The 288,358-nt window shown below is 38.1% G+C and overlaps 15 protein-coding genes, 5 long non-coding RNA genes and 2 pseudogenes across 32 annotated transcripts in view; 7 read left to right on the top strand and 15 right to left on the bottom strand.

Moving 5' to 3' along the window:
• LOC137187330 (phospholipase A2 inhibitor and Ly6/PLAUR domain-containing protein-like) overlaps positions 1–3,380 on the bottom strand; it is a 6,427-nt gene extending 3,047 nt beyond the window's left edge. The window contains exons 1-2 of one of the 2 annotated variants that reach the window (XM_067596150.1): positions 3,256–3,380; positions 814–876 (exon numbers count right to left, since the gene is read on the bottom strand). In XM_067596150.1, the coding sequence (XP_067452251.1) occupies positions 814–865 (52 nt within the window). In that variant the 5' untranslated portion in view covers positions 866–876; positions 3,256–3,380. Of the gene's footprint in view, positions 1–813; positions 877–1,596; positions 2,233–3,255 lie in introns of those variants that run through there. The other variant, XM_067596149.1, reaches the window with a different exon arrangement.
• LOC137187328 (phospholipase A2 inhibitor and Ly6/PLAUR domain-containing protein-like) overlaps positions 1–20,540 on the bottom strand; it is a 47,550-nt gene extending 27,010 nt beyond the window's left edge. Inside the window, exons 1-4 of the mRNA XM_067596145.1 lie at positions 20,367–20,540; positions 19,879–19,975; positions 18,947–19,048; positions 18,671–18,835 (exon numbers count right to left, since the gene is read on the bottom strand). Of these exons, the coding sequence (XP_067452246.1) occupies positions 18,671–18,835; positions 18,947–19,048; positions 19,879–19,930 (319 nt within the window). The 5' untranslated portion in view covers positions 19,931–19,975; positions 20,367–20,540. The remainder of the gene's footprint in view (positions 1–18,670; positions 18,836–18,946; positions 19,049–19,878; positions 19,976–20,366) is intronic.
• LOC137187332 (urokinase plasminogen activator surface receptor-like) overlaps positions 1–42,252 on the top strand; it is a 141,053-nt gene extending 98,801 nt beyond the window's left edge. For both annotated transcript variants that reach the window (XM_067596152.1, XM_067596153.1), the window contains one exon: positions 37,233–42,252. In XM_067596152.1, the coding sequence (XP_067452253.1) occupies positions 38,553–39,203 (651 nt within the window). In that variant the 5' untranslated portion in view covers positions 37,233–38,552 and the 3' untranslated portion in view covers positions 39,204–42,252. The remainder of the gene's footprint in view (positions 1–37,232) is intronic.
• The window catches only part of LOC137187333 (phospholipase A2 inhibitor and Ly6/PLAUR domain-containing protein-like), a 97,279-nt gene extending 16,396 nt beyond the window's left edge, over positions 1–80,883 (bottom strand). The window contains exons 1-6 of one of the 3 annotated variants that reach the window (XM_067596157.1): positions 80,654–80,883; positions 78,234–78,296; positions 77,228–77,329; positions 76,951–77,115; positions 53,727–53,846; positions 52,407–53,598 (exon numbers count right to left, since the gene is read on the bottom strand). In XM_067596157.1, coding sequence (XP_067452258.1) covers positions 53,399–53,598; positions 53,727–53,846; positions 76,951–77,115; positions 77,228–77,329; positions 78,234–78,285 — 639 coding nt within the window. In that variant the 5' untranslated portion in view covers positions 78,286–78,296; positions 80,654–80,883 and the 3' untranslated portion in view covers positions 52,407–53,398. Of the gene's footprint in view, positions 1–52,406; positions 53,599–53,726; positions 53,847–73,127; positions 76,561–76,688; positions 76,809–76,950; positions 77,116–77,227; positions 77,330–78,233; positions 78,297–80,653 lie in introns of those variants that run through there. The other 2 variants (XM_067596158.1, XM_067596159.1) reach the window with 2 other exon arrangements.
• Positions 28,449–34,660, bottom strand: LOC137187331 (phospholipase A2 inhibitor and Ly6/PLAUR domain-containing protein-like). The gene is made up of 6 exons (XM_067596151.1): positions 32,207–34,660; positions 31,715–31,811; positions 30,791–30,892; positions 30,514–30,678; positions 30,252–30,371; positions 28,449–30,119 (listed from the first exon to the last, which is right to left on the bottom strand). Exons 2-6 carry the CDS (start codon positions 31,764–31,766, stop codon positions 29,905–29,907), a joined length of 654 nt encoding a protein of 217 aa, XP_067452252.1. The 5' UTR covers positions 31,767–31,811; positions 32,207–34,660; the 3' UTR covers positions 28,449–29,904.
• Positions 80,884–81,226: 343 nt separating the features above from the next.
• LOC137188412 (interferon-induced protein with tetratricopeptide repeats 2-like) lies at positions 81,227–83,007 on the bottom strand (annotated as a pseudogene).
• A 5,243-nt stretch (positions 83,008–88,250) lies between these two features.
• LOC137188501 (interferon-induced protein with tetratricopeptide repeats 1B-like) lies at positions 88,251–90,196 on the top strand. Its single transcript, XM_067598155.1, has 2 exons — positions 88,251–88,255; positions 88,885–90,196. Exons 1-2 carry the CDS (start codon positions 88,251–88,253, stop codon positions 90,194–90,196), a joined length of 1,317 nt encoding a protein of 438 aa, XP_067454256.1.
• Positions 90,197–92,566: 2,370 nt separating this feature from the next.
• On the bottom strand, positions 92,567–96,547 carry LOC137187326 (interferon-induced protein with tetratricopeptide repeats 1B-like). Its single transcript, XM_067596143.1, has 2 exons — positions 96,235–96,547; positions 92,567–94,220 (listed from the first exon to the last, which is right to left on the bottom strand). The coding sequence occupies exons 1-2, from the start codon at positions 96,237–96,239 to the stop codon at positions 92,891–92,893; spliced, it is 1,335 nt and encodes a 444-aa protein (XP_067452244.1). The 5' UTR covers positions 96,240–96,547; the 3' UTR covers positions 92,567–92,890.
• Positions 96,548–97,609: 1,062 nt separating this feature from the next.
• LOC137188500 (interferon-induced protein with tetratricopeptide repeats 5-like) lies at positions 97,610–98,721 on the bottom strand. Its single transcript, XM_067598154.1, has 2 exons — positions 98,717–98,721; positions 97,610–98,078 (listed from the first exon to the last, which is right to left on the bottom strand). The coding sequence occupies exons 1-2, from the start codon at positions 98,719–98,721 to the stop codon at positions 97,610–97,612; spliced, it is 474 nt and encodes a 157-aa protein (XP_067454255.1).
• A 3,150-nt stretch (positions 98,722–101,871) lies between these two features.
• LOC137188411 (uncharacterized) lies at positions 101,872–105,013 on the top strand. The gene is made up of 6 exons (XM_067598089.1): positions 101,872–101,953; positions 102,698–102,760; positions 103,465–103,566; positions 103,678–103,842; positions 103,933–104,052; positions 104,180–105,013. Exons 2-6 carry the CDS (start codon positions 102,709–102,711, stop codon positions 104,341–104,343), a joined length of 603 nt encoding a protein of 200 aa, XP_067454190.1. The 5' UTR covers positions 101,872–101,953; positions 102,698–102,708; the 3' UTR covers positions 104,344–105,013.
• Positions 105,014–108,709: 3,696 nt separating this feature from the next.
• LOC137188499 (putative uncharacterized protein DDB_G0286901) lies at positions 108,710–110,189 on the bottom strand. Its single transcript, XM_067598153.1, has 2 exons — positions 110,161–110,189; positions 108,710–109,748 (listed from the first exon to the last, which is right to left on the bottom strand). The coding sequence occupies exons 1-2, from the start codon at positions 110,187–110,189 to the stop codon at positions 108,710–108,712; spliced, it is 1,068 nt and encodes a 355-aa protein (XP_067454254.1).
• Positions 110,190–121,800: 11,611 nt separating this feature from the next.
• On the bottom strand, positions 121,801–124,886 carry LOC137188498 (interferon-induced protein with tetratricopeptide repeats 5-like; annotated as a pseudogene).
• Positions 124,887–127,165: 2,279 nt separating this feature from the next.
• Positions 127,166–128,884, bottom strand: LOC137188497 (interferon-induced protein with tetratricopeptide repeats 5-like). The gene is made up of 2 exons (XM_067598152.1): positions 128,880–128,884; positions 127,166–128,602 (listed from the first exon to the last, which is right to left on the bottom strand). Exons 1-2 carry the CDS (start codon positions 128,882–128,884, stop codon positions 127,297–127,299), a joined length of 1,311 nt encoding a protein of 436 aa, XP_067454253.1. The 3' UTR covers positions 127,166–127,296.
• A 13,601-nt stretch (positions 128,885–142,485) lies between these two features.
• On the bottom strand, positions 142,486–145,013 carry LOC137187325 (interferon-induced protein with tetratricopeptide repeats 2-like). The gene is made up of 2 exons (XM_067596142.1): positions 144,978–145,013; positions 142,486–144,854 (listed from the first exon to the last, which is right to left on the bottom strand). The coding sequence occupies exons 1-2, from the start codon at positions 144,983–144,985 to the stop codon at positions 143,543–143,545; spliced, it is 1,320 nt and encodes a 439-aa protein (XP_067452243.1). The 5' UTR covers positions 144,986–145,013; the 3' UTR covers positions 142,486–143,542.
• A 4,830-nt stretch (positions 145,014–149,843) lies between these two features.
• Positions 149,844–151,289, bottom strand: LOC137188496 (interferon-induced protein with tetratricopeptide repeats 2-like; the record flags this gene model as incomplete). Its single annotated transcript, XM_067598151.1, has 1 exon — positions 149,844–151,289. A coding segment is annotated over one exon (1,308 nt), but the record flags the coding sequence as incomplete, so codon positions are not given.
• Positions 151,290–156,132: 4,843 nt separating this feature from the next.
• Positions 156,133–175,013, top strand: pomgnt1 (protein O-linked mannose N-acetylglucosaminyltransferase 1 (beta 1,2-)). Of its 5 annotated transcripts, XR_010929193.1 has the most exons (24): positions 156,133–156,283; positions 156,425–156,633; positions 158,038–158,140; positions 158,941–159,056; positions 159,621–159,686; positions 159,818–159,931; positions 160,197–160,314; positions 160,668–160,766; positions 160,968–161,095; positions 161,633–161,703; positions 162,504–162,579; positions 163,800–163,883; positions 164,031–164,072; positions 165,312–165,370; positions 167,039–167,111; positions 168,244–168,372; positions 169,029–169,154; positions 169,348–169,412; positions 169,515–169,559; positions 169,701–169,836; positions 169,947–170,056; positions 170,596–171,123; positions 172,915–172,972; positions 174,649–175,013. XR_010929193.1 is itself a non-coding variant. In XM_067596140.1 (22 exons), exons 2-22 carry the CDS (start codon positions 156,514–156,516, stop codon positions 170,675–170,677), a joined length of 1,962 nt encoding a protein of 653 aa, XP_067452241.1. In that variant the 5' UTR covers positions 156,133–156,283; positions 156,425–156,513; the 3' UTR covers positions 170,678–175,013. The 5 variants fall into 5 exon arrangements, 1 of the variants encoding a protein (XP_067452241.1); XR_010929194.1 differs by lacking the exon at positions 172,915–172,972; XR_010929191.1 differs by having other exon boundaries at positions 172,915–175,013.
• A 4,945-nt stretch (positions 175,014–179,958) lies between these two features.
• LOC137187322 (tetraspanin-1) lies at positions 179,959–200,212 on the bottom strand. Its single transcript, XM_067596139.1, has 8 exons — positions 199,685–200,212; positions 199,266–199,328; positions 193,267–193,473; positions 190,107–190,181; positions 183,270–183,368; positions 181,800–181,943; positions 180,929–181,012; positions 179,959–180,267 (listed from the first exon to the last, which is right to left on the bottom strand). The coding sequence occupies exons 2-8, from the start codon at positions 199,320–199,322 to the stop codon at positions 180,208–180,210; spliced, it is 726 nt and encodes a 241-aa protein (XP_067452240.1). The 5' UTR covers positions 199,323–199,328; positions 199,685–200,212; the 3' UTR covers positions 179,959–180,207.
• LOC137188410 (uncharacterized) lies at positions 194,161–194,932 on the top strand. The gene is made up of 2 exons (XR_010929392.1): positions 194,161–194,488; positions 194,563–194,932. It is a non-coding gene; the product is annotated as an uncharacterized lncRNA (long non-coding RNA).
• A 1,994-nt stretch (positions 200,213–202,206) lies between the features above and the next one.
• Positions 202,207–209,281, bottom strand: LOC137187323 (uncharacterized). 2 transcript variants are annotated; one of them, XR_010929190.1, is made up of 4 exons: positions 208,164–209,281; positions 206,879–206,959; positions 202,937–203,106; positions 202,207–202,765 (listed from the first exon to the last, which is right to left on the bottom strand). It is a non-coding gene; the product is annotated as an uncharacterized lncRNA (long non-coding RNA). The 2 variants fall into 2 exon arrangements; XR_010929189.1 differs by lacking the exon at positions 208,164–209,281 and adding an exon at positions 207,666–207,903.
• A 3,957-nt stretch (positions 209,282–213,238) lies between these two features.
• LOC137188409 (uncharacterized) lies at positions 213,239–215,880 on the top strand. The gene is made up of 2 exons (XR_010929391.1): positions 213,239–214,616; positions 215,528–215,880. It is a non-coding gene; the product is annotated as an uncharacterized lncRNA (long non-coding RNA).
• Positions 215,881–228,986: 13,106 nt separating this feature from the next.
• LOC137188407 (uncharacterized) lies at positions 228,987–237,608 on the top strand. 2 transcript variants are annotated; one of them, XR_010929389.1, is made up of 3 exons: positions 228,987–229,198; positions 233,201–233,407; positions 235,935–237,608. It is a non-coding gene; the product is annotated as an uncharacterized lncRNA (long non-coding RNA). The 2 variants fall into 2 exon arrangements; XR_010929390.1 differs by lacking the exon at positions 235,935–237,608 and adding an exon at positions 235,301–235,774.
• A 46,456-nt stretch (positions 237,609–284,064) lies between these two features.
• Positions 284,065–288,254, bottom strand: LOC137188406 (uncharacterized). Of its 3 annotated transcripts, none has more exons than XR_010929388.1 (4): positions 288,109–288,254; positions 287,118–287,520; positions 284,506–284,570; positions 284,065–284,348 (listed from the first exon to the last, which is right to left on the bottom strand). It is a non-coding gene; the product is annotated as an uncharacterized lncRNA (long non-coding RNA). The 3 variants fall into 3 exon arrangements; XR_010929387.1 differs by having other exon boundaries at positions 284,065–284,570; positions 287,118–287,183; positions 287,367–287,520; XR_010929386.1 differs by having other exon boundaries at positions 284,065–284,570.
• Positions 288,255–288,358: the final 104 nt, after the last annotated feature.

Here is a 288,358-nt window from a genome sequence, read left to right as displayed (position 1 = left end):
TGCAAAGTTAATCTGATGAGAGACAACCCCAAATTACAACAAACAATGACAGAATGGTATTTAAGACAAAAAAACCCAATAAATAGTTCTCAACAACTAAAATACTAATTAAAATATCAGAAATCAGCCTGCAGCCTTTAGATGTACAGTTTTCTGTCATGGTGACGTCTGCATTATCTCTCTTTCTAAAAATGTTTAAAGAATGAAACGGCACTATGTAAAATGATGTTAACTGGGACATTTCTGTGGCCAACAAAGAAAAACTTATTTTTTGGGAAAGATTGTGGTTTTGTTTCAATATTGAAAAAGTAAACATGTCCTGTTCTTCAAGTCTATGTTGATGTTTTTATTATTTAACCAAGACTATCATCCTTCCCTTATCTTAACAAAGTGCTTGGCGTCCCTAAACATAACTATAATTATGTTACTATAAAAATATTAATCATGTGTTAGTTGACATGAAAAAAAATATATATATTGACAGTGAACTTTTTGTAACTTGATAGCGCCATAAAAGATGTTTCTTCATTATGCTGATAAAAATCAAAATCTCTGCAGCATGAAGTTTCTCTCTACACATATTTGCTGTTGCAAATTAGTCTTTTTAGTGTTTTATATTATTTTGTAGATTTCTGTGGTTGCTATACAGATGATATAACAAACAAAATATAAATGATGATGATGATGATGGTAAACATGAACAAAGGTTAACACCTGGTAGACAAACAGCAGGGTAAAAAATTAGTAGAATTATGAACTACCTGACATGACAGGTACCTGCAGAAATGCTGTTTTAAGAGTGAGTGAGGTTACCTGTGCTGGAGAGTGTCCAGATGAGAGTGAGAGTCAGGATCAGTTTCATCATGATGAGTAAATCTGCAGATTACAGGAAATATTTTATATAGTGAGCCTGTGTTTAAAAAGAGGAAGTTACAGGAAATGATTAAATAGCAAAGGAACTGTATTCCTTCACTTTAAAAGCAACAAAATTAATGAACGTTCTTGCTGTAAACAAGCCATCAACTCCTCATCTTTTTCACCTGCAGTAATGTCTGAATACATATATAAATTATCATTTATAATATAATTGTTAATCATAGCAGTATAATTTCTTTAAAAAGAACAATATTTTGAAAAAAAAAGTGAAAAAAGTGGTAAAAATAAACGACACTGTACAAAAAATGCAACAAAACAGCAGGTTAGATTTTATATTCCAGAGCTATTCAGTGGTAAAATATCTCAAAATTGTTTCACGATTTTTAAGCTACTGTAAGTTAGCACAGTAAGTTGTATAATGATGAGAGAAAATTATTATGACAAAAAAGTTCCATAAATAAATATCGGATCATAAAATGTCGTCAACATTCAGAGGTGAAAATCTGATACTGATAACACCAAGGCTACACCTCAGTACAGAAATTAAACATGATTCACATCAGAAGTTAAGTTGAATAGAATTAAATGCAACTATAATATTATTAAATAACTGTCATAAATTATTATAATGAAAACATCAATGCGTTCAAGGCATCAAAGTGAACATTAGCCTTGAGCATCATATCAATACAATTTCAGAATTATTTTAATAAAACTCACCCAGTCGAAAATTCAACACACCCAGTTAATCAATAGAAAAAGGAAAACTTTTAAAAATGGGTTGAATTTGTTGTGAAATGTATCCAAGATAATCGTTAACTGAAAATTGTCCCAGAAGAAATGTCTCTTCTTCTCTGGTCAGAACGACACTAACGCTTCTAACACTGTTCCATTTATACTTCCACCAGTGACGTATCAACCTCTTCACTGTTTTTTTCACAGCGTAAGGGCACAGTTTCACTTCTCTACATGATACTGACAACATAATATTAGTGTTTCTGGTCACACACAACCTACTGAGTAAAAAGTGTCACTAAAAATGCAGGTCACCCCCACTGCATGCGTTTGTTGTGTAAGAGTTGGAGAGTGTATGTAAAAACAAAAGAAAAAAAGAAAAAATTGTACCAAGAAGAGGCGTAATAATTGATGTTCATATGCGCAATTGTTCCACAATGTTTAAAGTGGCAGCAGGAAGTCATGTGATATCAACCATCTTCAACAACCTACACAACCGCTTCACTACTTCCTGAACTGTCATTGAAGTAAATCATCTGCAAAGCATTCGCTGCTGGGAAGTTTGTTTCTTGTGAGCACACAGTAATAATGGAAAGTAATTGATACAAATGAACATTTTAACATTTTAATCAGCTCAGATTTTCTTTCATCTGGATTTTTCTGTCTGGACTGTGGGACGATTTTAATGTAAAACTATATAAGTGAGATACTGAAAAGAGGAAATTATACTCTTGACCTTATCAGTGTTGTCATAAAAGCTGATGTCTGTTAATCTACCAGTATGATCTTACACACTGCTAGTAAGATCAGACACTGCATCAGTATGAAGTGATCAGTCAATAATTGCTAGTAATTATTAGCTATATACATTTATTCATATTACGTTGCTATGGAAACATCTTGGGGTCAAGTTTACTGGCTGTCAACTGCTGACAGCACTGACAACAAGATGTGCTTTGTTTGTATATGTTTGTCTGAACATTCCCAGTGATTTAAGATGTCTGAGTAACCTGATCATCAGACTGAAATGTGAAGTTCGTTTTTACTTCATTATTCAAATGTTGACATACACACTGTTTAAGTTTGTTTATTTGCACAATTATTAAATAGAAGGCAGAATATAAAATGGGATATTTATACTATCACAAGAGATGTGCAGGCAGAGCCAATAAAGCTCCCCTAGAAGAGAATCAAATCTCATCAGGAGCAAAATATATAAATAAAATCAACATTCATGCGCTTATCTGTGCAAACCAGAATCTACAATATTGTTAAATATAGGAAGGTACTAAAAGTTAACAATGAGGGGATGAGTTTACAAAATTACTGAGACTTAAATTCCAGATTGTTGGACTCCTGTTAGAAAATATAAATTGGCCGTTTGAAGCTCTTGAAGATTTGGGCCGAACCTGATGAACAAAAGATCCAAATCTTTTCATTATTAGATAGTTTCTCTGCCTGCAATAAAATAACACTCCACTAAAGTGCAGTAAATGAGAAGGTGGAGCTGACCCTAATGCTAGCTGCTAGCTTGGTTAGCATTGTGGATTTAGAGTCTATAGTTAACTGTGATGATGCTAATGCCAATGCTAAATTTCGCAAGTGAAAAACAGGCTTGAAATTATTAACACAAAATGTACTTACCAGAAAAACTGAGAAAGACTTGAAACTAGCGATTAAGATCATAAACTCATTAGGAAAATGTTTACTGAGGTAATAAGTCAAGTGAGAAGTAGGGTCATTTTCTCATAGACTTCACACAATCGGACTTCTTTTTGGAGCCAGTGGAGTTGCCCCCTGATGGCCATTAGAGAGAATGCAGGTTTTAGAGACTTCTGTATTGGCTTCACTCATGGATGTATTATAAGAGCTGGATAGGGCTCCGCAACTGAGCCTCGCAGTCAATTCTTCCCAGTGGCCACTCACGGTATTGCAGCGAATAATCCCTCTGCAGCCCAAAAAGCATTTTCCCCTATAGACCACCATTGTAAAAGAGATATCTGTAAAATGGGACACTTTGAACCGCAAACAACTACAATTGTGTCTGTCTTTTATGAACTTTTGATCCATGGGGGTTTTATATGTGTAAAACTTTCCTTGAGCTGAGAAAAGCAATTTAAAAATCTGTGACGTCATCACAATGTAAAGTCTATGGGCCGAGCGAGAACTCACGGGCAGGGCCAGCAGGGAAACACTACTGCACATATTCAGTGGGCCACACAATGCAGAAACAAACCCGGAAGCTAGAAACTTTTTTGGTGTATGCGCCAGCAGAGCAATTCCTGTAGGATTGAATGGGCATCATTTTTAGTCCGGTATCCAGCTCTTATTATACATCCATGGCTTCACTTTTCAGACCAGGAACGACCGGCTTGGATAATACCCCTTCTGACCACAATGTAGTTGCAATGGCAGAGTGGTGCTATCAGTATTTCCGCTCGATAACTCCACTGGAAGTGAAGCAACTGCAGAAGAAACTGACAGCAGTGAGCTATCTTTCTTGTAACTTAGCACTACACATACTGTAGTTATGTGTGGCATTTTGTGTTCATCGTGTCTTAATCCAAGGTTCCCTTCTCATTCTGTTTGTTTGGAAATGCTCCTGTTACAGCTTAAAAGTTATTATTGGTTCATAAAGACCATTTTGTGTGCACATCTAAAAACTGAACTAAACTAAATAGTGTAACTCCAACTCTGCTAGCTTTGACATTTTCCTGTGGGATTTCCCATTGTATAAATATGTTGTTGGCATCATGCTAAATGTTCTGTAAGCCAGTTAAGTTTGTGACTTTAAGTGTCATGTTGTGAAACAACTTCATGAAAGTAAAAGTCCTGCATTCAAAATGTATATTACAGTTAACAATTTTTAATTGGTTAAATGTAGTTTAAATATCATAATATGAAGTCTTCAACTGTTTTCCTACTGTTGGAGGAAAACCTCTGTTAAAATGTTGTTTAATTTAACAGAGCTGAGCTAACTGGTAAACATCTCCTCCTCCTAAAAGAAAATGTATGATTTCTCATGACTCATAAACATACACTAACTCATTAAGTGAACATTAAACATAGTTTGGTATTAATTTTTTATCCATGTAAAGTCAAGAAACATGATGTTTTCCAGATAATGCTCGTCTGCCTCAACAACACAGTTTAAACATTTTCATAACTGCTGCTTTAGCAAAAGACCTCAGTAATATATAAAAAGTCTATTTTAACAGGTAATAAACATGATCAGTGTCTGATAACCAATAATGACACACTGCCATTATTTATGTTTGGGCATTCCGATTGGGCTACTTCTGTCGTCTTTTGCCTGTAATATCTTGTATTTTGATGTGCTTGTTGTTGTGAATGCTGGAAAGCAGGCAGAAATGAGCCTCCTGAATTTACACCCAAAATGCTGTCAATCCTGTTTATAATTTCCACCGAAGCCTCCTTGATCATCGACCAAGATAGAGGCAGAAAAAAGGTGCACAGAGGCATGAGGGAGAGCGCACAGTTAAACCACCCCTCACTCTGACAAAACTATCAATGCAAAGTGAAAAACAAGAGGCATCCACGAAGTAAAACAGATGAAAGAGCAGGGGGAGTTAACAGATGATTAGAGTAGTTATAATTAGAATTAAAGCTGCAAGCAGTGTTGAACGGGCCCTCGCGCCTCCGTGCACGTCGGGCTGCAGTGCAATTGAAGGGCTTCTGTCATGGGCATGTAGATGTCTTCAGACCCCGGGCTGTTTTCAGACAGTGCAAGAAGGAGATAAACATCACTTCCTTTGTCCACTATTTTGCCTGCTGCTGCGTCTGCTTCGCTGAAATTTCGTAGGAGGCGCTATTCAGTCAGTTTGCATCACTGATGGAATATTGTCATGTAGACGTGTTCACGCCGGGACTCTTACCAAACATGTAAAGTTTGGTGCAGACTGGAGCATTTACAATAAAGTTATAGCAACTTCCTCTGTCATGGCAAAAACATGAAATCTCAATGGTGCGGGGATGCTTATACCACGGTGAATACCTTTTTCTGTCAACCATCTAACAGTTGATAGTTATGAGGTTTTCTGTTCTAACAAAATATTTTCTGTTCTAACAGTATCCGTATATCATTCGATCATTTCATATCTGATATAGAATCCAAAATCTGAAAACCGACAATGAACTGTTATTTTATTATTCGTTTACAAATCCAAATTCAGAAAACAAATGACAGCTGTTTTTTGCTGTTTTGATTTTGTTCTGATCTTAAAAATAGAACATGAGAAAATAAGATATTTGTTGTCTTTGATTTAGCATTTGATTTAACATGTTGTCTTTCAACACAGTGATAAATAGCTTGTTGTTCTATTGTGGCCATAGTGGCCTATCACTGTACCAGCTACAGGTGACGGGGGATGATACAGGTCCTTTTACTGTTGCTGAGAGCTTTTCCAGCCAACTGGAGGATCTCAGCAGTCAAGTATGAGGGGCCGTTGGGGACGTTACTCAGAATGACCATGCATATACATGTACTTTTCCTCTCACATACATATACGAAACCAAATGGTATGCTTATATGGTATATGCTTATACATGTGAGAATGAAAATGTATATATGTAAGAGTTAGAATGTATGTATGTCTGTAAGTGTAAATATATGTAAATGAGCGTGAAGATACATGTATGAAAAGTAAAGTGTGTATATAAGTTTATTTAGTATTGCACCTTTCACAGAAATGAAATTCACAAAGTGTTTCACAGGAACAAGAGTTGAAAATAAGACCATAAAAACATACATAGTGTAAAAACATGTGCCACAAGTTAGAATTAAATAAAATAAAAATAAATAAATAAATAAAAATAAAAATAAAAAAAGGGTTAGCAGTCTTGCAACCGCATTTTGGACCGTTTGTAGCCGGTTCACAGATGCTTTGCTGAGACAAGTGAAAATGAAATTACAATAGTCCAGACAGGATGATATGAACGCATGGATGATCATTTCTAGTTCTGGTTGTGAGACGATGGACTTGAGTTTAGCGATATTTCGTAGATGGAAAAAACATGTACGGGTCAATGATTTAACATGCTGATCAAAATGCATAGCCTGGTCACATATGACACCAAGATTTCTTAAGTTTGACCTAACAGCTGATGAAAGGGACCCAATACTCTTTGCTTATCTATATATATATATATATATATATACGTATATTCTTGATGGTACTTTAGTGTTTGTTAACTAAACAATAGAGAAGTAGTGTAGTCAAAAGTCTATAAAACAGAAACTATTTTACTCCAAGAGAAACAAGAGTGGTTGACCTTCTTCTCTTGCTGTTCTGCGATTGTAAACCACATCCCAACCACAGGCGTGCAGATCCCCAGCCTGTATGAGGGGGCTGTACAAGCTAAAAGTCATTCTGGCCATCTCACATACAAACATTTTCCTTTGACACACACACATATATATATATATATATATATATATATATATATATATATATAACACTAAAGTACCATCAAGAATCAAGTTATCAAGTTACAAAAACTTATGGTTTTGGTTAAATCATATAAATGCTACCCCAGACTTGAAGAACAGAACTTGCTTACATGGTTTTGCTTTCAAAAATATTTTTAATATTGAAATAAAACCATAATCTTTCTCTAAACTTCTCAAACTCACTAACCCAGAACAGGTGGGTGTGGAGGACAGGTGATGATGAGAGGTGAGAAACACTGGAAAAGGGAGGGAGTTGCAGACTTGGAAATGACACAAGAGCAACAGAGACTACCAAAATTTACATTATATACCTCCTAATATGTTTTTTGAAAGAGAACAATAATTGCATTTCTTTTTGTGCTATACAGATCCTGTTCTGGGTTAGTGAGTTTGAGAAGTTTAGAGAAAGATTATGGTTTTATTTCAATATTGAAAATATTTTTGAAAGCAAAACCATGTAAGCAAGTTCTGTTCTTCAAGTCTGGGGTAGCATTTATATGATTTAACCAAAACCATCAACTTGATTCTTGATGGTACTTTAGTGTTATATATATATATATATATATATATATATATATATATATATATATATATGTGTGTGTGTCAAAGGAAAATGTTTGTATGTGAGATGGCCAGAATGACTTTTAGCTTGTACAGCCCCCTCATACAGGCTGGGGATCTGCACGCCTGTGGTTGGGATGTGGTTTACAATCGCAGAACAGCAAGAGAAGAAGGTCAACCACTCTTGTTTCTCTTGGAGTAAAATAGTTTCTGTTTTATAGACTTTTGACTACACTACTTCTCTATTGTTTAGTTAACAAACACTAAAGTACCATCAAGAATATACATATATATATATATACACACACACACACACACACACATATATATATATGTATATATACACACATAACAAATCTTGCCAATTTGTTATGTATGTAATTCAACATGGCAATGTAAGAATGTAATTTAAAGAAGTTGAAGGGAGGACATGGGAAATACATGTATCTTCTCCAAAACAGAATACAAACTCAAAATACACTCACTCAGAGTTGTGGTTATAAAAATGGAAAAAACATCGAAAAACTAGAATTTAAAACTATTGTTACCCATTAAATTGGGTAATAAATCTAATGACTCTCAGACTTTGGATACACAAGTAATCCATGTAAGTAGGATGAGTCACTGTTGGTTTGGCTCTGCACATGAGATTTGTTGACAATAAGAAAGATATAGAAAATTGCCAGATATATCCTGTAAACTTAAAGTATTTTGCTCTGTTTTATGCACGTAAAGTTTGTGTACTGGGCATTGAAGGTGCTGCCGTGGCTATAATCTGCTAATGTGCTGCTTTCACTACACAGCCTGTGTATATGTTGTGTTGTTAAAACTCTCCACGGGATTCCAAAACTGTCAGTGCATGATGACAGGAAGAGACCTGCATTTAATCTTAAAATTACAAAATATTATTTTAATGAGAAATGTCTTTGCTTTGTTACATTTATGGTTTACATGTTAAATCAAGCCAACGCCAAAAACTGTGCTTATTAATCAAACCTCTAAAGACTTATTGTTCAGGAAATAAGGAAATCATTCTTTGCACAGTCATAGTTTGTTGTTTAACACACAGTTTCCTACAGTACACAAGTTTTATGTGGTTTTAAACTGGAGCTGCAATGAGACACAGTGACCAGATTGATCAGGTCACACCTGTTCCAGAATAATTTAAGAAAAACTAAAGTCACTAATAAAAAAATCCCCAACAAAACTCTCTCATGAAACATGGTGCACACTCAGTATCAACCGGGTTCTTGGAAACTCATTTTACTGGCTTGTCTCAAGTTCTTCATACTTTTCCCTGCTGATTTCCATACTGCAGTAAAATGAAATGAAACTGATACCTTCCTGAAAAAAGGTAATCAATCTTTATGACTTCATTGTCTAATTTGATAATGAACAATGAGAAGTCTATAAAGTTTGTAGTTAATGGGGTCAACATCGAAAATCAGTGGTTTTTGGCAGCAGCATATATTCTGACCCTGTACCTGCTGAACGTCTGGATACCTTTAATTGTTTGCATTTTTTTTTTTGTTTAATTCAATGAATATGGCAAAGCAGGAAGGAGAGAGAGGATATCCTTTCCTGGTTGTTTTTTTCTGCATCCAGTGGTAAACTGGTAACTGCTGTTAACCCCAACCCGAAAGTCTGAAAAGAGTATATCTCACACTTTCTCACAGGAACTGTGTTTAGGCTTTAAATTGTCTTTTGAAAACCACATCCTGCCAACTAGAGGTTGCTCACTACCTTCACCGCTCGAAAACCACAGATGTTCTATCAGTTCATTTTCTGAATAATTTCAATTAAAAAAAAAATCTGCATACTGTTGGCAACTTGTACTTTATTACATTTTAACTAAAAAAAATGAATTCAAGTGAACAACAGTGTGCAGGATTTCTGGTTCCTTTTCAGTTTGCAGAGTCTTTGGTCCTGTCAGAAAGATTTTATGGTATACATAAACTTTCATTGTTAACAGTGCTAGTGTTATGGTTAACAGAAAAAATAAAATGTACAATTGTTTTTTTTACAAAAAAATGTTGACTTTGTTGTGAAATTATTCCCAGCTTTGTACAGCTGCTACCTCCGCCAGTGATGTGTTTTTCTGTTAGACCTCTTCCTTTTTTCATTATTTGAGCACTGAGAGTCACTCATAGCTCACCACTACTGTTCCACCTTATTACAGGATAAAAAAGATCTCCTGGTCATGTGAAACTTACTCGTGTAAAGGTCAGCACTGAAAATGTGACAATTTCACAATAATATGTCTTAATCATGAAACACCAATTATATACAAACGATAACAGAGTCATCATCATGTTTGACAGATGACGCGGCAAAATTCGGGTCATGAGCTGTTCCTTTTTTTACCTACATTTTCCTCTTTCCATCATTTTGATAGAGGTTGACTTTTGTTTCATCAGTTCATAAAACTTTGTTCCAGAACTCTACAGCTTTTTTTTGCCAACTGCAACCTGCCTTCCTGTTTTTGAGTCTGACTAGTGGGTTTGCACATTGTGGTGAATCCTCTGAGGTTATGGTCATGAAGTCTTCTGTGGATCGTTTAAAGGAAACATGTACACCTACTGTAGCATTAGCATCTTGACTTGTGACTTGTGCAATCATTAAGGGCTTTTTCTTCAGTCCGTCCACCAGCTCGTTTGTCATTCTCTAGTTTTTCTTGGCGTTTCTGTACTTCACTGTTGGTTTTGTTTACTCCACATATTGGTAAATAACTCCACCTCAATCTAAATGGCAACCCTAAAAAAATGTGTTCAAAACTGTTCAAATAAGCACTATCTGGACTGCATTGTAACTATATGTTTGGTGTATTTTGACCGTATATTCACAGCAAGTATTTTGTCTGGAATTCCATATTTTGGATTTACATTAACTACATTGATTGCACAAATTCTCTCAATAACAAGCTCTTTTTCACACTTTTATTTCATTTTTTGTTTTCTTGAAATAAGATCAATACTATGAAAAACTGAAGATGCAATACCACTAACATATTTTCTCAATCCTATTTTAAACTGTGGACTCTTGGACTTGGAAAAAGGTTATGACACATACAAAATTTGGCACAAAATCTGATTGGTAGTGTGCTTACATAGCCAGGCCACTGTCAATCAAATGGACAAGATAGGTTTTTCACTTCAAACTCTTAAAAAATAATATCTGTGTTTGTCTGAACTTGGATGGTTTCATATTAAAGGGGAGGTATTATGCTTTTCCTTATTTTCAGACATATATATAATGTCACAATGTTGGATGTTCATGTTAAAAGTGGCCGACGTGTCAAATAACGAGGTAAACATATGTAGCACTAATCCCCGTGAGCAAAAAGCAGCAGTTTCAGACTGCTCTGAGCGCTTGTTTTTTTTTCTACTTTCAGCCCGAGCTGATGTCAGTTCGTGACGGATTTCTTTATATGGACATCTGCTACGTGCACAGCGCACAAGTTCACTGCTGCGCTTAGGGAGCCACGACGCTCCAAATAGCTTCATACGTTGTTGTTTCTACCGTTTTTTAGCGCCGCTAACGAAGCTCCGCTAAGCCATGTTTTTACTTCCTGTAAATTCTTCACAATAAAAGTCTCCCATTAGTTAGTCATTTAAAAGCTTTTTTGAAGCAATTTGAAGCAGTAGGGCAGGAAATGTTTTCTTTGCAATGACGGTGAAGTTACACAACGCTGATACGTAAAGCTGGCCAATCAGAACAGAGTGGGCTCATCAGGAGGGGGGCCTTGAAGAGACAGGAGCTAAAACGGAGTGTAAGAGAAACTGTGTATATTGAGGGGCAGTATAAAGGGCCAGTATAAGATAAATAAAGAGTTTATTAACTTTGAATCATGCAGAGCTACTCTAGTGGAGTCCAAGAATAAAAATTTAGAGCTGAAATGAGCATAATAGATCTTCTTTAAGTCATAATTATTTATTGTTATTGAGAAGTACTTAAAGTGTGGCTTGATACCAGGCTGAAAAACAATGTTTCTACCTGTCTAGATAAAAGTTTCCAGTGTGCAGTGGTGAAGGAAACAAAGCTTTCTGAATCAATGTGAAGCAGTTTTGTTGAAAATGGTTCACTGTTTGGATGCACTGATACAGTCTTGATGGCGACATCTGCTGGACAATTTTTGGCATTTCATTTGTATGAATGGATTAAATCTGAGAAGATGAAACTGCTCCTAATTCAAATGGTCTAACTACTTTCATTATCGTTATTTTGTTCAATAAAGTCTACATTATAAAATGTGAATACTGTGGCAGACTGAAGCCACAGATATACTTAAGAGTGGACATGTACATGGACAGCTGTGGACGCCACGGTTGCATTTTAGTTCGGTTTATACCACTTCCTGGAGTCCACTTGGAGGATGCGTTCCACACATGTAGGCCTGTCACAATAAATATCAATGTTCTGTCCCAGAAATAACTACGATAAATGATATTATTGTCATTATAAGACTGTTTTATGCTACTGATATGTAATGATAATGTAATAGCATAATAATGCAAGTACACCCTTTCAAAGAGCAATCAACTTTTAATTCTTAAGAATATTCAAACATTTGAATTGGAATGTGAAAAAAATCTTTTCTCTGAGCTGCAAGGTTAGTCAGGATAACCTGCACACAGCTCCCACCTCCAACTTCTCATGTAAACATAGATGTGGCCAGACAGTAATGGCGGCGGCTTTTGGTGAGTTCGGGAGGGTGTAGCAACTCAACCTCGACTCGCTTATTCACCGGGGAGACATGGGACGGGGGGGACTGGGTTTATCAAAATGTTGAAACCTTCTGGAAACAACCTGCTGAAACAGGCAGACAGATAAAAGAATCAACTAAAACAAGAACAGCGGAAATGAAATAGGATGAAATTAAAAATTTTAAATGTCCAAATGATGAAAATGAGGTAAGCTTATTCCATGTTAAAGATTACTTTTTTGATATGAAAGAAACTAGTGCAGACATGAAAAAGTCTATAAATATAATATAAACTATATTACAGAAACCTCAGTGCAAACAGTCTATTTTCCTCCTGTGGCTGGTGGGAAGAGGCTGTTTTAATTAGTAAATACCACCTTAATAAAGCTTTTCTGATATATATGAATGAATGAATGAAATTTTTATTATTGTGTCATGCATACAACTGTATGCCCAGCCCGCATGGGCTTACAAGACACCATAAATTCCAACAAGCCAAGACCTTTCACCTTCAGATCTAGAGACCATCATTAAATAGTACAGATATTCTAATTTACTGTATATGTATAAATGAATTAAACAGTTTCTGATTTATCTCTGCTTTTATTGAACTCTGTGATGTTTTGTGATGCTTGTTGCAGGATGATGTTTCTTATTTTCAGGAGTGTGTCATGGTTCTGTCCCAGTCTGGCTCTGTGTCCCTCTACCAGTCCAGGTGCCCTCAGACTTTTTCCCTGTTTGTTGAACTGGACTGAGTGGCAGTAGGCCTTTGAAGTTGATACTTAAATTTGCTTTCACACTAGTTATGAAATGTGACTGAGGAGTTTGACAGACCCAGTTAAACGTCATAGATGAAGCAATTTATACACCAGGCAGTTCATTCCAGTTCTTCTGTATTTTTTATATTTATCAGATGTTTTTATCCAGAGACTGACAGATGTTTGTTCAATGGCTGGACTCTCTGTAACTCATCCTCAACACATTATGAAGAAGGAGTTTGTTTGGCATTTGTTTTTGTAGATTTGAATAATTGTGTTTACAGCCTCTTTGTGCCATGTGAACAGAACTGCATCATCATGAAATTGTATATAAGAGTTTACAGGTTATAGTGTACTTGTGTATTTAAGTGTATTCATGTATATTCTTAGACAGATTTATGTATTTCAGTTTACTATGAAGAGGATTATGTTTTCTGGTTTCTTGGTTTTCTGCTGTTTTGGGTTTTTCTTGTGTCTGTTCTGCTTTTTCCTCCACACCTGCCCTGCATCATCCTCGTTAGCCCTGCGCTTTTCCCAGTGTTCTCCACAGCCTTTCAGCTTCTTTCCTGTTCTCCTTTTTCATCTCCTCATTCCCCTCACTTGAGTTTCTCCGCCCTTCTCCCCACCTGCACCTCATCTCCTCATTAGTTCAGTTAGTATTTCAGTCCTGTGTTTCAGTTCAGTCTGGTTGGATCCTTTGTTTTGCTGCGCCTGCCTGCCTGAATCTTTGTTAAAGAGACATTCTTCATTTCATTCTGGCTTCTTTTTTTTCCTGCATTTGAGTCCATCTCCTGCTTCTCCCTTGACAGGGAGCAGTTTATGAATACAACTGCAGGCCATTTATAGCAACAAATGGGCTTCATAAGTGTAAACAGGATTAAAAGAAGTTTCCTTAATAATTATCATAGTATTTGTGTCACTGTGACTGGTGGGATGAGCACACGTGTAGACACATAACACAACGTATTTCTTTTCTAAATGTGACACATTTAAAGTTCTTGAATGGCTCATTTCAAATTTTAAATATCAATTTATCCCCTCAAAACTTCTCACCTTGCAGCAGTGATGAAGACATGCATTTCAGGGTGTGTCAGTACACTGTGACATCACTGACGTGGTTACAATAAAGCACATTTCTGACTACACCCATCAGTGCTGCTAGGTGGTCAGAGGTGCAGCAGACTAGTGATGTTACACTTAAAGCAGACTACTTGACACAGTATCAACCTTTCAGGGCAAAGGCTGCAAAATGTTTCGATCATCAATAACGAGACTACTCTAAACTGTGTCTTGTTATGTCACACAGAGGTCATGCTGGTTTTGAATATGAGATGTGCTTCTCAGTCTGCCACAGTATTTAAAAGCAGAAGTGTGGACTGTTTAAAATTTTTATAATATAAACTTTATTCAACAAAATAACAATGAAAGCAGTTAGACAATGTTTCATCACGGTCTCAGATTTAATCTATACACATGTAATGTCAACAATTGTCCAGCAGATGTCGCCATTTTGACTATAACAAATTCTTCCAAACAGTGAACCATTTTCAACACGTTGATTTGGTGCTTCAGAAAGCTTTGTTTCCTCCACCACTGCAGACTGGAAACTTTTATCTTGACAGGGAGAAACACTTTCAGCCCGGTATGAAGCTACTCTTTAAATACAACTCTAACAATGAATTATTATGACTTAATAAACAACCATCAAAGTTCAGACAAACATAGATATTAATAATTAAAAAGAATTTACAGTCAAAAACTTGTCTTCGATTGACAGTGGCCGGGCAATGTAAGCACACAACCAATCATCAGATTTTGAGCCAAATATTGTATGTATCATCAACTTTTTCCAGCTGAGCCCACAGTTTAAACCAAAGAAAGAAAAAAAAAGATTACAATTAAGAACACAAATCTTCTATTTGTGGGTTCTTTATTTGTCTTTTGCCAGTATTGCATCTTTAGTTTTTCTCAGTATTTTGTGCCTTGTTTCAAGAAAAGAAATAAAATTGTGCAAAAGAGTTTGGGATTCAGGGCATTAGTACAAAATGTATCCAATGTAAATCCAAAATATGGCAGAGTTCAAGTCAAAATACTTTGAAATTGTACACATACACAGTCAAATGCACCAAAACTACAGTAAAAATACAGTCCAGATAGTATGTAATTGGACAATTGAACATTTTTGAGAGTTTCCATTTAGATTGAGGTGGAGTTGTCAATGTGAAGGGTAAAGAGGTGCATGCAAGTAAAGAAGATAATAATGAGGCTGGAAAAAAAGGCAAATGTCTGTCAAAGAGATATCAAAGGTAGTTGGTTTGCCAAAATCAACAGTCAGGTGAGCACAGGAAAACTAGAAACGAGGTGGTAGACTGAGGAGCACAAGTCTTGTGGATGGCCAGAAAATCATCTGCATGGTGAAGAGAAAGCCCTTTATGACTGCACAGCAAGTCAAGAATGCTCTCCAGGATGTAGGCGGACATGTTTCCTTCACCGTATTCACTACAAGGTGGAAGGTAAGCCTCAAAAACAGACAGGTTGCAGTTGGCAAAAACATTCAAAAAGAAACCAGTAGACTTCTGGAACAACGTTCTATAGAATGATGACGACGATGATGACGACGATAACAATGATGAAGAAAAGAATAAAGTGTGGAGAAAGAAAGGAACAGCTCATGAGTCTACCACCTCATCTGTCAAACATGGTGGTGCTTTTGTTATGGCCTGGGCATGTTGGGCTGTCAGTGGCACTGGCACACTGGCATTTATTATATTTACTGCCAACAGAATCAACAGAATGAATACAGAGGTATACAGGAGCATTCTGTGTGCTCACATTCAGTCAAATGCATCAAAACTCATTGGAGCACATTTCATCATTCAGCAGGACAACCATCCTAAACATACGGCCAAAGCAACCAAAGAGCTTTTCAGAGGGATGAGGTGGAATATCCTCAACTGGCTGAGTCAGTCACCTGATCTCAATCCGATGGAGCTGCCTTCCACCCTGCTGAAAACCAGACTAAAGGCAGAGAGGCTCCACAACAAGCAAGAGCTGAAGGCAATGAAGGCCTGGGAGAGCATCACCAGGAAAGATGCAAAGCATCTGCTGATGTCTATGAGGCCAAGACTTCAGTTATTGTCTGCAAAGGATTTTCCAAAAAATATTAAATACAATGATTTTGTTTTACTTCATATGAATCTGTCCAATTATGTTTGAGCCCCTAAACTTTGAGTACTATGTGTTGATATGAACTGTCTCAAATTAAAGCTGAGACTTGGCACTTTAATGTAGTATCCATTATTTTATTTCAAATTGAATGTGCTGAAGCACAGAGCCTGAAGAACAAAAATGTATATCTGTCCAAATACTTATGGTCTGGACTGTATATAATAATCCCCTCACTAATTTATAGTCTCAGCCTTACTTTGAATATTTGTAAACTGTGGAGGAGTTGAAGGACTGTATGTTTGGTAGGAAGGCAGGTCACTCAGTAAAAACACACAGAGCAGGATTCAGAGTTTTAACTTTAATCAAGAAAATCAGTTTTACATGGCAAGAGTCACTGCAGGCATTACAGACAATTCAATAGTTCCACTCTTTTCAGTAAATGCTTACTTCAGTTCATTATTTAGGTGGATATGTGTTTATACGTGGCATTTGCTTTACTCTGTCAGAACTGCTTGTCGGACATTTGAATAGCTTCCGAAATGCCAGAATCAGAATTAGGGGAGCTTTGTACAACAATTTCTGTAACTTTCTGAAATTGACAAACTAACATTTGTACAACATTGTAAACAATAACTTTTTAGCACAAAGTCAAGATGTTGTGCTACATGTCACAACCATGTTTCCACATGTGCAGTGGCATCTGCTGTACAAGGAACTCTCCTGAGACTGAAACTGTGATCTCTGTTATTAGTCTTTGGAGCAGTTTCCAAACAAACTACCATGACCATTGTCTTCAGGGCAAAGGAACATGTCACCCAGTGCAGCGGTGTGGCTCACTGACATGTTTTTAAATAGCTTTTGGACAATAACAGAGGTCAATGGCATAGAAGAATAAGATATATTAGGCTTTGGATAAACACAGTACTTGTAAGTAGATCAATTCATTGTTGGTTTGGCTCTGCTCAAAAGATTTGTTGACAATAAGAAAAATATAGAAAATTACCAGCCTTATCCTTTAACACTGAAGTAAAGGTTTGATCTTTGTAATGTTCCTTTGTTGGAAAAAGCAGGACTGAAATTTAACATGGATATCACACTGGATTTAAAATTCTGGGCAAGCAGGCGACTAAATTTAAGTAATTTTGCATAACAGTATCTGGAACAAGAAAAATAATTTTTGTTTTATCATCGTTAAGTTATAGAAATATTTGAGACATTGACTCTTTTATTGCACTAAGGCAGTTTTGGATTGTGTCTGACATGTTCATAGAGTTATTGTGATTAAAAGAGAGATGCAGCTGTCTCGTTAGCATAACACTGATAAATGATATCAAAGCAAGGAATGATGCAGCAGAGAACAGAAATGGACCAAGAACTGAACCAATAGACTCATGAATTAGGAGTTTTCATCAAGTTAGTCACTTCTCAGGTAGTCTTCACTAATTAGATTTCATCTGCACTGCAAGCACATATTTTGATGGGTACTTTTACTTCTAAATAAGTATCTACTTGTTACTTACATATAAAATAACAACACTACTGTTTTGGGTTACTTGAAATAACTCTAGTAAGAAAGTTATCATTATGTAAATAGATGTATTTGTAACTGAACCAGGCAGGATTATCATTAGCTAACTTTTTTTTACTAGGATGCTGCGGTTATGGTTAAAATAATTATCAAGCTAAAACATTCAAAATGTTGAAGACATCTCACTGTGTAAATGAATGAGAAGATGATAGACGTATTTGGCTTATTCACACACAGTAAACATGTGCTTTTGCTTTTTGTTAGTTTCTCTTTGTTCTAGTAGACGATAAGAGTAAAGAGTCCAAACAGCAAAGGGATCACATTCAGTGTGACAGACCAGGCTGAGTTACAGAAGCTGCTTCCACAACATTTTGGTTCACTGAGGAATTTAGAAGGCGAATCAGGCGGGATCTCCATGAGATCACAGAAGTTTGCAGAGGCACATCCAAAGGTATGAGCTGTTTTGCCCTCCTTCTCTGTCACTGTGAATGACAAAATCACTGTTAGACCACAGTGTTTGAAAGTTTTTTCAAATTTTAGCAGCAGGAAATGGCCACTTTGAGGGCAGCAATAATGTGTTTTGAGGCACAAAATGATCATGAGGACTCACCAGTCCGACTAATGCAGCGGTCCTGCACTCCCACACACTGAACTGTCTTGTTACACACAGCAGAATACGGATCATCACAGGTGAAACACTGCAGGTTGTTTTTCTTCAGAACACCAGGGTCTGAAACAGAACAGGAGACATGGCAGAAACTGTACAAGACACAAAGTGACTCATTGTTCTTCACTGTGACCAACATTAGACTGATACTACATGTGAATGTGATTTTGTGTCTTTAAATAGGGAAACTTTTCTCTTTACTTACAAGGAATGATTTCACTGTTGCAGCCATCTGTGCTGCACACATGGACAGAGTCAATCGTAGTTGCCAAACCAAAACTGTATGAATATGTGTGCTTTCCTTCACTGAAAATGGAGGATGACACACACGACCTGATGGTGTTCTGAGTGAAAGTCCCATTATCATTCTCTGTAAAGTGAAACACAGACCAAACAGTGTAATTCAGAAATGCCATTTAAAACTGAATAAGTGAATGACATTAAGAAAAATCTGATTTGTTTTTATACTTTTTACAGATACCTTGTGTGGCAATAGTTGCACACAGCTGAGTAGAGTTACATGAATGTAAGGTCTGTTGCTTTATGTCAGTCCCTTGACCAGTCCAACACTCAAGAGCTTCAGCTGCAATTAATGAAATAAATCAAGGTGAGTTGAACAATCAACATGAATCCTGTTTGTCATATAAACACAGATACAGTATGCAAAGTTAATCTGATGAGAGACAACCCCAAAATAAAAATAAAAGCCAAAATAAATTCAATAAATTCTTCTTAACAAATATATTAAATATCAGAAATCAGTCATCAAATTAAATGGCTGCAGCCTTTAGATGTACAGTTTTCTGTCATGATGACGTCTGCATTATCTCTCTTTCTAAAAATGTTTAAAGAATGAAATGGCACTATGTAAAATGATGTTAACTGGGACATTTCTGTGGCCAATAAAGAAAAACTTTTGTTTGGGGAAAGATTGTGATTTTGTTTCAGTACTGAAAAAGTAAACATGTCCTGTTCTTCAAGTCTGTGTTGATGTTTTTATTATTTAACCAAGACCATCATCTTTCCTTTATCTTAACAAAGTGCTTTGAGTCCCTAAACATAACTATAAGTATGTTACTATAAAAATATTAATCATGCTTTAGTTGACATGAGTGAATATTGTAGGAAAAACACATTAAATATGTTGACAGGGAACTTTTGGTAACTTGATAGCTCCATAAAAGATGTTTCTTCATTATGCTGATAAAAAAATGAAATCTGTGCAGCATGAAGTTTCTTTCTAAACATATTTGCTGTTGCAAATTACTCTTTTTAGTCATTTTATGTTATTCTGTAGATTTCTGTGGTTGCTATAACAAACAAAACATAAATGATGATGATGATAAACATGAGCAAACTACCTGACATGACAGCTACCTGCAGAAATGCTGTTTTAAGAGTGAGTGAGGTTACCTGTGCTGGAGAGTGTCCAGATGAGAGTGAGAGACAGGATCAGCTTCATCATGATGAGTAAATTTGCAGATTACAGGAAATATGTTATATAGTGAACCTGTGTTTAAAAAGAGGAGGTTACTGGACACACTTGAATACCAGGATTATTATTTCACTTTGCAGCAAAATTAATGAACTTTCTTGCTGTAAACAGCTGCAATACACAGTTCAACAAGACATCAACTCCTCGTCTTTTCCACCTGCAGTAATGTCTGGATGAACACTGATAACAGCTACACTTCAGTACAGAAATGAGAAGACATGATACACATCAGCAATTGAGTTGAACAGAATCAAATGCAACTATAACATTATTAAATACATATCATAAATTACTATAATGAAACATCAAAATAAAATAAAACATCAATTCCTTCAAGGCATCAAAAAGAACATCAGCCTTGAGCTTCATATCAATAAAATTTCAGAATTATTTTAATAAAACTCACCCAGTCAAAATTCAACTCTCCCAGTTCATCAGCGGAAAAAGGAACACTTATAAAAATGTGTTGAATTTGTTTTGAAATGTCTCCAAGATAATCGTTACTCTAAACTGAAAATTGTCCCAGAAGAAACGTCTGTTCCTCTTCTCTGGTCAGAATGACACTAACACTTATAAACCTGTTTCAACCTCTTCACTGTTTTTTCACAGCCCAAAGACACAGTTTCACTTCTCTACATGATAACATAATATCAGTGTTTCTGGTCAACCACAACTTACTATGCAAAACTTTGTTACTAAAAAGAAAGACTGCAGGTTCCCACCCTGCATGCTTTTGTGGCATGTTGACACTGGCAAAAGATGAAGTTATTGTAGTAAAAGCAAGTTGGATCACTCACAACTTAAGTTTACAGTTTCAGCACTCAGAAGTATTTCTCAAACTTACACTTCCTCAGGTACTGTGAGTCCATGCTTTAGACAGAAATGAGCGTATGTAAAATCAAAATAAAGGAAGAAAAAGTTGTGCCATGAAGAGTGATGTTCATATGAGTAGTTGTTACACTATATTTAAAGTGGCAGCACTTGTGTCTGAAATGCATCAGGCTTCTGAAGATGTTCTGTTTCATACTTCTGACATTTGATTTTATGATGAGGACATAGGTAAGGTTTTCTTCTACTGACTTTTCCTTGAAGGTCTTGTTTGTGCAAGTATCTCTGCACAGTGGAACGGTGCACCACCACTCCTGAGTCTGCTAAATCTTCCTGCAGGTTTTTTGCAGTCAAATGGGTGTTTTGATTTGCCTTTCTGACCAGCATACCAGCAGTTCTCTCTGAGTTTTCTTGGTCTTCCAGATCTCATCTTGACCTCCACAGTTCCCCTAAACTGCCATCTCTTAATACATTTCACACTGTGGAAACTGCAACCTGACAACGCTTTACTATCTTTTTATAGCCTTCTTTTGCATTGTGGGCATCAATAACTTTTATTTTCAGTCTTACACAGCTGCTTAGAGGAACCCATGGTTGCTGAGTGTTCACACAGGATTTGAAGAGTCAGATTATTTGTTAAGCTTTGAAACACCAGCTGACATTTCCTAATGATAATTCTTGACATGGCTCAGGTCTAATGTGCTGATTAAAATCTGAGACCTTGTAAAAATAATCTGAGAATTCAGAGCTCTTATGGTGCCCAAACTTTTGCAAATGCCACAAATGTTTTTATTTTATTTTATTTTTTCAATTTATGTCACAAAAAGTAACTATGCATTAATGTTTGCAGAAAATATTGTTTTTTTTTTCATATCCTAGAGAGGCTGTGTTTACATACAACTGTATGTATTCATCCAGACATTACTGCAGGTGGAAAAGACAAGGAGTTGATGGCTTGTTGAACTGTGTATTGCAGCTGTTTAAAGCAAGAAAGTTCATTAATTTTGCTGATTTGAAAATGAAAAAATCCCCTTGGTACTCAAGTGTCCAGTGACGTCCTCTTTGTAAATACAGGTTCACTATAATAATACTATAAAATATTTCCTGTAATCTGCAGATTTACTCATCATGATGAAGCTGATCTTGTCTCTCACTCTCATCTGGACATTCTCCAGCACAGGTAACCTCACTCACTCTTGAAACAGCATTTCTGCAGGTACCTGTCATGTCAGGTAGTTCATAAATCTCCTAATTTGTTTTACCTCTGCTGTTTGTCTGCCAGCTGCTGACTTTTGTTCAAGTTCAGGTTCATCATCATCATTTATTTTTTGTTTGTTATACCATTTCATGTCAACTAAAGCTTGATTAATATTTTTATAGTAACATAGTTAAAGTTATGTTGAGGGACTCAGATGGAAAGACGATAGTTGTGGTTAAGTAATAAAAACCTCAATACAGACTGGAAGAACAGGATATCAGGAAATGATCTAATATGATAACTTATACATTTTGGTAGACAGTGCATGGTATTTTGGTCCAGATCTTTTTGGAGTGAGAAATGATGAGATACACTGAGATGATCTGTCAGTAGGGGGGAATATAATGGTTTATTTAGAAACCCACTCTAAATGGTAATCTTTATTCCAGTGTTTGACTTGGTTAGGTTTAGGGAAAGATCATGTGTTGTTAAAATACCCAGTATAGTCACCAGAAAAACGGGTGCAAAATGTCCAGTAAAAGTGTCCCAACTTGACGCCACAGTAAAAATGTTCTGTGTAACAGTGGTCTGGAAGTGGTCTCAAACAATGCTCTCTGCTGCTTTTGTGGCTTTCTGCTATTTAATTAACTATCTAACCACCGCCCAACGTTCCTCCTCAACATATGAAAGTCAGCTCTTATAGATCATCTGAACTACGTCACTTTCCCTATGATACGTATTGTAGAAATGTTGACATGATATGTAATAAAACATAGAGATTCATGTATCTGTGGTTCGCAGAAACGTACAACACCAACATTTTATTCTGATGACTGGGCTGCTGTGATCATGATAAATGACAGTGGATACAATAAAAAACATACATTTCTTTGGTAGAAGGAAGATTCAATGAAAAGTGTTCACAGTGTTTTCTGTGGATTATCCAGAGTAACTTCCTGAAGCTCTGCTTAATTAACAGGAGGCTGGATTGAAAATATACTTTTTAAATGAAAAAGATTACCAGTCTAGAGAATTGGAAGGAAAATACACATTTTATACATTTATTCCTAACCAACTGCTAATGGTCATGAGTTGGTCACAGTTCAGACTTTCACAACCTCATAAATCTGATATAATACTACACAAAACCCTGAAACCAAATTGGAACTTATCAAAAACCTGCTTGGAGAGAACAACATGTTCAGATAAAAATACTGTGTGTGTGTGTGTGTGTGTGTGTGTGTGTGTGTGTGTGTGTGTGTACAATCTATATACACCATAAATAAGGAGCAGCAGAGGGAACTGAAGCAGAACTCTTCCTCCCTTCCTGATCAGAGACAAACTGAGCAGTAAGTTGCTGAACACATTGAACTTTTTGTCAACTCTGTATTTGTTATATCACTGTTTGTGATGTTGAAGATATTAATTGCATAAACATAATTGCATGATTTAATTTTAGAATAATTGTAGTTTTTGTTTATCTGTGTGATTGCTGCAAGTGTTTGTTTTTGAATACCTCCTTCCATTGGTTACCATAGCTTTGTAGGCATGTATAATGATAATAACAATAAAAATAACAATAACAATAATAATGATAACACTTTTTATTTGCATTTTATTACTTTTCAAGATAGTCAAAGATGCTTGATATATATGATTGCATAACTGAAATAACTTGAATGCATCATCCAATTCCAACCTAATTTGGGAAAGCTGCACAGACAGGGACACTCAACAAGGATTTATAATCTGATGCAATTTCACCCATAGGTGTCGCTACAATAAAAATAACATTGCTGCAGCAGTTTGCAGCAATCATACATTTTTCTTCGATCAAATGCACATTCTGGTCTTTCCTGTAGTCTGTCTCAGACTCGTTTAATAAACATAGTTTAGTCACATTCAGCTTTGTTTTGTTGAAATCAGCTTTTTCCATCCTGTCCCACAAAGTTGATACAATCCAACTACATTGAGAAGTCAGATTTAACACTTAGACCCACTTCTCTGTGATTTAAATGTATTTCACATGTGTTTTTATCTACAAGTGTGTTTATGGGCTGGATTTGGTAGCAATAACATTTCATAATTTTTTTCATAGATTATGTAATCAGCACATATAACACCAAACATATAAACAATTTTCATCTTAATAGATTAAGAACAACTCTGTCAATTCTCTATCTGAGACAGGAAAGCTTAGTGATGATGTAAGTAAGCAGTTTCTTTAATCAGAATAGGAGTAGGCTACATTAGGAGTTAAAAGAAAAGATCAAGTAAACACCAAGATACTTAAATGATAAATTAACACAAATAATGACTTAAAGGCAAACTGTGTTTTTTAGGAAATTCCCACACAGTTTGCCTTTAATTTAAAATTATTCAACAACTTGCTCGACAAAATCCAAAGTATTAAACACAACAAACAGCTTCACATCTTCCAGCTTCACTAGAGGACATTAATTAGATCAGACTAGATGTGTTGGACAAATCTAACGATTAACATTTAATACATATTGCCACAGCCTTAGTTTGAAAAAATACTCAATCTAAAAAGAGAAATCTATCTCTGCTTGACAGTGGAATAGGCTGCATGTCTGTGTGTGTCTCTACATAGTTTACAAAGTTCAAAACAATGTGTGTTTTTCATTATTTTAATGAAAAATGTTTTGCTCCTTGTTACATATGATTTACATGTTAAATGACATCATTGTCTAATTTGGAAAAGAACAATGAGAAGTCTGTAAAATTTGTATTTAATGGGGTAAAATATGGAAAATCAGTGGTTTTTAGCAGCAGCACATATTCTGACCCTGTACCTGCTGAACATCTGCATACCTTTAATTGTTTGCTTTTTTTTGTTTAATACAATGAATGAACCACCCTAATAAAGCTTTTCTGATATATATGAATGAATGAATGAAATTTTTATCATTGTGTTATGCATACAACCGTATGCTCAGCCCGCATAAATTCCAACAAGCCAGGACCAGAGTACAACGCATATATTGTAAAAGGAAAATCTTTCACCTTCAAATCTAGAGACCATCATTAAATAGTACAGATATTCTAATTTACTGTATATGTATATATTAATTAAACAGTTTCTGATTTATCTCTGCTTTTATTGAACTCTGTGATGTTTTGTGATGCTTGTTGCAGGATGATGTTTCTTATTTTCAGGAGAGTGTCATGGTTCTGTCCCAGTCTGGCTCTGTGTCCCTCCACCAGTCCAGGTGCCCTCAGACTTTTTCCCTGTTTGTTGGACTGAGTGGCAGTGGGCCTTTGAAGTTGATACTTAAATTTGCTTTCACACTAGTTATGAAATGTGACTGAGGAGTTTGACACACCCAGTTAAACGTCATAGATGCAGCAATTTATACACCAGGCAGTTCATTCTAGTTCTTCTGTATTTTTTATATTTATCAGATGTTTTTAACCAGAGACTGACAGATGTTTGTTCAATGGCTAGACTCCCTGTAACTCATGCTCAATACATTAATTTGCCATGTGTGTGTCATGTGAACAGAACTGCATCATCATGAAATTGTAAATAAGAGTTTACAGATTACAGTGTACTTGTGTATTTAAGTTTATTCATGTATATTCTTAGACGAGTTTATGTATTTCGGTTTATTATGAAGAGGATTATGTTTTCTGGTTTCTTGGTTTTCTGCTGTTTTCAGTTTTTCTTGTATCTGTTCTGCTTTTTCCTCCACACCTGCCCTGCATCATCCTCGTTAGCCCTGCCCTTTTCCCAGTGTTTTCCACAGCCTATCAGCTTCTTTCCTGTTCTCTTGTTTCATCTCCTCATTCCTCTCACTTGGGTTTCTCCGCCCTTCTCCCCACTTGCACCTCATCTCCTCGTTAGTTCAGTTAGTATTTCAGTCCTGTGTTTAAGTTCAGTCTGGTTGGATCCTTTGTTTTGCTGCGTCTGCATGCCTGAATCTTTATTAAAGAGACATTCTTCATTTCATTCTGGCTTTTTTGTTTTTTTTCCTGCATTTGGGTCCTGCATTTGCTACTCCCTTGATAGGGAGCAGTTTATTAATACAACTGAAGGCCACTTATAGTGACAAATGGGCTTTATAAAGTGTAAACTGGACTAAAAAAGTTTCTTTGATAATTGTTGTCATAGTATTTGTGTATTTCACTGTGACTGGTGGGTTGAGCACACGTGAAGACACATAACACAACGTATTTCTTTTCTAAATGTGACACATTTAAAGTTCTTGAAAGGCTCGTTTCAAATTTTAAATATCAATTTATCCCCTCAAAACTTCTCACCTTGCAGCAGTGATGAAGACATGCATTTCAGGGTGTGTTAGTACACCGTGACATCACTGACATCGTTACAATAAAGCACATTTCTGACTACGCCCATCAGTGATGCTAGGTGGTCAGAAGTGCAGCAGACTAGTGATGTTACACTAAAAGCAGACTACTTGACACAGTATCAACCTTTCAAGGCAAAGGCTGCAAAATGTTTCGATCATCAATCACAAGACCTCTCTAAACTGTGTCTTGTTATGTCACACAGAGGTCGTGCTGGTTTTGAATATTAGATGTGCTTCTCAGTCTGCCACAGTATTTAAAAGCAGAATTGTGGACTGTTTAAAAGTTTTATAATATAAACTTTATTCAACAAAATAACAATGAAAGCAGTTAGACTACTGTTTCATTACGGTCTCAGATTTAATCCATACACATGTAATGTCAACAATTGTCCAGCAGATGTCGCCAGTTTGACCATAACAAATTCTTCCAAACAGTGAACCATTTTCAACACGTTGATTTGGTGCTTCAGAAAGCTTTGTTTCCTCCACCACTGCAGACTGGAAACTTTTATCTTGACAGGCAGAAACACTTTCAGCCCGGTATGAAGCTATTCTTTAAATACAACTCTAACAATGAATTATTATGACTTAATAAACAACCATCAAAGTTCAGACAAACATAGATATTAATAATTAAAAAGAATTTACAGTCAAAAACTTGTCTTGTACATTTGATTGACAGTGGCCAGGCAATGTTGAGCCAAATATTGTATGTATAATGTATGTATAATACTTGTAAATTGTACAAATTGTAAAAATACAGTCCAGATAGTATGTAATTGGACAATTGAACATTTTTGAGAGTTTCCATTTAGATTGAGGTGGAGTTGTCAATATGAAGGGTAAAGAGGTGCATGCAAGTGAAAAAGATAATTATGAGGCTGGAAAAAAAGGCAAATGTCTGTCAAAGAGATATCAAAGGTAGTTGGTTTGCCAAAATCAACAGTCAGATGAGCACAGGAAACCTAGAGACGAGCTGGTAGACTGAGGAGCACAAGTCTTGTGGATGGCCAGAAAATCATCTGCGTGGTGAAGAGAAAGCCCTTTATGACTGCACAGCAAGTCAAGAATGCTCTCCAGGATGTGGGCGGACATGTTTCCTTCACCATATTCACTACAAGGTGCAAACACCTGGTAAGCCTCAAAAACAGACAGGTTGCAGTTGGCAAAAACATACAAAAAGAAACCAGTAGACTTCTGGAACGAAGTTCTATAGAATGATGATGATGATGATGACGATAACAATGATGAAGAAAAGAATAAAGTGTGGAGAAAGAAAGGAACAGCTCATGAGCCTACCACCTCATCTGTCAAACATGGTGGTGCTTTTGTTATGGCCTGGGCATGTTGGGCTGTCAGTGGCACTGGCACACTTATTATATTATATTTACTGCCAACAGAATCAACAGAATGAATACAGAGGTATACAGGAGCATTCTGTGTGCTCACATTCAGCCAAATGCATCAAAACTCATTGGAGCACATTTCATCATTCAGCAGGACAACCATCCTAAACATACAGCCAAAGCAACCAAAGAGCTTTTCAGAGGGATGAGGTGGAATATCCTCAACTGGCTGAGTCAGTAACCTGATCTCAATCCGATGGAGCTGCCTTCCACCCTGCTGAAAACCAGACTAAAGGCAGAGAGGCTCCACAACAAGCAAGAGCTGAAGGCAGTGAAGGCCTGGGAGAGCATCACCAGGAAAGATGCAAAGCATCTGCTGATGTCTATGAGGCCAAGACTTCAGTTATTGTCTGCAAAGGATTTTCCACAAAATATTAAATACAATGATTTTGTTTGACTTCATATGCATCTGCCCAATTATGTTTGAGCGCCTAAACTTTGAGTACTATGTGTTGATATTAACTGTTTCAAATTAAAGCTGAGACTTGGCACTTTAATGTAGTATCCATTATTTTATTTCAAATTGAATGTGCTGAAGCACAGAGCCTGAAGAACAAAAATGTATATCTGTCCAAATACTTATGGTCTGGACTGTATATAATAATCCCCTCACTTATTTATAGTCTCAGCCTTACTTTGAATATTTGTAAACTGTGGAGGAGTTGAAGGACTGTATGTTTGGTAGGAAGGCAGGTCACTCAGTAAAAACACACAGAGCAGGATTCAGAGTTTTAACTTTAATCAAGAAAATCAGTTTTACATGGCAAGAGTCACTGCAGGCATTACAGACAATTCAATAGTTCCACTCTTTTCAGTAAATGCTTACTTCAGTTTATTATTTAGGTGCATATGAGTTTATACGTGGCATTTGCTTTACTCTGTCAGAACTGCTTGTCGGATGTTTGAATAGCTTCAGAAATGCCAGAATCAGAATTAGGGGAGCTTTGTACAACAATTTCTGTAACTTTCTGAAATTGACAAACTGACATTTGTACAACATTGTAAACAATAACTTTTTAGCACAAAGTCAAGATGTTGTGCTACATGTCACAACCACGTTTCCACATGTGCAGTGGCATCTGCTGTACAAGGAACTCTCCTGAGACTGAAACTGTGATCTCTGCTATTAGTCTTTGGAGCAGTTTCCAAACAAACTACCATGACCATTGTCTTCAGGGCAAAGGAACATGTCACCCAGTGCAGCAGTGGGGCTCACTGACATGTTTTTAAATAGCTTTTGGACAATAACAGAGGTCAATGGCACAGAAGAATAAGATATATTAGGCTTTGGATAAACACAGTACTTGTAAGTAGATCGATTCATTGTTGGTTTGGCTCTGCTCATAAGATTTGTTGACAATAAGAAAAATATAGAAAATTATCAGCCTTATCCTTTAAAACGGAAGTAAAGGTTTGATCTTTGTAATGTTCCTTTGCTGGAAAAAGCAGGACTGAAATTTAACATGGATATCACACTGGATTTAAAATTCTGGGCAGGCAGGCAACTAAATTTAAGTAATTTTGCATAACAGTATCTGGAACAAGAAAAAAAAAATTGTTTTATCATCATTAAGTTGTAGAAATATTTGAGACATTGACTCTTTTATTGCACTAAGGCAGTTTTGGATTGTGTCTAACTTCATAGAGTTATCGTGATTAAAAGAGAGATGCAGCTGTCTCTTTAGCATAACACTGATAAATGATATCAAAGCAAGAAATGATGCAGCAGAGAACAGAAATGGACCAACAACTGAACCAATAGACTCATGAATTAGGAGTTTTCATCAAGTTAGTCACTTCTCAGGTAGTCTTCACTAATTAGATTTCATCTGCACTGCAAGCACATATTTTGATGGGTACTTTTATTTCTAAATAAGTATCTACTTGTTACTTACATATAAAGTAACAACACTACTGTTTTCGGTTACTTGAAATAACTCTAATAAGAAAGTTATCATTATGTAAATAGATGTATTTGTAACTGAACCAGGCAGGATTATCAGTAGCTAACTTTTTTTTACTAGGATGCTGCGGTTATGGTTAAAATTTATCAAGCTAAAACATTCAAAATGTTGAATACATCTCACTGTGTATATGAATGAGAAGATGATAGACGTATTTGGCTTATTCACACACACTACACATGTGCTTTTGCTATTTTGTTAGTTTCTCTTTGTTCTAGTAGACAATAAGAGTAATGATTCCAAACAGCAAAGGCATCACATTCAGTTTGACAGACCAGGCTGAGTTACAGAAGCTGCTTCCACAACATTTTGATTCACTGAGGAATTTAAAAGGCAAATCAGGCGGGAGCTCCATGAGAGAAGCAAGTTCACAGAGGTTTGCAGAGACACATCCAAAGTTATGAGCTGTTTTGCCATCCTTATCTGTCACTGTGGATGACAAAATCAGTGTTAGACCACAGTCTTTTTAAAAGATTTTTTCCTAATTTAAGCAGCAGGAAATGGCCACTTTGAAGGCAGCAATAATGTATTTTGAGGCACAAAATGATCATGAGGGCTCACCAGTCCAACTAAAGCAGCGGTCCTGCACTCCCACACACTGTAATGTCTTGTTACACACAGCAGAGAACGGATCATCACAGGTGAAACACTGCAGGTTGTTTTTCTTCTGAACATCAGGGTCTGAAACAGAACAGGAGACATGACAGAAACTGAACAAGACACAAAGTGACTTATTGTTCTTCACTGTGACCAACATTAGACTGATACTACATGTGAATGTGATTTTGTGTCTTTAAAAAGGGAAACTTTTCTCTTTACTTACAAGGAATGACTTGACTGTTGCAGCGATCTGTGTTGCACAAATGAACAGATGCAGCCATACTTGCTAAACCAACACTGGATGAAAATGTGTGCTTTCCTTCACTGAAAATGGAGGATGGCAAACACGACCTGATGGTGTCCTGAGTGACAGTCCTATCTACATATCCTGTAAAGTAAAACACAGACCCAACACTGTAATGCAGAAATTCCATTTAAAACTGAATAAGTGAATGATATTAAGGAAAAATCTGATTTATTTTTATACTTTGCACAGATACCTTGTAAGGCAACAGTTGCACACAGGCCAGTAGAGTTACATGAACGTAAGGTCTGTTGCTTTATGTCAGTCCCTTTACCATCCCAACACTCAACAGCTTCAGCTGCAATTTATGAAATTAATAAGTATGAGTTGAACAATCAACATGAATCCTGTTTGTCATATTAACACAGATACAGTATGCAAAGTTAATCTGATGAGAGACAACCCCAAATTACACACAATGACAGAACGATATTTAAGCCAAAATAAATTCAATAAATTCTTCTTAACAAATATATAAAATATCAGAAATCAGTCATCAAATTAAATGGCTGTAGCCTTTAGATGTACAGTTTTCTGTCATGGTGACGCCTGCATTATCTCTCTTTCTAAAAATGTTTAAAGAATGAAACAGCACTATGTAAAATGATGTTAACTGGGACATTTCTGTGACCAATAAAGAAAAACTGATGTTTGGGGAAAGATTGTGGTTTTGTTTCAGTATTGAAAAAGTAAACATGTCCTGTTCTTCAAGTCTTCATCAAATCATCTTTCCCTTATCTTAACAAAGTGCTTTGAGTCCCTAAACATAACTATAAGTATGTTACTATAAAGATATTAATCATGCTTTAGTTGACATGAGTGAATATTGTAGGAAAAACACATTAAATATGTTGACAGGGAACTTTTTGTAACTTGATAGCTCCATAAAAGATGTTTCTTCATTATGCTGATAAAAAAATGAATTATGTGCAGCATGAAGTTTCTTTCTAAACATATTTGCTGTTGCAAATTAATCTTTTTAGTCATTTTATGTTATTCTGTAGATTTCTGTGGTTGCTATAACAAACAAAACATAAATGATGATGATGATAAACATGAGCAAACTACCTGACATGACAGGTACCTGCAGAAATGCTGTTTTAAGAGTGAGTGAGGTTACCTGTGCTGGAGAGTGTCCAGATGAGAGTGAGAGACAGGATCAGCTTCATCATGATGAGTAAATTTGCAGATTACAGGAAATATTTTATATAGTGAACCTGTGTTTAAAAAAAGGAAGTTACTTGACACATTTGAATACCAGGATTATTATTTCACTTTCAAAGCAGCAAAATTAATGAACTCTCTTGCTGTAAACAGCTGCAATACACAGTTCAACAAGACATCAACTCCTCGTCTTTTCCACCTGCAGTAATGTCTGGATGAACACTGATAACAGCTACACTTCAGTACAGAAATGAGAAGACATGATACACATCAGCAATTGAGTTGAACAGAATCAAATGCAACTATAACATTATTAAATAACTATCATAAATTATTATAATGAAACATCAAAACAAAATAAAACAACAATTCCTTCAAGGCATCAAAAAGAACATCAGCCTTGAGCGTCATATCAATAAAATGTGAGAATTATTTTAATAAAACTCACCCAGTCAAAATTCAACACTCCCAGTTCATCAGCAGAAAAAGAAACACTTACAAAAATGTCTTGAATTTGTTTTGAAATGTCTCCAAGATAATCGTTACTCTAAACTGAAAATTGTCCCAGAAGAAACGTCTGTTTCTCTTCTCTGGTCAGAATGAAACTAACACTTATAAACCTGTTTCACATATACCTCCACCAATGACGTCTCAACCTCTTCACTGTTTTTTCACAGCCTAAGGGCACAGTTTTACTTCTCTACATGATACTGACAACATAATTTTTTTCTCAATTTTTTTTTTGGGGTGGGGCATTATAAATTCTGCATGGAGGAAGTTTATTTACTTTCACTTTCAGGTTTGCAGGGTCTGGATTCTGGGAAATGGTCTCTCTGTAAAGTCATTAGCCCAGGTCACAAAACTTCCTCTTGTGTTTTTGAGCCAAAGAGGAGGAGCAGCTGTGACATGAGTTGCTGAACACATTGAACTTTTAGTCCACTCTGTATTTGTTATTTCACTGTTTGTGATGTTGAAGATATTAATTGCATAAACATAATTGCATGATTTAATTTTAAAATAACTGTAGTTTTTGTTTATCTGTGTGATTGCTGCAAGTGTTTGTTTTTGAATACCTCCTTCCATTGGTTACCATAGCTTTGTAGGCATGTAATAATAATAATGTCAATAATAATAATGATAATAATAATGTCAATAATAATAATAATAATAATAATAATAATAATAATACTTTTTATTTGCATTTTATTGCTTTTCAAGATAGTCAAAGATGCTTGATATATATGATTGCATAACTGAAATAACTTGAATGCATCATCCAATTCCAACCTAATTTGGGAAAGCTGCACAGACAGGGACACTCAACAAGGACTTATAATCTGATGCAATTTCACCCATAGGTGGCGCTACAATAAAAATAACATTGCTGCAGCAGCTTGCAGCAATCATACATTTTTCTTCGATCAAATGCACATTCTGGTCTTTCCTGTAGTCTGTCTCAGACTCGTTTAATAAACATAGTTTAGTCACATTCAGCTTTGTTTTGTTGAAATCAGCTTTTTCCATCCTGTCCCACAAAGTTGATACAATCCAACTACATTGAGAAGTCAGATTTAACACTTAGACCCACTTCTCTGTGATTTAAATGTATTTCACATGTGTTTTTATCTACAAGTGTGTTTATGGGCTGGATTTGGTACCAATAACATTTCATAGATTTTTTTCATAGATTATGTAAGCAGCACATATAACACCAAACATATAAACAATTTTCATCTTAATAGATTAAGAACAACTCTGTCAATTCTCTATCTGATACAGGAAAGCTTAGCTGTGATGTAAGTAAGCAGTTTCTTTAATCGATAGTCAGTCGTGTTAACAATTGATCATCGGTTAATAATTAATAATTTATTAAATACATTGGATGTTTTCCCATAATAACACCATGTTAACCACTGACGTTATCTATGTTCAACCCAGAATAGGAGTAGGCTACATTAGGAGTTAAAAGAAAAGATCAAGTAAACACCAAGATACTTAAATGATAAAATAACACAAATAATGACTTAAAGGCAAACTGTGTTTTTTAGGAAAATCCCACACAGTTTGCCTTTAATTTAAAATTCCAGAGCTATTCAACAACTTGCTCGACAAAATCCAAAGTATTAAACATAGCAAACAGCTGCACAACTTCCAGCTTCACTAGCGGACATTAATTAGATCAGACTAGATGTGTTGGACATATCTAACAATTAACATTTAATACATATTGCCACAGCCTTAGTTTGAAAAAATACGCAATCTAAAAAGAAAAATCTATCTCTGTTTGACAGTGGAATAGGCTGCATGTCTGTGTGTGTCTCTACATAGTTTACAAAGTTCAAAACAATGTGTTTTGAACTTTGATTTACAGTACAGATATAAATGCTGTAACAATAAATATGATATTTATTTTCAGTCGGACTTTACTGAGCTACCACAGTGCATGTCTTTTGTGTCATTTTATACAAGATTTGATTTTAAACTTTGAGATATCCACTAAAATTAAAAATAAAGTTCTGGATATTTGAACAAGGTTTGGCTGCATAATATGAGGCAGTTCAACCACGTCCTGGAGCAAGACATTAAACCTGTAACACGACTAAAATATCAAAACTATAAATTCACAGTGTAAACAGAGCATGTCTTGCTGCATTTCATCAACATTCAGCTCTTTTTCACTGGCACAGATTACACTGAGCACCAGCAGCAGATTGTTTATGGCTCATCAGACAATTTTCTTTCACGGCCAGTCAAACACTCCTCCAGCTGCTGCATACCTAAATATAAAAAATACCTAAAAAAATATATATTTGATGTGCCTCCCCCTATTTTGCCACCCCCTCCCTCTCATAAATAATAGACAGTCCCTTACTGCCCCTCATCAATTAAAATGTAGGTTAATTGTCTCCTCTGAATATTAATGTTGATTATTATTCTGTGTTATATCATTAAATTAAGTCATTAGAGGCCAAATAACAGATTTGATTCAACTGGACATTTGGAATATCATTATCATCAGTTTCCTAGAGAGCAAAAAGCCATGTGAATAGAAATGATGTGAATGTTAAACAAATGCAACAGTTTGGAATTCGACATTCAAACTTTAATTAGGTGTCATTATTGATCACGAACAGCAGCCAATCAGAAAGCAGTAATTTTGTGCCAAACAAGAAGCATTCTTATCAGGAAAAAGTCTGAGGCTACTGGAAAAAAAGCAAAAGGATATGTATTCATAGCTATATAGCTATATAGCTGTATTCAGTTCAGTGGCAGCATCTTTTCTTGTTCAACGTTGATGTATTTTTTGTGATCTTGGTGTTGTCGAGGATGAATTTCATTTTGTATTTCACTTCCCTTTGTACAATGACTTAAGGAATTGTTTGTTTGAATAGTTAGAATTGAAAAATCCTGATTTGTTTTGGTTATCCGATGTTGAGGTGTTGATTTGGCTCTTAATATGGAAATTTTTATTTTAGCGAGATTTATAGGAGATGCTTGGCAGCTACCACAGAGAACATTGTATCCATCATAACAAGACATTTCTTCCATGTAAACTGAATGTTCTGAAATGCTGTATTTCTGAATCTGTGGAACTGTACATTATGATATGTCATGTGGCCATCTTGGTTATTTTTGTCTAGTGTCTTGTAAGCTCACATGGTGTAAATAAACAATTCAATCAATCAATCATTCAAAGTGGATTCATTTTGCTGCTTTGAAAGAATACAGTCCCATTGTTGTTCAAGAGTGTCCAGTAACTTCCTCTTTTTAAACACAGGTTCACTATATAAATTATTTCCACTGTAATCTGCAGATTTACTCATGCTGATCTTGTCTCTCACTTTCATCTGGACACTCTTCAACACAGGTAACCTCACTCACTCTTGAAGTCACAGTGAAACAGAAGTTAGAGCATCTTTAGTTTCTGTGCTGTGACGTATTTTCCAGTGAAACTGAAGGATTTAAATGAAATCCTTTGCTTTTGAATGGACTGTTAAAAAAAGTGGGCGGGACTTACAAAGTTAAGCACAATAGGACGCTACAGAGAGAAACGGAGCTACTGAGGATTGTTGGCTCCACACACACCTCCCTCACATGTTGTTAGATCAGGAGAAGGACGAGGGAGAGATGAATGAATTAGACCTCAATCACATTGTTCTGCATAACTGTCAGCTAGCTCGTAGGTTCTGTACGCCGGTCAGTAACTGGCAGAATTTATAGTCATGGAAGAGGGACATAAGAATTAGAGAAAGCATTTGATTGAATGCAAAATTAGTATACGCCCCCGAGTGCAGGATGAGTCATCAATATTTTTTCATCGTTTTGCAGGAAATGACAAACACTAAAGTACCATCAAGAATCAAGTTATCAAGTTACAAAAATTGATTAAATCATATAAACGCCGACACAGACTTGAAGAACAGAACTTGCTTATGTGGTTTTGCTTTCAAAAATGTTTTCAATATTGAAATAAAACTATAATCTTTCTCTAAACTTCTCAAACTCACTAACCTCCTACAGGTTCTGTGTGGTACAAAAAAAAACATTGCTGGTAAACATTTGCAGAAAGCAATTATTGTTTTCTTTTAAAAAAACATATTAGGAAGTATATGATGTAATTTTTTGGTAGTTTCTGTTGCGCTTGTGTCATTTCTACTCCTGTCATTATCTAGTGTCCTCTCCACTCTTCAACCCCTCAGTATTAACTTTACAGCTGCAAGATATTAAATTCCAGGTGTAGTATTCCCTATAGTATATATGTCTACCCTTTTCCCCTCAGTGCATCTAATGTGCAACTCAGCCAAAGCTTCTTACCAAATCCTGCTTTTGGTCTTCAACACAGAAAATTGTCCACTGTCCACCTCCAAGTCCTCTATCTGTTTTAATAAACCATTACAGGTAGCAGAGTGACTAATTCAACATGGCAATGTAAGAATGTAATTTAAAGAGGCTGAAAGAAAGACATGTATCTCAAAATGTTGAATACAAACTCAAATACACTCAGTCAGTCTTGTCGTTATCAAAATGGAAATATCAAAAAACTAGAATGTAAAACTACTGTTACCCATCAAATTAGGTAATAAATCTAATGCTTCATATCACCAATTGACTCAAGCATGCAGAACAGAGAACAGAACTTGCCAAACATAAGCCTTATTTCATTGGCCACAATAAATAATGTCATGTAAAATCATTTTTAAATAGCAGTGTTCCATTCTTTAAACAACATTATTAGAAAGAGAGATAATGCACGCGTCACCATGACAGAAAACTTTACAACTAAATGCTGCAGCCATTAGATTTGATGACTGATTTCTGATTCTTAATATATCTGTTGATAACAATTTATTAGATTTACTTTTGGCTCTCATCAGATTCAGAATCAGAACTTTGCATACTGTATCTGTGTTAATATGACAAACAGGATTCATGCTGATTGTTCAACTCACCATCTTTTATATCATAAATCGCAGCTGAAGCTCTTGAGTGTTGGACTGGTAGCCTGACTAACTCGGTCCTCAAAACCTGCAACTCTACTCTGCGGATCAGTGGCCACACACGGTATCTGTAAAAAGTATTGAAATAAGTCTGACTTTGTCAAAAAGGGAAACTTTTCTCTTTACTTAGAAGGAATGACTTGACTGTTGCAGCCATCTGTGAATCCTGTTTGTCATATAAACACAGATACAGTATGCAAAGTTAATCTGATGAGAGACAACCCCAAATTACAACACACTATGACAGAATGATATTTAAGACAAAGTAAATCCAATAAATTCTTCTTAACAAATATATTAAATATCAGAAATCAGGCATCAAATTAAATGGCTGCAGCCTTTAGATGTACAGTTTTCTGTCATGGTGACATCTGCATTATCTCTCTTTCTAAAAATGTTTAAAGAATGGAACGGCACTATGTAAAATGATGTTAACTGGGACATTTCTGTGGCCAATAAAGAAAAACTGATGTTTGGGGAAAGATTGTGGTTTTGTTTCAGTATTGAACAAGTAAACATGTCCTGTTCTTCAAGTCTGTGTTGATGGTTTTTATTATGTAACCAAGACCATCATCTGTCCCTTATCTTAACAAAGTGCTTTGAGTCCCTAAACATAACTATAACTATGTTACTACAAAAATATTAATCATGCTTTAGTTGACATGATTGAATATTGTAGGAAAAACACATTAAATATGTTGACAGTGGATGTTTTTTAACTTGATAGCTCCATAAAAGATGTTTCCTCATTATGCTGATGAAAAATGAAATCTTTCAGCATGAAGTTTCTTTCTAAACATATTTCCTGTTGCAAATTAGTCTTTTTAGTGTTTTATATACTAAGTGTTATATCAAGTGCGGCATATGCCAAGGTGATGCACTATCCCTGCTGCTGTTCTGCATAGGCCTGAATCCCCTCAGCCAGATCATCTCAAAGAGTGGCTATGGGTACCAGTTCCAAAGTGGTACAACCATCAGTCACCTCCTCTTCATGGATGACATCAAGCTGTATGCCAGGAATGAGCGAGACATCGACTCACTGATCCACATCACCAGGATCTACAGCAATGACATCGGAATGTCATTCGGACTAGATAAGTGTGGTTGAATGGAAGAGAGGGAAGATGATCAGAACTAAGGGCATCGAACTACTAGAAGGCAGCTTTGCAGATGTTCAGGGCAGCTATAAATACCTTGGGATCCTGCAGGCAAATGGGAACTATGAGGAGGCTGCAAGGAAGTCCGCCACAGCCAAATACCTACACAGAGTAAGGCAGGTCCTGAAAAGTCGGCTAAATGGGAAGAACAAGATATGAGGCCACTGAGATCGAGACAAGGAAGCTTCTCACAATGCATGGAGGGTTTCATCACAGGGCCAGCACCCTGAGACTGTACACTAGGCGAAATGAGGGAGGCCAAGGACTGATGAGCGTCAGAGCCACCGTCCAGGACAAAACAACCAAGATCCAGGAAAACGTTAGGAAGATGGCCCCCAAAGGTGAGCTGCTAAGTGAATACCTCAGGCAGCAGAAACCTGATGATGCAGAGGAGGAGGAGGAGGAACCATCATGGAGGGACAAGCCCCCACACGGCATGTACCACCGACAGATAGAAGTGGCTGATAGCAAGAAATCCTACCAGTGGCTGGAAAAGGCTGGACTGAAAGACAGCACAGAAGCACTAATCACGGCAGCACAAGAACAGGCACTCAGTACAAGATCAATAGAGGCAGGGATCTACCACACCAGACAAGACCCCAGGTGCAGGCTGTGCAAAGATACTCCTGAGACAGTTCAGCACATAATAGCAGGGTGTAAGATGCAGGCAGGAACAGCGTACATGGAACGCCATAACCAAGTGGCTGGCATGGTGTACAGGAACATCTGCACTGAGTATGGGCTGGAAGTCCCAAGGTCAGAATGGAAGACACCTCCTAAGGTGGTTTAGAATGACCAAGCCAAGATCCTGTGGGACTTCCAGATCCAGACTGACAAACTGGTGATGGCTAACCAATCGGACATCGTATTGATTGACAAACAACAGAAGAAGGCAGTGGTGATAGACGTAGCAATCCCAAGTGACAGCAACATCAAGAAGAAGGAGCACGAGAAGCTCAAAAAATACCAAGGGCTGAAAGAGGAGCTAGAAAAGATGTGGGGAGTAAAGGCAACAGTGGTGCCACTGGTAATCGGCACACAAGGGGCTGTGACCCACAAACTGGGAGAGTGGCTCCAGCAGACTCCAGGTACAACATCTGAGGTCTCTGTCCAGAAGAGCGCAGTCTAAGGAACAGCTTAGATACTGCGCAGAACCCTCAAACTCCCAGGCCTCTGGTAGAGGACCCAAGCTTGAGAAAGAGACACCACCCCCCATTAGGGAAGTTTGAGAGGGGGAGTTTTTATATTATTATTATTTCAAAACTATATCTCAAACTTATGTCCGCAGGTACTATGAGTCTATGCTTTAGACTAGCGTTTCTCAACGGGGCATTCAGAGAATGTCAGGGAATGTTTTTGAAAGAGGGTTGTTAAGGTGTTCTTGGGGGGAGTTTATATGTGTCTGCTTTTAATGCCAGTGTAGTCCTACACTTTGAATGCACATTTTCTCAATTTTATCATTAGCCTTCAGGGTTTTCCTATATTTTTCACAGCACTGTCAAGTCTATTTCCCTCCATTTTACACATGTAAGTACGGTCAATTTTGTGTATTGGGCTCTGAGCGCTTCGAAAATGCACAACACTGCACCTGAACACCTCCCATGTAGAAAGATGGGGAGACTCTGCTGAGGCTCTGCCGCATTTCGATGCAACGCAGTCACCAGAACAAAACCTTGGCATTGTATGTTTCTGTAAACCAAGGGTACATTAAATGTCTATGTTTCAATGTTGGCCATTATCAGTCGAATAATGATTATGATGATATTATGATGTGACAACGCTGTGGTTAAGGTCTGGTTTAAGCCGGCTTGGTTTCGAGGTAGTCTCAAACCATGCTCACTGCTGATTTCCAACTTTCTTCCAACAAATTGCCCAACCACCCACCGACCCCTCCTCCTCCTCCTAATATGAAAGTCAGCTCATATAGATGTCATGTGAACTATGTCACTTTAGAAATGTTGATATGATACGTATTGTTGAAATGTTAATATGCTACGTATCTGTGCTTTGCAGAAACGTAAAATGCCAACGTTTTATTCTGGTAAACAGGCTGTTTGCTGTCATTTATGGTCGTGCTAGCTTCTCTGTCCTCTCCTCTGCTCTATTTGCCGTGTTTGTGTTTAGCTTAATTTGTAATGTGTATTAAAATTTGGCAAATTCCTGTTAACTGAGCTACTGGCTGAAACAGCCCCTCCTCTCAACCAGCAGCAGAGGGAGGAGGAGGAGGAGGAGGAGGAGGAGGAGGACAGGATGATGTCTGTGTTCTTCATAATCAGAATCAAGCTGATGAGTGAAGGTGAAATTAATCAGCAGCTTCAACTAGGAAACCAAGCAGAAGAACAAACATTTAACTCACAGCAGAAGGTTTTTAAAGTCTGTTGATTCACAGTCTCAACTTTCTGTATTCATCTTAACCTGAAGATCTGATAACAGAAAAGCAGCTCTGAACTTTGGAACAAAGAATCTGTAACAAAAATCAAATATTAACAGATAGTATAAATCAGTTGGATCATGAATATCATGAAATAAATTGTTTGTAGGTAAGATATAATAATAATGATAATGATGATAATAATGATAATGATGATATAAAATTCCAACCATAGCTGTCCCTACAGCTGACTAGTGGCTACAGCCTAGCTATGGGAGGATGGAAAGCTTTTCAAATCCATTCATTAGATGTCTGTCTTACCAATATTTTGTGATTATTATTTTTCATGGCACATAGTGTGTTTTTTAAATACATATTGTAATGATAATAGTCCAAAATTGTATGAAAATGCATAGTTTTTAGTTAAATAACATCAATTTCTAGAGGGAAGACCCCAAAACTACTGTGGGCCTTTGAACTGGTTATTTTATTTGACCGTCTCTGCCAGACCGCTGCAGGTCTGATTATTTAATCAACTGGATAGCATCATAAAACAACAACAATCACATCATAGCAGCAAAATGGCGCAGAACAAGAAAAAATGCTGCCACTATTGTATTGAATACCTTAGTTAAAGATACGTATCCTTCTGCTTTTTTCCCAGTAGCCTCAGACTTTTTCCTGATAAGAATGCTTCTTGGCACCAGCACCAAATTACCGCTCTCTGATTGGCTGTTTCGTGATCAATAATGAGACCTAATTAAAGTTTGAATGTCAAATTTCAAACTGTTGCATTTGTTGAACACTCATATCATTTCTATTCACATGGCTTTTTGCTCCCTGGGAAACTGATAATGATATTCCAACCGTTCAGTTGAATCAAATCTGTTATTTGGCATCTAATGACTTATTTTAATGATATAAAACAGAATAATAATCAACATTAATATTCAGAGGAGACAATTAACCTACATTTTAATTGATGAGGAGCAGTAAGGGACTGTTTGTTATTTAAGCTGCTGCAACAATGTTATTTTTGCTGTAGCAACACATATGAGTGAAATTGCATCGGATTATAAGTCCTTGTTGAGTGTCCCTGTCTGTGCAGCTTTCCCAAATTAGGTTGCAATTTGATGATGTATTCAAGAGTTATTTCAGTTATGCAATCATATATATCAAGCAGCTTTGATTATCTTGAAAAGCAATAAAATGCAAATAAAAAGTGTTATTATTTTTATTATTATTATTATTATTATTATTATTTGCCATGCCTACAGAGTTATGGTAACCAATATAGACAAACGGTAGGAGGTATTCAGAAACGCTTGCAGCAATCACACAAATAAATAAAAACTAAAATAATTCTAAAATTAAATCATGCAATTATGTTCATGCAATTAATATCTTCAACATCACAAACAGTGAAATTACAAATACAGAGTGGACAAAAAGTTCAATGTGTTCAGCAACTTACTGCTCAGTTTGTCTCGGATCAGGAAGGGAGGACAAGTTCTGCTTTGGTTTCCACTGCTGCTCCAGTATTTATAGCCCCCTTTTTTGGGGAAGAGGAAACACAAGAGGAAGTTTTGAAATATGTGACCCGGGATAATGACCTCATTATAAGAGAGACCATTTCCCAGAATCCAGACCCTGCAAACCTGAGAGTCAAAGTAAACAAGCTTCCTTCATGCAGAATTTCTGATTTCCTGATATACTTCCAGTCTTTGTTGATGTTTTTATTATTTAATCACAACCATTGTCTTTCCCTTATCTTAACAAAATGCTTTGAGTCCCTCATTAATCATGCTTTACTTGACATGAGTGAATATTGTAGGAAAAACAAATATGTTGACAGTGAATGTTTTGTAACTTGATAGCTCCATAAAAGATGTTTCTTCATTATGCTGATAAAAAAAAAATATGTGCATAATTATGTTTCTTGCTAAACATATTTGTTGTTACAAGTTAGTCTTTTTAGTGTTTTATATTAGTTTGTAGATTTCTGTGGTTGCTATATAAATGATATAACAAACAAACAATAAATGATGATGATGAACCTGAACTTGAACAAAAGTCGGCAACTGGCAGACAAACAGCAGAGGTAAAACAAATTAGGAGATTTATGAAGTACCTGACATGACAGGTACCTGCAGAAATGCTGTTTTAAGAGTGAGTGAGGTTACCTGTGCTGGAGAGTGTCCAGATGAGAGTGAGAGACAAGATCAACTTCATCATGATGAGTAAATTTGCAGATTACAGGAAATATTTTATAGTATTATTATAGTGAACAAAAAAAGAGGATGTGACTGGACATTTGAGTACCAACGGTATTTTTTCATTTTCAAACCAGCAAAATGAATGAACTTTCTGTAAACAGCTGCAATACACAGTTCAACAAGCCATCAACTCCTTGTCTTTTCCACCTGCAGTAATGTCTGGATGAATACATACAGTTGTATGCAAATGTTTGGCCAACCCTTGGCAAATAACATATTTTGGTGATTTTTTTTAATTGAAAAGATGGAAACACCGCCTCTCTAGAATATGGAAAAAACACAATATTTTCTGCAAACATTAATCCATAATTACTTTTTGTGATATAAATTGAAAAAAATAAAATAAAAACATATTTGTGGCATTGCAAAAGTTTTTACAAGGTCTCAGATAATCAGCACATTAGACCTGAGCCATGTCAACAATTATCATTAGGAAATGTCAGCTGGTGTTTCAAAGCTTAACAAATAATCTGACCCTTCAAACCTTGTGTGAACACTCAGCAACCATGGGTTCCTCTAAGCAGCTGTGTAAGACTGAAAATGAAAGTTACTGATGCCCACAATGCAGGGGAAAGTTACAAAAAGATAGCAAAGCATTGTCAGGTTGCAGTTTCCACAGTGTGAAATGTATTAAGAGATGGCAGTTTAGGGGAACTGTGGAGGTCAAGATGAGATCTGGAAGACCAAGAAAACTCTCAGAGAGAACTGCCTGTATGCTGGTCAGAAAGGCAAATCAAAACCCCCATTTGACTGCAAAAACCCTGCAGGAAGATTTAGCAGACTCAGGAGTGGTGGTGCATGATTGAAAATATGTGGGTAGATCTTAAAAGAGCTGTACATGAAAGACAGCCCAATAATATTACAGAACTAGAAGCTTTTTGCAATGAAGAATGGGAGAAAATCCCAAATACAAGAACTGAAAGACGTTTAGCTGGCTACAAAAAGTGTTTGCAAGCTGTGATATCTGCCAGGGTAGAGTGCCCAAACTTTTACAAATGCCACAATTATGATATTATTTTATGTTTTTTTTTTTCAGTTCATGACATAAAAACTAACTTTACACTATTGTTTGCTAAAAATACTGTATGCAAATGATTATAATTTATAATATAATTTTTTTTTTTTTTTTAAATGATGTTTTGAAAAATTGGAAAAAGAAAAATGGTCAAATAAATGACACTGTACAAAAAAAGGCGATAAAACAGCTGGTTAGAATTTGTATTCCAGAGCTATTCAACGGTAAAATATGTCCAAATTAGTTCACGACTTTTAAGCTACTGTTAGCATAATAAGTTGTATAATTTTGGAGAAAATGTTATTATAACAAAAAAAACCCCCCAAAAAACAGTTGCATAACAACCTAACCTATATATATATATATATATATATATATACTGTGGTCTTGTCATCCACAGTGGCAGTGACAGACATCACCTGGATGTTTGGCTGTGCATCCTCAACTCTGTATGAAGTTCTTTTTCAGCCAAAAGTCCAGAGTTGGCCCCGACCAATTTGGTGCCCTAGGCAAGATTTTAGCTGGTGCCCCTTGCATCACAGCCAGTTCCACCATCAATGTTCATACACTTGTACAGAAACTGCATAGCTTTATGTCTTTGAGATTTTCTTTATTTTAGAAACAAGAAATCCCACAAAATTAAAACAGAATTAAAAAAACAAGTAACATAAAATGAATTATAAATACAATATAAATAAGGTATTTCACAAGATATTAAAGAAACTAGTGCAGACATGAAAAACTATAAATATAATATAAACTATAATACAGAAACTTCAGTGCAAATGGTCTATTTTCCTCCAGTGGCTGGTGGGAAGAGGCTGTTTTAATTAGTAAATGCCACCCCAATAAAGCTTTTCTGATATATATGTATATGAATAAAATGTATCCTGATTTATCTCAGCTTTTATTGAACTCTGTGGTGTTTTGTGATGCTTGTTGCAGGATGATGTTTCTTATTTTCAGGAGAGTGTCATGGTTCTGTCCCAGTCTGGCTCTGTTCTGGAGTTCATTCTAGTTCCTCTTTATTTACATTTAGGGCATTTATCAGATGTTTTTATCCAGAGACTGACAGGTGTTTGTTCAATGGCTGGACCCTCTGTAACTCATCCTCAACACATTATGAAGAAGGAGTTTGTTTGGCATTTGTTTTTGTAGATTTGAATAATTTGTGTTTACAGCCTCTTTGTGCCATGTGAGCAGAACTGCATCATCATGAAATTGTATATAAGAGTTTACAGATTACAGTGTACTTGTGTATTTAAGTTTATTCATGTATATTCTTAGACAAGTCTATGTATTTCGGTTTATAATGAAGAGGATTGTGTTTTCTGGTTTCTTGGTTTTCTGCTGTTTTGGGTTTTTCTTGTGTCTGTTCTGCTTTTTCCTCCACACCTGCCCTGCATCATCCTCGTTAGCCCTGCTCTTCTCCCAGTGCTCTCCACAGCCTATCAGCTTCTTTCTTGTTCTCCTGTTTCATCTCCTCATTCCCTTCACTTGAGTTTCTCTGCCCATCTCCCCACCTGCATCTCATCTCCTCATAAGTTCAGTTAGTATCTCAGTCCTGTGTTTCAGTTCAGTGGTTGGATCATTTGTTTTGCATCCCAGATGTTCCACATCTGCATGTATGCAGATTAATGAGTACGTACAGATTTTTGTCAGGACATGAATATCTAAATTTTTTTTGCACTTTGACACAATGTGGTTACAACAAATGTTCGGTTGAAATGCAGTGAATGTTTCCTCTTTATTATCGGCTCTTAGCCTTGCAGGTTAGCCAGAGGTTTAGTGTGTAAATATTGGCATAGTAGTTCTAAATTATCTGTCTGTCTGCAGGTTCTAGATCACTTTCTAGTAGTTCCTGGTATATTTGCTCAATTTCAGCCTGGCCATGATTCAACTCTGTTTATGTTTTCAAGAGATATTTTTGTTTTAAATGAATAATGAGGTAAAGAGAAATCCCTTCTTTATGGAGACTGATTATCTCTATCATGCTTTTCTGCAGGGGAGTGTCCTTGTGTGCAGACTGCAGCTCACCACTTCAGATAACATTCATCTGGATGTCTTTCCAGAGCCTCCTCTACCAAATCAATAGCCTCATCCATAGATACATACATTCTGTACAGCGTTAGTAATGGTTTTATGCTGCTTACAGGCTTTCCTAAAACCCTTTTGACCAACTCACATGCTTAATCTTCAATTTTTCTTTCTCTCTTTACCCATTCCTCAATGTACAGATGTCACTCATTTCATTTGTCTGCTTTACCAGGGCATTACTACGGTGCTGCTGCGGCAGTGAAAGAGAGGGCTGCACCGGATAGATAGATAGATAGTAGACGCTAGGTGGCAGCAGAGTGCTTGAATCCTGCTGACAGTGTTTCATAATAATACCCCCTCCAAATACAATGTAGTTGCAATGGCAGAGTGGCGCTGTCCCTATTTCCACCTATAATTCCACTGGACGTACAACAACTGCAGAAGAAACTGACGGACAGCCATGACAGAGCTGGATGGGGTGCCACCGCTCAGCCATGCAACCGATTATTTCCCAGTTGTCACTCATGGTATTGCAGTGAAAAATCCCCTTTTGGCCCAAAAAGCATTTTCCCGATAGACCCCCACTTTAAAAGAGAAAAGAGATTTGTAAAACTGATAACAGGACACCTGGAACTGCAAACAAGGTCAATTATGACTCTTTCTATCAGGATATTTTTATGGTGTTAAAACGGTATCATAACTATTTACAGACACATGTCAAGTTACATGACTCTTAAAACACGATGCACAAACAAATGCAGAGTGATTTGTATCTGCAACTTATCATTTGAATAAATGTAAACTGACTTGAAAATATGCGTCAACAGTCATAAATAAATACCCCTATAATATCATTTGTATAAATACATTGTCATATTTGTACTCAAACATCCCCACTGCAGTAACCAAGCGGAGATGAGCCTGCTGAATTTGCACCCAAAATTCTGTCAAAACTTCATTTACAATTTCCACTGCAGCCTCCTTGATCACTGACCAGGAAAGAGGCAGAAAAAAGGTACATAGAGGTGTATATATATATATATTCTTAGTAAACCTTAAGAAATGCAACATTTTGCATCGACGATTGACTTTTGCCTGTGTACACCACATGCCCATGGTGTGTCAATGGCTCATTGATGAGTTTGTCATATCAAAAGAGGTCTACGGTACAGAGGAAAGAGATATATCAGTATATCAGTAGGAGGAGATCATTGTTGGTTCTGCTCTGCACATGAGATTTGTTGACAATAAGAAAAATATAGAAAATTGCCAGATATATCCTTTAAACTTTCAAGAATCTTCCTCTGCTTTATGCATGTAACTACAGTGATTGTGTATTGTATTGTGTTGCTCTAATGTGCTAATGTGCTGCTTTCACTACACAGCCTGTATATACGTTGTGTTAATAAAACTCTCCACGAGATTCCAAAACTGTCAGTACATGATGACAGGAAGATTTAATCTTAAAATGTTTTTGTTCTTTGTTAGTTTATCCTCTACAGACTTATTGTTCAGGAGAGAAGGCAGTAATTATCTGCACAGTCATAGTTGTTGTTTAACACACAGTTTCTTACAGTACACAAGTTTTCCCTGCAATGTGATTTTGAACCTGCAATGAGACACAGTGCAGATTGATCAGGTCACAGTTGATCCAAAATAATTTCAGAAAAACTACAAGTCACTAATTAATTATTTGGTTTATTTGGAATTAAAATTCCAAATAAAACTCTCTTATGAAACATAGTACACACTCAGTATTAACCGGGTTCTTGGGAACTCATTTTACTGGCTTGTGTCAAGTTCGTCATACTTTTGCATAAGTTCAGACTTTGATGTTGACATAATGGAAGTCGATGTGGATTGGATTAACAAAGCTGTCTGGTTATCAGCTGGAGACATGGCATCAAAGACCTTAATGACTACTCCTGATGATTTCAATACTGCAGTAAAATGAACCGAAACTGATACCCTCCTGAAAGAAGGTAATCAACCTTTATGACTTCATTGTCTAATTTGGAAAATTAATGATGAGAAGTCTATAAAATTTGTATTTAATGGGGTCAACATGGAAAACCAGTGGGTTTTAGCAGCAGCGTATACTCTGACCCTGTACCTGCTGAACGTCTGGATACCTTTAACTATTTGCATTAATTAATATGGCGAAGCAGGAGGGAGAGAAAGGACATCCTTTTCTGGTTGTTTATTCATATATATATATATATATATGACATTGTGGGTGTACGTGATGTGCTGTTGTGTGTAGCTTTGTGTTTTGTATAGTGTGTTCTGTGTGTTCTCTACTTTGCACTGTTTGTTGTTGTGCTGTTGTATGTTTTGATTGTGGGGGACTGCAGATGTAAATTAGCTTTGAGTTAACTCTGGTGCAGTGCATCTTTTATGTTAAAAACTGTACACTGTCCCAATAAATAAATACAATCAATCTTCCTCCAAATTTCTCTGCATATGAGAGCTATCCCCTAAAAAAACTATAACATCTATCCTAGTTGTCCTACAGTTTCTGTCTCTTATTTTTTTACTCCATCTTCATTTAAAGCACAACAGCATATAGAGTCAGAATCATCTTTATTGGCCGAGTATGTTTAAACATACAAGGAATTTGACCCCAGTTTAGTGGCTCTCAGTATACTTACACCCAACACAACGTTCTTCAGAAAGATACACAATGAATGTGTATGTACAGGTGAAAAAGGTTTCTATGATGTCAGCTAATGCTGTAATAGTTTAGTATATTAAAATCTGTCCAAAAAGTCAGACTTTTAGTTGACAGAAAGGCAACTAAAGTTCGATAAAAATTATAAACCCATCCTTCTGTGACATATATCACATTTATTTTGCTGTAATGTTTTAATTAGTAAATGCGACTCTAATAAAGCTTTTCTGATATATACAAATAAAATGTTTCCTGATTTATCTCAGCTTTTATCGAAGTCTGTGATGTTTTGTGATGCTTGTTGCAGGATGATGTTTCTTATTTTCAGGAGAGTGTCATGGTTCTGTCCCAGTCTGGCTCTGTGTCCCTCCACCAGTCCACCAGATGCCCTCAGACTTTTTCCCTGTTTGTTGAACTGGATTGAGTGGCAGAGAGTTCATTCCAGTTCATCTTTATTTACATTTAGGGCATTTATCAAATGTTCTTATCCAGAGACTGACAGGTGTTTGTTCAATTCATCCTCAACACATTATGAAGAAGGAGTTTGTTTGGCATTTGTTTCTGTAGATTTGAATAATTTGCATTTACAGCCTCTGTGTGCCATGTGAGCAGAACTGCATCATCATGAAACTGTAAATAAGAGTTTACAGATTACAGTGTACTTGTGTATTTAAGTTTATTCATGTATATTCTTAGACAAGTTTATGTATTTCGGTTTATTATGAAGAGGATTGTGTTTTCTGGTTTCTTGGTTTTTCTGCTGCTTTGAGTTTTTCTTGTGTCTGTTTTGCTTTTCCCTCCACAACTACGAAGCAAGTTCAACATACTCCAGCTATCTTTGTGTGAGCTGGCTCAGTAAACCCTAAACTCACAATCAGAGATGATTGATATCACAATGGTGGTTATGAAGTTTCTTTGTTAACCCAGACTTTCTGCTTCAGGCTCTCTGTGTGTCCCCATAAAAGGGAGCATGTGGCGCGTCATTTGACTCTTTTTCTGCACAAAACGGACCGATCGCATGCTGCCTACTCCAGTCAGGAGGAACAGGTCATTATAATGGAGAGCTATGAAGAATATAAATATTTTATCACAGCAAAAAGCAACACTGTTGCTGCAACTAAGGCAAGAGAGTAATGCTTGCATAAAATTTCTTATCGTGTAAAGTCGTTAATAAAAAACTAATTTGTAATTAGTTAATTACACCAATTACACCGTTAATTTTACCACTCAATGCACTCTCTGTGCCTCCCACGTCCAGAGCTCTTAAACTTTAAACTTTATGCATCAGATTTAAACATTATGCTCAAGAAGTGTGTTCAGGTCTGACTGAGCTGTAGAGTTCTGGAACAAAGTTCTATGGACTGATGAAACAAAAGTCAACCTCTATCAAAATGATGGAAAGAGGAAAGTGTAGAGAAAAAAAGGAAAAGCTTGTGACCCAAATTATGCCATGTCATCTGTCAAACATGGTGATGCCTCCGTTATTGTTTGTATATCATTGCTAAGAGATAATATTGTGATATTGTCACATTTTCAGTACTGACGTGTCCATGAGTAAGTTTCACATGACCAGAAGACTGTTCTTGTTCATCCTGTAATAAAGTGTAACAGTGGTGGTGAGCTGTGAGTCTGACAGAAAAAACACATCATTGGCAGAGGTAGCAGCTGTACAGCTGGGAATAATTTCACAACAAAGTCAACTAGTGTTTGTAAAAGAAAAAAAAAAATTACATTTTATTTTTTTACATTAATCATGACACTAGCACTGTTAACAATGAAAGTTTTGTATACCATAAAATCTTTCTGACAGGACCAAAGACTCTGCAAACTGAAAAGGAACCAGAAATCCTGCACACTGTTCTTCACTTGAACTCATTCTATTTAGGTCAAATGTAATAAAGTACAAGTCGCCAACAGTGTGCAACCCTAAACCTTATTTTTTTTTTAGGGACCGAGCCCAAAAGACAGAGGACTACTGTAAAACAGTAGTCCTTGCCTAAGGGCGAGGACCCTATTGTTTTTCGTGCATTTGTTTCTATCTTTCTTTATTATTACGCCACTTAAACCCTAAATTTGACCCCCTAAACATGCTCAAAAACTCACCAAATTTGGCATGCACATCAGGTCTGGTAAAAAATTTGATAAAATGTAAAATTTAACCGCTAAAGTGCCAAAATGTGCTCTTTAGCGCCACCTATGTAACTAAAATGGCCGCCACGGCCCATAGGAATGTTGTAGAGAGATCAAACCAAAACTCAATTATTCATCTCATCAAGACCTACAAATCATACGCTATCTCAATTTCAAAAAAAGACTTTGACCCAATTTTGGACCCTGAACAAATGCTATTTCTTCCAAGGGCGTTAATGGTATCTGCTTCAAATTTTAATACATGACTTATGACACTTTGCTGAAAAAAAGTTGCTAAGAACTTTGTAATAACTCGAACGGTTTGGATTTTATAAGCCCTGAAAGTTGTAGTGTCATGTCACCCTTACAATGTAAAAGAATGGGGAGGCAATCTATGGGCATGAACTTTGTGTCAAACAGATGCTTCTGACGTCTAAACTATAAGTCTGACCACTTTCAAACCTGTATCAATGGATTTGCAATGAATTTCCTACTAAAATATGATTTTTAATGTTAGATTTGGCCAAAGTCATGGGATTTATGAGGAGATTTCACAAAAAGCATAATCTAAAATCCTGCTCTCCAACTGCTCCTGGTGATGTCACTCCCTCAGTGCTGTGAAACATTCCGCAATACACACTCATTATAAAATCACAGGAGGAGCAAGAAAACACTTTAAAACTCACACTCTAATATCTCAAAAACAGTAAAAGATAGAAAATACATGTAAATTTAAGATTTGTAGGTCAAAGCATTGTGACTCATTTAAAGTTCAAATGAAGTTTGTATTCAAAACTATGTGGAAGCAGTAAATGATCAAAAAGGTGTGGGTTCGCTCACACTCTCCATTCAAATATATGAGTATTTTTCTGTGTCCAGCTGCAGTTACTTATTGTCTCTACACACCTGACAGTACACATTTCAATCAAACTTTCAAAATAAAAGCACACCACACTTGTGAGAAATATCCCTCATTTTTAAAAAGCAAAATGATCTGAGAGCCAGAGTGCAAGGTCCCGACCAACGCTGCTTGCAGCTTTAATTTTTTATTGAAATTACTCAGAAAATGAACTGATAGAACATCTGTGGTTTTAGAGTGGTGAAGGCAGTGAGCAACAAACAAGAGAATACAAGTTACAGTGCAGTGTAAAATATTAACCCTCATATTTGGTTCGATAAAAGGCAGAAAAGTCTTCAGCTGTGATTTAAAACTGAGATTTGCAGCAGACCTGCAGTTTTCTGGGAGTTTGTTCCAGATATGTGGAGCATAAAAACTGAACGCTGCTTCTCCATGTTTAGTTTTTACTCTGGGGACAGAAAGCAGACCTGTCCCAGACAACCTGAGAGGTTTAGATGGTTCATAATGTAGCAGCAGATCAGAGATGTATTTTGGCCCTAAACCATTCAGTGCTTTATAAACCAACAGCAGTATTTTAAAATCAATCAGTCTTGATTTAACATGTAAACCGCATATGTAACAAGGAGCAAAATCATTTCTCATTAAAACAATGTTTTATAATTTTAAGATTAAATGCAGGTCTCTTCCTGTCATGACAGTTTTAGAATCATTTTATTAACACAATGTTTACACAGGCTGCGTAGCAAAAGCAGCACATTCACACAATAAAGCAACACAATACAATACACAATCACTGTGGTTACATGCATAAAACAAAGGAAAATACATGAAAGATTAAAGGGTATGGCTGGCAATTTTCTATATCTTTCTTATTGTCAATAAATCTCCCGGGTTTGATTCGTAACTGAAGCATGTATGTAGCAAGTGAAGCATAAAAAAAATGGCAACATACTTTTTTTTTTTTGCTTTCCACTGTTGATTACATGCATATTAAAACACAGGACAGTTGTCAGGGTGCACGCCACAGCGATGTCTGCACGACGCATGTGTTCGTTGTTTGAGTGCACATGACAACAGCAGTGGAGAAGTAAGGAGTGCACGTGTTAACAATAACAGAACGTTGTTTGCACAAACAGTTTTACTCTTTGATGAAATGGGTTCGATGTAGAAGAGAGAAACTGAAACTGGTGTCAATCCTATTGACGTTAGAATCATACTTCAAAAATAGAGATGTAGTATCTGTAGTATTGATATTTGTTGTAGCTTGTTGTGCTACATATCACAACCTTTTGACTTTGTGCTACAAGACACTGTTCTGTTATGGGTTACTTTACCTAACTCTGTAAAGGAAAATATCATTTTGTAATTAGATGTATTTGTCATTGTCCATGAATCAAACAGCATTATCAATAGCTAACTTTTTTTTCACTGGGATGCTGCGGTTATGGTTAAAATAATTATTAAACCAAGCTAAAACATTAAAAACTTAAAAGACATCTAACTGTGTAAATGAATGAGAAGATAATAGAAGTACTTGTAAAGTACTTAAGCACTTGGTATATAGTATTTGGCTTATTCACACACGCTACACATTTACTTTTGCTTTTTTGTTAGTTTCTCTTTGTTCTAATAGACAATAAGAGTAAAGAGTCCAAACAGCAAAGGGATGACATTCAGTTTGACAGACCAGGCTGAGTTACAGAAGCTGCTTTCACAACATTTTGGTTCATGAAGGAATGGAAGGTCCAGGAGCTGAGAAGGTTTTCTACAGAGGTTTGCAGAGACACAGCCAAAGAGACGAGTTGTGTTGCCTGAGTCATCTCCCACTGTGGATGACAAAATCATTGTTAGACCACAGTTTTTAAAAGTTTTTCAAATTGAAGGAGCAGGAAATTGACACTTTAAACGGCAACAATAATGTGTTTTGAGGCACAAAATGATCATGAGGACTCACCAGTCACATTCATGCAGCGGTCCTGCCCTCCCACACACTGAAGTGTCTTGTCACACACAGCAGAAGATGGATCATCACAGGTGAAACACTGCAGGTTGTTTTCCTTCTGAACACCAGGGTCTGAAACAGAACAGGACACATGGCAGAAACTTTTCAAGACGCAAAGTGACAACAGAACTCGTGCCATTTAGTTATTGTTCTTCACTGTAACCAACGTTAGACTGATACTACATGTGAATGTGATTTTGTGTGTTTAAAAAGGGAAACCTTTCTCTTTACTTACAAGGAATGTTCCGATAGTTGCAGCCATCTGTGTTGCACACACGAATGAATTCAGTTGTGGCTCCAAAACCAATATTGTGTGAAAGGTTGTGGTCTCCTACACCATAAAGGGAGGACGGCACACACCCCCTTTTTCTGAACTGTTTGACCCTGCCATTCTTAATTACTGTGGAGAGAAACACAGATCGAGCACTGTAATTCAAAAATGTAAAACTAAATAAGTGAATGACATTAAGAAAAAATTGTTTTCAAAACTTTGTACAGATACCTTGTGTGGCAACAGTTGCACACAGCTCAGCAGATTTACAGTTTTTGTAACGGCCAGTCCCTGCACTAATCCAACACCGGAGAGCTTCAGCTGCAATTTATGAAATAAAAGAAGGTAAGTTGAACAATCAGCATGAATCCTGTTTTTCATATTAACATTGATACAGTATGCAAAGTTAATCTGATGAGAGTCAAATAAATTGTTATCGTTAAAAATTGTTGTCGTTAAATTTGCTTTCTGCAAATGTTTACCAGCAATGTTGTTGTTGTTTTTTTTGTGCCACACAGATCCTATAGGGGGTTAGTGAGTTTGAGAAGTTTAGAGAAAGATTATAATTTTATTTCAATATTGAAAATATTTTTGAAAACAAAACCACATAAGCACGTTCTGTTTTCAAGTCTGTCTTGGCGTTTATATGATTTAACCAAGTTGATATTTGTAACTTTTTGTAACTTGATAACTTGATGGTACTTTAGTGTTTGTCACTTATACGTATACTAATGTTGTGTTCAATCAAATTCTTTCTATAATTTTTATGTTCCTCTCCCATGACTATAAATTCTGCCAGTTACCAACCTGCATACAGAACCTACAAGCTAGCTGACAGTTATGCAGAACAATGTGGTTTAGATCTGATTCATTCATCTCTCCCTCGTCCTTCTCTTGATCTAACAACATGTGAGGGAGGTGTGTGTGGAGCCAACAGTCCTCTGCAGATATGCTCTAACTTCCCTTTCACTGTGACTTCAAGAGTGAGTGAGGTTACCTGTGCTGGAGAGTGTCCAGATGAGAGTGAGATACAGGATCAGCTTCATCATAGTGAACCTGTGTTAAAAAAAAGGAAGTTACTGGACACACTTTAATAACAAAGGGACTGTATTATTTCACTTTCAAAGCAGCAAAATGAATCCACTTTCTTGCTGTACACAGCTGCAATACACAGTTCAACAAGCTACCAACTCCTCCACTATATATATATATATATATATATATATATATATATATATATATATATATATATATATATATATATATATATATAATAAATATATATATATATATTATATATAATATATATATTATATATAATATATATATATATATATAATAAATATATATATATATATATATATATATATATATATATATATATATATATATATATATATATATATATATATATATATATATATATATATATATATATATTATCCACTATATATATACATATATACATATATTATATATATATATATATATATATATATATATATATATATATATATATATATATATATATATATATATATATATATATATATATATATATCTGTTGACCTTCAGACATAAGTTTGAGATATAGTTTTGAATATCTCAAACTTATGTCTGAAGTTACTGTGAGTCCAGACGAGCGTTTCCCAACAGGGTGTTCAGAGAATGTCAGGGGCGTTATCTATATATACAGTCAATGGTCGAGGGTCACAGGAAGCAATATTTTTGAAACGGGGGCGTTGAGGTGTTCTTGGGGGGCGTTTGTGTGTGTCTGTTTTTAATATTAGTTTAGTCCTACATTTGAATGCATATGTTCACAATTTTATTATTAGACTTCAAGGTTTTCCTATATTTGTTCACAGCACTGTCAAGTCTATTTTCCTTCATTTTACATACGTAACTACAGTCAAATTTTGTGTATTGGGCTCTGAGCGCTTCGAAAACGCGGGTGACCTACGCTCAACACTGCACCTGAACGCCTCCTGTGTAGAAAAACGGAGAGACTGCTGAGGCTCTGCCGCATTTTGATTCAACCCACACACCAGAACAAAACTTTGGCATTGTACGTTTCTGCAAACCACAGATACGTTAAATGTCTACGTTTCAATGTTGGCCATGATCAGTTGAATAATGATGGTTAAGGTCTGGCTAGGTTAATGCATAAAAAACACTTGGGTTAGGGAAAGATCGTGGTTTGGGTTCAAATAAAAAATAAAATAAAAATGACTGCAAATGTCCTGATGTCTCGCTAAAAACATCCGGTCTTGTCGATTGAAACGGGAAGCAGGCTTGGTTTCGAGGTAGTCTCAAACCGCGCTCTCTGCTGCTGTCCAACTTTCTTCCAACAAATTTCCCAACCACCCACCAACCCTTCCTCCTCCTCCTCCTCCTCCTCCTAATATGAAAGTCAGCTCATATAGATGTCATGTGAAGTACGTCAATTTAGAAATGTTAATATGCTACGTATTACACATGTTGAAACGTAGATATTCAACGTTTCTGTGGTTTGCAGAAACGTAAAATGCCAACGTTTTATTGTGGTAACCAGGCTGTTTGCTGTCATTTATGGTCGTGCTAGCTTCTCTGTCCTCTCCTTTGCTCTATTTGATTTGTGTTTAGCTTAATTTGTAATGTGTATTAAAATTCCTGTTAACTGAGCTACTGGCTGAAACAGCCCCTCCTCTCAACCAGCAGCAGAGGGAGGAGGAAGAGGAGGAGGAGGACAGGATGATGTCTGTGTTCTTCATTCTTTCTAAATTTCACTCAGTCTTTTAATTTAATACCATTTATTTTTACATTTTTAATTGCTTTTAAGTGAGATATCATTGAATTTATAAAGTGACTTTGCTGATGTAAGAAAGTATATTTTGTCATATTTAAAATATAAATCTATTCTAATCCTGTTCTGAATTTGTTCTTTTTTTAAATTAATAATTCAAAAACCCCAATTGTTTAGTAATGAAAGAGAACCGATAAGAGTATTGATAAACACTCTTATTTCTTTCTTCTGGCGTTTCATTCATTCCACCAATGCAGTCAACAAAGCAACATAACACATCACTATAACTACCATCTCTACTGTTAATAGATCATTTTTACACACGCTGACACAAACATGGTGGAAACTGTGGGTTACGTTACCTTTTAGATGCTGAAAATAATCGGAATCAAGATGATGAGTGAAGGTGAAATTAATCTGCAGCTTCAACCAGGAAACCAAGCAGAAGAAGAATAAACATGTAACATGACAGTATAGTCTGAATTGTGTCTTTTATTCCAACAAGGAAATAAGAAAGTGCTGAGATGGCATTAATGCAGTCTGTTGTATCTTAAATAAAATAAATAAATTGTTTGTGGACATGATATAATAAGAAGAATTAGAAGAAGAAGAAATTCTAACCATGGCGGTCCCTACAGCTGACTGGTGTCTACAGCCTGACTACGGGAAGATGAGAAAATCGCTGTTCGAATCCCACTGTTTTACCAATGTTTTGTGATTTTTTTTTTTATGGCACATAGTGCATTTTTTAAATACATATCGTAATAACAATAGTCCAAAATTTGTATGAAAATGCATAGTTTTTATTTAGATAACGTCAAATGTTCTTGATAGATAGCCTTTGAACTGGTTATTTTATTTGACCGTCTCTGCCAGACTGCTGCAGGTCTGATTATTTAATCAACTGGATAGCATCATAAAACAACAACAATCATATCCGCAAAATGGCGCAGAACAAGAAAAGATGCTGCCACTGAACCGGATACTTCAGCTATGGATACATATCCTCCTGATAAGAATGCTTCTTGTTTGACACCAAATTACCGCTTTCCGATTGGTTGCTGTTCGTGATCAATAACGAGGCCTAATTAAAGTTTGAATGTCAAATTCCAAACTGTTGCATTTGTTTAACATTCACATCATTTCTATTCACATGGCTTTTTGCTCTCTAGGAAACTGACTATAAATCAAATCTGTTATTTGGCCTCTAATGACTTAATTTAATGATATAACACAGAATAATAATCAACATTAATATTCAGAGGAGACAATTAACCTACATTTTAATTGATGAGGGGCAGTAAGGGACTGTCAATTATTTATGAGAGGGAGGGGGTAGTGCAAAATTAGGGAGGCACATCAAATATTTTTTTAAGCACTGGGGAAGGATTTATGATTTTTATTTTGGCTTAGGGGAGGGACAAACACCTTTAAATGGTTGCATTTTGTATTTATTTTAAATACGTTTTTTTCTTTTCAAAATAGGTGTTCTACCACTGTATGGTGACCAGACTCACAAAACATTTCTGGAGAAATAAACCCTATAAACCTGCCTATTCAGTTTGTGTTAAAATGTGAAGGGTTAAATCAAAGAAGCCCCTTTTATCAGCTTATCTGAATTTTGCGCCTCCACAGTTGCTGGAAAGAAAATGTTGCTTTCAGCTCTGTGATTGGTGGTCCAGCTATAATTTTACAGATAACTGCTGGCCTGTGTGTGGTGAGTGTGCTTGGTGAATATGAGCCCACTAATTTTGGTGTAAATTTAAACCAGAAGTAATCTAAATTTCACTTGGAGTATGTTGTTTTCCAGTTGAAGAGAAGCATTGCTGTAACTTTCAAGTTATTGAAAGGAAAGAGAGCGTGAAATTTGAAAGAGACTAAATATGATTTCATTGTTTATTTGGTAAATTGTACAAAAGTAAAAAATCATCTGGTGACCCAAAAACAACCTGCTGCTGGTGCTCAGTGTAACAACAGCTCGTATCCAGCTTACATCTCGTTTATCTTTGTATTTTATATTTAATTTATATCGTTTATATTTTCTCTTTGCTTCTCTTGTTTTTACTGCTACTAAAAAGCTGTTTTAATGGGGTTTTTTGCTGTGTCGTGCTTCAAATTTATGGGGAATATCTTTTTGTTTTACATGGTTTTTATTTTATTTTGTTTCATTTTGTGTATGCAGCCAAATATTGTTCAAATATCCAGAACTTTATTTTTAATCCCAAAGTTTAAAATCAAATGTCAGACTGAATCTTGTATAAAATGACACAAAAGACATGCGCTGTGGTAGCTCAGTAAACCAACTGAAAATAAATGTCATGTTTATTGCTACAGCATTTATATCGGTTCTGTAAATCAACGAGTTTTGAACTTTGTAAACTATGTAGAGACACACACAGACATGCAGCCTATTCCACTGTTAAGCAGAGATAGATTTTTCTTTTTAGATTGCTGTGGCAATATGTATTAAATGTTAATCGTTAGATTTGTCCAACACATCTAGTCTGATCTAATTAATGTCCTCTAGTGAAGCTGGAAGTTGTGCAGCTGTTTGTTGTGTTTAATACTTTGGATTTTGTCGAGCAAGTTGTTGAATAGCTCTGGAATTTTAAATTAAAGGCAAACTGTGTGGGATTTTCCTAAAAAACACAGTTTGCCTTTAAGTCATTATTTGTGTTAATTTATCATTTAAGTATCTTGGTGTTTCCTTGATCTTTTCTTTTAACTCCTAATGTAGCCTACTCCTATTCTAACATGGTGTTATTATGGGAAAAGATCCAATGTATTTAATAAATTATTAATTATCGACCGATGATCAATTGTTAACACGACTGACTATTGATTAAAGAAACTGCTTACTTACATCACAGCTAAGCTTTCCTGTCTCAGAGAATTGACAGAGTTGCTCTTAATCTATTAAGATGAAAATTGTTTATATGTTTGGTGTTATATGTGCTGATTACATAATCTATGAAAAAAATCTATGAAATGTTATTGGTACCAAATCCAGCTCATAAACACAAAACATACTTGTAGATAAAAACACATATGAAATACTTATTTATATCGGAAATAGAAAGGACATTTAAATCACAGAGAAGTGGGTCTAAGTGTTAAATCTGACTTCTCAATGTAGTTGGATTGTATCAACTTTGTGGGACAGGATGGAAAAAGCTGATTTCAACAAAACAAAGCTGAATGTGACTAAACTATGTTTATTAAACGAGTCTGAGACAGACTACAGGAAAGACCAGAATGTGCATTTGATCGAAGAAAAATGTATGATTGCTGCAAGCTGCTGCAGCAATGTTATTTTTATTGTAGCAACACCTATGGGTGAAATTGCATCAGATTATTAATCCTTGTTCAGTGTCCCTGTCTGTGCAGCTTTCCCAAATTAGGTTGGAATTGGATGATGCATTCAAGTTATTTCAGTTATGCAATCATATATATCAAGCATCTTTGACTATCTTGAAAAGCAATAAAATACAAATGAAAAGTATTATTATTATTATTATTATTATTATTATTATTATTATTACATGCCTACAAAGCTATGGTAACCAATGGAAGGAGGTATTCAAAAACAAACACTTGCAGCAATCACACAGAACAAAAACTACAATTATTCTAAAATTAAATCATGCAATTATGTTTATGCAATTAATATCTTCAACATCACAAACAGTGAAATAACAAATACAGAGTGGACTAAAAGTTCAATGTGTTCAGCAACTTACTGCTCAGTTTGTCTCTGATCAGGACGGAAGGAAGAGTTCTGCTTCAGTTCCCTCTGCTGCTCCTTATTTATGGTGTGTATACAGTGTGTACACACCCACACACACACCCACACACACACACCTACATGGGCGTGGCTTCACCTTGTGCAAAGACTTACCTCTGCTCTTCCTCTTTGGCTCAAAAACACAAGAGGAAGTTTTGTGACCTGAAACAGACCCTGCAAACCTGAAAGTGAAAATAAATAAACTTCCTTCATGCAGAATTTATAATGATATGTTGAGGAGGAACGTTGGGTGGTGGTTAGATAGTTAATTAGATAGTAGAAAGTCACAAAAGCAGCAGAGAGCATTGTTTGAGACCACTTCCAGACCACTGTTACACAGAACATTTTTACTGTGGCGTCAAGTTGGGACACTTTTACTGGACATTTTGCACCCGTTTTCCTGGTGACTATACTGGGTATTTTAACAACACATGATCTTTCCCTAAACCTAACCAAGTCAAACACTGGAATAAAGATTACCAGTTAGAGTGGGTTTCTAAATAAACCATTATATTCCCCCCTACTGACAGATCATCTCAGTGTATCCCATCATTTCTCACTCCAAAAAGATCTGGACCAAAATACCATGCACTGTCTACCAAAATGTATAAGTTATCATATTAGATCATTTCCTGATATCCTGTTCTTCCAGTCTGTGTTGAGGTTTTTATTACTTAACCACAACCATTGTCTTTCCATCTGAGTCCCTCAACATAACTTTAACTGTGTTACTATAAAAATATTAATCAAGCTTTAGTTGACATGAAATGGTATAACAAACAAAAAATAAATGATGATGATGAACCTGAACTTGAACAAAAGTCAGCAGCTGGCAGACAAACAGCAGAGGTAAAACAAATTAGGAGATTTATGAACTACCTGACATGACAGGTGCCTGCAGAAATGCTCCTTTAAGAGTGAGTGAGGTTACCTGTGCTGGAGAGTGTCCAGATGAGAGTGAGAGACAAGATCAACTTCGTCATGATGAGTAAATCTGCAGATTACAGGAAATATTTTATAGTATTATTATAGTGAACCCGTATTTAAGAGGATGTGACTGGACACTTGAGTACCAAGGGGATTCTTTCATTTTCAAATCAGCAAAATTAATGAACTTTCTTGCTGTAAACAGCTGCAATACACAGTTCAACAAGCCATCAACTCCTTGTCTTTTCCACCTGCAGTAATGTCTGGATGAATACATACAGTTGTATGTAAACACAGCCTCTCTAGGATATGAAAAAAAAACAATATTTTCTGCAAACATTAATGCATAGTTACTTTTTGTGACATAAATTGAAATAAAATAAAATAAAAACATATTTGTGGCATTTGCAAAAGTTTGGGCACCATAGGAGCTCTGAATTCTCAGATTATTTTTACAAGGTCTCAGATCTTAATCAGCCCATTAGACCTGAGCCATGTCAACAATTATCATTAGGAAATGTCAGCTGGTGTTTCAAAGCTTAACAAATAATCTGACTCTTCAAACCTTGTGTGAACACTCAGCAACCATGGGTTCCTCTAAGCAGCTGTGTAAGACTGAAAATTAAAGTTATTGATGCCCACAATACAAAAGAAGGCTACAAAAAATATAATGTTAATTATATCACTATAATTTCTTTAAAAAAACAAAACAATATTTTGAAAAATTGGAAAATTAAAAATGGTCAAATAAATGACACTGTACAAAAAACACAATAAAACAGCTGGTTAGAATTTGTATTCCAGAGCTATTCAATGGTAAAATATGTCTAAATTACTTCACAACTTTTAAGCTACTGTAAATTAGCACAGTAAGTTGTATAATTTTGGGGAAAAAATATTATGACAAAATATTTTTTTTAAAAATCCAGTTCCATAACAAATTTAAATTAAAGCTGCAAGCAGCGTTGGTCGGGACCTCACACTCTGGCCCGTCAGGATCAGATCATTTTGCTTTTTAAAAATGAGGGATATTTCTTACAAGTGTGGTGTGCTTTTCTTTTGAAAGTTTGATTGAAATGTGTACTGTCAGGTGTGTAGAGACAATAAGTAACTGCAGCTGGACACAGAAAAATACTCATATTTGAATGGAGAGTGTGAACGAACCCACACCTTTTTGATCATTTACTGCTTCCAGATTTACTGCTAGATACAAACTTCATTTGAACTTTAAATGAGTCACAAGACTTTGACCTACAAATCTTGAATTTACATGTGTTTTCTATCTTTCATTCCTTTTGAGATATAGTAGAGTACAAAGTTTTTAACAACTTTTTTAGTACAGTGCCATAAGTCATGTATTAAAGTTTGAAGCCGATACCATTAACGCCCTCGGAGGAGATAGCGTTTGTTCGGGGGCCACCAATGACGTCGCAACCTCTTCACTGTTGTTTCACAGCCCAAGGACACAGTTTCACTTCTCTACATGATACTGACAACATACTTTAATAAACTTACATGTTCACAGGTACTGTGAGTCCACACTTTAGACAGTAATGACTGTAAGTAAAAATGAAATAAAAAAGGTATAAAAAAAAGTTCTGTTTTGAAGTTCTTCAAAATACGGGCCAAAGCTGATGAACAAGACATTCAAATCTTTTCATTGTTGGATAGTTTCTATTCTTGGAATTAAATGTCACTTTAATTTTAAAAATTTTATCTAAAACATCATTGTTCTTTGAAAATTGGTCAGTGTAAAGAAAAGTAAAAACACACAAATTTCCCACAAGCATTCCACATCTGTGTGGATGCAGATTAAAGAATATGTACAGATTTTTTTCAGGACATGAATATCAATACAATGTTACAACAAATTCTCAGTTGGAGTGCAGTAAATGTTTATAATCGGCTCTTAGTCTTGCAGGTTAGCCAGAAACTCCTCTACGTCTCCACACATCTGGTGTCTGTTTCTTTCTCTAATCCTCTCCAGAGTTCTGATGCTGTTCTCATGATGGGGAGATTGTTGTGTGTCTCTGCTGCCATCATGTGATATTTTATTGACATGTCGTTCTCCTTTTCTAATGAAGTGTAAATATTTGGCATAGAAGTTGTAATGTATCTGTCCGTCTGTAGGTTCCAGATCACTTTCTAGCAGTTCCTGGTAAATCTGCTCAGTTTCAGCCTGGCTGTGATTCACATGTGTGTGTATGTTTGCAATTTTATTTATTTTAAATCGAAGAATGAGGGTAAAGAGAGATCACGTCTTTATGGAGACTGGTTGCTCTGTCTATCATGCTTTTCTTCAGGAGATTGTCCTTGTGAGAATAAATCATCCACTGCATGTTACTAACTTGGCTTCTTCCCCGGAGTTTTTTGTGCTTTGTCATCTCTGCTGTTATTGTTATGATTGTTGTTATTCTAACCCATTCTAGGCTCACAAATACAACTACATAAGCTCAACCCTGATCCTCAGGCAGCTACTGATGGGGGGGGTATTTATTTCACTGTAAACCAGTGAGGAAGCTCTAACCGCCGTACCCCAACACTACCAGCCCCCCTCGACGAAACCCAAAGGGGAACCACTCCTACAGATAATGCATGCACAGGTGAATTAAAACTTACCTTCCTATGCCTCAGCGAATATCCACAGTTTAAAGATGACTGTTACAAGACGAAAAACACTTCCCTTCAATCACAAACCAGAAAAAATGCGTTTCCAAACTCAACGCCTCCGGTGCGTCCCCCAGAGCGCAACAAACTTACCATATAAGGCTACCTACGTAACAGCCACCAGAGGGAAACCCCCACACATGACGTCACCTTCGCATGAGAGCCCACGTCTCAACCTCAATCCTATTAAAGGCGTTTCCCCACGCGCAGCCAAACTAACCAGACTGGCACGTGCTCCATGCAAACGAAGCGCTCAACTAAACCTAAAAAAAAGTATCAGAGACTAATTCACTTAGAAAAAAGAAGGAAAAAAATCCACAAAAACTCCCGGCTTTCTACTCACAACAACGAGCCCCCAATTGTTATGACCGGCTCGCAGGCCACAACAAAGGAGGGAGACGCACGCCCAAACTCAGCAATAATAAACTGAAATGTATTAAAGTAAATAACAATAATCGCAATGGGGTGTTGAACCCAAGGACCTGCAAACACATAGACACAAACCACAGGACCAAAGGCAACAGAGGCAACAGGCTCTGGGGCTGTCACAGTCTTTCACAGTCATCACTTTGATTCCAAAACCAAACAAAGATAGGGACTGTCTAGAGAACTGGCATCCTATCACTCTCTTACATAATGACTATAAAATCTTGGCACTTGTATTTGCCAATAGACTTAAAGAAGTTTTGGATTCTGTTATAGATGAATCACAATCTGGGTTCATATTGCAAACAATATGAAAACAGATTGTGATGACATATTGCAAACAATATATCGTCACATATTGCAAACAACATATATTGCAAACAATATTAAATTAGTATTGGATTTATTAGATTAAAATGAACCTGTTAATAACAGTTTCATTCTGTTTCTTGATTTTTATAAAGCTTTTGATTCGCTGATGGTTTTATTTTGAAAGCCCTTAAAAAAAACAAAACTGTCAGAACCCTATATGAAGTTTATAGACTTATAAACAAAGTTCGGGAACCAAAGACCACGCCTTGTACGCAACCCATTTCCGCACCACAGGGTATTTAGACACACCATATCCGCTCCTCTCCCCTTTGTCTCAGCTTGCAAGCACCCTGTGACACACCAGCATCTAAACTAAAAAAACTTTCTTACTCACATCATGGACCTCGAACTGCTCCTCAACGCTTCAGACGAGGACTTGTTCGACGTCCCGGAGTCCCCCGGCGTCCGATCTTTCCGGCAGCCTCGCCTGCGCTCCTCGGTTTCCCTCATCCCGGCCTCTCGGCCCTCATCCTCCATCGACGACAGTATCGTTGAGCCCTCGCTCCCCAGCGGCTCCAGGGGAAGGTACCGTACTCGGTGTCCGAAGGAAGCTACTCATTCCCGACGCTCACTCCAGCCTCGCTCGAGATCCCGGAGCCCGCCCAAGAGGAGCAGCCACCGCGCGCAGCGCTCTCCTCGCCACCGGCGTACCGACCGCTCCTCGGCCCCAAACATGTCGGAGTGGACCGTCGCTCGCTTAAAGCATTTCCTTAGCCAAAATAACATTCCCTTCCACCACACCAACAACAAGGCAAGACTGTTTCAATTATACACAAACTCCCTGCAGGACAGCACTCTCTCCCGTCCATCTTCCCACGATCGCGCGTTCTCTCTGCTCCACAGCCATTTCCTCCTCCTACTTTCTCTTCAGCCGCACTTACATCCCACGCATATACATCCCAGGCCACCCGACTTCTCTTCCCTGACCCCTTCCTCCACCATTTCGGAAATGTACCCGATTGTCATTGCTGCCATTCTTTGGGGGCATGAATGGTCCAAAAAGACCATCGCCATCCACTCTGACAACAGCACCGTCGTTGATATCCTCAACAAAGGCCGGTCACACAATCTGGACATCATGCAGTTCGTGCGCAAGCTCACATTGGTTTCAGCCCAGCACCAGTTCATCATCCGAGCACTCCACATTCCAGGCCACAAAAACGCAATCGCTGATTCACTCTCTTGTTTCCTGTTTCAGAAATTCAGACAACTAGCTCCAGCCTCTAACCCTCTTCCAACTCCAGTCCCACCGTTTTCAGCCACAATCTACAACTGAACCCGTAACTGGAACAACTGGTCACCACTTCACGGGACAACATCATCAACAGCGTCGCCCCTCGAACACTATCTTCATACCTGGCCGGCTGGAATTCCTTTAAAACCTTTCACGTCTCCCACGGACTCCCATTCCCTTCACTGGACATTCTTACCCTCTCCTGCTCCATTACATTCTCCCACACTCAACTCAAGATCAAGTCTTCCACCATACAGACCTACCTCAGTGGAATCAATTTCTTTGTTAAATTGATTTCCGGAGCACCATGCCCAGCCTTGTCCCACTCTCATATTAATATGCTAATTAAAGGTCTCCGCAAGGTGGAACCGCACCCCGCACCAAAACGTTCACCCCTCACGTCGGACCTTCTGGCCCGATGCATTCACACACTCCGCACAGGCTACTTGTCTCCCCACATAGACAAAACCCTGGAGTCCATGTTTTTACTAGCCTTTTTTGGCTTCCTACGCTGCTCAGAAATCACAGCTCCTTCCTACTCCTTTGATCCATCACTACATGCCACATTGTCCGACATCTCCTTCCACTCTTCAGACACACTCATCTACCACCTCAAACGCAGCAAGACCAACCAGTCGGGTCAACCTCAACCCATCTACCTTTTCCGCCTAGATTCATACATAAGTCCTTACGAACCCATCCACGAGTACATCAACACAAGACTAGCCAACCGAGCTTCCCCTCAAGACCCTCTGTTCATCAAGGAAACGGGAAGGGTAGCAACACGTTTCTGGTTCCATCACACATGCGCTCAGTACTTGCCAGATCCGGAATACCCCTAGACCAGTTCTCAGGACACTCATTCCGCATTGGAGCCGCCTCCACTGCCTCTAGACAAGGCATTCCCGACAACGTCATCAAAATCCTCGGCCGTTGGTCATCCCCCGCCTATCATACCTACATCCATCACGACCTGGATAACATTAAGAAATCCCATTCTCGCCTCTCTGGTTGAAGTGGGGGCCTCGTACAGATGCCAGATCATCAAGACAGCACCCCCACCCTGAGTCTCAACCCCCTGTTCCCACTTACCTCCCCGACGTCGACGCCTCTCCTCCTTTCATCTATCACTCTCCTATCCACTCCCTCCTTCCCCTCTTTCCCGCCTGCTCTTCTTTCTCCCCATCCCTCGACCCTCATCCCCTTGACCCCTACCCCCTCATCCCGCATCCCACGACCTCGACCCTCACCCCCACATCCTCACACCCCCGACCCTCTCCCTTCCCTCTCCAACCATCCCTCTAACTATCCTTCCTCCTTTTCACCCTGCTCTTCCATCACACTCCCAATAAACCATTAAATCCATATTCTAGAAGGAGTGGTCTTGGTTAGTGAAATTTATATTCAGTACCTGCCTGTGTGTGTGCATGTGCATGTGTGTGTCTGTCTTTGTGTGTGTGTGTGTGTGTGTGTGTGTGTGTGTGTGTGTCTAGTATGTTGAACTCTGCTGTCACCTGCTGATTAACAAAAAAAATTACTTGAATATCAGATTTTACTTTGTGCATGCTTTGTATTTTTACTACTCTCTGAGCAGTGATGGAAGAAGTACTCAGATCCTTTACTGCAGTAAAAGTACCAACACAGCAATGTAAAAATACTCCATTACAAGTAAAGTAAAGACAGACTCTTAAATGGACACAGACGATCTACAAACCACCGAAATTGAGGTTAGTGTGCTAGCAAGCATAAACAAAAAAACTGGACTTATTAGTATCACTACACAAAGAGATTAAAGACATATGCAATAGCCTGGAGTTTGCCCACCACAACATCGTCACACTACAAAAAACCAACCAGGACTTACAAACTACCGTTAAAACCCTCGACGAACAAATACATGCCATCTCCAAGGAAAACAAGACTCTGAAAGAAACTATGTTGGATTTACAAACCCGTTCTATGCGCGACAATCTCATCCTCTCTGGCATCTCCGAACAAACACCCAACAACCCAGAAAACCTCATAAAAAACTTCATGAAAACTCAACTGAAAATCCCCCCCGACACTGTACAAAACATCACTTTCCACAGAGTACACCGCCTCGGAAAACCATCAACCAAAGGACCCCGGCCCAACACTTCAAACAAAAAGAACTGGTCAGAGGCAGAGGAAGGGAACTCAAAGGAACATCATTTAGACTCAATGAGCAATATCCACATGAAATAAACGAACGTCGGAAAGTACTGTACCCCATTCTCAAAGAAAACAGACAAAACAACAGACGTGCATCAATCATAGTGGACAAACTGTTTATCGACAGACAATTATTTCGCAACTCCAAAATCATGCCATGGCTCTTCTGAACAAACCGTAATAGACTCATACATCTAACTGTAACAACCCTGATTATCTGACCGAAAGCCTCACTCCCGACATCGCTCCTCTGTAATGAGGAAACCGCCAGCGTTACCCTACAGAGGAGTAAAAAATCTACCTCTCTGTCGTAATTTTCATTTGTGTGTGTGTGTGTGTGTGTGTGTGTGTGTTAATGTTTACATGTTATGTTGTTGTCACCATTCACCATTATGTCTAGTTCTGTGTCTAGTCACATGTACAGACAGTCTAAGGCAGTTATAGCAACCAGCTCGAAACTCAACTCCCCCCACCCTGCTCCTCCTCCCTTCTCCAACGGCTTCTTCTTTATGTTTCATTCAAAACAAGATAAGCCAAACACATAACCATGCAGACACTCAACCTGGTAACGTGGAATGTACGTGGCTTTCGTACACAGACTAAAAGAATCAAAATCATCAATCATCTCATAAAATTAAAGGCTGATATATGTTTTATGCAAGAAACCCACCTTAGAAACTCTGAATTAGAATATATTAGACTCAAACAATTTGATAAAATATTCTCATCCACACTCAACACAAAACAAAGAGGAGTTTCGATCTTAGTCAATAAAAACATCCCATTCATCCATAACTCATCCATTATTGACCCACAAGGAAGATTTATCATTGTTGATGCATCTATTAATCAGACAACATTCACATTTGCAAACATTTACGGCCCTAACAATGATGACCTATCCTTTTTCCATAATTTGTTCTCCTTATTATACAATTCAGCAAACATCATAATAGCCGGAGATTTCAACACTGTTATCAATCCTACAACCGACGGCTCTAGCACACCCGGTAACACAAGAAGCTGGCACTCAACTGAAGTAATTAAACAATACATGAAGGAACTTGGACTTGGCGATAGTTGGAGAATGAAAAATCCATCATCCAGACAATATTCATATTTTTCCTCTCTCCATCAATCTTTCTCCAGAATTGACTTCTTTCTTGTAAGTAATTCACTCTCCTAGCACATCCTAGGAAACACAATCCATCCAATCATAATCAGTGATCACGCTCCAGTTTCCTTATTAATAAAAACTCAAACACATATCAAGTCTCCCACAAGATGGCGCTTCAATACATCACTCTTGGAGGATCCAGATTTCATCAAATTAATCCAGAGAGAGTGGGCATCCTTTCTGGAGATGAATGACTCTCCAGAGATCTCAGCATCACTCTTCTCAGTCATCAGAGGAATAATAATTTCATATTCATCACATAAGAAACGACAGCAACAGGAACAAGAAACTAGCTTAGAAACAAAAATCAAACACCTAACACACCAACTAATCAGCAATCCCTGTGAACAAAAACAAAATGAATTAGCTCAACTTAAAACCCAATTGGAAAGCATCATATACAAGAAAACACAATTCATTATCCAACAGCTCAAATATGAAAACTTTCAGTACAGTAATAAATCAATTCCACAGGTACAGTCACACATAATCCACAAGAAATCAATAATATATTTCATAAATTTTATAGCAACCTTTATTCCTCAAATTACAAACCCAGTCAAACAGAAATAGACACTTTTTTAAGTAAACTGGACCTACCAACAATACCATCAGATTCAGCCCGCCCTTTAGATTCACCACTAAGCCTGGAAGAATTACATAAAGCTCTGCTCAAACAATAAATCACCCGGACCAGACGGTTTTTCTGCAGAATTCTATAAACATTTCTGGAACATATTATCACCACTATTCTTCAGAGTAACTACAGAAAAATCCATTATACCCACCCATATGAACACCGCCGTGATGACATCACTCTTGAAACCCAATAAGGACCCAACTCACCCCTCCAGTCATCATTATACAGACCTCAAAATTGTTTTTAAAAACATTGGCAACCAGAATGGAAAGTCTTTACCAACTCAATTCTACTGGAAAAATAAAAAAACAAGAATCTCACTTTCAACATTACAGAGCACAAAATCACAGGGTGGCCTAGAAGCACCAAACTTCCTTCATTACTTCTTGTCAAATCAGCTACAATATTTACTCAAATCGATCCATAAAGATAATTACAGTACACTATGGTTACAGATAGAACAAAATCAATGCAAAACCACTTCACTCACAGACCTCCCATTCCTACCACAATCAATCAAGAAACAAGACTACTACAAGAACATCACAATCTCCTCAACTCTGACAGCCTGGTGGAAAGCCCACAAAATCACCAAATCATCACTAGCACCATGTAGGTTCACCCCGATTTGGCACAATCCGGATTTCCAGCTGTACAACACTTCTGTTCACTTTCCATCATGGCACCAAAAAGGAATCACTCACCTCCACCACTTATTTGAAAACAACCAGTTCATATCATTCAATACACTTATCCAGAGGTTTGGGGTTGGGAGAGACCAATTCCTCCAATACCAACAACTAAAATCCATAATTAAATCTAAAATCAACATATCCAATAACACATTACAGCCTTCTAAATTAAGCAAAGAAATCTTTAAAATTACAAACCCCAAAAGAATAATTTCAAAAATGTATGAACTTCTTTCATTGTCAGACACCTCCATAACACTCCCAACCTCAAAATGGGAAAAACCCCAATTTCTGGATACAGATCAATAAAAACATCTTCTCCATCACTACCAATACAAATTTACAACTAATACAACATAAAACCATCCACAGAATACACATCACTCAAGGGAAAATGTTTAAAATGGGATTGATTAATACAGATATCTGTTCACAATACATGTTCTGCTCCATTTGGCTTCTTATCCTCATTATCAAAGATCTTTTAATCCATTAATCCGTCACGGCACCAACAAATATTGCAGACATGTGCTCATCATAATGATGTATATATGTACAAGAATGTGAAATAACCTAAATAAATAAGGAATGATGATAATAACTTTAAAGGAACATAAATAAAAACTGAGTTGGAATTGAAAAATTAAAAAACGTCCAAAAATTAGGACGAAAAAAACCAAATGAGGCAAAAACAACTTCAAAGATAAGAACGTTGTTCTTCTGTGGTTCAAAGCTGTATCATCTGCTATAGTTTAGTCATTCTAATTTCCCTCTGAAATATAGTCAGACCATTTATACTGGTGACTGTTCAAAACCTTTGATGAAAGTAACTCTGCAACAATTATAAACAGGGAGAAACTGGACAGCCTTGAAGCACTGATCTGTTAACAGAGGATCTTTTGGAAGTACTGGGATAAATCATTAAGTTACTATTGATGTTGGAAAAATATTTTTTCCCCCAAACCCAACTAAATCTAAAGCCCTATATATAAAATGATGTACAACAGTGGCTTTTCACATTGATTCATGAATGACACATTTACACCTGCTTGTTCTCTTGGTTAAGGTATAATCAGTGATTCTAACCTAATACACTTTTTGTCAAATTCAGTGATGATCTCCTCACAGTCCTCTAGCTGTCTGTTCTGTGTGTGTACGGTGTTCATACACAGCCCCAGCTCTGTAAATAGGTATATGAATGGAACCCACCAGGACACACACAGCAGCAGGGTACATTGTGATGGTGCACAGGATAAGGGGAACTCAACGCAGGTCGAGTGCGACATGAGGAGACCGCAGAGAGGCGGAGAGTGTGGATGGACTGTTGCGTTCACATTAGATTATTTTTTTTTTGCCGTTCGTGATACGAGTGTGAGAGGAACCTAAGAGGCTCTACAGCTGACATATTGCTTTCTCCAGAATGGCTGACTATACCTTTAACAATAGTCATGGATCATACCGCCCACACATGGAAAGACTGAGAATGACAATGATAGGAGTGTAATGTTTCTTTTACTTTTCTCCCTCAAAGTTTAAGTTTTCTGGGTTCTGCCTGTTGCTGGCACCTTGTTCTCTTTTCCTGTCTGCACCCTGTAGGTCAGAGGTTTTCTAAGTGGGAGGTGGGCCTCCAAACAATTTCAGAGGAGGCTCAGTAAATGGAAGTGAAAAAATATTACATTAGTTATCAAAAGCAGATCACGTAGAGTAGCCTAAATGTGTGATTTGGTTAAAGAGATAGTTAAGTAGTTTTGGGGAATTTTATTGTTTTTCTTTCTTTCCTAGAGTCAGAAACTAATAAATACCTTTAGACAAACATTTTTTATGTATTTGGTGTAGTATGAAGTTATGTCAAACAGCAATATCAGGCTGTCTTGGCTCAACAGGTGAGAGTTTATGGGATCAATTAACATAATCATGATCCCAAAGGCGCCTTTTTCCCAAGCTTTGTCTGAGGAGAGGTCCACAGTCAGACTTTAAGAACCCCTGCTGGAGGGGTATGTAGTTTTAATTAATGATTGTCTTTTTCAGTTGTATGAAGCAGATAATCTGCAGAATATAACTGTGCATGAAATACTTGCTGTGTGTTTCATCAGGCTGCACGTTCCTCAGTGGTGGAGTCTCCTCCCTGCAGAAAGGAGGAGTTTCAGGACATTTAAGACACATAAAAAAAATTGTGAATCTGTCCATTAAGTAAATAAAATTTATTGATATAGTGCTTTTCATAGACATTAATTACAAAGTGTTTTACATGAGCATGATGCAACATACAAAAGAAAGAAATCCTAACAAATGAGGTGACCTACAAGTAACTTGATTAAAAAGTGCAAAAGTAAAAAACACAATAGTAAAAAAACAAACTACATATAGCTAGCTCCCACTAACCGTTGATAAAGGCTCCTGTGTAGTTGGTGTACATGCAAAAGGAAAATCATCATTCCAAAGAAAAGAGAATAAACATTTTCAGGTGTTATGAGCTTCAGTAGATCTGTAAAATATCACACTAGCTGAATGAATATCCAGCATTTCACTGCACTGATAAAAAGAGCAGTGAAATGCTGGGTATTCCTTCAGCTTGTGTGAATCACTGAATCACTGCTGTTTGCACAATAATTTATTGCACAACATTTGCACACATGCAGCAGTCAAACAGACAAAGAAAAGTGAGAGATACAGTGTAGATTAGTTAGAAAAGTTATTTATTAGCATTAACCCTGATAACAACTCAGGTAAAGTAATATTTTAGTGGTTTTCGGGAATGTACTGATATAACACATATTCTTTGTAGTGTCCATTTTGTTTCCACATTACAACTTTAAAGCTCATGAAAGCACCAAAGTGAGCATATAAGAATGGCAGTGCTGCAGTCAATTTAAAATTTGGTACATCCCCTAGATTCAGTGTGTCGTGCGGAATCAAACAAGGTTGCCCAATCTCACCCTATTTGTTCTCAATCGCCTTTCAATTTCTAGCTCTTCATATCTCTAATAGTGCTTTAGAAGGGATATCAAAAACTGACATATTATCATTAGTCAACTGGCTGATGATACCACACTTTTCCTGAGAAATGCCTCCGACGTTAGAATTGATTAAAGGGTTTTTCGGAAGCTAAAACATACCCGGGAGCAATTAGACCAAAATACAAGATGTCCAATAAATTTTAACCCAATCATTGAAAAAACAAAAGAAATTAAATTCTTGGCTACAAAGAGAATTATCTTTGGGGGGGGGGGGGGGGGGGGGGGGGGAATATTACTCTCAAAAGCAGAGGGCATATCCAGACTCACTTATATGGCTCTCTCTTTGTATGTTGATGTTGTTAAAAGAATTAATGATATGTTGTTTAATTTTGTCTGGAAAAACAAATCTCATTTAATATAAAAATCACTAATCATGAACTTAAATCAATGTTGGGGTTTGAATTTTCTGGACTTCACAACTTTAAACAATACTTTCAAAATTAATTGGCTTACACAATTCATTAATAACCCATCATCGTTATGGAATTTTATCCCAAACTATACTTTTTCCAAAGCTGGTGGGTTGGAATTTCTTTTATAATGCAATTATAATCTTAAAATCCCGATCAAATTGTCAAACTTTCATACGCAGATGCTTTTGTCTTGGTCTCTCACATTTAAACATAACTTCTCATTCTCACCGCATAGATATTACATTTAGAACAATAAGGACATTCTCTACAAAAAACAAGTCTTTACTTTTTAAAAACTAGTTTAAAAATAATATTTTACTTGTTGGCCAACTATTTGATACGAATGGTAGACTGTACAAATACTAAGATTTTTTAAGGATATATCAAATTGGAAATTGACTGGAAACTTATCTAGACAGGAAGAAACACTGTTTCTGTAACAATAAATAATTATGACGTAGTAAGAAACCATCAAGGTGAAGATAAACAAAAAAATATTATTTATTAAGAGTTTACAGTCAAAAAAAGTGGTCTGGAAATGTAAGCACACAAACAATCTTCAGATTATGAGCCAAATATTGTGTGTCATCACCTTTTTGCACAGTTTAAAAAGATGATCGAGAAGAGTTTCCACCAATATACGAAGAAGATCAATGAAAGGTTGCACTATGTCTAAGAAATATCTTTATCCATCTGCTTGCAAGCATGGACTCATCACAACATGATGAGAACCCCTAAAGTCAAGGAGTGCTCTCCCTTTATACTCTTACAGTGGCTATAGACACACACACACACACACACACAACACAATAACAGTAACTGTCACGATGAGTGGCAGGAATGGACACAAATGCAGAGACCGGCATGCAGAGATTGCAGGGTAGACGAAAACCTTGTTTAATCTTGCGGTGGTCAGGACAGAACAGGGCAAGACAGAACCAAATAGAACAGAGCAAACCAGAACAAATGATCCAAACAAGACTGAACAAAAAGCCAGGACTTAAATAGTAACTGAACTAACAAGAGGATGAGGTGCAGGTGGGGAGATGGGTGGAGAACTCAGGAGAAGGGAGTGAACGGACGGAGTCGATTGGCTGGGGAAACACTAGGAGCAGGGCAGGGCTGATGAGGCTAACAGAGCAGGTGTGGGGAAAACAGAGCAGGGCAGGGCTAATGAGTCCAAATGCAGGTCAGGTGCAAGGAGGAGCACATGAACACACAAGGGAAACACAGTAACAAAACCAAAACCCAGAAAACACAATACTCTAAATACAACCCACACCAACCTGTCCAAGAACCACCATGAACCTAAACTTAAGTATACAACACACCAGGCTAAACAGCAAAAGGCAGTCCAAACCCACCACCCAAATATAACAAGAAAACCCATATGACCAGAAGGACTAAACAGAAGTGCAAACCAGGAGACCCCAAAGAACACAAGAACACAAAGAGACCAAAAAAGACACAAAGTCCAGGCAGGGTGTGACAGTAACTGCTTATTTGGTTTACCACATCTACAGTAGAGATAAGTTCATTTCCCCTTCTCTTCTTAAAAGAAGTTACACAACATAACAACTTAACCAAAGGAAATTAACACATACACACCCATTGTTAAATAAAGGCACAAGCTTTTACAAGTATTTGAAAAGAAACAAATAAAAATGTACAAGAGAGATTGGATTTGAGCTAATTTGTGCAAAAATGTAGTCCATATGAATCCAAATATATCAAGATTCTAGTCAAGATACTTTAAATTTCAAAATTTGTCGGTTGCCCTGTCATTTTGTGGGATGGGATGCTGCGGTTATGAATAAAATAATTACTTAGCAAGCTGAAACATTCAATGTTTGTTTGATTGATTGTTTGTTCCAAGGAATCTCACTGTGTAACTGAGTGAGAAGATGATAGATGTATTTGGCTTATTCACACACATTACACAGCTACTTTTACTATTTTGTTAGTTTCTCTTTGTTCTAATAGATGATAAGAGTAATGAGTCCAAACAGCAAAGGGATCACATTCAGTTTGACAGACTAGCCTAAGTTACAGAGGCTGCTTCCACAACATTTTGGTTCACTGATGAATTTTAAAGACGAATCATGCCGAGGCATCAAACGAGGAGCAGTTTCACAGATGTTGGCAGAGACACAGCCAAAGGTACGAATTGTTTTTCCATCCTTATCTGCCACTGTGGATGACAAGATCACTGTTAGACCACAGTGTTTGAAAGTTTTTTCAAATTAAAGCAGCAGGAAAAGGCCACTTTGAAGTCAGCAATAATGTGTTTTGAGGCACAAAATGATCATGAGGGCTCACCAGTCCAACTAAAGCAGCGGTCCTGCTCTCCCACACACTGAACTGTCTTGTTACACACAGCAGAATACGGATCATCACAGGTGAAACACTGCAGGTTGTTTTTCTTCAGAACACCAGGGTCTGAAACAGAACAGGAGACATGGCAGAAACTGAACAAGACACAAAGTGACTTATTGTTCTTCACTGTGATCAACATTAGACTGATACTACATGTGAATGTGATTTTGTGTCTTTAAAAAGGGAAACTTTTCTCTTTACTTACGAGGAATGACTTGACTGTTGCAGCCATCTGTGTTGCACAAATGAACAGATGCAGCCATACTTGCTAAACCAACACTGGATGAAAATGTGTGCTTTCCTTCACTGAAAATGGAGGATGGCAAACACGACCTGATGGTGTCCTGAGTGAAAGTCCCATTATCATTCTCTGTAAAGTGAAACACAGACCAAACACTGTAATGCAGAAATCCCATTTAAAACTGAATAAGTGAATGACATTAAGGAAAAATCTGATTTCTTTTTATACTTTTTACAGATACCTTGTAAGGCAACAGTTGCACACAACTCAGTAGAGTAACATGGAAGTAATTCATTTCTTCCTATGTCAGTCCCTTCACTATGCCAACACTCAAGAGCTTCAGCTGCAATTTATGAAATAAAAGATGGTGAGATGAACAATTAGCATAAATCCTGTTTGTACACAGATACAGTATGCAAAGTTAATCTGATGAGAGACAATCCCAAATTACAACACACAATGACAGAATGATATTTAAACCAAAATAAATCCAATAAATTCTTCTTAACAAATATATTAAATATCAGAAATCAGTCATCAAATTAAATGACTGCAGCCTTTAGATGTACAGTTTTCTGTCATGGTGACGCCTGCATTATCTCTCTTTCTAAAAATGTTTAAAGAATGAAACGGCACTATGTAAAATGATGTTAACTGGGACATTTCTGTGACCAATAAAGAAAAACTTATGTTTGGGGAAAGATTGTGGTTTTGTTTCAGTATTGAAAAAGTAAACATGTCCTGTTCTTCAAGTCTGTGTTGATGTTTTTATTATTTAACCAAGACCATCATCTTTCCTTTATCTTAACAATGTGCTTTGAGTCCCTAAACATAACTATAAGTATGTTACTATAAAAATATTAATCATGCTTTAGTTGACATGAGTGAATATTGTAGGAAAAACACATTAAATATGTTGACAGGGAACTTTTTGTAACTTGATAGCTCCATAAAAGATGTTTCTTCATTATGCTGATAAAAAAATTTATTCTGTGCAGCATGAAGTTTCTTTCTAAACATATTTTCTGCTGCAAATTTGTCATTTTAGTGTTTTTATATTCGTTTGTAGATTTCTGTGGTTGCTATACAGATGATATAACAAACAAAACATAAATGATGATGATGATGAACTTGAACTTGAACAAAAGTAAGCACCTGGCAGACACACTAAAAAAATAGTAGAATTATGAACTACCTGACATGACAGGTACCTGCAGAAATGCTGTTTTAAGAGTGAGTGAGGTTACCTGTGCTGGAGAGTGTCCAGATGAGAGTCAGAGACAGGATCAGCTTCATCATGATGAGTAAATCTGCAGATTACAGGAAATATTTTATATAGTGAACCTGTATTTAAAAAGAAGCTAAAAAGCAGCTAAAATACCACCTATTCAGACAGGCATTTGGGTAGTTTGTGGTATTTTATATTTTAATTTGTCTATATTGTTTGCTCTCCTTGTATATTTTATCTGAGTCAAGATGGCTGCCAATGAGTCAAGATGGCTGCCGAGGATATGGGTGGTTTCTTAGGCTCCACTCTTGTCCTTTTTTCCTGCTCCTCCCTGCTACTACTCACTGTTTTGGCCACTGTTTTCAGAACAAGGACAGGCCTATAGCAGAGAGGTAATTTGGACAATAAGCACAGAGATAATGGAAATGTTTGCTCACTGCTGCTTTGCTGTTGTGTTTTGCTGGTGGTTTTGACCACACATCAAGGAATGCAGTCATTCCCCCAAACAAAATGAAACTATTTGAAAATGAACTAAATAATACTGACTGAAATAACGTTTTACAAACCAGTGATTTAGACAACTGCTATAACATTTTGATGAAAAATACTCACAGAACTGATTGAGAAATATACACAAATCTTTAAATGCAAGCAAAGAAGAGTCTCTTTACCCTGGCTGAATAATGATATTGAGGTTAACACAGTTAAGAGGTTTAAAACCTCGCTTTGCAAACTTTGGTTCAGAACACCACATGGTCAGGTGACTTCAGCTATCTTACCATTGTCGTCATCCCCTCCCCACACACACACACATATATGTGTATAGGTACACTTAGCTAGATTAATATTGTGTGTTTTGCTCTTTTACCTTTTTGGTAAATAAATGTTTTTGGATATACCTGTTGTCTATTTTGATGTTGCACAAGAATGAGTTTTGCCAACCCCTGTTCGGCAAAGAACTCCAAAATCCTTCAACCTTAACTAGCTATTGATATGGTGATTTTTTTATAGTTATTAAGTTAAATATTAATCAAAGTTCCAAATTGAAAGATTAGTACACTTTGAGACTGAGTTGGTTATCTTTTTCCCTGAGTTCAGGGTGGTGCCCAGTTATCATTAATTCTTATTAATAATTTTATTGAGTTTAATAATTAATAATTATCTTTGATGATCATTAATTATTGCTGATAGCCAAACTTGCAGCCAAGGCCCAACAACTGTACAATTCTGAAAAAGCACAAGTTGCTTAGTTATGACAGCTTTATCAAGTTTTCTTTTTTCAAACTGATTTTTAAATGTGTGAATAATCTTGCCCCAGCTGTACTTTGTCCATATGTAACAAAAACAAACACCAATAGAATCACCACAAGGGGATCAGCAAATGGCAACTGCAGGATGGTACAACGCAAAACTTTTTTCGCTCAGTCATCTTTCTCAGTAAGAAGGATACATCTTTGGGATGCCCTACCAACAGAAATAAAAATACAAACTGATCTGAAAACATTCAATGAAAAGGTGGAACACTGGCTGAAACAAAACCAAATCTGCAATCATTAATCTATGATCATGCACATGTGCATGTGTGCATGACTTGTACAAACAGATAGAGGAATAGATACATACAGATAAACATACATGCACACACTGATATAGACTATGCATGTACATACACAGACACATACACCTATAAATATTATGCACAGAAATACATCATTGCCATGAATTAGGGAACATACACATGTGCACACATGTGCAACACATGTAAATTGATTGTTATGTGATATAAATACTGTTGTTATTGAGAATTTAATTAATGTATTTTTGGTAACGATATGCTATGACTATTTTTAAGTAGAAAAGACTGACCAGTCACAAATTAGCCTTGGCTAGAAAATCCTATATGCAATACATCTGTTTCATGTTACTTTAACCTGTTACAATATGTTTTTGCATCTACCCTGACAAATAAAATAATAAATAAATCTGGTGTCTGTGTTTTTATTGATTTTGATTGTATTTGATTTTATTTTCTTTGACTGCAAAGCACTTTGTGACTGGTGTCTGTGAAAGGTGCTATATAAATAAACTTTGCCGGCTCGCTCGCTTGCTATTCATTTACTTTCAAAGCAGCAAAATTAATGAATTTTCTTGCTGTACACAGCTGCAATACACAGTTCAACAAGCCATCAACTCCTCGTCTTTTTCACTTGCAGTAATGTCTAGATGAATACTGATAACAGCTACACCCCAGTGCAGAAATGAGACGACGTGATACACGTCAGAAGTTGAGTTAAATAGAATCAAATGTAACTATAATATTATCAAATAACAATCATAAATGATTATAATGAAAACATCAATTCCTTCCAGGCATCAAAATGAACCTCAGCCTTGAGCATCATATCAATAAAATTTCAGAATTATGTTAATGAAACTCACCCAGTCAAAATTCAACACATCCAGTTTGTCAACAGAAAAAAGGAAAACTTATAAAAATGTGTTGAATTTGTTGTGAAATGTCTCTAAGATAATCGTTCCTCTCTGCTTCTAAACCCACTTACACCTCCACCACTGATGTGTCAACCTCTTCACTGTTCTTTCACAGCCTAAGGACACAGTTTCACTTCTCTACATGATGACAACATAATATCAGTGTTTCTGGTCAAACACAACTTACTATGCAAAATGTGTTATAAAAAGTAACACTGCAAGTTCCCACCCTGCATGCTTTTGTGGCATGTTGACACTGGCAAAAGATGAAGATATTGTAGTAACAGCAAGTTGGATCACTCACAACTTAAGTTTACAGTTTCAGCACTCAGAAGTATATCTCAAACTTACATGTCCGCTGGTATTGTGAGTCCACGCACAAAATGTACCATGAAGAGTGATGTTCATATGAGCAGTTGTTACACTATGTCAAGTTACACAATCTTTCATTGATCTTAACTCTCTGCTCCACCACTTCCTGAACTGTCATTGAGGTTTGTTTCTTGTGAGCACACAGTAATAATGGAAAGTAATCGATACAGATGAACATATTAACATTTTAATCAGCTCAGATCCTCTTTCATCTGGATTTTGCTGTCTGGACTGTGGGACAACGATGTTACAACAAAACTATAAAAGTGAAATTTTTAAAAGAGGAAATTACACTCTTGATCTTATCAGTGTTGCCATAGCAGCTGATGTCTGTTAACCAACAGAGTGATCTTACACACTGCTCCTAGGATCAGAAACTGCATTAGTATGAAGTGACCAGTCAGTAACTGCTTGTAATTATTAACTATACATTTATCCATATTACGTTTCTATGGAAACAGCTTGGGGTCAAGTTTACTGGCTGTCAGCTGCTGTCAGCACTGACAACAAGATGTGCTTTGAGATGTCTGAGTAACCTGATCATCAGACTGAAATGCTGTTTTATTATTCAAATGTTGACATACACATTATTTGGGTTTTTTGTTTATTTTCACAATATTGAAATAGAAAAATAGAAAATGTCAAAAACATGATAAGAGGTTAAAACAAAAGGAAATATTCATAGAATCACAAGAGATGTGCAGGCAGAGCCAATAAAGCTCCCTTAGAATAGAATCAAATCTCATCAGGAGCAAAATATATAAATAAAATCAACATTCATGCGCTCACCTGTGCAAACCAGAATCTATAATATTGTTAAAAATAGAAAGATACTAAAAGTTAATTCTGAGGAAGAACATGTGGGGTTAAGTTTACAAAATTACTAAGAATTGAATTCCAGGTATTAGGACTCCTATTAAAAAATGTAAATTGGCTACAAATACGAGCCGAACTCGAAGAGATCCAAGTCTTTTTATTGTTAGATAGTTTCTCTGCCTGGAATAAAATGTTGTTTTAATTCAAAATTTTAGCTAAAACAGCTTTGTTCTTTGAAAAATGGTCAGTGTAAAGAAAAGTAGAAACAGCCTAAACATCCCAAATTTTCCAAATGTTTTCCACATCTGTTGGTACAATGTTGGTACATTGTTCAGTTGAAGTGCAGTAAATGTTTCCTCTTTATTATCGGTTCTTTGTCTTGCAGGTTAGCCAGAAATTCCTCTACTTCTCCACACATTCGGTTTCTGTTTCTTTCTCTAATCTTTTTCAGAGTTCTGATGCTGTTCTCACGATAGGGAGATTGTTGTGGTATCGCTGCTGCCATCATGTGATATTCTATTGACTTGTAGCTCTCCTTTTGAATGAAGTGTAAATATTTGGCATAGAAGTTGTAAAGTATCTGTCTGTCTGCAGGTTCCAGATCATTTCCTAGTTGTTCCTGGTAAATCTGCTCAGCTTCAGCCTAGCTATGGTTTGATTTTGTGTATGTGTTTGCAAGAAATATTTTTATTTTAAGTGAAGAATGAGGCTAAAGAGAGGTCACCTCTTTCACTGAGACTGATTGTTCTGTCTATCATGCTTTTCTGCAGGGGATTGTCCTTGTGAGAAAAAATCATCCATTCGTAGCAGATTGCAGCACACCACTTCAGATGACGTTCATCTGGATGTCTTTCCAGAGCCTCCTCTGCCAAATCAATAGCCTCATCCATAGATACATACATTGTGTACAGCCTTAGTAATGGTGTCATACCACTGTAGTTGGCGATTTTCATTTTCTCCAAGATGTCTTCCTCCAGTGGTTTGTTGTAGTCCTTATAAATATTCACTAATGCTATGACATGACTGGTGTGCCACTCTACCACATCAGGCTGCATCCTGATGGCTCTCTGGAAGTAATCTGCAGCCAGCAGCTTTTTGTCTCTGCCGAACTTCATCAGGGTCCAGGCTTTTTCAGCGTAGATCTCCGGATGGAGCTCGTCCTGGGATGGAGATGGGTATTCGTTCAGCAGGGCTTCTACCTTTGACAGGTATGTCTGACTCTCTGCTTGTTCTCCCAGGTGGTGGTGCAGCCAAGCCAGGTTTCCATAGTTCACCGCCAATCAGGGACCTTCATCTGAGATGGTGTTTCTCGACCGGCAGAAGGCCTCTGTGGCAATGCTGAAGAAACGCCAGGCGTCTTCAGTGAAGCCCAGCTGGTAGTGAATGTGCCCCTGCAGGTTGTAAATGTGACCCAGCCAGCTGTATCCCTCCTCTGTGCCGATGTCCTCCAGCTTGTCCCTGAGACGGAACAGTTTGGAACTGCTGGACTCCAGGTCCCTGGTGAAGTGGCACTGCAGGGCCCATAGTTTGGCCTCCATTGTCGTCTGACTCTGAGCAGCACTGATGGAAAAGAAAAATCACTAATATCAAAGCACATATGCAGTATGGTAATATGCTGAGCTGGTAAGGAGATTAGTAGAGATTTATTGATTATAAATATGAAATGCAGAAGCAGCCACTCACCTCATCATGCAGCTGTTAACTGGACTCAGTAGTTTTCTAACTAAGTTTTTTCTCTTTATGTGCACTTCTGCTTTGGGTGCAGCACCATAAAATCAGTAATGTATAACTTCTACAGCGTTGTGAATGATGCCATGTGGAGAACTGACTTTGGACTTTGAACACTTCATTTTCCCACTAATAGAAACATGCAGCCACATGTCTGTCATACTGAAAAGGGGGGAAAAAGTATGGTGCTCAGACGATGTTGCTTTCATTTGTCAAGAAATGTTTTTGAAAAAAATCTCTGCAGACTAGAAGATGTGGCAGGTGCATCAGAGGAAGGTGCAACTTGAAAACTTTCATTTGTAAAGAAATAAAATGGAATTTTGTCCCCTCCAAGTTCATATAATCATCATCAGATTTCTGTAAGTCTCATGATGTTTTCTGACTCACACCAGAGCTGAAATGATTAGTTCATTAGTCGACTGACAGTAAAACTAGTTAAGATAATTGATCAATAGTTTAAGTAACATTTTAAGGAAAAATCTCAACTCAAAAAAAATGGGTTTTTGATTTTTGGCCAGGCAAAACTAATGAATATGTTCACTTGGGCTTCAGGGAATAATGATTGTCATTTGTCACTTTTTCTTGACATTTTATACACTGTACAGTCATTTGATTATTAAAAAAATTGTCAAGCCTATTGATAACGAACTGTTGCTTGCAGCCTTACAGTACTCCTATGCCCAGGTTACTCCATGGGTTTTCTGTGCAATTCAATAAAACACAGCTTTACAATAAACAAGCAAAACATAAGCTAAAAAAATGAAAATCTTAGAACCAGATTTTGACACAGTACTTCAACTAATGATGATGTATGTCCAAATGATATGCAGTAAATCTGTGGCTTTCGGGGCTCCTGGGCAGTTGTCTGCTTTGTCTGGTTGGTACAACTACCTTTTAAAATTAAAAGTACAGTACTTGAGTACATTTACTTTATTTACATTCCACCACTGTCCTCAACTTGAATCATATGCTGTAGTAGTTTGTGAATTAAAAATGAAATGACAAGCAATGATCTACTCCATGAACTGAAAAAGAAAGTGGTGTCCCGTAACTTGGGAAACAGCTGGGAAATATTTATTGACTTAAAAAAAAACAAAAAAAACAGATTTGGGGTCTTTGTGGATTCTAACAATGCAACAGCATGTAAGTGTTTAAGTAAAGGTAACAATATCACAATGAAAAAATAATCCATTACAAGTAAAAGTCCTGCATTAAAAATTCTACTCAAGCAAAAGTGCAAAATTTGCAAAGCAAGCAAAATGTACTTAAAGTATCAAAAGTAGCTACTCATTGTGCAAATTGGGTCAATTTAGAATGATATATTTATCATATACAGTATATTATATATATATATTAGAATAATAATACTGATTAATTGAATCTATAATAATGCATATTTCATAAAGTGATTCCATGTTTTATGTAGAAAATATTGATCTGATATCAGTCAGAAAAATTTAGTGCAGTAAGATATATAATATTTCTCTCTGAAAGTAGTGGAATAGTTCCTCAAAATTGTACTTAAGGTCAGTACTTGAGTAAGTGTACTTAAGTACTTTCCACCACTGTTATTTATTTATTTATTTTTAATGGATATCAAGGATGTATCTTTTAAACAAACAATCAAACGAAAATAGGTGATTAAGTCTTCTGAGCTGGTTTTGCTCTTATTGGTGACAATCACAGAGTCATCAGCATACTTAAGTACAAATCTTGATACATGATTGCTTTGACACTCATTTGTATATAAAACAAATAAAAGTGGTGAAAGCACACAGCCCTGAGGGTATCAAGTAGATGATGAGAATTTACTGGACGGGGTTCCATTGACCTGGACCCTCTGAGATCTATTCGTTAAAAAGTCAGTGAGCCAACATACTGTGCTAAAATCCATTTTAAAATTAGATAAGAGCCTGTGTGCAAGAACATGTGGCTGAATACAGTTAAAAGCAGAAGAAAAGCTAATAAAAAGCAAATGTGCATGGTTCTTATTTAACTCCTGGTGCTTCAGTGCAAGATTTAACAGAGTAGCTGTGATGTCTACCACTCATTCAAAGGAATCTTAACTTTCGTTTCTCAGCGACAGAAACTTAGTGCCTGACTGCCCAATTTAAGGATTCACAATTTGTCAAGCGAGTCTTAAAACAACAGTCAGGAGCCCAAATGAACATTAAACCATTCCTCCTGTTCATACTGACCATTAGAAGATCCCTTCATAATGACCTTACAATGTCAGTAATGGGGGACAAAAATCCACAGTCTTTCTGTGCAAAAATGTATTTAAAAGTTTATCTGAAGCTAATATGAAGCTTCAGCGTCCAAATGAGTCAAATCAAGTAGATATCTTTCAACGTTACAGTCTTTTAAGTGCCAAAGTCCCTCTTTTTGTTACTATACTTCCACCGCAGCTCAACAGGGAAGCACTGTCCGAGGAAACACAAAGAGGGAATTTGATGCTAAAAAGACTGTAAATGTGTCAGATATCCACTTGATATGACTAACTCAGACTGGGAGGAATGATTACAGCAAGAAAAACATGTTTCAATGTTCATTTGGGTTCCTGATTGTTTTTGTGAATATGATTTGACACTGACCAACCATCTGTCGGTGTTTTTGAGGGGCAGGTAGCAGACCTCCTAGTTCGAGAGAGCAGCAGTTTGTTCAGTCTTGTTCAATTTAACCTGCCGTCTGTCTCAACTCAAGTTCAATTAAATCACTTCTCGTTCACTCGTACATCCTAGTTCGAGAGAATGGTTCATTTGATCTCGTTCAGTGAGTCTAGCTGCCAGGCTGTCTCGACTCAAGGCACTCACTGATGTTCTTGTTCGAGACAATGATTCCCGCTCATTCATTGGTGCTCACTCATGTTTTGAGCAACTGAACCACCGTAGCAGGCAGACAGACAGTGTGAGCAGTACCCTACGATAAAAGTGAGTGGGTGATGGGTGGTATGAGTGGGAAAAGTCCAGGATTTATGAGCACTGGGTACGTTCGACAGGCTGACCGGACATACCGGTCATTAAAAAGATTTGTTCAAAAAAATGTGTTCGTTCATTTCTGCCCATCACTACCCTCCAATGGGCTTCTCTATTGGTTAACACCTGAGGCGAAGGCTGTCAGGGATGAGATATACTCCCAGCTGGGCCTGAACCGACACTAGTCCAAACCCAGCCACAACCAAGAAACATCAGCAGTCCAGTGGTCGAGCACCGCCTGTCTGGGGGGCGGAGCACTGTGCGGCAAAAGCCAGCAACAAGTCTGATGTACCAACACCACCAAAGTGCCAACCCAGCAACCTGCTACCATGGGCTGGGACAGAGGTATTTGCAGTAAGCAGCATATGTGCGGTGCTGCTAGCTTGCATACACCTGACTGGTCTGCCAATGAGACATGCAAAGTTTATTGGCGGCTGACGAAGAGGAAACTTTCACTTTATTGGGCTGTGGGCTGGTTTGCCTTGAACACTGCCCGGTTGATGTAGTATTTTGTTTGCCATCTTTTCCCTGACCCGCAATACGTCGGGCTGGCCTGCACATGGTTCTCATCTCCGACGTCACATGTAGTCAAGGAAGTAGCTGTGCTGTAATGGTGGTGGTTAATAGTGGGTTCTGGAGGGGTTAGTGGCTCAACCTTGAGCCACTTATTCACTGGGGTGACATGAGGGGGAACCAGAGGGTGGGCAATATGCTTCTGTAACAATGGTTACGGTTATGGGGGAGTGTCAAATCTATGCCAGGAGAGGCTGGATACAGGCTGTTTAAAATGGTCTGGGACCAAATCAGATAGGAGAGACTCTTTCATAATGCTGAGAGGCAAAGGGGCAATGACTCCAACAACCTCTCTGAATAATTTGGAAGGAAGAATTTAAATATAGTTGATGAATAAGTTGACAGATTAATACTGGACACAACATCGACCAAATCCCTAAGAGACATGGAGGCAAACTCCTTTAACAGCGTGGGAGAGGCCTCAGGGGAAGGTTGAGGTGAGGCAGCAGGAGTAACTGATGCTTTGATGTTTTCTGTCTTTTCATCAAAATACAGGACCAAACCCTGACAGGGGCTATTGGGTCAAGAGCTGTCAAACACATGGCATTCAATTGATTAACCATATCATTTCCATTGTTACACCGTGTAATACAACCACGAGTACTGAATGAAGCAGCAAAATCTGCAGCAAAATTGTCATTAAAACACATGACTTTGCATAGAGCATTGAACAGCAGCATGGCAGTCAATATCAAATAAAACCATGTTATGATCTGAAAAGAAATCCTTCAAGAAAAGGGAGAACATGCCTCTACTCAATAGAAACTTACAGCAAAAGAAACTTACAGCAAAAGAAACTTACAGTAAAAGAAACTTACAGCAAAAGAAACTTGCAGCAGGTTTCTACAACAAAAGTAAAGGTATGCAGTAGAACTTGATCTGTTGCATTCCTACAGCTTTTGCGTCACACCTCTATAATTGCTTTCTGCATCACTATGAACATATAAAAACCTGAGCTCAACATCAAATTATTCACAGCGAAACAGAAGTTGGACAACAGCTACTGATTTTATGTCAGTGAACCCAAACGCTGCTTCAGACTAATATTTAGAGAAATACTGAGTCGAGGAAACTGCAGGATAATGAGGTGAGTAGCTGCCTCTGAATTTCATATAATAGCATGAACAAACATTATTATTATTATTATTATTATTATTAATATTTATTTATTTATTTATTTATTTATTTATTTTTATTAATATTATAGTATAACCAATTGTTTTCTGTAAATTTTATCCCATGCTTCTTTTTTGCCTGAAAACAATCAAAGATGAGTGTAAAAAGTGAACTAAAAGTTTTAATAAAACTGTCCTCAGTTGTTGCTAAAGCTCTACTTTCTTCAGTTCTTCCCTCATTTCCAACTCTTTCCTCCCTGCTTTATCTCTTCTGATATTTCTTTACTCATCCATTTACTTCATCTTTCTCTCCCTATAAACTAATTTTCTTCCTCTAGTTCATCCCTCCTGTCTTCCTTGTTAACTTCCATGTCTCGCTTCATTTCTTTCCTTCTTCCCTGCCTGTTTCAGCTCACTTTTTGATTTCTTAACCTCATTCCCTTTTGCTTTTTCCTTTCCTTTCTGTCCACTCAATGCTCCTTAGTCCGTTTCTTCTATCCCTCCCTCCACATGAGATGAACACTGGTTACCCAAACATATCAAGCTTCAGAGCATATTATATTAACATGTTTTAATATTAGTTATTTTTATTCTCCATCAGTGCTGCTCAGAGTCAGTCAACACTGGAGTCCAAATTGAAGGCCCTGCAGTGTCACTTCACCTGGGACATCGACTCCAGCAGGTCCAAACTTTTCCGTTTTAGTGACAAGCTGGAGGACATCGGCACCGAGGAGGGAAACAGCTGGCTGGGTCACATTTACAACCTGCAGGGGTACATTCACTACCAGCTGGGCTTCACTGAAGACGCCCGGCGTTTCTTCAGCAGGGCCACAGAGGCCTTCCGCCGGTTGAGAAACACCATCTCAGATGAAGGTCCCTGGTTGGTGGTGAACTACGGGAACCTGGCTTGGCTACACCACCACCTGGGAGAACAAGCAGAGTGTCAGACTTACCTGTCAAAGGTCGACGCCCTGCTGAAAGAATACCCATCTCCATCCCAGGACAAGCTCCATCCAGAGATCTACGCTGAAAAAGCCTGGACCCTGATGAAATTCGGCAAAGATAAAAAGCCTCTGGTGGCAGATTACTTCCAGAGAGCCATCAGGATGCAGCCGGACATGGTGGAGTGGAACACCAGCCGTATCATAGCGTTAGTGAGTGCTCATAAGTATCGCAAAATACCAGTGAAGGAAGGCATCCTGGAGGAAATAAGAATGGCCAAGGAACAGGATCCAGAGAACTTGTACCTTGCTGTTCTTGACCTTGAGCAGCGTGCTATGAAAGGAGAAAGAATTGAAGATGAAGCACGTGAGTTATCCAGAAAGGTTTTGAGAAATCCTGTCAGCAGCTACAGTGGGATCAAAGCATTATTATGGGTTTACAATAAATATGTATCTGTTGATGAGGCTATTGCTCTGGCAGAGGAGGCTCTGGAAAAACATCCAGATGAACGTTACCTGAAGACATGTGCTGCACTCTGCTACGAATGGAGGATCGTTTTTCACAGCAACTGTCACCCAAAGCAAAGTACAATAGACAGAGCAATCAGTCTACATAGAGAAGTGATTTCTCTTTACCCTTATTCAAGACTTCTGAAGAAAATATCCCTGGCAAATATATACGCAAAGTCAAATCACAGCCTGGCTGAAGCTGAGCAGATTTACCAGGAACTGCTAGGAATGGACCTGGAACCTGAAGACAAACAGATGCTTTACAACTACTACGCAAAACACTTAAACTTTGATCGACGAGATTACAACAGGTCGATAGAATATCACATGAAGGCAGCAGAGATACCGCGACATGGCTTCTTACGAAAGAACAGCATCCGAGCTCTGGAGAAGATTAAAGAAAGAAACAGAAGCCCAATGTGTAGAGAAATAGAGGAGTTCCTGGCCAAGCTGGAAGACTAGAAAATCCCAACTGTTGTAGAAACTGTAGGTACTCCATTATCTAAAAAATCTGTACCTATCCGATTATATATCTGATTATATACACATCAGAAAAACTTGCAGAAAAGATTTGTGGAGGTTACATAAACAAATACTTCAAATAATTTTACAGATACTTATGAGACAAATGTCAATGGTTTACATATGTCTTGTGAATAAACGTATTGTCTTGTTAGTGATGAAGCTAGATCATTAGCTGAAAGAGTTTTTTCCTGTCTTCAATAATACTTTTATTGAATGAAATGATGAGGATAAAATAACACGGAGAAGCAAACACCTGAGTACGGAGAAAATAGAAAGTTTAGAAACATGTCATGTATAATTAATTCATTGTTGATTTCAAAGTTGTAGCGGGTTTATTTTTACACTATAGTAGAACTAATGGGAGACAAAAGCTGCTGGAAAGAAGAAAAAAAATATGTGAAAAACTATAAATTTGCACTGACAATGGTCAGCAGTAATAATGTATATCTGGTTACATTACTGATAGAGTTTGATCAGATGTTGTATTTTAACATCTGGACTCATATAGAACCATGGCGCTCACTATATTCCTAGGTTGCTGTTGTTTTTTTCTTATATAAGAACACAATGCGCTTCACATGACATTTGCTTTGCTGTAAGCTTTGTAGTAGTGAAACAGAAAAGTGATTAGCAATGATTAATATGTTGTATAACCTGAATATAATCACAAAGTGTAACTGATTGTGTGGTTAAAAACTTGTACAATATACAAATACTATTAAGTAAACACTATAAAATCTTCTGTAAGTTTGTTTTGGTGGTTAATTTACAAGAGATTCATGTTCTCTACACAGTTTTGCAGCACTGCACACAAAACACTGATAGACGTCAAACTACAACTTTGGAAAACTGCTGCCAACATTAAAGGACGAGTTTACAGGTTAAGATATAGGGTATAAAATCCTCTCCATCTGTGTAAATATGTATTTAAAAGTTTATCTGAAGCTAATATGAAGCTTCAGCATCCAAAGGAGTCAAATCAAGTAGATATCTTTCAATGTTACAGTCTTTTTAGTGTCAAAGTCCCTCTTTTTGTTACTATACTTCCACCGCAACTCAACAGGGAAACACTGTCCGAGGAAACACAAAGAGGGAATTTGATGCTAAAAAGACTGTAAATGTGTCAGACACCCACTTGTAATGACTAACTGCTGACTGCTGAAGCCTCATATAAGCTTCACATCAACTTAAATTAAGTGACTGTGTGTATAAAGTGACCAAACCAGTACTTTTACTTATATACTTTAAGTACATTTTGCTGCTAGTACTTTTTGCATGCAGGACTTTTACTTGTAATAAAGTATTTTTACATTGTTGTATTGGTACTTTTACTTAAGTAAAAGATCTAAATATGCATTTACACACAGCAGCAGCATATCTTCATTTATTATTCATTCATTCATTATTTATTTACCTCCTGACACGCCAACTAGATGGTTCAGGATCTATTAGTATTGAATGTTCTGTGTGGTCGGCTGTTATACACAGATTCCAAGTTTATACAGTGAAATTATTAGTAATAAAACTGTCTGGCAGGATGAATTTTGAGCTCCATCACAGTTGTCAGGACATTTTTTATTTTTAAGTATCTAAAAGTCCAAACTCTGTTTCCTCTGCAGAGTTTCCTTTGACTTGTCAAGTTCATAATTTCAGTTTTCATTTTTGCTGTTTAAATGCAAAGTCTCACAATATTTCCTGTATTGACATTATTGTGTCCATGGAAGCCTTTACTGACCTAATCATTAAAGTAAATCATTAATCAAATATCATTTTATTGAATAATAATTAACAGTGGTGGTTGCCTCATTGGGCAGATGGGTGTATCATTACACACAGCCAGAAATGTCAGTGTTATTACCAACAAAGATGAAGCTCTGGATGACCTTGGCTTAACCTCAGATCTTTTCAAGTCCTAGAAATGATCCTGATCCAATATTTGTTTTTGTGGACTTTTTCCTTCGTATTACAGCTAGACTTCATACTGAGCTACAGTAACAGTTCAACAAATAGCAGCAGCTGAGAGTTCTGGTTCACCTGCAAAATGTCACAGAAAGAGAAACAGAAATATGTTGTATGTTGTTGTATTGCTCCTATTGTAGCTACACTGGTCCAATGCAATAATGGCCACGCATCATACAGGTGTCTTTTGAAGATTTCTCTCTTTGATCAGTAGACACTATGAAAACTACAAGAAAATAAAAGACATAAAAAGTTTAAAATATACATCTCTCAGTCATTCATAGAGAACATGAATATCTTATCTTATCTTATATCGTAAATGAACCACCAAAACAAAGATATTAGATTTTATATTGTTTATTTAATAGTATTAGTATAGTGTACAAGTGACATACAAGTTTCTACCAACACAATCAGTTCCACTTTGTGATTATATTCAGGTTATACATCATATTAATCTTTACATTTCTCATCAGACAGTTTTATTTTTCATGACCACAAAGCTTACAGCAAAGCATATTTCATGCAAAGTGCATTATGTTCTTATTTAAACTTCAAAAACAGTGCTAAGAAAAAAACAAAATCAACACACCAGTTATATAGAAAACACCATGGTTATATATGAATCCAAAAACATATCGTGCCTTCACTTTCTTCTAGATATAGGATTTTCTAGACTTCCAGTTTGGCCAGTAACTCCTCTATTTCTCCACACATTGGACTCCTGTTTCTTTCTTTAATCTTCCTCAGAACTTTGATGCTGTACTCTCGATAGTAAGATTGGTGCGGTATCTCTGCTGCCTTCATGTGATATTCTATCGACCTGTTGTAATCTCGTCGATCAAAGTTTAAATGTTTTGCGTAGTAGTTGTAAATCATCTGTTTCTCTACAGGGCCCAGATCCATTTCTAGCAGTTCCTGGTAAATCTTCTCAGCTTCATACTGGCTGTGATTTGACTTTGCGTATATATTTGCGAGGGATATTTTCTTCAGAAGTGACGGATGATTGTAAAGAGAAATCATTTCTTTATGGAGACTGATTCCTCTATCTATCATGCTTTGCCTTAGGTGACTGTCGTTGTGAAAAACGATCCTCCATCTGTAGCAGAGTGCAGCACACTTCTTCAGGTAACGTTCATCTGGATGTTCTTCCAGAGCCTCCTCTGCCAGAGCAACAGCTTCATCAACAGATACATGTTTTCTGTAAACCCTTAATAATGCTTTCATACCACTGTAGCTGCTCACAGGATTTTTCAAAACCTTTCTTGCTAACTCACGTGCTTCATCTTCAATTTTTTCTCCTTTCCTACCACGCTGATCAAGGTCGTGAGCAGCAAGGTACAAGTTCTCTGGATCCTGTTCCTTGGCCATTCTCAATTTCTCCAGGACGTCGTCCTCCACTGGTGTGTCGTCGAACTTATAAGCCTTCACTAATGCTAAGACACAGCTGGTGTTCCACTCCACCATGTCTGGTTGCATCCTGATGGCTCTCTGGAAGTAATCTGCAGCCAGAAGGTATTGGTCTTTGTCAAACTTCATCAGGGTCCAGGCTTTTTCAGCGTAGATCTCTGGATGGAGCTCGTCCTGGGATGGAGATGGATATTCTTTCAGCAGGGCGTCGACCTTTGACAGGTAAGTCTGACACTCTGCTTGTTCTCCCAGGTGGTGGTGCAGCCAAGCCAGGTTCCCGTAGTTCACCAACAACCAGGGACCTTCATTTGAGATGGTGTTTCTTGACCGGCGGAAGGCCTCTGTGGCCTTGCTGAAGAAACACCGGGCGTCTTCAGTGGAGCTCTGCTGGTACTGAATGCTCAGCTGGTAGTGAATGTACCCCTGCAGGTTGTAAATGTGACCCAGCCAGCTGTTTCCCTCCTCGGTGCCGATGTCCTCCAGCTTGCCTCTGAGATATAAAAGTCTGGACCTGCTGGAGTCGATGTCCCAGGTGAAGTGGCATTGCAGGGCCTTCAGTTTGGCCTCCATTGTTGACTGACTCTGAGCAGCACTGATGGAGAATAAAAACAACACACATTAAAATAGATCTAAATATAATATTCGTTAACCAGTGTTCATCTCATGTTATTCATCTCATGTTATCAGAAAGGCTAAACAGGTCAGAATAGGTTGATTTATGGTCATTTGCACGAATGCACCACCTGCTGGCACACTGATTAATACCCCTCATTGGCAACAGAGAGGTATCAGGCTTGATGAGTGGAGTGTGGCTGCATTAGACCAAACAAATCCAGGTGGTGGTGTGCATTTTTGACATACTGTAAGTAGTTTTCTGTTTGTTATTCTTTGCAGTGTTTATCTGCCATGTGTACAGAATATCATTGTACTAAGTATGGCGTTATGTAAATACAGTAATTATCATGCCACATGGTAGATTCCTCTTGTGCATTAACATTGTCTTTACATAGTAGATGTTTAATTCATATTGCTATTTACTGTTCTTAGGATGACAGAAGGGTACAATTTCTTTGTTTAGTTAATGATAGGTATGGTATTTTAATTAACTGAGTGTTACTAATTAAGTGTCATGTCATCAGTGATCAGCTGCCATGTCCAGCTAAAGGCCACCAGGTGTCACTGTTGGTTTCCTCAGCGAGATTACCCTGAGAGAAAGTAGTACTGAAACTGAGGTTTTAGGTCATTGTAGTCAGGTTTTGGTGGATAAAATTATTGAAATGTTTATTTGATAGTTATTCTACGATGCTGATATTACTTTCATCTCCATAGCCATAGCTGTGGTATTTTGCTGTTAATATTTGGATAAGTTGCCAGTCATTACTAGGCAAGGCAAGTTTATTTGTATAGCATTACATAAAGCATAAAAGGCACTACTCACTAATTAATTTTCATATCGCTTCTCCTTTATTAGTTTGTGTTGAAGCACACTCACACATCAATAAAGAAGACAAACTCATCAGAGTCTCCAGCCTTGTGTCCTGACCGTCACTCAGTGGCGAGCATCAAACATCCATCAGCTTGCAACTGAACTTTGAGATCCCTTATCTGCACATGTGCAGGGAGGGAAGAAATGGAGCACAAAGGAGCATTGAGTGGACAGGAAGGTAATAAGGAAGGAGTGAATGAGGGGAGGAATGGATGGCGAAATAAGTTTTAGAGTAGAGACAGCAATAAAAAAGCATGAAGGAAACTACAGAGGGAAAGAAATAAAGAAGGAATAAAGGTAGGAAAGTTAAGGTAAAAAAGGAAGAAAAAGAATTGAAGAGGGAAACAATGGAGGACAAAAGAAGGAAGCAACAAGCAAAGGAACAATAAATAGATGATGATGGAAGCAAGCGATGAGCAAATAAGAATTTGAAAGAAAAAGAAATGAAGGCAGGGAGGACATAAGGAAACGACAAAAGCAAATGCAGTTAAGAAATGGAGAAGTGAACTGAAAGACAAGAAAGATGAAATAAAGAAACAAAGACATGAGACAGAATGAGGGAAGGAAAGGAGGAAAGATGGATGAAAGCAGAACTGTAGCTACTGAAGAAGAACTTAAGACATTATTACACTTAAATGCTCCTGGAGGGTTTTAATGGCTGATTCCGATACTTTTTGCAATTTTTTTTTTACATTTTTAGGCAAAAACGGGGAAAAAAAAGTGGGATAAATTTAACAGAAAATAACTGATAAGTTATAATAACAATAAGAAAAAGAATGATAATTATATTAAATAGACAGAAAATAACATTTTATAGACTTATGAGAAATGTCTTTGGGTGTGGTGGATTTACATCAGGTGATTCGTGATCTCATCCTTGTTGAAAGGTAATATGGAAAAAGCAAGAATCATAAAATATAGTAAAAGGGAGCAAACTGAAGGCAAAAGAAGGAATTTTTCTTGGAACAAGAAAAATAAAATAAGAGAGAACTCAGCAGCACTGACTGATAATAAAAACATCATCATTAACTGGCAAGATCCATAATGTTGATATTTTGGGCTCTGATACCCTAAAATAAGACATTGTTATACATTTTGAATTGCAGAAGCAGCGACTCACCTCATTATTCTGCTGTTTCCTTCACTCAGTATTTCTCTAAATATTATTCTGAAGCAGCTTTTGGGTCCGCTGGCATAAAGTCAGTAGCTGTTGTCCAACTTCTGCTTTGCTGTGAATGCTGTTATGTTGAGCATGATATTTATAATGATGCAGAAAGGACTTTGGACTTTTAGAGGTGGGACGAAGCGAACAGACGGGAGTTCGCTGCAGCGAATTACAAACTTGCAGAAACTCCGCTTCATCAATGAAGAGAGAGACGAGAGAAAACATGGAGTCTTATGAAAGAAACTGATAAAACAATAGGAAAAAACTCGAGCCCTTAGTGAGTTTTAAGGTCAGCAAATTCGCTCATTCGAAGGAATCTTAACTTTCGTTTCCCAGCAGCAGAAATTTACTGCCTGGCTACCCAATTAAAAGATTCACAATCTGTCACGTGAGTCTTAAAACAAACAGTCAGGTGTCTAGGCTACTTTTACTTAAGTAAAGGATCTAAATACTTCTTCCATCACTTGTGCATTTACACACATAGCAGCATATCATCACTCATTATTTATTTACCTCCTGACACACCAACCAGATCGTTCAGGATCTATCAATAATTAATGTTCTGTGTGGTCAGCTGTTATACACAGATTCCAAGTTTATACAGTGAAATTATCAGTAATAAAGCTGGCTGGCAGGATGAATCTTGAGCTCCATCACAGCTGTCGGGATATTTTTTTATTTTTAAGTATCTAAAAGTCCAAACTCTGTTTCCTCTGCAGAGTTTCCTCTGACTTGTCAAGTTCATAATTTCAGTTTTCAGTTTTGCTGCTTAAAAGCAAAGTCTCACAATATTTCCTGTATTGACATTACCGTGTCCATGGAAGCGTTTACTGACCAAATCATTAAAGTAAATCATCAATCAAATATCATTTTAGTGAATAATAATTAACAGTGGTTGTTGCCTCATTGGGTAGATGGGTGTATCACTACACACAGCCAGAAATGTCAGTGTTATTACCAACAAAGATGAAGCTCTGGATGACCTTGGCTTAACCTCAGATCTTTTCAAGTCCTAGAAACAATCCTGATCCAATATTTGTTTTTGTGGACTTTTTCCTTCGTATTACAGCTAGACTTCATACTGAGCTACAGTAACAGTTCAACCAACAGCAGCAGCTTAGAGTCCTGGTTCACCTGCAAAATGTCACAGAAAGAGAAACAGAAATATGTTGTTTGTTTTGTTGTATTGCTCCTATTGTAGCTATGCAATAATGGCCACGCATCATACGGATGTCTTTTGAAGATTTCTCTCTTTGATCAGTAGACACTATGAAAACTACAAGAAAATAAAAGACATAAAAAGTTTCAAATATACGTCTCTCAGTCAAGTTTAAAGATCTTTGCCGAACTTCATCAGGGTCCAGGCATTTTCAGCGTAGATCTCTGGATGGAGCTCGTCCTGGGATGGAGATGGATATTCTTTCAGCAGGGCGTCGACCTTTGACAGGTAAGTCTGACTCTCTTCTTCCTCTCCCAGGTGGTGGTGCAGCCAAGCCAGGTTCCTGTAGTTCACCACCAACCAGGGACCTTCATCTGAGACGGTGTTTCTTGACCAGCGGAAGGCCTCTGTGGCCCTGCTGAAGAAACGCCAGGCGTCTTCAGTGAAGCCCAGCTGACAGTGAATGTACCCCTGCAAGTTGTAAATATGACCCAGCCAGCTGTTTCCCTCCTCGGTGCTGATGTCCTCCAGCTTGTCACTAAAACGGAAAAGTTTGGACCTGCTGGGGTCGATGTCCCAGGTGAAGTGACACTGCAGGGCCTCCAGTTTGGCCTCCAGTGTTGACTGACTCTGAGCAGCACTGATGGAGAATAAAAATAACATCAACAGCATGTCAATATAATATGCTCTGAAGCTTGATACGTTTGGGTAACCAGTGTTCATCTCATGGAAGGAGGGATGGAAGAAATGAATTGAGTGGACAGGCAGGAGCGAATGAAGGAAGAAGAAAAAAGCAAAAGGGAATGAGGTTAAGAAATGGAAAAGTGAGCTGAAACAGGCAGAGAGGAAGGAAAGAAATTCATCAAGACATGGAAGTGAACAAGGAAGACAAGAAGGATGAACTAGAAGAAGAAAATGATTATATATAGAGAGAAAGATGAAGTAAATGGATGATTAAAGAAATATCAGAAGAGATAAAGGAGGGAGGAAAGAGTTGGGAATGAAGGAAGAACCGAAGAAAGCAGAGCTGGAACAACCGCTGAGGACAGTCTTATTAAAACCTTCACTTTTTACACACTGTTTACACTCATCTTTGATTGTTTTCAGGCAAAAAAGATTAATTAACAAAATTTGTTCAATTAAAAGAAGATGGATGGATTTAACATTATATTCCTGGCTGTGTGAGATAAAGTTTACAGAAAACTATTGGTTTTAATACTACTACTAATAATGATGTTTGTTCATGCAATTATATGAAATTCAGAAGCAGCTCCTCACCTCATTATCCTGCGGTTTCTTTGACTCATTATTTCTCTAAATATTAGTGTGAAGCAGCATTTGGGTTCACTGACATAAAATCAGTAGCTATTGTCCAACTTCTGTTTTGCTGTTTGTTTTTATATATTCATATTGATGCTGAAGGGAATTAAAGAGGTGGGGTACAAATTTAAATGCTTTAGGAAAGCAACAGATCAAGTAACTGCATGCCTTTAGTTTTGTTGTAGGAACCCGCTGACTCTAAGTTTCTATTTCTTTAAGTTACTGTAAGTTTCAATTGAGTAGAGGCATCTTTTTTTATATTAACTGCCACGTCACTGTTCAATGCTCTAAGCACAGTCATGTGTTCTTAATAACATTGCTGCTGCAGATTTTGCTGCTTCATTCAGTGCTCGTGGTTGTATTACACAGTGTAATAATGTAAATGATATGGTTAATCAATTTAATGTGTTTGACAGCTCTTGACCAAATAGCCCCTGTGAGGGTTTGGTCCCAAGGTCCTGGATGAATAAAGATATTCAAAAACTGAAAAGAAAATGTAGAAGAGCTGAACATAAATGGAAAGAGTCTCAAGTTCATTGGCTCCACATGAGGAAGTTATTATCTTTATATAAATCACAGATAAAGAGTAAGAGACTGTCTTACTTTTCTAATCTAGCAAAACTCAAGATTTCTCTTTCATACCATCAACAGTCTAGTGAACCCTCCCCCCAGCCACTTGTGCCACCTCTGTAGAGAACTGAATCCAACGAGCCCCCAGCCCTCATTTATGCTACAACCCTGCAGGTGTCTAGAGATGAGGAAAGCAACATAATACTGATGTAGACAGGCAAGCACATCAGCATCTGTTGTTTGGTGTCATGACAACAGAGTTTACAAGATTACAGCTCAAATATCAACATCAAATAATCAACAGTAATTGAGTGTGATTAAATAACTGAGGTGAGCAACAAAAGGAAAAGGACTGCAGGTGGAGCTAGATCAAAAAAACAAATCAAACAAATTCTGCTTCTTAACTCCTCAGATCCCAACTGAAGCCTGCTGCTGAAACCAGATAAATGAAACAAAACAAAAACCTGGACAGAGGTTTTTGTCCCTGTAGAAAAACAAAAGTACACACAAACAACTAAACTTTAGGCCTACACTGTGAAAAAAAAGAAGTTATTTCACAGAAATTTACTGTATTATTTTACAGTTTTTTTTAATCTAAATCTGTTGCTATTCTTTACAAAACAAGGGATCTGTTGAATAAAAAAATGTTTGTATATATTGTATTGTTCACTTATAATGCCATATATGTCATATTGTGTTGAGGTCTAGTGTAAATAAAACAAATATAGACCCTATAATTAAACTCCAGAAAAGAGCTATTAGAATAATAAATAAAGCTTTCTGCTGTGAATCCACTAATCCATTATTCATAGGGTCCTGCACATTAAAATTTTTGGATTTTGTGTATTTAAAAACATTGGAATTACTTTTTCGAGTTAGGAATAAAAGTCTTCCTATTTGTATTCAACAATTTTTTAAGTTAAGAGAAGGAAATTATAATCTAAGAGGATTGTGTATCTTTGACATATGTAAAGTGAGAACCAATGTAAAATACAGATATGTTTTAGTTTTGGGAGTCAAACTATGGTATGGTCTTAGTGATGACTTAAAATTGTGTATCTCTCTGTTGAGTTTCAAAAAAGCCTTAAAATGTAAAATAATAAAGGATTATGACATAAAATGATAAAGATGTAAAATAATAATTTTGAGTAAATTATTTCATACTGCTGATATTCTGGGTTATTTTATGGATTGTATAGGATAGGAAAAAATAAGCCTTGGACTTCAGCCTATTCCTTTTTCGGTCATTGATTGCGTGGTTTTTTTATTGTGTGAAATGGATCGGTATAAACATGTATGATGTTTTTGTCAGTTTCACACCCACACAATTTTTTTGTTTTGTTCCTTATTATGTATGACTGAAATAAACTATTCATTCATTCATTCACATGCATCATAGTCAGATAACCTGATGATTCTTGCATCATAGCTGCATTTCCACTCTTTCTTTCATACTAGCTCATGATTAGTGAACTAGTAGAACTATTGTGAGCACTCATGTGAAATCTGTATTCAGTGTCTGCAGTTGTGTTAAATGTTTTGCAAACCAGAATTCAGATGGCAGAAGTGCATCTGGACAATAGAGAGACATACACACACATACACATAATCTAGATAAATTTAAACTATAACCCACAACCGTACACAATGTGTCAATTAAACTTGTCACTTTAGTTCTAGTAACACATTTTGCAGACTGTTGTTATAATTGTTCTGTCAGGATCTTGTAGAAAAGTGAAGCAATGCCTTTGGACTTTAAATAAAACAGTGAAGAGGTGGAGACATCATTGGTGGAGGTATAAGCGGAACAGTTTTAAAGCGTAAGTGTCATTCTGACCAGAGAAGAAGAATAACAGTTATCTGGGAGACATTTTCCTTTTTCTGTTGACAAACTTGGTGTGTTGAATTTTGATTGGATAACATTCTAAAGTTACATATTTTGAACCAACTGGCATGAAGCAAGGAGATTCCCATGGGGAAATCCTGCATTGTCCACACACTTCATACATACAGAGGAAAAGGGAATCTCCAAATCAACCTGTTAGCAGTTAAAGTAAACAAAGCCTCTCACAGTTTGAACTCAAATAAGGACAACATTGGGCATGGTTAAATAAATATGAAACAACTGAAGCGGGTTGATTTCACACGACTTCATGCTGCCACTTCCCTGCTCATAAAATCAATATAACAATCGCTCATATAAACATCATTTATTAAACCACTTATTAAATAGCCTAGTTCTCTTTACCTTTCACACAATGGTCACAGTATAACCACAGTTTCTATGCTTTTGTGTCAGCTCATTCAGTCTGTGAGAAAGTGCAACTTTCCATAGCCATGCTAAGAAAACGTTTTACTTTCATTAAGCAGTGGTTTGTATGCACCATAGTTGGATGTAAACTGATTAAGCCTTGCATCACAGCAGAATATCCACCAGAAAAGTGAAGCAATGCCTTTTGGACTTTGAAACAAACAGTGAAGAGGTTGAGCCATCATTGGTGGAGGTATAAGTGGAACAGTTTTAGAAGCGTTAGTGTCATTCTGACCAGAGAAGAAGAGTAACAGTTATCTGGGAGACCTTTTCCCTTTTCTGTTGACGAACTGGGTGTGTTGAATTTTGACTGGGTGAGTTTTATTGAAATAATTCTGAAAATCTATTGATAATGATGCTGAAGGCTGATGTTCAATCTGATGCCTTGAAGGCCATGATATTTTCATTATAATTTATGATAGCTACTAAATAATATTTTGCTTGCATTTGCATTTCTATACAGGTTAACTTCTGATCTGTATCATGTCGTCTAATTTCTGTACTGAGGTGTAGGTGTTATCAGACTTTCACTTATGAATGTCCACCACATTTTATGATCCAATATTAAACTTTTCATGGAACTGGAATTTCTTCAAAGATTTTGTCATATTTTTTTCCAGCATTATACAACGTACTGTACAAACTTACAGTAGCCTGAAGTACGTTGGTCTATATTAAAATGAATAAATTAATTTGGACATATTTTACTGTTGAATAGCTCTGAATACAAAATCTAACCTGTTTGTTTGTTTGTTTGTTTGTTTGTTTGTTTGTTTTTACAGTGTCATTTATTTAACCAATCCTCATTTTCCAATTTTTCAAAATATATTTTTTTACACAATGATAGTGATATAATTAACAATATATTATAAATGATAATAATTTATATGTATATTCATCCTGACATTACTGCAGGTGAAAAAGATGAGGAGTTGATGGCTTGTTGAACTGTGTATTGCAGGTGTTTACAGCAAAACAGTTGTCATTTCCCATAACTTCCTCTTTTTAAATACAGGTTCACTATAATAATACTATAAAATATTTCCTGTAATCTGCAGATTTACTCATCATGATGAAGCTGATCCTGTCTCTGACTCTCATCTGGACACTCTCCAGCACAGGTAACCTCACTCACTCTTAAAACAGCATTCCTGCAGGTACCTGTCATGTCAGGTAGTTCATAACTCTACTAATTTTTTTATCTCTGCTGTTTGTCTGCCAGGTACTGACTTATGTTCATGTTTATCATCATCATCGTCATCATCATCATTTATGTTTTATTTATTTTATCATCTGTATAGCAAGTTCAGGTTCATCATCATCATCGTCATCATTTATGTTTTGTTTTATACCATCTAGTAACCACAGAAATATACAAAATAATATAAAAACACTAAAAAGACTAATTTGCAACAGCAAATATGTTTATAAAGAAACTTCATGCTGTACAGATTTCATTTTTCATCAACATAATGAAGAAACATCTTTTAAGGAGCTATCAAGTTACAAAAAGTTCACTGTCAACATATTAATGTGTTTTCCACTCATGTCAACTAAGTTTTTCTTTATTGGCCACAGAAATGTCCCATGTAACATCATTTTACATAGTGCCGTTCTGTTCTTCTAGAAAGAGAGATAATGCAGGCGTCACCATGACAGAAAACTGTACACCTAAAGGCTGGCATAAATATCATTCTGTCATTGTGTGTTGTAATTTGGGGTTGTCTCTCATCAGATTAACTTTGCATACTGTATCTGTGTTTATATGACAAACAGGATTCATGTTGATTGTTCAACTCACCTTGATTTATTTCATAAATTGCAGCTGAAGCTCTTGAGTGTTGGGTTGGTCATGGGACTGACATAAAGCAACAGACCTTAACTCCATGTAACTCTACTGACCTGTGTGCAACTGTTGCCTATCAAGGTATCTGTACAAAGTACAAAAAGAAATCAGATTTTCCTTAATGTCATTCACTTTTTCAGTTTTAAATGGGATTTCTGCATTACAGTGTTTGGTCTGTGTTTCACTTTACAGAAAATGAGATTAGGAACGTCACTAAGGACACCACCAGGTTGTGTGTGCCATCCTCCCTTTTCAGTGAAGGAAAGCACACATATTCATTCAATGTTGGTTTTGATGCTATATCTGCAACTGTTCATGTGTGCAACACAGATGGCTGCAACAATCAAAACATTTCTTGTAAGTAAAGTCTAATGTTGGTCACAGTGAAGAACAATAAGTCACTTTGTGTCTTGTACAGTGTCTACCATGTCTCCTGTTCTGTTTCAGACCCTGGTGTTCAGAAGGAAAACAACCTGCAGTGTTTCACCTGTGATGATCAATCTTTTTCTGTGTGTAACAAGACATTACAGTGTGTGGGAGCGCAGGACCGCTGCATGAATGGGACTGGTGAGCCCTCATGATTATTTTTTGTCTCAAAACATATTATTGCTGCCTTCAAAGTGGCCATTTCCTGCTGATTAAATTTGAAAAACATTTAAAAACTGTGGTCTAACAATGATTTTCTCATCCACAGTGGTAGATAGTGAAAACAGGGGCGCAGTATTTCGTTCCTTTGGATGTGTCTCTGCAAACCTCTGTAAAGTTGCTTCTCACTTGGAACTCCTGCCTGTTCCTATTCTTGTTAAATTCAGTGTTGCACCAAAATGCTGTGAAAGCAGCTTCTGTAACTCAGGCTAGTATGTCAAACTGAATGTGATCCTTTTGTTTTGTTTGGACTCATTACTCTTATCATCTATTAGAACAAAGAGTAACTAACAAAGTAGATGTCGTTGGCTTACTCAGACATTACTTTTGCTATCATCCTCTCATTCATTTACACAGTGAGATTTCTTTAACATTTTGAATGTTTCAGCTCGCTAAATAATTATTTTAATCATAACAGCAGCATCCCATCCCACAAAATGACTGGGCAATCAACAAATTTTGAACTTTAAGTATTTTGACTGGAATTTTGCTGTATTTGGATTCATATGGACTACATTTTTGCACAAATTACCTCAAACACAATCTCTGTTGTACATTTTTATTTCATTTTTACTTTTCTTGAAACAAGGCACAAATACTTGTGAAAACTAAAGATGCAATACCAGGAAAAGAAAAATAAAGAACTGTGGATGAAACTGTGATTTTAAACAACAAGTGATCTTCTGCTTAGCTTGCGCCTTTATGCAACAATAGGTGTGTGTGTATTAATTTCCTAGTAAGTAAGTCGTTATGTTGTGTAACTTGTTTTTTTAAGAGGAGAGGTGGAAATGAACTTATCTATACTGTGCATGTGGGAAACCAAATAAAGAGTTACTTTGCACTGTCTTGTGTGTGTGTCTATAGCCACTGTAAGAGTATAAAGGGAGAGCACTCCTTGACTTTGGGGGTTCTCATCATGTTGTGATGAGTCCATTATTGCAAGCATTAAAGATATTTCCTTGAAAGACTGCAACCTCTCAATGATCTTCATCATATATTGATGGAAACCCTTCTCAATCATTTTTTAAACTGTGCAAAAAGGTGATGACACACAATATTTGGCTTGTTTGTAGATTAGATTGTTTGTGTGCTTACATTGCCAGAGTAGTTTTTAGAAGTTTTTGACTGTAAACTCTTAATAAATAGCATCTTTTTGTATGTCATCTTCATGGTTTATTGTTAAGTGATAATGATTTATTGTTATAGAGAAGTACTTAAAGAGTAGCTTGATACCAGGCTGGAAAACAGTGTTTCTGCCTGTCTAGATAAAAGTTTCCAGTCTGCAGTGGTGGAGGAAGCAAAGCTTTCTGAAGCACTGAAGCAATTGTGTTGAAAATGATTCACTGTTCATAAGCATTGATACAGTCAAAATAGTGACATCTGCTGGACAATTGTTGGCATTTCATTTGTATGGATGGATTAAATCTGAGACCGTGATGAAACAGTTTGTCCAACTTCAAGTGGTCCAACTTTATAATTCTTAGTTTGTTCAATAAAGTCAATATTATAAAAAAAACCCTTTTAAACAGAGTCTGTGGCTCTGCTTTTAAATATTGTGGCAGACTGAGAAGCACATCCCACATTTAAAACCAGTTCGACATGCACCTCTGAGGAGTTTCTGGTTAACCTGCAATACTAAGAGCCTGTATTAAAGAGGATAATTTTACTGAACAAAACTTTCTGTGTTTGTGAAGACTGGAGAAAAATTGTGTGGAGCAAGCTGCTGAATATTTAACAGTTCTTCCTTCGTAAAAGTTATCTTTTTAGATTGGCAAAAGGCAGAACAAATATAACAAAAACAGTGAAAACACAAGAGAGAGAACAACAGAGGCAGCCATCTGTGCTTGAAACACAACAAATAATGCCCTGAAAAAATCTGTACATTCTCATTAATCTGCATACATACAAATATGGAAAATTTGGGACTGACTAATTTTTTAAGTACAATGATGTTTTAGTCAAAAATTTGAATTAAAATAACATTTTATTGCAGGCAGAGAAACTATCTAATAATGAAAAGATTCGGATCTCTTGTTCATCAGCTTCAACCCAAATCTTCAAGGACTTCAAACAGCCAATTTATATTTTTTTAAAGGAGTCCTACAAACTGGAATTCTATCTAAATTTTATTTATATATTTTGCTCCTGATGAGATTTTATTGTCTTCTAAGGGAGCTTTATTGGCTCTGCCTACACATCTCTTGTGATTCTATGAATGAACAAAGAAACAAACAGTGTGTATGTCAACATTTTGAATAATGAAGTGAAAACGAACCTCACATTTCAGTCTGATGATCGGGTTATTCATACATCTTAAATCACTGGGAATCTTCAGGCTAACACACACAAACAAAGCACATCTTGTTGCCTTTGTTACCAGTGTTCTCAGCAGTTGGCAGCCAGTAAACTTGACCCAAAGCAATGACAACATTTTACTGTTGCTAAGCTGTAGTCAACTGAGTTGCAGTTCCATTTCATAGACATTCGCTAAATTTGTTAGATTAAATAAGAGACATAGGCTACCAAACAGGTGATCTTTTATTGTTGTGTTAATTCATCAATTTCACAGGTTCATTTTTATTTCAATTAAACTATAGCAGATAACAAAATAGTCTATATTAACAATGTACAGGTCTAGCCTTAACTATAGCAAAAAATAAACCAGGCTACATTTCTATTTTTCTTGCAATGCTATGCGAGAATGCTATGTTAATAGTGATATTAATGAGCTTACTATTAACAATCAATGATTTGTCAAGCCTTCAACTAGCGAAAATTAAACTCGATGTTTCCATTAATGGTGCAACTTGTCATTGAAATAGGCAAGTCTGGCTTATTGGAAGGTGGATGAATTGGGGATTGACGATGGGCAGAGGTGCTTGTGGATTTATGTCAAGACCAGATCTGGCTCCATGTCATCTTCTCCAATACGGACAGGATCAACTGAGATTTGAAAAAATAATTAAAGCATATAAAAATCATATAATTTGTGTTTTTATCAGCTTTAGCGAAGGCATAAATATCTCACCTGTTCACAGATTATTTTCAGCATATTTCCGGGTGTAGCCTACCACACTAGAGTGGAATTAAGAGTCCGGGATGCACTTTGGGTGAAGATAGAAGACTTTGGCAATGTCTGGACACTTGGAAACGCAGCTCTTAAAACTTTGAACCGGACACAAGGGATTCCCAGACATGGCTAACATAAAACCTTTCAGGATCTTTATGGTTTGTGCGCCAGGCTCGAACCGCATCTTTCTGACCAGACAGTATATCTGAATTTCTAATTATTTCCAGGTCAGACTCGGTTATATGAGGATGATGGACACCCGTATCTTTGCCGCTTTTCCAGGAGCATTTCAACATGGCTTTAAAGGCAGCATTGCTTGACTTGAACTCCTTATCACTTATTATATTGAATTGTGATATATGGTGGTTGATACCATCTCTAATGCTCATATAACTTGAACCCAGGCATAAAATTCACAGGTGTCGTTAAGCATGACCGCAGAGTAGCTATGTATCTAAATCAGTGTTCTTTTGTTTTTGGTATAAAAAGTCTCTCAGTATATTAACTGCCCATTTTGTTGCCTTTTTTGTATTAATCTCATCCTTCTCTTCCTCTATCATTTTAAGCTCTTCAGGTGTTGGTTCCTTTTTCGCTTGGTTTCTTTCTTTTCTTCTCCATCTCTTTTTCCTCTGCTGCGTCCCATTCTACAAAACTTCATAACAAATAAACTTTGACAGCTGTGCTCTTAAATGTTATTATAGTTACAGGTTGGGTAGCGGATGAATTCAGGACGGTGATTAAATTTGAGCCAAACTACGGCTAGTAGAGAGCTCGTAGAGAGCTTCAAATAACTCGGACTCACTCTGGACAATAAACTGAGCTTTGAACAAGACATCACTGACATCCACAAAAGCTACCAACAAAGATTCTCTGCCTTCCACAAACTCAATACCAGCATTTTCTGTTGCCCCACACCTCCTCTTGCTGCTGCTCTATCAAAGTACAATTCAACCCCTTCTCCTCTATTGTTCCCCCTGTTTCTTCACCATGTTAACTGCCTCCAATAGGAAGAAATTCATGTGCATCACACAAAAACCCTCCAAAATTATTGGCCTCCCCAACCCCAGCCTCTCAGACCTTCCCATTGATTATTTCATTAATTTCAGATATTACTTTTTTTTTCTAAAATTGAGTATTACTATAAAAGAATGTAATAAAATAATAATGCATTCAATCCACTTACAATACACAGAGGTTTGAGAGAAAATTCCCAGGAAATATTTAATAAAGTTAAAGCTGTGAAAAGGTAGTTTTCCCTCTGTTGTATGTACATGTATGTGTGTCCGTTGCATTACTGCTTACTTCTCCCAGACCCTTTCTCCTAAATTTCTGCCAACTAAAGATAAGCAGTAAACACAAGTCAACACTTCAAAAGATCCTGTCAGAGTCCTTTGGGTGGCTTCATAGAGGCTCTGTCCATATTTGTGTTTATGTTCTGTGTTCTAATAGAAGGTATAAATTAGAAGTCCAAGCAGCAGATGGATCATACCCAGTCTGATACAGCAGGCATCATTTGCAGCATTTGTAGTGTTGGCTGGCTGTGTTGCTGCAGTTGCTGCAGTTGTCATTGGGGTGCTGGTCACTTTTGACGGGCTGGTGGCGATTGTCATTGGGGTGGTGGTCACTGTTGACGGGCCAGTGGTCATTGTCATTGGGGTGCTCGTCACTGTTGACGGGCCAGTGGTCATTGTCATTGGGGTGTTGGTCGCTGTTGATGGGCCGGTGGTCATTGTCATTGGGGTACTGGTCACTGTTGATGGGCCGGTGGTGATTGTCATTGGGGTGGTGGTAACTGTTGACGGGCCAGTGGTCATTGTCATTGGGGTGGTGGTCACTGTTGACGGGCCGGTGGTGATTGTCATTGGGGTGTTGGTCGCTGTTGATGGGCCGGTGGTCATTGTTATTGGGGTGCTGGTCACTGTTGACGGGCCGGTGGCGATTGTCATTGGGGTGGTGGTCACTGTTGACGGGCCAGTGGTCATTGTCATTGGGGTGCTGGTCACTGTTGACGGGCCAGTGGTCATTGTCATTGGGGTGTTGGCCGCTGTTGATGGGCCGGTGGTCATTGTCATTGGGGTGTTGGCCGCTGTTGATGGGCCAGTGGTCATTGTCATTGGGGTGCTGGTCACTGTTGATGGGCCGGTGGCGATTGTCATTGGGGTGCTGGCCACTGTTGACGGGCCGGTGGCGATTGTCATTGGGGTGCTGGTCACTGTTGACGGGCCGGTGGCGATTGTCATTGGGGTGGTGGTCACTGTTGACGGGCCGGTGGCGATTGTCATTGGGGTGGTGGTCACTGTTGACGGGCCAGTGGTCATTGTCATTGGGGTGCTGGTCGCTGTTGATGGGCCGGTGGCGATTGTCATTGGGGTGGTGGTCACTGTTGACGGGCCGGTGGCGATTGTCATTGGGGTGGTGGTCACTGTTGACGGGCCAGTGGTCATTGTCATTGGGGTGCTGGTCGCTGTTGATGGGCCGGTGGTCATTGTCATTGGGGTGCTGGTCACTGTTGATGGGCCGGTGGCGATTGTCATTGGAGTGGTGGTCACTGGGAAAAGATAATATAGGAAAAGATAGGGTAGGCAAGAAAATCACCATCCCACATGTTTGATTTTAATTGTGTGACACTGGAATATTATAATTATAATTATTATAATCATATTATAAAAATATGTTGTACTGTTTGTCATTATGTATACATATAGCATGTCAATATACAATATATGTCTTTATAATAAGTTATATAATTCTTTTCTGTTTCAGTCCCAAATGTTCAGGCGAGTAACAGCCTACAGTGTTTCTCTTGTAACCCCATCACCGGTCAATGCAACTCTCCATTACAATGCAGAGGAGAAGAGGACCGCTGCTTTCAAGCCAGTTGTGAGTCTTTTTTGTACAAAATGAATGAAAACTGTCTCCAAATGTGTTTCACTACCTCAAAGTATTCCACACATTCCTACGTGGGAGTGATCTTATGGGCGTTCCCCATACCAGAACTAAGATCTCACCTATGGATTAGCATCCCAGAGGTCAGGGTGGATATTCAAACAGAACCTTAAAACATATTTTTAGGCATGCTTTTATGTAGTTTTGGTGGCCTGATAACTATTTATAGGCTTTTTGTGTTTTACTATGATTTAGGGTGTTTTCTGTTTTTACTAAATTTTATTTTTGTCTCTTGTGTTTTATCCTTTGGATTTTTATTGATGTACAGTAAAGCACTTTGATTTGCACTCGTTGACCTGTGCTATACAAATAAACGTTATTATTGTTATTATTCCTGAAATTAGCTCACTAACGACAATATAATTTGAATAGTAAAACTGTGATATTTCATCTGCAGTGACAAGTAGAAAAGGCACTTTCTCAGCCTTTGGCTGTGCATCGACAAACCTGTGTGCAGCTGCTGCCCGCCTGGGTAATCTACCTTTCCTGCGAAGTGTTGGTTACATCAGCAGTGGACCAACCTATTGTGGGACCAGTTTATGTAATACTGTCCCACCACCTGCTCCCCCAACAATGACCACCACCCCAATGACAATGACCACCAGCCCATCAACAGTGACCACCACCCCAATGACAATGACCACCGGCCCTTCAACAGTGACCACCACCCCAATGACAATCACCACCAGCCCGTCAACAGTGATCACCATCCCAATGACAATCACCACCGGCTCATTAACAGTGACCACCACCCCAATGACAATCGCCACCGGCCCATCAACAGTGACCAGCACCCCAATGACAATGACCACCGGTCCATCAACAGTAACCAGCACTCCAATGACAATGACCACTGGTCCGTCAACAGTGACCACCACCCCAATGACAATCACCACCGGCCCGTCAACAGTGACCAGCACCCCGATGACAATCGCCACCGTCCCATCAACAGTGACCACCACCCCAATGACAATGACCACCAGCCCGTCAACAGTGACCACCACCCCAATGACAATCACCGCTGGCCCATCAATATATATATACATATATATATATATATATATATATATAGTTAAGTTCTGAAAGGTTTTAAATTTGTCTTTCTAGAACCTGCAGAAACTCCAATGTAAGAATAAGTAGAGTTACCTGTGCTGAAGAGCGCCCAGATTACAGTTAGTGAGAGGTTCAGCTTCATCATGATGAACATATAAGTACTGTAGATTAGTTTTCCTGGACAGTGATACTACACCTTATCAACCCTGCTGCACCTTTTTATATTGTACAGGTGTTGAATAAATTTATGACATATGCATTCTTAAAAAACAGAGGAACTGGATTCTCACAGTATGACCTTTCAGACACTTCCTCTTTTGCTACTTGGGGAATCAGCACATCATTGTGTCACACCCACTTCGGTTGTTATGACTTGATTGAACGGGTGTTATCAGTGGTTATCAGCTTCATAGATATGGGTTAGAAGTAGTCTGCTACACCTGCTAGTTGGTTCAGAAGGCTGTTATCACTTATTATCATCTCTGCAGGTACACCCCCTATTTTGGTCTGCGTCCACATCAAATCAGTCATGTTTCCTTCAGCTCTTGACCTCAGCTATTATGTGAGTATAGTCAATAACTGGGAGCACTGTCAAATATGGGTAAAATATGGTTAAAATTAATTTTCACCCATTTAACAATTAGATATAGGTTTACCATCCCATTAAACACCTAAATGTACTCTCAATGTCAACATACCTTCCCACATCCTTTTAAAATTTCATCCATATTGTTGCTGTCATTGTGCACAAAAAATGCAATGTAATAAAAATGCATTTATAATATTTAAATGAGAATGTATTTAAATTAACTGACTGGCGACCTGTCCAGGGTGGACCCCGCCTCTTACCCAATGTCAGCTGAGACTGGCTCCAGCTCCCACAAGACCCTCTAGAGGATAAGTGGTAAAGAAAATGGATGGATGGAGAAAAAAATAGTCAATGTTTGAAGATGTTATATTAAACTGAACCATACACCAATCAGCCAGAACATTAAAACCACATGCCTAATATTATATAGGTCCCCCTTGAGAGTAAACAGTCTTACATACTGTAAACTAATTTCCTTACTCATACGTGTTTCATTGTTTGGAATGTTGTGAAACTCACAACCTGTCTGTACACGCTGTTCAATGATGGTGTTCATTACGTAGAATATATTACAGGTATACAGCTGTCTCACCTCACTTTAAGTGTCAGGTCAGTACTCAAATCTACTGCAGTACAATTTGAGATACTTGTACTTTACATGAGCTTGTCTATTTAATGTTTTATCCCTCTTTCTCCATACTTTACATGTTTACTCCGCTACATTTCAGATGGTATATTTTACTTTGCTGGGATGAAGTAGTATGAGATTACTAAAGATGTCAGGACATTTGAGATGGCCAGAAAGATGTGTCAGCATTGATTAATTGTCTCAGGTCTCTTACCTGTGTGGGGTAATTGATGAGATGTACAGTAGGCTCATCTCAATGAACCACTAGCTGGCTTGTTACTGTGAGGAGCAGGGATTTGGATTTGTTAAATGGCCTTGTTTTGTTGTATCAAATTGTTGCAGAAAAATGTACCAGAGCAAAAAACCCTCTTTTGAAAATAAAAAGGGAGTCAGAGGTCCAAGCAGCAAAGTGTTCTTTAATGTTGGCAAAAAAGGGGAGCAATCAGCACTTTTACAACGAACCAAATCGCTCTGAAGGTTTTTTCTTTGGGGCATTGTTTTTATTCCCTTGGGTCGGCATAGGTCACACCTTATCATCCACCCTCCCTAATTTTTGACCAATTATTATGTTACTTTCATCTCCGTCACTTGTTGTTGGTCAAAACTCTTCAAAACAGGTTTTGAGCTGTTTGAGGATATTTTACACCCTTATTTCTTGATCTCTTTCTCTTTCTTTCTCTCCTCAGAGAGTATTTTTTAAAAGGTGAAGACTTTAATGCAGACCCAAGCAAAGTGACATGTAATACAAACACACTCAAATTTCTCCAGTGTATGATTATGACTCTTCTACCGTGCCTCTATACGTACATTGTGATTAACTATGGTTCATGAGATTATAACTACACCAATACAAATTGTATCACACTAGCCCTTATTGCTTATAAACTTATAAAATCAATCTGCGTAGCTTAATATTGTCTTTAAGCACACCAATGTCATTTAATGAAAATACACCACAGTTTCCTTACCTACTGAAAGTGGACGGCCTTCACCTTACTGGGAATAGTGCTGCTCTTTTATCTAGAAATATAGACAGGTTTCTACATTAAGTTTGACACATAGAACAGTCTAGACCTGCTCTATGTGAAAAGTGCCCTGAGATGACTTTTGTTGTGGTTTGGTGCTGTATAAATAAAATTGAATTGAATTGAACTGTCTAACTCCCCCACTTGCTCACAAACTCTTTTTCCCTAAATATGTTAATCTAATAATCATCCCTGCAACCAGTGTTGGTGAAGTGTGCAGCAAAGCACCTAAAAATGTACAGAACCAAACATCTTATGTAATTAAAAGTGTGACCTCATACCATCCCAAGTGCAGGCCTTCAAAACTGTCAACTAATAATACAAAGTGTCTAATTCCAATTGATATTTCATCTAGTGGTAGCTCTATAGTTCTGTCTACTACTGATCACTGCAACACAATGCTTAAATTTGGTTTTCTAAATATCAGATCATTGTCTACCAAAGCTTTACCAAAGCTGATAAACTGACTTTTTAAAAGGGATTTAGTCACTAAGATTTAACTCCTAAAGTTGACACTGTTAAAGACTTTTTTTACTATTTTATTACGGACTGGAGAGTCTTTCTGAGTGCTGCCATCTCTCTGTGTCTGCAGCATTCAGTGGATGAAACAGACTGTTGCTGTCCAGTATAATACCAGTCATGTAGCATTAGTGAAATGTGGTACACACAATTGTTATTTGTGCAAAGTTTGGCTGCTTTCCAACACGTTCTTCCTAGTATTTTTTATAGGTAAAGCTGTTCTCTGGAGGCTACTTGTTAGATAAGAAAGAGGATATAATGTGAGAACAGGAAGTTTATGTACATCCCCCATTTGTTCAATCCAAATTATTGTTTTATTTGGAACAAATATTTATAACACATAATGATAATCATCCTGATAATCTAACTTGCATTATTATAAACATTAGTGAAATTTGTTTTTTTAACTTCAGCATCAAAACCTGAAAGTTCTGGTTTCACTTCAGATCTCTTGACTGATCAAGACCTTAACAAGAGGAGTGTGATTATATACTGATCTGTGCATTTAGAATTATGAAACTTGGGTTTGTTTTGTACTTGAATAGAAACATAAGCATGTGTTAGTATAAAATCAAAACTAATCAAAGGTAATCTAATGACGGGGGTTAACTAAAAGTGATAATCCAACTACGGTAAGTACGATCGACCAAAGTTGAAGCAGGAAGTTTGTCTGTAAACTGTGATGGATGTTTACAACAGCCCTTTCTTGCAACAAACATTGTCTGATTGCCTGACTGTTCGTGTTTTTTTTGACATGTCTGACTTCTTAATAGCTGAGATCAACTATATTAATATATTGGTGAGTACAATGTATTTATCACCCATAGAAGTTATGGACAAAACTGTTAAAATAAGTTGTAGTAGACTGGATGAGGCTTAGAACTTTTACAGCTTTCAGAGACTTGACAGTAGAGGAGGAAATGACAAGAATAATCTAGGGACTGTCTTGAAAGTTCAGGCCTCCTATCATGTGCACAACCTCCAACGGTAAGTACAGCAGGACAGAATTGAAGCACAAAGTAGTTGGCCTTTTCTCGATTGTACTTTGTCTCCTCATCTGAATGCTGATGTTTCTTTAGCCATAGTAATTCTTTTAGCTGAAATCTCGTCTCAGCTATTCACCTGGTGGGTACACAGTTTTTAATAGGAATAGAAAGAGACTTGATACCTTCAACGTTGCACAAACAAGGCAATTCAAACTGCTTTACATGAGACATAAAAGGCAAGAAATAAACGAAACACACCATGACAATATAAAATGACATTAAAAGGATTTAAAAAGAGTAAAATAAAATAGAAGATAAAATAAAACAGGAGAATAATGACTAATGACGGTTATGGTGCATGACATGAATAAATAGTCCCAAATTTACTTTAATAAGAGGCAAACAGAGCCTTGACTGAAAAGAACTGAGAGTTGGAGCAGAGATGCAGTTTTCTGTGAGTCTGCCAAGTGAAAGTAATGCAATAAAACAAGGATGAAAGTCCTTGGTTCAGAAGGCTGTTATCACTTATTTATATGGTTGATCACTGATCATCTCTTGGTAAGCTGGATCGCTGCAGGTACACCCCCTATTTTGGTCTGCGTCCACATCAAATCAGTCATGTTTCCTTCAGCTCTTGACCTCAGCTATTATGTGAGTATAGTCAATAACTGGGAGCACTGTCAAATATGGGTAAAATATGGTTAAAATTAATTTTCACCCATTTAACAATTAGATATAGGTTTACCATCCCATTAAACACCTAAATGTACTCTCAATGTCAACATACCTTCCCACATCCTTTTAAAATTTCATCCATATTGTTGCTGTCATTGTGCACAAAAAATGCAATGTAATAAAAATGCATTTATAATATTTAAATGAGAATGTATTTAAATTAACTGACTGGCGACCTGTCCAGGGTGGACCCCGCCTCTTACCCAATGTCAGCTGAGACTGGCTCCAGCTCCCACAAGACCCTCTAGAGGATAAGTGGTAAAGAAAATGGATGGATGGAGAAAAAAATAGTCAATGTTTGAAGATGTTATATTAAACTGAACCATACACCAATCAGCCAGAACATTAAAACCACATGCCTAATATTATATAGGTCCCCCTTGAGAGTAAACAGTCTTACATACTGTAAACTAATTTCCTTACTCATACGTGTTTCATTGTTTGGAATGTTGTGAAACTCACAACCTGTCTGTACACGCTGTTCAATGATGGTGTTCATTACGTAGAATATATTACAGGTATACAGCTGTCTCACCTCACTTTAAGTGTCAGGTCAGTACTCAAATCTACTGCAGTACAATTTGAGATACTTGTACTTTACATGAGCTTGTCTATTTAATGTTTTATCCCTCTTTCTCCATACTTTACATGTTTACTCCGCTACATTTCAGATGGTATATTTTACTTTGCTGGGATGAAGTAGTATGAGATTACTAAAGATGTCAGGACATTTGAGATGGCCAGAAAGATGTGTCAGCATTGATTAATTGTCTCAGGTCTCTTACCTGTGTGGGGTAATTGATGAGATGTACAGTAGGCTCATCTCAATGAACCACTAGCTGGCTTGTTACTGTGAGGAGCAGGGATTTGGATTTGTTAAATGGCCTTGTTTTGTTGTATCAAATTGTTGCAGAAAAATGTACCAGAGCAAAAAACCCTCTTTTGAAAATAAAAAGGGAGTCAGAGGTCCAAGCAGCAAAGTGTTCTTTAATGTCGGCAAAAAAGGGGAGCAATCAGCACTTTTACAACGAACCAAATCGCTCTGAAGGTTTTTTCTTTGGGGCATTGTTTTTATTCCCTTGGGTCGGCATAGGTCACACCTTATCATCCACCCTCCCTAATTTTTGACCAATTATTATGTTACTTATATCTCCGTCACTTGTTGTTGGTCAAAACTCTTCAAAACAGGTTTTGAGCTGTCTGAGGATATGTACTGACATATTCAATTCTACCTGATTATATCCAATTTCCAAGTATTGGGAATCATTTTAAACCATTATTGCCAAGTTGTCTTCTGGCCTTTTATTTTTTTATAAGTTATTCTAGTCATTTTACACCCTTATTTCTTGATCTCCTCCAGAGAGTATTTTTTTAAAAGGTGAAGACTTTAATGCAGACCCAAGCAAAGTGACATGTAATACAAACACACTCAAATTTCTCCAGTGTATGATTATGACTCTTCTACCGTGCCTCTATACGTACATTGTGATTAACTATGGTTCATGAGATTATAACTACACCAATACAAATTGTATCACACTAGCCCTTATTGCTTATAAACTTATAAAATCAATCTGCATAGCTTAATATTGTCTTTAAGCACACCAATGACATTTAATGAAAATACACCACAGTTTCCTTACCTACTGAAAGTGGACGGCCTTCACCTTACTGGGAATAGTGCTGCTCTTTTATCTAGAAATATAGACAGGTTTCTACATTAAGTTTGACACATAGAACAGTCTAGACCTGCTCTATGTGAAAAGTGCCCTGAGATGACTTTTGTTGTGGTTTGGTGCTGTATAAATAAAATTGAATTGAATTGAACTGTCTAACTCCCCCACTATATTGCTCACAAACTCTTTTTCCCTAAATATGTTAATCTAATAATCATCCCTGCAACCAGTGTTGGTGAAGTGTGCAGCAAAGCACCTAAAAATGTACAGAACCAAACATCTTATGTAATTAAAAGTGTGACCTCATACCATCCCAAGCGCAGGCCTTTAAAACTGTCAACTAATAATACAAAGTGTCTAATTCCAATTGATATTTCATCTAGTGGTAGCTCTATAGTTCTGTCTACTACTGATCACTGCAACACAATGCTTAAATTTGGTTTTCTAAATATCAGATCATTGTCTACCAAAGCTTTACCAAAGCTGATAAACTGACTTTTTAAAAGGGATTTAGTCACTAAGATTTAACTCCTAAAGTTGACACTGCTAAAGACTTTTTTACTATTTTATTACGGACTGGAGAGTCTTTCTGAGTGCTGCCATTTCTCTGTGTCTGCAGCATTCAGTGGATGAAACAGACTGTTTCATCCACTGAATGCTGCTGTCCAGTATAATACCAGTCATGTAGCATTAGTGAAATGTGGTACACTCAATTGTTATTTGTGCAAAGTTTGGCTGCTTTCCAACACGTTCTTCCTAGTATTTTTATAGGTAAAGCTGTTCTCTGGAGGCTACTTGTTAGATAAGAAAGAGGATATAATGTGAGAACAGGAAGTTTATGTACATCCCCCATTTGTTCAATCCAAATTATTGTTTTATTTGGAACAAATATTTATAACACATAATGATAATCATCCTGATAATCTAACTTGCATTATTATAAACATTAGTGAAATTTGTTTTTTTAACTTCAGCATCAAAACCTGAAAGTTCTGGTTTCACTTCAGATCTCTTGACTGATCAAGACCTTAACAAGAGGAGTGTGAATATATACTGATCTGTGCATTTAGAATTATGAAACTTGGGTTTGTTTTGTACTTGAATAGAAACATAAGCATGTGTTAGTATAAAATCAAAACTAATCATGGGTAATCTAATGACGGGGGTTAACTAAAAGTGATAATCCAACTACGGCAAGTACGATCGACCAAAGTTGAAGCAGGAAGTTTGTCTGTAAACTGTGATGGATGTTTACAACAGCCCTTTCTTGCAACAAACATTGTCTGATTGCCTGACTGTTCGTGTTTTTTTTGACATGTCTGACTTCTTAATAGCTGAGATCAACTATATTAATATATTGGTGAGTACAATGTATTTATCACCCATAGAAGTTATGGACAAAACTGTTAAAATAAGTTGTAGTAGACTGGATGAGGCTTAGAACTTTTACAGCTTTCAGAGACTTGACAGTAGAGGAGGAAATGACAAGAATAATCTAGGGACTGTCTTGAAAGTTCAGGCCTCCTATCATGTGCACAACCTCCAACGGTAAGTACAGCAGGACAGAATTGAAGCACAAAGTAGTTGGCCTTTTCTCGATTGTACTTTGTCTCCTCATCTGAATGCTGATGTTTCTTTAGCCATAGTAATTCTTTTAGCTGAAATCTCGTCTCAGCTATTCACCTGGTGGGTACACAGTTTTTAATAGGAATAGAAAGAGACTTGATACCTTCAACGTTGCACAAACAAGGCAATTCAAACTGCTTTACATGAGACATAAAAGGCAAGAAATAAATGAAACACACCAAGACAATATAAAATGACATTAAAAGGATTTAAAAAGAGTAAAATAAAATAGAAGATAAAATAAAACAGGAGAATAATGACTAATGACGGTTATGGTGCATGACATGAATAAATAGTCCCAAATTTACTTTAATAAGAGGCAAACAGAGCCTTGACTGAAAAGAACTGAGAGTTGGAGCAGAGATGCAGTTTTCTGTGAGTCTGCCAAGTGAAAGTAATGCAATAAAACAAGGATGAAAGTCAAGAGATAAAGATCACAGATGCATAAATAAACTGAAAGATCCTCATTTCAGTCACAGTGAAAGGTTTAACACACCTTTGTTGTCTTCCACTAAGAAGTTTCTCTTATATTTTACAGGCCAGGCTGTTGAAACTAAACAACAACATCATATAAAAATGAGGAAATTATGTGAAATCAGTCACTTGATACACATCCTCTTTGTTCAATCCAAATTATTTTTACTTTTTTTTATTAAAACATCTTTTTATTAATACCAATGAGCCGGTGCAAGTGTTATGATTGCATACAATATGTTCTGCTGACAGATACCCTAGAATTTTAGTTTTCAACAGTTTCTTAATAGTGATGTTTTTAAGGTTATTCAGGTAATATTGACACTTTTGTCTAGTTTCATGCAATCAGTCACATGTGACTTTGTTATTTTATGATTCACTTTCTTCAGTAATGTTGTGATTAAGCATGTATTGTACACATCTTTTTTATTATAAAATTTAAAGTTTTTGGATGAAAAATACCTTTCCTTGCTTAGCTGGTTCTGTTCTGCTGCATATACTGCAAGTCTGACTTTTTTAAAGGAATTTAGTCACTCAGATTAAACTCCCAAAGTTGATACTGTTAAAGATTTCTTTTTTTTATTTCATTACATGCTGGAGAGTCTTTCTGAGTGCTGCCATTTCTCTGTGTCTGCAGCATTCAGTGGATGAAGCAGACACTGACCTTAGTGCATGTTGGTATAAACACTGAAACTAACGTTCTGTCAGATTCAATCAAGTGACTTCATTGAGTTTTTGAAATGTACCTACAAGTCAACAAATAAGTCTAACCAGCCAAACATATCACCTGCCTTCTGTTTTTTGAAATCGGTACATTTTTTGTCTCTCATATAATGGAAGTATTGAAGTTTAGGGGCGAAAAATTTTGTATGCTTTGCATGGCTTTAAAGATATCAAGCCAACAAGGAGACTTGATGTTGACAAGACTGAACTTAATAGAACTGAGACAATAAAGTGACACGTAGTATTACTGAGTAGATTTAAAGACATGTGATACTGATTTAAAGTTAAGTAGATCAAAATGAATCATCATAGTCAATCTAAATAAATTTTTGCCAGTAATTAAGTTAACATGAATCAAATTTCCATGTAAAATTAATTGGGGTTTGTTAAATATTTAGGTTGTATTAACATATATTTTGTTTTATATTTGTGGAATATTCAATGCATTTTAATCTATTCTTACTTTAAATCTACTCAATAAGTCACTTTATTGCCATTATTATTTTTAATAATGACCATTGATCACATTTTTGATCTAATCTCTGAAAATATTTTAAATAGCGTACCCTACTTTATTGTCTATTTTACTCTAAATGGGACCATCATTTTTCAAAAATGAACATCATGCTGTGTTGAAGAAGACTTGAAACTAGCGACTGAGACCATAAACTTGTTAGGAAAATGTCTACTGAGATAATAAATCAAGTGAGAAGTAGGGTCATTTTCTCATAGACTTCATACAATCTGACTTCTTTTTGGAGCCAGTGGAGTCGCCCCCTGCTGGCGACTAGAGAGAATGCAGGTTTCAGGCACTTCTGCATTGGCTTCCCTTCTCAGACCCAGAGTTATCCACTTGCATGAGTATAAATTGTGATCTAAACAGGTTGGGGTCAAGTTTACTGGCTGCCAACTGCTGACAGAACTGGAGACAAGACGTGCTTTGCTTGTGTGTGTTAGGGAAACACTTCCAGACTGAAATCGGACTGAAAAGCTTCATTACTCAAATGTTGACACACCGTTTTTCGTTTGTTTGTTTGTTTGTTTGTTTGTTTGTTTGCACAATTTATCTTTGTATTTGTCAGATGAAGGAATGATAACAGATTAAAACAAAAGCCAATAAAGCTCCCTCAGAAGAGAATCAGATTTCATCAGGAGCAAAACGTCTAAATAAAATCAACATTCATGCGCTGATCTGTGCAAAGCAGAACCTACCATTTTGTTAAAATAGAAAGATACTAAAATTTAACAACGAGGAAAACATGTGGGTACAAATTTACTGAGAATTAAATTCTAGATTGTAGGACTCCTATTAGAAATCGTAAATTGGCCGTTAGTCAACCTAGTTATTGAAAATATGAGCTGAAGCTGATGAACAAAAGATCCAAATCATTTCATTATTAGACACTTTCTCTGCATGCAATAAAATATTATTTTAATTCAAATTTTTAGCTAAAACAGCATTGTCCTTTGAAAAATGGTCAGTGTAAACATCACAAAATTTCTACAAATTTTCCTCATCTGTATTCAGTCTAATAAATATGTACAGATTTTTTCACAACATCAACATCTACATTTTTCTGCATTTTTGACATAATGTTGTCACAATAAATGTTCAGTTGAAGTGCAGTAAATGTTTCCTCTTTATTATCGGTTCTTAGCCTTGCAGGTTAGCCAGAAATTTGTCTACTTCTCCACACATCTGTTGTCTGTTTCTTTCTCTAATCCTCTCCAGAGTTCTGATACTGTTCTCACGATACGGCGATTGTTGCGGTATCGCTGCTGCCATCATGTGATATTTTATTGACTTGTTGCTATCATTTTGAATGAAGTGTAAATGTCTGGCAAAGGAGTTGTAAAGTATCTGTCTGTCTGCAGGTTCCAGATCACTTTCTAGCAGCTTCTTGAAAATCTGCTCAGCTTCAGCCTGGCTGTGATTTGATTTCGCGTATATGTTTGCGAGAGATATTTTTACTTTAAATGAAGACTGAGGGTAAAGAGAGATCACCTCTTTATGGAGACTGATTGCTCTGTCTATCATGCTTTGCTCTGGGAGATTGCCCTTGTGTGAATAAATCATCCATTTGTAGCAGACTGCAGCACACCACTTCAGATGACGTTCATCTTTATGTCTTTCCAGAGCCTTCTCTGCCAAATCAATAGTCTCATCCAAAGGTACATACCTTGTGTACAGCCTTAGTAATGGTGTCATACCACTGTAGCTGCTTGTGAGCCTTGTCAAAACCCTTTCGGCCAACTCACGTGCTTTATCTTCAATTTTTCCTCCTCTCTTTGCACATTCCTCAAGGTATAAAGCAGCAAGGTACAAGTTCTCTGGATCGTGTTCTTTGTCAATTTCCATTTTCCCCATGATGTTTTCCTCCAGTGGTTTGTTGTGGTCCTTATAAGCATTCACTAATGCTATGACACGGCTGGTGTGCCACTCCACCACATCTGGCTGCATGCTGTCTGGAAGTAATCTACAGCCATCAGCTTTTTGGCTTTGCCAAATTTCATCAGGGTCCAGGCTTTTTCAGCGTAGATCTCTGGATGGAGCTCGTCCTGGGATGGAGATGGGTATTCTTTTAGCAGAGTGTCGACTTTTGACAGGTAAGTCTGACTCTCTTCTTCCTCTCCCAGGTGGTGGTGCAGCCAAGCCAGGTTCCCGTAGTTCACCACCAACCAGGGGCCTTCATCTGAGACGGTGTTTCTCATCTGGAAGAACTCTGTGGCCCTGCTGAAGAAACTCTGGGCGTCTTCAGTGAAGCCCAGCTGGTAGTGAATGTACCCCTGCAGGTTGTAAATGTGACCCAGCCAGCTGTTTCCCTCCTCTGTGCCGATGTCCTCCAGCGTGTCCCTGAGACGGAACCCTTTGGACCTGCTGGACTCCAAGTCCCAGGTGAAGTGGCACTGCAGGTCCTTCAGTTTAGCCACCAGTGTTGTCTGACTCTGAGCAGCACTGACGGAGAAGAAAAATCACTAATATAATAACACATATGCAGTATGGTAATATGCTGAGCTGGTAAGGAGAGTGGGAGAGAAGAAATAAGAGCAAAGGAAGGAAGGAAGGAGGCTATGGAGCAAAAGAGGAGAAAAGAAGAAGCAGCAGCAGCCACTCACCTCATCATGCAGCTGTTACCTGGACTCAGTAGTTTTCTAACAATGTTTTTGCTCTTTATGTAGTCTTTATCACAACCGTGCACCCGATAAAATCTCAAGATTTCGTCATGACTCAACTTGGAGCTTAGATGATGTCACTTTCATTTGTCAAGAAATTAAATCTCTGCAGACCTGAATATGTGGCAGGTGTGTCCGAGGAAGGTGTAACTTGAAAACATTCATTTGTAAAGAAAGAAAATGGAACTTTGTCCCCTCCGAGTTTTCATACTAGTTATATCATCATCGTCGTCATCACCATCATATTTCTGTAAATCTCATGATGTTCTCTGACTCATACCAGAGACGAGCAGAGTTAAGTAAATTTACTTAGTTAAATTCTATCACTGTACTCAACTTGAATAATGTGCTGTAGAAACTTGTGTGTTCAAGGTGTAATGTTTAACAATGATCTACTCCATGAAATGAAAAAGAAAAGTGTCCAATAACTTGGGAAACAGGTGGGAAATATTCGTTGACTATAAAAAATAAACAGATAAGGGGTTTTGTGGATTCTAGCAATACATTTAAAACAGCATGTAAGTGTTTAAGTAAAGGTAACTATATGATAATGAAAAAAATGCTCCATTACAAGTAAAAGCCCTGCATTAAAAATTATACTTAAGCACAACTACAAAATTTGCAAAGCAAGCAAAATGTACTTAAAGTATCAAAAGTAGCTACTCATTATGCAAATTTGCTCAATTTACAGTGATATATTTATCGTATACAGTGTATATGATTAGTAATACTGATTCATTGATGTTTACATGTAAACAGCATTTTAATGTTGTCAAGGTAAAGCTAATTTTAACAAACTATATTGTTGGATAAATCTATTATAATGCATATTTCATACAGTAATCATATGTTTTATGTGGAAAATATTGATCTGATATCAGTCAGATAAATGTAGTGCAGTTAAAAGTATAATATTTCCCTCTGAAAGCAGTGGAATAGTCCCTCAAAATTGTACTTAAGTACAGTACTTCAGTAAGTGTACTTAGGTACCTTCCACCACTGTTTTTATTAAGATTATTAAGGATTTATCTTTTAAACAAACCTAAAAAATAGGTGATTAACTGTTCTTAGCTGGTTGTGCTCTTATTGGTAGGAAATCCTTTGTTTGTCTGGCTGATTCTACATCAGATATGACATATCTTCGGGTGTTGCACAAGGGAGTTGCCTTGGACCGCTGCTCTTCTCATTAAACATGCTTCCTACAGGTGATGTCATCAGAGAACATATTGTCAAGGTCTATAGCTATGCTGATGACACACAGCTGTCAGGGAGAAATACACCTGATGCGCGTATAACCCAGAGTGAAGAGAGTGCACGTGTGTCTTGTTCTTCCTAATTAATCTCCACACGAGAGACGAGAAGGATTTGACACAATGACATGAAATCTGCTGCTGCAATGTTTACAGGGCAGCCGACAGGGCTGCGTTCATGAACCTCCTTGCCGGCTCGGCCCTTTCCATACCAGCTTCCCCTATAGTGATGTCCAGTGGCATCACACTGCTGTGCCGGTTCATGAATGCTATTTTCGGCATGATGCTGTCAGAAAGTACACCTCACCCAATGTAGTGGCACTGAATAACATGTTTGCCGAAGGTTTTTTAATCCAGAGCTATTCAGCAGTAAAATATGTCTTAATAATTACTTCACAATTTATAAGCTACTGTAAGTTAGCACAGTAAGATGTATAATGTTGGGGAAAAAAGTATTATGACAAAATATTTTTTAAAAATCCAGCTCCATAAAAAATTACAATAAATTATGGACTTTAAAACGTCATCAACATTCAGTAGTGAAAGTCTGATACCGATAACAGCTGCAAACCAGCACAGATATGAAATGACATGATTCACATCAGAAGTTAAGTTGAATAGAATTGAATGCAACTATAATATTATTAAATAACTATCATAAATTATTACAATGAAAACATCAAGGCCTTCAAGGCATCAAAATGAATATCAGCCTTGAGCGTCATATCAATAAAATTTCATAATTATTTTAATAAAACTCAGCCCATCAAAATTCAACACACCCAGTTCGACAACAGAAAAAGGAACACTTATAAAAATGTGTTCAATTTGTTCTGAAATGTCTCCAAGATAATCGTTACTCTAAACTAAAAAAACAGTCCCAGTTCTTCTTCTCTGCTTCTGAACCCATTTATACCTCCACCAATGACGTCTCAACCTCTTCACTGTTATTTTACAGCCTAAGGGCACATTTTCACTTCTCTACATGATACTGACACCATAATATCAGTGTGTCTGGCCACACACATCTTACTGTGCAAAATGTGTTACAAAAAATGTAGTTTCCTCCCCTGCATGCTTTTGTTGCGTGTGGGAGTTGCAGCTTGAAGTGTGCATGTTGACGCTGGGAAAAGCTGCATTTATTGTACTAAAAGCAAGTTGGATCACTCACACAACTTTAGTCTATAGCTTCGACACTCAAAACTATATCTCAGACTTACATGTCTGCAGGTACTGCGAGTACTCTAACCTGCAATGCTCGATCATCATACTGCACGTCCCAGTCTGTCCTCCAGAGGCCCTCAGACTTTTCTCCCTTCTTTCTTTGGACTGGACTGAGTGGGAGAAAACTGGTTTGAGTTGTGTCTTTAAAAGACTATCTCTCATGATTATAATTATTTTTGTTGGTCTGTCTTTGTTTTCACTCTGGTTTGAACTCACACAGCATATACACTGTCTCAGTGATAAAAAAGATTGTGTGTGAATGTGCTTTGCGTCACAGATAGTTTGTGATACTATTTGTGTCATTTATGATGCTTTGTGTAGTGCTTGAGCTCGATGTTGTTTTTTCCTCTGAGTCCAGTTTTCTTTAGTTTTATCTCTGCATTGCTTTGGTTTTATTCTTGTCAGTTGGTAACCTCTTGTTCCTCATGTATCCCTGGTCAGCCTGCTCACTTGTCCTGTGTGAACCTCATCAGCCTTTCCCTGTGTTTTGCCTGCCAAACCTGCCCTGCATCAGTCTTGTTAGCCCTGCCCTGCTCCCGGTTTTTCCCCAGCCTATCAGCTCCCAGCCTGCCCTTGTGTCTTGCCACCTGTTCATTGTTGTTTGATTAGTTCAGTTTGTATTTAAGTTCTGAGATCAGACACTACATCAGCATGAAGTGATTAGTCAATAACTGCTTGTAATTATTAGCTATACATATTTATTCATATTACGTTGCTATGGAAACAGCTTGGGGTCAAGTTTACAGGCTGTCAACTGCTGACAGCACTGACAACAAGATGTGCTTTGCTTATTTGTGTTTGCCAGAACATTCCCAGTGATTTAAGATGTCTGAGTAACCCGATCATCAGACTGAAATGTGAGGTTTGTTTTCACTTCATTATTCAAATGTTGACATACACACTGTTTGGTTTTTGGTCTTTTATTTGCACAATATTGAAATAGAAGATAGAATATAAAATGTCAGATTAAAAAAAATGATAAGAGGTTAAAACAAAAGGAAATATTCATACTATCACAAGAGATGTGCAGGCAGAGCCAATAAAGCTTATAATAAACCTTAGAAGAAACTCAAATTTCATCAGGAGCAAAATATATAGTTTTGCTCCTGTAGTGTATAGTTAGTGAACCTAGTTATTGAAATTATGAGCTGAAGCTGATGAACAAAAGATCCAAATCTTTTCATTATAAGAAAGTTTCTCTGCCTTCAATAAAATGTTATTTTAACTCAAAATTGTATCTAAAACAGCATTGCTCTTTGAAAAGTGGTCAGTGTAAAGAAAAGAAAAACATTTTAAACATCCCAAATTTTCTACAAATTTTCCTCATCTGTATTCAGACTAATACATAAGTACAGATTTTTCCACAACATGAATATCTACATTTTTCTGCATTTTGACATAATGTTGTTACAATAAATGTTCAGTTGAAGTGCAGTAAATGTTTCCTCTTTATTATCGGCTCTTAGTCTTACAGGTTAGCCAGAAACTCCTCTATTTCTCCACACATCTGTTGTCTGTTTCTTTCTCTAATCTTCCTCAGACTTTGGATGCTTTTCTCACGATACGGAGATTGTTGTGGTATCGCTGCTGCCATCATGAGATATTTTATTGACTTGTTGCTATCATTTTGAATGAAGTGTAAATGATTGGCGTAGAAGTTGTAAACCATCTGTCTGTCTGCAGGTTCCAGATCACTTTCTACCAGTTCCTGGTAAATCTGCTCAGCTTCAGCCTGGCTGTGATTTGATTTCGCGTATATGTTTGCAAGAGATATTTTTATTTTAATCGAAGAATGAGGGTAGAGAGAGATCACTTCGTTATGGAGACTGATTGCTCTGTCTATCACGCTTTGCTCCGGGAGATTGTCCTTGTGTGAATAAATCATCCATTTGTAGCAGATTGCAGCACACCACTTCAGATAACGTTCATCTGGATGTCTTTCCAGAGCCTTCTCTGCCAACTCAATAGCCTCATCTATAGATACATACATTCTGTACAGCCTTAGTAATAGTGTCATACCACTGTATCTGTTTTTGAGCTTTGTCAAAACCCCTCTGGCCAACTCACGTGCTTCATCTTCAATTTTTCCTCCTCTCTTTGCACATTCCTCAAGGTATAAAGCAGCAAGGTACAAGTTCTCTGGATCATGTTCTTTGGCGATTTTCATTTTTTCCAAGATGTCTTCCTCCAGTGGTTTGTTTTGGTCCTTATAAGCATTCACTAACGCTATGACACGGCTGGTGTGCCACTCCACCACGTCTGGCTGCATCCTGATGGCTCTCTGGAAGTAATCTGCAGCCAGCAGCTTTTGGTCTGTGCTGAACTTCATCAGGGTCCAGGCTTTTTCAGCATAGATCTCTGGATGGAGCTCGTCCTGGGATGGAGATGGGTATCCTTTCAGCAGGGCGTCGACCTTTGACAGGTAAGTCTGACTCTCTTCTTCCTCTCCCAGGTGGTGGTGCAGCCAAGCCAGGTTCCCGTAGTGCACCACCAACCAGGGACCTTCATCTGAGACGGTGTTTCTCATCTGGCGCAAGGCCTCTGCGGCCCTGCTGAAGAAACGCCGGGCGTCTTCAGTGAAGCCCAGCTGGTAGTGAATGTACCCCTGCAGGTTGTAAATGTGACCCAGCCACCTGTATTCCTCCTTGGTATCGATGTCTTCCAGCACGTCTCTGAGACGGAACAGTTTGCACCTGCTGGAGTCCAGGTTCCAGGTGAAGTGGCACTGCAGGGCCCCCAGTTTAGCCTTCAGTGTCGTTTGACTCTGAGCAGCACTGACAGAGAGGAAAAATCACCAATATCACAACACATGTGCAGTGTGTTAATATGCTGAGCGGGTAAGGAGAGTGGGAGAGAGGAAAGAAAGAAAAGGGGAGAAATCAAGAAATAAAAGCGAAGGAAGGAGGGAATGGAGCAAAAGAGGAGAAAAGAAGGAATTGAGAGCTGATAGATAAAACAAATGACAATAGATTATTTATATTTAACTTTTAACTATTTAACTTATTTAAGACTTATTGATTATAAATGTGAAATACAGTAGCAGGCACTCACCTCATCATGCAGCTGTTAACTTGACTCAGTAGTTTTCTAACTATGTTTTGCTCTTTATGTACACTTCAGCTTTGGTTGCAGCACCATAAAATCAGTAATGTATAACTTTATGGCGCTATAAATGATGCTACGTGGAGGACCAACTTTGGTATTGGTGCATGTCATTTTACGGGTAATAGAAACCTACAGCCACATGTCCATCATACTGATACAAAAAAAAACAATCAAAAAAACCATCATGACTCAACATGGAGCTCAGATGATGACGCTTTCATTTGTCAAGAAATGTTTTTGAAAAAAATCTCTGCAGACCTGAATACGTGGCAGGTGAGTCGGAGCAAGGTGCAAAAAAAAAATCTACTCCATGAACTGATAACGAAATTGGTGTCCCATTACTTGGGAAACAGGTGGGAAATATTGTTTGACTGTTAAAAAAAACAAAAAAACATCAGAAGTTTTTGTGTATTCTAGCAATACATTTAAAACAGTATGTAAGTGTTTAAAGATAATAATATCATAATGAAAATAATACTTCATTAAAAGTAAAAGTGCTGCATTTAAAATCTAACTTACTACAAAACTACTACAAAAGTATTTAATTTGCAAAGCAAGCAAAATGTGCTTAAAGTAAAATTTAGAGTGATATATATATCATATACACGATATATTAATTGAATACTAATACTGATTCATTGATGGGTGCATGTAAACAGCATTTTAATGTCATGGTAAAGCTTATTTTAACAACCTATATTGTTGGATAAATCTATAATAATGAATATTTCATAAAGTGATCATATGTTTTAAATAGAAAATATTGATCTGATATCAGCCAGATGAATGTAATGCAGTAAAATGTATAATGTTTCCCCAATTTCCTCGCATTACTTGTTTTATTTCATTGATCTCCACACAAAAAATGAGAAGGACTGAACACCATGACATGAAGACTGCTGCTGCAATGCCTGTCAGGCTGATGTGGATTAGACTGTCTGTACAGGTCGTACAGACCATCCAGATGGCGAGGGCAGCATCCACCATTACCTGTTATAGGGCAAATTTGTTGGGGTTCCAACAGTGATGTGAGGAAAGGAGGTTAGATCCCCTGACATGTGCAGTTGATTCTATTCACTCCTTTTTTTCAGTGTTTGCTGGATAGAGGGCTGTCTCACGCCACTATTAAAGTGTATGCAGCAGCATACATCCTGTCACAAGGGTTTTGGCAACAGACCTGGTGATTACTAAGTAAACAGAGACATGTGAGATGTGTAAAAAAAGAGAAAGAGGTCAATGTCCTGTAATCTGCTGCATTTTAAAAGGTAATGGAATTGCAAGTGCAAGTATTTAAATCTCCATCACAGATCTGTAGATAAAGTGGGATGCACTGTAGTTCATTTTCAGTTGGATTTATTTGCACAAAAAAGTTCACTCCTGGTCCTGTAACTTGGTGCACTTTTTGATTTTGCTTAATTTGTTTAAGAAGAATGTAAGTTATTTAAATATCAATTCAATTGAATTTCAATTTTCCATTAAAAGAAAGTTGCAAAAAATGTTTGTGTATGCTGTCAATTATAGTTTTTAGAAAGAAAGAAAATCTTTCTTTCTTATTAAATTCTTACAAAGAAAGAAATCAGAATCAGTCAAAAATCTGAATCGACAGGTCAGACTTTTAAAAAATCAGAATTGGCCAAGAAAATTGCAATCGGTGCATCTGTAATCAAAATGATGGAAAGAGGAAAGTGTGGATAAAAAAAGGAACAGCTCATGACCCAAACACCCCATCTGTCAAATATGGCGGGGCCTCCATTATGGGTTAGGGTTAGGGTTAGGGTTAGGTAGGGTTAGCGTTAGGGTTAGGTAGGGTTAGGGTTAGGGTTAGGGTTAGGGTTAGGGTTAGGGTTAGAGTTGTATATCATTTCTGTTTCGTGATTTAGAGATATTATTGTGAAATTTTCAGTACTGACCTTTGCAAGTTGCAAGTGACCAGAATATTAATTAAGGGTATCCAGACATTCAGCAGGTACAGGGTCAGAATATATGCTGCTGCTAAAAAAAAACACCACTGGTTTTCTATGTTTGACCCCATTAAATACAAATTTTTATAAACTTCTCATTATTCATTTTCCATATTAGACAATGAAGTCATAAAGATTGATTACCTTCTTTCAGGAGGGTATCAGTTTCGGTTCATGTTACTGCAGTATGGAAATCATCAGGATTAATCATTAAAGGTCTTTAATGCCATGTATCCAGCTGATAACCAAACAGCCTTGTTCATCCAATCCACATCGACTTCCATTATGTCAACATCAAAGTCTGAACTTATGCAAAAGGATAAGGAACTTGACACAAGCCAGTAAAATGAGTTTCGAAGAACCTGGTTGATACTGAGTGTGTGCTATGTTTCATGAGAGAGTTTTGTTTGGGGATTTTTTTTTTTTTTATTAGTGACTTGTAGTTTTTCTGAATTTATTCTGGAACAGCTGTGACCTGATCAATCTGCACTGTGTCTCATTGCAGGTTTAAAACCACATTCCAGGAATAACTAATGCACTGTAGGAAACTGTGTGTTAAACAACAACTATGATGGTGCAGATAATTATTATCTCATTTCCTGAACAATAAATCTTTAGAGTTTCGATTAATAAGCAGTTTTTGGTGTTGGCTTTAACATGTAAACTATAAATGTAACAAAGCAAAGACATTTCTCATTAAATTAATGTTTTGTAATTTTAAGATTAAATGCAGGTCTCTTCCTGTCATCATGCACTGACAGTTTTAGAATCCCGTGGAGAGTTTTATTAACACAATATATACACAGGCTGTGTAGTGAAAGCAGCACATTAGCACATTAGAGCCACACAATACAATACACAATCACTGTAGTTACGTTCATCAAACACAGGAAAGTACTTGAAAGTTTAAAGGATGTATTTTGCAAAGTGAATCATCATGTGAATCAAAATATACAATAATTAATATGAATAGATTATATAACAAGAATGAATGATGTAATGTAGAATTAATAAAATAATGTAATAATGTGATGAATGTAGTGTAGTGATGAGATAAATGTAATCTCAAATATCTAACCCTTAGACATGTTAACATCAATCCGTACACATCCAATCAGAGACATGAAGATATTTTCTCAATTCAATAAATCAGGACAGAAGAAAAATGAGTCTTAATAAAAAACCATAGATATAAAATTATACATCTCAACTCACCCATTTTGCATGACTCTGAGAATAGCCAATTAAAGCTAAAATAATTCACATAAATCAAATATGTGGCAGTGACTGATCAATCAAAGTAACCATATGGAACCATATGGAATCTTATACGCTTACTTAGCGTATAATATTCAAAAGAACTTAATTATTCTAGTGATTGGAATATGTAGTGATCATCTGAAATATGTACTAAGGCACAAAACATATCAATCAATGTTCAATGAAAGTTACGCACCTCCATATATGAGTACATACTACTATTAAAATAAATTGACAATGTATCACAATTACCTGATTGAATTGCATTGAATGGAATATATAGTAAAGACTAAAAATAAAAACAAACAATATGCATTCCTTGGACTACCTGCAGACTAAAACATATGATTGATTAAATGATCATTGCATTAGCGAGCAAATTTAACTATAAGAATAATTCATTAACAAACCCAATAAAAAATGGAAAATCCAAAATTCTGTTCTGGGATTGGAGTATGATGTTGTTTACCTCTTAGTTCACATACACGAGGATATACTTATGAATCACCATTTGTCTATTAGGGTTTTTTTCCAATATGTCATGTTTTTTTTAACATTTTCACCTTCATTCATCATTTCATCAAAGATGTTATCCAGTGGAACCCATTCTTCAAACCCTCGGAGGTCATCATACATCAAATCCAAACCATTGTCACCAGTGCTTACCAATCTGCTGAGTGGCTCGAATAGCAGTGGTGGTACTCTTAAGGTGTGTACTATTTTCTGGCTCCTGGGGTTATTCTCCAAACAGCAAAGGCATCACATTCAGTTTGACAGACTAGGCTGAGTTACAGAAGCTGCTTCCACAACATTTTGGTTCACTGATGAATTTTAAAGTTGGAAGACCCATGAGCTTCGAGCGAGGAGCATAATCACAGAATTTTGCAGTGACACATCCAAAGGTATGAAGTGTTTTGTCATCATCTGTGACTGTAGATGACAAAATCATTGTTAGACCACAGTTTTTTAAAATTTTCAAATTAAAGCAGCAGGAAAAGGCCACTTTGAAGTCAGCAATGATGTGTTTTGAGGCACAAAATGATCATGAGGGCTCACCAGTCCCATTAATGCAGCGGTCCTCTGGTCCTACACACTGAACTGTCTTGTTACACACAGGAGAAGACGGATCATCACAGGTGAAACACTGCAGGTTGTTTTTTGTCAGATTAAGAGAGTCTGAAACAGAACAGGAGATATGGCAGAAACTGTACAAGACACAGAGTGACTCTTCACTGTGATCAACATTAGACTGATACTACATGTGAATATGATTTTGTGTGTTTAAAAAGGGAAATGTTTTTCTTACTTACGAGGGATGACTTGACCGTTGCAGCCATCGGTTTCACACACATGAATAAATTCAGCCTTAGGTCCAAAACCAAGGCTGAACGAAAATGTGTAGTTTCCTTCAGTGAGAGCGGAGGATGGCAAACATGACCAGGTGATTATCGGTGGGATATACCCGCTATCACTTACTGTAAAGTGAAACACAGACCGAACACTGTAAGGCAGAAATCCCATGAATGGCAAAACTAATTAAGTGAATGACATTGAGGAAAAATCAGACTTAATACTTTTTACAACTACTTTCTGCAACAACAGTTGCACACACCTCAGTAGCATTACATGGACGTAAGGTTGGTTGCTCTGTGCTAAAAAAGTGTTGACCATCCCAACACTCAAGAGCTTCAGCTGCAATTTATGAAATAAATCAGAGTGAGTTGAACAATCAACATGAATCCTGTTTGTCATATTAACACAGATACAGTATTCAAAGTTAATCTGATAAGAGACAACCCTAAAAACACACAATGACAGAATGGTATATAAGCCAAAGTAAATCCAATAAATTCTTCTTAACAAATATATAAAATATCAGAAATCAGGCATCAAATTAAATGGCTGCAGCCTTTAGATGTACAGTTTTCTGTCATGGTGACATCTGCATTATCTCTCTTTCTAAAAATGTTATATGTAAAATGATGTTAACTGGGACATTTCTGTGACCAATAAAGAAAAACTTATGTTTGGGGAAAGATTGTGGTTTTATTTCAGTATTGAAAAAGTGAACATGTCCTGTTCTTCAAGTCTGTGTTGATGACCAAAACATAACTATAACTATGTTACTATAAAAATATTAATCATGCTTTAGTTGACATGAGTGAATATTGTAGGAAACACAAATTAAATATGTTGACAGTGAACTTTTTGTAACTTGATAGCTCCATAAAAGATGTTTCTTCATTATGCTGATGAAAAATGAATTCTGTGCAGCATGAAGTTTCTTTCTAAACATATTTTCTGCTGCAAATTTGTCATTTTAGTGTTTTTATATTTGTTTGTAGATTTCTGTGGTTGCTATACAGATGATATAACAAACAAAACATAAATGATGATGATGAACTTGAACTTGAACAAAAGTCAGCACCTGGCAGACACACTAAAAAAATAGTAGAATTATGAACTACCTGACATGACAGGTACCTGCAGAAATGCTGTTTTAAGAGTGAGTGAGGTTACCTGTGCTGGAGAGTGTCCAGATGAGAGTCAGAGACAGGATCAGCTTCATCATGATGAGTAAATCTGCAGATTACAGGAAATATTTTATATAGAGAACTTACTGGACACACTTTTTTTCACTTTCAAAGCAGCAAAATTAACTTTCTTGCTGTATATATATATATATATATATATATATATATATATATATAAAATCAAGATAATTGATAAAAGGATATTTTGGAAAATTAAAAATGGTAAAATAAAACAACAGATTATTATTACAAATTATATTATTACGAAATATTTTTGAAATAATCCAGTTCCATTAAAATATTGGATCATAAAACATCAACATTCAGAAGTGAAAGTCTGATACTGATAACACCTACACCTCAGTACAGAAATGAGACAAAATGAAGTTAAATATGAATAGAATCAAATGTAACTTTAATATTATTAAATAATTAATAAATAAATTGTTAAAATGAAAACATCAAGGCCTTCAAGGTATCGAAATGAACTTCAGCCCTGAGCATCATATCAATAAAATTTCAGAATTATTTTAATAAAACTCACCTAGTCAGATGTGTTGGATTTGTTGTGAAATGTCTCCAAAATAATTGTCACTCTAAACTGAAAACTGTCTCAGAAGAAAAGTTTGATCTTCTTCTTTGGTCAGAATGCCAATGTGTAGTTTTAAAGTGGTGGCTGTGGTGGCCAGTGCCACCCCTACAATCTGATTGGCTACCCAGATGCCCCCCAAAATCTCTGTTTTTTGTTTGTTTCTACGGAGACACGTGCCTGTATAGTTGACAGAGGCATGAGGAGGCCCCTAAGGACTGACTCACACTGTCTCAATATGTGGGAACACCTTTTAACTGCAGTACCTTTACAGCGACATCCAGGACTAGGAACCCCCCCCTAAGGGGCCCCATCTCATTTTCGTCTGTGTGACCTGTGTCACATCCAGGTCACTACTGTTTTCAAAATAGAGAGGAGTTATCTGTCTGGGAGCAAAGAAGGAAAGAGAGAGAAAGAGGGGGAGGAGAAAAGAAAGCAGGACAGTGGTAAGTACAGCAGATAATGACGAATGATGATAAATCATAAATGATGATAGTAAATGGTATAAGCCAAAAAGTTAGTTTGCAAAGATACATGGTGTCATGTAACAAGTAGCCTAGAACGGTGGTTCTAGGCTATTCTGGGTTGAACATAGATAACGTCAGTGGTTAACATGGTGTTATTATGGGAAAACATCCAATGTATTAAATAAATTATTATTAACCGATGATCAATTGTTAACACGACTGACTATCGATTAAAGAAACTGCTTACTTACATCACAGCTAAGTTTTCCTGTATCAGATAGAGAATTGACAGAGTTGTTCTTAATCTATTAAGATGAAAATTGTTTATATGTTTGGTGTTATATGTGCTGATTACATAATCTATGAAAAAAATCTATGAAATGTTATTGGTACCAAATCCAGCTCATAAACACAAAACACACTTGTAGATAAAAACACATGTGAAATACTTATTTATATCGGAATTAGAAAGGACATTTAAATCACAGAGAAGCGGGTCTAAGTGTTAAATCTGACTTCTCAATGTAGTTGGATTGTATCAACTTTGTGGGACAGGATGGAAAAAGCTGATTTCAACAAAACAAAGCTGAATGTGACTAAACAATGTTTATTAAATGAGTCTGAGACAGACTACAGGAAAGACCAGAATGTGCATTTGATCGAAGAAAAATGTATGATTGCTGCAAGCTGCTGCAGTAATGTTATTTTTATTGTAGCGCCACCTATGGGTGAAATTGCATCGGATTATAAATCCTTGTTGAGTGTCCCTGTCTGTGCAGCTTTCCCAAATTAGGTTGGAATTGGATGGTGCATTCAAGTTATTTCAGTTATGCAATCATATATATCAAGTATCTTTGATTATCTTGAAAAGCAATAAAATACAAATAAATGTATTATCATTATTATTATTATTATTATTATTATTATTATTATTATACATGCCTACAAAGCTATGGTAACCAATGGAAGGAGGTATTCAAAAACAAACGCTTGCAGCAATCACACAGATAAACAAAAACTACAATTATTCTAAAATTAAATCATGCAATTATGTTTATGCAATTAATATCTTCAACATCACAAACAGTGAAATAACAAATACAGAGTGGACTAAAAGTTCAATGTGTTCAGCAACTTACAGCTCAGTTTGAAGGGAGGAAGAGTTCTGCTTCAGTTCCCTCTGCTGCTCCTTATTTATGGTGTGTATAGAGTGTGTACACTATGATGATATGTTGAGGAGGCACGTTGGGCAGTGGTTAGATAATTAATTAGATAGCAGAAAGATGCAAAAGCACCAGAGAGCATTGTTTGAGACCACTTCCAGACCACTGTTACACAGAACATTTTTACTGTGGCGTCAAGTTGGGACACTTTTACTGGACATTTTGCACCCGTTTTCCTGGTGACTATACTGGGTATTTTAACAACACATGATCTTTCCCTAAACCTAACCAAGTCAAACACTGGAATAAAGATTACCAGTTAGAGTGGGTTTTCTAAATATACCATTATATTCCCCCCTACTGACAGATCATCTCAGTGTATCCCATCATTTCTCACTCCAAAAAGATCTGGACCAAAATACCATGCACTGTCTACCAAAATGTATAAGTTATCATATTAGATAATTTCCTGATGATTTCTTGATATCCTGTTCTTCCAGTCTGTGTTGAGGTTTTTATTATTTAACCACGACCATCATCTTTCCATCTGAGTCCCTGAACATAACTTTAACTGTGTTACTATAAAAATATTAATCAAGCTTTAGTTGACATGAAATGGTATAACAAACAAAAAATAAATGATGATGATGAACCTGAACTTGAACAAAAGTCAGCACCTGGTGGACAAACAGCAGAGGTAAAACAAATTAGGAGATTTCTGAACTACCTGACATGACATGTACCTGCAGAAATGCTGTTTTAAGAGTGAGTGATGTTACCTGTGCTGGAGAGTGTCCAGATGAGAGTGAGAGACAAGATCAACTTCGTCATGATGAGTAAATCTGCAGATTACAGGAAATAATTTATAGTATTATTATAGTGAACCTGTATTTAAGAGGATGTGACTGGACACTTGAGTACCAAGGGTATTTTTTCATTTTCAAACCAGCAAAATTAATGAACTTTCTTGCTGTAAACAGCTGCAATACACAGTTCAACAAGCCATCAACTCCTTGTCTTTTCCACCTGCAGTAATGTCTGGATGAATACATACAGGTGTATGTAAACACAGCCTCTCTAGGATATGAAAAAAGACAATATTTTCTGCAAACATTAATGCATAGTTACTTTTTGTGACATAAATTGAAAAAAATAAAATAAAATAAAAACATTTGTGGCATTTGCAAAAGTTTGGGCACCATAAGAGCTCTGAATTCTCAGATTATTTTTACAAGGTCTCAGATCTTAATCAGCCCATTAGACCTGAGCCATGTCAACAATTATCATTAGGAGGAAATGTCAGCTGGTGTTTCAAAGCTTAACAAATAATCTGAGTCTTCAAACCTTGTGTGAACACTCAGCAACCATGGGTTCCTCTAAGCAGATGTGTAAGACTGAAAATTAAAGTTATTGATGCCCACAATGCAAAAGAAGGCTACAAAAGATATAATGTTAATTATATCACTATAATTTCTTTAAAAAAACAAAACAATATTTTGAAAAATTGGAAAATTAAAAATGGTCAAATAAATGACACTGTACAAAAAACACAATAAAACAGCTGGTTAGAATTTGTATTCCAGAGCTATTCAATGGTAAAATATGTCTAAATTACTTCACAACTTTTAAGCTACTGTAAATTAGCACAGTAAGTTGTATAATTTTGGGGAAAAAATATTGTGACAATATTTTTTTAAAAATCCAGTTCCATAACAAATTTAAATTAAAGCTGCAAGCAGCGTTGGTCGGGACCTCGCACCCTGGCCCATTGGGATCAGATCATTTTGCTTTTTAAAAATGAGGGATATTTCTTACAAGTGTGGTGTGCTTTTATTTTGAAAGTTTGATTGAAATGTGTACTGTCAGGTGTGTAGAGACAATAAGTAACTGCAGCTGGACACAGAAAAATACTCATATATTTGAATGGAGAGTTTGAACGAACCCACACCTTTTTGATCATTTACTGCTTCCAGATTTACTGCTAGATACAAACTTCATTTGAACTTTAAATGAGTCACAAGACTTTGACCTACAAATCTTGAATGTGTTTCACGTGTTCTATCTTTCATTGTTTCATTGTTTTTGAGATATAGTAGAGTACAAAGTTTTTAACAACTTTTTTTAGTACAGTGTCATAAGTCATGTATTAAAGTTTGAAGCCGATACCATTAACGCCCTCGGAGGAGATAGTGTTTGTTCGGGGGCCACCAATGACGTCTCAACCTCTTCACTGTTGTTTCACAGCCCAAGGACACAGTTTCACTTCTCTACATGATACTGACAACATACTTTAATAAACTTACATGTCCACAGGTACTGCGAGTCCACACATTAGACAGTAATGACTGTAAGTAAAAATGAAATAAAAAAGGTATTAAAAAAAGTTCTGTTTTGAAGTTCTTCAAAATACGGGCCAAAGCTGATGAACAAGACATTCAAATCTTTTCATTGTTGGATAGTTTCTATTCTTGGAATTAAATGTCACTTTAATTTTAAAAATTTTATCTAAAACATCATTGTTCTTTGAAAATTGGTCAGTGTAAAAAAAAGTAAAAACACACAAATTTCCCACAAGCATTCCACATCTGTGTGGATGCAGATTAAAGAATATGTACAGATTTTTTCAGGACATGAATATCAATACAATGTTACAACAAATGCTCAGTTGAAGTGCAGTAAAAGTTTATAATCGGCTCTTAGTCTTGCAGGTTTGCCAGAAACTCCTCTACGTCTCCACACATCTGGTGTCTGTTTCTTTCTCTAATCCTGTCATCCATGTCGGCGGCAACAACTCCCGATTACGCCAATCGGAGATCACCAAAATTAATGTTGAGTCGGTGTGTACATTTGCAAAAACAATAACAACGTAATTTTCTCTGGACCGCTGCCTAATCTGACCAGTGATGACATGTATAGCCGCATGTCACAATTCAACCGCTGGTTGTCGAGCTGGTGTCTACGATGTGGGCTTCATAGATGGCAGACTTTCTGGGGAAGACCTGGTCTGATTAGGAGAGACGGCCTACATCCCACTTTGGATGGAGCTGCTCTCATATCCAGAAATATGGCCAAGTTTATTAGTAGACCAAAACCATGACAACCCAGAGTTGAGACCAGGAGGCAGAGCTGCAGTCCTACACACTTCTCTGCGCTTCCATTAGAACAGTTACCCACCCAAAACTACATAGAGACTGTGTCTAGTAAAAATTAAAACCACTACTGCAATAGTACAACAAAATAAGATAATTAAATGTGGACTCTTGAACATTAGATCTCTATCATCTAAAGCTGTTTTAGTAAACGATTTAATTTCAGATCATCATATTGATTTATTTTGTCTCACTGAAACCTGGCTGTGTCATGAAGAATATGTCAGCCTAAATGAATCCACTCCCCCCAGTCATATTAATACTCATATTCCTCGAGACACTGGCCGAGGAGGAGGAGTTGCAGCCATTTTCAACTCAAGCCTACTCATTAACCCTAGACCTAAATTTAATTATAACTCATTCGAAAGCCTTGTTCTTAGTCTCTCTCAGCCAACCTGGAAAACTTTACAGCCAGTTCTATTTGTTATAGTGTATCGTCCTCCTGGCCCGTACTCTGAATTCCTATCTGAATTCTCAGAGTTTTTGTCGTATTTAGTCCTTAGTACAGATAAAGTAATTATAGTAGGTGATTTTAATATTCATGTGGACATTGATAGTGACAGTCTCAGCACTGCATTTATCTCATTATTAGACTCAATTGGCTTCTCTCAGTGTGTAAATAATCCCACTCACCGTCTTAACCACACCCTAGACCTTGTTCTGGCTTATGGGATTGAAATTGAACATTTAATAATTTTTCCACAAAATCCTATTTTATCAGATCATTTTTTAATAACTTTTGAATTCCTATTACTGGATTACTTTTTTCGCTCAGTCATCTTTCTCAGTAAGAAGGATACATCTTTGGGATGCCCTACCAACAGAAATAAAAATACAAACTGATCTGAAAACATTCAATGGAAAGGTGAAACACTGGCTGAAACAAAACCAAATCTGCAATCATTAATCTATGATCATGCACATGTGCATGCACACATGCACATGGACTTGTACAAACAGATAGAGGAATAGATACATACAGATAAACATACATGCACACACTGATATAGACTATGCATGTACGTACACAGACACATACACCTATAAATATTATGCACAGAAATACATCATTGCCATGAATTAGGGAACATACACATGTGCACACATGTGCAACACATGTAAATTGATTGTTATGTGACATAAATACTGTTGTTATTGAGAATTTAATTAATGTATTTTTGGTAACGATATGTTATGACTATTTTTAAGTAGAAAAGACTGACCAGTCACAAATTAGCCTTGGCTAGAAAATCCTATATGCAATACATCTGTTTCATGTTACTTTAACCTGTTACAATATGTTTTTGCATCTACCCTGACAAATAAAATAATAAATAAATCTGGTGTCTGTGTTTTTATTGATTTTGATTGTATTTGATTTTATTTTCTTTGACTGCAAAGCACTTTGTGACTGGTGTCTGTGAAAGGTGCTATATAAATAAACTTTGCCGGCTCGCTCGCTTGCTATTCATTTACTTTCAAAGCAGCAAAATTAATGAACTTTCTTGCTGTACACAGCTGCAATACACAGTTCAACAAGCCATCAACTCCTCGTCCTTTTCACTTGGAGTAATGTCTGGATGAATACTGATAACAGCTACACCCCAGTGCAGAAATGAGACGACGTGATACACGTCAGAAGTTGAGTTAAATAGAATCAAATGCAACTATAATATTATCAAAAAACAATCATAAATGATTATAATGAAAACATCAATTCCTTCCAGGCATCAAAATGAACCTCAGCCTTGAGCATCATATCAATAAAATTTCAGAATTATGTTAATGAAACTCACCCAGTCAAAATTCAACACATCCAGTTTGTCAACAGAAAAAAGGAAAACTTATAAAAATGTGTTGAATTTGTTGTGAAATGTCTCTAAGATAATCGTTCCTCTCTGCTTCTAAACCCACTTACACCTCCACCACTGATGTGTCAACCTCTTCACTGTTCTTTCACAGCCTAAGGACACAGTTTCACTTCTCTACATGATGACAACATAATATCAGTGTTTCTGGTCAAACACAACTTACTATGCAAAACGTGTTATAAAAAGTAACACTGTAGGTTCCCACCCTGCATGCTTTTGTGGCATGTTGACACTGGCAAAAGATGAAGTTATTGTAGTAAAAGCAAGTTGGATCTCACAACTTAAGTTTACAGTTTCAGCACTCAGAAGTATATCTCAAACTTACATGTCCGCAGGTACTGTGAGTCCACGCACAAAATGTACCAAGAAGAGTGATGTTCATATGAGCAGTTGTTACACTATGTTTAAAGTGGCAGCAGGAAATCATGTGAAATCAATCATCTTCATCAAGTTACACAATCTTTCACCTGAACTGTCATTGAGGTTTGTTTCTTGTGAGCACACAGTAATAATGGAAAGTAATCGATACAGATGAACATATTAACATTTTAATCAGCTCAGATCCTCTTTCATCTGGATTTTGCTGTCTGGACTGTGGGACAACGATGTTACAACAAAACTATAAAAGTGAAATTTTTAAAAGAGGAAATTACACTCTTGATCTTATCAGTGTTGCCATAGCAGCTGATGTCTGTTAACCAACAGAGTGATCTTACACACTGCTCCTAGGATCAGAAACTGCATTAGTATGAAGTGACCAGTCAGTAACTGCTTGTAATTATTAACTTTACATTTATCCATATTACGTTGCTATGGAAACAGCTTGGGGTCAAGTTTACTGGCTGTCAGCTGCTGTCAGCACTGACAACAAGATGTGCTTTGAGATGTCTGAGTAACCTGATCATCAGACTGAAATGCTGTTTCATTATTCAAATGTTGACATACACATCATTTGGGTTTTTTGTTTATTTTCACAATATTGAAACAGAAAAATATAAAATGTCAAAAACATGATAAGAGGTTAAAACAAAAGGAAATATTCATAGAATCACAAGAGATGTGCAGGCAGAGCCAATAAAGCTCCCTTAGAATAGAATCAAATCTCATCAGGAGCAAAATATATAAATAAAATCAACATTCATGCACTCACCTGTGCAAACCAGAATCTATAATATTGTTAAAAATAGAAAGATACTAAAAGTTAATTCTGAGGAAGAACATGTGGGGTTAAGTTTACAAAATTACTAAGAATTGAATTCCAGGTATTAGGACTCCTATTAAAAAATGTAAATTGGCTACAAATACGAGCCGAACTCGAAGAGATCTAAGTCTTTTTATTGTTAGATAGTTTCTCTGCCTGGAATAAAATGTTGTTTTAATTCAAAATTTTAGCTAAAACAGCTTTGTTCTTTGAAAAATGGTCAGTGTAAAGAAAAGTAGAAACAGTCTAAACATCCCAAATTTTCCAAATGTTTTCCACATCTGTATGTGTGCAGATTAATGAGTATGTACAGTTTTAGTCAGGACATCTACATTTTTTGGCATTTTGGCACAATGTTGTTACAACAATTGTTCAGTTGAAGTGCAGTAAATGTTTCCTCTTTATTATCGGTTCTTAGTCTTGCAGGTTAGCCAGAAACTCCTCTACTTCTCCACACATTCGGTTTCTGTTTCTTTCTCTAATCCTCTCCAGAGTTCTGATACTGTTCTCACGATAGGGAGATTGTTGTGGTATCGCTGCTGCCATCATGTGATATTCTATTGACTTGTAGCTCTCCTTTTGAATGAAGTGTAAATATTTTGCATAGTAGTTGTAAAGTATCTGTCTGTCTGCAGGTTCCAGATCTCTTTCTAGTTGTTCCTGGTAAATCTGCTCAGCTTCAGCCTGGCTGTGGTTTGATTTTGTGTATATGTTTGCAAGAAATATTTTTATTTTAAGTGAAGAATGAGGGTAAAGAGAGATCACCTCTTTATGAAGACTGATTGCTCTGTCTATCATGCTTTTCTGCAGGGGATTGTCCTTGTGCGAAAAAATCATCCATTCGTAGCAGATTGCAGCACACCACTTCAGATGACGTTCATCTGGATGTCTTTCCAGAGCCTCCTCTGCCAAATCAATAGCCTCATCCATAGATACATACATTGTGTACAGCCTTAGTAATGGTGTTATACCACTGTAGCTGCTTACAGGATTTCTCAACACCCTTTTGGCCAACTCACGTGCTTCATCTTCAATTTTTCTTCCTTTCTTTGCACATTCTTCAAGGTATAAAGCAGCAAGGTACAGGCTCTCTGGATCGTGTTCTTTGGCGATTTTCATTTTCTCCAAGATGTCTTCCTCCAGTGGTTTGTTGTAGTCCTTATAAACATTCACTAATGCTATGACATGACTGGTGTGCCACTCTACCACATCAGGCTGCATCCTGATGGCTCTCTGGAAGTAATCTGCAGCCAGCTGCTTTTTGTCTCTGCTGAACTTCATCAGGGTCCAGGCTTTTTCAGCGTAGATCTCCGGATGGAGCTCGTCCTGGGATGGAGATGGGTATTCGTTCAGCAGGGCTTCTACCTTTGACAGGTATGTCTGACTCTCTGCTTGCTCTCCCAGGTGGTGGTGCAGCCAAGCCAGGTTCCCATAGTTCACCACCAACCAGGGGCCTTCATCTGAGACAGTGTTTCTCATCTGGCGGAAGGCCTCTGCGGCCCTGCTGAAGAAACGCCGGGCGTCTTCAGTGAAGCCCAGCTGGTAGTGAATGTGCCCCTGCAGGTTGTAAATGTGACCCAGCCAGCTGTATCCCTCCTCTGTGCCGATGTCCTCCAGCGTGTCCCTGAGACGGAACAGTTTGGAACTGCTGGACTCCAGGTCCCAGGTGAAGTGGCACTGCAGGGCCCATAGTTTGGCCTCCATTGTCGTCTGACTCTGAGCAGCACTGATGGAAAAGAAAAATCACTAATATCAAAGCACATATGCAGTATGGTAATATGCTGAGCTGGTAAGGAGATTAGTAGAGATTTATTGATTATAAATATAAAATGCAGAGGCAGCCACTCACCTCATCATGCAGCTGTTACCTGGACTCAGTAGTTTTCTAACTGAGTTTTTTCTCTTTATGTGCACTTCTGCTTTGGGTGCAGCACCATAAAATCAGTAATGTATAACTTGTACAGCGTTATAAATGATGCCATGTGGAGAACTGACTTTGGACTTTGGACTTTGAACACTTCATTTTCCCACTAATAGAAACATGCAGCCACATGTCTGTCATACTGAAAAGGGGGGAAAAAGTATGGTGCTCAGACGATGTTGCTTTCATTTGTCAAGAAATGTTTTTGAAAAAAATCTCTGCAGACTAGAAGATGTGGCAGGTGCATCAGAGGAAGGTGCAACTTGAAAACTTTCATTTGTAAAGTAATAAAATGGAATTTTGTCCCCTCCAAGTTTTTATACCAGTTCATATCATCATCATTAGATTTCTGTATGTCTCATGATGTTTTCTGACTCATACCAGGGCTGAAATGATTAGTTCATTAGTCGATTTACAGAAAAACTAGTTTAGATAATTGATCAATAGTTTAAGTAACTTTTTAAGGAAAAATGCCAACTCAAAAAAATGGGTTTTTGACTGTATTCCAGGCAAAACAAGTCATCTGAATATGTTCACTTGGGCTTCAGGGAATAATGATTGTCATTTGTCACTATTTTCCGACATTTTGTACACTGTACAATCATTTGATTTTTAAAAAAAATTGTCAGGCTTATTGATAATGAACTGTTGCTTGCAGCCTTACAGTACTCCTATGCCCAGGTTGCCCTACAGGTTTTCTGTGCACTTCAATAAAACACAACTTTACAATAAACAAGCACAACATAAGCTAAAAAAAAATGAAAATCTTGGAACCAGATTTTGACACAGTACTTCAACTAATGATGATGTATGTCCAAATGATATGCAGTAAATCTGTGGCTTTCGGGGCTCCTGGGCAGTTGTCCGCTTTGTCTGTTTGGTGCAACTACCTTTTCAAATTAAAAGTACAGTACTTGAGAAAATTTACTTTATTTACATTCCACCACTGTCCTCAACTTGAATCATGTGCTGTAGTATTTTGTGAATTAAAGGTGCAATGACAAACAGTGATCTATCCCATGAACTGAAAAAGAAAGTAGTGTCCCGTAACTTGGGAAACAGCTGGGAAATATTTATTGATTTAAAAAAAAAAGTATCAAAAGCAGCTACTCATTATCCAAATTGGCTCAATTTAGAGTGATATGTTTATCATATACAGTATATTTTACATATTAGAACAGTAATTCTGATTGATTGACATGTACATTTAAACAGCATTTTAATATAAAAACCTATGTTGTTGGATAAATCTATAATAATGCATATTTCATTAAGTGATCATATGTTTTATGTAGAAAATACTGATCTGATATTAGTCAGATAAATTCAGTGCAATTTCCCTCTGAAAGTAGTGGAATAGTTCCTCAAACTTGTACTTAAGTTCAATACTTGAGTAAGTGTACTTAAGTACTTTCCACCACTGTTATTTTTATTTTTTTTAAATGATTATTATGGATTTATATTTTAAACAAACAATCAAACAAAAATAGGTGATTAAGTCTTCTGAGCTGGTTTTGCTCTTATTGGTGATCTTGCCTGCACCTTGCAGAAGACACAATCACAGAGTCATCAGCATAGATAAGAGTCTGTGTGCAGGAACATGTGGCTGAATACGGTTAAAAGCAGAAGAAAGGTCAATAAAAAGCAAATGTGCATTGTTCTTATTTAACTCCAGGTGCCTCAGTGCAAGAGTAGCTGTGATGTCCTCCACTCCCCCCTTGCCCTGTAGGCAAACTGTAAGGGGTTCACCATGTCATGCACTGTGAGTAAAATTTCAGATTTGACAATATGTTCAAATGTCTTCATAACAAAGGACGTAAGAACCACAGAGCGATAATCATTCAGTGCCTTAGGAGACTTAACCTTTGCCACTTGGCACCACAATATATTCCTTCCACATGTTAGGAACTTGCTGTTGTTCCAAGCAGGATTGGAAAATATATGAAAAGATACCACACAACACTTCAATAATTTTCCCCATATGCCATCAGGACCAGGGCTTTCCCTCTCTTTAATACGACCAGAATATTTACACACAACCCCCTCATCAATTTTAATATTACAGCCTTGAAAAGTTGTCAATTCATAAGCTGTCTTGTCTGAATCAGAAACGGTGTGGTAATATTAAGCTTGAGACAAAATCAGTGCAGGTATGGGAAAATGCTTTCAACAAGCTTTGAGCTCAATCCTGTCTTGCATTGTTTTCTAGGTTCTGCTAGACACTGTCTTTAAAGCCTGGGTTGCACACACTTCACTAGAAGCCACCCTGTCATGTCTTAAAACGTTAACTGTTAATGCTCAATATCTACAATAATGCAAATAGGCCATTCAGCTAAATAAAAACTGCCAGAGCAAGCTGTCCTTTAAATTACAATATACGCATTATATATAAAATAACGTGATTAAATCCCTATCATGTGTTGCACATGTCAATATGTATGGTAACAAAAAACACTGTCTTGGCAGCATCTCACAAAAAAAACAAATGAAGTCATCAGCCCTCACAAATAAGTGTATATCACTTTTTTAATGATGTACAGCAGCAAAAAAGGGTTTCAGCCCTAGGCTTTCCTCAGCATTAGGATGGAACATACGATACAACAAACATACATTTTTATCACCATTTGATTTGATATGTAGCCCCAACACCAATATGTTGTGCATCAAGACCTAAATACAATAGCTCTCTTTAGCCTCAAGCACCCTATAAGTGGCAGGTTATGAAGAATGATGGCAGTGTACACACAATATATAAGAAATATCCCTCTGAAGAAGAGTGTCAGATGGATATGTTGGATAGTTGCTTGTAATTACTGTCAAATACTATTTATATACAGTAAATCTCATACATTAATTGGAAAAGTCTGTAGACAGTTGCTTGTAATTACTTTCAAATAATGTTTTATGAAGTAATGATTATTGAAATTATGTTTTCGTATGCCATTTTCACATGATCCTATTTTTTGTACAGTATAACACCAGTATTTACCAGGAATTTCCTGTAAATAGATGAGACAATCGCATAATTAAAGCCTAAAGCTCTCAAGATACCATTGATGGATGTTAAAGGAGGATAATTTGAATATAATTTTACATAATTTTTTTGTGTTTTACATCTGGAAATCTGTGCTTTGATTGGGCAGCCTTAAGGATAAACTGGATAATTCAATGAATTTACAAAAGAATACTGTATAAAACAAGCCATTATTTAAATTAGGTAATTTTAAGGTATTTCTGCAATGTTTTTCATTTTTTTGTGCACATTTATACATTTATTTAGCTTTCTAGCAATATTTTATATTTTTTTTGTTTTTATTTTACAACAGTTGGACTGTAAAAATGCAGATAATGTCTACAGTAAATATGTTTGTTTTTTTTTTTACTTTTTTAAAACTTTTTTTTTACATTAAATTTAAAGTGAAAAAACAGAAAGTTGCCTTAATTTTACATTCAGTAATAGGATATGTATTATTTGTATTTTTACATAGTATTCAATGTAATGTAACATTCAAGACCATTAAGTCTTGACCATCCTGTTAAAAAAACTATAATATTCCAATATATTAATTTACAGATTACAATACAGATTGCCTTTATTTTATGGTGAATATTTTAATAAAAATAATTTGCTGTGTTTTTATGGCATTTACACTTAATGTAGAAAAAACAACAAAAACTGTAAAATAATACAGTACATTTCTGTGAAACTTTTTTTTTTACAGTGTAAAATTTGTTTAGCTTTTCTGCCAATTCCGCATCATCAGTCTTCTCAGAATTAAATATTCTTCTGTCTTTGTTCTGCATCCAAACTATGGACTTGATTCCTTTCCAAACCAGCCTTGAGTGCCCTTTATTTAGTTCACCCTCCACTTTCCTTTTATACCTGGTTTTAGCTAGCTTTATCTCTCTTTTAACAGGTTTATGTGCCTCCCTCTTTTCATTGTTGTCTACCTCATAATAAGACAGTGTCTTCTGATTAAAAGCATATTTAAGTGATTTTTTTTACCTGTCACCTGCAGTAATGTCTGGATGAATATACTGTATAAATTATCATTTATTATATAATTGTTAATTATATCACTGTAATTTCTTTAAAAAAAACAAAACAACAACAACAATATTTTGAAAAACTGGAAAATGAGAAATGTTGAAATAAATGACACTGTACAACCCCTCCACCTCCCCCCACCAAAAAACAACAGGTTAGAATTTGTGATCCAGAGCTGTTCAACAGTAAAATATGTCCAAATTGCTTCACAATTTTGAAGGTACTGTAAGTTAGCACAGTAAGTTGTATAATGTTGGGGAAAAAAGTATTATACATATTTTTTAAAAATCTAGTTCCATAAAAAGTTTAAATAAATATTGGATCATAAAACACTGTCAACATTCAGAAGTGAAAGTCTGATATTGATCACACCTACACCTCAGCACAGAAACTAGATGACATGATTCAGATCAGAAGTTAAGTTGAATAGAGTTGAATGCAACTCTAATATTATTAAATAACTACCATATATATAATTATAATGAAAACATCAGTGCTTTCAAGGCATCAAACCGACTAATTTCTCCATCAATTATGTCTCATCCTCTTCACTGTTCTTTACAGCCTAAGGACACAGTTCTCTACATGATACTGACAACATAATATCAGTGTTTCTGGTCCAACACATCTTTCTAAGCAAAACATGTTGCTAAAAATGCAGCCCCCCCCCCCCCCCCCCCCCCCCCCCCCCCCAATGCAATAAGATGTTATTTTAATTCAAAATTATATCTAATTATATCAAATTATATCTAAAACAGCATTGTCCTTTGAAAAATGGTCAGTGTAAAGAAAAGTAAAAACATCCCAAATCTACATTTTTTCGCATTTAGACATGATGTTGCCCAGTTGAAGTGCAGTAAATGTTTCCTCTTTATTATCTGTTATTAGTCTGTCAGGTTAGCCAGAAACCTCTCTATTTCTCCACACATTCGGTTTTTGTTTCTTTCTCTAATCCTCTCCAGAGTTCTGATACTGTTCTCACGAGAGCGAGATTGTAGTGGTATCTCTGCTGCCATCATGTGATATTCTATTGACTTGTGGATCTCATTTCGAGTGAAGTGTAAATATTTGGCGTAGGAGTTGTAAACCATCTGTCTGTCTGCAGGTTCCAGATCACTTTTTAGCAGCTTCTTGTAAATCTGCTCAGCTTCACCCTGGCTGCGGTTTGATTTTGTGTATATGTTTGCAAGAGCTATTTCCATTTTATATGAAGAATCAGGGTAAAGATGAATCACTTTGTTATGGAGACTGATTGCCCTGTCTATCATGCTTTGCTCCGGGACATTGTCCTTGTCTGAATAAATCTTCCATTTGTAGCAGATTGCAGCACACCTCTGCAGATGACGTTCATCTGGATGTTTTTCCAGAGCCTCCTTTGCCAATTCAATAGCCTCATCAATGGATACATACTCTCTGAATAGCCTAAGTAATGGTGTCATACCACTGTAGCTGCTTACAGGATTTCTCAACACCCTTTCGGCCAAGTCACGTGCTTCATCTTCAATTTTTCTTCCTTTCTTTGCACATTCCTCAAGGTATAAAGCAGCAAGGTACAAGTTCTCTGGATCGTGTTCTTTGGCGATTTTCATTTTCTCCAAGATGTCTTGCTGCTTGCAATCATTCACTAACGCTATGACACGGCTGGTACGCCATTCCACCATGTCTGGCTGCATGCTGATGGCTTTCTTGAAGTAATCTGCAGCCAGCTGCTTTTTGTCTTTGCCAAAGTTCATCAGGGTCCAGGCCTTTTCAGCATAGATCTCTGGATGGAGCTCGTCCTGGGATGGAGATGGGTATTTCTTCAGCAGGGTGTCGACCTTTGACAAGTACTTCTGACTCTTTTCTTCCTCTCCCAGGTAGTGGTGCAGCCAAGCCAGGTTCCCGTAGTTCACCACCAACCAGGGACCCTCATCTGAGACGGTGTTTCTTGACCAGCGGAACGCCTCTGTGGCCCTGCTGAAGAAACACCGGGCGTCTTCAGTGGAGCTCAGCTTGTAGTGAATGTACCCCTGCAGGTTGTAAATGTGACCCAGCCAGCTGTTTCCTTCCTCAGTGCCAATGTCCTTCAGCGTGTCCCTGAGACAGAACAGTTTGGACTTGCTGGAGTCCAGGTCCCAGGTGAAGTGGCACTGCAGGGCCCCAAGTTTGGCCTCCAGTGTCGTCTGACTCTGAGCAGCACTGACAGAGAAGAAAAATCACTCATATCAAACCACATATGCAGTATAGTAATATGCTGAGTGGGTAAGGAGATTGGTAGAGATTTATTGATTATAAGTATGAAATGCAAAAGCAGCCACTCACCTCATCATGCAGCTGTTAACTGGACTCAGTAGTTTTCTAACTAAGTTTTTTCTCTTTATGTGCACTTCTGCTTTGGGTGCAGCACCATAAAATCAGTAATTTATAACTTCTATGGCGTTGTAAATGATGCCATGTGGAGGACCAACTTTGGACTTTGAACACTTTATTTTCCCACTAATAGAAACCTACAGCCACATGTCCATCAGACTGATAAAGGGAAAAACAAACATTATGACACAACAGATGTGTGAGGAGCTCAGATGATGTCACTTTCATTTTTCAAGAAACGTTTTTGAAAAAAATCTCTGCAGGAAAACATTCATTTGTTAAGAAATAAAATGGAACTTTGTCCCTTCTAAGTTTTTGTACTAGTTCATATCATCATCATCATCATCATCATCATCATCATCAGATTTCTGTAAGTCTTATGATGTTTTCTGACTCATTCCGCAGCTGAAATGATTATCAATTTCACAGAAAATCTAATTGGAAATAGTTTTGATAATGTATCAATAGTTTAAGTAATTTTTAAGGAAAAATGCCAAATATTCTCTGCTAGCAGCTTCTCCAATGTGAATATTTGAAACTTTTCCCAGTTTTCCATAACAGTTAACTCAATCTTTGGATTTTTGACTGTATTCCAGGCAAGACAAGTCATCTGAATATGCTCACTTGGGCTTCAGAGAATAATAATTGTCATTTTTTATTATTTTCTGACCTTTTATACACTGCACAGTTGTTTGATTATTAAAACAATATATTGTGAGGCCTATTGATAATGAACTGTTGCTTGCAGGCTTACAGTACTCCTATGCCCAGGCTGCCCTATGGGTTTTTTGTGCAATTCAGTAAAACACAACTTTAAAATAAATAAGCACAACATAAGCTAAAAAATGACAATCTTAGAACCAGATTTACAACTACCTAACTAGATATAAAACTACCATAACATTAAAAGTACAGTACTTGAGTAAATTTACTTAGTTAAATTCCACCACAGTCCTCAACTTGAATCATGTGCTGTAGTAGTTTGAAAGTTAAAGGTATAATGATAAAAAAAAAAAAATCTACTCCATGAACTTAAAAGAAAGTGATGTCCCATAACTTGAGAAACAGGTGGGGAAAAAAACAGATCTGGGTTTATTGTGGATTCTAGCAATACATTTAAAACAGCATGTAAGTGATTAAGTAAAGGTAACAATATCATAATGAAAAAATACTCCATTACAAATAAAAGTCCTGCATTACATCACATTTGCAAAGCAAGCAAAATGTACTTAAAGTACAATTTAGAGTGATATATTTATCATATACAGTATATTATATACATTAGAATAGTAATACTGATTTATTGATGTGTAAATTTAAACAGCATTTTAATAATAACTACCTATATTGTTGGACAAATCTATAATAATGCATATTTCATTTTATCATATGTTTTATGTAGAAAATATTGATCTGATATCAGTCAGATAAATGTAGTGCAGTAAAAAGTATAATGTTTCCCTCCGAAAGTAATGGAATAGTTCCTCAAAATCGTACTTAAGTACAGTACTTGATTAAGTGTACTTAGTTACTTTCCACCACTGTTTTTATTAAGACTTTATTAGTCTGGCTGATTCATATCAGATATGACATATCTTTGGGTGTTGCACAGGGGAGTATAAGTATAAGGCTGGTAACACATTCATCTGCTGAGAGTGGAAAGTTTCTCTGTGTTTACTGCAAATCAAAGTTAAAGGCGTGTACCTACATGCATGATTTGTGACATAGAAACTAATTTGGAGCCAATCCTGGTCCAATATTCAACTTACACAAGTGTGATGTGGAAACTTGAAGCCTCCAGTTCACATACACTGAGACTGGACTTTACAGTGAAGTTGGAGACATCTTGTGTCCAGCAGTTTAACAGGACACAAGAAAAAACTTATGTTTGGGGAAAGAGTGTGGTTGTGATTCAATAATGGAAAAAGTAAACATGTCCAGAAGGGTGTGCTATGAAGAAAGTTCAACATAATAAGATAATAAAATAAATGGTATCACAACGGTGGTTATCAATTTATTACATATCTTTGGGTGTTGCACAGGGGAGTTGCTTTGGACTGCTGCTCTTCTTGTTGCACATGCTTCCTACAAGTGATGTCATCAGAGAACATAATGTAAACATCAATAGCTACGCTGATGACACCCAGCTGCACATCACTATACCCTCAGATGCATGTCATATACCTGATATCATGTCTGCTTGCTATTAATAAACTGAAGAGGTATAACTTCTTGAAGTTAAATGAAAACAAAACAGAAATTTGACTCCTTGGCCCTACATCAAAGAGAAATGGTCAGCAACAAGATGGGGAATCTGGCCCTACAAGTAAATACAGAGGTAAGCAGCATTGGTGTTATTATAGACCCTGAACTGAGTTTTACCTCTCATTGGAAGAAGATTACCAAAACTGCTTTTTATTTAAAAAAAACCCAAAAAACATCCATGTTTTTATAACAGGTAGACTGGATTGTTGCAATGCCCTTTTAACAGGTACAAAATCATTTAATAGGTTCAACTGATTCAGAACTCTGCCACTAGGTTCCTGACTCACAAAAAGAAGAGGAACCACACCACACCAGTCCTGGCTTCATTACATTGGCTCCCTGTAGCTTTTAGAATTGATTTTAAAGTATTCTTATTGATTTCCAATGGGCCATACGGCTTTAAAAGCTAAGCTAAAACATATCTTTTTAGCTTGGCTTTAATTAATACACCAGTTTTTGTTTTCTGTCTAATTGCTTTTTAAATAGTTTTTTTAAATCTAATAATTTAATCAAGTCTTTAGCTTGTTTACATGAATTTTTGTGTTGTTGTTCTCCTTTTTTCCTCCACTCCACTCTCCCTCCACTCAAAAATGTTTCTCTTCTTGTTCCTACAGTTGGATGTTTGAGTTTCACTGTGCAGAATGACATATGTGCAGAGTTCGACACTATAAGGCTGGTTACACATTCATCTGCTGAGAGTGGAAAGTTTCTCTGTGCTTACTGCAAATCAAAGTTAAAGGTGTGTACCTACATGCATGATTTGTGACATAGAAACTAATTTGGAGCCAATCCTGGTCCAATATTCAACTTACACAAGTGTGATGTGGAAACTTGAAGCCTCCAGTTCACATACACTGAGACTGGACTTTACAGTGAAGTAGGAGACATCTTGTGTCCAGCAGTTTAACAGGACACAAGAAAAAGATGGGGCTATTAATAAACTGAAGAGGTATAACTTCTTGAAGTTAAATGAAAACAAAACAGAGATTTGACTCCTTGGCCCTGCATCAAAGAGAAATGGTCAGCAACAAGATGGGGAATCTGGCCTTACAAGTAAATACAGAGGTAAGCAGCATTGGTGTTATTATAGACCCTGAACTGAGTTTTACCTCTCATTGGAAGAAGATCACCAAAACTGCTTTTATCAAAAAAACATCCACTCATCCATGTTTTTATAACAAGTAGACTGGATTGTTGCAATGTTCTTTTAACAGGTACAAAATCAATTAATAGGCTCAACTGGTTCAGAATTCTGCCACTAGGTTCCTAACTCGCAAAAGGAAGAGAAACCACACCACACCAGTCCTGGCTTCATTACATTGGCTCCCTGTAGCTTTTAGAATTGATTTTAGGATCCTCTTATTGATTTCCAATGGCCCAAATGGCTTAGGCTCAGCCTATTATTAAATCCACATATTCCTGCATGAACTCTTAGGTCTTCATTTACCCAGCTGCTCTCTCAACACTTTACTTATAAAAATATTGGAGATGCAGCTTTTTACATATACGCCCCTAAAATGTGGAGCATCCGACCAGCAGAAACCAAACAGGAAACTAAGACACCTCAGAGATGTCCTTTAAACCTTTAAAAGCTAAGCTAAAATGTATCTTTTTAGCTTGGATTTTAATTAATACGTCAGTTTTTGTTTTCTGTCTAATTGCTTTTTAAATAGTTCTTTTAATTTAATAATTTAATCAAGTCTTTAGCTTGTCTTTATTATTAAACATGCATTTCTGTGTTTTTCTTTCTTCTTTTTCCCTCTTGATTCTTGTTTTTATTTTTGTTCTTTCAGTTAGATCTGCTGAGGGTGGAAAGCCTTTACTGAATAATGAAAGTTAAAGGCGTGTACCTACATGCATGATTTGTGACATCGCAACTGTTTGGAGCCAATCCTGGTCCAATATTCAACTTACACAAGTGTGATGTGGAAACCTGAAGCCTCCAGAGCACAAACACTGAGAATTGACTTTACAGTGAAGTAGGAGACATCTTGTGTCCAGCAGTTAAACTTCTGAGATGAACAATATTTACATATTTAGATTCTGGATTTTTAATGAGGGAGAGGGAGTGGATGTAATTTTAAGAATTTCTAACCAGGGAATTGAACGTTTTTGTGCAAAAACCATATGAGACACACATTATTATTCAAAGTAGATTATTCTTATATATCTTATAACATATTTGGAGGGGATCTTTAACTTATTCCTCATGAGAAGCACTTTGAAGTACTTCGACTGTATGAATGGTGTATATATGAATACATCTTGATTTATTTATTTATTTATTTTAACTCTGTGACTCCAATGTAATGATGAGAGGAACAAACTGGAGCTATCCTTGAGCGGTGACTGGGGTAATTTACTCTTTATCCTGTGGAGGGCAGTGTTGAGACCGGAAGCGTTTAAATTCCCAACATTACAGGCCACGAAGAAGAAGAAGAGGAAGAACACCGTGCATGTAGCCTGGTAGCATGTAGCAGCAGTAACAACAACAACAAGCTTTTCTTACTTCGCTGGATTCCTCTGCTGGCTACGAGACTAAAAGGATAATGCCAAGTTTACTGACGACTCTGTGAGTAGAAATGTCAGCAGAAAAGAAACGACTCGAGTGTGTTAAAATCCGGAGACTGAAATAACAAGTTTCTTGTTGTTAGTGAGCTAGCTGCTGTTAGCTAAACTTAGCTGACTTATATATGTGACCCGGTGTTTTCAGATGACGATGTGACAGCCAGCTGGTGTCGGTGGTGGTGTTGTGGTGGTCCCTGCCGCAGGAGGAGGGTCTGAGATCCGTCGCGGTCCGGGATGGAGACGTGGACTCCCAATCCCCGAGCCAAGCCCTTCATCCCCCGCCAACAGAGGAGCCTGTACCTCACCTGGAAATACAAACTGACCAACAAAAGGACGATCCGCCGCTTCTGTCAGGTCCGTCTGAAGATGGAAAAGTATCACACAGACAGTCTGATGTGGGTTTATGTTGCTGCTGCAGCTTCTCTGCAAAACTAACTATGATCCACATATGACAGAACTGACACATCTTTACTCACTGTGGTAATAAGGTGGCTTTAAATCAAAGTGCCCCAGCCTCCTCCTCTTCTCTGTCTGTTTACTAGGTTCACAAATTGTCAAGTGTGTCTTAAAACATCAGTCAGGTGTCCACATGAACAACGAAAGAGGTTTTCCACGCTGTAATCATTCCTCCTGTACATACTGGATATTAAGAGATCCTTCGAATGTGCTTTCAATGGAAGTGATGGAGGACAAAATCCACAGTGTGTCCACACAGTCGTTTAAAAGTCTCCGTGAAGCTTATATTCAGCTTCAGCAGTCTGAGTTAGTCATATCGAGTGGATATCTGACACATTTACAGTCTTTTTAGCATCAAATTCCCTCTTTGTGTTTCCTCGGACAGTGTTTCCCTGTTGAGCTGCAGGTGGAAGTATAGTAACAAAAAGAGGGACTTTGGCACTAAAAAGACTGTAACGTTGAAAGATATCTACTTGATTTGACTCATTTGGACGCTGAAGCTTCATATTAACTTCAGATAAACTTTTAAATACTTTTTTGCACAGAAGGAGGACTGTGGATTTTGTCCTCCATCACTTCCATTGTAAGGTCATTATGAAGGGATCTTCTAATGGTCAGTATGAACAGGAGGAATGATTACAGCAAGAAAAACATGTTCCTGTGTTCTCCTGCTTTTCCGAAACCAGTTTCATGAAAGACTTTTTGAAGAAACATCAGTCCTGTTGGTAAAGCGTCCCCTAGATACTATTAGTCCCAGGAGAAGATGGTCCTCATCCTTGAAGCCTTGTGATAACATCGAGTATAGCAAGTGTGTTTTCAAGTGCAGCTTATTTGTCAGAGAGATTTTCTCTGGCTGTGAGCGTTTTTCAGTTTTTTTTGAGCTCCCTATGATGACGTTCTGGTGATTCTTGGCTGCTTGACGGATAATTTGGTCCCCACTTTGTTTAAGCAGTAAAGAAGTTGTTTTTAGGCAGGTGTTTGACTAAGCAGAATGCATTACACGATCTCTTGTGGGTTAAACTGGGCTTTCTAAACACTCTAAACCAGTCGACCTGAACTGGTTTGTCCGATGTGTTAACTGAACACGTCAGAAATCAAAATGGCTTCACTGGAAGGCAGAATGAGCGCTGCAGCAACATAAACCAGCACCAGAGTCTTAACAGTCGTCTCAACCGCATTGTGTTTTAGCAGCAAATTTTAGCTGCCCTGCTTTGAAATTCACATGCCACATAAAACTTGTCAAAGCCCTGACAATAAGTTCAGATTTCAGACCACACTGAGCTTTTTCTTGTCCTTCCACAGGCTGGCGCTGTGCTCTTTCTGCTGATAACTGTCATAGTCAACATTAAACTCATCTTGGACACGAGAAGAGTAGCTAATGAAGATGCAGCAGCTCAAGAATACGGTATGAAACATGTTTTCATCTTTCACTTTGTGTCTCTGTATGGGTGCTGGTGTCGGCTTTAGACTAAAATCTAACTCAACAACTATCATATTTTGATAGTCGTTATGAAAAACGTTGAATCCCGTCTGTGGTCAGTTCATCATCTTTTTCTCAAAGTTTTTACCTTTTTACAGCTGAATATTCAAATGGGGTGACACATTTTGATTGATTTGACAGTAGAGGTGTGCTGGTATCAAATTATCACACTACAATAATAATTAGGCTAATTAATTATATTATAGGTAAAGTTTCCTGAAATTTTACTATTAGTGCTAAAATAAAAAAAAATCTCCTCAACACTTAATGTCCCCTTTTAACTGAGATATTTTACACCATGAAGATATCAAATATATATTCTGTATCAGCTTGTTCTATTAAAGCTGTATGATTATGACACTGAGTGAAATATTCAAAACCAAGACTCCATGTTATTTATGTCTGCACCAATATATCAAATGGAAATACTGTAGATGTGTTATGCATCATTTCCCTAAATCTCTGTCAAGCATATTTAGTAACTTTTGGAACACTGGTTCAGTGTGTTAGAACAATCATTAGTCTTATGAGAGGGTAAAGATGTATCCACTAGATCTAACCGCTTGAAAAATATTTTCAAAAAGGTGAAAAACCCTGAGAGCGTAAATTTAGAGACTAATTATAGAGATGTGATCACTAACATCACAACTGTTACACCGCTGTGTTTTCCAAATGTATTCTATTTACTCTGCCGTACCTAATCTTGGTGTAATGCTCCTTTTTAGATGATGTGATGCCCAACATGGAGACACCACGCAGGCCGGCGAATGGGCGCAAGGTCCTGGACATCGAGGTGTACTCCAGCCGCTCCAAAGTCTACGTGGCGGTGGACGGCACCACCGTGAGTTTACTGACTGACTGATTGAATGTTGCTCTTGGACATCAGTGAATAAATTCAAGGATTATTACAGTTTAATACAAGTTTAGTCTTATTTCCGTACCTTTTGGCCATCTTTTGTATCTGCAATCAACCTTTATTTTAATCATTTATTTTATCTAAAATGTTTTTTCCCTCTTATATATTTTATTTGTTACTATTTTATCTAGTTGTTTTTTTATCTATGGTTTTGTTTATTAGGCAGCAATGACGTGCTGTTGTTCATTTAATTAAATTATAGAAACTCTCAATTTTTTGAATAACTCAGTTTGTCATCTCACCCAGAGTCCTTTTTTGTCAGGTAAAGTTTTTCAGTTGTGATGAGAGTCAGGCTAGCAGTTTCCACCTGCTTACAGTCTTTGTGCTAAGCTAAGCTAAGCTAAACACCTCCTGGACTGGAGATGATGTGACTCTTGAGTAAGATGGCAAACAAGAGGTGTTACCTAAACTGTCAGACTGTTCCTTTAAACTGCACTATGTCGTCCAACATACAGGTAAAATACTTCTGTTTTTGTTCGTCTCCTGCAGGTGTTGGAGGATGATATGCGGGAGCAGGGCAGAGGCATCCATGTGATAGTTCTGAACCAGGCGACTGTAAGCATCTACTGAATATTCTTTAATTCAATTTAGTTTAAAAAAACACAAATCAAAATGTTTTTTTTAACTAAATAGGTTCAAATGAGAAAATGTCAGAGCAATGAGTCACTGTTGTTATTGTGTCTCAGGGTCATGTGATGGCCAAGAGGATATTTGACACCTACTCTCCCCACGAGGACGAAGCCATGATCCTCTTCCTCAACATGGTGACCCGAGGAAGAGTCCTCATCTTCACCATTAAGGTCAGTCACTGCCACCGTCTCACGGATGAATCAAGTATCAGTTGTTCATATGTTATCGTCACATGTAATAGAGCATGTTGATATGGGTTCTGTTGATATTATAAACATTAATAACATCATTGAAAATAAATAAAAATAGAAGCTGGTGGAACAGATGCTAGCCAGGAGATCGGATGGTTCTTAGATTCCCTGTTGCAGTTTATTATTGAAGGAGGTTGACCTTCCAGGTTTCAGTGTTTTGTTTGTTTTGTGTTTTTCTGTGTAGGATGAAGGAACGTTCCACCTGAAGGACGCTGCTAAGAACCTGCTGAAGGGTCTGGGCAGCCAGGTGTCCATCAACCTCAGCTGGAGGGACATGTGGACTCTGGTGGTGAAGAAAGGAGGTAAAGGAACAAACTTTCACTTCAAAGTAAATGTAACATTAATAGAGTTTTCCCTCTTAAACTTGTGTAATCACACACCAACTCCAGTGGTATCCAGACTCTGTTATTCATTCAGTTTTCATTTTGAATTGTTCTTTGTATGTGTGCAAGTTATACAAATCATTTGGATGTATGTTAGAAGAGAGAAAAGTAGGACCTCAGTCAGGAAAACAGATAATAAATAGCTTTCTGGAAATAAAGGAGCTCAGTTAAAGGGGATAGACCTGATATAAGTTGATCAACCGTCTAAAGTTGGCTCTCTTAGGTTACCTGACTTGACTGAGTGACACCTGACTGTGTGTCTGTGTGTTCAGGTCAGGTGTACGGAGAGAAACACTCCAAGTCTCCAGCTCTGTCCACCTGGGGAGACCCGGTGCTGCTGAAAACCGAGGTGCAGCTCACAGCCTCTGAAGGTAACATACATGCCTCAATAACACTTCATATATGATAACCAAAACCTCAAAAACAAGCCATGTTATACAATATGGGAGCATTCCTTTTATGTCTTAAATTGGACCTACAGTTGTCCCCTTTTTGAGTTATATTTTAGACCACTTGATGCTGATTTCCAGTTACTTTCTGATGAATCCTGAATATGATCCTCCCTCCTACAGAAGCAGAGTGCCACTGGGCCGACACGGAGCTGAACAGACGGAGGAAACTCTTCTGCAGCAAAGTGGAAGGATACGGCAGCATCTGCAGCTGCAAGGACCCGGCACCCATCGAGTTCAACCCCGACCCCGTAAGACACACAACAAGCCTACTCGTTTCACTGTTGGGTCTTTTTCGTCCAAGTTTTCCCTCTAGGGCTGCAACTAACGATTATTTTTATTGTCGATTAATCTTTTTCAATTAATCATTAATCCATCAGTAATTTCTTCTGTAAAATGCCAGTAAATGGTGAAAAATGACAATCACTCTTCCTCAAAGGCCAAGATGCAACTTAAAATGTCTTGCTTTGTTCCGAGCAACAGACCACAAACCAAAGATATTCAGTTTACTATCATAGAGGACTAAAGAAACCAGAAAATACTCTTATTTAAGAAGCCAGAACCACTGGAGCCACCTGAGAACTGCTCACATATACTCTGGCATTAGCAGACACCCTCCTGTCCACATACTTACAGCCATAGGGTATAAATACAAGCAAACAGTAAACAACTAGAAATTAAATGATAAACAATAAAGAAAACATGAATAAATCTTTGTATATGAAACTTGAATTACATAGAAAGTAACGAGTCATTTTTACTTACTTTATTTTCTCTCTTTCTTCCAGCTGCCCAGTAATAATGTCCTCAACGTCCCTGTTGCCGTCATCGCAGGGAACAGACCCAACTATCTCTACCGGTAAGACCTGGAAACTGGTGATAAAACTGATACGCTGTTGACAATAACAATAGCTGCAACTTTTTAGGGGGGTTTTTTGTCGTTGTTTTCGGGCTGTTGGGAGACATTTAATCCTTTTTTGTGGAGTTTCAGTCAGAACCATCAGACCTGCAGCAAACACCGTCACTACTGCTAGCTACAGTCGCTACAGGAAGCTCATCTTCTAATGAACACATGAAGATTTTAGTAAAAACTTCAATAAATTCATTATTTTGCACTGACAAAAATGTGATAAATAAATTCCTGTACTTAAGGAGTAATTGTAGGTTTTATCGGTTCTACTGGTTTTCCTTCAGTCTTTGACCAATAAAAACCATGTTAAATTCTATGTGGTCTTAAAAAGTCTCAAATGCAATTTGTTAAATATTGCCGAAACCCTGTAAAGCTGTTCCATAGATAAACTACATTTCAGTTTTACTCTTAAAGGAATGAAGACAAACGAGGCCCCCCACACACTAAATATTCTTCTTAGTAAATCACTTGCTGCTTGACTTGACAGTTAATTTGATTTTAAATTATCTGTACTGGAAAAAATCCTCAGTTCATAAACACATTGAGCTGCAATAAGCTGCCGTAGGATGAATGAAGAAAGATGGGGGACCGTCCCCTAGAAATACATTTAATATTAATATGAAGGAAAATTACACTTACCTGTCCACCCGTTGTTAAATTGGAACAAATCACATGGTCATGCATCGATACACGGTCATTCCACTCTTGTGCCTAAATTAAAATTACAACCAGTTGTCGTCTGTTTTCAGGATGCTGAGGTCACTTCTTTCAGCACATGGCGTCAACCCGCAGATGATCACAGTGTTCATCGATGGATATTACGAGGTATCAGGTTTTTGTTTCCTCTTATTTTTGCTCACATTAAATCCTTCTGATGTCGTTGCTGATCAGTAGCCCACTTAAACTAACACTATGGCTGACTTTTATATGTATTTGACTACTTAAATACTATAATTGTGTGACATATTGGTATTAAGAGAGATGAGAGAGAGGAAAAAAAACAGGAAACATAGCAGAAACCCTTTTTTTCTCTGTATTTTGTTGTGGTTACTTAAAAAAAATACAGAATTTGGGCAACACGACAGATTTCATGTTCTGCTGAATGCTGAAAGTTGCTGTGACAGACTTGTTACTTGGACCTTCTTTAAATACAATTCAGTATGTTGTTGGGGGGTGTGACATAACAGAGAGAGACGAGGAGAAATGCAGCGCAGACTGCACATGATTCAAGGAAATTAACTATGACTATGAAGTCATATAATTACTATTCAGCTTTCAGCTTTTTTTTTTTTTTTTTTTGCTAAATCAAGTCATTTCTTCGCCTTGAGTTGAAGAGTAAGGCCCTTAAACTTTAAGTCTGGCACTATTCTGTGTGTGTCTTACTGTCAGGAAATTTCATGAAAAGACCCAAACAAACAATAAATTAATCTACTAACAACTACTGTGCGTGTTTCCAAAGCCTGATATGTTTTTCCTTTATGCCGTAGAGCTCCACTGTTGTCCAAAAAACTACTAAAAACACATCAGTGAGTCACATTGTTGCACTGGGTGACATGTTCATTCATGTTCACCACATATGTATTAATCTGCCCAAAAATAGTGCCCAACTAATGCACTATTTACTCACTGCATAACTGAATAGTTGTGACCTGTTTTTAAAGATTTATGCTTTCAGCAGGAACAAATGGTCTCGGGGAAGTCAGGAAGTACTGAGAGATGAACGAGCACATTGTTGGTTTTGGTCTGTTTATGGGATTTGTTGACAATAAGAAAGAGATAAAATACAGCCAGCCTTATCCTTTAATACACCTTTGATGAATTAGAACTTTAACCTTCAGGGATGATGTGATGCTACAGTTAAAACCGCTGTCTAGTAACTAAACTAATCACAAGAAACAAGAACATTTCAGAGTCTGTGTTGTTTTGGTTTTTGTATCAGAACTCAGACTCTGGTTGAAATCTTCAAGAGATACTCAGCTCCACTTGTACATCCTTGATAAACCACTCAACTACTCATCATATATTTGTGTGTATGTGTGACCCAGGAGCCCATGGATGTGGTGGAGCTGTTTGGACTGAAGGGAGTTCAGCACACACCCATCAGCATCAAGAACGCCCGAGTGTCCCAGGTAAACAACAGCTGGCTCCTAAATCACACCAACCTGCCTCAGATTCTCACTGAAAAACACCCAGATTAAAAAAAAAATAGATAAGTAAAAACCTGTTGATGTTCAGCCAGAGTTGCTCTGACAGTCTGTCTCTGCTCTCTGTCACAGCACTACAAGGCCAGTCTGACTGCAACCTTCAACCTTCACCCAGTGAGTACTTCACTTTTCTTCTTTGTCTTCTTTATAAGATGTGTTAAATGTCATGTTGAGCCGTTTGATTTACATGGTGGTACTCCACCCAAAATATTTTCAGTATCAAACACTCAGGCTTGAAAGTAGGTTGTTAAATAGGGTTTTTCAATCAGCTAGGTTTGGTCTGCTTTAGCTGCTCCTTGCTGCGCCTACCCGCAGTGAAATAGATTTCCACTGCAGCCTCACAGCAGCTGTGGTGAGCCATGCTGCTGCAGTCCTGCTTGCTGGCACTGTTGACCACTGCCGGTCCGTGTTGAACCCCCTCCTCCTCCTCCTCTCCCTTAAACAGTGTTTGGAGGCTCAACTGTGCTGGAGACCAGAAAGTCTGTCTGTGTTCAGCTCTCTTACTGAATCTCTGTGGTTTGAAGTTTAGTTTCTCTCCAGATATCTGCCTTATTTTACAGTTTCCTGATCGAGTTCAGCCGTGCAGAGCTGTGTTAAGTTATCGCTGATGGAAAACTGAGATGAAATGTGTTTAGAGCTTCGTTAGTAAGTCTACACAACAAGATGTGGTCAGCGGATCAGTTATAAATACTGCAGGGAGGAAACGGCCACAGTGAGATGTTAGATTAAGAGCTCTTACTGAGTTTTCTGCAAACTTCTTTTATCTTACAGCGGAAAACTACTCGCAGCACATCAGCACGACTCGACTGAAGCTACCCCAAAAACCATAAAACAATCCTAGCAGGAGCTAACTGGCTAACTTAGCTAGCAGTTGTCGAGCTTATGAAAAGTGACATTGTGCAATAAGGCTGGACAGGGAATATAGGTGCCATAGGTGAGGAGATATCGGTGTTAATTAGATTTAGATTTACAACAATAAACCACATCTTATATAGAATTCCAAAAAAAGCCAGCAAAAATGACTATCTTACTTTATTATACATATCTAACTACATTATTACTTATCTAACTCCATCCATGATGAAATAAAAACAGACCTTTGAAATAAAAATGTCTTTAATAAGATAAAAATGACACCCAATAAAATCCTGTTATTATGAAAATTAACATTTCATAATAATGAGTTGAGTTTCACACATTTCTTATTGGTTCATTCATATAATTATATTATTAATACCATTTACACATGATTATTTATTTCATAACGTCTTAAATGAATTTATTTAATAGTGAACACTTTGGGGTTCCATACAGCACTAACCCAGCATGTGTTTGTTTTTTTCCTTTCTTCAGGATGCCAACTTTGCCATCGTCCTAGAGGAAGATCTGGACATCTCCATCGACTTCTTCAGGTACGCTGTTGCTCTCAGTGTCCTCAAGTACTAAAGATGGAACATAACTCAGTAATTATCATACAGGAACTTTGATTCCTGGGTGAAAATGAAAAACAATGTTGTAATGAATAATAGAAACAGTCTTGATGAAGCCAGCTGGCAGAGTCACCACTAGAGGGCAGTACATCCACAGTGATGAAGCTGCTCTCGGCTCCTTTCTTTGTTGGACAGCCTGCTTTGAACTGTGTTTGCTGCTGTAAAAGCTCCAGCTCCCCTCCTGGGCTGACCGGCCTGTTTGAAGCCTCTACTTCAAATAGTTGAGAAGCACTCGCAGGCGTTGTCTCACTCAGTTTTAATGCCAGTTTGCTTCAGGCTTTCAGTTAGAGAGCAGTGAAAACCAAAGACAAGCATGTTTTTATTTAATGTTTACTGCTATTAACTCTGTAAGGAAACACACAGACAGCTTAGATGAGCAAAGTCCTCAAGTCAAATACTGATTTACAGATATCAGACTGTAAAAGTCGTTAAATGGGCTTATGTTTAAATTTATGCAGCTTTATTTCTTTTTTTTTTTTGGTCAGAATGAGTAGATTTCTTTACTAAAGCTAATATTAGAGCTGCAACAATTAGTCCATTAATTGATTAGTTGCCAACTATTAAATTAATTGCCTGTTTTGATAATTGTTTAATCATAATCATTCTTTAATGTCCAAGTTCTCTGGTTCAAGCCTCTCAAATGTGAATATTTTCTGGTTTCTATGGTAGTAAACTGAATATCGTCGTAGCAACAGTTTGTATTTGTCCATTTCCTGTTTCAACATGTCAGTGCCTCCGTGCACAAAGCAGCTCCATAAAGAAATGCTTCTCCTAGTTTGGAGTAGCAGAGCTTTGACTGGCCTGCACAGAGTCCTGACCTCAACCCAGTCCAACACCAACCAGCTGGACCTGATCAACCGACATCAGTGTTTGACCTCATTAATGCTCTTGTGGTTGAATGGGAGCAAATCCCTGCAGGCAGGTTCCAACATCTGGTGGAAAGACTGAAACCAGAAGAGTGGAGGCTGTTACATCTGCAGATTAATGAACATCCTCAACTACCACATATGGGTAGAATGCTCAGGTGTCCACATACTTTTGGCCATATAGTTAACATAAGATTTTAAGTTGAAAGAAATTATAACCTCATGACGGTCTAGTTTGATTTATCCAAAAATGTAATTCCTTCATGCTCTATTTATAGAGGAATGTATATGAGTCTAATAAAGTATGAAATAGCCTCTCTGATTTCTTTTTACTGTAAATGTGTAATATTTTGTCCTCGTGGGTGAAAATGTTTTTCTGAGTCAGATCTTTCACAAATTGAATGTAAGATGAAGTTAGTTGAGTTTTGTAAGTAGTTGCCCTGTTCTCAGTCTGGTGACATGTTTGGTAATTTTCTTGCCAAAATTAATTAATGATTTTTTTTTTTTTTTTTTTTTTAGTGGAATTTGAAAAAAAAAATTATCAACACAAAGAAAATGGTTGAAAACAGGAAACTAGACCAATAAAACAAGTGGTGGCAGTGGTCTGAATCTTGTTGCCCAGGGCAACCTGACACCATTGATGATAATACTGATGTAAACAACACTGATGTGATGTGATTCTACTTCCAGTAATGTTGCTGTTTGTTTTTTATTGTTCCTGCAGTTTTCTGAGTCAGACCATCCACCTGCTGAACGAGGACGACAGTCTGTACTGCATCTCAGCCTGGAACGACCAGGTGAGTCCCGACCGCTTCACCTGCTCACACTACACCTGCCCTCCCATCACCCACATCCCTTCATCCATCTCCTATCAGTGACTTGGCTGTCTGAATGTGTGTCAGGGCTACACTGTTTACATGTTTCCTTTCATCCCACAACTTCTCCTGAATGAAGCCTAATTTAAATCAATATCTACCTACAAGCTGCAAGTTACATCTGCCTGTAAAAGACATGTGACAGCAGTGTCGTCCCAACATTCATGAAGGGAGCTAAAACTGGTTTAAAGTTTGCTGTAGTATTGTTTGTTTCACAAGTGATGATTGTAGTATTTAATATAGGCCTGCAAATATCAATAATTCTTATTACTGATTGATCTACCGATTATTTTCTTGATTAATCGATTATTCGTGTGGTTTGAAAAATGTCAACAATTGGTGAAAAATGCCCAACAGAACTTTCCAGAGCCCCTGGTGACTTTTCAAAATGTCTTCTGGCATCCAACCAACAGCCCAAAACTAAAAGATAATTGTTTTGTTATTATAGAATAGTAAGAAAACCAGAAATATTCACCTTTTGGGAAACTGGAACCAGTGAATTTTGCCATTTTTGCTTAAAAAGTTGCTTAAATAATTATAGATAATAATGATAAAAATGTTGTCAATTCATCTTCTGTTGATGGACTAATCATTGCAGCTCTTTAAATATGAATTAGACTTAAGAGAAGTGCTAAAAACTTATGTATAATATATATAATAAAATAGCCTGTTAGAGCTGCTGTAACAGGCTGATAATGATACATAATGATATGTATGAATGTCTTTAGCTGTTGACAGCTGAATGTCTGAACATCTCTGGAGGTTTAAAGATAGTTTGCAGTGACGTCAACAACAGAACATGTCATGATGTAACCGATCAGTTTTCTTTCGACCTGCAGGTGTAACCTAAGATCGTCCACAGGATCTGTTCCTCGTGTTCTGTGTTTAGGAACATTGAAAATATGAACAAGTTTTCCACTCTTTTCTCCTCTTTTCCTCCTGCACCTGATGTTGCTTCAGTCATTTTCTATCCACTGAATGACCTGCATGTATCATTCACACTGTTGCTGATGCTGATGATGATGATGATGATGATGATGATGATGTTGCACAGGGCTATGAGCACACAGCGGAGGACCCTGCCCTCCTCTACAGAGTGGAGAGTATGCCCGGTCTGGGCTGGGTGCTGAAAAAGAGCCTCTACAAGGACGAATTGGAGCCAAAGTGGCCGACGCCTGAGAAGGTATTAAAGCAGGGTATCTGCAGGTCCTGGGGAAAAAAAACAACATTGTATTCAGAATCTTTAAAAAAAAAAAAAGGCCTTAGAAGGTTTTTAAAAGTCTTGAATATTGTCTCTTTCCTGCTGTCAACAGTAACACGAGTTATAAGTTTTTTTTAGTATGTGTTAGCAGCTGTCGGGAGACGTTTTACATCCATAAACTATAAGTGAGACTGGTGTAACAGTAGATGATGTTGCAGGAAGATGCAGAACACTGTCACTACTGCTAGCTACATTAGCCAGGAAGCTAATCCACTAATAATGGACAAGACAAGATTTTAGCAAAAACTTTATTTGGTCAGTCCATCCATCCAATATCTGCCACTTATCTGGGTCCAGCTCACGTTAATTGATTACTTATATTACTAGAAAGTATTGTCATATACAGCGTGGAAGTACTGACAGAAATAAATTCCTTCACTCATTAAATAGTTTTAGGTTTCCCGTCACTCTTTGACCAGTACGACGGTGAAAAAGTCTTAAAATGCTTTTGGAAGTTTACCCACTTTATCCTTTCTTTAAATATGAAAATACATTGTTATGGTCCTTTTTAAATCAGTGTTAGATTGTGTTTGTAGTTGTGTTGAAGATGTTATTAACTGTATGTGTGTGTGTTGTAGCTGTGGGACTGGGACATGTGGATGCGAATGCCGGAGCAAAGGAAAGGCAGAGAGTGCATCATCCCTGACGTTTCCCGCTCCTACCACTTCGGCATCATCGGCCTCAACATGAACGGCTATTTCCATGTAAGACCTTAAAGGACAACACAGTTCAACATCATAATCATTAAAAAAAAAAAAAAACCTTCATCAGTTCTGTTTGTTTGTAAAAAATCTGAGAAAAAACATTTGTACATTTGTAGTCTTTGTAGTAATCATTCCTCCTGATCCTCTTATCTTTTTGTCTCTCATCATCATCATCATCATCATCATCATGTAGGAGGTTTATTTCAAGAAACACAAGTTCAACACTGTTCCCAACGTGCAGCTGAAGAATGTGGACAGGTGAGTACGCTCAGGTCATGTGACCCCTGTTCACTGAGGTGTTGTTCAAGTCATGAACTCTTGAATTGACTGTCTCAGTGTTCTCGTGTTTGTTCCTCACAGCTTAAAGAAAGATGCTTATGAAGTGGAAATCCAAAACCTGCTGAAGTGAGTGAGATTCAAAAAAAAGACGTAGATGATTTCATATGGTGTTTGAAAAACTACAAAAATGGACGGATAGATAAACGTACAGTTTACCTGTCCCCTGTTTTTTTTGTAATTGTGAAATTGTGTGTGTGTGTGATCCAGGGAGGCAGAGGTGCTGGACCACACTAAGAACCCGTGCGAGGACTCGTTCCTGCCGGACTCTGAGGGGAAGACCTACGTCATGTTCATTAAGATGGAGACGGAGACGGACACATCCACCTGGACCGAGCTCGCCAAGGTACACAGTCGGTTGTTGTCAGAGAGCAGGAGCCCTGGTCGTTTTTAAAGGTCTGCTAAGTGAACACTGGTGCTTCAGAGCACTCATGTCTCTCTCTGTCTTCTGCTCAGTGCCTCCATGTTTGGGACCTGGATGTGCGAGGATACCACAGAGGTCTGTGGCGGCTCTTCAGAAAACGGAATCACGTCTTGGTGGTGGCCGTGCCAGTTTCCCCGTACTCGTAAGTAAAGCTTCAGTTAAACATAACATGCTCTCGAAGCCACAAAGGTTCTCATGGGCGTCTGAATCCAGCTAAAAATTTATGACCAAGATACACATGTTAACCAAGCGGCTCGCCCTCTGCACTCGCGCGACTACACGAGCACATTTACACACACATACCCACACACAGACGTATTCCCTAACGGAGCTACGCTACTCTTGTACCTTTCACGTAGATGTCCTTTGAAGAACGACGAGAGTGAGGATGACTAAAGAAAATCCACAATAACGTAGGGTGTTGCACAGTGTGCGAGTGAAAATCATTAGCAGCTTGTTGATATTAATGATCATCTGAAATTTTAGCAGCGGCGCTCATAATTTATTTAAATGAATATAGGGGAAACACTGGACTGTAAACTGCTCTCAGAACATGTATAAGCTTACCAATATATTGAGAAAGAATCCTAATGATGCCCATCTCTACTAGAAAATAGAACAAATATGTCAATATCTGCCCCTTTTTCACCTTTTCCCTCTGTGTCTGTCTCTGTCCGTCAGTGTGAAGAAACCAGCCAGCGTCACTCCGATTCACTTGGAGCCTCCGCCCAAAGAAGAGGGAGCACCGGTGGAGCAGATGTAGACCTGATGTTACACACACACACACACTTCAACCAGCCCAGGCCTTAACAATACTTCTTCTCCTCCTCCAACAACAACCACTAATAATCCAGCCTGGGACCTACAACTACAAAAACTGACTTTTCCTAGAACTTGTGTGCAAGAGGATAGTTTGTTATTTTAATATGAAAGAGGGATTAACACTACACTGAACTACTGAATCCGTCCCAGGACCTGAGGAGGAACAGTGATTCTAAAAAAAAAAAAAAAAAAAAAAAAAAACAGTTTTGGTTCAAAGTTGACTTTTAAAACAACCAAAACAGTTTGTAAGTTTGCTGTGCGACGACTGAAAACATTTTTTTTTTCTGTTTCCATGACAACTGTGTGGGATGATCCTCGGTCTGCTTCCTTCCCTTCAACAGAAGAGATAAAAACTTTAAATCAAACTGAAACTTCTCAGCAGGAACGGTACAGTTGACACAAACACACTCACTACAGTTTAGTTTTTCTTACTTTGTTGTGTTTTTTAACTACTGAGTGCTTTGTCCATCTTGTACATACAAGTTATAACTTATCTCTATTTATTTTACATCTTATCAATCAAAAAAGGAGTTTAGTGAATTGTTTGCTTTTTTTTTTTTTAAATCCACTTTTATCAAGATCAATGCATTTTTTTAAGAGCCTAACCTTTACAGATAATGAAATAATAATAATGTATATACATGCCTATATATATTTTTTTGATGGAAAAAAAAACTTTAAAGGGGTCCGCGTATTTTTCAGCGTTAGATATTGAGTTTGAGTGAGAGAGTTGATAAACAGCCCTGTGGGTTTTTACTGTTACTGAGCGCTCGGATCAGGTTTTATGAGGGAAACTATTCACACTGAACAACGTACACTACAATAACACAGCAAATACAGAAGCACTGTTATAAATGAACTTCTATTAATTTAATGGTACTGACATATATTCATTACATGTAAAGGTAAAAGAAAGTCAAGATTAGCTACCAAACAGCCCATAAAAATCACCACATTTGACCTGATGTTGCCCATTTAATGGCATTTATCCATTAAATGTTCATTTATGGGAATGTAAAGCAGAACCTAGAACCAAAGTCTTACAGCTTCTCAAATGTTCAGGTTGTGGGAAGTGACAGGTTATTGGTTTTTAAAGGACAAGTTCACAGTTTTTCAAGTCTCACTCAAAACAATAGTCAGGTTAAAGGTTAAAGGATGCCTTCCTAATGCGTGTAAGTGATGGAGGACAACATCCACAGTCCTCTCACGCCAAAATGTAAAAGTCAATCTGCAGCTAATATGAAGCTTCAGTCGTCCAAATTAGTCAAATCGATTGGATATCTCCCAAAATGTATCTAATTAGTCCAGACAGTGTTTCCTTGTTGAGCTGCAGTGCATTTGTAGGGCAGCAGCTAATGATTATTTTCAGCATCAATTCATCTTCTGATTGTTTTCTCAGTATATCGATCGCTCATTTCTCAGAGGCCACGTGTCTTTTTAATTTGCTCGTTTTGTCTCACTAACAGTCTAAAATGATAAGATATTCAATTAACTGTCTTATAAGATAAACAGCAAATCTTCACATCTTAGAAGCTGAAACCATCAAATGTTTGTATTTGTGCTTGAAAAATGACATAACTGATGATCAACCAATCGATTAATTGTTGCAGCTCAACTAAAAAAGGCTGTCGCGTTCAAAGATTTGACTGATTTGGACGGCAGAAGCTTCATATTGGCTTCAGAAAAGCTTTTAAAATAAATATTTGCACAGAAGGAGGGATGTGGATTCTGTCCTCCATCACTTCCACTGAAAGCACTCGATGAACAAAGAAGAATAATTACAGCAAGAAAAACTTGTTTCACTGATTATATGAGCACCTTAAGACTTGCAAAAAATGTGAAGTTGTCCTTTTTAAGATCTAAAAAAAAAAAATCAATTTGGCTTCTTTAGAAAAATAAGAGTTCTGTAAAAGGTTTAAGTTTTCATTTAGTATCAAAACTGAATTTTGTGTATAAATGTTAATACCCAGTCTGAGCATTTACACTACAAAATGAAAGTGCAAAATTTGAATACTTTAAATACTAAAATTATGCTTTTATTCTTTTAAAAAAAACACCACACATACCTTTCAGGACGTCGTCTTACTAGATGAACATAGTCTGTTATTTCTCTTGTTTTGCATCACAGTGTTATAATTGTTAAATCTCTGAAAACATTTTATCTGCTTGTTTTCTCAGTGTTAAGTTTTGGTCTTACTCAGCCACCGTAGCAGCTGGAGGCTTCAACACTTGAACAGTACGTAGTAGCGACTTCAGCCTGGTTATACACACTTCAGTTCATGTAGACGGAGTACAGAGCTGAGATACCACAGCACATAACAGACAGACAGATATTTAAAGGGTCCTTCTGTAATTTATAACTTTAAACAGCGGCCATCTTTAACCTGAACGCTGCAGCAGCAGTTTGTGAGGAATTTGCTTCATTCACTCATAGCGTACTTCAAATTTTGGGGGGTTTTTGTTCACAAGCAGCATCAGCCAGTTATCAGCAGCCAAATCAACATCCTGAGATGTGACTATTAAATGACTAAAACCATCATACGGAAGTTCAGAGCAGCCCCAGTCGCTGCTATTGATTTTAGGTCCATTATCTCAACATAACACCTAAATTATCTTCTTTTTTCAAAATAAAAAGCTTTTTTTTTCCCTTGTTATTCGGTCTTTCGGCTGCATTCAGACCAAATCCAGCACTACGGCCCCATGTGGTCCCCACACTGCCGCCATTGAAATGAATGGGAGGGCTGCCTCTTTTCATGCATTGCTGGATTTGGTCTGAATCTTTGGAATCCATCATCATGAAATTATATTTTTGTGGTTCTCATGTTGATTTTTAAATGGTTATCCCAAGATAACAGTTAATTATCTTGTGTCTCACCATTTTCTCTGTAATTACTAAATTGGGATCTCGTAAGTCATCATCAGAGAAAACTTCTATTTTTATAGTTTTTTCTATTTTATAGTTTTTTTTTCATAGGTACATTCAGTGTGCTTCCATACAGTTGAGATCAAGCTACTAAAATTATACTGTAAACTGGATGAATTCTGTTAGTATGAATTTACAAGCAGCATATAAACACTTGATAAATGTTTCTAACAGATAATAATGAGGTTGTAAGCAAGAACATTTTTAATTAATGTTTGTCAACATTAATTATATATGATTATACATTTGAACATTTCCTTACAGTGTTAAAAAGCATTTATTAGCTATTTATACACATGATAGAACATTGTAATCATATATAATATCTTTCAAGCATTTATACACCAATTACCAAATCTCCATATGAGGACTAATAGCTGTCAATTAAGGCTGCAACTAATCATTATTTTCATTATCCATTAATCTGTTGAGTACTTCTAGTTTGTGGTCAATACCAAGTCAGAAAATGGTGAAAAATGCTGTTTTCTTTCCTAAAAGCCCAAAGTAACGTCAGACGTCTTCTTTTGTCCCGACAAACAGTCCACAACCCAAAGACACATAAAGGACTAAAGAAACCAGAATATGTTCACATTTTAAACATTTTAAAAGCTGGAATTTGGGAATTTCTCTCTTAAAAAAGGACTTTTCTGTCAATCGACTAATCATTGCAGCTCTACTGTTGATTAATAAAGTAACACAAGTGCTCGTATCTGCTTACAAATACATTATAGTGTGTTAGAAACCATTTATTGTTTCTATACAGCTTATAAATGCCGGATAGGGAGATAAAGTGTTACTGAAATGAGTTTTGATCCAGTTGTGTTTCAACCATTTCACCTTAAAGATGAGTCGTCATCACCTGCTTCATCTCAGTATACGAAACACTGTACCGACTAAATGAATGAGTTTGTTTGTCATATTTTTAATGCAGCTCTATCAGTATTTTGCAGAATCCTTTTTTCATTTGTGTGTTTGTTTGTTCCGTTCAGATAATGCTGTCAGACACAACCACTTCCTCAGCAGTATTACAGCCGGCGTCGTGACTGAAGTCATGTCCGTGTGTGTGTGCGTCCTGGAAATTTCACTTTTTGGTTCAACTCATTTCACTGTTGTTTTTTTTTTTTTAATGTATTTATTTTTTGCAGTGTGCTTCTTTGTTGACTTGAAGTTAAAAAGTAATTCATGGTCTCAGCGATACAGTTGATTCTGTTCAATGCTGCATTGATTTGAAAAATACCGGAAGGTACGTTGTTGTATGTGTGACGACGAGGATCTGTGAACACTAAGACGCAGCTCGACATGTGTATGAGTTTATCTTTTATCATTGAAATGAATAAAGATGTTTTTTACCGAGGCCTTACTGTACTGTGTGCTATTTAAATAATTCATAGATGGATTTATTATTAGTGCATATTATTCATGGAATAAACTTGGAACTGTTGTTATTCTTTGCTCAGATCTTTGTACTTGTGTGGCCTTGTGCTGCCTGCAGATTTCCCAGGAGAGCTTCAGGCGACGGCGGTGAGAGGAAACGCACGCCGCGAGGGAAATGTATGCAAATCCTCAGGGGTGGGGGTGGGGGGTCTGTGGGTTTCTCCGTCCAGTGCGGTTGACCAAGGACAAATGTGGTTTTCCTGCCTTTTGTGCTTTGACTTTCATAACCTGTGATGTAATAAATCAGAAGATTTGGCTCCTATCAGGTGCGACTTTACATGCAATTATTGGAAAAACTTCCTCTTAAAACCTGATGTTTTACATTTTAAAAGGTTATTTCCCTCCTTCCAAGAATAAAATAGTTTGCTTTGTTTCACTAGTCCTTGCTGTAGTAGTTGTGCTTTGCATAATAATGTGTTTTTTCCATCCAAAAAACTTCAGCTACATTGCTAAAATCTTTTAAAATGTGAAGAACATTCTCAGTGTTTGTGCTCTGGAAGCTTCAAGTTTCCACATCACACTTGTGGAAGTTGCATACTGGACCACCACGATTGGCTCCAAACTAGTTGTGATGTCACAAATCCTGCTCCATGTGTGAAAAGTCACCATCATCTCATCAGAAAGAGTTTATCATAGAGCCGTGAGGGGGTAGACGTCGCTGGTTCTGGAGGTGTTTTTTTTCTCTACTGAGTTTCCATTTCAGGTTTTCTTCAGTATTCGTCATCACAGAAACACAAGAGTGGGTCGTTTAACAATGCTGTAGGTTTTTGTAGTGGCTTTTAGTTTAATTTATTAACCTTGTGTCTAAAAACTGGTCTGGTGAACACTACAGTATCCAGCTGTAGTTGCTATGGAGAAGAAACAAATCAGAGGTGTGACGGAGCTTTTAGCAAATTCAGAATATTTTATTGAAGGAACTTGGAATTAAACACGTTGCCACAGTCATCGTCATACACAGACTGACACCAAGAGCTTCATCGCTATTGGTTGTGTTTATGATCGTGTCTGCTGGTGAACATTTCTATCACGTCTAATTAAGAGGGACGTTCAGGTCTGTTTTTGCTCATGACTGATTGAATCTAACGTCGTAGTAATTGTGTGTGTTGTGTCTGACTGGCAGTGGCGCCAGGTCATGTGGTCACGTTTTTTTCCACAAGGCATTAGTTTTGGGGGCCACACACACACACACACTTGTCTGTCAACAGCACTTCCAGCTCCAAACCTGGTCATTTGTGTCTGTCAGTCAGAAGTCACTGGTTCGTATCAGAGTGTGTGTGTGTGTGTGTGTGTGTGTGTGTGTGTCGCCTTTTAAATGTCATTTTTGACCTATTGAGCATTCTGATGAGCCCGAGCTCAGAGGCTGATGGCTAAGATGTAGATGGAATATTGATTTTGTGTGTGAGTGTGTGTGTGTGTGTGTGTGAGGTGGGGGTGGGGGGGGAGGGGGGTTATTGTTAAACATGGAGCTCAGCAGCACTGAGATGATGACAGATTTAACTCTAAATACCTTGCAGGTGTATAATTGGATGTTGGAGTGAACATGGTCTGGATCTCCATGTCAACTAGTCGTCATTGCCGTGACATGTAGCCATAGCAACATTCATAATACGAATAATGTTGTTTTGTGTTAATGCAACATGTGTGAGAAGAATATTGGAAAGGATGAAATCAGATTAGATACTTTAAATTCTCAAATGAAAGCTGCTAATCTACGAATTTGCAGCTCTGAGTTTCTCTTGTTAACACTGTTTTAATTCACTGTTTTAATTCATGGTTTAATCTCTGAAACACTTCACACTTCCTGCAGGTGTTTCACATTTAGACAGGATATTTTAATTTTTATTGCACTGTTAAAACATAGAGAAGTTCTTTGCATACAAGACAAAGAAATTCATTAGCAAGAAACATGTGTCTAATATGTTTTTATCACAAAAAAAGGAGAATCTATGAATATGCAAATATATTTAATTTCAAAGATTTTAACTGTTGAACACCAGATGTTTCCTGCTTCACTGTAAAGTTCATTCTCAGGCTTCAAGTTTCCACATCACTACTTGTGTAAGTTGCATACTGGACCACAGTTGGCTCCAAACTAGTTGTGATGTCACAAATGATGCTCGTAGGTGTTAAACTGAGATTTAAGGTGAGAACAGAGAAACTTTCCTCCTTCAGCAGAGGAATGTAAAAAAAACTGAAGGAAGACATTTTTGACTGGAGGGGGATTTTATCAGACCCGTCTCGCTCAGTGTGACATACAATAAACAGTCGTTGTTGTAGCACAGTCAGTCTGGAAGCACCTTAAATCTTACCAAGTAGGAAAAAGGATTATGTATGAAACATCTACAGGAAGTTAAAACAACCAAGTAGAAGTGACTGATTAAATGCAGAGAGGTGAGTCTAAAACACAAAAATAACAAAAATAAAATGTCCAAAAATCATTAGCGAGCCTTTTAGTTTTTGACTTAGATATTGTATAACTTTGTAAAATACCAAAGAGAAAGTAATAAGAAATCTTGTCATTATATAACACAACATATCTGCAGTACACCTGAACATGTGTGATAGCTAGAAACAGCATCTCCTGAGAAGTATTACTGTATTATTGTACATCTGACATCACCTCTATAGTGTGTTTTTTTCTCTCTCTCTCTCTCCCTGTCATTCTCTCTCTCTCTCTCTATCCAATTTCAAATTCAAATGAGCTTTATTAGCATAACTCTCCTTCTCGCTCTCAAATTTCTCTCCTTGTCAGTTCTGTCCTCTGTCATACAGAACAAAAGGAAGAGAGCGTCTGGAAGCCGGGGTTCAGGGTTTGTGATGAGAACAGTCATTTAGGAGCAACAGATAACCTGCTGCACAGCTGAACAATGCCCCACCTCCACCTCTATTGTCTGGCTTGTTATTGGTCAATATTTACTCATCCTGGTGTCACAATGCATGTAATCTTCAAGGGCAGGAGATGGAACATTAATGAATAATACACACACAGGACAAAAGATGTACTGAACTCTGCATCTCCCTCTCATACGCAGGCCTGCTCATAGAGAAGAAAACAGGCTTGAAATGTTTTTAAGACAAGCAGAACGTTCTTGTTGCCGTTGGAAACAAGGACGAATTGTGGACGTCTCATTTGTGTTGCTGAGACAAAAGGGAAACTTCTCGTCAGAAAGACTTTATCATGGAAATATTTTTATAATATTTGTGTTTTTCTTCTAAAAGATATTCTCAATATTTCTCAACATAGAAAAACAAGAGTCTCCTCCATTTACCAGTATTGTAGGTTTTTGTTGCAGCCATTAGTTTGAATTTTTACAACTATGATGATGAATGTAATACTGTGTCATGATTATTACTATAATTATTATTATAACTGTTGCTGCTGCTGTTAATAAATGATTATGAATAATATACATTTATAGCAATATAAAGAAATATAAACATGTGAAGTACTTTGATATTTTAACATTGATTGTGCTGAAGGTCTCTGTATTTATTTATGTACTATTATTGTGATTGTTAATTTAATTACCTTTCTAAGTTGTTCATATATGAGGAAATGTCTTTGTAGTGGTAAAGACGTCTCTGTTTCATCATGATACCGTATTATTATTTGTTTCTTTTTGCTCTTGGTGTTGTTGTTTTGTTGTTGTTTATTGTTTTGCCTCTACCCCAGAGGTTCAGAAACGAATGTTATGTATCAGCAAGAATATGAAGTAAAAATGTTTAGTTTTCTTACAAAAGTTAGGAATGATGAAAATAAGAGTCAAAAATAAAGTCCTTTGTCTGAAAAAAAAACAAAGAAAATAAAAAACTTGATGAATGAAATACTGTAAATCTGACACCCATGAGCCTCGGCTGTGGCAGCTGGAGAAGTTTTCATCCAGAACTGACCCAGAATCTGACTTTAAACTGCTGAATGTTGTTGTGGCAGAGAAGAGGTGGATAAGAGGGATCAGTTGATGGAGACACAGGTGTCAGACGGGCAAACCTACTAACAACGTAGTCAGAGATCTCTTCCAACGTTACAGAACGTCACGTGCCTTTTTATACTGAAGACAGGCTGTGTGTGTGTGTGTGTGTGTGTGTGTGTGTGTGTGTGTGTGTGTTTGTGTTGCGTGACAGGTTTCATCCTGTTTACCAGACTTTTTGGCGATCCCAAATTCTAAAGAAGAATGGGACATTTCTCAACTTCACTTATCTTGGACTTTGACCAAATGTGAGTGGGCGTTTCTGCACCATGTGTGTGTGTGTGTGTGTGTGTGTGTGTGGCACTTCGCCATTCCAGATGTCTCCTGTTTTGGTTTGGTGGGCTGACATGTTTGGCATCGGTACAGGTCACAGTGACCGGGCTCTCATCCCTCTACAATGTTTCTACAAAGTGAAATCTTCAGCTCACTGTTAGAGGAGCACATGAGAGAATTTGAAGATCTGTGATTGGATGCTTCCTGGGAGTCGTAGCTAACTTCTCTCATTCTGTTTTTATGTCAAAATAACTCCTGTCACTTTGTAACCTTTATTATTTACACACACAACAAACACAGAGCAACTTTTGCATTAATTTGGAGTCAGATTTCTGTCCATTTGTTGAATGTAAGTCCAATTTTTGCTCTGTTTTGGTTTCCACCAACTCCTGATAAAAATATCTGACTCTTTAGCTGCCAGATGTTCCACTTTCTTCACCAGCTGGTCTCTAACTGTGTCTGTCTGCTGTGTCACTGATACTGAAACACACAGTAAATATGCAGAAAAACCAAAACAATGAGCTAAAAGAGGCTAAAAGCTCCGCAGAGCTGCAGAGTTTTGTGAATATAAAAACAAATATTAGAGCAGAAAGTGTTGAATAATCTCAGGATCCAAAAAAGAAAGTAGAAATATTTTATTGACAAATATGAAATATTTACACCTTGTAGGTCCTCATAAGAAGACAGGAAGTAATTAGAATATAATTAGTTGCTGGATTTTATCCTCATGAACGTGACTTCATAGTAAATTTAGACATTTCCCTGAAAGAAAAGAGGAGATGAGTGACAGAGCATGAACAAATATTAGTGAATAAAACGTCGATTAAAAAACTAAATCCATCTGTCATGTTGTCATGTTTTCTCTGAAGAGTCTCAGCTGATTCTGTTGTCCAGGTGACAGTACAGGTACATGGACACTATCATGGCAGCAATCTGGAGAAACAATAGAATACAGATTTTAACAAACCTTCCTATGAAAACAAAAAAACAAAACAACATGTAGAAGTGAAGCTCTGAACCTTCAGTTGATGCTGAGAAGTCTCACTGCTTTTGAATCTGAAGATGATCTTTTGATTGATTTGATTGAGCTAAAGCACCTTCCTGGTTTAACAAGACTAGAGCTGCACTGATTGGTCGATCACCAGGAAATTAATTAGCAACTATTCTGAACATATATTAATCATTTAAGTCATTTTTTAAGCAAAAGTATCAAATGTTCTCTGGTTCAAGCTTCTCCAATGTGAGAAGTTTGTGCTTATTTAGCTGTATATCATAGTAAACAGAGTATATTTAGGTTTTAGACTGTTGGTTGGACAAAACAAGACATTTGATGATGTCGCCTCAGACTCGGATAAAATGTGAAGGACATTTTTCAGTATTTTGACATTTTATAGGTAAAATGAATAATTGATAGCTTTAGATCCAGAGTTCAACATGCATGTTGGTTGATAGAGAATACTTTCCCATACCGAGACGCTGACCTTACAGTTGGCTGATAAGGTTTTCTAGGCTCCTTGATATGCATTGAAGTACTGTCTTTCAGCTAAAGCCAGCACAGAAATGTTTCTGGTTATCATTATTCTTTTCATTTTACCTCTAAGACACCAATTCCTGCAGCAATGCCTCCCACAATGTTGGCGTGCTCTTTGAGGGTCTCAAGGATGTCTTCAAAACAGCCCTGAGGAGGAAAATGTCTAAATATAAATATCAGTTCTCTACAAATTGACATGATACTCAAACTGACAGACTGCAGATGAAGGCAGCAGACGCCAAACTAGACATTTACCATGTTTGTAATCTAATACTGGATTCCAGCATAAGGAGAATAAGGCTGCATGGAACCAAATATTCTGTCAGTTGACCTTTTGAATATGTGTTGAGTTAAAGAAAAGTTTGAAGAATGTGCTTCCTTTGTTTAAGTAACATTTGTCATACTTTAGCCATGCAGTGTGCTATTGTTTTGTTATCATTATATTGTATTATATTGTGTTTGTGCTCCATATCATGTGATCATGGTCAAAATAAACGAATGTGCAAATATTTTCAACACTGGTGTCTTAGGACTAGAGACAACCAAGAAAAAGGCTGTAGAGTCCCCTGTCGCTCTTATTTTGAAAATCCTACAATAACCAGAATGCATTGCAAGGTGTGTTTACAGCAAACTTTTGCAGCTGATGAAGAGGGATATTTCAATACAGGGAAGACAGAAGCAAGTTGTCCTGTAATTGATTGGCCACATTGAATAATAATGATAATAACTGACTGAAATAACTCAAAAACTATTGGACGGATTGGCACGAAATTTGGTGAAGACATTCATGTTCCCATCAGGATGAACTTTAATAACTTCGGTGACCTTTCATCTATCGCCATCATCTGATCTATACTTTGATTTATAACCAAACACCTGCACTACACTAATAAGACACTGTTTCTGATACTAGGGTGCTGGTTTTCCATCTCACCTGGACGCCGCTGCGCTCTGCTTCATCCGGACTGCAGGGGGGGCTGTTGGTCCAGCAGCAGATGGGCGGCAGGCTTCCTCCATTCTCCTTTTCAAACTTTGAGCCCATAAAGTCTGTGTAGTTGGTGAAACCGCAGCAGTTCAGCTGGGAAAGGATGAAAACACACCATCCATCATACAGCAGGACAACACCTAGTTGAGTTTTATAAATACTAATGTAGTTAACAAGAGCTTTGTTCCTGCGCAACGTTCAGATTTTCAGTTCTTTTGTGCGTTTACATTCAAGGCAGATCAGTTTTCAGTGTTTCATAAAGGCTGTGTGCACAGAGAGACTCCAAGAGGAACTGAAAACTATGAAAAATAAAAGCAACTGGACGCTGTTTCCAAGGCACAATGTTGCTTTGAGTTTTACAAATGTCTCTTTAGATGCTTTGAGCGCTACGAGCTGAATCCATTCACCTGAAAAACAGCAAATATAAGTGAAACAATCTGTTTGGTTCGATAGAATCAGAAATATGTTTTTTGCACAATACAAGGTCTGAAATTGCTCGGCGGTACAATTATATCTCGCTGATGTGAGTATAAAAGTTTCTTTTGCATTGAATAAGTTAAGAAACGGAGGCTCCCTGAGTTACCTTGACTCTGACTATTGTGAGCAGCTGATGTGAACTAACAACAGACAAAAGCAGACAGATGCATAGAACTGTGTAGAGGTCTGGCTTTTGTTTGATTTCAATTCAAAAACTTTAACTTTGCTGCAGACAGTTTATTTATGCTGTTGTATGGCTGCAGCTCACACTCCAGACTGGCGAAGGACACTGAAATGTATTTATTATCCAGCACAACATTATTATAGAGAGTACGTTTAATTAGACAGAAGTGCACTATGTTCATACTTGAAAAGCTACAAAATGTCATGAAGTACACCAGATTAAAATGATGAATGAATGTTTTAGTAGTTTCACTGATGTCTTGTATCATTTCCTGTTCTTACAAAATAGTAAAATATATGTTTCTTGTACATTAACTGCCAAAACAGTGCACTGACAACATTAATACCTACTGTAGTGCACGTGTTACGGTGTGAAATTTGTACAGCTTTGTTGAAAACGCCTCAAATGCATCTCAGATGAGTCGGGGAAAATAGTTTCTGTGTGCAACCATAGCAGCACAAGATGTCAATAATGTAACTAACATAAATAAAATACACTTGTTAACTTTGATGAATTACACATCTGCAGCAGGTTTTATGTTTTCATAGAGAGGAACTGAAATGAAAAAATGGCTTTAGGAAGGTTGGAAATCAATCTCAAACTCAAGATGTTTGGAAAAAAGTCAATATGTAGGTCATATTTAGAGACTATATTATGCATATGGGTATAGAAGTATAAATGTCCTCATGTTGTACACAGACAGTATGACTTGTTTTGGATCTAAGAAGATATTTTTCAGGACTGCGGTCATACTGTACCTCTGTCATGGTGCTGTTCCAGATCTTAGTGACCACAGGATCACTGCCGTAATCATTCTGTAAAGCAGGAGTCACCCACGCTCTGAGGATCCCCTCAGCCTGAGGAAAACACACACACACACAAAGTTTTTAGGACTTGAGGCATGTATAAAGTAGGGGTGTGCCCGAATACAAATACATTATTCAGCAAAGCACAAATAGTGGGTTTTATACGAATATTTGTTTCATACAAATATTTTAAAATCTGGGAGACTCCAGTTCAAGACCCAATGTGGGGACCTCCTTCTTAGGGTAGTTTATTCATGAACACTTATTGTTGAACACTTTTTATAAAATTAAAAGTGTCATAAAAACAAAAACAGGATTTTTAAGCCTCTTTCCACTTTTATTCGAATACAAATACAGATACAAATAATTTTGCTGCCTCAATAAATACAGATACAAATACAAATACTGGGCTCTCTGCACATCCCTAGTATAAAGTTTTAACCTTCAAACGTACATTAAAATAAATGAGGTTGTACAATAAGAAAATCAATTTTTTTTTTTTTTTTTAATTATTTTGTTTTTGTTGTTGTTTTGTTTGGTTTATTGTCTGGTTCTTTTGTTTTTCCCATTTGTCTTGTCCCATGTCATATGTGTTTTATTGTTAATCACTTATCTTGTATTATCAATACAAAAAGAAAACAAATGTTCTCACTTTCCAATATAAGTACGTTTCTAAAAATGTCCAAAAGATGTCCTGACAAAAAAAGAAATTTTCCACAAATGTCTTCACTTTTCTAAGATGACAGACTGTCGGACTGCAGACATACTGTTCCTCTGAAATGACCTCACTGTCCAAAAAATGTGCTTACTTTCCAAAATACATAAACTAACTACAGCGGTGGAAGAAGTATTTTATTTAAGTAAAAGTAACAACACCACAATGGAAAAATACTCCAATACAAGTAAAAATCCTCCATTCAAACTCTTACTTAGCATATTGTTGGCAAAATGTACTTAAGGTATCAAAAGTAAAAGTAGTTATTATGCATTATGGCTTCATTTAGGTTGTTATATTTATCATATGGATATTATTGGAATATGAATACTGATTTTATTGATTGATACACGTAAGCAGCATTTTAATGTTTTCAAAGTACTGCTGAGTAGTCTCACCTACATAACAATACATATTTTATAAGCTGATGATTTTACATATAAAATATTTATCTGAAAAGTAACTAATAACTACAGCTGTGAAATAAATTTAGTGCAGTAAAAAGTACAATATTTCCCTTAATGACATAAAAGTACAAAGTGGCATTAAATGTAAGTACTCAAGTAAAGTACACTTAGTTTCTCTCCACCACCGCTTCGCTCCATCACCAGTAACACCAGTGACCTGTTTCAACAGCCTCAAAGCTCTGACTTGTCTGTTTTAGAGTCCATTATGTAGATGAGAGGCCTACACATGCAGAAGTGCTCCAGTAGATGGTATAAAAGCCCATCACTGCCCCGCAGAGCTCTTACTGTCAAAGTCCAGCTGTCTCACACATCTACACACACACACACACACACACACACACACACACACAACACTATAGAAGCTCCTGAAAATAAAACACTGCATCTGATTTCATGGCCAGGGAAGGTAATTCTCTGGGAGTCACCTATTCACCAGAAATTAAATAAATCTTCTCTCACACAAAGCACCTGGGAAATAAACAGCGCCGGGCCTGGCACCTGGAGAGAAAAAATTGAGAATATATCAAAAAATGACCCCGCCATTATTCTCCCTTCTTCTTCTCCTTTTTATGGCCGTAAACGGGGAGCATTTACATATATATTGATGCTCCTGATGGCTTTGGTCAGGACACATTTTGTCTTGATATTCGTGTTTATCCAAAGTGCAAAAAAAAAAAAAAAAAAAAGGCAGGAGAGTCTTTTGTTGTGGAGGAATTCCTTCACAAATGCACAGGTTCTTTAACGCCCTCCCTCCCTTCACCTCCTCTCACTCAGTCTGTTTTTTTTTTCCATTTTGATTAATAATCCCATCGCGTACATTCACACAAAGACCCATTTGATGAAGAGGGAGTGTGTGTGTGTGTGTGTGTGTGTTGTCATGCACGTTTACTGTATTTGGCCACGAGTGTCCGAAAGAGCTTTTTTTTCCCTGTGTGTGTGTGTGTGTGTGTGTTTATGTGTGTGTGTGTGTGTGTGTGTGTGTGTGTGTGGATGTGTGTGTGTGTGTGTGTGTGTGTTTATGTGTGTGTGTGGATGTGTGTGTGTGTGTGCACAGTGAAAGAGGGCAGGCGGAGGAGATGCCCGAGGGGATGCTGGGATACATGCCACAATTAAAAGTGCCCCCCAAGAAGCAGGGAGAGCGGCTGAGATCAGAGAGGGTTATTACCAGCCGGCTAATTCATCACTGTCACTCGGCCCTGCGCCTCGCCACATCCCGTTAAACACACACACACACACACACACATGCTTACACACTGATATGAACCCTTGCAAACAAACACACATACACATATAGGGTGGACAGGCAGGACAAAGCCTGCACTAACACACAGCGCGGTGAAGCAGGAGGCGATAACACATCTATCAATACCGGGGAGTGAACACATTCTACACACACACACGATAAAAATCTTCAGCTCTGGTGTGTTATTGATCTCGTGTTACTCTTCACTGTATTACTGTTTTTAAAATGATTGTCGATATCTTTTTACAGCCTCTGTAGTGACTCACCGGCTGCTAATTGGTAATTGTTCTTAAAAGGAAAAGCAATAAAGGAAAAGCTCGTTAGATTCAGCTTAGAGTCGCTTTGTTATGAGAACTGTCTGAACACACATTCTCACTTTGCTCATTAAAAAACATGAATGGAAATGCCAGAATATTTAAAAAAGTACATAAATATAAACTTGTTGTGTCCTCTTCTTCTACAATGGTTTAAAGGTACTATCTAGAAAATCAGCGCCACCTACTGGTTTATCTCGATGAACCCACTAATATTAACATAACGGCCGTGGACAGAAACGCGCGTTAATCTGATTTCTCTTTTGTGAAATGTGCGATACATTTGAATGGAAATGTTGCTTGAGTAAGTACACTGATCGTCTCGTGTTTGTGATAGGCACAATTGTTTTCATTAGCGATTAATCGATTAGTTGTTTTATTACTTCTTTTGTCCACAACCCAAAGATATTCAGTTTACTGTCATAGAAGACTAAAAAAAACAGAAAATATTCACATTTACGGAAGTGTAACCAGAGAATTTCAGCTTTTTTTCTTAAAATAAAAACTCAAAATGATAATAAAATAGTTGGCGATTCATTTTCTACCCAACTAATTGCTGCAGATTGTGATGTTATTGTGATCCTGATCTTGTTTATATGTTACCTGTTCTCAGGTCTCAGGTCAGATAAAATAAAGAAATAAAGCTTAACTGACTTACTAACTAAAAACCAAAACAATAAACTGAAAATCCCTGTTGAGTTGAAGGAAACAGTTCGGAGATGTTGCTTTGATTGACACATTAAACCTAATTTTTTCCATTATTAATACAAAGATATAGATTATTGATGAAGCAGAGGTAATTGGGGTTAATCAGGTTACATTACTCGCTCTAAAGCTGATCTTTCCTCTTCCTGATGAGGAATTAAAGCCAAACAGTAATCTGTATTGGATTACGTTTCTAGAAAACCTTCCTTAAGCAGACACGGAACGACAGCGTGATTCATTAAATGCCACATCACATCTCTTCCATTAATCCAGTGTGAAGTCCATATCAGCCCCAGTAATAAATCTCCACCATGGTCACTTCCGAATCACTTGGAGGAGAAAGAACAACCATGACCACTGACGGCCTCTCATAATGCCTGCTGGAATTGCTTATTAAATCTCAGTTATTTCGACCACCTGAAGGTTATTGGCTCTTTGGTTAGATGAGCTGGCGGCCCGGCGGCCAAAAGGCAGATTTATGCTGCAGATAAGTAGAAGAGAATAGATTTATTTGTCTCCTTTCATTGTCTATGCCTCTGTCTCTTACTTATTGACACAGGCGGCTATATGTATGCATATTAGATGTATATTGCCCATATTCATTATTCCAATGCTATTGTGTTTACTGTGTCTTATCAAAAGCGGGAGATGGACAGCTGCTCTCGCACACTAGTCATATCCGTGATGAACCTTACGATGTCCTTTGTGTTTGTAATGAACAGATGATGCTAAAGCTAACAAACAGTGCGTTAAATTGACTCTAAACCATATCTGAGATCTCTTTAAGGAAGACAAATCTGTGAGTTATGTCTCGCATTTCATTGAGCTTTAGACAATAGCTCACACACCTCCCTCTCTCTCTCTCTCTCTCTTCTACACACCAGCAAGCTCGCTGTTGTTGATTTGCCTCCCGCCAGATGCCGTTTACATCGCTCGCCTTGGTCAGCGCTGCTTTTGTAAATGACAGGCGAGGGACGGGGGCAGATTTATTTCAACAAAACTGCCTGAACAGCAGCAGCAGCAGCAAGACTCCCAGCTCAGCCTCCAAGGACACACGCACACACACACAGGAAAACACACAACACACACTCACTCAGTCACGGCTTGGATAACAGAGAGAGAGAGAGAGTAAAAAATAAAAGGTGAGGGAGAAGTTAAAGGCAGGTCTGTACACTGCAAAAAATCTCATCGTTTCTGTCTGAATCATATCTCTCTTAAAACATGGATGCAATCTGACATTGTAATAAACATTTTATCCTGACACTCATATCATTTTGGTCAAAATAATTTGATTAATTACAAATTTGTTAGAAATTTGCTGCACTGAAATATATCAACTCTGACACATCCTCCATCCTCCACCTTGTGGTCCAGGTTTTAGTTTCTTTTGAGCTCATTTGTTGTAAAGTTTTGTTTTCATCAAACTTCACGTACAAAATTGAGGACAAAGTGGTATTATTTCGTCACAGGAGTACTGTAACGCTGCAAGCAACAGTTATTCTCATTATCAATAGTCCTCACAATTATTTTCTGAAAAAAAATGTCAGAAAATAGTGAAAAATGACAATCGTGATTTCCTGAAGCCCATATTCACAACAGATGACTTTTTTTGTCTGACCAACAGTCAAAAACACAAAGATGTTGAGTTTACTATCATGGAAAACTGGGAAATTAGAAAGATTTCAGCATTTTTGCTTAAAAAAATATATGTATTTGATTTCTGTGCACTACAGTAATGTCACATTTCATGGACTGGCACAAACGGTCATGTTTCCTCCAAATGCGTTTAGTGAAACCATTTAGGAACATATTAACGTACAGTCTAGGAGATGTGGCTGTCTAAAACACACAATGTTGTTAATGTTAGTTAATGGTTAATATTTGGTTGAGTTTAGGTACAAACTTGGTTTAAGTTGAGGAAAGATTGTTGTCTTGGTTAAAAGAAACGTATATTGACTGTTGGTAGGTGAACAGATGTGAGCAGCTGTCTCCAACAGTCCAACGCTTTGTTCAGCTGGACAAACATCCACCCTGAGACTGTAACATCACAATACTTCTGTGTTTGTGTAGCACTTGCTATTATTACTGTAAATTTAATTCATTATTAATTAATCAATTTTCACTCATCACTCCATTTTTATATTTAATGTTTTACTTCTCGTTTATATCATATTATTACTATTAGTTTCCCACTGATACTCATGTGTTGTGTTTAACAGAACTCTGTGTGACTGTGCGCTCTGTTGATCTGCAATAACTTCATTAAAATACCTTCATGAGTTTGTTTTTGTTGGAAAAACTCTATTATCTGCACTGTGTATGTTAATATGAGCTCATAATGACCACAGCAAATGCTTTTGTGATAATATGATTGCAGCTTATTACCATGAAGTTGGCTCTGGGAGACCTAGAGTATTATCACTCTGTTGTTACCAGAATAAACAGCTGGTTGGAGCCAAAAGTGGCAATTTGTGCCGCGTTCATCACACAACACAAGAGAGAGAGTACACAACTGCTACACACACTGCACGGCCACTAAAGGTCGCTCATGAACTTAACATAAACATCAGTTGCTTCAGGCATTTTTAAACAATCAACCAAGTCAGATGCTTTTCTGGTGAAAACACTTTTTGCAGTGTGTAGCTGCTGCTGCAACTGGTTTACCAGCAATACACATACAAACAAATGAAATTCCCAAGCAGTGCGGAATCTACTCTCCTCCGCTCATCAGCTCCTCCCTGCATATGGATGTGTGTTAGATTACTTCCCTTGCTCCTGGGGACTCAGATACATCCTCTGATTGGATAAAAAAAACTCCACTTTCTATTTTCTTTATTAGGATCCCAGTCTTCACTAACCTCCTTTTTACATACCTCATTTGAAATCCTTGTAATTATTATACGTGGAACTAAATGGAAATGGAGCACGTGTGCGTGCATGTGTGTGTATGTGTGTGAGGGGGACACATATGTAAATAGGCTGTTTTGCATATAAAATGCTTTAGCTTCAATATTCCAGAGTAATAAATTGCTCAAAGTGAGTGACAGTGCACACGGCCCCGGGCTATCCTGGAGTCATTAAGTAGCCGAATGTAGTGAGGCGGACATAAAGGCAGTAATTCAATGATGGCCGCCGCTATGATGGAGAATTTACATGGAGATAAAATCCAGAGAGTGAGACAAGAAGGTGAGAGGGTGAAAGCGAAAAGACAGAGAGGGACGAGAAGAATTAACCGACAAAGGAAAAGGGAGTGGAGAGGAGGTGTTAAAGGAACAGAGGGAGAGAATGTGATGAGGAGGCAGTTGAACATAAAGAAAAGAGGAAGAGGTGAAGTGGAGAACTCACGAATGAGGAGTAGGCCAGAGCCACGACTCCGGCTGCCACTTCAGCGATGAATATGATGAGGATGATGGAGAAGAACTGCAGGGAGGGAAGAAGAGGAGACAAGTTTTACTGTATTTATTTATGAAATATTAATAATATTCATTCACTTTTCCAAAATCTAGTCAAGAGGATAAACAAAAATTAGAGTTTTAGCAATCACTTCTAAAATTAAGGCCGCAAAATACAATTCTTTTCATTAGCGATTATTATTTTTTGATTAACTGATTATCAGTTTTTTGTCAATAAAATGTCCAGAAATAGTCCAATCCATCCCAGATTCCAAGATGACATCTTTAAATTGCTTGTTTTGTCTGATCATCAGTCCAAAATCTGAAGATATAGCAGCAATAGCAATGACCAGTAATATAAAACAGAAAAGCAGCAAATCCTCATATTTGAGAAGCTGGAACCAGTAAATATTTGGCACTTTTGCTCGAAAAGTAACTCAAACGATGAAGTAGTTGCCAATTAATTTTCCACCAATCGACTAATCGATTAAAGGATATGTCTCTGTTTTTGTCCAAAAACTATTAAAAACACGTCAATAAGCCACATCGCTGCACAGGGTGACATGTTCCTTCATTGTGAAGAGTTTGGTCATGTTAATGTGTTTAGAAACGGCTTCAAAGGTTAATAACAGCGATCACATTTTCAGTCTCCAGAGAGTAGTTCTGTGTAAGGCAGAAAATAAACATTTATTTTAATTAATAATTAAAATAATAATTTACAGTGTACAATGTAGTACAAAGTCAGGAGGTTGTGATATGTAGCACAACAAACTAACGAAGCTCTGTAAACAGAACCACGTTCCTGCACATGCTCAGTGTTGTCTGCCTTACACAGAACTACTCCCCAGGGACTGAAAACGTGATCGCTGTTATTAGTCTTTAAAGCCGTTTCTAAACAAACTAACGTGACCAAACTGAAGGAACATGTCGCCCAGTGCAGTGGTGTGGCTCATTGATGTGTTTTTAATAGCTTTTGGACAAAGGTGCAGAGGAATAAGATATATAAAGCTTTGGATACACACACAATACTTGTCAGCAGATAAATTCATTGTTATAGATATATATATAGAAAATCACCAGACTTACCCTTTAATCGCTTTAGTTTTTGAAACACAAGCAGTTAGATGATGAGACTGGTTATAAAAGAACCAACAGTTTATCCAGATGATCTAAACTACTTTATTTGGATGTAAAACTGGACGCAAGTGCACCTGAAATGTCTAATAATCCATCATTGCAAAGGAAAACTGTGAGCTCACAACAAACAATTCAGTCAACAATTTTACATTTACCATTCATTCATGTTTATAACTGTAAAACTTTCTAGCAATGTCACCATATTCCCAAATTATTATTACCAAAACTATGAAAATAAGGTCCAAGTTGTGATAAACTGGGAACTGGAGATGGAAATTATGTTTGTTCATTTTTCTAAGTCAAGCTTCACTGTTTAAATCTAACAACAAAGAAAAAATGACAGTTTAAATGATAATATAAAATCACATAAATATAAAATGATGTAAACAAAATCTAAAAAATTAAAATAAATTAAATTAAAAGGATTTAAATAAAGCTTTGTGTTTGTAATCAAACATACGTGCTCTTAAACAGCTATTGTTCTGTGTAATAATCACAGACTGCCAGTGTCAGTGAAGCTCAGCTGAACACACAGAGAAACAATAAGAAGCCAGCTCATTCATTCCTTTTATTCAGTCCATTACAGCTGTTTCTCATGCGCTGCGTCCTGCGCTGTCACTGCCACAATCTGCCGCTCTGTCCATCATTCAACTCGCTGGGAGATGCGGACACGATGGTGGCTCTACGGGGGGAAGATTCACTGCCTGTGCTCCTCATTAGACTCACTGCAGTGGACTGAGAGGTAGTTATCCCTGTCGTTAATGAGCGTAATAATACACACTGTTGCTGATACAGATGAGGAGGGAGGAGCGGATGTGGATATTAACGGGGCTGTTGATGAGCCGGGTGTAAATATAAGGATGGGTGACATACTGGATATGGACTAGCTGGGTGTAAAGCACCTCGTGAACACATGCATGATCATTTGTGATGTTTTACATCATAATATCAGTGATGACTGCATCATCTCACTGCTGGCTTTGTGGTTGGTTTTCTTCTTCAGTTTTAGCCACATTCAGCAATCATTTCTGATAAAATACACAGAACATATTTGCTATGAACTTCTGTTGAACTTCCATATTCCTATGCAAGCTGCACACTGTATTATGCCCCAGATCAGCGGTTTGGCTTGGTTGGGTGTGCAGGAATATGGAAGTTCTACAGTTGAGAAAATGTAGTGCCAAAGGAAAGGGCTGTCTGACGGCAAGGTAAAGCAGTGAAAACATTCTAAATATAGTGTACACTTAAACTGATATTGATTTCTTTATGTGGGCCTTTTGTTAGGTGGCTCAAATACATTTTGCTGCCATAGAAGTACATTGATTACTCCAGCCTGCTTCTCCAAACTGGGAGCATGCTGACCCAAATCTACTGCAGGTAATACACTGCCACATTCAACCCCACTTCAAAAAAATCCAAACTATCCCTTTAACATCAGACAAATATTGGCAAGAAGACTTGAGCATGGCAAAATGTTGGCATCCAGATGGGCTATCAGGTTTGTCAATAGGCAGGAAGTACAGCTTTCCTGATAGGACACATTGGTTAAGTGAAGCTATACCACATGTTAAAGTCCCCCTCCACTCAAAAATATGTTTTTCTTCCTGTTCTTTCAGTTGGATGTTTGAGCTTTGCTGTGCAGAATGATGTATGTGCAGAGTTCAGACTGGAAGGAAAGTGGAAAGTTTCTGTGCTCACTGAAAATTGATTTTTAGGGGCGGGCCTATGAGCATTATTTGTGACATCACAACTACTTTGGATGCCAGTATGCAACTCACACAAGCGTGATGTGGAAACTTGAAGCTTCCAGAGCACATACAGGTACACTGTACAGCAGTTAAACTCCTGAAATGAACTATACTTGCATATTCATAAGACATGACATGGACATTTTAAGGATTTAATGTGGTGTTGATACTGCTATATGTCTTAATACATGTCTGATCTTGCCTTTGCACCAGGTCTGATACACCTACCATGAGCAGCAGACACTTGCTCTCCTTGTGGGCTCCGCAGCAGCCGAGGAGCCCCAGCAGCACCAGCGCGGCCCCGATGGCGATGCAGAAAATGCCCACGTTGACGAACTGCATGCCCTGGCGGGAGAAAGGCCCCAAGAGGCTCAGGAAGGAGCCCCCGTCCACGGTCACCCAGATCCCCATGGCCAGCAGGGTCAGACCGCCCAGCTGCAGGAAGAGTCGAGAAAACATGACGAACAAACATTAGTGCAAAAAACAATGCGATGTGCATGTATGCAGCACACAAATCCCCTTCTTAAGGTGGGACCAGTGGTGTTAACCAGTTGGTTTTTCAGGGGATGTAATCCACACTTAACAACAGAGAGTAAAATGTCAATCATTTGTTTGCCTAGCAGTCATTCAGGCAGGGTCAAAAGCTCTTTAGGGGGTAATAGGTTTTGGAAATGAGAAGCCATCTTACATCACTAACCCTCCCTTACTATTACCTCTTAGTGACACCATGACACCTCAATATCCTCTCCTCCATTCAGAGAGGAGGATTTCTTTTGTGACACAGAGAGAGAGGTGCTGCCTCAGGCTTCACATTATGTATCGAGGCCGAGCAACAACTTGGCCTCTTTTTACCTTTCTGAACGAAATGACTGCCCTCAACCATGGCTGCCTTAATCTCACCACTCATGTCACACTGGCGTAACGGGCAGATATCTGTTTAGCGATCATCCCGTGCTATGCTGGTGGGTACAGCCAACCTTTGGGTTTACAGACGTAGGCTACTGGAATGGACAGTAAAGAAGGCATCCTCTAAAGACAGAAATGTTTCTGAAGATACAGGATTGTTTCTTTTTTGGGTGTGGGAATCTTAAACTTGGAATACAACGTAAGATTATTCGTAAGATTATTGAAACCTACAAGGATAAACTCCTCACATAAAACCAGTATTTTGAGCAACACTCAAACACTTTTGGGTCTTTACAGTCAGAGAGAAGCACGTATTGAATGATGGAGTAAAAACTGAGGACGATAAACTGGACTCTGATGAATCTTATCTGTGTTCTTGATACATTTTGGACAAAGTACAGCACTAATTCAATCAATGCATCAACAACAGTCATGTCATACTCACCACTCTGCTGGAGACAAAGAGACTCAACTACACAGTGATTTTATACAAGAACTCACAAGCTCACTAAAAGGTTGGAAACCACTGATTGAATCTTTAACAGTGTGTTTTGTTTTATAATATAATATGTTTATTTATGTATAATTCTGAATCTAACCGGTAACTACAGCTGTTAGTTTAATGTAGTGAAGCAAAAAGTACAATATTGTCCTTTGAAATGTAGTGAAGTAGAAGCACAATACCAGTCGAAAGTCTGGACACACTTTCTCATTGAAGTGAATGGGAAGCTGTGTCCAGACTTTTGACTGTTATTGTATGATGTAGCATAAAAAATGAAATAAAAGTACAAGTACGTCAAACTTGTACTTAAGAACAATACTTGAGTAAATGTACTTTGGTATATTCTACCACTGGGAATTAGGGATAATGTTTATTAGAAAATTTCAAATATAAAGGCCTGTTTCTATTATGAACCTGTTTCAAATGAAGTCCTCTGTGCAGTTGATGTAAATAAAGGCCACGGTTCAAGAATTTATGATAATTAAACATGCTTTATCTTGTTTTGTATTGATCTTTGACCACGTGCAACAAAAAGATGAGCGGTCAGTCATTTTATTAAGGGACACTCGGGGTGCATTCATAGAAATCTATTGACTGGAAACCGGTGAAACCTGCTCATAACAAACAAATTCATGTCACATGTTTCACATTACAGTCTGGAAATCACCCGATCTCTCCCTCTCTTTATCTTTTTCACTGTGATAATCTCTCTGCCTGCCTCTCTGACCTTCTCTTTCTCCTCTTTTCCACTCTTTTAGCCTCCTCCCTCCCCTCTGTGTATTCCAACCCCGCACTCCTCGTACTGAGTGATTTCTTCTTCTACCTTTATTCCTTTTCCTCTACAGAGAAACCATGTTTGAAACCTGATATTGTCTGTCAGGCTCCATCAGACTCTCTGCAGTCAGGGGGCCTCTGTGCTCTCTATCAGGCACCAACACTCCACATCTCCTGTCAGACGCTGACATCTCCCACATGGGAATCATCTCCCCCCTTCTTCTTCTTTTGTCTCTTTCCTGCTCTTCCCATCTATTTTTTACTCTCCTTCATTCTCTCCACCTTTCACTCTGGGGTTTCTTTTCTCGTCTCTTCAACCTGTTCTGCGCCATCATTACACCGTTGGCTAAATGTGATACGACAACCATATTCCCTCTCTAACTCTATGTCTGCCACCATCACCCCTCACCAGGTATAATTATAGCTGGCATGCTGTCTTTTTTTTAAAGATGGTTAATCCCTTTGATGGTGTGCCATATGCAGGTGGATGCTCTGTCAGTTGAACACCCACATGGCAAGAGGACTGGAAGTAAATCGGGTTTTAAAAGAGTGTATGTATGTACGTGAGTGGGTGGGTGGATGATGGAGGGGGGGTGTAAAAAGAAGCAGGGTCCTATCTATGGAGATGGGAAATATAACCTATTAGGGTTAGAGGAGAGGGGATGAATAACAGGCTGCAGAATAGGAGGCCATGGCCTCCAGAGAGGGGGAGGTGAATGGAGAGAAGAGATAGAAAGATACAGAGAGAGCGGAAAGAGAACGGGCTCGTCCCACACCAATTGAAATGGAATTGGTTCTCTTTGAAAGGCCTGGAATGAGAAAGACGTCAGTTGAGTATAAAACCCGTCTTCATGGGTCATATTACCAGCAGCAGACAATCTGATTAAGACGCGACACTCGACCATGGATCTGCACAGAGTGCATACATGGAGACGCTTCTAATTTCCAATGCATTTAGATTGGTTCCAAGCCAACGACAAACCAAAAATGGCAGAGGAGACGTCTACTCTGGGAGCTAAAAATGTGTTTCTGCTGCAAGCGCAGCGAAACGTGTGTTCAAATGTTTAGAGATAGTTGGCTGCTGGCATTGACAACTAGGCGACGTTAAAGTGTTTTCATTTTTGTATCATGACATTTCAAAATTTTTGGTAATGTTGTATTTTTCATGTAATTGCAGAAGACTTTTTTTCAGCAACTCAAATCGGTCCAATGTTGTGCTGATTGACAGTTATGTCCACAAACCAATCAGAGCTTTGGAGGCGACATCATCTTCCTGTGCCAGAATAAATGTGACTAAAAATGGCCAAGAACTTGATGACAGTTTCATGGCAGGTAAAATATTTTGTAAGCTGACTTATTGGATTAACAACTCTTAAATTTGTTTCGGTTTCTTTGACCTAAATGACAAATGTTAACTGCTTCTAGCAGACAGCAGCTATAAAACTATCAGTCACTATTTAGAGCAAAATAACAACCTTATGTTTTATGTCTAATTATTTTGAAGGTTTTAACGTCTTTCTTGGTCCTAGGACAGCCCTGTATGATTGCAAAGTGACATTTTACTAACAGATTTACTTTCCACTGTCATATTGCAGTGAACTAATGACATCAGTATGGAAATAAAAAGGCTGCATACTGTATGAGTCATGCTGACCTCCTACTTTGAATTCAGTTTCCCTGTGGGATAGTTCATCCCATAATGCTGCCATCTCTGGTTGGCGGTTAGGTTTTGGTTAACTGCTGCTGACTGGTTGGGGTCCAGGCAACCTGGTATCACGCCAGAGCGTGTAATACACCTGCCAGTCCACCATGTCAGTGTCACGTTTTGCCTCGCCTAGGCGTGAAAAGTACAACGTTAGGAACGTTTTCTAATATGACGACTATATCGGCAGTATTTGGCAGGACTGCATCATTTGTCTGTGCTTTCCAAATCTGTTACAAATCACTCTTAAAAAAATGTGACAACGCTGTGGTTAAAGTCTGGTTAGGTTTAGGCACAAAAACCACTTGGTTAAGGTTTGGGAAAGATCATGGTTTGGGTTAAAATGATCTCTTGAAGCATGGTGTGGGTTAAAGTTACTACTTAAAGTTAGGTAATCGTCATCGTCATGGCAAAAGTAAACACCATGACAATAGTTACGTTTTTCTTTAAAAAAACTGTCCGGACTCCTAGTTGGATGCGGGAAATGGTGGGAAGTGGTCTCCTGTAGCTAAATCCACTTTTTGCCATCCTATCTAGCCGTCCACCCAACCCGTCTCCTCGTAATATGGAAATCTGTCACACATATAGACGTCATCTGACCTGTGTCACTTCTCTGGGTTATAATTATTTCAACCACTAGATGGAGTTGTTGGCATTGAGTACAAATGCGCGTACTTTTCACACCTAGGTGAGGCAGAACGTGACACTGACACAGTCACTTTTTAATGCGCTGCACTTTTAGCGTCATTTTCAACATGCTGGGTAGTCCGATAGACTTCTATAGAACTCTCACAATGTATGAAATAGACGCCATGAGACCGACAAGGTCACAAATTTCCATATTCAGAGGTGGCAGGTTGGGTGGATGGCTAGATGAATAGATGGTAAAAACAGGACTTTGCTGCAGGAGACCACTGTTCATTTCCTGTTTCTAACCACAGTTCTCAACCCAAACCATGATTTTTCCCTAACCCTAACCAAGTGGTTTTTGTGCCTAAACTTAACCAGACCTTAACCACAGCACTGTCACACCATAAAGCATAATTATTTTTTAACAGTGATACTGCACGTTGAAATATGACGCTAAAGGGGTACATAGCTTCGGTATGTGATTAGTTGGGAGTGAGAACATGTTGGAAATAGATATGTCAGAAATGTAAAAAGAGATCACTGCATGAAGTGGAGGTGAATGTCGGATATTTGGTTTCGGAAAATTAGAGATAACCTGACGTCCGAAAGGTGTGTGTGTGGGGCGGAGTGTGTTTCCGACGCTATTCAACCATCCAACAAACACGCCTGATGGAGTATACCGCCCTCTTTACTGTGCAAGATGCGCACTGATACATATCTGTGGCTATTTTTATGTAGGTGTACATTAAATCTCCAAGCCCAGAGGTGAGTATGCGCTGATTACACTTCTTGTCTTGGTTCAAGTTAAGGTAATAGGAGTTGGTTGAAGTATTTTTTCCTCCACCATGGCATTACAGTTATCAATGAAGAATCAAACTTTGGAATTGATAAATGGATTCAGAATTCCTATGGTAAATTGATTTATCTCCTCCCCCTATTGAGAACAGATCTCCACTGGAGACAACTCCTTTGATAAGAAGAGAAAATAATGAAGTTGCGACACCGAACTTTGAACGCAGCTTTTCAGTGGCCGGTTGCATTAAAGCACCGTCTTTATGAGCTGAAGAGAATCATTTCATCATTCTGCTCTGCTGGCTAACATTTCAAAGGGACATCATAATCAGTGTGGTGCTGTGACTTTTAGAGCTGCCGCACCGGATTTATCAAGCAGCGGCACTGAGGCAGAAATAGGAAATGTGAGGAAAATGATGACTTGTGCCGAGAGCTTCATCTGTGACAGTGGGAGTCCAGGTGGGCTCGACTCGGCAGGCAAATTCAGCTTACCCATGCCAAAGTTTCTCTCCATTTCACAAACCACTTTAGTTATCGACATTAAGCCGAAGATGTCAGTGGCAAAAATTAGAGGCTTTGAAGTTAATGAGATGAAAATTGCAACGGTGGGGAGAAAGTGGAGGAGAAGGAGCATCATTTAGGTCTTCTGGATCAGTGATCTGAGATGTTTATGTAACATCTCTGTTTGCATTGAAGGGATGAGATGAAATGATTTTCTATGCATTGTGTTGAAAGGCTATTGTTTGTTTTTCACTTCCCACGCACACACACACACACACACACACACGACTTTTCATGTTAAGATTTCACACCATAAATGAACACCCACCCACCCTCCCCTCTTCTCCCCCCCCCTCCCCCCCCCCCTCCAACCTCCTCCTCATCATATACGAGCGTGCAATCAAAGCGGAATATACTCACAAAGATAAGCAAGTTGAACAAGACCATCATCAATTTGACGAATGTGAAGCAGCCCATTTTAATCTGTAATAAAAAAAAGGAGAAGATAAATTATAGCATTTCTTCTTTCATCAGCTGAGACCTTCTATCTCTCATTAACACACAAACACACACACAGAAACACACACAGGGCTACAAAGTCTACGTGGCCAATCTTCACATTCATGCTGTGCTATTACATCCAGCCCACATCCCGGCGAAATTACTTTGAAAATTACATTACTGACAATGAGTCTTAATGATAACACACACAGCTGCGAGAAACAGTAAAGATATCTGTTAATGGGAGATCTATATGGGGAAGGGGAATTAGAAAAGGAATAACTATAGAGTGTTCACATGCAGCAGGGTTATTTACGCTCAGAGAATACAGATCTTACCCTTTTAGTGTTTCTATCCAAAGCAGAGAAGCTTTAAACCACAAAAACAACAAGACACTTAAAAACAAGCAGACAAAAAAAAAGATGCAAGAGTTTTCTCAGGTGTTTTCAGGTGAGCCGGCGTGAGTGCAAAGACGTCTCTGTCCGAATATGTCTTTATAGCGATGATGTCCACGCAGCTGGAAGCCTGTGGCAGATATCAGAAATCTGATGAGTGCTTTTCCGGAGGCCGGCTGGTGGACCGAGCAAAGGACAGGGTGTGGTGCTGCAGGATACAGGTGAGTGTTGTTCAGGTACAGAAGGGAGGAGCGGCTCCAGTGGCAGCTCTGATCCCTGCAGGTACACGGTGACACAGATTCACAGCACAGGATCATCTTTTTCAGGGATTTCAGGTACGACAAGATGGATGTCTACATTGTCTCTGCAATAGACCTGTCAGACTCCCAGAAGACAAAACATAATCCTCAAAACTCGAGAAGGGAGACTCATATGAAGATGTGAAGTAATATGTTGCACAACATTGGAAAGGTGTAGTCGTAACCTCTTAGGTTGAAGTTGTCAAGTTTGGTTGACATTTGACAGCAATGTGAAACAAGAGGACTCTAAGAGTTGTACAAGCCAAGAAGAAGAAAATCAACATGAGTAACTACTGAAATCCCCCCATCCCCAATACTCTCTATATATAATAATAAAAAAAATGCCAGTGTGTAACAATTTACAGATAATTATAAGGGACTCTGCAGCTCCTCTCAGCTTTACGGAGCTTTATAGTGAGTTTCAGCTTATTGTTTAGCTTTCCAGGTGCAACTTTACTGTTTTGGTTCACTCTCATAGCATCGCTTTCGGCCCGCAGCAGGCAGCTGTTATCAGAGAAAAAGCTCTAAAAAAGCCACTGTACACTACCTGCTCAGCACCAAACGGCAAACAGACACAGTTAGCTGTAGACTAGCTGGTGAACATAGTGGAGCATTTAGCAGCTAAAGAGCCAGATATTTCCCTCAGGAGTTGGTAGAGAGCAAAAACAGAGCTAAAAGAGAGTGAATATTGGACTTACATTCACCAGGTGGACAGAAACACGACTCCAAATGAATGATAATGTTGCTCCGTAACTGCTGGATGTGGAAATAAGCGACTGTTTGCTAACAAGTTAAACATATCAGCTTAAAAGGTGATGATATGTCACAGTTGAGTTTCACTACTTGTTTCTGCTGAAAACAAGTGGACAATATTTAATTGGTCAATTAATTTGGCCACTAAGGGGCAGAGTAACTCCACCAGAAGTTTACAGACATTCCTGACTTATTGGCATGTTATAAAGTGGTTTTGGCTAATGTGTCAGCTAATAGTTTAACTATTTACACATTCAGAAGGCACAGAGCAACAGGATCATCCCACTGAAGTCATGTTTGTGTCCACTTGATGAATATAGATCCCATATTCACTCTCCTTTTTTCCTCTGCTTTGGTCTCCACCAGCGTCTTTAGCTGCTAAATGTTCCACTTTCTTCACCATCTAGTCTCTAACTTTGTCTGTTTGCTGTTTGCTGCTGGACAGGTAGTTTATCTGAGCTTGTTAGATGAAAAGCTGTCTGCTGCTGTTGGAAAAGAGGCTGATAAGAACGCTAACCTTACCCTATTCTGACGAGATTAACACCGTTACTTACAGTAATGCAAGTCATGTAAGACGGTGTTTAAACCACTGCAAAATAACAGAATGTGGTCTATAATAGACATGAACATTCAGCAGAACTACGGCTAAAACACAATAAAGCCATAAAGAAAATACTGGTACCTTCCTATCTGTAGTTGACAGAACAGTTTATTTGATGATCTCATGGCTCAGATTAGCAAAAACATTTACAACTTCCTTCATTTTCACACAAAAGTCAAATTTTACGCAAAACTGTTAGAATGTAGTAAAAGAAAAAGTTCAAAGTTGATTTTTTTGTCATTCAAGACCAAATACATGAGGAATGCACAGAAGAATGAACTTGCATTTACTCCATGCTAAATCGTGCAAAATAAAAACACAGATAAACACATAAAACATACTTCATATCTGTCAACAGCAGTTACAGTGCAAATGAGAAAATAAACTGCACCAAATGGCACAAAGCAAAATACCATCTGACAACATTTTTCAGTATGCATACATACGATACGCAGACATATTAACATCATTCAGGACTAAAAATAGCACGCTTCGCTGTGAACTGTGAAACTGTGAACATACTGACTCGTGTGCAATGAGCTTTTTAATAGCCATTAATACAGCAAATCCTCAGTGTTGAATCATAGTCATCGTCTGCTTCATCACTGATTTGTGCAGAGTTACGTGACCTGTCGTCTCGCACCATCACCGTATTGTTTTAAAATCATAATGCGCTCATTCTGTTAGTACATGTAATCAGATTATATAACATATTGTAGTTTTTACTGGTATTTATAGAGGGGTAATAGTATGCGAAAAGAATATATATATACAAACATTTTATCATATCTCAGATAAGAATCAGATCAAAACTGTGCATAGTTGGTTAAAAATATGTTTTGTTAGAATTTAAAAGCATGAAAAATGTTATTGTCGTTGCTGTATTACAATTACATCTTTTTTTAAAGTGTGAACCATCCTAATGTTTATTCTCTGATTCCTGCCTTACAATTACTTGACAGTAAATGTGTGAATTTGATGACAGTATTGTTTTGCAACATGAGTGTCTGTGTGTGTTTATGATCAGTCATTAAAGTAATAATGTGAAGTCTGTGTGATGTCACAACAAAACATGACGTCCAACCTACTAATCTGTGCTCATAAAAACAGCAAACTGTAATAAAGCAATGACACCACTTTAGACCTTTCACCCTTTCACTCGGCTTCACGTTTGGTATATCTCCACAGTGTCACTGCTCTGTGGCTCTGTTGATGCTTTCTGCTGTTGACTCTATTGTTCACGTCTCCTTCCTTTGTTCCTCTGGATCCTGAACCCCGCAGTGGCTCGTCCAAACCACTAGAGGGGAGTAGCGATCTGCAGTGAGTCTCCTCTCTTCATTGTGTTTGTCCGGAGTGAAGGAATGTGCTCCTCTTTGTCCAGGAAGAACAAAAAGAGAAGAAGTAAAAGCTCAGATGAAAATGCTGCGTTGCACTTTGTGTTTATTTGTCATATTGTGTTGCTCTTAATTCGGTGGTACATTTTAGTCACATTTCAAAACCGATCAGCTGCAGATTGTCTGAATAAAAAAAGCTCAAACAAACTATATTTGTTTACAGATGCATGTTGGAAGTGATGTGTTAACAGTTTTTCTGCATCCTTACACCAGTATTTTATAGGTTAATGCAGCAGCAGGAGCTTTCAGTGTCTTCCTTTGTCTCATCACTTGTTTCCTCCTAAGATTCTTCTGGAGTTGAAGTTCAATTTCCCTGAGCTGCAGGCAAAAGGAAAAAAAAAAAAAATCTTTGAAAAATGGCAGAAGACCTCCTCCCAATGCCACCTTGTTGGAGAGTTGAGCCCATATCAGCTGAAGTCTTTCTCAGTAATATCACTTTAATGGCCTTATTGTGAGTTATGACAATCTCACCCACACCGTCATTAACCCACCGGTCCTTAATCTCAGCGAGAGGAGCACCTGTCAGGCTTCGTTAGCCATTAAACCGTTAATAATCTCCACCCCACGTCCACGCACGCACACACTCTGCGGCCGCCGCGCGTGGAAAAAGAAATGATTAGACGGTTGCCTTTTCATCACCTCTGATGAAAGCAGCGACGGGCCGCGGAGATCTCGGGTGAGATGGAGAAGGTAAAAAACACGGGTCCCTTAATGAGGTCAGTTAGATTGAGTATTATCAGTGGCCCTCCAGGGCAGCTGCCACAGTTATACATCTACTGCTGCCGGGCTGTTGCCATTACATGTATACCTTTCAAATCCCATGTGAGCATTGATTCATCCTTTAACTTGATTTTAAGGTTGATATAATATAATCTGCTGTGTGCTCGGTAGGTTTAATGGTCTTAATGCTCATTAAAAGCTCTCACAATTCTTTGCAGAGTTTCTGTTTTTATCTGACAGCAGATTTGTTGTTGACATCGAGCTCATTCATATCTCCATACTTTGATTCGTTGTGTGCAATTTGTTTGGACACTTTCTGTGACACTTGAGGTTTGCTAAATCTAAGAAGGGAAAACATTTGATTAAACGTTTCCCTTAATATGTATTTCTACTAATCATACCCTCAGTGTACTTATTTATTCCTTCAGTTTAAGGAAGGAATTAGTGCCTTTAACACACACTGGTGGCATCTTGTCAGCTGATTTGTAAAGTATAAACATTTTCTTCTTATTATGTTGATTAAAAAAAAATGTAATCCTGATGATATCAAGTTTCTTTTGGAACCATTACTGATGCAAATTGATAGCAGGGCGACATGGGCGACTTAATCTCTTCTCTCTTGTGGAATTTGAGGGTAGAAATGACAGAATTGAGAGAAAGCGGTATCGAGTGTATCGAGAGGAACGATTTACTTTGAGAGATGAATACTGCATTACTTATTTGAGGGAACTTTTCATCAAAGATTTTCCTCTGAGCTGTGTACAAACCAAGCAGCAAATACTGCAGTTTGAGCATGAAGTCAATGTGGAGGCACCTTAAAGTGCCACCGATGGCTCCAACTGACACCTACTTCTCCCTACAAATACTGAGTCAATCATTGTTTTTAATGAGTCATTATGGTCTCAATCTCTAAATTCAGGCCCTCTAATAAGTGTGCTGGTGGTCATTTTGGAAATTACTGCTCCGTTAATAAGACTTATAGTAGCTTTGATGTCTGCCGTGTGGGTGTTGATTGACAGTTGGCTCACCTGCTGCTCTCCCTGTCTCTGGGACTGACAGCGAGTTGGACTATTGTCACAATATTTCACTAAGTTTAATGTTACTTAATTATGATACCTGCCCTGTTAGCACAATTTAACGTGTTTCCAGAGCATGAAAAGGCAACACCCTGCATTCCTTATCTGGAAGCTGCTTTCTCCAAACGGAAAAGATGGCGCCGACCATAAACTGCAACTCCGGGCTTCAAACCAGCTCCAGTGCAAACCAATGAGTAACATCACACCTGGCTTCATCCATCTTTATATACATTCTATGGTAGAAACCTCATCACATCCCAGTTATATGCTTTGTCCTGAAAGTAAGAAACACAGTTGTTTTTCTCATTTAGTTCCTGAAAAGTTGATATTGTGAAGATGAAGCATTTTCCCCTGACAGTGATGATACACTGCCGGTGTGTGTATGTGTATGTGTGTGTGTGTGTGTGTGTGTGTGTGTGTGTGTGTGTGTGTGTGTGTGTGTGTGTCTCTGTCAGACGTTTTTCTGATATGGACCACAGAGTTCATGACCTCATGAACTATAAACCACCAGCACGGGGCCTCTTGACTTGGGATTGGCGTATACAGCCTCTGGTCAGAGTGTGTGTGATACAAAAGTCATATGATGATGATGATGATGATGACGGTGATGATGATGATGTATACTTGCACCTAACCTGACCTCTCCTCTCTGCGCCCCCCCCCCACCTTGAGGCAGGATGTGTCTCTAATCTCCGTGTTGTTGTCCTCGGTCAACAAAGGGAGCAAAAAATACGACCTGATGAATCGTCTCCCGACGCGCCGCTCTGACATCCAATAACGCCTTTTGTTCACACAATGACAATCGCTGGTCCCGATCTTTATGAAGCGCCTAATTATTTCCACATGGGGAGGGATATTGAGAGTCATCTAAACGAGCGCAGCAGTCACTCTATTATTGTTCATAATCCATTATGTCGACGTTACAAATTGATAATTTCTTTCAAGTGAGGGATGAAAATCTGGAGCCGATTTAAAGACAGTCGCTACAGAAAGTGCTACCTCTGTGACCTCTATTGTGTCTGCTGCTCTTTAATTTATCAGGCACACACACACACACACACACACACACACACACATAAGCATTGCATATTAATTCACAGCAATCCATTAGGCCATAGGAGGTCCACGCTCTATAAATCAAAACTAAAGGGCCGGCTAATTGACTCGCACACAAAGGAACAGGACGACTGTGGAGAAGAAGAAGATGGGAAGAGATAGGAAGGGGTGGAGGGGGGGGGAGAGATGAAGAAGAGGGGGTGAGGAGGAAGGGGTTAATGGGAAAGGAAGTGAAGGACGGGAAAAACGTGGGAGAAGAGAGGGAAAGAGTGCAGCAGCGGTGTGCAGAAGTGTATCGCTGTCTTTGACCCGGGTGCCTCCTTTGTTCTATGACTGATGGTAGTCGGCGATGACACACATTGCTTATGAGCCCCTGTGGCCACGAGCTCGATCTCACCACCTATAGGGCCACTGAGCAGCAGCAGCGGCAGCATATAGGGGCCAATTCTCGCAGGGCTCTTAGCGGCGCTGCTAATTAGCTAAAAGGGGTCATTTGTATGCAGCTTCTCTGTGTCTTTATCTCCCCCGCTCTCGCACTCTTTCTCTGTCTCTCTCCTGGTTTCTCTGTCTATTTTTCTCTCTCTGTGTTATCAATCCATTTCCCCCTTCATCCTTATCTCAATTTGTCTCCGCGACTGTAATTGTATCAGGTCTAATAATTAGCGCAACTCAAGTCTAATAAGTTGGCTGTTAGCTCTAACAGATTAGAGTCTAGAAACTTCCATTTCCTTCTCCTCGGTGGCTCTGTGATTTAAAGGTGTACATTTAGCACTTTTTAATTTGTTAAATGTCTCTTTAGGTTTTTGGGTTTTTTTTAACAGGAGGAATTAAAAACATGTGGTTCGTCTTCCTTTTCTTTTTAATGTTATACTGATTAAAATGTGCATGGAGATAAAGGTTTTCTGGGACCTCTCAGTTCCCAGTGACCAAGACCAGAGTCAGACCAGAGTCAGGTCAACATGATGACAGTCTAATCTGGTCTGGCTGTAAATAGAGCTGTTCGTTCAAGGAAATGGAATATGAGCAAAGATGGACCTAAAGAAGTAGAATCCAGACACTGTTTAGTCTTCTGTCATGGCTTCAGCTCATCAGAAGTCCATCTGGAGTTACAGGTCTGCGTATACTGACACTTTTCACTTCATCGATTTTACTTTTGACTGAAAATAACTTGAACTCGGCTTTCGTGACAAAGCCTCATGCAAGGACATTTTCCTATTGTTACCCAAACTCTCTCTTACTTTCTCTGTGAGGTTTGCTCGTACAAATGTTCCAAGTTGGAGTCAGGAAACTCTCTTCGTTCAGCCTGATGAAGATGTCACCTGTTCATGAGGAGATGAACGTTTGTGAGATTTCATCATCATCAGCATAATCAAGTTGGGGGTCCGTTTGTAGGCGAGTTTCATTCACAAAAAGGCTGAAAAAAGAGTAAAAAGAAGAATTTAAGGTTGCTGCTGTTGGGAATCAGTGTCAGTAGTCGTGTTAGAGAAACAATTAGAAAACATAAATCCATCAGAACAACGCTGTACTGTGACATTTTAAATCATTCCTCTCAATTTAGCTGGATGCTAAAAAAAAAAAACATCTTTCTAAAGCAAAGCACTCCGTGACTAACATGAGAGGCGTCATGTGACGGTCACAGAGATATTAGAAGGAGAGAATATTACAGTTTACAGTAGATGTAGATACACTGTCAGCTGCAACACAACATGATACTGGACAGAGAGCTGCAGAAACACCCAGAGGCTGCTGTTTACAACTGCTGAGATAAAAATCATCACGTTGAAAAAAACCTCTCAGTAAACTGGCAGCCATGATGATGATAATACGCTGAAGAGAATATTAATCTAGCATTAAATTTGTTTATTTTATTTAATTTTATTTGATTTCTGTATCATATTTAAACTCTAAGTTCATTCAGATTAAGGCATTTCAGGTCTAATGACTGTTTTTTTGATCTGTGGACTAAATACAAGAAAATTAGTAAATGCCACAATTTTTCCTAAATCACTTGTGCACTCCACTTACTGTAAAAACGATGCTGTTTGTACGAGTGTTTCTTGCACGAGGCCCATTGTGCAAAATTATTCGATTGACCGCCTGGCTGTATGTAGCGCAGTGCAGGGAGGTTTTCTTTCTGAAGACCTCTCTCTTCTTTCTTCACCTCTTTCTCCCACTTCTTTGTTTGCTTCCCTTCCTCTCCTCCTTCCTTTCCTTCCCTCTTTTCCTTTTTCCTGATTTCATACACACCAACACACACACTCCTTTCCCTCTCGGCCCTTCAGCCCTCCAAACAACACCCCCCCCCCCCCCCCATCCCCCCCACTCCCTCCCTCTTGCCTTTTCTGTTTCCCGGCCTGTGTAGGGGATTGATGGAGATATGGGAGGCTGTCATGCAGTAAATAGCATGGACATTGGCTCCCCGCCACGAGATGGGAATCAAGCGTGTGTCTTGTGCTCTTAAAGCTTCCCCCTCTTCTCCCCTCTTCCACTGTAACTCTCCTCTCCCTCCAACCTCCTCCTCACCTGAAAAAGCACGGACCTCGGAGGGCAGCGGAGCCACGGCGAAGCCTCCCTGCCATCCCTCACGCTAACGCATGAGCCAATCTGCCAACCCTAACAAAAGGCTTTCCGACATATCACTCCTTGTCCTCCTTCAAACATTTCATTCTCTCTCTTCCTCCGCAGCTAATCAACCCTTCCCTTTCTTTTGTCTCCCTTTCTTTCTCTTCCCCTCCGTTTCTTTGTTGTGCCCACCGCGTGAGTTATTTCCCTGCGTCGTTTCATCAGGCATGCAAAGCGTCTCATCGCGGCATCATGGACAATGAGTCCCTCTGGCTCGTGAAAGGTTAATGCTTTGGATGATTGTAAATTGTTTGGCCATTTCAAGGGGCTGTGAAAGGGATAACTCAACCATAAAATTTGATCGGCTGCCTCCCTCTCTTCCTCCTCCACCTCTCTCATCTGCAGCATCCCCTGTCACTTCCCTCAATCATTCTAATTTTCCTTCTTCTTTCTATCTTTGGTTTCCTCATTTTCTTACCCCCCCTCCCTCACCCTCCCTCACCCCCTTCACCTTTGCAGTTCACTTTATCTTCATTTTCCCATTTCCATTTTTGTTAGCCCAACAGAAGTTCAAAGGTAATGAGACTGAAATCTCATCCCTGTGGCGTCCTTTATGACTTTGTCCCGTATTAGAGGAGTATTTCGGGGAAACAGCCACTCTCTGTTTTTATACCTTTGACCACAATTTACAGCGTGAGACTTTGTCGGGGAATCATTTTGGCTGGTCAAAGGAGAGAGAGTAGAATGACTTGCATGTGCTCACATGGTTATCATTAGGGCCAGCTGGAGTAGACAGCGTCCCCATGTCGCCCTCCATAAAGCAATGACCCCTCAACTCTTTGAACAATAAAGGCTGGCGTCTGGGTGGCTCAGTGGGCTGAGGCATGTTTCTGCTTTCCTCCACTGTATGGCTGTAACTGGAGTCATGGTATACTGGGATACTATATTTGACATGATCACTACAAGTCCTCTAACCTAAAGAATAAAACACAGCTCATTTATTATTGCCATCCAGACGACCCTGATGAGTGTTTTAAACCGGTGCCCCCGTCGACATGAAGACATTACTTGTCAGCACCTTCCAAAACAAATATGGTGTTATAGAAGGATTCATACGTCCATTTTCTGATCTTAATGTGCTAGCACTAGCACTAGCACTTTGTTAAAGGGAATATATTATGCTTTTTGTGATTTTATGTTATTTATATAATGTTCTGATGTTGGATATTTATGTTAAACATGATCAAACTTCCAAAACTTGAGGTTAGCGTATGTAGGAATGTTCCCTGCAAGTCAAAAAGCCCTGATCGCTCTGCAGTCAGCTCAAACATGTACAGATGTATTTGAGAAGTTGACAATTTGAGTCGAAAGCCGTGAAATCCCACTACTATAGTTTGTTGCATGGTTTTTAACTGTAAATCATGCAAAGATATTCCAGAAGAGCCCCAGAATATAAATATAGAGTTGTAAATGTGCAGGATATGTTCCTTTTAAGGTAAGGGGAAGAACTTGGTCAGACAGCTTTTTACACCCTTCCATGCAAGAGATTTAGATAGATTTTGCTTTTAATTTTAGAAAATTAAAGTGTTACAATAAGTGTTCATGAAGTGTTCCCTTAGGAGCACCTCATTTGTGTGAGTATCTCAGCTTTATCTCTGGGGGAACACAAATTAGGAAATGTGCGTCATGTAGCAGGTGGATGTGACTCCCCTCGTTGAGACCTGTCCTGTACCTTTCTTCTGGAAAACAAATAATTTTTAAAATATTTGTATGAAACAAATATTCGTAAAAAAAAACAAAAAAACAATATTTGTGCTTTGCCAAATAACGTATTTGTATTCGGACACACCCCTAATAGATAGATAGATAGATAGATAGCAACTATGATCACTCAAGATGGTCACAAACAATAAACATTAACGATTGTAGCTAACAAACAGCTAAATGCGCTAGCCACAAACAGAAGCTATGGGTCACTATTATCATTATGTTTATAGTTCACAAAAAGTGAGTGTTTGGAACATACACTGAGAATTTTGTATGGATTTTTGATATTTTTTGACTGGTTTAAACTAGGTTTGAACTGGAAACCATTTTCACTGATGTAAACCCAAGCTGAATAAAGCTACTGTCCTCCATGAGGAAACATTTACGCCTTTCAATCCTTCAAGGTCTTGAATGTGTAAAACACGTGTCCGGCTGCGTTTTCCTTTCAGCAGCTACACAGAGTTACATGCTTATAATCAAATGGCTACAAAAGGCTGGAGTTCTAATTATCTTTTTTAGTATCAAAATCTGCATGAAAAGACTAAAACCAGGAAGAAATTAATCATACTAATAAGCACAGACGAGGCTTGATTACCAACTTGGCAAAATGGGCAACTGCCCCGGGGCCCTGGACCCCCCAGGGGGCTACAACAGTTGCTGGTTCAGTGCATGTCAATTGGTTTGGTAATTTGATTAATTGCAAATTTGTTGAGGAATTTGCACCACTCAAGTACAATATCAACTTAAGTGGGATCCGCATTATGGTGTAATATTTTTGTCCTAGTCTTGTGAAAGTTTGAGTTTAAATTGTTGCCACATCGTGCAGATTCCAAAATTAAGTTGTGTTTAATTAAAATAGTGCAAATTAACAGACACAAAGAAAACCTGGGATCACGTAGTATTATTACAGCATAGAGTAGTGCTGGTTGGTCTCATGGTCTCGTTTGGCATCCCCAAAAACTTTAATCAAAAACCTTTAGGAACCACTGACATTACCAGGTTTGACCCAAAAGACTCTAGCTTTATTAGATTTAAATATATAACACTCAGATTTATCTTCAACTTTAAAGGCTTTTTCTCAAAACATGAAAATATTGTGCTAATAGTTTGCTGCATTCATAGAAAAGAAAACATTCTAGAAAGGCCTTAAAACATGTTGCATTTGAAAAAAGATGAAATAATTTTATTGGAAGGTTGTTTGACTGGTTTAAAGAAAGCAGGACTCAGTAATACACTGGTTCAGATGGATATTATGTTACACTGCGCGCCTGTGTTTTTCACATGGAGTGAATGGTGGCAGGCTGCCACATGGGAAACTCTCTGTTTGAATGGCCTCAGGGCAGATAATCACCCACCTACAGTACTGCTGCTCACCACTGAACCAGTTCAGAGGTGTGTAGGACACTGCAACAGATCTCAGCTCCACTGAACACACGTGTCAACACACATGCACAGCACAAAGGAACTACAATCTAACAATGATGTCTTGTCACAATACTTATGTGTCTAATAGAATAAAGTGTAGTCTTGATCTGATTATACTTGCTAAAAATAAGATTTATTTAAAACCAAATCTATAATTATTGCCAGAATAATTTTTGTCAAAACACAGCAAACACTAACAATATTCTGTCAGATATTAGCTGTGGGTTAGAAACAGACTGCATTAAATTAAACACCATATATTCATAGTCATATCCACATCTCATTAAGTGGCCAGACACCACACAAAACATATTTCATAGCCCAGTGCAGCTCTGTCTCACAGATGAATCTACAGGACACAGTGGATGTCAAATGCTAATTCACTGCCAATGCAGAACTTAAGTGTAGCATTTATGTAGCTTGAGAGAAAGTAACGCATGCAACTTTGACATTAAGGCCTGGGGTAAATGTTGTGTCTCAGAACAACAATTAATATTGGCTTTTACATTTTCTATAACATTAACCAGTGTTTGAGTTACCTAAACTTAACCATAGTTTCCATTTATTTGTAAAAGTTGGCACTGAAAGTTCAAAAGACCTGACAAAACAAATATGCTCATATTCTAAGCTAATTAGAAGCAAATACAAAAAAACAAAAAACAAAAAAAATACAAAAAGTAACGTGTAACATTGCTGCTGATAAACAAACCTAGAGTTAGCCTAGCTTACAGAAATACTCAACTGTTCTCATACTCCTCTTACCTATCCAGCGACCTAACCTGCAACATGCAAGCTAGCCGTGAACATGCTATCACTAGCCAGCCACAACAGCCTGCCAAAGTAACTGGTTGCTAGCTGCAAGTAATTATTTTAATGATAAGCAATGTGATAAAATTTATTAAAGTAGCTAATGTAACATTAACTGCTAGAGCAACTAAATAGGCACAAAAAGCTAACCAAGAAGTTGGTGCTCTAGAAACATCTCAAAAAAAGAGACACTTTCCTATCTGCCCCACAAACAAAAATATTTCCTGCTGGACACGTCATTTTACTTCTAAAAAACAAGCTCATATTACAACATTGACCCCTCAGAAAATGTCCTGTGATAGAAAGTGACAAATGGGGAGAAAAGGTAAGTGTTGGCTGCAAGTGTAAAAATGTGTAAAAATGTTGATGTCAACGATTTACACTTGAATTAATATTAGTTTTGTAAAGGCTCTACATCCAATATGATCCACCTTCACAGGTGCTTTCACTTACTTTGCTTGATTAGACATCTCCCGGGAAACTTACACTTTTATCATTCTGGTACATTTAGTTTGGTGACTTCAGGTTGCAATCTGCAACTGCGTCACATTCTGGCTGCAACGTGGCCACTGGAGCTGATCATCGCCAATCGAGTCAATGATTGTGATCCCACCAGACACGCCGCAGTACGTTTCAGAAGCAGCCCAGAAGTGGCTCTCTGCTCCACTAAACATACACGCCCAGACTATTTTTGACGGAAGCTCAAGCTACACAGAGCAGATCGAGCTAGGCAGGAAGTCAGACACTGAAACAGCATAGAGCATCTGGTCAATTTTCAAAATAAAATACCCTGTGCAGACTCCTGATTGTATATCAACAATAAACACAATTAAAAGAGACAAATGACCAAATCAACGAAATATGAGCAAGTCAACAAAATCGCACAGTTTAGTTGCACTGCTACTGCAGTAATTACGGTAGCATAACTGGCTGCCGTAATTACTGTAGTAGCAATGCAATTGAATTTAAAAGGCGGCTGGCTTGACAGCAGTCAAAACACCTCGCTTCTGAAACGCACATGGCATATGATGCCGTGTGGAGGACGGAATGCGACGCAGACGCACCCGGCGGGATCCATGGGTGAAGCGTGTCTTTGGAAGCACCTAGTGAGGATTAATGATGGACTCTTGAAAGGATATTTACTCATGAAGGCCATTAACTCTTCACATTATCCCTGCGGGGATTTATCCTGAAAATTCATGGAGCCCAAACTGACGGTGGAGCCAAATGTGGTCTGCTGTAGTTATAATTACACAGCAGGGAGCTGAAAATGACATGACAAAATAGCTTGCACTGTCACACCAAATTTCACATTTCTACTCAAAATCCTTCAACTTTTTGACCTTGGGACTTGAACGAGATTGGATCCACGTGCTTTGAAAAAAAAAACTGCTGCAGGCGATAATTTATAACTACTGCTGGTCCTCAGCCCAGATGTTTTTCCTTTTTTTTTCTTCTTTGGAGGGATGGTGTTGGATAGAGAGAACAGCAAAGAGGTAGCTAGCTATATATGGCTGGAAGATAAATGTGAGAAAACAGATAATCGGTAGCAACACACACCTGTCACACAGATTTTCATATCCTTGACAGGGATTAATAACAGATACTAGTGCTGTCGCTCCTGCAGACACACAGAAATACACACGTATACATACACAAAACTTACTCCGAGAGCGAGGAGGAGTTTATTGAAACACATGCATGTGACAAATATGCACTCACAAAGAAATGTACACACACATATATAGAGCCTACTGTTCGATTTGTGCCTTCCGGAGTCTCTGAAGCCTTTGAAAAGCCACTAGAGGATGAAGCCACAACAAAGGGACTTAAGAGGCGTCCCAACAGTCCGCTGCGGGGCCTGAAAGAGAAAAATAAAAACATACACTGGCCAGCAGCAGAACCGCTATCTCAAATTAAAATTTCATCTCCGGCTCCAAGAAGTATATAAGTCTGTAAAATATATATATTTATGATTTATTGGACATACGGAGCTGGTTGAGGGCCGTTAATCATATGCCATATATATACCCGCCATATATAGAGCCATATAGTTGAAATATGAATGCCATAAAAAGGATGCAAGACGTATGGGAGAGTGGAAAAAACATGGAGTGATGTGAGAGCTTGTCTTTGATTGCAGGGAGGGGAGGAAAAGAGGGAGGGAGGGAGGAGAGGAGTTGGCAGTGAATCTCTTTGTCTCTCCTCTTAGCTTTTTTCCCCTCTCCCGCCCTCTCTCCCAAGCGGGTCGGGGCTGCCCTTGCAGCTTTTTGTTGTGCATCTTCTGCCCTCGCCGCCGATCGTCCCCTGTGCTGCTTCGGCTGCTCAACAGATGGCCAGTTGGCTCATTAACTTTAATAAATCTAACATCAATTAGACTGGAGGTAATTGGGATGCCGCGGAGGTGATTGCAAGGTAGCGGCGCTGCATACGAAAAGCTTGTGCCCCCTTAATGAATGGCTCTCATGATGCTCCGTGTGTGTGTGTGTGTGCGAGTGCCAAAAGCGTGACATTAAAGCGTGTGGCAGTGCCAGGGAGGATGTAGGGACGGACAGATGACTGAAGGACAGAAGAGACGATTCCTTTCTGACAAGTTACATCCCATCAGCTAACCTTGATGGGTTCATTCTCTCCATATGTCCTCAGACATCCCCTCTCTCGGTCCTCCTTCTTTGTTCTTCTTCTTTATCCCACCTTCACCTGTCATTTGCTCTTGAAATCCTTCTCTGTATCCCTCTGACTCATTCACACCTCTGTCCATCTCTGATAACAAGCTCCTCTCAGCTCTCCACATAACAATACATCTTTCTTGCTGCCTATTTTCTGCCTCTCGCTGTCTTTCTCCTTGAACTTTTTACTTCATTACTCCTTCCTGACCTTTGATGTAGCTTTGAGAGATGAGTACCCCTTCACTGCCTTTGTGTGCGTGCGCATCCACATACAGTCTGTGCATGTGTAATCAAAAAACTGTGTGTGTAGGTGCATGTATCATTGCTTTATTTTGCTCTACATGGCTTTGTCTGCCTGCGCGCGTGTGTGTGTGTGTGTGCGTGTGTGTATGTATATATTATCTGGCAGACAGCTATCCATGTATCTGTCAGAGGGTTGTGCTGACTCAGCCAATCAGTGCCGTGTGTCTTTTACAAGAAGCAGATGCACCTGCCAGCCTGCCTGTCCAGGCTGTAAATGTAGAAAAATTGTGTGTTTGTCTGCACGCATACACAACATATGCCTCATTATGAATGCTTGAGTGCGGAGCATAACTTGTCTCTCTACTCAAAGAGGAGGACTGTAGTCACACGACGCTCCTCTCTTTTTTCAATCAGAACAGATTGTCTCGGGTGGATCAAGCTGCTTTCGGCTCTGCAGGTTTCGAGACTGAACTGGAGAAACAGAATCATCTCTTCATGTCTACAGGATTGGTCTGTCTGCTGAACAAAGCACATCTGCCGGGCTGCTGTGGTGAGAGCAAGAGAGCCGGAGAGTCTCACAAGAAAAAAAAAAAAAAAAAGGTCCATGACTGCCTCAGAGGCTTTAACAGGAACGTAAAGAGACACAGAGCATTATATAGAAGTTGCAGACACAACTGCATCAATGTGAAAGTTTTGTGATGATTATAAGAGCATCTCTGTCTCCTAGAGATTACGTTCATGCATGAAGAAATTGCAGCAGCATGTAACGCTGGATGAATTATGTTTCCCTGTTAACATAATGAGAAAATGTTGTTAATTAACCTATTTGTCAAGTTGCATAAAGTGTTCAGCTCTTATTTTTTTCCCACAAAAATATCCGATCTCGCAGTACTAATTTTCCGCCGTGTTTAGACACTGGCAGCACTTGGTTAAGGTTAGAGAAAGTTCATGGTTTTGGTTTAATACAGAAAAACATCTGCGGTCCGTTCTCTGCGGTGGTACATTTAGCTAAATCCACGTGTCGGATGAGTTCAACACAGCTTATTCTGACAAGTCATTCAGATTAAATGACAAAATACTTTGTTGGTTTATTCCCTCGGTCCCCATCAGGGGGAAGACTCATTTGTCTCTTCCTTCTAAAACCATTACAAAACAAAAACAAATATGTTTTATGATGTGACAACGCTATTGTTGAGGTCTGGTTAGGATTAGGGGGGGATCGTGATTTGGGTTGAAATAAGCACTTTGTTAAGATTAGAGAAACATTTAAATCAAACTGGCAGAATCTAAGAGTTTATGATGACATTGAATCTTTAGTCAAATAACGGCTTAAACCACTTCACCCTCAGGCTTTTATCTTTTCGGATTGTTATCCTGTGATCAAAGGCACATCCTGTTTTCGGTAAAGCCAGAATATTGCACACTCGGGAGTGATTTGCTCAAATCCAAGGCAGAGGGGTGGTGTGCAGGGAGATAGTCATTTTCCCTAAGCCTTCCTCTGTGTCCCATAACCTGCTCTGAATACAGGAACGTAGTCACCTTCCAAGTCTCACCGCTCATGTACCTTTGTTTCCTGAGAGTGCAGCTGGCGCAGCATGTGAGAAGCCTCTTCTTGTCTTTGTGTAAATATCAGGGCCGGTCCCTCTGGGCTGAGGTATATGAGGATGATGGGGAGGGAGGGGGGGGGGAGTATGTGTGTTGAGCTTGGGGGGGTGGGGGGGTTAAAGTAGAAGGAGGAGTGGAGATGATAACCATTAACAAGGGACTAGCTGGGGTCATCCCTGATTTTATTAGACAACGGGAAATGGAATCAAGGTGGCAGGGGTCGCTTTCTTTGTTCAGGAAACTTATATGGATCCTATAGAGAGATGAAACCCCGCCCCTGCTCCGGCTCCGGCGTCTGTTCCACGAGCTTCTCCGACTCCACACGGTTTCTGAGAAAGAAAAAAATGTTCCTGTGCTGTTTTGTCTTCTAAGATAAATAAGTATCAAATAATCAGGATGTGAACACTTGTTATTTTAACCAAGAGCAGCCATCAGCATGCTGTCAAAGACTCGTGGGAGCTGTAGTTGTTTAAAGTCTATTTTTCAGACTGGTTTACTCTGGCTCCACAGTTTCAATTTGTTCAACAATTCAAAAGTTCACTGATGGCTGTTTCCCCAGAAAAACAAGGACGCCGATCAGAACTTTGTAGGCAGATGTAAGAAAGGAGACAAAGGATTTCTGTGCCAGAGCCAAGAAAACGGCAACAACAGGAGGCAAACGAATGGATGTGATCAAGAAAGAAATTATAACTCTTAAATCTGTATTTGTCTTCAATCGTTGCAAAAGAAGTCCAATGCAAACAGCTTTGAATAAATGATGACGTACATAAAGAATGTGACTTCCACCGAAGAGCTGAAAACATCAGATCTGTGTGGAGCGATGATGAGGAGACCGTAACCTTCCTCAAATTAATATATAAAACAAAAGAAATGTCATATTTCTATCATGTTTTCCACATGGTTTTCCATCGTTTGAGCTTTGATTGCCGCTCTTTTAATGACATCATCTCGTTGTGTCCTCTTCTTCTGCAACGGTTTAATGGCACCGACTGGAGAATTAGCGCCACCTCCTCATACATGTGGATGGAAACCTGAGCTCTGTCTCAAATCACATACTTCTGTTAGCACACTTTCATGTAGTACACTGTGTACACTATGTATTTATGGCGTAGTGGTGCACAAATCTCGACAGGGTAGTGTTGTCTCAAATCAAACACAGCTGTTGTGCACTTACTGGAAATGACGATCGCAAATTAGCATTAGCTAGCGTTAGCATTCATGTTATTGTTTGCGCTACCAAATCACTACAGACTGTTAAATTAACCCAAAAAACATACTGATGGCTTATATCAGACAACAGTATAGTGGTGCTTAGTACTAAAAACACTTACATACATTACATTTGTATAATGTGACGATGTTCACCGTAGTTACAACATACTCGGCCGCCATTTCCAGTTTGAAAAGTGGTCCCTCCCCTTCTGCTATGTAGCCAAGATGGCGACCATTGAGGGCGAGAAGTGTTCATAGTTCCATATTCAACTTTTTGATCGTTTTGAGTGCACCATCCAGGTTCTCACAGTGCACCGCATTTCCCATACTTCTCAGTGTGAACGCACTTATGCACTCAAAATGTTAAGTGTAAGTACAGAAGTGAGACACAGCACTGGCTTCAGTAATGAAGTGAAACAAAATGGCAAATTCATTTTACTTTATTCTACAGTTTCAGCCATTCAAATTCATTTCAGCCAATGACTCAAACTGTAGAGGTTTATAAATCTCGGCTTAAAGCCCACTTAAATAGCTTTTATAACTTGTCTCTTTAATCACTGCACCAGATTTAGTCCCCTGTTAATGATTGATCCTTTCATGGTTTCTTTTTGAAATCAGTTATGACACATTTCATGCATACATGTTTCAAACAAACAAACAAACAAACATGCAAAACATAGTGCAAACTTGCAGCCACGTTATTTAATCCTTAAGTGGCCAAAAGTATGTAGACACCCAAACAAAGCCCCAGAGAGCCTCCAAACAATACATGATATGTTTATTCTGTGAAACATAAGACGAGAGAATCAAATGAAAAGCTGCATGACACACTCGTCCATTAGTGTTTCTGTGTTATTGTAGTGTGTGGTATGACGTATTTCTTGCATATATTGCTGTATGCAGGCCTGGGCAGAATCCTATACATACTCTGTGTGTGTGTGTGTGTGTGTGTGTGTGAGGGAGAGTGTTATGGATAAAGACATCCACATGGGAAATAAAAAAACAATACACATTCTTTAAAGAGCTTATATTAAATAAGTCGTTGGAACAATGGGTGTTGAGCTCAGTCAGCTGAGAGGGATGAATCACTGCAACAGAGGCAAAAGCCTGCAGAGACACAACAATAAGCACTTATTAAGATTTTTGTGTGCAGTCGGTTCTTGGAGTCACACTCACACACACACACACACACACGTCTGTGATATTAAAGTCATCAGAGTGAAACTAAAGAGAAAGAGAAATAATCCAATACGTAATTAAGTAAAAACAACAAAAACAATTTTATCAGACAACAAAAACTAAACTGAAATTAAAAGTAGGTCATCCAAAACTAACTGCAACATTATTATAACCCTATTTCACTTATTGCACGTTACATATTGCGCAGCTTTTTTAATGGAGTTTTTTACATGGCAATATTCAAACTTTTCTGACATGTTGTAAACAAAACAAGTAATCAATTAATCAACAAAAAAATTGTGCTAGGAGGAATATCAGCTGTGTATAATGAGCCTGGAGGATTTATAATATAATTTATATAAAATCTCAAATGTTACCTGCCCTCAACACACATAAACTCCTCCACCTGTGTTTCCTCCCAGCTGACTGCTCTACAGAAGGATTCACAGCTTCGATGCTCTTCTGTTCACAAATGCTCACATAAAAACTTCAGTGTGTTGACCCACTAATTATCTTTGTTTGTTTAGGTCACAAGGCAGCAGTAGCAGTGGCGGCGGCAGTGGCGGCGGTCCCTCCCTCCTCGGAGATGCGGACCCTGGAGGGCTGTTAGTTTCCTGTCGTTGTCTCGTGAAGAGAACCAAGTTTTACTGCTCACCGTCGGTGTGTGCTTATATCCCCGGTGGATTCAGAACAGCCGGATTAGATTTTGATTCAATGTAGAAACCTCAGTGGGGATGGAAAAGGCCACTAAAGCGGCAAGGGAGAGAATCAGGAGGATAGAGATGAAAAGAGCAGAGGGAGGAAGAAAGAGTCTGGAAAGGCAGGTGGATCCTAGTTTGTCTCCAGAGAGAGAGAGAGAGAGAGAGAGAGAGAGAGAGAGAGAGAGAGAGAGATTCCCTGACAGTGTAGATCCTGCCTCTGTGTGTTCATGTGTGTGTGTGTGTGTGTGTGTGTGTGTTTGACATGGATTATAGGTTTCTCCCTTCACATTCTTCTTCATTTCCCAGATATTCCCATGTAAACATGACTAAATGGACCATACAGATGCAATACATACATCATATGACTCTGCCTCTATGTATACAGGGTTTTACAGGTACCAGAGATGGACGACACTAAAGCCGCCTTTTAGACTGTGCAACAACAACGATTGTGTATATTTATTGCATGTCACACTATGTAAGACGCCTATAATAAAATCTATGTCAGACTGCACAATATCAGTTCGAGGCTGTCAGATTGTGCGATGAATGTGTGGTGAATTATAGAGCTACAACGTAGAGAAAAGTTTATGAGCACAGAAATGTCATCAGATCGTCATCCATCTGCAGCGATGTCACGCAAACTTTATTCTGTTTTGTTTTTCGTGTGCATGTGTGAATGTATTAAGGAGAACAAATGTGTTTATTCAAAAAACTACTCTTATGAAATTCTGATTGGTTGGTTTGTAGTCGTGGATTGTTGGCAACACTCACTTTGTGTCAGAGTTTTGCTGTTTCTGGTCACCAAAGCTTCAAATCAGTCATTGGTGGACGAGTCTCAAAGTGAGATGTATAAAAGAGCCTTAAGAGGAAGTCTACAGGTCGACTCTCTGTAGATACAACCCCTCCCCCAACCACTGGTGGTTTCTAGTGTGAGTAAAACTTCTCAGGATGCCCTCTAAGGCTGAATTTGATTTTCTCTCGTTTCAATAGGAATAATAAATCATGTAGCCAGGATTTAAAGGAAGGTTGCTGTGAAGATTTCCAAAGGAGAAGAATTTTTCTACGTGCAATCAAGGATGCAAAATCTATCACATTGTTCTGCAAAGATGGAGTAACAGGTATGTCTAGGATATCAGAAATAGATTTAGAAAATGACTGCCAATAATTAGACAATTTAGTGCATGTCCAGAACATATGTGTTAGGTTGCAGAGCGTCTGGGAGCAGCTCCATACAAAGGTAATCTTGCTAAAAATCTACTTCCTTTCCCTACAAAAAATACTCGTGGAGCCCCATGATTTTTACCACGTGGGTTAGTTTGTGTTCATGAATGTAAAACTATTGCAAGCACTGAATGAAAAACACCTTCTCCAAACTTTATTAATGCTAACATACAACAGTTGTAGCTCAGCATTATAGGAAGCTTTGAAATACTGTTATAAAAGCCAAAGTGAAACTGGAACTTCTGGGGAAACCTTACTCAGAATCCTACTGATGTTTTTGTGTTGTGTTGTGTTGTGTGGTTCACTTCATATGTCTGTAACGATGGTATTTTCTTACAGGATTTAATATCTTTGCTGATTTAATATTTCAGTTTTAAGCAGTCAGAGGAGGCTCCTGTCAAAAAACGACCTCACTGTCCAAAAATGATCTCAATTTTCAAAAATTCTTTTTTCCCAAAAACATCCATAGTTTCTATAAACGTTCTTACTTTTATAAAAATGTCTCCACTTTCTGAGGAGGTGGAAGCTCACTTTCAGTAATGCTGTAATTTTACAAAAAATGTCCTCTTTGTTCAAAAATCTCCACAGTTTTCAAAAATATCTTTGTTTCCAAAAGGTCTTCACTTCATAAAACTGTTCTCACTTGTCCACACTTTACAAAATATCCTTAGTGTCCAAAGTATGTATCGTTTATATAAAAATAAAACTTCCAAAACTGTCCTCAATCTCCATAAATGTCCACACTTTCCAAGACAGTTGTCCTCCCTTTATTAAAATTTCCTCACTTTCAATAAAAGTCCTAATTTGATAAAACTGTTCTTACATTTCTGCACTTTATAAAAATTCCTCACTTAACAAAATGTCCTTAATGTCCAAAAATGTCCACATTAAAAGACAATCACTTTTCAAAAACGTTAATACTTTCCCAAAAATGCCCCCACTGTCCTCAATATGCACAAAATGTCTTCAGTCTGACTTGAAAAACATCCTCATTAACTAAAAGTGTCCTCACTTTCCCATAAATATCATCGTCAAGAAAATATCCTCTTTCCAAAAAACTGCTCACTCACTTTTCATAAATGTCGTCATTCTCAAGGTTTGAAACTCAAATTGGTCCTCACGAACACACAAAGACACACACACACACACACACACACGAACCATCTGAGTGTCGGTGAAATAATCAGTATGTTGCACAGCAGAGTCATTAACATGGAGAGATTGCAAGAATAAACAATTTGAATGTGATTGTGAGATGTGAGAAGCCCCAGGGTTTGTGTGTGTGTGTGTGTGCTGATTTGGTTCTGGATGGTTGAGTTATCAAGAGGATGTACCAGTTACACTACTGTGTGTGTGTGTGTGTGTGTGTGTGTGTGTGTGTGTGTGTGTGTTCATGCAGACATCTGTGTGTTTGTCAGTGTTAATACATACCAACAGAGACCCCCCTCCTGCCTCTCTGTCCCATCACAGAAACACAACCTGCCTATTTGCATGCTTACTGACTGTAAAATTGCCAACTCCCACTGCATCGACTCTTAACCAAACACGTCTAATGATTTCACATTGCAATCTGATTGTTGGGGTTGTGTTTTGTTTTTTTTATAATCTTCTGTGGAGTTTAGTTCGGGGATCCGGAGGGGCATCGGGGGAGAAGTGTGTGTATGTTCTTTTTTTGTCACATATTAAAACCTGAGATGTGCAGAGAGAAAAACTTTGAATAGGTGACAGATGGAGGTTTTGTGTGGACGTGTATGTCTTTGTTCACATGTTTGTGTGTTTGTGTTTCATACAAAGACATCTGGGATTATGCCAGTACCTGTAGGAGGATAAATGATATGAATCCCTTCGTTCCCTCAGGTCTTTTCTCTCCGTCGCTTTTGTTGTCCTTGTTGTGTTAGAAACTATTTGAATTTATTATCCAATGCTCAATTCAACAGCTGGAACAAAGAAACTGGTGCCCTGAATGATGGTGTGATTCTCCAAAGCACCTCTAGGGGGCACTGTAGGACATTCTACTGCAGAGCACAAAGGATAAGAGGCTCAAAAAAAAAGTACAGTATAGAGCCTATAGCATGCAAACAGAGAGAACAAAAGAAAAGCAGAGGCGTTCCAAGTCTTCCTTTCCTCTTCATTCACAGCACATCAATGCTGTCCTGACCAGGACTCCCCTGGAGAAAGAGATCCTTCATCTCAATGGGAACTTTTTGGCTAAATAAAGAATAAATAAAATAAATCACATCTCTTTGCTGAAAAACAATCACTCGAGAGTCGAGACAAACTTTAATGTCAGTTTGCAAGGATTGTCAGACAAACCTTGTCCCTGCATGTGTGTGTGTGGGGGAGAAACTATAAAAAATAAATAAGCTTCTGTCCTTTTCCTTCCTTCATCACTTTCTCTCTCTTCTTTTGTGCGCAGGCTGTCAGAGAGATTCACCTTGGTGGTCGGTAATAAGCGTACGCATCCCGCCTGAAAAGATTCCCACTTCTTCTCGGAGAAGTATTCATGTGCTGTTTGAGCTACATGAAAGAAATCTGCGGGGATATATGTGAGAAGAAAAAAAAAAAGAGAGAGATAGCTTCGAATGACTGAAGAGCAGAGTTTACCTTGGGAATGAAGAGAGAATTAAAATATAAAAGAAAATACATGAATATGGTACTTTATTGACTGAATGTACGGTACATCGCGGTATGTGTTCTATAAGTGGAGGAGGCTAATATAAAGAATGGAGAGATGAATGTTCAGCTTCTGTATATTTTCACTGTGATGGAAAATATGAACTTAATACATAAAGGACATTTTCAGTGTCTTCTGCTATTGTGCTTTGCTTTGTGCTATTGTAGTACACTGAGCCCCTGTATGTGTGTATGTGTGTGTGTGTGTGCAGACGTAACCGCAGAGTTGAGTTTTGTGTGAAAAAAGAGAGCTGCAGTGTTATGAAACAGCTCTGCATCTCTGTGACTGAGAGGAATTTGCCAGTCCTCCACCCGTTTGTAGACTGAATTAGACCAATTATAAAATATCACACAGCTGTTATATTTACCAGCTGTTCGCATTCATGTGGTCACCCGTCACTGGTAAATAAATCACATCGCACATCGCTGAAACTACTGAAAAGCCAAATAACGGAAGCTGAAACTTAAACTTCACTGTTTGTTCTTGTTAAAGCAGGATCGTTGTGTTCTGCACTGTATGTATGTGTTGAAGTTACTGGTCTCAACTTGTCCTGCTGATATGATGAAACTATGGATGAATTAAAAGAGGTCAAGAGGTCAGTTGGTCCCAGTGGTCAACAGTGGAACTGCAACCATAAAATCCCACAGACATGATGCCTGCAGAACTGTTGACAGGACACTTTGAGCTGCAACTAAGATCAAATATTACACTTTTTACCATGTATTGTTATTTTCAAACAATTACATTTCTACAAAGCTTTCCTTAAACTTATAAAAGCCTAATTCTGCATATGTGTTGTCATCTCCATGTAAAGTCTAGAGGTTGAGGAGGCTTTGACAGGGAGAGAAACTCAAATACACTTGTGGAGCGCGTCGCACAATGCAGAGGAGGACTGGAGCAGACTGTGAAGAGGAAAAAACTTGAGCTTTCATTGGAAATAATGGAGCTCCATCTAAACATATGATATATGCAGTTTTCATAATACATCCAAGGACGAAACGTGTCCCAGTTTTTCTCCTCGTGAAAAACTTGGAAAGAAATAATAATGTCAGTTTATATGAACATTTTGGACCCATTTTGGATTTCTTTCTTTATTTATGTATTTTTTATATATATATGTATCTATGGTGAGCTTAAACCTACAATATCTGATTTTTTGTCCGTTAGTTTTCAGTGGAAATGAGTAGTGAACACAACACTGACACATCATCAGCTTTGATACGTTGAACTTGTTAGCAGCAGTTACCAACCATCCACCAACCGTCTCACCGCCGCGCAGAAGGAAGCGTTCGTCTACTCGTGGTCGGCGGGTGTAGTTGGGTAGAAAGAAAATAGTTCCTTAATGAAACTGCCCACGACGAGGTCTGTGGATTATCTTGGAGTAACTGGGTGATGATTTCTGGAAAGAGACATTGCTGTTGAGTGCCATCCAGTTCCATCGTATTCATGGGAGAAGACAGACATCTCTACAGCTTATATCTCCAAAACTCAGCAACTCACACCAAAACGGTCTCGATGGTTAAGTAGCACTACAGGTAAGAGGAAAAATATGTATTATTGATTTTGGGGTGAGCTGTCCCTTTAAGTCTCCTGCTTATCTGAAGATACAAATTATATTAGTCAGTCCACGTTTTCATGTTTCCTTTGTATAAAAGCTCTTAGCAGCACATTATGGTATTAGCATTCTGTTATTGATGGGTGAATGACTCTAGCTGTAGCGGGGGGGGGTCGTCTCTTACATGATGATTGTATTTGGACCCGCTCGGTGTTAAATGTGTGTGATGATTATAGCTGACATGGAAGTTGCACATCTCTGTGAAAACTAGAACAGGCCTCATGTGTTTTTGTGTGTTTGCGTGTGTGTCTGAAAGCGTTATGAATCCAACAAATCAACTTCAGATCTGCTGTTTGACGCAAAAGACGATAACGCGGCACATGATGAAAATATGCATCAAAGTCTCTGAAATGCACATTTAAATGTATGCACACATGTATGTATATGTATGTATGTATGTATGTGTGTGTGCATATTTATGCTTCTCATTTTGAATAATACATTTAATATAAAGCAGCGGTAGTAGCTGGTGATTTAGCTGTTGCTGTTAAATATTTGTGTGATCTCACCAACACATATCAAAGAGATCTGTCAAAACTCCCCTTGGGGGGCTGCCACACAGCTACATTGAGAGCTGTGTGAGTGTGTGTGTGTGTGTGTGTTGATGCATGTGTTCATTTGTAACTGAGCTGGTGTGTCCCTGATATCACTGTCCCATCTCTAGGGAACATAGACTGTAAAAAAATAATGGATGTAGCCACTGTGACATCACCTACTGGTTGATGGACTCCCGTTTTGAAACCTCAAGTTTGGCATTTTAACTGTCGCCATTTTGGATTTTCCGAGCCAGAAGTGACCATATTTGGACGAGAGAGTGGAGCCGACCCTAACGCTAGCTGCCTCCTGAAGGGTGCTGAAACTTCAGCTTCCTAAACTTGTCTCCAAAGGCAGAGGACAGTGGAAACAAAACCACAACCTGGGACAACGGCTACATCACAAGTTCAGTTAATGCTCAGTAAGTTCTGGTAATAGAAAAACATCAGTAGAGACCAAGTGGTAACCTCCGGGGCTTTAAAATGATGTGGAAGTGCCAAAAACTGCAGTTCCTCGAATGGCCACTTGAGGCTCCAAAAGCGAGTCATTCTCCATAGACCCCCATGTTAAAATGCCCAACTTTACAGCAGAAATAAACATGTTTACAGCCTGGTGCAAAAAATGGTTTTGGTCTCTGTAGCTAATTTCCCCTTTCATGACAACTTTTTTTTATAACTCAATCGTTTACATTTTATTAAGCCGTAAAGTTATGCATAATGAAGGACATGGCTGCTTTGAGTGACAGGTCCGCCAGCCGCTAGGTGGCTTGTTTCAGCCATTCGGCCCGCCTCTTTGTCCATTTTTGATTGGCTGGGAGTTAGGCAGCATCACACACTGCCAAGATGGCGACGGTCGGAGCAGCTCACGGTAACTACGTCCATATTTTTATACAGTCTATGGTAGAGACCCTGGTCTGACTGGGAACTGTTGATTTTATGGGCCTCTAGTTGTTACAAAGTACATAAACTAGAATTGACTTGATGATCTGAAAGCATGAACATCACATTCAAAACCAAATCAAATTATTAAATTATAAGAAATTCAGGCCTGTATTCTAAAAATGTAAAACGTTTGTTCGGAAAAAAACTGCAGGAGTAGGCCTAAATGTTCCAATCAGAGAGAGCTCAAACTAATGACATATCATTTTGAATAATGCAGCAGGATTTATATTTATAGAGATATTTTCAGTTTTAAGATCACTGTTGGCTGTTTTAAACCCTTTGTAGTGTTCAGTCATGTGCCAAGTGCCCGCCAGAACTTGTAAAACCCTCCTGCCTACAGTTAAACTATTAATAAAAGAACACACTCCTTGGGCAAGTTTTTAATTGGCTGTGAAGCAACTCTCCAAATTTACATGCAAATGACTACTTTGGTGGGTGGGTGGGGGGAGGGGGGGGGATGTTCAGTGGGTTGAGAAATGTCACCTGTTCAGATGCGACGGGGATTTTCCCCCCATGCAATTCAAGTTGAACGTTGCGTTTATTCCTCCACATCCCCGTCTGACTGCCCGGAGCAAGTGTTGGGAACACTGTGTTTTCAGTGACAGCAGCTAACAAGGGGGCTGTTGGTACCCGGCGCTGCTCTGCTCGCTCACTGCCTGTACATAGGGGAGCACCTGGGGTCATGGATGAATATTTAAAACCACTTCCATATCAAATTAGATGTGACCTTGGAGTACACAGGCTTGTGCCCGATGAAGCCTAAAAAGAGCCTAATTTGCTTCCAAAGCCCCACTCTGTCATACAAATGCCTGGAAGGGATCCCTAACGCATGAAGAAGAATTATAGAAACATTTCTGCCAGCCCCCCAAACCAAACCCTCTCTGTATCTGTTTCCCTTCTCTCCTAAACTGCTCTGAAACAATGTGTGAAAGACAATGAAAAGATGGGGGGATGGCAAGATGAAGATAAAGGTTTGAATTAATAGTAGAGAGACCAGGCTGTGTGGGAAAATAACAAGTTCATAGCATCGGTACATTTATTCACAGACAGACAGATGGAAAAAAATATGAAAATACTCACTTACGTGCCATTTATATATTTAAGAGTTATTGATAGCTGTAATCATCTCTCCTCTCCATACTAGCCATGAGGTGATTCCTTTATGGAGACTACACTGTAAAAGATGGGGGTCCTTGTTTTGTTCAAAAATGCATCCAATGAGTGAATTACACTAAAAAAAACCCAAGCTTTGCCATTTCTAATGGTGAAGTATTTAAAGCATAAGGCTTTCTATATTATTCTTATTGTCAACAAACACTGAACCAACAATGAACTGTATGTATGTATATATATATATATATATATATATATATATATATATATATATATATATATATGTAATGTTGAGTTTTTTAAAATATACTCAACGTTATTACTAATGTATGTATTCATCAATACACCTTACCTACAATTAAAAATCTTATAATATTCACCTGCAGAGCGGCTGCACCACATTCAATTCATGTAATAGCCTGCATGTCAAGTCTCACAGTCCAACAAAAGACTTTATACTAACAAGATTTAATTCACATATTTGCTTTCTAAATATAAATTAATGCTAGAATTGTAATGTGATATTTGTTTTTCTATTTCATTTTGTTTGTTAAGATGTGAACTGTGTTAATATTAAGCGTTTGGCCCAAAACTAAAAATACACACTATTGGAAAATATTGCCTCAATTTTTTTAGTTAAATCAAAGTAACAGTTTTTACAGTCCTACCTTTAGTGGTCTCCACATGAACTGTGGTGTGAAAACTTCAGATTTCCACATGGCATGGTTGACCGAGCTTTCAGCTGAAGCCGCAGTCACACTGGATGTCAGTAGAGGAAGAGGAGCCAGAGCCTGTTCGGATGCAGTTTAGCATTGAACACCAGAGCTGAGCACGTTTACATATTAACATGTCTTAACATGGCAGATTTTTACATGTTAAGATGCAGTAGCATTTCAGGTAAAGGCATAAAGTTGACCAAAGGTTTGTGATAGTATTGTATTGTGTAGCTTGTAGCATTCTGCTAATTTCCTGTTTACCTCATCAACATATTGTGACAAACCTATCAGAGTTCTTGCCTCAACCTGCTGTGCAGTGTGTTGGTGTTGGACCTCAAACAGGACTTCATATTTTACGTCATTCTGCCGTAGTGATATGGTCACTGTGAAAGCCCAGTAACCAGTGTAAAGGGGCCCTGCAGGAGGAACGGGGAGCAGAGAAAGGAAGATGTATTCCCTGCACTGGAAAGGTTAAGAGTTGACTGGTTAATTTGTGGCAGTTCACGTGAACCGGAGTGTGATGGCTTCGCAGGACGAGCAGAGGCTGCTGGGCGGTGTGGACGGAGCAGAGGTGAGGCATGGGACCACTGGGGCCTGCTAATGTGTGAAAGGCAACAGTATGTGTGTAGGTGTCTGTGTGTGTGTGTGTGTGATTAAGAGTGTGAGTGTAAGGATGAAGGCAGAGCAGTGGCTGTTCAGACTCTATTTCCCTCCATTTGTCTCCTTAACGGCCCTGCCTCAGGCCACAGCTGCAGAATGGATTGCACTCTCTGTGAGAGCCCATTCCCTCTGTATGTGTCTCACTCTGGCTGCTCCTATAAATATATATATATATATTTATATACATACTGTATGTATATATATGTGTATATATATATATATATATATATATATATATATATATATATGTGGTGTTTTAATGCAGTGATGTCCTGTGGTGATGTTTTATTTCAACACTACATCTTCTTCTCTCAAACAAACAGGCGGTTTTTGAACCACGTTATAGCTGTGAACACATTTGAGTGGGTCAGACCACATGAGTGTCTGTATGGATGTTCCCATTGTGTCTGTATATGTGTGTGTGTGTCTGTATATGTGAGTGTGTGTCTGTATATATGTGTGTGTGTGTGTGTGTGTGTGTGTGTGTGTGAGTGTGTGAAACTGCGATACCGGAGCAGTAAAGTTATATTTTTCACAGTGTGAAAATATTTAGTTGTCCCAGATCTTTTATATTTCAAGTGCAGTTCAGTGTAGTTCAAGTAGTGATAGTTTTCAAAAACTGCTCAATGTCATACTGTTAAGGAATAAATTACTGGATCTGCACCAAAGACTAATTATTCATGACCAAACTTTCCATCAAACTTCAACAATTGTTGAGATATTCTGCTGCCAACACAGTTATTTCAGACAAGACACTCACATCAAGGTTGTAACCATTTATGGCAACAATATGCATATTATTTTCGCGTTTGCCCATGAGATACTCTGGATCACAGCATCTGGAACACTCTGTGGTCCACTTGTGATTGTACAGTGTCGTTAGAGTGGAATATCTTCCCTACTTACTCACGGAATTAATGTTAATTAGCGGCATCAGAATTCAGCGTGACTCGCCCCAGTGTGCATGAATAATTTTTCACAATCACACACAAATACTAATTTTCGGTTGCATATATGACCTCACGCTGTTGGCTTTTATAAACGCTGCTGCAACGCTGGCAGGCTGACAAAACAGGGTAAAGAAAAGATTGACGTTTGACTGGTTTCATTTTAGGACCAATACTGATCCTTTGAAATATGTCCAGATGCTCAGGATTAACTCGACATCTCTAAGAGGCACATTTTAAAATGATAGTATAAAAACAGTAGATAGATGGTTCTGCAGCGGGGATCCTGGTGAGTAACACAGGCATCAAAGGAACAAAGGACGTTAATAAAACAATCCTCTTCAACCCTTCTATAGAAAAGATGACATTACCTTGTGATCCAATCTCAGCCTTTTATATCCATCAGCAGATATTGCACTGAGCAGCAGATATGCAGAAGAAGACCCAATAATAGCCGGGCCACAGACTATTAGCTCAGCAATTTCATCGCATCATATTCTCAAAGCGCTCTTATCATTATTGGCTTCTGACTGACAGCCCGAAACGCTGAAAGCTGCCGTCCTCCGGGTGTGTGAGCTTGTTATGTGTGTGTTCGTGTGTGCAGGTGAATACACTCCTGATGAAATCAAAACTACCGCAAATCGACAACAGCTCATCAGACAGGAAACATACTGATCATTCAGATTCATGCCTGAGGTACAAAAAGATAGAAAACACTGCGATATTGATGATGAGACTGTCTGTTTTCAACATGTGTGTCATAGCAGAGGCAGGGCTTCAGGAACAGGAGGTAATAGAAAAAAGGGGAGAGAGGTGGGGAGAAATAAAGCAAGAGATGGAAGAGAAATGAAAGTCTCCTCTGAGGGGAAAAAAGGAAATTAGTCTGTTGAGGTGAAAATGATTGAGCCTTGACCTTGGCTTGAGGGGTTGGAGGGGCCACGACTGTTTTAATTTAGAGTGAGCGTGTGTGTCTGTGTGTGTTTGATTGGAGCGACATCAGGTTTTGTACCACTTGTGGCCACTAGATGCTCCTCTAAAAAATATCTGGCACAGTAAAGATCCAGTCAAAAAGTAGCAATACCACAAAATATCCACAAATCCATCAGAACCTATTGTCTCAAAAGTTAATAAATCATCTTTTTTAATGTCTGTCTCGGTGGCAAATTTGAAAATTACTGCTACATTTACAGGAAGATATGTTGTGATTGGTTGGGCCTTGATAAACAGGTCCTTAGTATGATCCTGCTTATGCATGTGTTTATGTGATTCTGTCCATTAATATGTTCCTCAGTACTAACTAATTTCCTCATCCATCCACCAGCTGCCCGCAGTCCTTCCCGCCATTTCCCTACCACCTGATTCCCTGTGATCACTCATTAGCTCCCCAGTACCAGTCCTCCCACCCTTGCACTCTGCCAGATTGTCTTTGTGTGTCTCATGTAGCGGTTCAGCCAGTTTATTGTTACCTGCTTCGTTTGCTTGACTCTGCCTGACTTCCAAATTGATTTTTGCTTGCTCCTTTTTTGTTCTAATTGCCTGCATCCTGCCTTCTACGGTTGCTGGCTGCAACCCGCAACAATGGCAATGAGCATGAAGAGAAAGACTGTAAATCAAGAACCCAGTGATCATTATACCCAACATGTGTCTGATGTACCAAGGTGATATTCTACGAAAACTACAATTTTATATTATGCAAAAAAATCCACTGGCTCCATTTTTGCAACTATGGCACATTAGATGCAATGTAAGATTAGTTTGACAAATAACTCAATAAATAAATGCAAACCTTGGGTTTTAAGAGACTGGGACCACATCCCCCCCATGTGAATTAGTGAAAAAGAGCATGTTTTGAGGTGTTGTATGAATGATATTGTTATTGATTCAATAGTTGGCTGCTCTATTGATTTTTCTGTAGTTTTATAGTAGTTTGTAATTACAGTGGATCAGCAGGGCTGTGAATCCGAGATATGGTTCCCCACAGGGACAGTAAAGTATCTTACCTTATCACCTCGTCCATTATTTTATTTTATTATTGTTGATATACTCGAGTTACTTACAGTCTAATATTGGCTGAGGACTGATGAAGACCTCTGATTAAACTGTTGACAGGAGCCCCTGATATACACTCACCAAGCACTTTAATAGGAACACCTGTGCAATCTAATGCAATCCGATACAACAGCTCAGCAATAAACACTACTTTCACGAAGCTTATACATTTTCAGTTTTTGCTGACATTGTCACATAGGTGATAATTCTACTTTTTGTTTATTATTGAGGTCATAGTGGGTGGAGGAGGTGTACTGGAGTGTTTAACCCATTAATATACATGAGGGGGGCAAAATATTAGGAACACTTTTCAAGCTAATGCACTCCAGTACCCCACCACCACCCATAAAGTGCAGGGTGAGTGTATGATTTTAATGGGCACCTGCCAACTTATCAGAAACATGTTTTTAGCCTCTGATTGGTGATAGAAATTTAAAGGAAGTTGGTGCAGGGATTGTTGTTGCTTCTACAGATAGTGTGTGTGTGTGTGTGTGTGTGTGTGTGTGTGTGTGTGTGTACACTCAGTATTTATCACATTGTGGTAACTTACCTCCACATAATCCCAAAAATCCCCATAACCCCAAAAATCAGGTCCCCACAACTTCAACGCCTTACCAAACATTGCACAATCCTGAAAATAACATTACTAAAATGTAAATATATATATATATATATATATATAAAATGATTCCTGTTCTCACACTCTTGAGATTTACAATGTCAAAACAATGTCAAAACATTTTTTAATGTATGCATTTTTTGTAATGATATTGCAATCTGAAGCCCTCTCTCAGGCGGTATCCAGGTCGTTGCTTGTTTACCATTTTTTGGAGGGAGTCAAGATTTAATTTTAGAGTTATGGTAAAGGTTAAAATGTCCTCACAAGTACAGTAGTACATGTTTGTGTGTTTGTTTAGATGCAGGTGTGTGTGTGAGTGTCCTGCTGTTAGGTTGGTGTGGTGGACGTTTCTGTGGCGTCTGACAGATGGAGTCAGGATGGAGGAAGGTTCGGCTGGTGGTGGTGGAGGGCTAGAGGGGAGGGTCCGTGTGTTTGACTCGACAGCTAATCTCTCACTCCTCGACCCCAGAGACTCAGGGGATGACGCCACATCACATTACTCAAGGTACCCCCCCCCCCCCCCCCCCCCCCCCCCCCCAACACCACCACCCCTCAACCTTTTTCTCCACTCCTCCCTCCTTCCTTTTGTCTGTCCAAACCTGCTTGTACGTCTTTTTTATGGAAGCTTGGATGGACCACTTCCTCTTTGGTATTTTCTTTGGATATCTTCACTCCGTCAGTGCTGGTCCACACTCAAACAGAGAGGTTTGAAAATTTCTCTCACAACTTTGTTCAATTTCATACTGCTGCTTGAAGATGGAAGAGTTCAGATCCTTTGCTTAAATCTGCATTAACAGATTTTTTGGCCACTAGTTTTCAGTGGAGACAAGTAGTGAACACAGCATTGACATATCATCATCTTTTAAGTTTGTTAGCAAACAGTTGCTTATTTCCACATCCAGCAGTTACGGAGCAACATTATCATTTATTTGGAGTTGTGTTTCTGTCCACCAGGTGAATATAAGTCCAATATTCACTCTCTTTTAGCTCTGTTTTTGCTCTCTACCATCTCTTGAGGAAAATATCTGGCTCTTTAGCTGCTAAATGCTCCACTATGTCATTTGGTGCTGAGCAGGTAGTGTACAGTGGCTTTTTAGAGCTTTTTCTCTGAAAACAGCTGCCTGCAGAAACGACACTATGAGACTGCTGAGTGAACCAAAACAGTAAAGTTGCAGCCGGACAGCTAAACAATGAGCTGAAACTCGCTATAAATTATATCCGTAAAGCCGAGGGGAAGCTGCAGAGTCGCTGATAATTCTCTGTAGGTTCGTCACTACGAGCCACGACCAACACATTACACACTGACAGCTCAGACACTGGTATTATTCAAAACGATTATAGCTGTAAAAGTACCAATACATCAATGTAAAAATACTCTTACAAGTGAATGTCCTGCATTCAAAATCCTACTTAATAGTACAAAAGTATTATCAGCAAAATGTATTAAAGTAAAAGTATTTGCTCCACAGAAAAAAGGTCACCTTTGACTGATGTATCACTACATATGAAATTATTAGAGGGTTAATACTGATGCAAAAATATGTGAGCAGCGTTTTACTGTTGCAGCTGGTTGAGGTGGAGGCTAGGTCCAGTGGTTTCCAACCTGACATCCAAAAAGACACTTTTTCAGGGTTGTGAGATGATTAATGGGAGAGGAATGAAGAAAAAAAATGGACTTTTCTCTCATATTAGTTATTTTGTGAAATATTGGAAAATGTTACCTGTTTGGGACTCAAACAATTCTGAATAAATCTGAAACAGAACGAGGCCCCAACTAGACACTGCAGCCAAAGAAGGTGGAAACCACTGGTTTAATTGTATTCACTAATCTTATCATATGTTTTTTTAATGTCAAATTTTAATCTTAAATTTAAAATTTTAAGTAAAAAAACCAGATAGCTGACAAACCAGATAGTACAGTTATGTAGTAGACTAGAGAGTATAATATTTCCCCCTGAAATGTAGAGGAGTAGAAGTAAAATAGCATAAAATGGAAATACTCAAGTACAAGCACAGGTACTTCAAGACTTTACTTAAGAACTTGAGTAAATGTACTTACCCACTTTACTTTGTGATTGACAGCGCCTGAACTCTGCAATCAGAGTTATATATATTTTATAGCCATGTATTGGGTTTTTTTCATCATTTTTCATGTGTGTAGTACTATACATGCTCTATGATCTCTCTTTTTAACTGAGTAAAACTAAAAATGTAAAAGGTAAACATGGGAAATACACTCTTTTACATTCCAAAGTTCTGAATTATTCCTATAATAAGCAAAGTACTTGAGTAAATGCATTTAGTACAAATGTGTTTGTCTTCATGTTATTTTCTTATAACAGAACACCTTGCTGTGCATTATTACTTAACATTTCATTTCATCTGATTTTTGTTTCAGACCAGAGTCACATCTCAGTGTACTACAGTGTTAACAGTGTGAGTTCCTGCCTGTGTGTGTGTGTGTGTGTTCCTGTAAGGCAGTTAGCTGTTAGAGTCTTAATTACCCCACTGGATCGTTAGAGGCTTGACTGGTGTGATCCTGACCTCATCTTTCTCTCTCTCTCTCTCTCTCTCTCACACACACACACACACTCCCACACACACACACGCAGATCCAGTATTTGCCCCAGGGATCATATTGATAACTGCTATATTAATGGCGTCAGACTTAGTGTCCACTCACTTCTATCACCTCAGGGTTCCACATATCTAGTATAGGACTGTGTGTGTGTGAGTGTGTGTGTGTGTTGGTAAAATCATTGGATTTCTATGTTTCTATGCCATCAGGGGTTGATCAGATATTGATGTGTCCTCAGGCTGCGTGTTGCTCGTGTCTGTACATGTTGGATGGTGGAAGCAGCTTCATTGGGATTTTAACTGTTGCTCCTGAACCTGATATGCAGAGAGTTTCATTTCATGCTTCATTTCTGCAACAAATGTGTTAAGTTGTCATGTGAAATGTTGTTCCACGACTGTGTGAGTGTATGTTCTGTCTCCTCTCTTTCTACGGATGCCACTGACTGACTGCACAGCGCTGATCTACTGGAGCCTGAGAGGGTCAGAACAGCAGCTTATTATTTTATAGAAAAAGACTGACGTCAATCTGAGCACCAGCATTCAGTATTAATGTAAATGTCACTGCTGAATAAAACAGATCTGCTCTGCTGCAGGAACATGTCTTATAACTCTGGTTACAATGTATGAATGTAATGTGTAATTTACATATGTAAAATTACCAATTGCCTTTAGAAACCCCTTTCATTAAGACAGATATTTGCTGCTGCTGCATATTTCTGTGTTCTGACACATCAGCTTATATCATGAAGAATTGAACAATTTTCAACGATTTGCAGCCGTCCGGGGAAAAGGTCAATTGTAAATTACTCTCATTACTTTCAGAGGATTGTTCTTCTGCGTGCTTATTTGAGGGAGTTGATGAATAGGATCGACGGATTCGACTAAAACACGACTGAGATAGAGGTACGACGGCTGCTCTGCAGGTTCAACACAAATTACAATAAATTCTGCTTCCATTACAATCAGCTTTTATTATCCGACGATATTGGTCATATGAAAACAGATAAATTAATAATGAAATATCCCACAACCTTTCCAGACCACCGATATGGAGATCCATAAAACATGGAAACTCAATAAGGAAATGTTAATAATGCAGCTTTTATTCAAATGAACGCAAACAGAATGTAAATGCAGAATGTAAATGTTTTGTTTAAAAGAGCACAGAGCTGATTTTTTTTCATTTTCTCAAGAAAACTTAAATCATTTGAGGTCAATAAGAAATATTTGCTATCAAAATATCGTGGCATTATTAGTTTGAGTAATTTTTTTTGTGTGTGTATATTTTAGCTGTGATATTTTTATCTGACTGATTTGATCAAACGCCAAGATGGCAAGAAGCTGAACTCAGCGCTGAAGTGTTTTCACTTATTTTGCCTGTTAAGACCTTTTATTTACATCTCCATCTCTCCTCTGTTGCTTTTGCTCAACATCAGGGAGAAAACTTCCACCTTTATTTGCTGTCCAATAACAAACATGTATAATAAAAACTCTTTATTTATCTTATACTGGCTCTTTATGCAGCCCCTCAGTTCAGCCTCTGTCTGAAACAGGCCGTTTTAGCTCCTGTCCCTTTAAGGCCCGCCTCCCAGTGAGCTCACTCTGTTCTGATTGGTCCACTCTTGGAAGCTTCCTCTGGGTCCGGAGGTTACGTAAACAAACAGTAGTAGTAGGATTTCACTTCTTTTCCTCCTTCTCAAACATGTTTGAGGCCAAAATCCGATCGTGAACAACCCATGGAACAACCTTAGCAACAACGACTATCGTTTGTCGGCATGTAAGAACAATCTGATGTCAGTTGGTGGAGGATGTAGAGGCAACTTTGCAAACAGAGCGTTCAGAGCAGGATGAAGCCCTCGCTTTTGTCTTGACAATGTTTAACATCCAACCTTATAACAGTATACATATGACTGAAAATGAAAAAAAAAGCATGCTGTGTCCCCTTTAAGGTTGCTTTTTTGTTTGTTTTTTTGCCTAACCTTTTAGATTGTTATGTTTGTTAAAATGGAAGCTTATCTGTTCTTTGAGAAGGACAAATGACAGATGTTACACACTCAAGAAACACTTAAAAAAATGTTCTCAACCCATAAAGAAGAATTTGATCTTTCAGTTAAATGAAAACCTAATATATGGACATTCATTGTTTTCACTGGACAGACACATCATCCAGTTTTGGTGGAATCACATAGTTAACATCACAGCTCTGCCTACACACCTGAGCAGAGGTCTGATCAGTCAGATAAGTGAAAACACCTGGGGTCCGTTTCACAAAGCAGGTTTAGTGAAAACTCAGAGTTTGTTAACCCTGAAATGAGGGAAACTCTGAGTTTTCCGTTTCAAAAAGGGACGTAACTCAAACCAGAGAAAGAGGGATAACTCTAGCCTGTTTCAGAGAGAGGGGTAACTTAAGCTCTCGGTCAGTTACCATAGTAACAGACTCTATGAACCTAACCTGGTCGGGACCAGGTTTTTCTCAATGAACCTCGAGTTTCTCTCAGTCTCCGCCCTCTTTCAGAGCCACACACTCCATTTGATTTCCTCATTCATTCAGTCAGCAGGCGAGTTTTGGCGTAGCCTAGTTCTGCCGTCTATCATTTAAAAAAAATCATTAAAACAATCAGAGTCAGTATATTAGAAGTCCATTAGGCACAGTAAGTGGCGACTTTTTCACTAACATGGCATGTCCTTTTGATAACGATCCCGTGGATGAAGGTGCAGCATTACTGCGCAGAGAATTAAATATTCGTTGAGAGATGGTTATCAGACCGCGGCATAGATGTTCTAGCATTTCCAGACAATTATCTTTTTGAGAGATACCGTTTCACGTCACAGTCCATCATCTACATACACAACCTAATCCGTCCTTACATTTGCAACATTACCAATCGTAGTCATGCTCTCACATCCCAGCAGATATTGTGTGTTGCGCTGCGTTTCTTTGCAAACGGAAATTTTTGGTACAATGTCAGAGCCAGCCACTGGCCTTCCTAAATTCTGGCTTAGGGCCAGCTCCTCTGCCTCCGTTAGAGGTGGCGGTGCTGGACCACCACCCGTTTTACGGGCATCTGCCTTCTTTCTGTTGGCTGAGTAGAAGTCTGTGTTAGTTTAAATAGGATTAATTATTTAACAGAACATGATGTAGATGAGAAGACATTTATGTGTGTGAAACCAGCATTATGTTGGGGATAAAACAACTGCTCAGTCAAACAGCCACTTAATATTTACTTTACAATGTAAAACATGATCAAATGAGGTTCCCCCATGAGATTATTATCGAGGTTTTACTTTTTGTGTTGCACTTCTTTCTGAAAACATGCTCAAACTCGCCGTATGAGCGAATTAAGATTTCTAGCCCTAGTGGGGCGAAAAACGCAGCCCTCCTCTTCCCCGTTGCCATGGTGACTCGTTGAATCGGGGCTCAATTGATGCTGGCTTTTTATAGTTGTGGTGCACGCGCTTAACTCCAGGTGAAACTACTCCGAGTTGATTAAACTGACTCAAATCAGCTGTTCTGGAACCAGAAACTCAGAGTTTCTTATCTCAGAGTAGATCAACTCAGAGTTCAGGATTAGACTCAGAGTTTGTTGAACCTGCTTTGTGAAACGGACCCCTGTGTGATTCTGCAGTTACTCTAGTGGGATCTATCACGCAGACAGATTTGCTTTTATTTGTCAATGTTTTGTAATGTCTGACCCTGAGATTTCTCCCCCTTTACAAAGAAAGTGAAAGGAATTTAGTTTCTTGTGCTCACAGCTTTGAAGAAATAAATTTAAAACATTCAACAGAAACATCTCTTTTCAAAACCCACTGTTGTCATTCCAGCTGTCTGGATGATCCACAGACCACACGGAATAGTTTTCTTTGGAAGCACGTAGTAGTCTCTTCATCTAACTCATAACTCTCCCATGGCTACACACATCTATTATTTTCAAAATAGAAATGTCAAATCTGGATCTGGAGCTGTATTAAAGGAGACTTGGTGCATATGCCAAATACTTGTTAAGTAAGTGTAGCAGTTAATGAGAAAAAAAAAGCAAAAAATGTTAAATACCAGATCTTGCATTCTTTACAATATCTTTAAAATGTTCTTGAGATATTCTGAAAACCAAACAACAAATACGACCAAAAAATGGACCAAAAAATGTGACCTGAGCAGAGTTGAATTCATTCAGTGTCCATCAGATACTCCCACACTTCACTGAAGTGCATCTGTGGGAAACAGATGATATCACGTAGACGTAGTTTTAGTTTAATTTGTTGGGAATAGTTGAAATAGTTTCTTTCTAAACTGATTTATTTTAGATTAAAGAGACGTGTGAGGTTCACAGCGTACAGGTCTTTTAAATGCCTCCAGCTTTAATATGGTAAAGCTGTTGTCTATAAAGTCGATGTATTGATGCCAAATATATTTGGTCATGAATACCAAACTTTTCCATTACATTACTGGGTTGTGAAGAGTCAATCTGCGTCTTCACTGCAGCATATTTCCCCTCCGTGAAAAGGCCAGAACAAACTGCTCTTTGAGCTTCTTCATAATACATGTTGAATGATCATTATGTGGTCAGATGTGGCTCTGGTGAAGGGGCCACATGTCATGTATGATCTCCACAGCTGCATTAATAGCTGTAGAGTGGTGAGGTTGCCCTGCTCTCAGCCTCCGTCCTCCTCCTGCGGCACTGACTCACATTCTCATTAAAATTGCTGCTGCCACAGCTGCTCAACTCCTGACCTCTGACTGCAGTCACGCTAATGTTAGGCTGCATTCATGCCAGGGCGTTCACTGGGCGTGTGCACGGTGCTCCCGCTAGTGTCTGCGCACCGTGACTCTGAGCCGAGCTAATGCTGGAAGACGTGTACTGTGCTCCACCCTTATTTTATTTTTCAGCACCATAGATACTGGCACATGAAGAGAGGATAGGAGGGGGAAAAGTGAGGAATCTGCATGCTTGTGGTGTTTGTCAAGTTCTTTTACAATTCCAGATTTTAAATTAAATAATCTCTTAGGTCATATTTTGGGTGTTAGCAGGGACTTGGAAGAAATGTGTCTCGTTTTCTCATAGACAGTATTAGGTGACTGACAGTTGCAGAACTTCAAGGCTCAGATGAACATAAATCTTTAGTGCAAAAGATGAACAACTCTAAGAAAACATCTGGTTCTCTGATGAAAAGTAAGTAAAGATTTATTTGTCTGGCACTTTTTAAAACAAAAGCTACAAAATGCTTCACATTAAAAGCATCAAACAAGCAAACATCAGTTTAAAATGAGTATATAGGTGAGTTTTGAGACTTTTTAAAAAAAAAAATCAGTTAAATTGGATAATTTAATAATAAGAGGTGAACTATTCCAAAGTTTAGGGGCAAAGACAGCAAATGTTTGGTCTTATAGGGGTTTCAAATCAGGCTATATTAAGATGTTCACACCAAACGCTGAGACCAGACAGATGAGCAGACACGAACATACAAAACTCAGAAAGTCACCAATGCAGCGGCCCCTTCAACTTCACACAAACCTATTTATACCAAAGGCGGGCGTGACTTTCTGCTTTGTTTTTGGCACTTTCGTGAGCCAAATGATCACTTGGACTTTGACCAATGGATATGGATTCAGAGATGCACTCACAATGTAGCCTGATAAGTAATAAAATCAAAAGGTACAAACCTGTGGATATAAAGGAGAGAAGTAAATGAGGTGAATTTCAGTAAGAAACATCCAATCAGAGCTTAAAATTCTGTGTTGCAGTGAGTTGAAGCTAAAGATGACACTTTTTTAGAAACCTGATAAAACATTCAGTAGCTTTAATCAGTTCACTTTCAGATTCGAGTCAATTTTGGATGGATTCAACAATTATTTATGGCAAAGTGGTTTGTTCTTCTTTCTGGATTTGCTACAGATCTGACACACAAACATTTAGTCTGCCTTAACTCATATAAATGGGATGAACATATTAGAAATGCCTCTTAGTATAACTCAACTCAGTTAATTAGCACCACAAACTACAGCTTCCAAAATGACCATGAAATAAACCAACATTATATAAAAACTGAGCATTTTAACCTTAATGAAAGGATGATTTACTGCAGGGCTGTTTTTCTAGATTACACTAGTTTTAACTAGGTGTACCTAATAAACTGACGAGTAGTGTAATTCCATATCCATTTTTTGTATAATTACATTGAATGTTGTCTGTGGGTGATGTGTATATTTAATTAGTTTTCAGACACTTGCATATTATTAAAGGCCAAGTCGAATATATTGGAGCTTTCAGGAAGAGTTTCCCAGTTTTAATTACAACTCAGATATTAACGTGAAGGATATTTACCAATTGGAAACTTTTAATTACCAAAACTCTGATATGGCATGAACACAGCATTACCCAGCAGCCAAACTTAAATATGTTGGAGTCTAAATGCTTATTATCATACCTGCAGTTTGTTTTTCTGATTACAGATATCAGTCCTCAGTACTTGGCCAGAAAGAACCTGTAATTGGTAAAAAAAATAATTACTCATAAAACATTAAATGGAAGCAAAACTGAAGGCCTTAATGTAAACCTACAGTATTTTTTCCAACACTGAAGAGATTTACAAGTAAACTTTGAAATGTGAATTTGAATTGGGGACAAATACTTAGGGATTGTAAAATAGTAGCTACTTACTCAAAACACATAGCAGTTTGCATTTACCTGCTATTTTGGGCCAGTTTTGTTTTTATAATTATTCTCCTGCTTGCACAAGTGATCTCCACAGTCATAAATATCAAACATGTTTAAAATAATTGTAATGAGAACAATGAGCAGTGACTGGATTATAGATCATTATAGTCCACCTGGGTGGCAAACTGTCTTTGACTTCGCAAAGCAGTCATTATAACAAACACAGAGAAAAGGTCTCACTACAAATTAAAAACAGCTCATGTCTGTAGCTTAGATCTCATTGGTTACTATGCAGAGTTATCCACCACACGTTGTATGACTTCATCTCCTGACTGTCATCGACTGGACCAGACTGGAACCAGACTTTCGCTTTCACACCCAAATCATATTTGTAATCAGCTCAACAATCGTAATGGGTGTTCCTGCCTTCAGATAGTTAGGAAATACTAATCCCTGTTTTGCTGTGAAGCAACATGAGTGTAGTGCTGCTCTATCTGGAACTGCCTCTAAATGTCTGTGCACATCACTAGAGCTGCAGGCTGGAGGTGTTTTTGGAGGCCTGAGGCCCATTCTGGTTGCACAATAAAAAAGTCAAGGCACACAAAATTACTGTTTGCTTGAAAATGTCAGTCTTTCACGTTAGGATCACAGGAGAGATCCAGCTAACTTAATGGGGTGTTATGCTTGGCTCAAACTGCCAGCACTGAAGCAAACATTTTATTATCCCATAAAGTGAATTTTAATGAATGCAGTTATTGCGTTTGACTTTTATTTTTGTTTAGATCTCACGGCACATCAGAGTTCACTTGGCAGCAGCCAAGCTTATCGCCCCACAGCTACAACCCCCCTCTGTGAATGTTGACGTTGGCATGATGCTGCCAGCGAGGCTGAGCTGCTCTTTGGCTTCTGTTTTCTCACTTTATCACAGCCAGAAACCACACGGCAGCCAGATCCCAGCACATATCACGCCTCATTTACACTTGAGCATTCCCAAATCCCTGCCTGACCTCGGCCATGGAGCATTTTTGGCTATGACCCAGGGTGAAACATTTTCCTGAAAGGTGCTGCTGATTCAGGACTCCCCTTCCCATAACCCCTGACTCCAACCGCCCACCCACTTCACATGTGTAGTGAAGTGGGAGAATTAATAATCTATTAGATGTGTTTATGTAAGCCATGCTAACGCTAATGGTTTCTCGCTGAAATGGAGGCTGACTCCATTAGCTCACTGGTGCAGCATGAGTGATGGATGTGACCCTTGTGATGAGTTCCTGAGCACTAGTCGACACAGATTACATTATCCCAGACAGGCTCATATGCTCAATCTGTCTTTTTCTCTCAAGGTCTTCCCATCTCTCCCCCATCTACACAAACACAACGGTTGTATTGGATTCATAACAGTAGCCGGGACATGCAATTAGCCTCCACTAATGCCGCACTGTTCGATTCAACTCTAGCACGTGTTTGCACAGACTAAAAAACTGATCAATAGAGCTCTAGGAGGCGTTGAGGAGGGACACCAGCATTACATCATCCATCAGGGACATCTGACACGTGCAGCAGCACATGCAACAGAGACACAAACACTACAACTGAATCCTTTCACAGCTGAAGCAGAGCTGTCAGAGATCTCAGCAGGGAAGCACAGAGTGTAGAAAAAAAAATCTTTTCTTGACATTTATAAAACTTTTATGTGATCTTCAGGGAGCGTCAAGAGACCTGACTGACTTTAAAGGTGGAGGGTTGGAGCGGTGGTAGTCGGTCATCAGTGCACCTGTACACTGCTGGAAAATATGCAGAACAAAAAAGAAGGAAAATAAATTAAACATTAAAAGTGTTCGAAAAAAATTACTCCAAACACGAGCAGAAATCTATCTGCCGTTTCCAGCTTTCAGTACTATTATTACTCTAAATACCTCACATTCAGTGATGCAGTTTTATCTATAATGTTCATCATTTTTATGTTTTCTATGTAAAAACTCAATTGGCAAAGTAATGGCTGTCAAAAGTGAAGGAGTAAAAAGTACATTTAAAGTTTATTATTTATGAAATTTATTATCTATATTATCTGTAGTTGGGTAAAAAGTAAAGGAACAGCTTAAATCCATATCCTCAAGTAAAGTATATTGCTCAGAATTGTAGTTTTCTGGTCTTTAAAATAGTAAATGTATTAGTTTCCACCAGTGCACCAGTAGGGGGTCAAGGTGTCGGGGAAACAGCAACTAATTTACACCAGGTGTACCAGCTGATTGTTCAGTAGCATCAGTTAGACTAATGATGCAATCAGCCTGCACACCTGGTTTAAATTAGCTGCTGTTTCCCCGACACCTTGACCTCCTCCTCACAGTGGTTTTACAGTAAAACTGAAGTCTGGAAAAAGTAAATATGTGTCTGTTTTCTGAGTTAATAAACTCATTTTCCTTTGTATATAAACACAATGTAATTTCAAAAAGAAGTTCTTGCGCACCAGATGGTCTCAGTGACGGGGCGTAGGATCAAAAAACTCTTGACAAAAGAAAACCAAAGAATGTTGCACACTGTTCATCACCTGAACTCAAGTTTGTTAACACAAAATTTCGGTCTTCAGACCTTCATCAGGAAAAAAATCCCACAGACAAGAAGGTCCTGAAGGTCAGTTTTGTATGTATGAGTTTTTCCTGATGGTCTGAAGACTGAAACGTTCAACATCATGTATTTTTTCCAATGGACACACATTAACATCCACACACTGTTGTCAAGGTAATTACTCCAAATATTCAATTAATAATATGAAAACAACACAGAACATTTTTGATGCGCTTTGTAACACTGGTTTTGGAAAGTGCTACATAAATGTAGTTTTACCTATTTACTTACTTTCTTGGAGCAATTTTCTGATATTTATTTATGTTCTTTGTCACCAAAGATGTAATGGTTTCAAGCCTGTTTGTTTATTAGCAGAATAAAACCCAACCAGTCACGGCAGATGGCCACAGAGCTCGGTTCTGCTGGAGGTTTCTTCTCGTTAAAGAGGAGTTTTTCCTTGCTGCTGTTGCCAAGTGTTTGCTCACGGGGGATGTTGGGTCTCTGTGAATTAAAGAGTACAGTCTAGACCTGCTCTCTGTGAAAAGTGCTTCTGTTGTGATTTGGCGCTATATAAATATAACTGACTTTACTTGAATACCTCAAAGTCTTTAAAATTTGGATGAAATTTGGTGTAAACTTTGGCTTAGAGAGAAGTAATTGAGCACATTCAGCACACGGGAAGAAGTGCATTTCAAATTGTTTTCATTCTACAGTATGTATGTTACATTTAATGTATTATTAAAAAATGAATGTGTGCAAACATTTCCCTCTGCCTGTCGACCTTCCCTGTGGCTCCACAGCAAAACCCCCTGTGATTATGGCCGACAACTTTTGCTATTTTCAACACATTTTTAAAGCTTTGGGTCTGGAACAGAAGGTGGTTTGCGGGGGAATATAAAAAATGCATCGTCAGATTGCTCGGGAGAAGGCGTCTGAAGCTTCTGGATATTTTATGAGGCCACATCGTTTCCAAAGTCCCGGCAATGAAAAGTGGGCTCAATCAAATATTACAGGCTCCAGTTCACTCTAATGCAGGAGGAAAATGCAACCCGTTCTCATTCCTTTGTTGTCAAATACTGCTGGTTTTTCACGTCCCTCTGCGTCTCATACAAACATGAAAGGTGCCCTTTAGCTAGTGTATGAGATGCCTCAGGCTTTCAACTAACTCTAATGTAAACCCACTGACACAATGTTGACCTTCCTCCGGCACTATAAAGGTGCCCTCACATGATAAGTGGTAAAACCTTTGGAGACAAATAAGGCTTTATACTACTACTACTTCTACTACTACTACTACTAGTACACTATTTGCAGTAGTACTTCCCAACACCTGGAAACACACTAGCCTAGCTTAGCGTAAAGACTAGCCTAGCTCTGTCCAAAGTTAAATAATACAGCAACAAACGCCTCTAAAGCTCATGTTTTATCGTTTGTTTAACCCATACATAAACAGAAATGTAAAAATGACATTTTTACAGCTATTTCTTGGTGAACCAGTGTATCCATCTTCTCTGGATATAGTTTGGGTCACCAGATACGATCAGTGAGCACAGGTTTTGGTCTTTGTACAGGCCTGATGGTGACAAGCTGCATAACATACAGTGACCCTAACCCTAACCCTAAAAGTACAAACCGATTTTTAAATTTCTGTTCATATGCGTTTTAAACAAACATGATACAAAGTGTTGATTGAGCTTTAAAGCTGTTGGTAGGTGTATTGTTTCTCAGAGCCAGGCTAGCCGTTTCCCCCTGCTTCCAGTCTTTATGCTAAGCTAGGCTAACCCTGACCTGACTTCAGCTCTGGACTCAACATTTACACTGTACATGAGGTTAATATCCATATTCTCACACTCAAGAGAGAAAGCAAACAAGCATATTTCCCCAAAATGTTAAACTACTTGTTTCCTACGGATACAAGAGTCACATATTAGAATTTGCAGATTCTGAGGTATAAGGTTGCTTGTGTACATGCAAATTAACAACCAGCATCCATCCATCCGTCCGTCCATTGTTTTATCTCTCCACTGCAGCAGCCTGCTAATCTCATCCCGTCTTTGTTTAGCCGTCCTCTCATTCTCTCTCTCCTCATTGTCTTTCCTCGATGAATAGAGCTGGTTGACATTTTGGTGACAGACTTCCGAATCCAGTCTCTCTCTCTCTCTGACATCCTTCAAATTACATCACATACATCACACAGTTTCAGCCTTTGTCCCTTCGCATGAGCCACAATTATGGTTCTTATACTCATTCTTCTCCTTTATGTATGATATATTCATCTTATTCTTTATGTATAGATTCAACTCAGAGATCTCGACATTAAAAATGCATTCGGCTGAATAAAGTTGTCAAGCTGTCTCTGTCATTGTCGCTTACATCACATCTTTATTCATGGGGAAAGACAGCTGAGGGTTGATTAAAAGTGCAACGGCTCAAACAATTAGGTATGTGCATTTATGAAGTTTTGTTTATTTGCATGTTTCATAATTTGCATTAAACAAAAAACAGACGATGGAAATCATTCAAAAATACAGTATATACAAGAAAAGTCTAAAGAAAAAAATAAAATGAGTGAAAGTAATAATAGATAATAAAGCAAATAATTAAAAAAAAAAGCAGATTTAAAATTACTTGAGACACTCTTAAAATGCAGTGACCTGACCTCAAGTATCTGAAGCATGTAATCTGCATGAAGACAGCAAAGGCTAGAAGGTCTTGAGAGAGTAACGTATGCATGAACGCACATACTGTATATACAGAACAAGCACGTTCCCCCCCAGTGAGTCTAAAAGGAGTGAACACTGTAACTCTACTGGGGGGCTTATTTATGTTGGCTTGATAGGTTTATCTGGTCCGAAGACGTCCGAGCACAGTTCACCTCACATAAACTCCTGCTGCTGATCCTTTTACATAAGCAGAGGAGAGGAGTTTTTTTTTTTGTTTGAGTAGACTTTTACTTCAGCAGACTAAAGTGTTTTACATAACCGAGTATGCAAGACGTGAGTGTTTCCAAATTTAATCCTGCGGGTTTCCCGGCGCAGCAGCCATCTGTCGTATAAATGCAGACGCAGCAGCAGCTCTCTCTCTGTAGTCAAAAAATCATCTCGGAGTTAATGAAGACAACATTTTATTCATCCCTCTGTTGTGTGTCTTGATGCCAGCTAATTCTAACTGGTGAAACTAATCTAATCATGGATTAAACTGACTACAAACACACTTTAAAGCTCAAAGACATTTAGTTTCAAGCTGATGCCAAGTAATATCAGGGCCAGAATAACCAATGTGATACTTTGGTAATGCTTTATTTTACAGATCCTTTAATTTTATACTAATTTCTACTTAACACTGTGTAATTTGCAGGTATGTAATAGTTAAGTTAGCACATTTTACAGAAAGAGTGGTGCAATTTGGTACAAATTACAAGAAAAAAATTGAAAAATAGTGTCATTGTTGTTTGTAAGATCCCACTCATTATTATGTCTGAAGGTTTCTACCTAGTTATTGTGGCTTTTTATTGTCCCATCTTGGTGTTTTTACTGTCCGCACAAGACTTTTGATTGTCTTTACCAGGCTTTCGACTGCCCTTCATGGATTTCTGGTTTCCTCACAAGACTTTCTACTGTTCCATCGTGACTTTTACTTGTCTTTACAAAGCTTTCTATTTCCTTATTGTGTACTTCTACAGTCCTGTATATTTATTCATGTTTCCACATATTGATACTGATGCTTCCTTCAAAAGAAAAGACATTTTGCAGATAATTATTGTCATATATCATAGGGGAGATGACTGCTCACTAAGCTCCGTTGATTTCATTTTATAACCAACATTCCAACAACATTTGGTGTTTCTCAAGGTTTAATACAAATGTCCACACCTGCTACTGATCCACTGAATCATCAGCAAGCTTCAAGGGTACACTTGAGTTCATCACAACCACTGAACACTAAATAAAGTTAACATCAAGAGACACATCGTAAACACTATACGTTTTGGAGTAAGACCCTAAAATGTTCAGATGTCTCAATAACCAGTTTACAGAGGACATTATAGAAGTAAATGCTACACAGTAATTGACACATGGGCTTATACATGACCAGTAACTAGTTTTTAGTGTGCATTTACCAGACAAGTCTTGCTCATTCGTCAAATAATTACTGTGTTGGCCTGAATAGAAGACCATATTGTGGCGTCATTGATAAGTGGGGTCGTCTTATAATTGAGGACTACACAATAAAGTCCTCACTAGATCAGAGATCATTTCTGAACAGAGAGAGTACCGCTGTAACATCAGCTCCTACAGAGAATGATACATTATGGGTTGTTTGTAGCCTTAATGTTGCTATGCTAGCAAGTGTTTTCAACCCAGTGTGTCTTTTAAAGTTAGTCAGCCCTAACAGTGCTTCGTTAGCTCAGGTTAAGCTAAAGGAGCTTCTGAAGGCTTGTGTAACATGTTTTTCTGCTGTGGAGGAAGGTGATGATGATGATCAGTGGGAGGAGGGGGAGCTCAGACAGACAGAAATGGCATCTGTTGGAAAAAATAACTTTGACTGTCTCTAAGAGACTGACAGGAAAGAGACAAGAGACAAAAAAGTGAGATTTTTGTTCTGCTTTGATGGAAGTTTTTCACTTTTACGAGAGAAAAGGCTTCAAAGATGAAGACTCTCTTCTCTTTGAATTAATAGCATCTCAGGGAAAATTTTCCGACATGACGAGTGTGAAAATGTCTTGTACCTTCAAAATGTCTTTTTCCAAAAACAGCTGTTGGAAAAGGTTAGTCATTTATAATCAAGGTTGTCTTATATTCTGGCCAATACTGTTTATTAGCGAACACATTTTATTCATTGTAAGAACAATACAGACCTCCACATCATGTTTTTTTATTGCTGAACACCTTGTTATACATGTTTACATACACACATAGCAACCATTACTGTGCATATAGCAACATGCTGTGAAAAGCCATTATATTCTATCAATGACGCATCTGTCAGAAGTGCACCAGTGAGATGACATTAGCAGACTGTCAGTATAAAGAGTCTTAATGTAGTCCTTCCTGCTTCTGTGGATCTGTCCAACATACACTGCAGCACTAGTTCACCTCTGCAGCACATAAAAGCTGCATAAAAGCTGCCTGCCACAGCTGTGGGCCATCACAGGAAACAATAAAAAAGACTCTTAAATTGCTCTGACCTTTTTAGAGAACGTTATTCGCTCCACATCAAATGGCCTCCTTGGTTAACTTAGCCCCACAATGCACCTGAGGCATGAGATCCCTGTGTGTGTATACATACATATATATTATATATATATATATATATATATATATATATGTGTGTTTGTGTGTGTGTGTGTGTGTGGTAAGCAGATGCCACCTCGAGCTCAGCCCCTCTATCATTGGGGTTTAATAGGCCATAACAATAAAAGAGGCATATTGAACCAGCCCAGGGGAAATCAGCACTACTGTACAGCTACTTGAGACTCACGCACAAGAGATGGAGGCAAAGAAAATAGTCGCAACCTAATTTGAAGTCTGCAGCGTTCTCGCTCCTGTCTCGAGCTTCTCTGCTCTCCATCTCGCCATCTACATCGCTGTCGTCTGATCAGAGTGAGTTATGACTCTGTGTATGTATCGCTCAATCCTCCAGACAAAGACAGTGTGGAGGGAATATATTCTCTCTCTGTGTGTGTACAGTCATTGGAAGTGACGTGTGTGTGTGTGTGTGTGTTGCATTATGCAGGGGGACAGTTATGACACTGGAGGCTCTCCTCGTGTTCGTCCCTCTGCGTCTCGCTTCATCTCACTTCTCAAACTTTTCATCTGCGGTTGTGTTTTGGCCTTTTTCTGCTCCTCTGTGTTTTGTGCTGTTATTGTTTTCCTGTTTGTTTATCACAGCTGGCACTTCAGCGCTTCATTCTCCATGAGATAAACACATCCCCAAGACAGAGGCCTTTCAGGATGTTTATAGAACACTGGCTGAAAATATGTTTACTAATAATTATTTCAAAAGTCACAGCAATCCCACAAATTATAGACAGAAAATATCTTAATAATTGTTAAATTATTTGTTGTAAAATACACATTACTGAGAAAGAGAGATATGGCATAACAAGGCAAAACCATACAAAATATAATATACATTTACATTTTTATTTATAGACAAAACTAAATTTCATTTGACAAAATGTTATTCTATGGGAAGGGGAAACTTTATATAAAGACTAAGCAGCCACATTATACTATATGAAAACATTTTAATGAATCAAAAACATGCCAAATCTAAAAAATATAATAAATAATAAATAATAAATGAAGTTAAACATGTGGCAGATCTTCAATTGAGGATGATAGGTGTACAATAAAGGCTTTATATCAATAAAATAGATCCAAAAAGATTTCCATTGGAGGAGTAATTTTTTTACAACCCCCCCTCTTTGTGGCCTCTCTGCCTTTTCAATACAAACATATCAAACTGCACAACATGCTCCTGTTGCTCCCGTGTTAACTGATGAAGGTGCATAAGTAATACTTTTTTTCCTTCACTGAATCTGCTGCTGTAAATACAGGATAGGGCATGCATACAACTACCTCTCTGTTTATTCACAAAGATTCCTAATCATGTTGAAACGTGGAGAGATTTAAAGAAAGATGAATAGAAAACCTTGATACGTTGGCAGAAACTCACAATGGGGCGCTAGAAGGCGAGGAAGACACAATAGAAATGAGATACAGAGGTAGAAATCAGTAATTGGACTGGAGAGAAAACCTTGTGAATACAGTATAATGACAGTGGAATTACATGATGGGAAGAATTGTCAGGACAAAAAGACAAGGTGGCAGGCTTGCAGTACAAGGATGGTCAATGGAAATCCATGATCTGACTGTAGTAAGCCTCATGAAGACTGGAGAAAAGGCTTGTTTGAATAGTAGAAATCCATGAGCGAACTGTAGAAAGTCTCAGGAGGACAGCAGAAAGTAATCAAGACATTAGAAAGCCAAGATGAGACAATAGAGAGCTTTGTGAGGGCTGTGAAGGACCAACATGGGATGTAAAAATCCCAAATGGGACAGTAGGAGTAGAAAATCTTATCAACTGAATGATGGTTTTGGATCCATAAAGTGTGTTTTTGTGTGTGTCATGGGTGTAATAAAAGTCTGATAAAGGTTTTCACTAAAACAAACTGTATTGAGACACACTTTGCTGAATTTTCATAGTAAAATTTTCTTGTAACGGTTGAAGTCTTAAGTCTTAATTTACCCAGAATTCATTATAAATTAGTCTAACGTAAGATGTGCAAGAATTAGAAACACGTCTGTCTGATATCTGACTTTTAGTCATAGATCTTATAGTCAAAGTCTGTCTTTGTGAAACCGGCTTCACATTTCTGACCCATAATCTCTGGTGTGTCCAGCCTGTGTGTGTGTGTGTGTGTGTGTGTGTGTCTGTTATGATGCATGAGCTTCATCAGTCTGCTGTGTGCTGCAGGATTGGACACGTCTGTCTGTGACACGCCCGTGAGGAGCTTCACACCATCTATCAAACTACAAACACTTAAAGGAACTCACGAGGCAATTTTGCACTCAGCATCCAGTGTGTCATTCAAAAATAGTTGTGTGTCTGTGTGTGTGTGTTGTTGTGTACTGTTTCCTAGTGTCTGTGTGTGTGTGACTGTCTGCCCCTTTTTTTTTTTAGAAGAGTGTTAGAGTGTTTTTACGTGTCAGCTGACCTGCCATCGTACACATCGTCCTCTGCTCGGATTCATGTTAAACGGACATTCTGACCCTTTATTCTGTTCCTGTCCATCAAACGCAGCAGAGATGATCGACAGCTGGCGACCGACAGTGATAAATGACTGAATGTGAGTTGATGCCAGATGGACTTGGCCTCATTTTCCCTGCCAGAAGGAGCAATTCAGACATGTGAACATACCGACACATACACAGTTGACCCTTTCAGGATTTGTGATCATGCATTCACGCGACTTTATGCAAATTTAACAAGTCCCTGAATTATTTTTTGACGTTCTTATAACCTGGATTTTTGAAAAACCTTATAATTTAATACAACATTTCCACCTCAGCAGTATAACTACATGTCAGAGCTACAGCTACGCAGATACTTTGTGGAGGACGGATGCTGATAAGAGATGCTGATAGAGAAGACAACATTAGGAAATTGAAGAAGGAGTCTAATGTCCAACATACATCTGGCAAAAACATCTCCACTGCAAATCTTTCTGCTCTTAATCACAGTGAAGGAATGCACGCTAACATGACAAGTGCATGGGAGTCATTTCCTGCTCAGTAAAGAGATAAGGAGAAATAGAATTAACCTGATGTAACTCTTGTTATATATGTATGCGTGTAGCTTACTGCTCTATATGCCAAAGTGAAGTGAAACTGTTACTATTATACAGCCTAATAACATATCAGACATCTGTCTGTTGTTGTGGTGCTATCAGTGGCACTAATGATATTATATAATTATTAATAATAATTTTACTTTGTTTTACTATAAATATAAATAAAGTGATACAACTTTATTTGTATCATGAGATGCAGCTCAAAGTGCTTCCATCAAAGCGATGCACAAAATCGACAAAATTGCACCAAAAAAACCCATTTAAACAAATTAAAAGGTTTTAAACAAACACTAAAATAATAAAATCTATAATTTTATCACCCTGTTTTTTCATGTTATTTTGCTATTTTGGTCTTTTCAGTACACACACCTACTAATTTGGTGTATAAACTTTGCTCTAAATATTTTGGGAGCTAAAAACAGGTGTGCACATATTTTACATTTGTTTGTCCTGGAAGAGCGATCCTTCCTCTGTCGCTGTTTGAGGGTTTAAGGCCAAAAAGAAAAATAAGATAAACAAATCTTTCAGTGAGATTCAATAAAATATGCAAGACAATACGCAGTCTACTTAAAAGCATGATTAAAAAACGCAGGTCGTAAAATGTTTGACAGAAGCTGCATGTTGGATATTTAACAGTTTTGAGTCCATAATAAGAAAAGCTTTAATGAAGACTCCCCTCGCCTCAAGGATAAACTCAGCTTAATGTCATCTCACCTCACCTCACCTGCAGATAGAATGAATAAGTTTCCCAAAATGTTGAACAATTCCTTCAATGACCCACTGACACCATTAGGAAGCTTTGAAATTATAGACAAATGCATCTCACGCTGTCCTGACTGAGACACTGTGTTAAAACACTTAAATTAAACAACATTTCTAGTAAAAAATGACACAGGATGTCACAATTATGACTCTTATTTGAATGATGTACAGTTCCAAGTCTTTTGAAAGGATACTATAGAGCAGGGTCACACTCACATCACACATTTATATTCAGTCGTTCAGGTATCCATTAAGTTCGGAGCATTAGGTCTTGCAGGAAGCAGCTCAGACAGTCAGATTACTCCATATTCAAGGCCACGGCTTGCTTTGAACCTGTGGCTCTGAATCCCTTTTGAATTCGCCATTAAGCTGTGAATAGGGCCGTGGGGAATGAGCTGCAGGCGTCGTGTCTGCAGCGCCGGGGCTGATGGAAAGCTGACCCTCCGCATCTTTTACAGAATCCCGCCGAATGGAACGGTCCAGAGGTTGCAAATTGAGACCGGGCTTTGTTCGGCTGCTGATAGGATTTGACGTGATTCATAGACCTATTATCAAGCTCCTCAAGATGTGTGTGTGTGTGTGCTCTGTCTATACTGAATCCCACACACAGAGTGTAATGGTCCAAGGGGCACAAATGGAGACACGTGGTGTATTATTGTTAAGGTGATGATAGGATTCACATGCACATTATAGGAGTTCTTGTGAGACACTGAAAGCTTTAATGGAAACGTGTGAGTGTGTGAGAAAGATGTTTTATGAGAGAGAAGATAGAGCTTTCTTCCATACAGTATGTCACTTTTTCTAGTGAGGGGAGGTGTGTGTTACCGAGGTGTGTGTGTGTGTTTTGTTCACCCTCAGGTCGTCCCTTAGCAGTAACCCAGATTAGATATCATTTCACAGCGCGGTCAGTGTGGGGAGAAATCTGATTGTATTACAACTAATCCAATCACTGCTTGGTTTTTACAGCCTGCTGACTACTGTTACACTCTGTGCACATGTGTGTGTTTATGTTCAACCTCCGGGTTTCATTGAGTTGTTGCTCATGTGTGATGTCACTGTGAGACTTAATATCAAGCCCCGTAGTTTCATAGGGCTGTTTCTCGCAAACCATGTGTGATCACACCTCTTTGACGCCTGTAAAGATTTTCCATTACAGGGATTAATCCCTGAGGATGTACAGGAAGCACCGGACATTTCTTTTAAATTTATAACTTAAAAATAGCTGTAAAAAAATCAAATCAAAAGATGCTGTCATCGAATTAATCCCAATTTTATACACGTGTTGAGATAAATCTCAGACTTTCACTCGGATATGAGTCGTTGCGGAGTGATTTAAAGAGTGTGACAGTGCTGTCAGCCCTGTGCCAAGGCCTTCTCCGTGGCCCCAATCAAGCATTAATGGACAAAGTGGAAACATCATGTGACAGTGTGGATTTCGCCGGCAGAGAGAAGGTCAAAGGCCTGTTAGTAAACTCTGAATCATTATGTTGGTGATAATTAATAGTGACCTTGCCCTTTGGCGAAGCACTGGACCAGATCCACATCGTAAAAAAAAAATGGTCTCAAACCATCCAAGATCCACCGAGAAACTACACAGCGCACAAAGAAAACACACAAAGAAGAACTTTATATGATATATTCTGCTCACAGACACCAAGAAATTTTGATTTTGCAGATTGCAGGTGAACACAATCAACATCTGGGTACTTCGCGTTCCAAGCAAGCGGCAGCTACTACAGCCTGAGGCTGAGGCAGAAGTACCTTGAAGTGCCACTAACAGCCACTAGATGCCTTAACTGGCTGCCATTTATAAAGCCTGGACTTGTCTCTAGAAATACAATGTCAATATTTTTTTTTCAACAACTCATTACGGTCTCAATCTCTACATCCAGGCCCTCGAATAAGTGTGCTGGTGGTAATTTAGGAAATGATTGCTGTTACTGACAGCTGGCTGCTGCTCTCCTCGGCTCCGCTTCCTCTTGACTTTGTACTACACAGCAGCACAACAAGCTATTGAAGCTGTAAACAGAACCGCATTCCTGCACACGCTCAGTGGCGTCTATGTGGTCGCTGTTATTATTCTTCGGGGCTGTTTCTAAACAAACGAATGCGACCGTAGTTTCTGTGATGGAGGAACATGTCACCCGGTGCAGCGGTTTGGCTCATTGAACTGTTTTTTTTAATAGTTTTTGGACAACAACGGAGATCTACAGCACAGAGGAATAAGATATATCAGACTTTGGATACACACACAATACTTGTTAGTAGCAATTCATTGTTGGTTTGGCTCTGCACATGTGATTTGTTGACAGTAAGAAAAATATAGGAAATCGCCAGTTTTAACAAGTGTTTTCCCTCTCTTGAGAAAGACAGGTAAACTACCTGTAAGCGACTTGAACAATAGCCTAGAGCAGTTGTAATTCTGCTCTAAATATGAGAAAAATGGGTGAATTCGACAAGAAAAGATCTTAAATCACTCTCACAAGTGATGGCTGGTTGCTAATAAAGGTTGGGTAGAAACAGGAAGAACAGGAGGAAACACCTGTACTATATTTAATAAAATGCTAAATTCTTTCTCTTTTTAACACAAATACTGTTTTCATCCACTAAACAATTTACATCGCTTCTACTTTGCTGTTCTTTTAAATCAATGTTAAGCTGCTGTCAAAGAAACTCAACACTTCCTGTAGATGTTTCACAGTGTGTGTGTGTGTGTGTGTGTGTGTGTGTGTGTGTGTGTGTGAGTGAGAGAAGAGCCCTGTCCTGCATCACACTGACAGCTGATTACATCCCCAGTCCCTCATCCCTGCTCATGCAATAACCAACATATACACACACACTCACACACACACACACACCTTAGATGATGAGGCCGAGAGTGCTGCACAAGGCAATGACCGGTGTGTCGTATTTCATCATAGTCCTCTCACCCTCTCCGTAGCCCTGATTCATGACACACACACACACGCACACACACACACATACACACACACGTCCAAGCATATTAAGCCAAGCGGAGAATAAAGCAGAGCATGCTGGGATAGTGCTCTGATGACACAGTGACAGGACCGGCCGCAGAGACAAATGGACAACATTACTAGCAACATGAGAAGTGTGTGTGTGTGTGTATATATATGTGTGTGTGTGTGTGTGAGAGAAGAGTGTGTGAAACCTTTATTTGACTTCATCCTTCTTTCACCTCATCTTCATCCGAGCTACACAATTTGTCTTTTCCGTGAAATCTCTCTCTCTCTCTCTTTTTCTCTCTCTCTCCCAGTCTAAATTATATTTTTGCAGCAAAGTCAATCTCCTCTTTGTCCATTTACCCTTCAGCTGCACTCACTCTCAAACATGTGACTCTTTGTCCGTGCAGATGTGTGTATGTGGATGTTGGATTTGTTAAGAAAAGGTTATTTTTAACACCGTGATAGTTTGTGGTTTCATTTCTTCCCAGAACTCAGTTTATTTATTTATTTATATGATGAGAAACATGGATTTATCAGTCTATTTATAATTACATCCAAAGATTGCAGCATTTGTTGATTTTGTTGTGGATTTGCTGAGAAAAGAAGGTCGGGTTTTTCTTCCCAAAAGGTCCAAGAAACATATTTCTGTATAAGGAACATGGATAAATATGATGGATAACATGGTTTTATTTAAGTACTCTGTTGTTTTTTCCCCAAAATGTTTTGCACAGTGCAACAACACATTATCCATTGATTTGGGGCTGGATTTGCTGAGAAAAGCCTATTTTTACCACTATAATAGTTTGAGGTTTTGTTTCTTGCCAAAACCAAAGAATTCAATTTCTACAGTAGAAACATTGAAAACTGGACAAATATGATTGAAAATGGTGTTTCATCTGTCTGTAATGAATGTAATATTCTAAAAACATCAATATGTTATCTTTGCTCTTTATTATTTCACCTGTTTTTTCAGCGTCTAACTCGTTTCATAAGTGAGCTTGACCAGCTCTCACACCAATAACTAATTCAGTGACTGTACACATATCAATATCACAACTGCTAACGTGTCGCTAACACTCTGAGTGCTCTTCTGTAACAACACTGTCTCCTAGAAATAACGTTCATATACTACTTAATTGCAACAGCAGATATATTTTGCAGGAAACATAATTCCACCTGAATTACATTTCCTGTCAACATAATGAGGAAATGTTGTTAATTAATGTGTCTGGCAAGTCTCAAAAATGTTGATACTGAACATACGAGTAAAATATTTACTGACAGTAGCGGTTATTTTATTTTTCTTTACCAAAATATAAAATCCACTGGGGTTAGGAACCTCCTTTACAAAACTAGGTCAGAGGTTATTGAGGGTTAGGGTTTATTTTTTAGGGTTAGGGTTAGGGTTAGGGTTAGGGTTAGGGTAAGGGTTAGGGCATTAGGGTTAGGGTTAGGGATAGGGTTTTATTTTAGAGTTTATTTGAATCTGATGTATTTCCCATAAATATGGCTGTTGTAGCTCTATGTGTCCTGCTGACTTTACTCTCTGCAGCTCCGTTGTTGAGTTCCTGAGATTCAGACTGAGATTCTGGTGGACGAGGACGGTTATCAGGGCAACCTCCGTCAGCCTTTTACTGCTTTAAGAATAAACATAATTTCTACATGAATCACTTCAAAAGTTTGTTTGTGAGTCTGAGAAAAAGTAAACACAGGAAGTAACCACCTGTAGCAACATTATAGCTAACTGTGCAGGGAACTACATCCGGGGTAGTTTGCACATCTAACTTCGTAGATGAATTAAAATGGTTCTTATCTGCAAGTTAACAAATTGCAAGGATAAAAAGACGAGATTCACACTGTGCAGTGTTCATGGACTAAACCACTGGAGACTTACATACTGTAATTCCTCACACAGTTACGTGTTGTAATTGTATTTTTCTTACCCTGTGGAGTTGAATGTTTGGTCAAGCCATCCTGGCTCTTCTTGTCCAGTTGGTTTTGTGGAGGTGAAACAATCTCCAGAACAACAATGTTGATAAACGCTGTTAATCTATTTGTAGTAGTTACACAGCTGGGATCACTCTGATTCTTGGAGACGTCTACGTTTTCCGAGTCTGGCAGCAACAGGTCCAATTCTGCAGAATTCTTCTGAAACCCCAATATTTAAAAAAAACCGTCCCATTGGCCTATTTTCCTGAAAACAAAATCCCACTGCTCCGAAAATACACATTCTGTAGTTGGAGTTCAGAGACTAACACTGGTCTTATTACCTCCCAGACTCTGTTAACATAATGTTCAATTTAACAGATGACGCATAACCCACAATATAAATCATTATTTATGACTTTGGATGACTCCTAAAGAGAGACTTTTCATTTTCGGCTGACATTTAACTTTAAAAGCTCTTCTGTGAACTAAGTTAAATAAACTAAAGTGAGATGTGAAATGTTACTGTTTGACATTCAGAGTTCTGCTTTAAAGAGTTCGTCGTCAGTTCATTTTAAATGACTGACGACGAGACAAATAAAGTCTTCAACTGTTTCTTACTGTCGGAGGAAAACCTCCATTAACATATTGTTAAATTTAACGGAGCCAAGCTTACCGGTAAACATCTTCTCCTTCTAAAAGATCATTTATTATTTCTGATGACTCATAAACTGACACTAACTCATTCAGCAAACATTTAACATAGTTTGGTATTAATTTTAGCTCCATGTAAAGTGAATAAATGTGATGTTTTTCAAGATAATGCTCGTCTGTCTTTACGACCCAGTCTACACATTTATATAACTGCTGATTTATTAAATCAGAGTTCTACTGAGTCAAACATGATGCCGAATTTAGCAGAAGACCTCAGTAATATATAAAAAGTCTGTTTTGTCAGATAATAAACATTATCAGTGTCTGACAACCTATAATGAGGCACTGCCATTATTTATGGTTAGGTGCTCCAATTAGACTACCTCTGTGATCTTTTGCCCTTAATATCTTAGTGTATTTTGACGTGCTCGTTAAAAATAATGATGTTTTATGGTCTGACAACACTGTGGTTAAGCTCTGGTTAGGTTTAGGCACAAAAACCACTTGGTTAGGTTTAGGGAAAGATCATGGTTTGGGTTAAAATGGTCACTTGACGTCAAGGGAGAGTGTGTGTTTTCGGAGCAAAGGGCTTTTGTTTTCAGTCCAATGGGAAGTTCTTCAAACTATTAGGGTTTTGGAATAATGGGCCATTGGACCAATGACATGGCACCCAAATAAATACGCTTGGACAGTCGAAGTGCAATGACTCGTGATCGTCCTCATAATCGTCCATCATTGCACTTTGTTTTTTTAGTTTCTGTACAGTCTAACTGTGGTTAAAGTCAGCCTCACACATGTAAACAAACCGGTGTGCACGGGTGAATATTTGGGTGGTTCAATTAGCCAGTAAACTGCCCCCGATGTAGTTCCCTATGCAGTTAGCTATAATGCTGATACAGGTGGCTAGTTCCTGTGTTTGCCTCCATTCAGTCTCAGAAAGAAGCGATTCATGTGCTGACGCTGTGTGCACGAGACCTTGTTCAGCCGAATCTCAATCTGAATCTCCGGGAATCTCAATAACAGAGCTGCAGAGAGCAAAGTTAGCAGGACACATAGATGACTGCCACGTTTATGGGAAATACATCAGATTCAAATAAACCAGATTTTCCTTTAAGATCTTTGATAACAGACAACCAAAAATAAGACCTAGGTTGTAAAAAATGTACAATGTATATATGTACAATGTGCATTCAGTATATCCATGTCTGTGATGCATGTGTGTGTGTGTGTGTGTGTGATCAGTGTTAGTTCTTGCAGACCCTTGACATTAATTGGCACTAGCAACACTGTTGCCTGGAAACGTCCAGTCAAATAATTCCAGGAAGTAGAAGGTGATAATGCCAGTGATGGATTCTGGTCCTGTACCTCTCGATTTCCTCACAGACACTTTTATCAGCATGAAAGACACATAATTAAGTACACAAAACATGATGCCATTAACTGTTTTTTTCATGTTCACTCTCTCCAGAAACCAGATAGCAATTCAAAGTCTGCTTATCTCCACTCAGAGCCTACATACTTCACTCTGTGTTTTCCTGCTACAAATTGTCTCGAGCGATTGTGTGTGTTTATGTGTGTGTGTGTGTGTGTGTGTGTGTGTGTGTACATGTGTGGTCACAGGTCTGTTCAGCTAATCGTATTGATTTTGTGCGTGGAGTCCTGAAGCTAAGCTAAAACCATTAAAGGTAGTGGAAGGATGGCAGAGAGAGGAGAGATAGTGGTGATGAGGGATTACTGGTGGTCTGTGGAGCTGTATTTGCCTTCTAGAGCTTCAATAAAATACCAATCCGGTGTTGTTGCTTTCTCTACAAAGACCTGATGATTTATTTGTTAAAATTGAACCAGTGGTGCAGAGGGAATAGTTGGCTCTCATCTTTTTTTTTACCTTGATACACTGCAGAGGGATGCAGCATGAATGGAAATGATATGTTTGGTATTTTAGCCAGAAATCCTGTAATTTTACTATTAATTTAGAAAGCTGACACCAAACCCCTTTAAAGCACCTTATTTTTAAAAATACTGAAGTGATTTTAAGAGATAGGCTACATGACTTTTCCATAATTTTTAATTAAAGATGTTTGTAAGTGTTTAAGAGGGTCGTCATTAATTAATCCTTTTATTTTAGGTGTCTGATATATGAGATGGTAGATGTTACAACCACATCCGTGGGTCTGTGGGTTTTGCCTCAGCTGCCTCCATATTGCAGCAGGGATCTGTCCGCCAGACTTCTGTGCTGTGTTTGGATGTACTATGAGAGAAATACCAAAACCAAAGAACAAAGAATAACATTCATTCATAGGCGAGTAGTTATTTTACAACATTCTACTGTCACCGACTTGACAACCATCACTTTAGCCTCTTTAGATCTTTGATTGTGAGCAGAGGCAACATCACAAAAGCAAAAGTCCAAACTCTACAACTGCAGAGTAAGAAAACAGCTCTGTAAAGCCCTGTTGTTCCACGGTTATTAATATTTGCAGTAGAACTTTCTTATTGTGGATTTGTGAGTGAACTTGTAGCTTCCATATTGACAGCGTCATGCACACATAGGAGCCAATCGGAGTCCAAGCACCTACCTGATCATCTCCCTCAAAGACTCAAAGAATAAAAAAGACTTTTACATCTCTGTCATACATAAACATGCAGCAGACATCTTCATTTTACACATACGTTTTGTAAATAGTGTGAGAAATGTCAGTAGGGAGTGTGTGAAAATATGAATATAAAAAACCTAGTGAGTCTATATTTTGTGTATTTAAAAAATCATTAGTAGCCATATTACAGCGCAATAAGAAAACAGAATATACTTGCAAAATTATTACTTAAGGAAGCCTCAGTTTTTAATTTATTGTAGCAATATCAGCTGTATAGGTAGTATTTTAGTATGAAAACCATTGTATTACACATAAACGTCTTTTGTACTTTGTGAACCCAAACAGCTGAAAAATTGATTGACAAGTCAGTGAGTTATGAGAGCTGTAAGAGCTGATAGACATCTTCAATGTAATGTAAGTGTATGTATTGATGAGCCAGCATAGCCAGTCTCTAGTTATTAGAGGTCTGTTAATACTATAATTTTTAGCCCATTGTTTTAAAAAACAATGACTTGAGAACAGGTTTAATATGTATTAAATGCTTTAAGTTTAGTTTAATACATCATGAGCAGTGATTAAACTGTTACTATCTCTTAAAATGTATTGTGGTTGGGGTTAGGGGGTTAGGGTAGGGTTAGGGTTAGGGTTAGGGTTAGGTGGTTAGGGTTAGGGGGTTAGGGTTGGGGTTGGGTTAGGGTTAGGGTTAGGTGGTTAGGGTCAGGGTTAGGGGGTTAGGGTTAGGGTTAGGGGGTTAGGGTTGGGGTTAGGGTTAGGGGGTTAGGGTTAGGATAGGGTTAGGGTTAGGTGGTTAGGGTTGGGGTTAGGGTTAGGGTTAGAGGGTTAGGGTCAGGGTTAGGGTTAGGGGGTTGGGGTTAGGGGGTTAGGGTTAGGGGGTTAGGGTTAGGATAGGGTTAGGGGGTTAGGGTTAGGGTTAGGGGGTTAGGGTTAGGAGGTTGGGGTTAGGGTTAGGGTTAGGGGGTTAGGGTTAGGGTTAGGGTTAGGGGGTTAGGGTTAGGGTTAGGGGGTTAGGGTTAGGAGGTTGGGGTTAGGGTTAGGGTTAGGGGGTTAGGGTTAGGGTTAGGGTTAGGGGGTTGGGGTTAGGGTTAGGGGGTTAGGGTTAGGGGGTTAGGGTTTGGAGGACTGCTTTGTAATGTCACCAACTGCTAGTTTCCAACCAAGTGAGAATGCCTTACAAATGTTAGCTTAGATATATGCACAACTACCACTAGCCACAGTTCACTGAATGTACCCAGCGTTATTCAGCTTATGTCACATCACTTCTTGGCGTGTGAAGTGTTTGTTCTTGTGCTGCTGGGTTTATGAAAACAAGTCATCCAAATTTAAAATGAATTTGATGTTTTGCTCTTTTTTTTACAATAAAATGTTGACAGGTTTTTTTGTTGTTGTTGTTGTTGTATTTTAACCTTTTCACAAGTGAAAAATGCAGTCCGTGTTGTGGTTGCAGTTGGTCAGTAGCGGACCTGCTGTGGATCACGTTTGTCTTTAATCAACAGGGAGTAAAGTGGTTGATGATATCATAGTTTCAGGTGGATGGGAGACAAATTGGGCCCGATGGTGGTGGAGATGTCCTTCACTTCTCCTCCTCCTCCTCTGTCAGCTCAGACAATCATGCTTCTTGCTGAACACAATCAATACAAACACCTTTTTTTTTCACTTTTCTCTGTCTCTGTTCTCTCTCATTCCCTCCGGTTGATGTAATCTTCCTCTGATGCTCACTCATTCATCTTCACTCTATTCCAGACTCCTCCAGCGGTCCCAGGAGTCTCCAGGAAAAAAAAAAGAAAAAAAAGTGGAGTTTCTTCCCGTAACTGATACAACAATTCAAATCAGATGTTTCACTACCACCACTATTATCAGCAGCCACAGATATGGTGAATCAGAGATGCCCTCATGCATGTGAATAGTGCTTTATATGCTTTAGAGGACTTTTTAGGAGGAAAAAAAATAATGTAAATTGAGATTTTGTAAATTTTTTTGTCTTAAGTTTTCAGTACAGCACAAAGATCCACAGATCAGTTTTGTCCACTCAAGGTTATATTCCAACAAGACAGTAATTTCCTCAAAAAATGTTGATTCTTAATTTTTAATTTTTAACTATATGTTGCTTAATACAAGTCTAGTTTGAATGGAAAGCAACAAGAGAAGAAGAACATGGAGCCACAGATGGGTGGAAGGTTTGGACGCTCTGGTCTGTTTGTTTTGTAGAGAAGTTGTGTTTTATTTCTATCTGAGGACTACAGTATTGATCCTCAGACAGGGGTCTCATAGTTGTTCCAACCACTCGCTTTGTTACCTGATGTGACCGAGCCTCTCCAGTCCCTCAGCTCCTTAAATCACTTCTTAAAACTTTTTTCAACACACTCGCCTTTTATAACGTTTTGGTCCTATGCCCCTCATTGTTCATGGTTTCATTCTGTGCTGTTAGCACTTTGTAGCTGTTTAGAAAGATGCTGACAGTATGTATTTATTGATTGGGACAGTGTGCAGTTTTAAACATAAAAGATGCACTGCACCGGAGTTAGCTCAAAGCTAATTTATATCCGCAGTCTCCCACAATCAAAATATACAACAGCACAAAGCAAATAGCACACAGAACACGCTATACAAAATACAAAGCTACACACAGCAGCACATCACATACACCCACAATGTCAATTAGACAGACCCACAGTGTTAATTAGATATATAAATAAAGTTATCATCATTATTTTTGCATGTAAAATACTGTGACTGTCCGTGTAGGGAGAAGGTCAACATTGTTTTTTTAAACCATGACCACAATCATCCCCTGACCTTAGTCATGTGGTTTTTATTGTAATTATGACGATGAAGGTCACCTAACCTTAAGAAAGTAATTAATTTAACCCTAAACCTGATCTTTTCTCAAACCTAACCAAGTGTTTGTGTTCCTAAACGTAACCAGACTTTAATTGTACCATTTTCACATCATAAAACATATATTTCAACAGTGATTTGTAACTGATTGACAAAGCAAAGACAAATGATGTCACCCTGATGATTACTACAAATTAGGGACGTCAGATCAAAGAAAGGCTTGTATGTGTCTCTCGGAAGTTCAAATTTAATGACGTATTTTGTCATTTAATTTGGAGGACATTTTTATTATTGTTTCAACAGCCTCACCTACAGTTTATAAGTGATCTTTTAACAGCAGCCATGAGGAAATCATATCGTGGAACCAAAGTTCCAGTTCAGAATCCATTTTATTATCAGCCAGATCGTTAATCATTTGGGTAATTAATTAGGTGTCATGGCTGCCTTCTAGAGTAAATCGGGGTTGATTTAATCTGTAAATTGTCTGCTGAGTGTTAGATTAGTTTTACAGTTTCAACTGAATGATTTTACATCATCCAGAAAGACTTTAGTTACTCATAAAGCTCTTTGGTTTGTAATATTACTTTTAATTTTTTAAAATCCATGATTAAACTGATTTTCAGCTACATTTTATGTTCCTACATATGAAAAATCTCTGCTGCTGTTCATGCAGCAGATCAGTCCTTTAAAGTAATACAACAAAAAGCAAACAAACTAGAGAATATTTGTGCAGATAATTCTATTTTTATCATCTGTCATCTTATTATTTTGTATTCAAGTTAAACTACTGATTCATTTCCAGATGTGTGCTGTGGTTCTCTTACAGATAAACCCCAAATAATACCAAAATTAACCAGTTAGTATTCAGGATTAACCGAGAAGGCCATTGTCACGGCTCAAATTAAGGATTAGACAGTATTCCCTCGAGGGCAGGAAGCCACACACTGATCAGCCGGAGAATTGATTTTTGTTGCCCAGACGTGGACGAACGGCCATGAAGCTTATTTATCTTTTCAGAAACCCCACAGGAGCGGAGAGGAAGGAGGAGAGGTGAGAAGAGGAGGCGGAAAAATCAAAAGGCTTGAAAATCGAATGCTGCAATAAAAGAGATCATATATTTAGCCGGTAAGTGTGTGTGTGTGTGTGTGTGTGTGTGTGTGTGTTTGAACACTAAACTTGTATATACAGCTCAAGATAACGAAATGTAAAGCTTGTAAACCTCTAAAATCTCCTGCGAGGTTCAAAATCGACAACGGGCTGCATCTGTGGAGAAAATCTCCCTTTCACATTCCTGTGTTTCTCTCACGGAAAAAGAAGGCGGTAAGCTGACGACAAATGCTGCGTTTAGCTGAGATTGCAGGAGTGAATACAATGCATGTCCAAAAAATCCAAAATCCTTTACTTGGAAAGAGATCAAATATGGAGGTTATCTTCTTTTCATACGAGACAAAAAGCTTCCTCTCCCAGCAGTGGGCCGACTATCAGACACACGGACAAAAGAGAGGTTAAACTGTTGTATTAACATGTTTGTGAAATTGAACTGTGTGTGTGTTGATTGAAGGAGGGAGGATACAGTGTTTTATATTCCCTCTCTTACCTTCTCCTGCAGAGAATCTGATCACCTGCACTTGCAGCAATTTTAAAGGGTAAGTCTAGCGATTTTCTATATATATTTTTTTTTATTATCAACAAATCTCATGTGCAGAGCCAAACCATCAATGAACTGATCTTACAAGCATTGTTTGTGTATCTAAAGCCTGATATATCTTATTCCTCTGTTGTTATTCAAGAACTATTGAAAAAAAACCTGCTCTGGGTTATATGTTCCTTCACCAAATGTTTAGAAACAGCTCCAAAGACTAATAACAGCGATTGCGTTTTTAGTTTCCGGAGAGTAGTTCTGTGTGAGGGAGACGCCACTGAGCATGTGCTGTTTACAGAGCTGTGCTAGCTTGTTGTGTTACATATCACAACCTCTTCACTTGACTTGAACTTATAAAGTACTAAAGAATTATACCATGATCTGGGTGAATAAAAAATGTGCATTAAAACCATGTATTGCAAACGTAGTTTGGCTCAAGTTTGATCACTGTTCTAAATTCATCAGCTACTCAATCTGTAACCATAGCAACATTAAAGACTGTCAAAGTTTACTTGTTATGAAGTTTTGAAGAATGGGACGCAGCAGAGGAAAAAGAAATGGAGAAGAAAAGAAAGAAACCAAATGAATGACGGCACAAGGAACTGACACCTGAAGAGCTTAAAATTATAGGAGGATTAAATTAATACAAAAAGGTGATAAAATGGGCAGGTAATATACTGAGAAACGTTTTATACCAAAAATATAAGAACACTGATTTGGAGACATACTCTGTTTATGTTTTATGACAACTTACATGAATTTTATGCCAGGCTGTTCAGGCTGGTGGCGAGTACAGTTCAGCAAGTTGTCATGACAACGGTAAGCTCTTACTTCATAACCTTTTGATTTTGAGTGCACTTTAACCAAAAATTTGCAAATGCTTTTATTTTATGTTGTTGGCAAATGACCCTGGTATAAGCAGGATAATCAACTTGTTTAAAAACGTTTAACACACACCTACTCGTTGATGATCCCTTACTTTATTAATTAGGTAATGTTTTGTGTACCGTCAGTTTTTGCCGTCAATTTATTTTTGTAATTTTTCTGCCACTTTCAATAACATGATAACACAACTCTTTGTCACTTTGTTTTCTCTTTCAAATATGTGGTTAACCTTAATCCCCAGGACGGCTGTGGCTCAGGTTGAGCAATTAGATCCTTCTGATGAGCAGGTTGGCACCTCAGCGTATGAATGTGTGTGTGAATGTGATGTCTATGTATGTGTGTGTGTGTATGTGTGTGTGAGAGAGAGTTACAGAGTTTTTATGTGACTGCATTCACACCTCACTCTGTTTATGTATTCAGCTGTGATCATTTAGCAATTAGTCACAAGAAAACACATTCGTAATTAAGAGCATGACAAGTAATCGTATGAGTTCATTAGTCACTCTGTGTGTGTGTGTGTGTGTGTGTGTGTACTGATGACAAATGTATGAAATGAGCTGTAATGTGACATTAAAGTATTTATCTGTGACATTTTCTTTCCTCAGTCTTTTTTGTAAACACCGATAGATTCACTGAAAACTGAGAGTCTGACTAAACCTGATCAGCTGAGTTTACGCTACAAGAGTAAAGTCAGATAACCTGAGAATGTATTTTTTTCAAATAAGTAGATTTGCATAGGTGGCGGGCTGGATGACGTGGCAGCAGAGGTGAAACAGAGTTTGGAAGTCGGGAGTTTTAAACATGTATTTGAGTATTTGTCTTTTGTGTTCAGCTACAAGAGGCAACAGGTTCCAGGCGGTGAAATCCACCACAGTCCCAGGGGAAATTTGGGGGAACAGTGATGGTGACACTCCCACTGAGACACACACACACACACACACACACACACACACACACACACAGTGAGCCTGGGGATGGCATCTGTTCTTGTGACTGAGAGTGATCAGATTTGACAACAGACATCTGTGCCCTGAAGACTTTCTTCAGCTCACAGACCTGCCACCTTCACTCTTATTTACACACACAAACACACACATACACACACATTAACACACACCCACTCCCTCTCTCTCTTGAATCTTCCACTCATCACTTCCTCTTCCCTTCATTACATTGCAGACCTTCCTCTCCTCTCCAACCCGTCGTCTTTCATCCTCCCATCATTTTCACTTCCCTGTAATTCAAAGCGAAGCGGAAGATCACAGGAAGAAGCTGTGGGCTAAATTGAGACGTGACTGTGAAGATGAGTACTGCATAATGTCTGTGAGCGCTGTGGCATACATGACACACTGTGTCTCTATCACTGAGTCCTGCTCTACACTTAAGAAGATGTTGCGCATGAGGATTCTTGTTGAAAGATGGCAAAAATAATCAAAACTTGTAGCTGTTTTCAGTATTGAAGGTTAAACAAAAGGAAACTTTCATATCATATATTGTTAAAGGATACAATTAACCCTGCTCTGTCAGAGAGTAAACTCCTCCACAAAAGGAGTCAGTCGTCAGGCAGAAGTCGACAATGATGGAAAGAGGAACATTTATTTTAAGTCCTCCTTCACTCAAAAATAGGTTTTTCTTCTTGTTCTTTCAGCTGGATGTTGTTTTCTTCTCTGTGCAGAATGATGTATGTGCAGAGTTTGTTTTCACATTAATCTGCTGAAGGAGGAAAGTTTCTCTGTTCTCAACTTAAATCTCAGTTTAACTCATATACATATGAGCATGATGTGTGACATCATCATCGTCAGACTTCTGTATGTTATAAAATTATGTCTGGAATGAGATACTTGTTTGCTTGAGTATTTCCATTTTATGCTACTTTGTACTTCTACTTCACTATAAATATTGTACCTTTAACTGCACTACATTTATTTCACAGATACAAGCTACTTTTCAGATATCAAACATGCTGAGAAGTGTTCAACAGGTGGAGCATCATGTGCAAATGTTACACCGAAAACCACCTTCTCTTAGAGAGGCCCAGCAAATAATAAATGATCCATTTCACATCCTTCACTCTGAATATGAGCATTAACCTGATGCAGACTGAAGCATTATAAAAACTTATTTGTTCCATCATCCATTAAGATTTTAAACAGCTGTGTTAAATAATGTATTGGTGTAATGTTACATGGTCTCAGAGCACTTTATAGTCTGCGCTGATGTGCAAAATTAAAGTGGATGGCTTTATGTTGAACGTGCAACATTCTAGTACAATGTACTAGTGCAGGGGTGGGCCACCAGTCCAGCATAAAGAGCCAGAAAGGAAAAACCCACAGCATTGCAAAGAGCTGCACAGCACATGCATGCTCACACTATAACAGCAACAGTGACTTATAGGCCTAATAACAACAGTTTTCATAGGTCCTTTCTTATCTCGGTTTGCTCAGTGGGACAACTGGCAGTCTGTGTTTTCCACAATCCTTTTCAGGTCTGGCTTGTACTCAGCTGCAGCCACTCGAAGCAACTCTTTCACATGTGTCCGTGTGAACAGAGCAATGTTTTGACTTCACTTGTTTAACTCTAGAAAAAGACTGATTCACAGACATGAGTGGATCCAAAAACTTGCATCAGCTTGAGTGCAGCCTGTTTGATATTGTGATATCTGTCCAAAACTCTGTGGTTCCTTCTCTCAAAACACATTAAAGTCTCCTCAGAAAGTTCAATCATCTCCAGCTTGGACCCTGCTTCATCTGCCACTAAAAGGGCTTTCAAACAGTCCAATGCAGCAGTGACAGGGTTGATAAGGATGTGGCCACTTTTGCTTCAGGTTGCAGAATCTGTGTTGCATAGCATGCAGCACTGCTTTTTGAGACCTCAGCCGCTTCTCCACTTGCCTTCAACAAGGACGTATCAGCTCTCCCTTTTGAAGATGAATCTGGAAGAGCTTGAGTTTGTTGTGAAAACACTTTGCATCATGTCAGGCAGCATTTTTAACTTCCCTTACAGATCTAGACTCAGTTTGTTCAGATGATGCAGCATGTCGACCAGAAACCCCAAATCTGAAATCCACTGGGGGTCATATAGCTCAGGATAGTGTTTCTCTTCCAGAAACAGCTTCACTGGGTTTAAAAAGCATGGAAAGCATGTTACCTCTTGAAATCTCACAGTGCAGTGGAGAAGCAGATGACTGGGAAGGTCTTCATCAAGTTCAGCTTCTTAGACACCACTCTTCCTTAATTCTCTTCTGACCGTACAGATATTGCCAACTGTAGCTTATCTTGAACATCGCAAGACTCATCCAAAGCAAAGCAATTCTAAAATACCAGCATTCCTCAAGATCCGTATATAACTGTGTTAAAATTGAGTTGTTAATATCTGATATTCTCTGTTTGTGTGCCGTGACAGCTGCAGGTCTGACACAGAACGCTTCAAATTGTAATTTTCAGGAGTGAGGAGAGCAACAACATCTCTGAGGCAAGTCTGCACAAAGGCCATGTTGACATGGAGTGAGGTTTTCCTCCCTTTCAGATTCTGCCATGACGATTCAGTCAGTCACGCTAGGCTGGCTAACAAACTTCTGCGTCTGCACAAGTATGTTTTATGTTGATTAGAGTGGAATGTGGAATAGAGTAGCTACATGCATGACTTGCAGGAGATTCCTATCAATCACATGATGAACAGATTAGTTTATAATACTTCAATACTGCAAATGTATTGGCAGTATTGTCAAATATTTAAATGCATTTTGATTCATCAGAAATATATTTTAAAATGTAATAAAAAACCTCAACCGAGAACAGCGATAGAACAGCCCCGAGCCGCACAGGAGCAGCTGCAGGTTCACCAAACCTGTACCAGTGTAATATTATTTTACAGGTTAGTATAAGTTGCATTGCTTTTATTGATTTCATTGGTTGTGTGTAATGTAAGAATGATTGTAAGGTTGCTGCTACAGTACGTGTATGTTTGGAAATACATTTTCTGTGATGCAGCGATGCTGAGCCCAAGAACAATTTCCCTAAAGGGAAGATAAAGTAGATCTTATCTTATACAACAACGTCCAGCAGCAAAGGTCCTTCACCTCAAACCCACTGAGACAACATGCGGAGGCAGAGCATTCAAATGCTGAGAATGCTTTGAATGCAATATATCTTTATTGTGTTATTATAAAAACGATCAATAGTTACATAAAAATAAACCTTGCTGTGTAGATGAATAGAAAATAATTCGGCCCATTGTTTAACCCTAACCATAACCCTACCAAAAAAACTAGACCAGAGTGCACAACCAGATTTTTTTTAATTAAAAAAATATAAAAACCTTCAAACCTACTTTTTTTATTGTCCTGCTCTCTGAGAGTTTTGTTTGTGTTGCTGTAAATGAAGATGTGGAGTCAGCAGTTCTTGAGTGTGTGAACCAAAATATGACCTGCTCCTCCATGATGCTGCTGTGGGTTGTTTGATCCAATAACACAGAATGTCTCTCTCTCTCTCTCTTTCTCTGTCGCTCACAGTAAGACATTATAAAAACATGAGCTTTGAAGTGCTCTGGCCTACATGCTTCTTACCTGAGAGGAAAATCTGTTCTTCTCCCTGCAGAGAAATTATTCATGATTACCCAGAGAGAAACAGAGAGAGAATATGCACAGTCTGTCTGTCTTTCTTTCATGTAGTTAATGTGGGTTTGTGTCTGTTCGTACTGTACATGTTGAATTCTGTGTTGTTTTTTTAGCCACCACTAAGCAGCATCCAAACTGAAATATATCATCAATTATTAAAGAGATTGCCATGAAATTGTGTACAGACATCCATTGTCCCCTTACGATGAACTGTAATAACTTTGGTGACCCACTGACATTTCCTCCAGCACCATCATAGGTCAAAGTTTTAGTCCAATACTTTCTTTCCCACTGTGTTTAGTGATAATTATCAAATGTTAGCATGCTAACATGCTAAACAAAGCTGGTGAATATAGTAAACATTATGCCTGCAAATCATGAGCAAGTTAAGATTGGCATTGTGAGCATTTTAGCATGAATGCCATTTTCACTTCACCTTGACTGCTAAGGATCAAAAACAAACTTTCAGCCTTATAATTTGGTTTTCTTAACAATTAGCATCACAGCTTCATCAGGCCGCTGGCTTGGCTGTAGAGTCTCAGTCTTGTTAAAAGTGTCCTGCGAAACAAACAAAGTTATGTTTACATCGAGTGTTACTAATAAATTCATTGTGTGTATCCTTGAGGTCTGATGAATGTGTTGGATGCATTTCCTTCCTCATAAAACATTTGCAAAGCTGATTTTTAAACTATTTAAAATCCTGCACTGTTTACATCCATGTTTACTGGCTTACAGTCTGTTTCTTCTCTGCCAACAATGTTCCAACAACAGAGAGGAACAGGACACGTTGTACTGAAGCTGCAGTAAAGTGAGAAACTTTGCATTACTTGTTGTTATTCCCTTACAGCTCTTGTTACATTCTCCTCTCATCAGGCTGAATTCTGTGTGTTTACAATCCATCCGAATCATATGAAGGTGTGGAGTTGTGCTGCTGGTCACAAATAAAGTCAACTACATCCTCTAGATCAGTGCTTCCCAAACGTATTCCTGAAAAATGTCTGCACCAAATTTCATGGTAATCCATCTTATTGTTGTCAAGACATTAGGGGTGTGCCCGAATACAAATACGTTATTCAGCAAAGCACAAATAGTGGGTTTTTTTACAAATATTTGTTTCATACAAATATTTTAAAAATTATTTGTTTTCAGGAAGAAAAAAGAAACATGTTAAATACCAGCGCACAGCTCGGTTACATCACTATCGCAGTCTCTCTCCTCTACTCCGCTGTTACGTCTATCAGCAGGTCTCAACAAGTGGAGTCACATCCACCTGCTACATGACGCACATTTCCTAATTTGGACATCAGTCCCGGAGTTGGGAGTGTTCCCCAGAGATAAAGCTGAGCTACTGACACAAATGAAGTGCTCCCAAGGGAACACTTCATGAAGACTTATCATAACACTTTAGTTTTCTAAAATTAAAAGCGTAATAAAAACAGAAACAGGATTTTTAAACCTCTTTCCACTTTTATTGGAATACAATTACAAATACAAATACTTTTGCTGCCTCAACAAATACAGATACAAATACAAATACTGGGCTCTCTGCACGTCCCTACAAGGCATTTCGGTCAAAACCACACGTCAACCTTCTGGTGGTGCTGGATGAAAAGTCAGGTGATTACCGAAGTCATTCGGATGCTATCAATGTCTGTACAAAACTCTGCCAAACCATGTTGAGATATTTCACTGCGTAAGTGCAAACTTTGACCTGCTGTTGGCACTAGAGGAAAAATCAGAGGATCATCAAAGTCTTGAAGACCACAAATACTGGCGCAAAATTTCACTGTAATCTATCCAACAGATGGCAGAATACTGATAATGCCACTTTTAGAACCACTAAAACAAATGATCCTCTGTGATTTTCACAATTTACACAATTATAATAACATCATTTTATTGTGTGTTACTGGTCAACTGAGCCACCACAATGACGCAGGTGTGGGTTTAAATTTTTAAACCACATGTAGACATCAAATCTGATTAAACATGAAAAACAATGGTATTGTTGTTTGGCTTGCCAACACTGAAAGTTCAATGTAAAAACTGAACCTAAAAGGAAGCTGCATGCTCACTGAAGTACTTTGACACATCAGTGTTTTATGAAAATCAAAAATAAGCACAGCTGTTGTAAATTCATTATTTTTCAGTCACTTTCCAGCTCTCATTATGCACAATCTTCCTCTTCAGATTTTTGTCATCTGTTTCCTTTCAAGGTGCCAGATCTGAAAGTGACTCTTTGTTTCTCGCTGCTCACAGATGGTTGATGAGTCTCTGTGAAGTGTGAAGTTCTTTTTTTATTTTTTTCACCCAAATGTCTGTTAATAAAACTGATGCAGAGCTGCAGTGACACATCATGTGTTATTCACAAGAAACACTGATATGTGGGTCAAGAAATAACGAGTGAAAGCTACAACATGTTCAGTGAGTAATACTCATCATTAGCTGTGATTTAAAAAAACGTTTATCAAAAACGTGTCTCAGAAAAAGGAACAAGAGCAGGAAAACCCCGCTTCAGCAGCAGATCAACCAAACACTGCTTTTAATAATCTATATTCTCTCATGGTTTTGAAAAAAAAGTCTTCCCTCCGTGGTTCAGCCTGTGGTCATTAATTAAAAAACAAAGCAGAGAGAATCCAATTCAGATCCTCTCAAACAGTAAGAGCAAAAAGAAAAAAAAAAAAAAGACATGAAAATTATAACTTAAAGCAAGACAAGATTCTCAGCTTTTGGGTTCTTTTGATGATGGCGACAGAAAGGAGCTTTATTCTTCCATTCTTCTCTTTTTCCAGTTTGATCTTTGCCTCTCTCTCTCTCTCTCTCTCTCTCTCTCTCTCTCTCTCGTCTCTTCACTTACACTCTTGGCAAATTAGAACATGACCCAATTTCTATCAATTTTTAAGCATACTTTGGTTTTTCTTTTCTGCAGAGGCTGTCTGTGGGAGTCAGATAACGCTGGCAGGCAGCCTCCTGGTGGGTGTGAAGGAGCATGTTTCTCACCCATACTGGATCCATAGATGTATATATATATATATATATATATATATATATATATATATATATATATATAGGGTATATATGAAGAACCTGCGCATGAAGAACTGCGCAGCTCGGTATGTTACCTCAATGCCTGAAAAATGCAGAATTCATACATTTACTATTGATAGCACATTGCATCACTCAGCACTGGAAGGCAGCGAGGTGGGTGAGGGCCGAGACCGAAGGAGTCCAGTCTTAAATAATGTTTTTTGAAGTGTGACCCTGCTCTTCTTCGATCAATCCCTCCACACCGAGCTCGACTTTCATCTTTTCTTCCTCGACCTCCTGCTGTGCCCTCAGCTCACCCCACCCCCCCCCCCACCCGTTCATCCATCCATTCCTCCTGCACATCGTCTCCATCACAAGCATCATTACCACAGCTCCACACTGAGCCTCATATACTCGTCCGTCTTCTTCTTCTTCTTCTTCTTCTTCATGCTCTAGGAGAGAAAATGGACTTGAAGTGGAGGAGAAGGCACAAACAAACAAAGAGATGCTTGGAGGAAGACAGAGACGGAGAGAGTGTGGAGGGAGGATGAGGAGGAGTGATGGAGATGTTGTCAGGAGGAGAGAGATGTGGAGCTCCGGGGCGGAAGGTGTTTCTCAGCTCTGAGTGACTCGTCTGTCAAGAGGAACGACTGCAGTGCCCTTGGCTGAGATGAGTGGCAACCTCGTAGACACACACACACACACACATAAGCACGCTCACACAGGAGAGCATAAGCATGCGTACATCTGTGTAAATGATCTTGTACACACTGATTCATAGCTGGATACGAGGATGAACTCATGCACGCATACGGACGCTCAGCAATCATCCTGTTCACGCTGAAGCCTGCAATATCCTGCTGTCATTTACAGCATAAGGCTGCTGATAGACAGTATTTAGTATAGTGGTGGGGGTGAGGGAGCATCCCTCCCTCCAAACAGGCTAGGAAAACCATTACTGACCCCTCCAATGCCCTGTATTCAAAATAGGAACTGCTCCCATCAGGTAGATGCTATAGGGTTAAACACAGGAAAAGATGCCCGAATAGGTATAAACTCTTTCATCCGTTGACCAGTGAATCTCCTAAACTCAGGACCTGAGGAGGGTGTGAAATGAGAGGCTGTGTTGCACATATTTGAATGCACTTTGTGTCTGCACTTGTCTGCGCTATGCATTTTTATGTCTGTTGCTGCACTATAATTGTATGTATTTGCAGCCATATGTCCAAGACAAATTTCCCTCGGGACAAATAAAGTAATCTTGGATATTTTCTCATCATCAACAAAGCCCCAGCAGACCCAAATCAACAATGAATTGATCTACTAATAGCTATTACTACTACCACCACCTAGTAACAAGTCTGATATATCTTAGCTCCATTATTGTCTAAAAATTATTAAAAACACATCAGTGAACCGTCCTCCTACCCAAAATACTCACTAGAGACCAAAAGCAGATTTATCCGCCGCTGAAAATAGTTCCCAACAAATTACTATTTCCTCCTGTTTGAGCAATATTTGCTAAGAACCATAGTGGCCAGTTGTTTTAGGAAATTGCTGTACTGTATCTATTTATTTCTGAGCTGTTTAAGATTTATGTCTTCAGTAGGAACCAGTGGGTTTGAGGCTGAGAGCAACAGACAAGGTAGGGAAATCAGAAAGTATTGAGAGACATACGTTGGTTTTCATGGGATTTGTTGTGACATTACATGTATCTGTGAACCCATGTAGAGAAGGGGGTTATGGGTAACCGTGGGTTACAGAGAAGCCGGCGCACACATCTGTCCGAGCACTTTGATTGATTTATTTCCTGTCAAAAAACAACTGCCATGAACATCTCTGATCAACCCCCGGAGAAGCATCATTCCAGCCGAAGAAAAATGTAGAGTAACACCAGACTTATCCTTTAAGTCTCGTCCAGTGATTTAACTTTCATCACCTCGGTGCACAGTTTGGGTTTTGTGTGACTACGAAGTTGAAAATGTCTTTCATGATTGTTACATTTTAACTTCGCTGGCCAACAAGAATCTCTGCAAGCTGAAAGAGTAAGCCGAGTATTTGTTAGTATACAGAAAGAGATAATAAATCTACTGAATGTTATTTTAGTGGTCTCCATTAAGTGGTCAGGTTCATATCTCAGGGTGGACATTGATTAAGTCCTTCCTGTCTTTTCTGCTCCAGCTGATCAGCTGATTTTGTTGACGTTTGTCTGAATGTTATCAGCCATCATTCTCCTTTAGTTTACATAGACAACAGTTCTCAGCTCACAGATCATTTTCATCCTTTCCAGTCTGTTTGTCCCTGGAATGCTTTTGTTTTTGATAGATAGATTATCAAAAGACTGAGGTTGGTTGAAGTCAAGCGCCTCTTTAATTCAAACAGATCACACGTTACAGACACGGAGAGTACGCAGAGTCTCCTTGGAGAATATTGACGGCCTCGGGAGGCGCCTTTAGTTGTTTACAGATTCCCACCAGACCTAGACAAAGCTTTACAGAACTCTCCCTTCCACATGATATCCATATGACTTTGTCCTGGTGTTACCCGCGAGACCCTGTCGTCTAACATATAACCATCCATGGTACACAATGCAAGGTACAGATTTTTCTATCAGTTTTCCCTGCATGTTTCCCAGTGTGAAGAAGAGCTTAAATTTCTTTGAACTTTTCATCTCTGCTTTTTTGGGTTCACATGTAGTTTTACAGACATTAGAGGAAGAAAGAAAAAAAAAAGGAAAACCAAAGAATAAATGTGTTTGTCATCCTACATTTTGTGATTGTGTGTTGATCAGAACTGGCATCAGCTAAATGTCTTCATTTTCCTCTTCTGAAATAAGAAACAAAGTAAAAAGTTGCACTCAGACTAAAAAACAAAGGTAAAATCAACAAAAGCACTTAAAAAATTCAAAGATACACATTGAAAACCGCTAATAAACTGCACACAAGTCTCACACTGAGCCAAGGACATTCTGTCAAAACCATAAGGTGCCTGTTAGAAATCAATAAAATACTTCCACTTCCTCAATAACACACATCTGCCTCAGTGTCTTTCAGCACCTACTGTACATGTCTGTGTATCATTTATATAAACCATTTTCTCTCTCCTCCGTCCTCCTGGGTGCTGTGGAAGGAAACGTGGCGCGGCGATGGGAAAAGGACACGAGGAATAATTGCTGATTTTGAAAGGCGACTGCTGAGACTGAAAATGTGAGACCTTTTCACTCGGTCCCTAAAGGTTTGATTCGTATCTGCGTGAGTGGACGGAGCCTGTCAGCTCTTACATGTGAGTGTAACTTTAAGATCAAGTGTCCATCAGAAACCCGCAGGAAGTCAAGCTGTCAGAAAAACTGATTTTATTTTGACAAAGATGCATTCTGTTCGATCACTCTGCTGGATTATTGAATACATCATCTTTATGAAACTAATTCAGCACGTGGAATATAATTGAAGTGAGCAATTACGGGAGGGAAATGTAGACATGTGGGTTTTGTTAACTAATGATGAGGTAAATGGCAGCATGAAAGGTCAAACAATTCAGATTTACAGTCATTACCATGCAGGTCAGTGGATTCCCAAGGGGTTTAGACTGAGATTTCATTTAAACTGGACTCATAATCTAAATGCCAAACTCACATTTTATACACCAATCAGCCAAGTTGGAAATATGACTCGTATGAATCATGTCTTTTCTGACCTGTAAAACCGCTTTAGACCCCAAATTCTTCCTCAAACCACATCCTTGTTGTTCCTGTTTGCACTGGATTAGAATCTCACATTTTTCTTTAAACAATGTCCCTAATGTAAAGATCATATAGTTATGGCCATCAGTTGTAATTACAGTTGTAATTACAGTTGTAATTACTTCAACTTTGTGTCTGAGAAATTGTGTTTTTTCCGTCATTTTCATCATGTTGATCTACAATCAATTCAAAGAACATCTTCAGTTATGGTATTTTTGGGAAACACCTCTTGAGTTTAAGAGGGATTTTACAATCATCTTAACCTTAAGATGCTTTTGGGAAACGAGGCCCAGAGCAGTAGCGAAGCCAGAACGCTTTGTTGTCTCCAGGGCCGCTGCTAACCATTTAGAGGCCCCTAAGCATCATCGGTCATGGGGGCCTCAGTCAAAAACAGCTTGATAAAGCAGGTTAATACAGCAAACTTCAAGAGAGACACAGATAGTAGGCTACAAGCGAACCGACGAGGGCTTTGAAGGTTGTACAATTTTGAGGAAGGGGCGGGGGGGGGGGGGGGGGGGGCGTGGCCTCTTTTTATATATATTAGGTAAAAACTAGTTTGCCTGAATTGAGTGATAGAGGACATACAATGGAAAAAAACAACGGTGGGCCTGTCCATAACTATATATTTTTTCAATTTGTGTTAAAATGTAATAATCATGACATTTTTATCAACCTTAATTTTAGGAGCCTCTGTCTGGTGCTTGAGGCCCCACGCGCTCTGCGTATTCTGCATATGCGGAGCGGCAGCACAAGGCCAGAGATACTAAATGAGTTCACAACTGAACTCAAATTTAAAAGTGAACTAAAGCTGCAGTTTGGATGAAATGCACCCTGGGGATCGTAGTTGTCAGAATCTTTATGTACAGTCAACTTTTTTATAAAAGAACCACATATTTTCTAACACAGTTTTTCATCTTTTGCACTGAGGAGAGTTTCCTGCTGTAGAAGAGCTCCAACTGTGAGTCACAAACATTGTCTACGAGAAAAATAAATGTGATTTTTACTTTCCAAACCAAGTACGCCTGAAATATCTGCCTTATATCTTATATACATCACATCTTTGTTTCATGTGGCGCCAAAAAAGACAGGCTTTGGCATCCAGAGACTGTAACAAACAAACAAACAAACAAACAAAACACTAGAGGAAAAAGTGTGTGAGCTTGACTGTTGATGGATTCATCCGGAGCCAGCAGAGTGTTTTTTTTATAAATGTGACAGTGTGTTACTGAAGTGAAATATGAGCTGAAGTCTCTGCTGCTGCTGAACTTGAGCCTCACAGTCAGTTTTCATTAGAACCGTGTGTTCGGCCATCATCAAAGCCGCCGGCCCTGAGACGTCCTGTAGCACACACAGCCATTCATCACAGCTGACACACAAACACACACACACACACACACTGGCACACAACAGATTTAAGGCCCAAATGCACTGAAAGCGTCTGACACACGTGTTTTGAGGTACTCCGATTGTTTTAAATGGCCGAACGCACACCAAAAGCATTACGAGACGTGTCAAACTGCCTCGACTCACCTACTCCGACCTTGTTTCGATTTTGGAGGATCAAATGAGAACCGAGCGACCAAAGTTGTTAGAGATACGGCGAGCGACCTCAGAGCAAGAGCGAGCGAGAGAGCAAGAGACAGCACGGTGGTCAAGCAAGGAGAGGAAGCAGCAGTGGAGAGAACAAAGAAGTGAATTTGAGAATTAAAGCAAATTTTCCGATTAACGTTCCTTCATACTAATGCAGCAGTAAATACAAAGAACAACAGGACAGATCTGTGTTGGTTCTGCAGTGATGGCATTTCAAATCGGATGCCTGCAGTGCACCATGGGAGCGTCAAATGAAGCGCGTCAAATGAGGCGCATCAATTATAGCTTTCAGTGCGTCTGGGCTTTTTACTCCCTCAAACACACCACAACTGGACGGCTGTTTACAGGATCAGGATTCCTTTTTTCTTCACTCACATAGACGGTTGTTTTATCCGGAGTGAAATATCTCAGCGACTGTCGGATGAGTTGCCATGAAAATGTTGTACAGATGTTCATGTTTCCAACAGAATAAATCCTACTGACTTCGGTGATCCCCTGACGCTTCCTCTGCTGCCACCAGCTGATTAAAGTTTTCATTTATCTAATTAAATATCTTGACATTTACTTGATAAATTAACACAACTTTTTCTACGGACATTCGTGGTTCCCAGAGGAAGAATCCTGCTGATTTTGTCGATTCCCATTAGGGCTGATATTTCAGGTTCAGAGTGAAATGTCTCTGTGACACACACACACACGTTGTTAGTCCCTTTACATCTTGTATTAAAATGCTTCTCGTATCCAGATTGTATCATATTGTATCCCGGACTTGTCACAAACCGGGGCGCATGGTCAAGACAAAGAAGGGAGACGCACACAATAAAGCCAATTGATAACCAATTTATTTAAAAAAAGAAAGTAAGTAAGTGAGATCAGTAGTGTAGGTGAGTGCATGAGTGGAGCAGTGTATGGATGTAGTGTTGTATGGTGCAAAAAAACAAGTCAACTGTCAACCCAAAAGCCAAAAGGTGTCTCAGGAAGGAGAGCACCCCAGTAACTGCATTGAAGAGGCACTGGCACCCAGAGCCCCAGGTGTTCCTCATGATGCTACCACCTCCAGTACCTGCAGAAACAACAGAGAGCAGCCACACAAATTGAAGCCACAGGCAGACTGGGCAGAGAGGGTCGTAACAGTCACATCCTCCTCTGGTTTGCACGGGTCCAAAAAAAGATGATAGCCATCCGTGAAGCGGGGTAAGAATCTGACACTTGTTCTCATCTTGATTCCGTCCACGAGTGCCTTGAATATCCATCCATAGCTTTCTTGCTGCTTTCTTGCTGGTAGTTTAGCTTTTGGACATTTTATAGACCATTGAGAAAATAATTACAAGATTATATGAAAGTATAATGAAAGTAATCCTTAGTTGCAGCTCTAATGCCAGCTTTCAAGTCATAATTATGAAACTAATTATAAAAACTGGGAAACTCTCTCCATTGATCCAACTTGGTGCTTGATAATTGGGGAGTCCTCACATCAGTCAAAGGCTGTCATTCATGGTGATTAAACCCAAATTTAACAAATGCATTACAGTATTTTTAACCATCAACTGTAATGATAAAACCAACTGCTCGCAAGTCATAGAAATATTTCACATTTCACATTCAATCCCACAAAGCCGGCAGTGTGGATGTAGACTTGATGTCTTGTTTACTTGTTTCTTGCAGTTTTATAGAAGTGCTAAATTGCTGCATTACCCCTTTATGTAGACAGAGCCTAAACTAGGATGTTACTAATGATGTATAAGGAATTTGTTTTATTGGCTAAGATCTTGCCGGAGATCATACCGGCCAATAATCTGTCAAACACTGACAACCGCTCATACAGAGATACAGACATTCAAGTTTTTTCTCATTTCCTGTTGTATCTGAACTCCCCCCGCTGTCTTCATTTAATCATATCACACTCCTTAAATCCAACACTGTCACACATCATTCACTTTCATTCTTTTTCCACCCACTCACGGACACACACACACACACACACACACACACACACACACACACACACACACACATGCAGTGCTCCCACAGCCGCCTATATGGCTAAATATTTAATGAAAGTGTCGTAGCAGCTTACTGTATTCAGATGGGATGCTGTTCTCTTTGCGCTGTTGATGGAATATTTATGCCCGATAGAGGAGATGGCTGCTTTAATGACAACCGGCCTTTGAAGTCATCTCTCTTGTCCTCAACACGGAGAGAGCAGCATCAGCAGAGAGAGAGAGAGAGGTGTACATACAGCGGGGTATGAAAGAGACACATTAGCAGCCATAGACTGCCCGCTGTTAATTGATCGCTCTCTGCTGAGGCACCTGATGTGCTGTTATTGCAGTGGGATTTCTCACAGTTTCCCCCCAAGGTGATTTGGGAGTTCAGACGCTGCTGAATCAGTTTTTTCGGCCTGCAGTCGGCGGGTCGCTGCGGCCGCAGGTGGCGGAGAGATGCACCTGTTTGTTAATGTGGCGCCTGATGCTGAAATATGAGTTTTGGATTCCTGGCAAAGAAAAATATGTTTTGAACAAATTTGTTGCATGTAGTTTATCTTTCTGAATTTGCTTAGTATATTTGTATGAGGAAAGTGTAGTCTACATGGCCAAAAGTAAATGGACACATCATTTTATGTACTTTTGTTCTGGGACAGTTTGTTATGGTTTTGGCTTCTTTATGCTACAGCATAGAATGATATTGTAGATCCCCAAGGGTTGAGATCAATCTTACAAGATGATGTAAAAAAAAAAAAAGTTCACAAATTGTGTTACTTGTGTGACTTTTCTTTGTTTTTCCTTTTTTATTTTGAAATACTGGATGATTTTACCTCTCCAGGCCTCAAAAACGCTCTTCATATGAAAATATCTCAGAGGGCAACATCAGTCTTATGTGCAACCTGTAACAAGAAGCTGTGACTGAACATTACTCTGCCTTAAAGTGTTGGGAAACACTATTTTAGTTTGGTGAAGGTCTTCTTCATGCCCCAGCTCCATAAAGAAATGGTTTTTCCAGTTTGGGGAAAAATCAAAAGCAAATTTAAATGATGAGTTAACACATAAATCATTCAGATTAATGAAAAAGGAACCCATGTATCCGAACTCTAAAATACACTGCAGAATTGACGTTGTTCAGTTCATTCGCAGTGTGACAAGCTAACAGGACATCATGAAAAGACCAACAATTACCAAGGTTACTGAGGGAAACAGAGAGTGCAACATGCACATTTATGAACTCGCCCATTTGTAATATATTACTTCAGACACTGGGAACTTTCAGCATCTCTGCCTCCTAATGGTTGACAACCAGACGTCCAAATTTATTACTACTATTGTCGTTGGGTTAAAATTCCTTCTTCCTTAAAAGTCCTTTAGAGAATATTTAAAAAGGCTTTCATTTTGGTTTTCTAATTCTACTTTTTAACAATGTGACTTAGTTTTTCTTGTATACTTATGTATGCATATTACTCAGGTAGGTTTTTTCCTCCTTCCCCTGCACATTTTTGTTCCTGTTGTTTGTGTGTTTTTGTTCAATTTGTGCAAATAAATAAACTCATAAACTCAAGTATAGAAGTTCATTCTTGTCTGTGAGATGTGGTTAAAGTTCCCAAAAAGCCAGTGGGTGGCACTTTTTTGAGTTGAGATTACATTGATGCACGTCCTGTTAAATATTGAATTTAAATACATCATTATGGATTGAATATGTCATTCAATTAAAAGTGAAAGCCCTCTCTGCCTGAATAAGAACAAATCCCTGCAGCTGGAAGAGCTGAGAGCTGTTTCATCGCCCGTGGTTTTATAATCACATGTTCAATTATAACACATGGGGTGTAATGTTTGCATGTCCACATACTTTTGGCTATGCTGCGTAGTTGCCTACAGTATATAGAACCAACAATAAAGCCACTTCATTCTCTGATTTGAGCTCAGTAAGTATTGAATAAAAATTCATACCCCAGAAGAGTAAAAAAATACTTTTTCTTACTTTATTTGCAGACTTTGCCAAGTTGTTTGAAGTCCAGACAAACTGCAGCCAACACATATTAAAGCTTCTCAGTAGCTGGAGTCCAAGGAATCAGTGGGAATGTTAAGACAACAAAGCACAAGTGTAGGGAAAAAGAAAAGTCTCTCTGGGATGTGCAATCATTCCCTTCATTTCCCTGCTGCTTTCCTACAAGAGTTAAAAGTAAAATAACAAAAAAAACACACCTCTGCCTCACTGCTTTCCATCTAACCCAGTTCCTCCATTGTGTCTTGTGGTATTATTGAGGTATCTGAGGGGGGAGAAGAAAGAGAATGTGATATTCTGCTCCCAGATCTCAGCTGGAAATAAACCACCAGTGAACAAGGAAACAGGAATGTTTTTCTCTCTCAATCAGGAAACAAATCGATCAGCTTCAATCACACAAACTTTGAAAAATGTCTTTTTTTATGTTTGTACGTCAAGCTGTTCGTGTTCTTTCAGCGCAGGCGTGCTTGAAGCTGTTTTTGACTGTGATTTGAGGCTGATTTTTGGCTAAAGTCATGTGAGTGGAGGTTTTAACAGGCTCATTTGATTTCTAGAAATCCAAATTATATTCATATTTAACAGATTTGATGGTCCTGATCTATTGTGTCGGTGTGTCTAATCCCCAAATATCTCCATGTAAAAGGACAACAGTTACATAACTGCTGCAAAAACACAGCTGTTACTTAATCTGACACTGCTACACTTACACACTTTGGTAGGTTTTACTCATAATAAAATAATAAACATGGGCAGGGTTGTGGAAGGATTTTGGTCTGTTGAAAAGAAACAGCAAATGAACGGTGGTGTCTCGTGTCAAAGTCTGACGTTATTGTTCTTTTTTTTTTTTACCCTTCAAAGCACCTCGTCCTCGTTCCTCTGTGGACTCAATAACAACATCAAATTATTTCATCTTTTACTCTCAACAAACGGACAAGAGTTTTTTTTACAGCGACTGCAGGACTTTGTCACTGTTTGGTGCATCATAATCATCACAGTAGGAAAATGTGTCTTTTGAGGCGGACGGAGAGTCAGAACTGAGACACACAAAAACTAAAATATATATACATACATGTACTTTTGCTCTTTTTAACCATCATGATTCTGCTGGTGTCAGTGCCGCCAGGTCAGGTTATTGACTGTGTCAGTGTGTCAGTTGGTTTTTCACAGATCTGATTCAGATCAGAACCATAAGACCAAGATCGGAGTACTTAACAAAAAACAGAAAAAGTAAAGAAAAAATCAGTAGAAAAAGAAAAGCAGCAGCTTATACACAAAGTCCTTTTTAATAAGTTTGCTATTATAGATTAGTAGATATATTACAGTAGTTTAATATTTATTACTTTACATTTTACATTGTACATCTTATATCTCTCTATATAGAGCTTGTTTTGTCCAAACACAACACAAAAGAATGATTGTTTGTGGTTTAATTGATGACCCGATATAAAGATGAAAAATAATCAAAACCCTTTTCGGGTAAATTTATGACCCAACAGAAATATAAAGATTATGTTGTTCCTGGTCACAATAACCATATTTTAGAACGAGTGTATAAAGCAACACTGACGCTGAGTTAAAACGAGCTGCTGTCCAATGATTTTTATATATAAATACCAGGGAAAGTTAATCCAATACTGTGTCGATGGTAGATATAGTTTACATACACCAACACTTCAGCCTGATTTACTTTAGTATTAACATCAGTCACTTTATCACATCAATAAGGCTTTTAGAGTTTCACTATTGGACTATTATTTGCACAGATATTTGCATAATTCTAGTATTTGATGTAAGGTTTTCTAGGTTTTCTCATTTGTATAAAGCTTTTGAATCATATTTTCTCTATTTACTTTGAGTTTTCTTGTCTCTGTGCTGCTGTGACATGTGAACATCCCCTGAGGGACAAATAACTTTTTTATCTTGATGAAAATGCATCAAGTCTAAAAAAAACACATTAGCATTCTGACAGATAAAAAGGATGAAAGTTGTTAGGCACGCTTTATAAATGACCCTAATGTATTTCAGCTTTGTAATATCATTTGTAGAGCTGAAAACAATTTTAGTGTCATTTTAATTTTTCAAATCATCTCAATTTGGAGCGAAACGTCATTTAATGACGTAAGACCGCATTAACGTTGAAGGAGAGCTGCTTCAATTTCAGAGGAGCGACGTTATTTATGACTGAGTGTGCTGAGTTTGTCGCTCAGCTTTCTCACCCAATAATACCATAAATCAGAATTAATTGCTTCGGGTGGAAACATCAATATGTGGCCTTTGATTTCATTTCCGTGTGCGCTAATACAATTTGAGTGCTTCCCGAGGTGCCGTAGTCAATGCAAATGGAACAATAAAAAACGCAGCATGCAAGAGATTGGGGAAAATATAACAAGTCTTTTATTGCAATAATGTTCCCCGATGACGGTTACAGCAGTGTCAGAAATACACAGCGCGGTCGTTTATAAGTTTACGACGGTGACGTCTTCATGAGGGAAATTTGTGTTTTCAGCTTCTTTCCACTCAATCATTTTTATCCCAACGTCTCTCCTCATACTCTCTCTCTTTCTCTCTCTGTCTGCAGATTTCATTGTTGTTTTATTGTTTGTGCAGCACTGAGATGTTTGTATATGAGACACACACACTGTCAATCTGTGTGAAAATGCATCCGACTGTTTGTGTGTGCAGTCGAGTGGTTTGTCATTCTGATTGCATTCAACCAAGATTGTTAATCTGCCATCACAACAATGCTATTTACAGACCAGGATGTTATTTAACACTTTGTCTGACTGCCTTTATGTGCAGATACAGTAAAAACCTGCAGATTTGTTGTGATCTCTTCAGGTATGTAACTATGAGAAGGGATGCTTTCTTTGTTCAGCACCTACCGCACAAAGAGAGAGAGAGAGATTAAAGAGAGCGGTTGAATGAGAAATGAGTTGGAGATAAAGATTGCAGCAGCAGAGCGCTGTGCTGCTGCGGCGTCAGACTCCGAGCCAGCGAGCAGCAGAGGACAAAGAGAGACACAACAGTCAGAGAAATATGAGGACAAACCTCCACATCACACCTGTGCTATATTAGCCTCTTTCTCCTCCCCTGGGTTTCCTGTGATAAATCTACTGCATCTCTCCCAGACGACCTCTTACTTATCTACATCCTCTCTGCTGCTACAGACCCCACAGAGCTGGAACACATAGAAAGTGAACCTCCAGTATTCTCCTCTGGAATAAAACACACCGAGTGTCAGATATATTGTTAACTTTACCTTCCAAAAGCCATTTGGATACATGATACCTAAAATAGAAACTGTGCTCTTTTGGACAATCTTCAGAAATACAAAGGTGAAATAAACATTCTTTTACCTTGCTTTTTTTTTAAACATTTTTTTTATGAACATTACTTGATTATTTGGAGGTGACAGTTCATATATCTGTTTTGTCTTGAGTCTCTGTGTCCATCCATGTCATATTTATAATGAAAACTATAAAGTTTAATAAATGAATCTACTCTTTAATACATTAAAGTATGAATTCCACCTTAGTCAGGAGCTGAGATGACCGTTACTACTCATCCTCTGCTAAGCTAGGCTAATTACCTTTTTACAGGAATAGTGTAGATACTGAAAGTGTGTGTGGTTTTGACTCCGAGGACCATCTTCCTAGCTGCTAACAATCAATGCTGCTTAACATTTGAAAGAAAAAGAGTTATTGACATGCTTATTTTGAACCTTGTCCGCTTTTAATGCTAAGCTAGGCTAACAACATCCTGACTCCAGTGCTGTGTCTCAAATCGCAAACTTCTGTACTTACACTTAACATTTTGAGTGCATAAGATTTTTAGCTCTGAGCACCACTAAACTGTTGTCGGATATAAGCCATCAGTATGTTTTTTGGGTTAATGTAGCAGTCTGTAATGATTTGGTAGCACGAACGCTAACGTGAATGCTAACGCTAGCTAATGCTAATTTGCAATCGTCAATTCCAGTGAGTGCACAACAGCCGTGTTTGATTTGAGACAACACTACTCTGTCCAAATTTGTGCACTACGCCAATAATATAT

The sequence above is a fragment of the Thunnus thynnus genome, chromosome 8, assembly GCF_963924715.1.
Source record: "Thunnus thynnus chromosome 8, fThuThy2.1, whole genome shotgun sequence".
NCBI lineage: Eukaryota > Metazoa > Chordata > Actinopteri > Scombriformes > Scombridae > Thunnus > Thunnus thynnus.
Note: the sequence above shows the minus strand (reverse complement) of the source record. Positions and strands in the feature narration are given on the sequence as shown.

Excerpts from the sequence above, each read along its gene's own strand:
- LOC137187331 (XM_067596151.1), bottom strand. The coding sequence starts at position 31,766 with ATGATGAAGCTGATCCTGTCTCTCACTCTCATCTGGACACTCTCCAGC. Across the intron at positions 30,893-31,714 it reads CTGGACACTCTCCAGCACAG|CTGAAGCTGTTGAGTGTTGG; the intron begins GTAACCTCACTC and ends CATAAATTGCAG. Across the intron at positions 30,120-30,251 it reads CCGCTGCTTTAGTTGGACTG|TGACAGATAAGGATGGCAAA; the intron begins GTGAGCCCTCAT and ends TGTCATCCACAG.
- LOC137188411 (XM_067598089.1), top strand. The coding sequence starts at position 102,709 with ATGATGAAGCTGATCCTGTCTCTGACTCTCATCTGGACACTCTCCAGC. Across the intron at positions 102,761-103,464 it reads CTGGACACTCTCCAGCACAG|CTGAAGCTCTTGAGTGTTGG; the intron begins GTAACCTCACTC and ends CATAAATTGCAG. Across the intron at positions 104,053-104,179 it reads CCGCTGCATGAATGGGACTG|TGGTAGATAGTGAAAACAGG; the intron begins GTGAGCCCTCAT and ends TCTCATCCACAG.
- LOC137188499 (XM_067598153.1), bottom strand. The coding sequence starts at position 110,189 with ATGGGGAACGCCCATAAGATCACTCCCAC. Across the intron at positions 109,749-110,160 it reads GCCCATAAGATCACTCCCAC|TGACCACCACTCCAATGACA; the intron begins GTAGGAATGTGT and ends ATCTTTTCCCAG.
- pomgnt1 (XM_067596140.1), top strand. The coding sequence starts at position 156,514 with ATGGAGACGTGGACTCCCAATCCCCGAGCCAAGCCCTTCATCCCCCGC. Across the intron at positions 159,057-159,620 it reads TGGCGGTGGACGGCACCACC|GTGTTGGAGGATGATATGCG; the intron begins GTGAGTTTACTG and ends CGTCTCCTGCAG. Across the intron at positions 164,073-165,311 it reads CAACCTTCAACCTTCACCCA|GATGCCAACTTTGCCATCGT; the intron begins GTGAGTACTTCA and ends TCCTTTCTTCAG.
- LOC137187322 (XM_067596139.1), bottom strand. The coding sequence starts at position 199,322 with ATGGGCTGCTTCACATTCGTCAAATTGATGATGGTCTTGTTCAACTTG. Across the intron at positions 181,944-183,269 it reads GGAACAGCACCATGACAGAG|CTGAACTGCTGCGGTTTCAC; the intron begins GTACAGTATGAC and ends ATCCTTTCCCAG. Across the intron at positions 180,268-180,928 it reads CAGGAATTGGTGTCTTAGAG|ATTGCTGCCATGATAGTGTC; the intron begins GTAAAATGAAAA and ends TTGTTTCTCCAG.